Genomic DNA, 253429 nt, shown 5'->3' with positions numbered 1-253429 from the left:
ACGGTCCGCAAGGGTCCCTAGTTCCGGTGTCGAGCTCTTCACACGGAACGACGCCAGCCACGAGATGGCCAGCGCCTACTTTATGCGGTAAAACCCGCTCACCCTGATACAACTTTTCGCCAGTGAATGCTGGTGTTGGATGTGAGGAGTTTCAGGCAGTGGGTTTCACGGCAAATCATGTTTTACAGTGTGCAAGTATATAGATGCAAAACAAAATCTCTTTAGGCACAGATGCAGTTCTTCACAAAACGGATAGTATAAACAAATGGAAAATACCCTTAAACCTGTATGCTTTCCAACGGTATGTGAACAACAAATTATTTTATAAATAAATTACGTTCACAAAGGAAAATACTGGATTTAACAAAAAAACTTAATGCTCAACAAAATAGCATAAAGGTGGCTCTGATAGCACATGTTAGAACATATAAACATATTATGCTCAACTAACATGCGCAGCGGAAATAAATAAAATAGAATTTAGGCTTACCTCTAACCATCTTTGCTCAAGCGTTTCTACAAATATCTGAAGAACAAAAATATATTATTTGAGTGATCTTCTAACCTATGCATATGACTGTATTGTCGTACTGATGGTGTACACAAGCTATTAATTTATAGGTTAGGTCAGGGACCCTTAAATATGGTAAATACCGTATTGTTCCTCCTATCAAGGAAACAATATTATTAATTGATTTTAAATCAATTAAACGATTCTATTAAAGTAATCTAAATTAATAAAAATTACCATAACCATAATACCGTATATTATATTAAAATAAATATAATAAACACCGTATATGTGGCATATAGGCCATAAATAGAGATAATATCTCACATTTTTCTCATCGAAGGGTTGCTGCGTAAAAGAAGCAAGTAAAGACATAATCGACGCAGTCTTCCAACGCTATCTATTTTTTATTTTATTTTATTTTTTTATTATTATTATTATTTTTTATTTTTATTTTAGAACATGTAGCATGTGCTACTATATATTGCTTAAAGATGCCCGTAGGCTTACATCTTGCAGAAAGAGGTACAAGACCTTTACACTCTAAGTCAGAAGGATTCTGACTTAAAAAATAGCAGCCAGAGCAGAGACACCAAATTTTACTAGAATTACATTTGAGCCTTTCTTACATTAACGCTCACACTCAAATAAAAGAGGGCCGATCTAGCATCTAGTCAACATAAATTCTAATAATATTTGAGCAATACACAAACAGACTGTACGGGAGGAAACAAAAGCAATACACAACACAGGAACAGAGAAACCCCAAAAAAAGGCTGTCGACAGTGAGATAGTGGCGGATTCCGCCGGAGACGGCGGCGCGTGGAGAACACGAGCCGTCACCGGTACCACCTAGCCGTAGATCGACCACCATAGACTCCATCCAAAACCATGCATGGCCAGAGAAGGCAGAGCGTGGCCATCACGCGCGTTGAGCAATGATGACCGACGTGGCCTGAGCTTCCAGCGGCTGGAGCAAACGACGACGGTGAACGTGGCTGAGGGGCGTGTGTCTTGGAATATGCAACGGAGTTGTGTAGATCTGGCTCCAAAGTTGAAGATGAAATTTGAAAAAACCGGCCAAAACACCTCTGTTAAAAGACACGATCACCGCCACACCCTCAAGCTGATTCACCTAGAGTTGAGCCTTCCTACCATGAACAAAAAAAGAGAAAGAGAAAAAATAAATACAAGCCTCCATAGCCTAACAAGGCTAGGAAAACAAAAACTCCACAGCCTTAATGGCTGGGAGAAATCTAGCTTTCATTGAGAAAAACTCAAGGAGAAAACAAAAACCTTAGTCTAAGAGGACTAAGGGACAAGACCAGAGCTGGGGGGAGGAGGCTGGCCTCCCTCCCCAGTAACGACGACTTCTATCTTTTTGTTCCATCTGCTTCTCTCTTTCTCTCTCTCTCTCAATCTCTTTCCAACGCTATATATATATATATATATATATTTTGTGTTTATTTCATGAGGTAGTTGAGTTTATTTTCAGTTTCTTGGGTGATTATAATATTTTATTCAGCCTCTTGCTTACGTATTAGAGAATATATTGATACTGTATATTAAGGTACTTTCCATATATTATAGGATTTGATTTAATCCTCATTAATTGTGATTGATTATAATCAAATCAGATTTGAATACATTCAATTCTGATTTGATTATATTCCTCTTTACATATTATTTTGTATTCTCTCTATATCCCTATAAATAGGGATAATTTATATTGTAAATCATTCATTCAATAAAAGCATAATGTAGTCCTTTGGGCTTTATCCTGTGGATGTAGGTCATAGACCGAACCACGTAAAATTCTTGTCTCTATTTCTTATTATTCCGCTTTATTTTCTTTTAGCTTTATGTTTTCTTTCATGGTATCAGAGCTATAGGCTAACGTCAGTGTTTGATCCAATGGTTCTGTGATTTATTTCTCTTGTTTATTTTTTTTCCAATTTCTTGTATTTCAGTTTTCTCATCATTCCTCTATTCGATCAATGTCCACTGTTTCTTTTCTTTTCATTCTTTGTTTCTCTTTATTTTCTTTCTTTTGTTTTGTCAAACAGTGGTGTGCGTGAGTTGGAGATAAACTTTCCTCCAACCCATGTCACTTGTGTCTTCTATGTTGCTGTTCAATTAAAAAAAAAAAAAAAAAAAAATCCAGTGCTTGCCTGTGTCTCCTTTGGAAACAAAACAAACCATTTTTCAAATGGTTTTCTCTTGCGTTTTCACGCACGGATCTGGATTCGATCAATGATCCAAATGAGTTCTTACTACCAATCGTTTCTGCCGCCGCCGCCGCCGTCCTCTTCTACAGATCCGGTTCTGGTCTTCGTCATTGTTGATCTACAGCAGCAACACCAACCTTGGCCCAGTCATGCCGGCGCCCCCACCAACTGTGCACGATCCGATCATCATCTCATCTGTACTTTACATCTCACGGCGGATCTACGCCACCAAGCCCCCCTCCAGCGATTTGCGCCGCTAGCAGCCCATAAAGATCCACCAGTTTCATTAGCTTCTCAGCCACTCATCGCAGATCTGTCCAGATTCGCTCCTGCAAGTCCTTTTTTTTTTGTGTGCGTTTTGTTATCTTGTTTTGGGTTTATCTTCTATCCAGAAGGTTCAACTTTGTTTCTATGTAATTGTGTACTCTCTCTCTAAAAGAGAAAAGAAGGTGTATTGCATACTCTCTCTCTCTAAAAGCAAAAAAAAAAAAAAAAAAAAAAAAAAAAAAAAAATCATTAAAAGAGGCCAAAGTTGCCCAAATTGTTTTTGGCCCTTTGTTGGCCCATTATTTGCATTTGGCCTTTGCGGTATTGTTTCAAACCAAGGCCTATTTCAGCCCATAGTTGGCTCTGGCCCATAGTTGGCCCATATTATTTGACATGTGGTATTATTTCAACCCATGTTCATTTCAGCTCATAGTTGGCCCTACATATTTTTGGCTTCTGTGGTATTGTTTCAAACCCAGGCCCATTTCAGCCCATCGTTGGCTTTCATATTTGGCCCATAGTTGGCTCATTATTTGTATTTTGGCATTTGTGGTCTTATTTTAAGCCTATGCTCATTTAGCCCCAGTTGGCTCGAAGAAGATCGAAGAAGAAGGAGGAAGACGAAGAAGAAGTAGAAGAAGGAAGATGAAGAAGAAGAAGAAGAAAGATGTTCTCCAAACTGGGTTATATCTGACCCAACATAAAAAAAAAAAAAGAAAAAAAAAAAAATTCAAATTCAAGATTTCAGAATCTTCCACCTTGAGTTTGCAGGGGGATGTTAGATAATATATTGATACCGTATATTAAGGTACTTTCCATATATTATAGGATTTGATTTAATCCTCATTAATTGTAATTGATTATAATCAAATCAGATTTGAATACATTCAATTCTGATTTGATTATATTCCTCTTTACATATTATTTTGTATTCTCTCTATATCCTTATAAATAGGGATAATTTATATTGTAAATCATTCATTCAATAAAAGCATAACGTAGCCCTTTGAGCTTTATCCTGTGGATGTAGGTCATAGACCGAACTACGTAAAATTCTTGTCTCTATTTTTTATTATTCCGCTTTATTTTCTTTTAGCTTTATGTTTTCTTTCACTTATGACGTAGCTGATTAGTGTCAACAACTTGGCGTGGACGTTGTGACTCGTACGTGAGTACGAAGCCTCTTGCTTCGTCACCAACGACGTGTTTATATTCTGCGTTAACTATTGAGGCAGACCACATCACAGTGTTTCACACCTACCCAACAATTAAATAGTGATATGTATTTCCACCGGCCTTTTACCCAACAATTTGGCAACATTGATGGCCCGTTCAGTATTTTTTTTATTAAAAAATAAAAAAAGCTAAACAAATTAATTATTACGTAATTATTATGCAGTTAACATATATATCCTTCAAAACAAAATTACTAGTGAAAAGCATTTTGTGTGATGTGTACGTTCAGTTGTTGGTCAATGTTTTTTATTTTGAGAATAGTAAACAAAAATTTTAGAATAAAATTTAATTAATCTCTTGAATTATCTTTATTTTTGTTATTACTTCTTTAAACTTAAAAAATATTTAATTTATTGAATCTATCTTTCAATTTTATTTTTAATTTCATTTATTCATTAAAATTTTTCGTTAAATCATATCACAATTCTCAAAAAATAACTCTATTTTCTTTTATAAAAAAACAAATTAAAGATTCAAATATTTACAAATTTCATTAAATCTTTATGATCACCTAAATCCTTATAATTTTGTTCCATTTTTTTTTTTTTAAAAAAAAAGGAAAATATTTTGAAAATTTTGAAATTGCTCTATTAAGATTTAATATTAAATCCTAATACAATGGTGAAATTGAAAAAATAAATAAATAAAAAATTATACACTAAATTAAAAACTTTTAAAATTTTTTCACTAATAAAGTTGTTCAACTTATTCCGAACATTTGGAATTAATACCTTCTGTGCACAAAGACAAAGTATTCGAGCACGGTAATTACCGCGACGCTTCCCCCACGACAATAGGGCATTGGGTGGAGCCTGGAATGAAATTTTGGTCAAAAGTGATTTTAGCGCGTTAATATCTCCGAAATTACGGTGATGCTTCCAGACTCAGCCCTTCGGCCCCTTCCCATAAAGTCGACCATGACAGATAGCAAGTGGGTCTGATTCACCTTCGCTATTATTATCTTCAAATTTTTCAGCCTATATAAATGGTCGGCTGCTGGTAGCCAAACTTCAATATATTATCAAACCTGAAAACTTGCGAGAGAGAGAGAGAAAGAGAGAGATGGCAGAATTGTTTATTAAGCAGGCGGAGAAATACGTGGAGGGTCGGCCGAATTACCCTCCAGAATTGTTTGAATTCATTGCTTCCAAGACACCCTCTCATGACCTTGCGTGGGACGTCGGCACCGGAAACGGTCAGGCTGCTCAATCCGTGAGTTTCATTTTCTCTCTTTTTGTCTTCTTCAATATTCTAGATGGGTATGGTATTAGAATATTAATTAAATATTTAAATTAATCATTTCTTTTTATTAATTTAATTCAATTCAGGCAAAATTACCTTCGGTCGCCAAAAATGGTATTGCTCTATAGATATGAACAAATTAAGACAGATTTGTTAAAAAAAATTAAGACAGATTTGATCAACCTCTGTATTACTATATTATAGTATTATGCGAATTTACATGAACTTTAAAAGTCCCAAATCATGGGAATATATTAAGTGATTAGACTCAATCATTGAGCAAAAAGTTGACAGATTTTTGTGGAATATATGAGAATGAGCTTAGTTCAGCAAAAGCTAGCTGGGATCTAATTGATAATTCCATTCTAACCATTTAGATTTAGAGGCATCTAATTCCATTCTAACCATTTGCAGCTAGCTGGGATCTACAAGAATGTGATAGCCACAGATACAAGCCCAAAACAGCTCTCATTGGCGACAATGCTACCCAATATAAGATACCAACAAACCCCTCCCACCATGTCTATAGCCGAGGTTGAAAGCAATGTTGCTCCTGAATCAAGCGTCGATGTTGTGACTATTGCCGCGGCCATCCACTGGCTCGACCGACCTAATTTCTACCAACAAGTGAAATGGGTACTCAAAAAACCCCATGGGGTCATAGCTGCATGGGCCTACTTCCTACCAGAAGTTAATGACTCCGTCGACGCAGTCGTCCAACGCTTTTATGACATTGCTTTGGAACCCTATTTGGAGCCGCCGGTTAGGTTAGCGAAGGACAAGTATAGGAGCATCGATTTCCCATTTGAGCCAGTGGATGGAGTTGATCACAGTGAGCCGCCCTTGTTTGTAATTGAAAAATTGATGACTTTAGATCATTACTTTACTTTCTTCAGATCGTGGTCAGCGTATCAAATAGCGAGGGAGAAGGGTGTGGAGCTTTTGAGCGATGATTTTGTTGAGGATTTTAAGCGTGCTTGGGCTGAAGATGGACAAGAACAGAAGGTTGCAAAGTTTCCAATTTTTTTAAGGATTGGAAGAGTGGGGAATATGTAAAAGGAATCAAAATGTAAGAAATTCTCTAGTATATTAAAGTGATCGATCGGTGATGACATATATATACCTATATGTCTGTCACACATATATTTATAGTGGGTTTTAGCAAGAGGGTGTGGAGAGTCCTCATGGGGAAGTGTTTTATGTTTGAGAGATCAGATCAGAAGCCGCATCAGAGGTAAGGGTAGATTTAGAAAATCTGACCTAAATGGTCATGATATCTTGGTTTGATGATCTCGTATTGGCTCTGTTTTGTTTTGATTGTTGTTTGGTTCTGTTGCTTTGTGGAGAGTTTTAGAGGTTGGTTTTTGGCTTCTGTCTTTGTATTTTGGCAGATGCTGTACGTTTTGCAGTGGTTGTTTGTTGTGTGCGTGTAGGGTTTTATTTTGGTTGTTTAGCTGTTTGCTGGTGTGTAATGGTTTAATTTCCTTGTGGTTAAAATTTTCTCATTCATAAAAATAAATAAATTAAACACGATTACAAGTTTTTGGTAATTTATTATAGGGTTAAATACATTTTTAGTACTTATGGTTTAAAAACTCTATTTTTTGCCTTTTATGCTTTAATTCGTATCATAGATGATACCTGAGTTTTGGAAAAAGACGGAAATAGCACATTCGTCTATTTCTCGGTTAAAAAACTAACAGCTTGCCATATTAGCGCCATTTATCATCTTTATAAACACAACACCTGTCCCACAGCAATTTTCTATTCTTTGTTCGTCGTCTTCTTCATCATCATCGGCGCTGGTCGATGGAATGTTGGTGATTGATATACCAAGGCAGTTGACTAAGAACTTGCCATCATTATCCCCTTCGGCTAGCATGTTTTTCGAGGAGGAATCAAAGTCGTCGGTAACTACGAGACTCGGGTCATTGAAGACTTTTGAGCAGGGATAGAAGAGCAAGTCCTTGCAGTTCCAGTTCTGTGGATGTTGAACAAGCAACAGGGAGAGGACAGAGCTAGAAAGCAAGCTCCTAATTAGATTGAACATATTTTTTTGTAAATACCACTTTCATTCATCAAGAGCAGGTTACAAGCAATGAAAAAAGAGGGGTGGGATACCCCAACAAAAACCCAAATCTAATACAGCCGTGCCTATCACAAGAATGAGGGAATGAGTGTTTTTTCAATTCCAGAAGAACTAAAAATGTCCCGGCCCTATCAACCTTGGACGAAGCCAATGATTTGTCCAAATAAGTTGGACTAAAGACCAAACCAGTGAAGAACAGAAACATGACCCGTGCAAAGGCCTTCCACCCTATCCAAAACAACCCCTGATGAAAGGATTGGGCGGGCACTGATTTGGTAAAGGGAGTAACAGCCCCTATGCAAGGGATAGAGAAAAACAGGCACAACTAATAACAGATCAAAAGCTCTAGAAAAAGGGTCTGCAAGAGAGACCAAAACCCAACCACAGAAATCATAAATACAAAAAACAATAAAAGTATTACAAAAAACCACTGTTACAGACTAGAGGACAAGGTCGTTGAAGGTAAAAATCTGCTTGAAAGTCATGGCTTGAGGACGAGTTGGAACCATGCAACTAACAGGCGGATGATGGCTTGAAGAGGAGAGATCCCGAAAACTGATGGAGTGGAGTGTATGGTGGTGAGGCCTCCAGAAGTTAGTAGATCTAAGTTGAAAAACATCAGATCTAAGAGCTTCTAGATACCAGTTGTTTCTCGCCCAAGAGCGGATGGAGATGCTGACGTCCGATCTGGTGGTGGAAAGAGCAAAACAGTAAGAAACATAGATGGGTAGATGGAGTTTATGGCTTATCTCCAATGCCCAAAACAGTAAAGAACAAGGATAAGTGAACGGAGAGGAAGATATTTGGAGAGGATGGTTGTAGAGGGCTATGTGAAACAGTGGAAGGGAGATGGGTGATAGGGAGGGAAGCTTTGTGCTTCCCTCCCATGGTGTTTCGCACAGAAGGCTGCAGAGGAGAGAGAACGGAGAGAAAGATATTTTGGGCGGCTCAATGGAGATTACCTTTCAAATCTAGATTGAACATATTGGATAGTATATAATATAGATGAGAACTCAGTGCAAGATTATCGGCATAGTTGATTCCGGTAATGAGAAATTGTTACTTGGAAGTTCTTCATGTTCATGTCCAGTTCTACCATCCATGAGAATTGCTACTTCTTTTGAGGGAGAATCAAAAGTCCTCAAGTTTTTTATTTTTTTTTTGCTCAATTTTCCTTTATTCTTGATTTTGACATAGATAACTAAGAGCTCGAGGTTGAAATCTCCACAATCTGACTCTCTGGTAATGTAGGAAGGTTGCGGGTACCTTCTGATGCAAGTGGGTACTGGCTACAGTACTTACTGTTGACACAGCCCATGGCTAAAGCGACAAGTTTTAAGGACCAAAACTAAGAAATTCAAATGCAGCCAAGGTGTTTGAGGAAAGTCCTAAAAGAAATGGAGAATGATTTGTATCAAAGGGTTACAGATGTGTAATTCTTAGTGGAAATTGTGAAATGGGTACCCAGACATTTGAACCTACGGCTCTTGATGCAATGATATTGGGCAAAACCTATGCTTCAGAAAAGGAATTTGAGGAATGCTACGTGCCCAGATATTATACAAGTAAAATTAGCACTTCGAGGATCTAATCCTCCACACACAAGCACATGGCTATATGTTTCAACTCTCAAATTGATACCTATTACATTACTCAGTAGCTGATAAATACAGGAAGCTCAGTGCAGTCATTTCCGGGAATGGTTACCCTCAACTACCCACTAAGGCCCACTACACATAACTAACTCAACCCTTAACTGATACAACCCACTACTCTGATACAAACCCAGTACGCTACTGGGCTGTCGCCCACTACCACGTTCTAGTACAGTTAGGAACTGTTTTAGAGAAATACAACATAACTAACTTAAAGGTAAATTACAACTGACCCGTACGATTAACCTTTAATGACCCTAATATCCTTCTGCGGCTGGACTGCACATTCTTGTTTGCCACATTCTTCTGGCAGCTTCCATCTTCTCCTCAATGTAGTAAGGTGCATAACACAACCTTACCCATCAAAGGACCTTGCCCACAAGGTCCGGGAATCTCCCCTGAAAAACTTTGAGGTCCTCCCATGTCGCATCCTCCTCGGTTACTCCAGCCCATTGGATGAGCACTTCCGCACCTTGCTCGGTTCCCTTTTTTCAGCAATCTCCTTGTAAGTATTTTCTCTGGTTTAGGGGTTAGGGTTGGTAGGGTAGCAAGTGGGATGGTTTGGGTTCCAAGTTGTTTCTTGAGAAGGGACACATGGAACATAGGGTAAATCTGAGCATTTGGGGGTAGATCTAGTTTGTAGGCAACCTTCCCGATTTTCTAGGTGATCTAAAATGTCCCATAGTGCAAAAAACAGAGGAATACAAAGAAAAACAAACTTCGAAGCTTAAAGCTTCAAGCTGTTACATGTCTTTAATTTATACTGGTTTACATAATCTGATAAGAAAGGAAGGTTACAATGTGGTCGATTCTATACAGCAAGTAAAGGAGATACATGGAAAGAGTATTGTATTTACAAAAGGAAAGGGAAGACTAATATTTAGACATATATGACCGTTGACCATGTAAGGGAATATATGGACGTTGAGGGGATGCTGTTGCTAATTGCGTGATTGTATGTTCGTGATACACGGGATTGTGAATGGACTGATTTGGTGTAATTGCATAATCACTGGATTGCTGGTTGTTGGCTGCGCAAGGTAAGGAATTGCATGCAGGATTTGCGGGTGCCTTGGACAGCATGGTCATGATATGGTGTATATTGGATAGCTGGAGTTCCATGACCTGCGACACCTTGGACAACAAGGACAGCTGTCTTAACAGTCCCCCGCAAGCGAATAGGAGGGGCAACAACCATGAGCTTGTCACGTAGAAACAAAAACTGGGCAGAGGTAAGCCCTTTGGTGAAGATATCAGGGCGTTGGTCATGAGTGGAGATGTAGTTAATGGCAATGTCTTTGTGGAGTACCTTTTTACGAATAAAGTGGTAGTCGACTTCGACGTGCTTGGTTCGAGCATGATATATGGGGTTCGAGGCCAGGGCAATGGTGCCTATATTATCACATCAGATCTTGGGAGGAGTAGGGAGTCGGACCTGAAGTTCTCTAAAAAGCATCCTTAGCCAATAAAGTTTGGCAGTGGTGACGACTAAGGAGCGATATTCCGCTTCGGTGCTGGAGCGGGATACTACAGGCTACTTATTGGCATGCCAGGAAATCAAGCTAGAGCCAAGAAACACCCCATAGCCACCGGTGGACTTGCGATCCGAAGGGTCCCCTGCCCAGTCCGAGTCACAGTAGGCATGGAGGTGCAGGGAGCCCTTGGTGAAGAGAAGACCAAAATCAGGAGTACTTTCAAATAACGAAGCACATGCTTAGCGGCACTGAGATAAGCGGTTGTGGGACAATGAAGGAATTGACATAGCTGGTTGACTGTGAAGGAGATGTTGGGCCTTGTAAGCGTGCAATACTAAAGGGCACCAATGATGTGGCGGTACAAGGAAGGCTCGGGGAGAAGATCACCATCGGATGCAATAAGTCGCTTGCTAGAGGTACACGGGGCCGAGTGGGGCTTAGCACCATCCATGTTGACACGCCACAGCAGGTCCACGATATACTTTGATTGACTGAGGTGTAGATGCTGAGTGTCACGGTGCACATGGATGCCAAGAAAGTAGGACAGATTGCCAAGGTCCTTAAGCTTGAATTCTGCTTGCAAACTTGAGATCAAGGTGTTAATAGCAGGCAAATTATTGCTTGTGACAATAATGTCGTCAACATATACAAGAAGAAAAATATGAACAGTAGAACCATGAAATAAGAACAGGAAAGTGTCTACCTTAGAACCAATAAATTCCCTGTTAAGAAGGGCCTCGGATAGTCTATGAAACCAGGCTCTAGGGGCTTGCTTGAGGCCATAGAGTGACTTATCGAGTTTGCAGACATGATTAGGGAAGTCGGGATGGACAAAGCCTTGAGGTTGTTCCATGAACACCTCTTCGGTGAGCACTCCATGCAGGAAGGCATTGGAGACATCGAGTTGTTTGAGTGGCCAGTTGAAGTTGAGAGCAAGAGCCAAGATGAGCCGAATGGTGGCAGGTTTGATGACGGGACTGAAGGTCTCATTGTAGTCAATACCATCACGCTGTTGGAAGCCCTAAGCAACAAGGCAGGCTTTGTACCGATCAATTGTCCCATCAGCGTTTTGTTTCAATTTGTACACCCACTTGTTCTTGATAATATTGTGGTGAAGGGGTCTCGGGCAAAGGGTCCAAGTGTGATTGTCTAGCAAAGCTTGAAATTCAGATTCCATAGTAGTGCACCATTTGGGATCGGAGGAGGCCTGAAGGTAAGTGGTGGGCTCACGGGGTAAAGTGTGGGCTAAAAATGATCTTAGAGGGTGTTTGGTGGCAGTGTATAGTTTAAAGTCAGGGAAGGCTTTGGGTTTGAGGTTCCCAGTTTGGGAACGGGTGACATGATGAGTGATAGGTGCTGTGGTGGTGCTACTCGGAGGAGGAGGGGCCTGGAAAGTGGAAGGGACCAAGGCTGTTGAGAGAGGATCTTGAAGGGAAGGAGGTGTTGGAGACTCTTGCAGAGGAAAAGCAGGCTGGTCTGCAAGGGGAAAATTGATAGGCAAGGCAAGTGCAGAAGGTTCTGCGGTAAAACTGGTTGCTAAAGGAGATGAGGCTGGCGCTGGTGGTGGGAGGGGATGGTCTTCCAAGGTCTCGGATGAGGGTGTGGTAGGTTTAGCAGAATGCAGTGAGATTCCTATAACATCAGTAGGACAAACAGTAGTGTCTCGTGTGTGACTAGTAGGCAGTGAGTTAGTAGAGAAAAAATGGGATGGTATTAGCACAATACCTGGTGGAGGAGAGTGATCCTTTGCAGAGGGCAGTGCAGCAGTGGCCTTTGTATGAGCAAGAAAAAGATTTTCATCAAAAACAACATTTCGAGAGAGATAAATTCGAGAGGTATTTGGATCCATGCATCTATAGCCTTAATGGTTGGAGCTATAGCCAAGGAAAATACATTGTTTACTCCTGAATTCTAACTTATGTTTATTGTAGGGACGAAGGAGTGGGTAGCATGCACACCCAAACACTCTCAATTCTGAGGATGAGGGTTTAGCCTTAAATAACTTGGTATAAGGGGTGAGATTCTGCAATGTGTGTGAGGGCATGCGATTTATGAGGTACACAGTTGTGAGACAAGCTTCCACCCAAAATTTAGGTGGTAGATGGGATTGTGCAAGGAGAGCTAGGCCAGTCTCAATGACATGTCTATGCTTCCTTTCAGCAATCCCATTTTGCTGAGAGGTGTGTGGGCAAGTGATTCTGTGGTGTATGTCGTGAGTAGCAAGGAATTGTTAAAAAGGATGGGAGGTGTATTCACCACCTCCATCGGTTTGAATTTGTTTGATTTTACAAGCTAGAAGATTTTTCATTAAGCATTTAAATTTAATAAAACATGGAAGCACATCAGATTTTTGTTTGAAAGAAAACAACCAAGAATACCAAGAGAAGTCGTTAACAAAAATAACATAGTATTTGCATCCACTTATTGAAAAAATAGGAGATGTCCAAACATCACTGTGAACAAGCCTTAAGGGGAATTGACTAATAGTTTGTGGCTTAGGGAAGGGGAGTTGTCGACTCTTAGCGAGTTGATTGTCAATACAAACTGAATTAGTCTTAGAGGTTGTTACAGGGAGCTGGTTTGAATTTATTATTTGTTGAAGGATCCGAAAACGTGGATGGCCAAGTCTTTTATGCCAGGTAGAAGATGAGGTTTTTGCTCCTAGAAAGGCAGTGAACCGACAGAGCTTATTCTTAGAAAATTGTTTCAGGTTCATTGGGTAAAGGCCTCCTTCACTGGGCCCCTGCAGAAGGATCTCTCCGGTTAGATTGTCCTTCACAAGAAAATAGGAATCAATTAGTTTAAAGAAACAACTATAATCCTTACAAAATTTTTGTATGGATAGTAGGTTTGCAGAAGCTTGAGGGCAACAAAAAACATTTTTAAGGTGTAAAACAGTGTTTGGTGTTTTAAAAGAAATGGAACTAGTATGTGTAATTGAAAGACCACTACCATTACAAACGGTGACTGTAATACCCCATATTTTAATATATTGAATAAAATATATTAAAATATGATTTAAGACCTAGTAATATGATAAAAGAATATATATATGAATATTTATGAAAATAAATGTTCATTTAGAAGCATTTATAGTTTTAATTTGATAAAAACTCAAACGGACTTTAAACTTTGAAATAACGGAAACAGGGTCAAACAAACTCTGTTTTGGTCGATTCAAAAGCCAGAATGCTCGTCTCGAAGTCCTCTAACTACCCTCCAAATTTCATAATTTTTGGACTTCGTTTAATACCCGAAAACATCCGCGAAAAATTACACCTCTGAATTGGACGAAAATTTAATAATGATTTGTGGGCCCATTGTTATTTATTAAGACCCGTAGCCCACATGTTTTACAAACCCAGCCAACCTCAACGTGATGCCCAATCCATTTGCTATAAGAGAAAGGCAAAGGAAAATTTAGTTAGCAAAAGATTACAATTTCGTTAGAACCTAAGTACTAATTTGTTGATAAAAAGAGATATTTGTTGGTTTTTATTCCTTCAACCTGCACCGGACATCTGCCCTTATTTCAGCCTTGGATGGGTTTAATCCAAGTGGATCCTGACCGTCCAAGCTTCTCCAAGGTCAGGTGCATCTCCTTTTCCACGTTTTCTCCTTCGTTCTTCTATTAAGATATTTATTCCTTGCAACAGACCAACTTGCTGAGCACGTTTACACCCCAGCCATCGATCACAAGGCACTTGGGTTAAATCCAGCCATCAAAAATCCTATAAATAGGAAGCTTGCATTGTGATCATCCTACACACCTCAAAGAACACCGAAACTCTCATTCTCTGCAACTCTCTCCTTCCTTCTTCTTTCTTCTCTGTTCTCCTTCTTTCCCGTTCTTCCCTTTACCCTCTCTTCCCGAGGGACACAGGGAGTCTGAACGAGAGAGTGAGAGACCGTGAGATGGAGAGAAGAAATTGAGTTGGAGACCCATAAACCGATTCTCCTCTTCCCTCTGTCGTTTTACCCTTAAACCAGCAGCACTTCTCCTCTTTGCTGCAGAAAAAAAAAAAGAACAGCAGCTCTTTCTCTTTAACGAAGCTGCAGAAATCTCCCTATTCTTTGTCTCTGTTTTGGCCAAAAGCTCTCCTCTCTTCCTCTGTCTTTGTCTCAGCCTAACAGTGGGTTTAATCCACTTATACCGCAGAAGAAAAGTCCCTCTCACTCTCGGTCAACATCCAGCAAACAAGAAAGACAAATTCTAGCTTATTCTAGAAACACTTGGTAAGTAAAACAAACGTGTGTTGTATGCAGATGTGAGTGTGTGTAAGTGAAAGACGTGTGTATTTGATAAAAAAGTGGGTGTGTGGTTGTTAATCATGGGTGAAGCGTGATGTGTGTGTATGTATTTAATGATGGCTATATATATATATAAAGTATATTTTAAAAATGATATATTTTGTGATATATCTTAGTTATTATGATTTTCAAGATAAAATATTATAATGTCGTAAGTTGTATTTTAATAGAGTATTTCAAGTGGCGTATTTAATTAATAAATTACGCTGTTGTGATGTCCAAATAAAAATGAGATATTTTATAAAAGCGTCGTTACGCAACCCAAATACTTTTGAAGTATTTTTAGGCATTAGTAACACTAATGCTGTTATTTCACCTAAATTTTATAAGATTAAAATAAGGATTATTTATATTGTACCGCTTGTGTACTTTCAAAATATAAAACCCATTAATTATATTAATCGAGTCACTATGTTGATTTGGTACAAAAACAGATAAGCTTTTATAATACCGTTTTACTTAAAAGGATATTGTGGATATTAATTAATAAATGCCGTAATAATGTCCGCATAAAATATGTGGTAATATAATTAACCTATTTTATGCCGTTATAATATCTAAGCGATATTAGAAATTGGGATTAGTGATTTGTAAGTCGAAAGGGATAAAATGTTCAAATAGGTTCTTAGTATTTTATACTAATATATTATCAAATGTATATAACTGTGCAGTCTTTATTCCGTGGATCTCTCTTTGTAGCAGAGAACTGTAAGTATCTCTATACTTACTGAAGACGAAGCTGGTGGATTTTTCCATGATATTGTGTTTACTGCTTTATTTATTTGTTTGCGCATGTGATCTTACATGTTTTCTATTTTTAACTAAAATGGTTAATAACAAAGCTGGTATGCAGCGGGGGGGTGATGGCTGCCAGTGGAACCTTTGGCTTCCGTGACACTTAATTAATTAAACGGGTTATGACCTTTGGCTCATAGTCTGCTGGGACCTTTGGATTCCAGTAACAAACTAATAAATGTGAGAGTGGGCTAATACAGCTGGGGTGTTGATGGTATTGCCAACTGGGACCGTTGGCTCCCGTGACACGCTAATCCGGACCGTTGGTTCCTTCACGAGAGGAGTGCATAAAACTGATAATTAAGCCTTGCATTTAAAACTGTCATATTACTGTTTTATGGTTAGGTATGCATTTAATATATGACTGTGATTGGCTACCACAGTTTATATATTGCGTATATACGTGACTATAAAACCATATTTGCATTATGTGGTATTTTATTAAATAAATCAGCATTCATATTATTATGGGAAACAGTGGACTCACTTAGGTTGTTTTGTGTTTTTATTTCTATATATGTATATATATACATTGGTGCAGGTTTATAGACAAAGATTAGAGCTCGAGTGGTCTTCAAGTTAAAGATATATAGTTTGTATTTTGTTTGTAGTCTTCTGTGTTTATAACATTTTATGTTGACAAGATTGCTAATAATTTCCATGTATTCTCTGGTGTTACTATTGACACTTGTTTCCATGTAATTGTTCTAAGTATTTTCTAATGGATGTCTAGAAGTATTTAATTTAGAAGCTCTGATGTGTTATTTAATCAAAGTCTGTTAGATAAATTATATTCCGCTACCAATTTATAACTCTGATGTTTTAGTAATGTCACGTGAAAATCGAAAAATTTTTACTTACGTCTTTTTGTAAAAAGGCGGGGCGTTACAGTGACAGCTTCTGTTCCATTGTAGGTTGGTTGATGGAAAGGTTTTCTAGGTTTGTGGTAATATGATTGTTGGCTCCACTATCTGCAAGCCAGTCATCTTCTTCAGAAACAGCATTGGAGTGAATGACCATAGCAGCCAACTCACTTGGGGGATGTCGACCTTGGAAGGCATAGTCCATTCGATGGAAGTAGTCTAGTGCCTGGTGGTTATTCTTTCCACAGATTTGACAAAGAGGTCCTTTAGACTCTTGAGAATTGAAGTGACCAGAATTGGACTTACCTTGGGGTGAGGAAGTTCTTGGAAAAAATTTCTTCTGAGGAGTGTGCTGCTAAGGCGAAAATTGGGGTGAGAACCAGGTCTGGTTTTGTTTTGAATTGGGGAACCGAGACTGGTTCTGCCTGTGGGCATTGTTAAACTTCGGCTTGCGTGGGTTGTGATTTGATTTATGTGCAAGTAATGCCATGGAGGAGGAGACTTTAGCTTCAGCATTCTGATTATTGAGGAGTTGTTCATGACTGAGAAGCAGGGTCTGGAAGTCTTCTAAAGGTATGGATTCATCCTTTGTCATCAAAGCAAAGGATGTGATGAAAGCATTGTATCGAGGTGTTAGTCCACCAATGATATAAGATATGAGATCCTCGTCGGTCACTGGCTTTCCAACCATAGCTAGGTGATTTGCCAAGCTTTTTGCAGTATGAATGTAATCAAAACAGGTTTTATCACCTGGGCGCAATCCTTGCAGTTGGCGTCTCAGCTCCTGGATTCGAGTCTTGGATGGAGCAGCATAGCGATTTGCTAGAGCACACCAAACTTGTCATGAGGTCTCCAAACCATAGACGGTGGAGAGCACTTTTCTGAGAGAGTGGCAATAAACCAACTAAGAAGGTATTGATCCTTCTTTTCCCACACAATGAATGCAAGATTCAGTTGTGCAGGAGAGTCCACTGTTAGACCAAGAATGAACTTAGGTGGGCATGGCTCTGAGCCATCAACAATACCCATCAAGTCATTTGTGCGAAGGATGGGTCGAAATTGAAAGACCCAGGCCATATAATTCTGTTCATCCAGTTGCACTTTGGGTGCAATGTGGGAATGAATGATGGGCATAGTAAGAGATGCAGTGGTGTTTTTTGTCATAAGAGTGGCAGTATGTGGTTGAACTGGTGTTGGTGAGGGGATGGGTATATTTGTTGAAACGTGAGAGTCGGAAGAGTCAGCCATTGGATCGAGAATGGTGTGAACCGAATGGGCTCTGATACCATGCAAAAAGCAGAGGAATACAAAGAAAAATAGACTTCGAAGCTTAAAGCTTAAAGCTGCTACATGTCTTCTATTTATACTGGTTTACATAATCTGATAAGAAAGGAAGGTTACAATGTGGTCGATTCTGTACAGCAAGTAAAGGAGATACATGGAAAGGGTACTGTATTTACAAAAGGAAAGGGAAGACTAATATTTAGACAATATATGACCATTGGCCATGTAAGGGAATATATGGACATTGAGGGGATGCTGTTGCTAATTGTGTGATTGTAGGTTTGTGATACACGGGATTGTGAATGGACTGATTTGGTGTAATTGCATAATCACTGGATTGCTGGTTGCTGGCTGCGCAAGGTAAGGAATTGCATGCAAGATTTGCGGTGCCTTGGACAGCATGGTCATGATCTGGTGTATATTGGACAGCTGGAGTTACATGACCTGCGACACCTTGGACAGCAAGGACAGCTGTCTTAACACATAGTACCTAGGAGATAGCTTAAGATTTCGCCTGAGAGACACCGAGATCTGTCTGTAGGTGCAAAGTCGGAGATAGACCCAATCTCCGATTCCAAACTCTTGTCGAGTGCAGTGCTTGTTAGCTTAGAGCTTCATCCTAACTTGAGCATCCTGTAGGTTTTCCCTCATCAAGGAGAGAATAAACTCTCGAGTTTTTGGGGTTTCCTCGGCTACTTGAACACTGGTAGTGCTAGGTTCGTAAGGTAAGAGCCGTGGAGGGGGATACCCATAAACCACTTTAAAAGGGGTGAGCTTTGTAGAGGAATGCTCCGAGGTACTGTAGGCCCATTCTGATAGAGAAAGCCACCTAACCATTCCTTTGGCTTGTCCCCTGCAAAACTTCTGAGATACCCTTCTAGCCCCTTGTTCATTATCTCCGTCTGTCCATCCGTTTGTGGATGGTACGCTGAACTCAATAAGAGATCAGTACCACTCAAACAGTAGAGATCCTTCTAGAAATTGCTTGTGAAGACCCTATCTCTATCGCTGACTATGGATTTGGGTAATCCATGGAGCTTGAAAATTTGATCTAGGAAAAGCTGAGCTACAATACCGACGGTGTAAGGGTGAGACAGAGGGATGAAGTGAGCATACTTGCTTAGTCTGTCAACAACCACCATGACTATATCCTTCCCATGTGAATTTGGCAATCCCTCTATAAAGTCCATACTCACTTCTGTCCACACCTGAGTGGGAATTGGGAGTGACTACAACAACCTTGCTGGATGGCAATTTTCCACCTTGTTTCTCTGACAAATATCGCACTCCCGAATGTAACTGCGGATATCCTTTTTCATTCCAGGCCTGTAGAATTCTCTTTTTACCTCAGAATAAGTCTTTTGATTTCCCATATGATTGACTAATGGACTGGTATGAAATTGGTGCAGGATCTGTTCTTGGATCGACACCAAGGAACCCAAGTGAAGGTGCCCCTTGTAAAAGAGGAGTCCATTCTGCAATTGGAACTTTGCTGGATTGAGAGGTCCCTCCTGGTACTGCTGGAGTAACTTATGGAGCAAGGGATTCCGGATAAGTCTTTTTAAGCTCTTCTAACTAATCTGCCCTGATTGTCCTTATTGCATGCACTTGTGACTTATGCATATTTGGTTGCTTTGTTGGAGCTGCTTTTTGTGTTTATGCATCCTTAGAATTTGCAATTGTTCTTCTTTGGTTTCTGCATCTGCTTTTGTCTCTGTATCTTCTTCATCTACTCTTGTCTCAATTATTGTTTCTATATCTTCTTCATCTGCACCTGTCTCAATTATTGTACCTGCATCATTTGCATCTATTTCACTAAATGGCACCATGGATAAAACATCCACTGCCTTGTTATCTCTTCCCCTTTTGTATTCTACTGTAAAGTTGTGCCCTAGGAGCTTAGAGACCCATTTTTGCTGCGCAAGTGTGCCTACTCTTTGCTCCAATAGGTACTTAAGGGCTTGTTGATCAGTTCTTACTACAAAGGTTTGCCCCAGTAAATAGTGTCGCCACTTCCGAACTTCCATGACCAACGCTAGTAATTCTTTTTCATAAGTAAATACGAGTAAGCTTTTCCCTTTCAATCTTTAACTTAGATAAGCTATAGGTCTCCTCTCCTGCTTTAAAACTGCCCCTATCCTTGCCCCAGATGCATTACATTCAATTATAAACTTCTTAGTGAAATTTGGTAAGCCTAGGACCGGTGGGGTGGACATCAACTCTTTAAGATTTTTAAAAGCCTCTTCAACCCTATCATTCCAACCAAATGAATTTTTCCTCAAGAAAGCTGTCAAGGGTGCTGCCACTCCCCCAAAGCCCTTTACAAACTTTCTGTAATACCCAGTTAAACCTAAAAATTTCCTTTAAGGTCTTCGTATTTCTAAGGTTTGGCTAGCTCTTCATAGCCTCGATTTTCGCAGGGTCAGCCTTAACTCCTTCTTCTGACAGTACATGTCCTAGATAGTCTACCTCCAAAGTCCTAAATGTACATTTTGAGGCCCTGGCATACAATTGGTGTTCTTTTAGTACTTCAAGGACAAGCTTTAAATGTTTGAGGTGTTCCTTAAAATTCTGCCTAAAGACTAAGATATCATCAAAGAAAACTAACACGAATTTCCTTAGATAAGGTCTAAACACCTCATTCATCAATTATTGGAAAGTAGATGGTGCATTGGTTAGACGGAAGGGCATTACTAGAAATTCGTAGTGCCTTTCATGTGTCCGAAAGGCAGTCTTAGGCACATCCTCGGGTCTCATACGGATTTGGTGATAACCGGACCTTAGATCTAATTTAGAAAATATCACTGCCCCATGTAACTCATCAAGCAAGTCATCTATATTAGGGATATGATACTTATCTTTAATGGTGTCCCGTTTGAGCTCCCTATAGCCCACACACATTCTCCAACTTTTATCCGCCTTCCTTACAAGTAAAACCGGTGGTGAGTAAGGACTTTGACTAGGCCGAATGACTCCCGAACTCAACATCTCTCGAACCAGCTTCTCAATTTATTCCTTTTGGTAATAAGAGTAACGATAGGGCCTCACACATGTGGGTTTAGTTTCATCCATAAGAAACATTTTGTGGCCGTGGTTCCTGGATGGAGGTAATCCTTCCAGTTCTTTGAAAATCTCTGAATACCCTTCTATAAGCTCCTGGACAACTGGGTGCAACAAGGTTTTGGGCTGTTCCTCGGTGATCTCCATAAACTGTACCCAAATACCTTTGCAGCTAGCTCCCATAGACTTGGGCATAGTTTCTCTTGCATCCAGCAAATCAGGGGTTGGGGAGAGCCCTTGCAAGGTCACTTTTCGATTGTTGTAAGGGTCTTGGAATCCCATAGAATAGGTCTGAGACACCTCAGGTAGTCAACTCCTAAAACCACATTGCAACCACCTAGAGTTAGGAGGTGTAGAGTAGCAGAAAATGAACACCCTTGTAGTAAAAAGGACATTGCCGTACAATGACCTTGGCAAGAGAGGGTAGCCCTGCTTGCTACCATAACTGTCAGCTACCCTTTGTTATCAGCTGGTAGTTGAGATTTTCTTGCTACATTTGGATTCACAAAACTATGGGTAATCCTGATATCAATTAGAATTACCACTTCCACCTATCCAATTCTGCCCATCAATTGCATTGTGCGGTGAGTTGGAGTCCCAGCTAGAGCATATAGGGAGATGTCGAGCAGCTCACCCTCCTCCCCTTCACCTGGAGTCTGTACTCCCTGAAATTCCAGTAATCCTTCCTCCACGGGTTCTTCCTTCTCCTCCCACTCCATTTCTTCCAGCACATACAATCTGGGCTTATTAAACTTATGCCGGGTTGGTATTTTTTCGTCACAGTAATAGTATAACCCTTTTTTCCTTCTCTCCTATATTTGACTAGGGGAGATTCTCCTGATAGGTAGGGTAGGCTTTCGGATGGGGTTACTAGAGTAGGAGTAAGTGGTGTTTCAGTTTGGGTAGGGGTTTGAGAGTGGATTGCTGGTTGGTTGGTTGTGGGTAGGTTTATTGGTGTAGGGTGGGGTTGGCAATCTAGGGTAAAATGAGTTGGAAGGCCAATTTTGGGACTTGGGGTTTCGGTTCCTCCTGCAGATTTCCTGTTCTTGCAATCGAGCCAACCCAAAAGCATTTGGGAGGGTCGTGGGTTTGAGCATAGTTATCATAATCTGCACCTCTTTGAGCCCGCTGACGAAGGAGCTCACTCGAAAATACTCTGTCAATCCTGGAATTCGGTTGGATAGCACCTCAAACTGAGATTGGTACTCATCCACAATAGAGGTTTGTTGCAACTTTGTAAATGCTCCCACTGGATCATCGTAGTTTGAAGGTGCGAACCTAATTTTCAGAGCCACTACAAACTACTAGCTCCGTATTGACCCGGATTCCATCAGCCAGTTGTACCACTGTAGTGCTTTCCTTTCCATAGGAAATATGCTATAGGGAACCTCTGATTGTCAGGAATTTGCCCATAAGCAAAGAACTGTTGCACCTTAAGAACCTCCTGTCAAACTTGGGGAAATCCAAGTTGACAGATTTGGGATTAATTCCTGCTCCATCAGTGGTTGATGAGATGAAGGAACCATTTGATCTCGGAATAACTCCCTCTCCTTCCATGGTTGGAGGTAAAAGGGGGATATTTTCCCCACTTGTTTCTCCTTGAACAAGTGCCTTTCCATGAGCCTGGCTGGGAGTTTTGATTGCTAGCGCCTCCATAATTACATGCAAGTTCTCCTTTGTTCGGCTTTGGAATGCCTTGTTGTTTGCCTAGAGTTATTGATTGTCTCCTGTTGCGTGCTAAAGGAATCAAATAGCTGAGATAACTTCTGACTCTCAGCTTTACACTCCTCTCTCAACTTGGTAAGAGCCTCAGCTAACTGAGATGTACGAGTACCCTCAATCATGGTCACAGGAACGCAGCTATGATACCACTTGTTATGTGCCTAGATATTATATTAGTAAAATTAGTACTTTGAAGGGCTAATCCTTCACACACTAGCATGCGGCTATCCGTTTCAACTCTCAAATTGATACCATTATATTACTCGGTAGCTAATAAATACAAGAAGCTCATTGCAATCATTTCCTGGAATGGTTACCCTCAACTACCCACTAAGGCCCAGTACACATAACTAACTCAACCCTTAACTGATACAACTCACTACTCTAATACAAACCCACTACGCTACTGGGCTGTCGCCCACTACCATGTTCCAGTACAGTTCGGAACGATTTTAGGGAAATACAATATAACTGACTTAAAGGTAAGTTACAACTAACCCATACGATTAACCTTAAATGACCCTGATATCCTTCTTTAGCTGGACTGCACATTCTTATCTGGTTCCTGTAAGATAAACACGTGACAGCCATCAAGGGTTACTTGAGCCCTGGTATCAAGTAACCTTTGTTCGAACATTACACCCCCTTCCACATTCTTCTGGTAGCTTTCATCTTCTCATCAGTACGGTAAGGTGCATAACAAGGAACAAGGAACAAAACCTAGTAGCAAATCAAACAAAACGCTGTGTGTAATTAGTGACAATTATTTGTCTTCTGAAAGAGGAATTGCATCAAGAAGAAACGAATTCCGAGAAACCCATCTCAAGAAAGCTCTACCCAGTACCCAGAAGCAAGAAAAGGTAGAGACATTTTGGTCGTGAGATAACTAATGTGATGTGAGGGTTTTTCCAGAACAAAACACTGATCCTTTTTCTTGGGCATAAGATCAGGGCTCAGCCGCTCAAGGCAGCATCAAAAAGCGGATAGATTTAAGAAAAAAGACAACGAAACCCAGAATCATATAACAGTCCAAAATTCCAAAAGGCCATGGGGTGGTCGAACCACCCCTCAACCACCCCTAGACCAGTGGTGGGGTGGGCTGAGCCACCCCTTCTTTTATTTTTTCATTTTTTATTTTTATTTTTAAAGCTTTTTTTTTTTAAAAAAAATAAAAATAAAAAAATGTGGCAGTGACATGACACTTATGTGTTGTCTGACGTGATGAGCGGGACATGTGTTGCGATGCTAGGGGTGTTAAGTGGCGTTGATGTGACAGTCTGTTAAATTTTAGACAGAAAAATAGACGGAGGAATTAAGTCCGTCTTTTCCTAAAACTCAGGTATCATCTATAATGTGAATTGAAATTGAGGTACCAAAAAATAAAGTTTTCAAACCACAAATAACAAAAAGGTCTTTAACCCTTTATACTATATATGAAATTATTTAGTAATTATAATCAGAATTGATTTTAGGGTTATAAAAAAAGGCCGCAAATAGATCGTGATCCATATTGATGATTTGCCAGTTGCCACTTCGAGGATCATGTATATAGTTTTTTCAATTGTTAATTTAATAAATTGAATTAAAAAAAAAAAAAAAAAACCTTCTAAGCTAAGTTCTTCAAGATCGCTATCCTCATGGATTCTTCTTTGCTAATGAAGTCAATTTAAGGAGGACATAGTTAATCTTTGGTAAAGCTTTTTGAGGAGTTTTTATTTTTTTATTCTTTATTTTTTAAGAAGTGATTGAAGTGATATAAAAAAATATGTAACACTTCAGTCCTATATTAATCAGAAGAAATGAATAACTCACATAAAGTGATTAGTTTATAAGAGATAGTCACGAGTATCTCTTATAAACTTGAAAATGATAAAGGAAGCTATTGTATAATGTATTTAAATAGTAAAACAAAAAGTAGATTAATTCTCTCAATTTAAAAAAATAAAAAAAAAAAATCTAAAAATAAAAAATGCTGTTCACACAAAGTTTGGAGCCACTTCTAATATCCCAGACTGTATTAAGGTTGAGCAATGATTCTTACACAACGAATGTGAGTTTCACTCCATATGTCTGCATTTCTATATAACATATGTACAACTGTTGTACATGAATTATTTCTAATTAAGGTTTGCACAAAAGTTTTACGTTCGTACATTTTTTTATAGAATTAACTGATCAAAAGTGCATGAATTTCGAGATGAACATGACATGAAAGAACATTTGGAGTCTCCAGACATGTATGGTGCTCACGTACTTTCGGAAATTCAGAAGAGAAGATTCTTCAAAAGATTAGTTTGGAAATTAGAGTTAGGTTGCTTCAAAGTGTAAATTTGCAAAAAGTATAGATCGAAAACTTAAAATTATGTAAGAGTACTTGGGAACTGCCAGAAAGTATATATATACTTGTATTCATTGAGATTTAAATGTTGGTTTGTCTTGTATAGGTGTTTTGGGGTTTTCCACTTAAAACACATTAAGTCGTTATTTTGATCGGTGTGAAATGAATGTATAAAATAACATTATTTATATCATTTTTAACTTGTTTTTTTACGAGTTCTTTTGAGTCCTAAATTTAACTTATGGCTTGATGGCTAGAATGAGATGTGGGAGCAGAAGGTTACTGTTATGAAACTTGGCCGTACTCTCTCTCTCTCTCTCTCTCAAATAGACATATTATCTTCGATCGGGACTTGAGTTTCGGTTAGGATTGACAATTTTTAACATGAGCCGTGAACCAATTCGAATTCAACACAAAATTAGTTGGTTAAAATTGAGGAGTTTGACCTGTTTAATTAAATAGGTTGAATTATAGTTGACTTGTATAGTCTTATACAAATGTTTCAATACGACCCAAATCCAACACATAAACATGAATTAACCCCCTTAATTTTGACCTAAGCCTATTTTTATACTCATCAAGTGCAAGCATTTAAGTGGTTTTTCCACAAGTCATGATTAAATGTGGATTGGACCGTATTAACAGACCCAAAGAAAAAACCAAGGAGATGGACGGGAACATTTCTCCTTGATCAAATATCCAACTCCATTTTTTGCTCACTTTTTTCAACTCTCCTTGCTTTTCTTCGCCTCCCCAGCCCCGCGCCAGCTCTCCCTACCCACCGCCCACAACTCGTCCTTCAATCCCAAATTCTCATCTCTCTCTCTCTCTCAGATACACACATATACGAAATTCCCGTGGGTGATCCTTTCCCAGTTAGACAAGTGGCTCTGATTCACAGCACATGGGCTATTATCTTCAATTTTTTCAATCTATAAATGGTAGCAACAGTCGAATAGATCCAACTTATTTTACATGCAAACAGTTCTAAAGCAAAAGTAAATAATTAAAATTGAATTGAATGGAAATAAAAGGGGGTAGATTTATTTGGAGACAACTAAAAACAAACAAGTTTTGAGTACCTTTTTGTGATCTCAGGGGTCAGGGGGCCGGAGAGAAGACTGTGTACCAAGTCTGGGTGGCAGTAAGAAAAAATATTAATAATCCTGCAGTGAAACCCACGAATGTCCAGGGGCTGCTGAAATGGTCGTGAATGGCCTGAGCTATCCATGTCTTCCACTTACTGTTGTAGCACTTCTGAATCTGCTTTTTGACATCGTCATATGTTTTGGGGTTAGGCACCAAGTCAGTGGCTATGTCATTGAAGAGCTGAGACACTTCCTTGTCGCTACCGAGGAGGTTGTTGAGTACTTGCGCTTTCCTCAGCTCCTTCACGTCGTCGGGATGATCAATGAGCGAATCAAGGAAGGATATGTAAGAGTAGACGCCGAAGTCATAGTCGAAATCTGGACACATCTCATAGGCTATCAAGTTCAAGAACTTTGGCCCCGTTGAGTCGTCTACAGTTATTGGAGGGAGATAAATATATCCAGGGTAGAAAGTGAATTGGTCAGTAAAAGCTACGTCTGCCAGGGAACTACTTTCGCTAGGCTTCAATTGGATTCCTGCTGCTCTAAGTTCCTGCACGTTGCGATACGATTGGCCCCCACTCATATTTTTGTTGTTGCTTTTGTTTTCCGGATTGCAAAAGAGTCTTGTTCGTAGACGATCAAGAAGATGGGCCGGCTTTTCTATACATATTCTGGTCTTTTTATAGGGCCATCTCGGACTCGGAGGACCTAAGAGTCTTGTTCTCAGAAGGTCGAGAAGATGGGTTGGGTCTCTTTCTTCTTCTGGTGTTTGCTGCTCCCTTTGCAAATAATTGATGTTTTGAATGAAACTTTCAATTAATTTACTCAACTGGACTTCCTTCCCGCTCAACCTCATCAATAACTTGAGAAGACGATAAGGAACCTGGTTCTCCAGCAAGAACAAATCTTGTTGAATAAAGGCTACGCTGTCGTTTTTTATATTCAACTCTTTGAACTTGTCATTTGCAGCAGGAGCAGGAGCAGGAGGTTTGAACTTGTCGTTTGCAGCAGGAGCCGGAGCAGGAGGTTTGAACTTGTCATTTGCAACAGCAGTTGGAGCAGGAGCAAGAGGTTTGAAGTTGTCATTTGCAGCAAGAGCAGGAGGTTTGAACTTGTCATTTGCAGCAGGAGAAGTAGCACATAATATATACTGTAGTATTGCGCAACCATCCACGAACAACATCCAGGCGAGGGACTCATCATCATACTCCTTCACCACCTTCTCCTCGAAGCATTCCTCCTCGAAGCATTCCTTCAGTCCCTTGATTTCCTTCTTAACATGCTCGTATAAACAATTTATATTCTCGTATAAATTAGTTTCATTGTTGCCACTGCAACCTTGGACGAACTCATGCGCCAACATAAGCTTGTATTTCTCTCCTCGCTGGTACTTTGGCTTGCCATGATGGATAGGACCGAATGATGCCACTCTTGGCTCAAAGTACTTCACGAAATTGTCATGATCTCGCAGCAAGAATATAACCTTTTGTATTCTTGCCTCTTCCACCGCTTTTATTTGAGCCCTCATTAACGTTTTAATCTTTTCCTCCCTGGTAGTGGCATGATAGAAATCATTTGAAATAACTAGATTTAGATGATTTGATTACCGAAAATTAAGGAATTTATTAACACTAATCTAAGGGATATATTTGTATTTAAAATTATTCAAATTACATGTAAAGCTCTATAAATAGAACCTTGTACTTAGATCAAATATGAAGAAAAGATGTAGCTTATAAGACTTTATCGTGTGGATGTATGTCATAGGCCAAATCACCTTAAGTTCTATATCTTTTCCTCTTTATTTAATTATCAGTTTCGATCCTATGGATTTCAATTATTATTATTTATTTATTTTATATTTTGCCTCATTTTATTCTCTTATCGTTTTGTCTCTAATTTTCATATGATATCAGAAAACAAAATGAGATACGAGTCTATTTTTTATTATTATTATTTTTTTTAATTCTAGTTCTTGATAGTCAATATTTTTACAGATCTTCTCCCCATAGATCTTGAATTCTTGTATTTTATCGGATGAAAAAAAAAGTGCTTTTCACTAGGCTTTGTTGTGCTATTCACAATTGGTAATGGATCGAAAGAACTTTGTGTTGGAAGGCATGAAAAAAAAAAAAAAAAAAAAAAAAAAAAAAAAAAAAAAGGAAGAAGAAAAAAACGAGAGAAGGCATTTGTGTGGTCTATTTAGCCTATTTCAGGTCCATAGTTGGTCTCGTTCTGGCCAAAGTTGTCGAAATCAAAGTTCCGGTCATAGCAACCGATGTTTCAATTTAAGCCATAAAGCCATTTTTTAGCCATTTGATATTCAAGATTAACAATCACTAACAGACCGTTCATCTTGTAAAAACATGATAAAGGATAGAAATCTTTGAGATAATTGTTAATTTGTATCCCATAAATCAATTGATTTAAATGATTTGATTACCATAAATTAAGGGATTTGTTAACCCTAGTCTAAGGAATATGTTTGTATTTGAAATTATTCAAATCACATGCAAAGCCCTATAAATAGAGCTTTGTACTCAGATCAAATATGAAGGAAAGATGTAGCCTATAAAATTTTAACGTGTAGATATAAATCATAAACCAAATCACCTTAATCTCTATATCTTTCATCTCTTTATTTAATTATCAGTTTCAATACCTGGTAGTGGCAGGCCGGTTGTGACTGCTGCTTTCTTCTATTTTGACAATCTTCCTCGAGTGAAGCTCGATCTCGTCAATGGAAACAATATGCTGAGGCTCCATTCCGGTCGTAGCAAGTTTGCACGCAACAAAGCAATTAATTAAATCTGGTGATATGGCTGTCGTCCTAGCATTATTTAATTCATATATATATACATGATAGTACTGGGAAACTTAAGCATGGGAAACATGCATGTGATACATGATGTATCGGGCTTCAAACAATAAGATGGAGGAATATATGTGAATGAGATACACGTGAAAAAGTATTGCCTAACACAACAAGTCTGGTATATACTTTTTTTTTTTTTTTTGCCGACAAAACTGTACGTAGTTATTTTATGATTTTATCATTGAGTCAAGCCAAGTATATATAAAGCATATATACTTTTGTCAAAATGCATGCATGGGTTCTATGGTTTGATGGTTCCAATATTCTACAACTACTACACTTTTTTGAGGTACTTATCTTCTCCTGAAAAAGATAAAATGATGGCCACCCCCCAATTTATTGAAAAAAAAAATCTAAAGAAAAAAAAATTATTTTAGCCTATTGGCCCCTTCTGAACAAATTAATTTGGCCCTTACCCAATTATTTTTTTTGCCTTAACCAAACAAGCCTAAAAAAAAGCCCCCTACAATCCACAGATTTATTATAAAAATCCGAAGCCGTCACCAAGCACTTAACGGGGGCCTTCCAACACAACCAATTTGCCTTACCCAATTAAACTTACAAAAAACTTTCTCGCCAAGCTACATTCCACATGACCACAAGCATAAACAAAAAAAATGGAGAACAAAATTTCAAAAAAATCACCATACCTAATTAAACCCAGAAAAAACCTTCTTAAACCTCATCTTCAATAGACTGTCACTGTCTTATGACTTTGATCCCATCGGCAGTCAGCCACTATTTCAGCCTTCAGTGCTTCCACTTTATTATAACTTTGTAAGTTCTGAAACCTTAATATTTTGTTTATTTTTTCCGGTCATATGGTAAAGAATTGAAGAAGAGAACTGAAAACGTGAATGGGGTTAGGGCCTAAGGGGGAAAACTGAAAACTTGAACTGAAGTATGAAGAAGAAGTGAAGAGGACGTCACGATTGGATTTTAGAAGAGGACTCTCCGTCTCTCACACTGTCTGGAAGAAGAGTCTAGAGAACTAAAAAAGAGAGTACAATAAAAAAATAAGATAACTTTTGGAAGAAGTGTCTAAACTCAAGAGAAGAGAGTACAATATAAAATAGGATAAAAAAGGTTACACTAATAGACTATTGACTCATTGACTTATAAGGAGAAAAAACTCAAATTTTATACAAATTTGGTGAAGCGTGAGAACTTTTTTATTTTTTTATTTTTTTGAGTTTTTTATTTTATAGATATGAACCGTGAGAACTGAAGCGTAAGGAAGAAGTGAAGACAAATTTAAAATTTTGTACAAATTTTGTGTCATTTGTGTAGAATTTGTGTTAGTGATAAATTATAATAATGTTTAAAGTGATATTTGAAATTTAAGAAAGTTTTAACCTTTAAAAAAAAAAGTGTGAAAGTGAAATCATTGTCAATTTGTTATATTGTGATTTGTGAGTAAACATTTTCAGCCATGAATATTGTCAAAACTAGGCTTCGCAACAAAATTGAAAATAAGTTTTTGACGGATTCTCTAATGGTGTACATTGAAAGAGAAGTTGCTGCAACAATTAACATAGATTCAATCATCAATGATTTTCAGGATTAAAAAAAACAACGGGTTCTATTCTGATAGGTGTTTTGGCTGAAATTTGATGTTTTATGAAACACTTATTTTTGCATAATTTCTTTTGTTTTGTTTTTTTTTTTTTGGGTCAAAAATGCCTTGACTATATGCATTGAACTAATTAAAATTTGTTTCTTTAATTGCCAACTAGTTAAGTATGTAGAAAATGTTTGGGATTGTATTAAGGAACTTAGAAAGTGCTTTTAATAAATAAATAACAACTGTGCCAAGCAAAGAATGGATCCATTTGGTAAAAAACTTAAAAAATCATTTTGTTACCTTTTTTCCTCTAAAATTTTCAAAATTGTATTTTTGGAGAAGCTTAAAAATTAAATGAGGGTTCTTTTTTTTTTTTTTAAAAAAAAAAAAAAAAAAAACAAAAGATCTATTTCCAAGTGCAATCCCCAAACAAGCTCTAAGACTTAACGCATGGATCGAACTACAATTAGCTTTTTTAAAATTTTAAAATAGGTGATTGGCTGAAACATGGGGTCTTCAGCCAATCATGATAATTATTAGTAATATTTATTAGAAATTTGAGAATTATTATTATTATCTATTTTTTTTTTAAAAAAAAAAATTAATTATCTATGATAATCGTAAACATTATACTATTTTATTAACCATATAACTATAACTATTTTATAATAATATATTTAAATGTATTATCATTGAATATTTAGTATAATTAATATAAATATATATTATAATCTATAACTAATAATTATATAGTTATTTTATAGTTAATATTATTGTTTTTCATTATTTATGATCATTATCCTAATTAAATTGTAATTAATATCCTTATTAAATGTTAATTATATTAATATCCTTCTTCTTCTTCTTTCTTTCTTTCTCTTTTTTTTTTTTTATTTTTTTTTCTTTATATTCCATTTCTAATTAATTGGCTTTCACGTGATGATCAAGAGTTTAGTTGTGGAAGATTTTTATTTCCAAATTTTTTCTTCACAGCAAGTTCGTGATGGTTCTTATCAGCAAGTTTACTTGATAATTCTTTTATGCTTATGAGTATTTTTATCTAATTTTTGTCCTTTTTTTTTTTTTTTTTTTTTCCTCACTTGCTCATCATTTGAAAGCCAATTAATTGGAAAGAAACATGTTAAAAAAAAAAAAAGGAATTATAATTGGTGGCTAACTAACGAAATTTGTTAACTTAGTGTATAAAAAACGTGTTTAGAGACTGATTTATAATTATAGTTTACCATAAGGACCTTCCATGAACTTTTTAAACCACATGATGTTATTTATAATTTTGGTCAATTCCATGGACCAATAGTACAATTATTCCCTAAATTAAACACAATTATATATAGGTTTTTTTTTTTATAATTTATTGTAAATAAGGAATTATTTGGAAATTATAATCAGAATTGATTTGATTCTGATTTTTATTCTTTGATGTGAGGAATCATTAATGAAAATTTTAATTGAGGGTCTAACCTAACCTATAAATAAATTACGTGTGTAAGGCGGACATGGGTGTGTTTGGGTGCTTGTGAATGACAGACATGGTTTGGGTTTGGTGCTTCCTTTGTTTTAACAGATGAGAGAGAAACGTTAAAATAAGAGATGGAGAAGCAAAAGTGATACTCTAAATGTTAAAAAAAAGGGTTGGATCCAATCTCGGTCGAGCGCCATCACCGGCGTTGCCTGGTTTTGTGACACTGTTCAACAAACAGTGTCACGATCACGAGAAAGATTATTATTAAATTTTAATCTATTAAAAATTGTAAAAACCACATCAGTCAATTTTAGAGGGACACTTGGAGCATTTCTCCGGGAAAGCTAGGCAGCCCAAGTTGAATAGTCCAACCTGTAAACTTGCGATTACGTGATGCTTCCCCAGTTAGACCTGCCCGTAAAGTTTTGAAAATTGGCATGTGGTTCTGATTCATATCACATGAGCTATTATCTTCAATTATTTCAGACTATAAATATTGGTAGCCAAAATTGAATAGATTCAACCTGAAAACTTGCGAGAGAGATGGCAGAATTGTTCCTTAAGCAGGCGGAGAATTACGCGGAGGGTCGGCCTAGTTACCCTCCAGAATTGTTTGAATTCATTGCTTCCAAGACACCCTCTCAAGACCTTGCGTGGGACGTAGGTACCGGAAGCGGTCAGGCTGCTCGATCGGTGAGTTTCTTTTTCCCTTTCCTCTTCCTAGAAGTCGCAGCCTTTTGTTGTATATGGGATATTCAATTCAGGCAAAATTCAGTATTGGGCACTTCTATCATCATTGAAGCAACAGCTCTTGTGCAATTTTGGAGCCAGAGTCAAGCAGCCCAAATTCACCTGATAAATTTTTGATCAATATTTAATTTGTATGATAAATTCAACTTTATTTTCAGCTAGCTGGGATCTACAAGAATGTGATAGCCACAGATACAAGCCCAAAGCAGCTCTCATTCGCGCCGAGGCTACCCAATATAAGATACCAACATACACCTCCCACCATGTCTATACCCGAGCTTGAAAGCAAAGTCGCTCCTGAATCAAGCGTGGATGTTGTGACGATTGCTCAGGCCTTCCACTGGTTAGACCTCCCTAATTTCTACCAACAGTGAAATGGGTACTCAAAAAACCTCATGGGGTCATAGCCGCATGGTGCTACACTGTGCCAGAAGTTAATGACTTGGTCGATTCAGTCTTCCAGCCCTATTATAAGATTATTGTAGACCCCTATTGGGAGCCGGGACGTAAATTAGTAGACGACAAGTATGGGAGCATCCATTTCCCATTTGAGCCAGTGGATGGAGTTGATCACACTGGGCCATTTCAGTTTGTAACCGAAAAATTGATGGATTTAGATCTTCATTTGACTTACTTAAGATCGTGGTCATCGTATCAAACAGCAAGGGAGAAGGGTGTGGAGCTTTTGAGCGATGATGTGATTGAGAAATTTAAGCGCGCTTGGACTGAAGATGGACAAGACCAGAAGGTTGTCAAGTTCCCAATTTATTTAAGGATTGGAAGAGTGGGGAATATGTAAAATCAAGAGACTGGCTTAGAGTAATATATTGTGGCGCATTTTATAGGGAATTGAACTAAACCATTTTGTTCCAAAGGAGTGATGGGTACTGAATATTATTGGAACATGTCAATTGTGTTTATCACATTCTCATTTTATATAATGGAATTCTGCTGTTGAATGCTATTGATTAGAAGTTTAACTGATGGGTACTGAATATTATTGTTAAAATTGGCGTTCAAATCAGCAGTAGATTTTCCTTTTCTTTTTTCATGTTCATTGCACGTCAGTTCCCTCTCCTTGTGTTTATATCAAACACCTGTTGTAGATTCTATGTGGGGAGAAATAGAATAGCAAACCATCTTATGTTATATGGTTTCAAAGCCATAATCGACAAACACCCCACCTTCCCCTATCAGTGGTTTCCGATCTCCACCACCACCCCATGCTTTATACCGTTTCCTGACACCGACGCCTCTGTTCTTCCTCCCAACCCAAAACATCTTCAAAGTTTTGTATTTTTTGAATTGTTTGTTAATAGTTTTGATATAAAAAAATAAATGTTTTATTATTGTTTTGAAAACATTTTAATGTTTTGAAAACCATTATCAAAAGAGGCCTAACGCCCCAAAAGTGTTGAGGATAGATATAATCTTATTGTTAAGAAAAAAGTGGAAAGGATTTTTCCTTGTAACCATTTCTCTTATTAAAAATAAATAAATAAATAAGGAAAGAATAAAATTGCATATAGGCGGATCACTTTGTTACACATCTTCTTTATCCACAAATTCCCTGCTATGCCAAAGGTTTTGACCACTGATTCTCTTCAACGATATTTGTTTTAGTCTTCACTTTATTTATTATATCTATTTTTATAATGGTTGATACGGCATGTTTTAAATGGTTGTCATATTTATTAGTATTTTTTTTACAAGTTCTTTTGAGTCCTAAATTTCACAATTTTAACTCATGAAATGGTTGAGATGTTGGCTCTATTTTGTTTTGATTGTTCTGTTGCTTTGTGGAGATTTCGTGGATTCTTCTTTGCTAATGAAGTCAATTTAAGGAAGACCTAGGTATGTGTTTGGTAAAGCTTTTCAAGTAGTTTTTTTTTTTTTTTTTTTTTTTTTAAAAATAAATGTTAATAAGAAATAATTAATTTGATATAAGTCAAATTATGATTGACTTTAATAATCTTATATTTATGATTTAATACAATTCAAATTTAACACACAACCATAAATTGACACTCAAAATTTTTATACTCATCAAAGTGCATGCATTCAAGTGGTTTTTACGCAAGTCATGATTAAATGTGGATTGGACCGAATGAACATACCAAATTACCAATGATTGATTTGAAAAAAAAGAAAAGAAAAAACCAAGGAGATGGACGGGAATATTTCTCCTTAATCAAATATCCAACCCACTTTTTCAACTCTCCGTGCTTTTCTTCCCCTCCCCAACTCCACGCCACCTCTCCCTACCCACCGCCCACAACTCGTCCTTCAATCCCAAATTCTCATCTCTCTCTCTCTCTCTCAGATACACACACATATATACGAAATTCCCGTGGGTGATCCTTCCCCAGTTAGACAAGTGGCTCTGATTCACAGCACATGGGCTATTATCTTCAATTTTTTCAATCTATAAATGGTAGCAACAGTTGAATAGATCCAACAACCTGAATACTTGCGAGAGAGATGGCGGAATTGTTCATTAAGCAGGCGGGGCATTACGCGGAGGGTCGGCCTAGCTACCCTCCAGAATTGTTTGAATTCATTGCTTCCAAGACACCCTCTCAAGACCTTGCGTGGGACGTCGGCACCGGAAGCGGTCAGGCTGCTCGATCTGTGAGTTTCTTTTTCCCTTTCCTCCTAGAAATTGCAGCCCTTTGTTGTGTGTGTGGGATATTCAATTCAGGCAATATTCACTTTCGGGCACTTCTATCATCATTGAAGCAACATGTCTTTGGTATATCATGCCTCAAATTTTGACGGATTGGTTTTAAATAATCTACTTTGCATTTTGGGAGCAGATTCAACCAGCCCAAATCCCCCTGAAAATTTTTTTATCAACAATTTTATGATAAATTCAACTTCATTTGCAGCTAGCTGGGATATACAAGAATGTGATAGCCACAGATACAAGCCCAAAGCAGCTCTCATTCGCGCCGAGGCTACCCAATATAAGGTACCAACAAACCCCTCCCACCATGTCTATAGCCGAGCTTGAAAGCAACGTTGCTCCTGAATCAAGCGTGGATGTTGTGACGATTGCTCAGGCCCTCCACTGGTTCGACCTCCCTAATTTCTACCAACAAGTGAAATGGGTACTCAAAAAACCCCATGGTGTCATAGCTCCATGGTGCTACACCATGCCAGAAGTTAATCACTCGGTCGACTCAGTCTTCCAACCCTTTTATAATACTGCTGTAGAAACCTATTGGGAGCCAGCACGTAAATTAATGTTCGACAAGTATAGGAGCATCCATTTTCCATTTGAGCCAGTGGATGGAGTTGATCATACTGGGCCATTTCAGTTTGTAAATGAAAAATTGATGGATTTAGATCATTATTTTTCTTACATAAGATCGCTGTCAGCATGTCAAACAGCGAGAGAGAAGGGTGTGGAGCTTTTGAGCGATGATGTGATTGAGGAATTTAAGCGTGCTTGGACTGAAGATGGACAAGACCAGAAGGTTGTAAAGTTTCCAATTTATTTAAGGATTGGAAGAGTGGGGAATATGTAAAACCAAAAGACTAGCTTAGAGCAATTGTGGCTCATTTATAGGGAATTGAACTAAATCATTTTGTTCCAAGGGAATGATAGAGTCCATTCCATTTCCCTTTCCAATAACATTATAACATGCCAATTGTGTTTATCACATTGCCATTTTATATAATGGAATTCTGCTGTTGAATGCTGTTGATTAGAAGGTTAACTGATGGATACCGAATATCACTGTTAAAATTGCTATTTTGTTTACAAAGCAATGAGAGGTGTGATTGTTGTTTATATAAGCAGTGGACTAGCTTTCCTTCTCTGTTTTCTTGTTCCTTGCACATCACTTTTCTCTCTTTGCATTTATATCAAACATCTCTTCCACTACCCAACCCACCACACAAACTTTCTCCCCCTCACCTACTATACCACTTACAAACCTCACTCACCTTATCACCATCAAACTCAATCGCGAGAATTACATCATCCGGCAGGCGCAACTCATTCGCTACCTCAATCGTTCCCCTTACACTAGCGCCTCTATTTTTGCTTCCATCCACTGGAGTGGGTACCTCTATTTTTGCTCTCAAGAGCCTTCAATGGTTAAGCCAGTTAAAATTTTTTTGAGAAAGACTTAGTAAAATATCTGTTTTTAGAGATGATGGGGTCTTTTTATACAATGCTCTCTTGTAAAATTTTAGCTTAAAATTATAAAAAAGAAAAAGAAAAATCTCTTTAGCTCTTGTATGAGTGAGTCATTAGCTAAGGCTCCTAGTGAGTCTTTTTATCCGAGGTTCTATTTGTTTCAACATAAAATATTGGGGTAATTACCTTTTCATTCCATTAACTACTAGTCATTGTCAACATGCCCCCATGAACTGACACTTCGACCAAAAGAGAGTATCCAACCAAAAGAAAGTATCCAACTACCAACTTTACATATTTTGCCCCCTTCCGTCAGGGAATCCCGTTAACTTGGACGGAATATTCTATTTTTGGGCATTAATTTTGTTTTAAAGACCAAAATACCCTCCAACAATAATTAATAAAAAATATTAAAATTAATATATTTAAAAAAGTTGAGGGTATTTATGTCATTTTTAAATTTGAGTGAGGGTATTTAAGTCTTTTTACGAATTAAACTGACGGAAGGGGGCAAAGTATGTAAAGTTGGTAGTTGAATACTCTCTTTTGGTCGAAGTGTCAGTTCATAGGGGCATGTTGACAATGATTGGTAGTTGATAAGGAAAAAATGTAATTACCCCTAAAATATTTTTTAGCGTTTGGCTCTGCTCGTACGTAAAATTACCTGCTGATGACTTTCGGCAACCTCTGGTGAACACCGGTGGCGGATTCTGCGAACTCTAACGATAGTAGAGAATGAATTGCAAGAGAGAGTTCATGCAAAAAGAAGAAATTCAAACTCAAAAAATTGATTAAATTTTGTTGGAAATACTGCCAGTACATACCTTTCAAGAATTCCAGCTTGCTGTATACATAGATGAGTTTTTAGCTGACTGCTCAATGCTGCAGGACACAACTCGGCCACGACTCCGTCACTTGGCGTGCCCGTTTTGATTACGAAGCCTCTTTCTCCGTCACCCATGACGTGCTTATATTCTGCACTAACTACTGAGGGCAAACCAAGTTGGACCTGCCTCTTCAAATAATCCAAAAAGAACCCCAAGTTGTCATCACATGGGCTATTATCTTCAATTTTTACAATCTATAAATGGTAGCCCAAGTTGAATAGATCCAACCGTAAAACGAGAGACAAAGAGTTAGAGAGGAGAGAGAGAGAGAGAGGGATGGCAGAATTGTTCATTAAGCAGGCGGAGAATTACGCGGAGGGTCGGCCTAGTTTCCCTCCAGAGTTGTTTGAATTCATTGCTTCCAAGACACCCTCTAAAGACCTTGCGTGGGACGTGGGCACCGGAAGCGGTCAGGCTGCTCGATCGGTGAGTTCCTTTTTCCCTTTCCTCTTCCTAGAAGTTGCAGCCTTTTGTTGTATATGGGATATTCAATTCAGGCAAAATTCAGTATTGGGCACTTGCATCATCATTGAAGCAACAGCTCTTTGGTATATCATGCCTAAAATTTTAACGCCTAGATAATCTACTTTGCATTTTGGGAGCAGATTCAACTGGCCCATATTACCCTGAGAAATTTTTTATCAGCATTTGTATGATAAAATTCAATTCAACTTCATTTCAGCTTGCTGGGATCTACAAGAATGTGATAGCCACGGATACAAGCCCAAAGCAGCTCTCATTTGCGCCAAGGCTACCCAATATAAGATACCAACAAACCCCCCCCACCATGTCTATTGCCGAGCTTGAAAGCATTGCTCCTGAATCAAGCGTGGATGTTGTGACGATTGCTCAGGCCCTCCACTGGTTCGACCTCCCTAATTTCTACCAACAAGTGAAATGGGTACTCAAAAAACCCCATGGGGTCATAGCCGCATGGTGCTACACCGTGCCAGAAGTCAATGACTCTGTCGACTCAGTCTTCCTACCCTTTTATAATGTTACTGTAGAACCCTATTGGGAGCCGGCACGTAAATTAGTGGACGACAAGTACAGGAGCATCCATTTTCCATTTGAGCCGGTGGATGGAGTTGATCACACTGGGCCATTTCAGTTTGTAACTGAAAAATTGATGGATTTGGATCATTATTTTACTTACTTAAGATCGTGGTCAGCGTATAACACGGCGAGGGAGAAGGGTGTGGAGCTTTTGAGCGATGATGTGATTGAGAAATTTAAGCGTGCTTGGAGTGAAGATGGACAAGACCAGAAGATCGTGAAGTTTCCGGTTTATCTGAAGATTGGAAGAGTGGGGAATATTGTGTGAATCATAAGACTAGCTTAGATCAACTGTGGCTCGAAAGGATTGATGAACCCATCTCCTTTTTCAATAATTTTGGAAGCAATATAACAGTTGTGTGTATCAAATCGCCATTTTATACAATGGATTTCTGCTTTTGAATGCTATTGATTAGAAAATTAAATGCCATGCATTTTTTTTATCAAGCTTTTGTGGAGATTGCTATTGGTCTGGAAGAAAACTTTTGCAACTACGAGGGTTGCTCAACTTTGGTTGTAAGTGTGACTTGCAATGGCAAGGAACTTTCTTGGTGGATATATTGTTCTAATCCGATAGAACCTCTATTTTGACTCAATTTGGTGATAAAGCGGGGATTTCTCTGCAATTTCCTGCTACCTATAATTGTGAGATGCGAGTTCTCATCAAAGCAGGGGGTGGTGCAACCATGTATAACTTAGATCTGATCAACGCTTCTCCATGAGTTACGACAGCTCAAGACAAAAATTCAACCATTTGCAAATGTCTATATATCGTGATCTGCTTAAATTGCAGAACTAAATCATAATTGAGTACGGGATATATTGTATGAAATATTCATACTTAAAACTTAATTAGCTATGGACAACACAGTTAACACTTAACAATATTCATGTTTATCTCATTCCATACATACATATTACATCAATTAAAGTATAAGATACATTCACTCGGACTTATTTTGCATGCAAACACTAAAGCAAAAGGAAATAATTGAATGGAACCCCATGGACCTGGATGTACTTTTTTTTCTTTTTTTTTTTCTGAAGGATACAGAGGAGCGGGACAGGGGAGATAGATCAAAGGGGGTAGTTTTATTTGGAGACAAAAACAAACAAGTTTTGAGGACCGGCCTTTTTGTGATCTCAGGGGTCAGGGGGAGAAGACTGTGTACCAAGTCTGGATGGCAGTTAAAAGAAAAACTAATACTGCTGCAGTGAAACCCACGATTGTCCAGGGGCTGCTGAAATGGTCGTGAATGACCTGAGCTATCCAGGTCTTCCACTTAGTGTCGTAGCACTTCTGAATTTGCCCTTTGACATAGCCATATGTTTTGGGGTTAGGCACCAAGTCAGTGGCTATGTCATTGAAGAGACGGGACACTTCTTTGTCGCTACCAAGGAGGTTGTGGAGTATGCGGGCGTTCCTTAGCTCCTTCACGTCGTCTGGATGATCAATGAGTGAATCAAGGAAGCATATGTAAGAAGTGACGCCGAAGTCATTGTCGAAATTTGGACACATCTCATAGGCTATCAAGTTCAAGAACTTTGCCCCCGTTGAGTCGTCTACTGTTATTCGAGGAAGATAAATGTATCCAGGGTAGAAATTGAATGGGTGATCAGTAAAAGATACGTCTGCCAAGGAACTACTTTCACTAGGCTTCAATTGGATTCCTGCTGCTTTAAGTTCCTGTATGTTGCGATATGATTGCCAATTATCTTGCCCTTTTTGACCCATACACATATATTCGTCGTTGCTTTTGTTTTTCGAATCACGAAGGAGTCTTGTTCGCAAACGATCGAGAAGATGGGCCGGCGGCATTTCAGCCTTTTCTATACCTATGCTGGTCTTTCTATCATCGTCTGCCGGCGGCTTTTCTATACTTATGCTGGTCTTTTTATCATCGTCTGCCGGCGGCTTTTCTATGCTGGTCTTTTTATCCTTGCAATTTGAATGCCTTTCAATGAAACTGTCGATCGAATCCTTAAAGCGCTTTTTATTCTCGCTCAACTCCATCAAATCCTCGAGGAGTTGATAAGGAAGTTGATTTTCTAACAAGAACAAATCCGCTACCCCAAACACCACTCGATCGTCTTTTATTTTCAAATCTTTGAATTTGTCTTCAACTACGTAGTATATGAATTGTAATACTGCACACCCGTCCACGAACAGCATCCAGGCGAGGTACTCATCGTCCTCATACTTCTTATTCACCTCCTCATCGAAGTACTCCCTCAGTTGCTTGATTTTCTTCTCAATTTCGACGTACAAACTTTCAGCTTTCTTACCCTTCCCACTCTCCTCGACGAACTTGTTTGCCAATAGAAGCTTATTCTCTTCTGCAAGCTGGTACCTTGGCTTACCGTGATGGATAGGACCGAAAGACACCACCTTTGGCTCAAAATACTTGGCCACATTTTTGTTATCTCGCAGCAAAAACGGAACCTGTTGTATCTTTCGTCCAGTTTTTTCCGCTTGATCTCCTGCCTTCTCTAATCGCTTCAACCTCTGCTCCGTGCTGGGACTGACTTTGATCTCTATTGCTTGGCCGACTTCAATACTCCCACTTGAACAAATTCATAAACATTGAAGAGGAAATTAATTAAAGGGAATAATGAGAGAGAAACACACAACAATTACAGCTTACATGGAATAAAGAGAAAGAGAAGCACACAATAATTTGGTTTATCAGCTACGTACATTCATATAGGTTAAAGCCCTTAGCATTATACTGTGTTCCTATTTCTTGATAAGGTTAATTAACAATACCAATGATCCATATTTATAAGAAAAACCTGATAGGTGAATACAATATAAATTAATTAATCAAATCACAAGGATTTAATTATCAATTACAATTATATTAAAATATATTCTAACATCCCGTGTAAACTCAAGGTAGAACATTTTGGATACTTGAGTTTGAAAATAATGGCTTTTTTTTTTTTTTTGCTTAATGTGGCAACAGTCAGCGGCGGAGGCCAAAGATGATGGTTGGAAACTTGTTGGAGTTGGTGGAAGCCTGCGGTGGTGACTGGACTTGGTGGCAATCAACGATGGTGACCGGAGATGGACCTTTAACAACAATAGGCTGAAAATGGGCCAAATACCCAAAATAGAGTAAACTATGAATCAAATATGAAGCCAACTTGGGCAATTGTAAGCCAAATATGAGGACCAGTTGGCTGAAAATTTGGCCAACTATGGCCTTAAATGGGTCTGGATTATCAAATAAGACCAACAAATACCAAATAATTGGGATTTGTTGTTAAATCCTGTCAAAATTTAGAAATTTGCAAAAACACCAATGCCTAAATTTTTGAAAAGTTTTATAAAATTTTTTAAAAAAAAAACATAGGGATATTTTGAAAATTTTGGCAGAATTTAAAGGCAAATCCAAATGGGGTACATATTATTGAGATGTTTTGGAAATTAGATAGCTTAATTTGAGACGTTTTTAAGTTCATTACCCTTAAGTTAAATAGACCAATAGTTCGGTACCCTTAAGTGAAGTTTTCTCATACAAGATAATGAAATCACAAAGATGAATAATCAATCACAATTATATAAAAATATATTCTAACATACCTTTGGGTCTCCTGATCAGCGGCAATGATAGGTTGGACATTGCCTCTGCTTGTTTCACCAGCTTCTGTTCTAACGACTTTAACCTTCCTCGAAAGCAACTCCTCCACAGAAATGACATGCTCCATTCCGGCCATGGCGAGTGTGGATGCGACAAACAGATCTACTATATATATATTGTTATGAAAACGTTATAGTTGGAGTACGTACTAAACGTTATATATGCAGACATGGAAACCGTAGCTCAAGGACTTTAGAATCTTTTAATTTGAACTATATTGATCGAATACCAATTCAGGCAAGGAATCAAATGTGTTGCACAGTTTTGCTAAGTATATATTAATGGGTTGCACATGCAGATGCGATTATTTACAATATCTGCATCTGCATAATGTGCTTATCACTTTTAGATATCTGCATCGGTCCGTATCCGCTTCATGCAATTACTATCCGTATTTAGTTTACTTTTATTATTTTATCATTGTGTGAACTGTGAAGGCAAGTATATATATATATATATAAACAATACTTTTATAAAAATGCCTGGCTATTGTTAACGCGTTGAGGTACTTACCTTCTATTGAAAATATTCCATCCTAAAGAATACACTTTTTGTTGAGGTACTTATCTTCTCCTGAAAAAAAGGTAAAATACCAAATTATATGCATTTCGTTCTAATTAATTCAGACAGTTGGAATTAAACGTGACACACGCAAGTACGAGAGATTAATTGATACGCATTGAAGTAAAATTTGCTTCTTTCCAACATGCAAGTAGTGAAGTATGTAAAATTTACAATAGGTCATTCATTATTATTAATATTCAGGAAAAAAAAAATTTGTAAAATCAGTCTATGATTTTATATATAAAAAAAAAAAAAAACTTCCTATGACATGAAGGTATGCAAAAATAATAAATAGGTCTATGCACTCAACAAGCGAAACTTTTGTCATTTGTGATGATAGTGGAGCTTTTGTGGCAACTCTCTCCAAGATTTTTCCCTACATTGAAGATCCTCTCACCGCAGAAACAGTAACTGTTTGGCATGCTGCCCAGCTGGTTTGCGTGATAGGTTATCAACATGTGCTCTTTCAAGGTGACTCCCTGAGTGTCATTTTAGAGTTGAAAAAGGAGGGCTCTTGTGAGAGTGGCTGTGGACAATTAAACTATGATATAAAGTTCATTTTTCCTAGCTTAGCTTCTCATAGTTTTCAACATGTTAAAAGGGATGCAAATAAGGCGGCTCATTGTATGACAAAATTTGTTCTTTCTCAATTGTTAGATAAAGTCTAGGTGGAGTATTGCCCCCTATCATCCAACATGTATATTGTACTTGCGGAATAAGTGGAAGATTATTGATCAATGAAATTCTTCTTATGTAATAATAATAAATAAATAACCCTTTCGTCCAAATCATTTTACTAAAACCGTCAAATTCCAGATCAACATCTATCAAATTATGACATGTGTCATCCATAATAAAAATGGAAAATGATTTTTCTACATCACATTATCCTACATTAATCCTACACCAAAATACATAAAATGTAGGACCCATGTATGTGGGTCCCATATACATGGGTCTAGATAACATATGTCACAACTATGACATGCATGTGTCACAACTTTTTGGACGGGAAACCAACGAAGGATCTATTTCACCGTTTCGAAAAACTCATGTAGTTAAAACCTGAAAAAAAAAAAAAAAAAAAAAAAAAAAAATTGAAGTATTACCTTTTTCTGGTTCTTTCTTTATCTCAAAAAACACTATTAATCTTCCAAAAATACGGAAAAATATAAAAATGGCACCCCTATTACATGCATTTAATTTACACGGTTATTACACCCCAAGCTACCATTTATGACACTTAATTCTCTCATATTACAATTGTGCAGCTAAAGAACTGTTTAGATTTGCATATTTTGAAATGGACGGAAATAGCACATGTAACCTACATTTAATGTTTAGATTGTTTTATGATGGAAGTTCTCATATGGACATGTAAAAAAATGACCCAAAAAAAAAAAAAGGAGTTGAGGGATGTGGCCGAAACACCCCCTCAGTTGTCAGATGGACTAGTAAAAATAAAAAATAAGAAGAAGAAAAGTTGAAAGCGGTGATGGAACAACCCCGGCCTAGGTGGAAGGGGTGGTTTGATCATCCCATTTAGATTGGCTTGACTAAGAGTGGGTTGGCTACCACAAAACATTTGAGGGGAGTGACCAAACCACCTCCCAACCTCCATCTTAAGCCTTTAATTAGGGAGTAATTCTGTCACCCCTTAAGCCTTGAGGAAATGGTTTCTTAGGGCTCAAGCCTTAAGGGGTATGGTTGGCCTCAAGCCTTAAGAGGTATGGTTACACATGGCTATCTGGACGAAAGGGTATGTAAATTAAAGGTTGGATACCTTTTTAGTGCCCGTGGTTTAACAATTTTATTGTTGTCCACCTCAATTTCAATTCATATTGTAGATAATTTATTGTTTATGACAAAAAAACAGAGATAATACTTCCGTTTAATTTCCATCCATATAAAATTGACGGAAATCCATGTGACTAATGGATGGGGTGACACGTGGTCATGTGCTCATTAAAAATAAAAGCACTAAAAATTCTATACAAAAAAATTACAAAATATAATAAAAATTTAAAAACAATAATAAAAAAAAAAGAACTTAAAAAAAGAAAAGAAAAGAAAGTTGGGATCATCGCCACCACTACAGTTCAAATGGTGGTGGTTTGACATGTGTCTCATAAGACACGTGTCAAATTGGACGCGTGTCTACAGTAACCGGTACTGTAGACACGCGTCCAATTGTGAGTATTTTTGTAGACGTTGTGTGTATCAAATCGCCATTTTGTACATTGGATTTCTACTTTTGAATGCTATTGATTAGAAAACTAAATGCCATGCATTTTGTTTATGTGCTTTTGTGGAGATTGCTATTGGTTTGGAAGAAAACTTTAATTTGCAGCTACGAGGGTTGCTCAACTTTGGTTGTAAGTGTGACTTGCAATGGCAAGGAACTTTCTTGGTGGATATATTAATGTTCTAAACCGATAGAGCCTCTCTTTTGACTCAATTTGGTGATAGAGCGGGGATTTCTCTGCAATTTCCTGCTACCTATAATTGTGAGATGTGAGAAGTTCTCATCAAAGCAGGGGGTGGTGCGACCATGCATAACTTAGAGATGATCAACACTTCTCCATGAGTCACGACAGCTCAAGACAAAAATTCAACCATTTGCAAATGTCTATATATTGTGATCTGCTTAAATTGCAGAACTAAATCATAATTAAGTACGGGATATATTGTATGAAATATTCATACTTAAACTTAATTAGCTATGGACAACACAGTTAACACTTAACAATATCCATGTTTATCTCATTCCATAATTTCCATGTATACATATTACATCAATTAAAGTATAAGACACATTCACTCCGACTTCTTTTACATGCAAACACTAAAGCAAAAGAAAATAATTGAATGGAACCCCATGGATCTGGATGTACTTTTTTTCTGAGCGATATATAGGAGCGGGACAGGGGAGATAGATCAAAGGGGGTAGTTTTATTTGGAGATAAAAACAAACAAGTTTTGAGTACCGGCCTTTTTGTGATCTCAGGGGTCAGGGGGAGAAGACTGTGTACCAAGTCTGGGTGGCAGTTAGAAGAAATAATAATACTGCTGCAGTGAAACCCACGATTGTCCAGGGGCTGCTGAAATGGTTGTGAATGAAATGAGCTATCCAGGTCTTCCACTTAGTGGCGTAGCAATTCTGAATTTGCGTTTTGACATGGGCATATGTGTTGGGGTTAGGCACCAAGTCAGTGGCTATGTCATTGAAGAGCTGAGACACTTCCTTGTCGCTACCGAGGAAGTTGTTGAGTACGTGCGCTTTCCTAAGCTCCTTCACGTCGTCGGGATGATCAATGAGCGAATCAAGGAAGGATATGTAAGAGGTGACGCCGAAGTCATTGTCGAAATCTGGACACATCTCATAGGCTATCAAGTTCAAGAACTTTGGCCCAGTTGAGTCGTCTACTGTTATTGGAGGAAGATAAATGTATCCGGGGTAGAAAGTGAATTGGTCTTTAAAAGATACGTCTGCCAAGGAACTACTTTTACTAGGCTTCAATTGGATTCCTGCTGCTCTAAGTTCCTGTATGTTGCGATACGATTGCCAACTATCTGGCCCTTTTGGGCCCCCACTCATATTTTGGTCGTTGCTTTTGATTTTCGGATCACGAAGGAGTCTTGTTCGCAGACGATCGAGAAGATGGGCCGACTTTTCTATACGTATGCTGGTCTCTTTATCCTCGCAATCTGCATGCGTATCAATGAAACGGTCGATCGAACACTTCAATCCCTCTTTATTCTCGCTCCACTCCATCAAATCCTCGAGGAGTTGATAAGGAAGTTGATTCTCTAACAAGAACAAATCCTCTTTCCCAAACGCCACTAGATCGTTTTTTATTTTCATATCTTTGAATTTTTCTTCATGAACTGCGCAGTGTATGAATTGTAATACTGCACACCCGTCCACGAACAGAATCCAAGCGAGGTCCTGATCGTCCTCATACTTCTTATTCACCTCCTCATCGAAGTACTCCCTCAGTTGCTTGATTTTCTCCTTAATTTCGGCGTACAAACTTTCAGCTTTCTTACCCTTCCCACACTCCTTGACGAACTTGTTTGCCAATACAAGCTTGTACTCCTCTCCTATATCGTACTTTGGGTTCCCGTGATGGATAGGACCGAGAGACACCACCCTTGGCTCAAAATACTTGGCTACATCTTTGTTATCTCGCAGCAAAAACGTAACCTTCCGTATCTTTGGTCCAGTTTTTTCTGCTTGATCTCCTGCCATCTCTAATCGCTTCAACCTCTGCTCCATGGGACTGGCTTTCTCTATCACATGGCCGACTTCAATACTCGAACTTGAACAAATTCATAAACGTCGTAAAGGAAATTAATTAAAGGGATTAAAGAAAGAGAAACACACAATAATTACAGCCTACACGGAATAAAGAGAAAGAGAAGCACACAGTGGTTAATTCGGTTTATAATCTACATTAATAAGTTAAAGCCTTAAGCACTATATTGTGATCTCTTTTCTTCTCTTCTTCTTCTTCTATTTTTTTTTTTTTTTTTTTTTTTGTTCTAATTACACTATATTGTGTTCTTATTTCTTGATAAGGTTAACAATACCAATGATCCATATTTATAGGTAATCAATTCACAAGGATTTGATCTATTAAAAAAAAAATCACAAGGATTTGATTATCAATTACAATTATATTAAAATATATTCTAACATCCTTCAAACTCAAGGTAGAATTTGAGTTTGAAAAGATTGGTTTTTTTTTTTTTGGCTTAATGTGGCAACAGTCAGCGGCAGAAGCCAAAGATGATAGGTTAAAATTCACTTGAGCTGATGCCAGTCCGAAATCATGATCAAGATGGGCATTTAACAACAATAGGTTATAAAAATGGGCCAAATATCTTAAACAGAATTAACTATGGACCAAATATGAGGACCAACTATGAGCCAAATATGAGGACCAATTTGGACTGAAAATTGGGCTTGGGTCGTCAAACAATACCAATAAATGCCAAATAATTGGGCCAACAAAAGGCCGAAAAATTGGTCACTTGGGTTTTTTTTTTTTCTCACCGAAAGTTTTTTCAAGGTTTTTTTTTTTTTTGAAATAATAATAATAATAATTAAAAAAAAAAAAAATTGGCAACAACTATGCGACTATAAGGGCACACATCAGCTTTCTCCCCTATGTGTGTGAATTAGGAATTGCACTTTGGATCGATACAACAAAAGATCCAAGCTCTCACTAATTGGATCGATACGACAGGCTTCAATCAAATACAAGACTGAATGAAGCAAAATCGTGCAACATGACGCACACAAAACTCTTCTTTTACTGATGAAAATGAATAGAAAATGAGCATCACCACACAATAATCACGATAGCTAGGCCACAAAAATGGACTCTGATATACCGTTTTGTTTTCTGATACCAAGTAAAACCACAGATAAAATAATGAGAGGAAAAAATGAAGAAAAATAAAAATTGAAATTCATTGGGTTGAAAACTAGTGTTAATGTATAGCTTTGATACTACGAAGAAATTCATAGAAGTAAAGAAAATTAAAGGGAATAAAGAAATTGAAAAACACAATAATTACGTTATTCGGTCTATAACATGCATTCATAGGTTAAAATTCTAAAGGTTACATTATGCTTTTATTTCTTGATTATGTTTACAATACCAATGATTTTTATTAATTTATAAAAAAAATGTGGTAGGTGAATACAATATAAGGGTCCGTTTGGATTTGAAATTTAAAAAAATGCGATTTTAAAATGTGCTATTTGAAAAATTAATTTTTAAAAACATAGTTAAGCGTTTGGCAAAATCGTAGTTTGGCCTTTAAAATTGCAGGTTAGCCTTTTAAAATTTTGCGTTTTTAAAAAAGCACATCATTGCCTGCGATTTGAAAGTTTTCTGCGTTTTCAAATCGCAATTTTTTAAAACCGTAGTTTTCAAACGATTCATTTTCTGCGATTTAGTTTAAAATCGTACTTTTTTTTATATAAAATTGCAATCTCAGACGCACCCTAAATAAGATAATGAAATCACAAAGAATTGAATAATCGATCACAATTATATAAAAATATATTCTAACATACCTTTGGGTCTCTTGATTATCAGCGGCAATGATAGGTTGGACATTGCCTCTGCTTGTTTCACCAGCTTGAGGTTGGACATTGCCTCTGCTTGTTTCACCAGCTTGATCTGTTCTAACAACTTTAACCTTCCTCGAAAGCAACTCCTCCACAGATATAACATGCTCCAATCCGGCCATGGCGAGTGTGGATGCCACAAAAGGTCTACTGATATTGTTATGAGTGAACGTTAATTATATATGCAGTCATGGAAACTATAGCTCAAGGAATTTAGGATCTTTTAATTTGAACTATATTGATCATATACCAATTCAGGCTAGGAATCAAATGTAGGTGTTACACAATTTTGCTAAGTTTATATTATAGAGTTGTGCATGCAAATGCAATTATTTTCAATATCTGCATCCGCATAATATAATTATCACTTTTAAATATTTGCATTATCCGTATCTGCTTCATGTACTTACTATCCACATCCACGCGGTTATTGTCCGATATTTGAATGTGCCTATTTTAGTCTTTGAGACCTTCTAATGATCTCTATTTAGGCATATTTTAAAAGATTTTGAAAATAATTTGGGCCTATTTTTAGTGTTTTGTGCATGTTTTAATTTTTTTTTTGAAGCCCTAATGTTTTAAAAATATATTGATTTTACATTACTTTTGTCTTTTTTGCCCTTATAGGTTATGTTTACATTGATTTGGTAGGTTGTATTGCTTTCTCGTGTAATACTTGAGTAAAAAGACAAAAGTAATATGAAATCAATATATTTTCAAAAAATTATGACTTAAAAAAATTAAAACAAGTACAAAACACTAAAAATCTGCCTAAATTATTTTCAAAACCGTTTAAACCAGACCATAATAGAGACTCAAAGAATGCCTAAAAGACCCATTATCTAATATGCAAATGACAGATAATAACCGCGTGGATACGATGAGTAAAAACATAATACGGATACAGATATATATTTAAAAGTGATATTCACATTTTACAGATACGGCCATAAATAGTGTAAATAATCACATATACTGCGGCAACATGAAAGAATATTCCCTAAAACGTTACAAGTTTGGTATAAAGCTTTTTATCCCAATAAAACCGTACTTAGTTTACTTTTATTATTTTATCGTTGTGTGAAGCCAAGTATAAACAATACTTTTGTAAAAATGCCTGGCTATTAACCATTTGGAATAAACTTTTGTTGAGCTACTTATCTTCTCCTGAAAAAAGGCAAAAGATAAAACTATTTGCATTTCGTTCTAAGTCAGACAGTTGGAGTTAAACGTGATACACGAAAGTACGAGAGATTAATTGATACGCATTGAACTAAAATTTGCTTCTTAATTCCCAACATTATAGTTGGGAATTTCTGTTCTAACAACTTTAGCCTTCCTGGAAAGCAACTCCACCCCATCTATACATGGTCCATTCCGGCCATGGCGAGTGTGGATGCCACAAACAGGCCTACTATTGTTATGAAAACATTATAGTTGCGGTAGTAAACGTTATATATGCAAACATGGAACTGTAGCTCAAGGAATTTAGAATCTTTTAATTTGAACTATATTCATATTCCAATTCAGGAATCAAATGTGTTACACAGTTTTGCTAAGTATATATTATAGCTAAGGTTGTATATGCAGATATGATTATTTGCAATATTGCATCCGCATGATAAAGTCATTACTTTTAGATATCTGCATCCGTATCCGTTTCATGCGATAACTATCCAAATCTGCGCAGTTATTATCTGATATCCACATATCAGGTGATGTGCCTATTTTAGTCTTTGAGACCTTCTTATGATCTCTATTAAGGCATATTTTAAAAGATTTTGAAAAATAATTTGGGCATATTTTTAGTGTTTTGTGCATGTTTTATTTTTATTTTTTTAAAAGCCCTAATATTTTAAAAATATATTAATTTCACATTACTTTTGTCTTTTTTTTTTTTGTCCTTGTGTGACATGAGAAAACAATACAACAAACTAAACCATTTAGAACACCTGTTGCACAACAAGACTAGTAGGGGTGTACAAACGGAGCGGTTATAACCGTTTTGAAATCGTTAACCGCTTATAACTGCTAACCGCTTTCCTATATATATTATAAAAATTTAAAATATATTATATATATTAAAAATTAAAATATATAAAAAATAATAAAACTCCAGTGCGACTTGCGAGAGGATGGACTGGCTGGCGTCGTTTTGGTATTTAAAAATACCAAAACGACGCCGTTTAACTTTGGTATTCGAATCACTAATCAGTATTTCACATTTTCATTTTTCACTCAACAAGTTCAGCACTTCAGCCTTGCGCCGTTAGGGACCTAGGGTTTGAAAGTTGAAACTTTCAATTTCATCCACTATCCAATCTCCAGCCGTTCTCTCTCAGTCTCACTACCTTTCGCCGCCTTTCGTCTCCGTCGTTCTCCAGCCGTTCTCTCTCACTGCGTCACCGCCTTTGGATTCTCGGTTTCAGGTGAGCATTCTTTTAAAATTTTAATGCTTCTTTCTATTTTATCAGATGATTTTCTGTTATCCATCGACAGATCGGTTGCAGCAGTTTTTTTTTGTTTTTTTTTTCTTTTTTTGGTCTGCCATTGTTGCAGCTGTAGTTACTGCATCTGGGGTCCAGATATTAGCCTTTAGCCCATTAGCCATTTTTACTTTAATTATTTTTGTGCATATTTCTATGCTTGTGCATAGGGAGCTTGAGTCTTTGATTCTAGAACTGTATATTTTCAATAAGCTTCTTGAAATGTGCCTTACGAAATATTTGGCTGTAGATATGAGGATCCAGTGGAGCTTGAGATTGAAGTAAGGAGTCATTTTTGCTTCCTGGAAGAATCTGATGAACTGAATATTTTAGGTTTTTGGATTTGGTCATTTGGTTATGTGGCTATTTGTTTGTATTTTGGATTTGTATTTTTTTTAATAAATATTTTGGATTGTTATTTAGGTTTGTTAATTTTATACCAAAAGGCAAAAAGTCTAAAAAGTATTAAATTCTTTTTTGAAAAATAAAAATCTGCCCAAAATAGGCCCAAAACCAGCCCAAAATTGGTCCAAAATCGGCCCAAAATTCAAGTTGAAAAGCGGTTTTAAAACCGCCGGTTATTGAGACAATAACCGCTAACCAGCGATTATAAAAATAACTGCATCCGCCTAGGTGGTTAGCAGTTACTGTTGGTAAAATTCAATAACCACTAGGCGGTTAGCGGTTTTAGCCAATAACCGCCGGTTATAACCGTTTGTACACCCCTAAAGACTAGTAGTGAATAACACAAACATAGCTATTTATCTAAAAGAACATGGAGATATTCCAAAAGCTGACTTAAAATGAAGTTAATTATGAGCCTTATAATATTAAAATCATAATGCCCATACACGCTTTGGTATGATTAAGCTGATGGGTAATCAGAGACCGCAAGGCAATAGGAAGAAGATAGTGGCTTTGGGCTCTAACGGCGTTATGACATGAAGTGAGTGAGTAAATGTGAGATATGAGAGATTATTAAAAAAACAAAAAACCTAAGATAATGTAAATATAACCTATATCAAATTCAAAATGACGTCATTTTGATTTTAAACAACAAAATGCATTCGTATCTGCAGATCGCAAATTACAAATAATTGCGGTACAACCTTAGTATATAACATGTTCTATGACTCAAGTTTGATGAAGCCGGATGAGCAGGAGAAACTATTAATTTTTCACCTTTTTTCTAAAGCAAGCTTCGTTATTGATGTACCCATTTGAAGTTTCAGGCAGGCTGCAAAGTATTGCACATACATACTTTTGTGAATGTTATGCTACGATTCCAACCTATCAATCATCATGCTTTTTCTAAAGGATAAATTAAAGGAGAACATGTTACACGATCGATGTCTCGTGGTTCAAACATGCAATAGGAAGTATTAGGAGTGTACATCGAAGCGAATATTAACCGTATGCATCTTTTATCGCAAAATCACTTTCTGTATATGCGAATATGGATAACAATTTTAGTGTAGCTGTGGTTATTAATCACATCTTCATACTTTTTATATAGACCCTAATTTTAATTTTTTTTAAAAGTCCTAATGTTTTAAAAATAATTTAAGCAGATTTTTAGTGTTTTGTGTTTGTTTTAATTTTTTTTTTTTTTAAAGCCTCAATGTTTTAAAAATATATTTATTTCACATTGCTTTTGACTTCTTTGCCCTTATAGGTTATGTTTACATTGATTTTGTTGGTTGTGTTGCTTTCCCGTATAACACTTGAGCAAAAAGACAAAAAAATAATGTGAAAATTAATATATTTTCAAAAGAATATGGCTTAAATTTTTTTAAAAAAACACACACACAAAATACTAAAAATCGGCCTAAATTATTTTCAAAACCGTTTAAAATAAGCCATAATAGAGACTCAAAGAATACCCAAAATGCTCATTACCTAATATGCAAATAACGAATAATAACCACGCGGATGCGGTTAGTAAAACACGATGCAGCTGCGGCTGCAAATATTACAAATAATAGCATCCACTACAGCCGCATCCGCATGTACACCTTAGAAAGTATATATATGTGATACACGTGAAAGAGTATTCCCTAATAAAAGCATTCCAAGCAGCTACCCAACTATTTTTCCTAAATGTAAAGAACAAAACCACTTTTTGTTTCTCTAAATAAATACACTTTACAATAATTCCCCTTTATCTTTCCCTATAACATTAAAATATTATTTTTAATTTTTTCTTTTGTTTTTTTATTCATTTCTTTTCTTCTCTCTTTCTCGTTGTCTCTGTCTCCCGCATAGAACTCCACCAAGTATACGAAATCAAATTCAAACCCTTTCACCAAATTCCCACACAATTCTCAGTTCTCTTCACTTCCAAGCAAACTCTAATTCCACACAATTTCAACCGTTCACACTTAACCTGCCTTCATTTCTTTCTTATCTATACACAATAACCAAATACGGTCTACAATTTCTATACACAAAATTTCTCAATTTTGTCTACAATTTCTATGCCTCTATCTCGCAACTCATCAAAATGAGTCTCATTTCAGCACTAAATCTCTTATTCACACCTTCTTCTTTTTTTGGTTTTATTTTTAATTTCTTTAAATTTGTTTCCCAAACTTGCAAACTTGTAGATGATGGTGGCGGATATGGCAGCACAGCCCGAGGCGGAGAAGGGGATCAAGACAGCGGAGAGGGAGATTGAAACGGCAGTGAGCTTTTGGGGGCCGGCACATGCAAGAATGGTGGCAGGAGCGGAGGTTGTGGGGATTTTGGTTGCTACTTCAATTGTGAATGGAATATTGGGGCCCAAGGGTCAAAAGTCATACGAGTAGCCAACTGTTGGTGATTGGTTCTATCTTCTTGTAAAAATTCCTGGTTTTTTTTGTATTTGAATCTGACATTTTGGTTGCATAGACGGTTGGGAAACACTTATTAATAAGATTTGGGTGTATATCCTTTATGTTTTTGGATTAAGAAATCTCTCTTTTCCGCCGTGTAAATGAATATTGATGTGTTGAGAGGATAAATATTAAGACAGTTAAGGAAGTCTTTGAAATAATTTGATGTAAGTTAATGGTGTTGTTTGCAATGGTGTAAGTTAAGGAAGTCCTAAAACGAATCCAAAAAGAAAATAATGATTTTTTATTATTATTTTGAGCAGTTTTAGTTAAAAGGACTCCAATTATTTGGTGACGTTTTGGGTTGAAAACGACTCAAATCGGTTTGAGCCGTTTTAACAAAAAACATCTCGAACCGGTTTGACCCGTTTTAGTAAAAAATGGCTCAAACAGAGAATTAAAAACCCTATGTTTTGAGCCATATTGAAAACGGCTAAAAAAAAGGGCTCAAACCGTTTTGAATTGATTTTAAACCTTAAAACAGCTCAAAAAAATTAATATTTAGCGCTGCTTCCTTCTCTGGCTTCTATTTTGACACTCTTTGTCGAGTGAAGCTCGATCTCATCAATGGAAACAATATGTTGAGCCTCCATTCCGGTCGTAATAAGTTTGCACGCAATAAGGCAATTAAACCTGGTTACATGGCTCTCGTCCTAGCATTTAATTCATATATACTTGATAGTGCTAGGAAACTTAAGCATGGGAACATAGGATTGCGCTTTTATTCCAATATACTTTTATTGATAATCACTTTATGTATCTCAATTTATCTAGAGACCAAGATTGGTATAAACAGGACGGGCCCGACAAATTTTGAGTCCTAAGGCGACAAGTTTAAGTTATGTCATTTTCTTATATTTAAATATTAATTAAATTAAATTTTTTTAAATATTTAATTTTTTTTTTATTTAATATGTCAATTAGAGTGCTTTCTTCTATTTGTAAAATGTATTTTAAAACTTTATTATTATTATTTTATAACTTATTAGATACAGAATGACTTATCACTTAATTTAAAGACATGAAATAAGAAGATTTAAAGAAAAATAAAGAGAAAAATAGAAATAAGTTATATAACGATTGATTTGTAATAGAACATAATGCGGGAAAAAATTGTTGGACATTGAAAACTCACCAATGGTGTAATTCGACCTATTGTTCACAACGCAAAAATAATGAGAATTTATGCACTTTAAAGACTTTTCATATTTTTCTAAACATTCAATTCAAATAAACGTTGGAGAAAAAATTATGCACATTGGACTAATTTCAAAAATGTAAAAATTGAGCTTTTAAAAAAAGTAAATAAGTGGAACTTTTCAAAAATTTATGGATTTTTTTTAGACTTTCAATTTGTAATTACTTTTACCATGATTGATCATGGTCTTAATTAAAAACTATTTATTAAATTTCTACCATAATAGAGTCTTAAAATTTCTTTTGAAAATAACATTATTGTACAATTATTAAGTGGGGGCCTTAACTAAATAGTATTTTATTAATTTTTTTATCATATTAGAGCTTTAGATTTTTGTAAAAAATATATATATATATTTATTATATAATTATTAATTGAGAACTTATTCAATTGGAGGTAACCGCATAAGGCTCGAGGCACCTATGAATATCAAATAAAAGGTAATTTAATGGGGAACTGATGATCTTTGCTTTTTTATCCTAATCTACTAATGTACTTCACGCTTTGAGGCTTTGAGCCCTTGAACAAAAAGAATTACATGTGATGACGTGGATTGCAAACTCGGTCGATCAATATTAACAAAAAGATTGCGGCCGGAAACATTACAATTTTAATAGAACATGCACAAGACGTAACCTATGCCGGTCGGGGCACAAAGGAGTTGGGACGTTGGTCCAACCCAATTGGTTGGGGTGCGTTGTGGCGTCTTTACTGGCCATGGCCCACTCGTTCGTAGCTAAAAAGTAAAAAGTAAGGTATGTGAGCTGGACGAAGGCTTTGAGTCAGAAAGGTCCTAATTAAAAAGAGGATAACGGGTCAGTGTTATATATCCGGACTCATCACTACCTAGGGGTGTAAACGAGCTGAGCTACTCGTGAGCTTATTTGAGATCGGCTCGAATAAACTCGACTCGTGCTCGAATCGATTATTAAATAAGCTACTCGTGAACACGAAAATCAAACTCGATTATTAAACGATGCAAACTCGTATAAACTCGACTCGACTCGACTAAAGCTCGTGAACCCGCTCGTATAAGGATCGACTCGTTTATTAAGGCTCGACTCGTATATATATATATAAAACTAGTTTTATAATATAGTATATTAATAAATAATATACTATATGTAAACATAAATTAAGTAATAAATAACAATAGTTATTAGTTAGTATATATTAATTGATTATAGGTATATAAAATAATAAAAGTGAATAATATCAATAATTAATTATTAGTCATATGATATAATGACAATTTGTATACTTAATCATATTATTCATGTTATATAATAAGATTATATGGCTATATAATCATATAATAATATAACATTGTGCCATATGACATGTAAATATAAAATATGCAATCACTTTATTATTTGTTATGAGTTTATCATTAAATACTTAATAATCATTACATCACGTGATCTAAGATCTAAGATTTAAGATCATACGAGTTGTTAAATCATGTTAATACATTAAATATGCTATCATATGATAATACTTAGATCGTATGATCATATAATAGTAGTATTATTAGTAGGTAGTTATAAATTATGATTTATGACTAATAAATTCATAATGATCAATTTGACCATATTTAATTACTTATTATAGATTCATAGATAATTGTAATTCAGATTCTAGACTCATTGGCAATTGCCTTATTGTTTGCTTTTATTGCAAAATTCTAATACGTGCAAGTGCACATTATTTTGAAAATTTGTGGTTTAATTTTTAATTTTTTTTTTTTTTTGCTAAAGTCAATAATTTAAATTATGATACGAACCGAGCTCGAGCTCGAGCTCGGATAATAGTTTTTGTTACGCGAGCCGAGCTCGCACAAGATTTTTCAGCTCGTGTCGAGCTCGAGCTCAAGCTCGAGCTTTACTGTTTGTTAAACGAGCCGAGCCCGAACAGGCAATACCCGCTCAGGATCGGCTCGTTTACACCCCTATCACTACCCGTTGGGTTGATCCTAATTAATGAACCATTTTAATTATCTTTTATGTATCCTAATTCCTAAATAAAATATATCTGAACGCCTCTTAAACTCCCCTCAGTTTTTTTTTTTTTGTCTTATTAAAATTAAAATGTCTTTTAAAATTATCGTCGAATTTAAGATAAATTACTGTTATACTTTGATCCAGAAATGATGTTGAATTTACCCCCAACCCAGCCTTCCTAGATTGGCATATATGCAGGATCAGGTCATCATTCAGATAACAATATTAATATTGTTATTTGAATGCATAACATGCTAACTTGAAGTCTATACTTTAATGATCAAGACAAGTCATTCTTTTTTTTCTTTTTCTTTTTTTTTTTCTGAGAAAAAAAAAATCAAGATAAGTCATTCAATCATATAATAGTTAATATATAAAATTCTCAATTTTATCACTGAATATGAACTCAATTTTACAAGTTATAAAAAACTTGTGATTTCAATCATTTGTGCATGAATCACACTCAATGCACCTAAATTACAGACATTATAACTTGAGGACTTTAATTCATCGATCTAATGAATTATAACTACCAAAATATCATGATTATTTAAATAAAACTATTTTATTAAATAGTACTAGCAAGTTAAAATTTGGTTTTTAGGGCACCAATATTCCTAACTAGGCTTCCTCGTTAATAAAAAAATATATGTCTATGCGAATGATCAATGTGTTTTAGATTGCCTATATGTATGATATATATAATCATCATATTAATTGTTGTTTGCTAGTTACACGTGTAGTCAATTATATATAGATTTCATCACATTCAACTAATTAATATCAATACACAACACTTGGGGATTTTGACTGAACATACGTAAGGTCTTTGATTGAGATAATCTGTTTATTAGGTAGACCTAATCATGACCGCAAGATTCGGTACATCTAATTAGTTGGTATTTTCAAGATTAATGTTAGAAGTAAGACTTTTATCTCTTCGAAGGTAATGCGATTTTTAAAATCACAATTATATCAAAATTTAATAGTGATATATTCTGAATCCAACGGTAATTTTAAAAGCCACATGCAAGACCCACATCACTTTGGGAGGACAAGATAAGAAGTTGATAAAGTCTTACTTCTAGCATTACTCGTATTTTCAATAAGTAAAAATGTGATTAATTCACAAGTAATTTCATAGAACTCCAACTATAACTTTGATTAATTATTTTACTCTTGTTTATCTCATACACATTACATCAATTAAGGTATAAGATACATTCACTCCGGCCAACTTATTTTACACACAAAATAATTAAGGGGGTAGTTTAATTATTTGGAGACAACAAAATGAGATTCATACAATATGGTGGATGCATGCACTTGGCCGGAAAGATAAAAGGCAAACAGGTTTTCAGTACCTTTTGTGATCTCATATGAAATTCGTGTTAGGGTCTATGCAGGCAAAAATCATCGCAAGGGCCAGGGGGAGAGTAGACTGTGTACCAAGTCTGGATGGCGGTTAGAACAAGTGCTGATGATGCGGCAAGCAAACCCACGATTGCCCAAGGGCTGCTGAAATGGACGCGAATGACCTCAGCTATCCAGGTCTTCAACTTAAAAAGAATATAAGATATGTTGTTTTTGCAGTAGGCCTGAATCTGGATCTTGACATCCTTATAAGTTTCGGGGTTAGGCACCAAGTCGGTGCCTATCTCATTGAAGAGCTCAGCCACTTCTTGATCCTTGCCGAGGACGTTGCGGAGGACGTGTGCCTTCTTCAGATCTTTGACGTCGCCGGGTTCATTGATGAGTGAATCTAGGAAGGATACATAAGAGGTGATGCCGCAGTCATTCTCGAAATCCGGACACCATTCGTAAGCTATCAAGTTCATGAACTTGGGGCCTGTTGAGTCATCCACTGTAATTGGAGGAAGCCAAAGGTATCTGGTGTACGAACTACCAGATCGTCTTCCGAAACTTATGTTTTTCAAGCAATGACTATCACCACATTTCAATTGGATTCCTGCTGCTTTAAGCTCCTGCACGTTGCGATACAATTGCCAATCTTGGTCCTGATCTTTTTTCTTTCTACACATCTTTCTAGAGGATGGTTTGGGACCTATGGGTATGGAGGATTGCGTAAGAGGACCCAAGAGTTTTGTTCTCAGAAGGTCAAGAAGATGGGTGGGCTCTCTTTCTTCGTTAACCTTTTCTTGCGACTCCGTTTGCTGATAAGTAACGTTTCGAATGAAATTATCAATCGATCTTCTCAACTCGTTTTCCTTCCCGCTCGAGCTCATCAATGACTTGAGGAGACGATAGGGAACTTGGTTCTCCAGCAAGAACAAATCCTGTTGAGCAAAGGCTGCACTGTCGATTTTTATATGAAAGTCTTTGAACTTGTCATTTGCAGCCCAGAATATGTACTGTAGTATTGCGCAGCCGTCCACGAACAAAATCCAGGCAAGGGACTCATCATCATACTCCGTCGTCACCTTCTCCTCGAAGCATTCCCTCAGATCCTTGATTTCCTTCTTAATCTTCTCGTATAAACAATTTATGTGCTCATAAAAATTATTTTCATCGTAGGCGCCGCAGCAACCTTGGATGAACTTATACGCCAATATACGCTTGTACTTCTCTCCTAGCTCGTACTTTGGCTTGCCGTGATGGATAGGACCGAGTGATGCCACTCTTGGCTCAAAGTACTTAACGAAATGCTTGTGATCTCGCAGCAAGAATATAACCTTTTGTATTTTTGCCTCTTGCACCGCTTTCATTTCGGCTTCTGCGTCCATCAACGTTTTAATTCTTTTCTCCCTGGTAGTGGCAGGCTGGTCGTGGCTGCTGCTTCCTTCTCCGGCTTCTATATTGACAATCTTCCTTGAGTGAAACTCGATCTCATCAATGGAAACTATATGCTGAGGCTCCATTCCAGTCGTAGCAAGTTTGCACGCAACAAGGCAATTAAATCTGGTGATAAGGCTGTCGTCCTAGTACTTGGAAACTTTAGCACGGGAAACACAGGACTGTTGCTTTTATTCGAATGTTAAGTTGGGAATTAAGTATAGACACTTTTATTATTAATAATGACTTTATGCATCTTACTTTATCCATCGAGCAAGATTAGTATCATATACAAAGTAATTTCATGGAACTGATCTTTGCTTTTTTATCCTATTTAATCTACTATACTTTAAGCCTTCATCCCCTCGATCGCCACTCCCCCGAACAACACCCCCCCCCACTACAAAAAAAAATTGATTTTCGCCACTTGCAGTTCGCCGCGTGTACGGGCACTATACACGTGGCGAACTGTTGGCCGCGTGTAAGTAGCCGCGTACATACACGCGGTGGATCTGGGCAACACTAATTGCACAATTGACCGCGTGTATTAATGTACACGCGTGTATAATAATACACGCAACCATCTGGCCGCGTGTCTATAGTAACCGGTACTGTAGACACGTGGCGAAAAGCAATGTTTTTTTTGTAGTGCCCCCACCCCACCCAAAAAAAACTTTATATATATATATATATATATAAGTAAATGAAATCCTTTATTCTAGATGTTTGAACATTTCATAATAGGCACTTGCAATATTGATTAGGTAATTTACTACGTACATTTTTTTTTTTTTTTTTCCTATTCCAAGCAGTCTGTGTAATCCAGTTGTGCGTTCTAGCAGACATTTTTTTTTTTTTTTTTTTTTTTTTGGGAGTAATTGGTACGTAATTTAACATTATGCACCAAGGTTGATATTTTTTGTGAATGTTTTGCAAAATTCCAACCTATCAATCATCATCTTTTTTCTAAAGAAAGGAGGAAAACATGTTACATGATGTATATATATATATCGTGCTTCAAACAATAAGATCGAGGAATATATTATTCCCTAACACAAAAGTCTGGTATAAAGTACTGTAGTTATTTTATGATTTTATCACTGAGTCAAGCCAAGTATATATAAAGCATACTTTTGTAAAAATGCATGCATATATGGGTTCTATGGTTTAATGATTCCATTCTAGAACTACTATATACACTTTTCTGAGGTAATTATCTTCTCCTGAAAAAGGTGAAAAAGATAATTATGCCTTTTGTTCTTCACACAATTAATGGAGTAAAACGTGATCCACATACGAGATATTAATTTATAGGCGTTGAACTAAAATTTGTTTCTTTAATTGCCTACTAGTTAAGTATGGAGAAAATGTTTGGAATTGTATTAAGGAATTTAAAAAGTGCTTTTAATAAATGATAATAATTAAAAAAAAAAAAAAAAAAAAAAAAAAAATTATGCCAAGCAAAAATGGATCCGTTTGGTAAAAAATTTAAAACATCACTTTGTTGCCTTTTTTTCCTCTAATACTTTTAAAATTACATTTTTGGAAAAGCTTAAAAATAAGGTTTTTTATTATTATTGTTATCATTATTATTTCTTTCTAAAAAGTTCTTTCAGGCTTTTTAAATAGGAAAAAAAATCTATTTCCAAGTGCAATTTTTGCGTTTGGGAATTGAATTTTTTGAACTTAGAATAGAATTTTGATTCATTGCGCGAATTTCGAAGTTTTACTTTGTGAGATAAAATTTGAAAAAATTTGAAAAAGTTAAATAAAATATAATTTATTTTTTAAAAAAGTAGATATGAATAGAGAAAAATCCTGATTCAACTTTGTTGGCAAACAGACCAGGTTGATGGAATTGGTGATTGGCTGAAACATGCGGTCTTCAGCCGATCATGATAATTATTAGTAATATTTATTAGAAATTTGACAATTATGATTATCATTATTTTATATATATTTTTTAAAATTTTAATTATTTATAATTATCTTAAATTTTATCAACTGTGCAACTATAAATATTTTATAATAATAATATATATTTAAATGTATTATCATTGAATGTTTAATATAATTAATATAAATATATATTATAATCTATAATTAATAATTATATATTTATTTTATAATTAATATTATTATTTTTTCATTATTTATGATCATTATACTTATTACATTGTAATTAATACTTATTAAATGTTAATTATATTAAGGTCGGGCCTGCCATAGGTCTGGCCAAGGCAAGCCCTAATTGTGAATTATAGGGCTCTGCAAAGGCCCAGTACAGAAAGGCCCTAATTCCCACAATTAGTGCCTACCATAAGCATAGGCAAGGTAGGTCTTAATTGTGAATTAGGGTCTGCCATAGGCCTGGCCGAAGCAGACCCTAATTTGCAATTAGAAGAAAGATAATTGAGAAGAAGAAGAAGAAAAAAAAAAGTATTTTTTAGATTAATTCTTGAGTCAACGCACCAAAATAGATCATAACACCTCAAAATTTTATTTTATTTTTTTAAATACATAAGTTTTTCGAAAAGGTGAAATAGATCAATCTGTTGGTTTTCCGTCCAGAATTGTTGTAATGCCTAAAAAATTATTTAATAGGTTTATTGTAATTAAATAATTTGTTATGGGTTAGTATGGTCAGATAAAATGTGGCACAATAATAAAATTGGTCAAGTGTTTTGACGGAATTTAACTACATGGATTAAATTGTTATTTTAGCCTACTCGAGAACCTCTGATTATTTTTTATACCACGGGAAGTAATTTGTAATTTAAGCCAACAACAAGTACTGATTTTGTATGTTTTTTCCTTATTTTTTATTGTGTATTGCATGTAGCACTTATATTTACTGTTTAAGCAATGTTTTATTTTGTAATGATATAATGTAATCTTTTAACATGATAGATGTCTTTTATCGGCTCGGATGGTGTTATGTGTATTGTGAGATGTCGTAAGAAAAAAAAAAAAAAATGTATTACACTGTGAGATTATTATCTCTAACGTGATGTTGAGTTAAATTGATATGTCCAGGATCTATAGACTTTGGCTACCCAAATTGTTCCTCGCCTTAAGGGTGGGAACATGTTCGATTGCGTTGATGGGTCTATCCGTCCCCCACGTCAAACCATTGTTACCCCCAATCCTGCCTTCCTACATTGGCACATGTAGGAACAATTGATTTTAGGTATTAATTATATAAAAAATAAAAAATAAATAAAAAATGTACTCAAATAACAATATTAATTTGTAGAACACATTCTTATGGTGGTGTATTTCAATGCATTCTCATGAATGCATAACATATTAACTAGAAGTCTTTACTTTAATGACCAAGACAAGTTTTTCTATCATAAAATAGTTAAATATGTAAAATTCTCAATTTTATCACTGAACATGAACTCAATTTTACTAGTTACAAGAAACTTGTGATTTTTCAATCATTTGTGCATGAGAACCTAAATCACAGACATTATAACTTGAGGACTTCAATTGATCTAATGAATTATAATTGCCAAAATATCATGATTATTTAAATTAAACAATTTTATTTAGATAGTACTAGCAAGTTCAAATTTGGTTTTTAATTAGGGCACCAATCCTTACTAGTTATTTTCGTTAATAAAAATATATTTCTATGTGAATAATGAATGAGTTTTAGATTAATTGCCAATATGTTTGATTTAATCATCATATTGTTTGCTAGTTACTTGTGGTGAATTGAATTATACAATTAAAATCAATACACAACACTTAGAGATTTTGACCGAACATACTTAAGGTCTTTGATTGAGATAATCTTTAGGTGTTGGTCAGGATTTAACGAAATTTACAAAAATACGCGCGCCTAAATTTTTGAATTTTTTAATATTTTGACAGAATTTAAAGGACTCCTAAAAGATTGGTAAAATTGAAAGATATATAAACTAAATTGAAATTTTTTTAAGTTTAGGAGAATAATTATATAAGCAGCGACAATTGAAAAGGTTAAGTAAAATTTATTTCTGTTCATCTTGCCCATGGTAATTATAATATTTTATCAATAATATAACTATAAATATTTTATAATAACATATTTTAATGTGATTATCATCAAATATTTTTTATAATTAATATAAATATGTATCATAATTTCTAATTTCTAATTATATAATTATTTTATAGTTAATATTCTTATTTTTCATTATTCATGAGCAGTATACTTATTACATTGTAATTAATATCATTATTAAATATTACTTATATTAAGGTAGGGCCATCTAGGGCCTACCATAGGCCTGGCAGGCCCTCACTTTCACACAATTAATGCCTTCTATAGGCCTAGCCAGTGCGGGTCCTAATTGTGAATTATCTTTTTCTTTTTCTTTATCTTTATCTTTTATATAGATAATATATATATTTATTTTTTTTCATTATCGTCTGTGCAAGTAGACTAGTAGAGTCAGAGGTTTTGATATCTTTGGTTGGACTTTAGGAAAACCACGCCGCGTGGCGCGTTGCATCAAACTATGCTCCAGGTCCTTCACCATCTTGACACGTGCCCAAATCAGTACCATTTGTCACAGCAATTTAGCAAAAAGAAAAACCCCCAAAAATCCCCTCAATCCCAAATTCCCAATTGTCAATTCACCGTTTAAAATCGGCCAAACCTATAAATAAAACACCCGAAAGTAAACCCCCTTTTCTCACCACCGCCTTTCAAGTTTCCAGTTTTAACTCCGAAAAGCTCCGAGTCTTGAATTTCTGTAACCAAAAAGCTATGGAGGCCACGATCGGCAAGTTCTTCGAGTCCATCGGCTCTTTCTTCAGCGGCGGTGACCAGATCCCTTGGTGCGATCGCGACATCATCGTCGTAAGCAATCATAAATTCCCCCATATCTCGATTTTCCTTTTGGCTTCCGAGAAAATGATTGAAAATAGAAAGACAATTTAACTTAACTGCTCAAAATGATTAGATTTCTTCTTTTAATTTTGGATTTCTTGGGTTACAATTATATTAGAATTCAACATTTTTTATTTTCATATTTAACCACCTTGTTCTATTTTTCTTATTTTTATTCTCCTGTGAAAACCGATTGGATTGATACTTACATGCATTGAAAATTTGAAATACAGCATAGTATCCGAGGCTATTCTTCTGCGGGTTAACCGTTTGGATTTGATTTTTTTTTTAAAAAAAAAAAATATTTTGTATGGACCGGTTTACAAATGGCACATGCAACTATACAAGGAAAGGCTGTGACAAGAAGTTATTTTGTTCCATTAGGGCTTCGTGGAGTTGAAGGTTTTCAAATCAAACCTGATTCTGAATTGTAATGTAGCACAAACCACTAGGGTTGAAATCGACATTTTTAAAGTTGTTTTTCTGTTTTTCAAGCACTCATGATTTTTATAGGTGTCTAGTAGGATACACTGTATAAAGAGTGTCTCCCTCATTTGTTGAGTAATTTAGGGACAATTAACCCTGGGGGTATTAATGCCCTTCATGAGAGACAAGGTGTCAAGATAGTTTCTCTTTCTGATGATTACATAGAACGACTAAGCTGCTGATAGTACTTCACCTTGTTATTGCAAATTGAAACATATGTGCCGGGGAAGGGGAGTGGGATGGGTGAAGAGGTGCTCGAGTCATTGACTTTAGTTTATCTACTTTTAGGGTGATCACCATATATTCACTTCCCTATGAGCAACTTGCTGATGTGTGGGAATTATTATTATTATTTTTTGTTTCAGACTCTGAGTTGGTTAGTGATATAGGTGCATAACTACATGTTAGGAAATCACATAGATGGTGCAGCCCTTGTTGGAATAAATACTGATCTGGACCTAAGGTTGTATATAGTATGTGAGTACAGTTTCCAAATAAGGTTGTTAAGCCCTTAGGAACCCTAGGAAGCTTTTTTGATAAGTAAAGCAAATTTGTTAAAAGCACAAGGGCGCAATCCAAGTATACAGGAAGTATGTAAAAGAGAACACCTAGCAAGATCAGGAACAAGGAACAAGAGCACAAAATTTGCAAAGTTAGAGGCGTTAAAAAGGGTGATAATAGAGATCCATTCAAAGAGAGATTTAAGGAAACAAAGTTGTAGATCCGAGCTCGTCTTCTCACAATCCTCGAAACTTCGAGCATTCATTTCTCTCCAAATGCACTACATTAAACAAGAAATAATTACATTCCAAACGACATTAAGATCATTCTGACTTAACCTTCTTTTCCAACATGCCAGAAGCTCAACCGCCTGCCTTGGCATAACCCACTCTATCCAAAGATCCTAAAGAACAAATGCCACAAGTCTCTTGCAATATCACAGTGAAGAATGAGATGATCGAGACTTTTTTCACTCTTTTTGCGCATGTAACACCAGTTTATCACTATGATGTTTCGCTTGCGAAGATTATCCCTAGTGAGAATTTTTCCTAAAGAATTTGCTCATGTGAAGAAAACCACCCTTAAGGGAGCCTTGGATCTCCATATATTCTTCCAATGGAAAGAGTAGTTAATGTCGGGGAGGAGAACTTTGTAAAAAGTTTTGACCTCAAAAGATCGTCTTTTGGAAGGAACCCAACAACATTTGTCTTTATCTCTCCGACTCCTCCTAGCAGAATATAGAGCATTGAGAAAGGAAGATACAGTATCCACCTTCCAACCGTGCACTAATCTGATGAAGTTCATGTCCCAATGCACCTTGTTATTGTGAGCTAGCATATGATCAGCTAACAAAGCATCCTTATCCCTTGCACAAAAAAAAAAAAAAAAAGCTCCGGAAAAGACTCCTTCAGAGGATGATCTCCACACCTAGTGTCATTCCAAAACCGGGCCCGAGAGCCATCACACACCTTGACAAAAACAAACCTAGAGAAAGTATTCCAACCCCTGCTAATATGTTTTCAAAGACTCGCACCTAGGAAGCTATGCTGCATCAAACCTTTCTTCTGGCATTGGATACAATTCAAGAACAGTTAAAGAATATATGGGTAGATGTGAGCAAGAACATATAAAGAATATATTGATGCCATCTTTGTTAAAAACAGCAAAGCAGTAGCAATTGAATTTATAGAGAATAATGTTTATCCTCACCTTTTTTTTTTTATAATTATTTATCCTCACCAAAATTGATGCGGTCTACTTTTTCTTTTAAGTAATCTGTGGATCTCTCTCTCTCTCTCTCTCTCTCTCTCTCTCTCTCTCTCTCTCTCTCACACACACACACACACACACACACACACACACACTATGTTTGACTTGATTATCCTTATTTTGTTATCACATAGTTTTATATTTGTCTTTAGTGCATTATGTCAAATTTTCATATGTGAGACATAAAATGCATTGGGGGAAAAAATTTACATAATGGAACTTTTTGTGATTATAATGGTATTAGTTTTTGACATTTATGTAAGCTATGCCACTTGAAGTCAATTTGTTTACATTTTTGTTGTATACGAAGCAATCAATCAGTCTTTTCTGGTTTTCATTCCGCTGTTCACATTAGTTATTTCCTTTTTCATTTTTTTTCAGACAGTTTAAATCTTATTACGCATTGGCAGGGCTGTGAGAGAGAAGTTGCTGAGGCTGGTGATGCAGGTGAACGTAAGAGTGAAAGCATTATGAGGTTGTCTTGGGCTCTTGTTCATTCAAGGCAACCAGAAGATGTGCAGCGTGGGATAGCCATGCTTGAAGGTACATAAATCAATAAAGTAGTTAATGTTCCTTTTATTTCTAGGTTCAAGCCTTTTCCTCCAAATTACCACACGCGAGTAAGCTTTAGATTACTGCAACTTGTCCTCTAATTTAAAGTTTCAGTTTCAATTTTTCCTTCCCCCTCCTCCCCTAAAACAATAAAAACAACCTAAATCAGCGGTTAAATTAGATGGATAACCTAATCCCCTTATGAAAAATAAAAATAAAAATCATTTGCCTCCAAAATTAAATCTTAGTAAGGAGAAGTTTTGTGGAGCCTTTGATCTTTCGAGCGCCATAGCTATGAGTTCTCTTTCTCTCTCTCAGCAATTTGGATTTTCATAAGAGATTGGGGAGTGTATTTTTCACATCGGGGGTAATTTGGTCATTTTACACTTTTCTATGAACAGTTGATGTGGACGGAGACAGCAAATTGAGACTCAAACGTTGAATTAGTGGGTGAGTTGCGACAACTTAAAGTTTGGTGGTGAATTTGAAATAATGTGGTAGCATGGGGTTAGAGTGTTAAAATTTCTTTCTTTGTTTGTAAATTACAACCCCCCCCCCCCCCCCCCCTCCTCTCCCAAAAGAAAAAAAAATGGATCAGGATCTCCTCAAATTTCTTTGAAATTTTAGATTCTGAAATTGTTAAATCATGACTGTGCTTTGCATCTAACAGTCCAGCTTTAAAATTTTCAAAATTAAAACACACACTCCAAATTTGATCCCATCTTCATCTCTCTCTCTCTCTCCATTCTTGTTTAACTCGTCATTTGCTTTTGCTGGTGCTTCTTCTTCATCTTCTGTTCCACCACTACCCCACTTTCTTCTTCTTCTTCTTCCTCTTTCCCTTCATCTTCTGCAATAAAAACTTCACTTCCTCTTTCTTATTTTTCTGTATTTGAAGACCCATCTTGTTCTTGTTCTCCTTCTAGTTTTTCAGCTTCTGCTAGTTCTTCATCTTCGTCTTCTTCCTTTTCTTGTTCTTGTTCTCTTTCAGCTGCAAAAGTGGCATTCTCTGCCGACCCAATACTTCTCACATGGATTTCCTCATCAAAAACTGATGCCTTCATAGCAGATACATCAGAATCTGAGTGTTCATCACCAAGATTAGTCTCAAAAGGGTACCATTGACGGAGATGATCTCACCACCAAGATCATTCTCAAAATTTGATCCGACAAAGATCAGTCTTCTCACCCAGTTCTCTAGATCTTTCTTCTCTCTGTAACTACGTCATGCGAGAAAATTTCTCTATTTATTTTATATTTAATCTTTTTTGTGACATACTCTACATATGTAAAAAGAAAGTGGCATTCCGGTTTGGAACAGAATGTGGCATTCCGGTTTTTGTTGATAACACAAGCGAGCGTGTGTGGAAATGCAGACTTCCCAGTTTCTAGATGGGAGGAAAAACGTTTTTAGCTGCCTCAACATCTAGCATGTTTCACTCTGTTAGATGCAAAGCATGGCCAGGATTTAACAATTTCAGAATCTGAAATTTCCAAGAAGACAGCTGGCATGTTTCAATCTGTTAGATGCAAAGCATGGCCAGCATTTAACAAATTTCAGAATCTGAAATTTCAAAGAACTTTGAGGAGATCCTAATCCCACAAAACTACTACCTTCTTCTCAATCCCCTCCACAAACTTCAAATTGCTGCAATTGTTTTAATTTTAATTTCCTTTCCATCGAAGCTATTTGGGCAAAAAATGAATCACGTACATTGCACGTGCTTCTAGGGGTTAGTAAAGCTGAATGTATTACCACTATCGGGTTGCACCTCTCACTTTGACACCCAAAACACTTTCTCCTAGACAGAAAACAAACAATTTTGCTACATTTCTCTCTCTGTACCAACCCACTTAAACAATGGCTCGAAACCCAAGACCCCATTTGGGTCTGGCCCATTTTCTTTTCTTCTTCCTCTCCATCCTCGCAATCCCTTCGCTTTGTCGTTGTATGCAAGCACCCAAACCGAGTACAAGCTGAATGCTGTTATTCCTGTTGGTTTTGATATCTGTCGTAAGCACCCTTTCAACTTCAGGGACGATCCGATCACTGGGACTAATGACATAAATCTTATTTTTGGTTTGAATAGACTTACAAGAACAAGGAATGTTCTTTGGTGGAATGTCTTCTTATATACCATCTAGAGGTGCATCTTGTCAAAGGATGGCGTGTGCGACTCTCTTGGTCCTCAGGGAACAAAAAGTTATTTAAGGACAAATAAAATAATGGGAGGAAGGAGGAGAAGAACATGAAGAAGACTTAACACCCTAAAGAGTTGGTTTTCAATGTCCAAGTCGAAATCGAAGAAGAGAATTCCGGTGGTCATGTTTTGTTGGTTGTTGCCGGATTAGGGTGAGTTTAATCTACACTTGTTTAGAATGTTTTGCTACCACTTTATGGAGCCAGTGAAATCAATTCTATGAGTTTTCTTTTAATTACTTAACCAAAAAATAGTGTAACCACTGGTGTCTCACTAAAGTTTCTATTGCAAGTGCTATCTTGGGCTGATTCCTTACAATCCCTTAAAAGCCAAGGCACTCCCACATTCTGCTAGTGCCCAGGGGATATTGTTAGGAAGTGACTGCTCCATACGTAGACTTGAGATAAACAATTAGAATCTGATCCTCCAAAAAGTGGTAAAAAGACAAAAAAAAAAAAAAAAAAAAAAAAAAAAAAAAAAAAAAAAAAAAAATTTCTCCTCTCTCATGTAATTGAATTATCTTCTAAAAGGAGGTGGATATGATTCCCTTCCTCTATAGTTTAATTGAATTATCTTCTCTATTCAAAAATGGAGAAGAAAAAAGATTAATCCTGTGACCAACTTTTTTCTTGTGATGCAATTGTTTCTCTAATGTGTTTCTCTGGAGTTTCCCATATCAGGAAATGCAGGGCTTCACTTCAGTGGAAATTATATTTTTGAACTGTGCAACATTGTCATTTGCAGCTTCCTTGACCAACAATGCTAGCAGCCCTTTGGAGCAGAGGGAGAAGCTCTACCTTCTGGCTATTGGGTATTACAGAAGTGGTGAATTTTCAAGAAGTCGGCAGCTTGTGGACCGATGTTTAGAGGTTGTTTAATGTTTTTCTACTTTTTGTGCTGCAACTACTTAACTTAAAGTCCTATTCAGTGGAATATACCTTCCCCTTCTGCAATGTGTTCGAACATTCGTGGTTTACATTTTGTGATAGGTGATCAGAAAAATTTATAAAAAAATGTAAAGGCGCCTCTAAGTATACATGAAGTATACAAAAAGAACACCAAAACAGGAAAGAGAAAAGGAAAAAAGGAAAAACACATGCAGAACCCAAAAACATGAGGAAACCCAAACACCCCAGCAGAAACCAGCTCACAAAACCCAAAGAACATTACATGACAGCAGGGGTCCCTTTTGAGGAGGTTCAATTTGTTTTTACTTTGTGAATAGATTTATTTATAAAGGGTTAATAATTCTAGGATTTGTTTTCTGAGTCGTGACATCATCTACAATTCCTGCTAATCAGTTCTTTACATATGATATGACGTTAGTTTTCGAAGGTGAACTTAGTATTGTTTTGTACCAACTCTTTCTAAAGGACGGCTTTCTGCTGAAATGATACTTTTTATGTGAAAAATTCTCAAGTGCAAATGTGTATGTACGTAAGGGTCATTGTTTTACGCTAATCATTTATCGGCTCATATAACATGATTGTTTAGACGTTTATCCTTTCTGCATGCATTTTTATATCAATATCGATAGATTTGCGACGTGCTTGTGAGGATTTTGATTATTAACTGCTTGTGAATGTATTTTTAAGTAATTTATGCACGTTTCCGAAACATTTGGTTTTGTAGATTGCACCTGATTGGAGGCAGGCTCTGACTCTTAAGAAGACTATTGAAGATAAAATTGCTAAAGGTAATGGCGGCCGGAATTTTTATCCACTTTTAATCACATGGTAGCATTAGACTGAAGTAATTTTTTGAATACATTTGTTGGAATGCAGATGGTGTTATTGGAATAGGCATCACGGCTACTGCCGTGGGACTTCTAGCTGGTGGGATTGCTGCAGCATTGGCTCGCAAGAACTGAGAACTTCCAATCTTAACAATGTAAACATGACTCTCTTCTAGATTTGGTTTATTTTAATAGTTTTGAGTTTTCCACCTGAAAGAATGTATCGAAATGGCTATATATTGGGAACGATATTTGAACAATTACCGAGGTTAAGACAGTAGCTTTTATGTTATGGAAGAAGGCCTTTTGAATATATTTGAACAATTACTGTGTATATTATTAATTACACACAAAACCAAACTACCTTTTCATGTCACTGGCTTACGGTTTTGTTACAAATTGGAAGTGGATGATTGTGCTTATAAGAAGTCGTGTTCTCCACCTCCTTCGAGACAAAGCGTAGATGTTTTTGTGTTTTGAATAGTGATTAGTGTTTTTGTCTTTTCAGAGTATTTTGTGTTTTAAGTTGTTTATTTATGTATTTGTTTTGAGAACAGAAAATAAAAGACAAAAAACATAAATATAAACAAACATTGTAGGCACTCAGTATTGGGACCGCTATTGCTTTCTGGTTCCCTACATATATGCTTGGAGTTTCATCAATATCAGGGAAGTTCAAAATGAAATTGGACGATTCATCGTCAGTGTAATAATCACCAGACAGAAGAAGTGTTGTGACCATCGCGTTTTAAATTTAACTACATTTATTAGATCATCTTTGTTAATCGGTGTGAAATAAGTGTGATAAATGGGTTTGCAGAGTACCATTACTCTTTTTCAAAATGAGTAACGTTAAACACTACCCCCCATCACACTATACTGACGTGGCATTGTCAATTTATTAATTTTTTATTTTATTTTAACGAGAATGAATCTAAAGATGAATTGACAATGTCATATTAACATTGTGTTAGTATGGTAGAATAGTAATACGTGTATAACATTATTCTTTCAAAATTTGTTTCGGCTTAGATCTCAAATATCAGATATTCAAATGTTAACACAATTTTCAAAATAAACCACAACTATTTTCTCAAAGAAACAAAACACTTTTCAAACGATAAAACACAAAATACTTCTAAAAAAATATATAATTAAGCATAGACTTGTTTTTCAAGTGTGACGTTGCTTGTTATTATTAAAAATAAAATAAAATAAAAAAAGTGGAGGCAGTTGTCGCTGGCCAATTTCTCTACCAGCTTCATGATGCTGGTCATCAAAACCATTTGGCAACACCCGCAGTGGCTGCTAGAACCGTCTCGTGGCGCTTGTGATGATGGCAACAAAATCACAACTGTGATGGCTACCGCCAAGCAACCACCACCCGTGGACCAACTCTAGCAACCTTTTTTCACTTTTTTATTTTCTTTTAGCTTTTCAGAAACACCTAATAATTTTCGTTTTTCAAAATTTTACCACACAAATATGTATCACACATAAAACGTACTTTTTCTTCAAATGTGGCTCCATCAAAACATTTTTCATTTTTTTTTAAAAAAAAAAATACGCATTGAAAAACTAAAACCTAAAACACTTATCAAAAATTTACCAAACCAACCAGACATTTTGTCATAACTCTTAAAAGAAATTTTATTCAACCAATGACAAGAAAAACAAGTCCATATCATATCATGCCTATATATATATATAGGCTTCAGATCTAAATATTAATACAAATTAAATAAAGACTTACAATCATTAAGGAATAAGAGTTCTTAATTATTATAAATAAAGCCATTCGATTACTAATGAACAATAACTCCTTAAAATACCTTAAACCAACTGAAACTCGTAAAATAAATCATAAACCAGCTTAAAATTAACAAAGAAATTAATAGAGCCTAATTTTGGTTGTACGTTGCCTCCGAGCACGTTCAAACTTCCCTACTCCCATCCGTCGACGTGAATTACTTAAGGAGTACCCTCGATGTCTTATGCATCAAAAGATGCCCGCCCGGCCTAAATGAAAAACAAACTTTAACATATATATAAGACAACCACACAAGGTATGCAAGACAAGAAAACCCAATTAATAGCAAGAGGGAAGTAATTAGCACAACAATTAACAGTAAACATGAAAAAAAAAAAAAAAAAAAAAAAAAGGAAAAAAGAAACCTAGAGCAGTTAGAAGTAAATACACTAGAATTTAACCTCTATTTAAACCATGAGAGAGATTGTACTTGAATTAAAAAAATTGGGCTATATAACTTACCAAACATCCATCATCATGATCACTACTTGGCAGATGGCATGGATTCTTAATCAAATCCTGATAGAAGATCTCTTTAAAAGAATCCATGCATTGTGTTTGCAAACACAATGTGATGCAGGAGAAAATCAGACACAAAATTTGAAAATTATTTCTTGAATAAGACCAGCCCGAGAATGGAAGGAATCGTACAAAATATTTTAAGAATACAAATATCTACCGAATTCTCAACATCCATCAAGGGAATAAAGGAAAGAAGAGACTATCGACAAATCCCTTGATTCATCTTTTACATAATTTCCATATTTATATTTACGATGTCGTCAAGTAATATTATAGTTATTATATTTTCCCTAATATGGTAATTCTTTGGCACCAAGTATTTTCCATTAATTGGGAGATATTCTTTGGTACCAAGTATTTCCATAATATGCTTATTTATATTTATTTCAAGTCTTAGGAGATTTTATTAGGGTTTTTCTATTTTTGGTAAAATCCTAAAGGTCGAATTTTCAGCTATATTAGCCCGGCTTGTGGGTGTTTTTCCGACAGCTTATTGTTATTGATTAATTATCAAAATTCAGAGTTTTCTCTATGTTTTGGGGTGAATTTTCTAGTTTCTTCCTTGCAAATTACCTGTTGATTAGCCTACAGAATAATCGCTATTCTGTTCCGGCGTCAATTGGTATCAGAGCTTCAGCACTTTCCTGAGACGAGTTCTTCATCAATTTCGATGGTTGGTGGTCGTAGTCATGGTTGTCGTCGTGAGCAGGTTCCGAATAAGGAAGCTCCACACCATGATCGTTCTTCATCAGTTTCGATGGTTGGTGGTCGTAGTCGTGGTGGTCGTCGTGAGCAGGTTTTGAATGAGGAAGCTCCGCACCATGATCGTAACGTTCAGGATATGATGATTGAGGATTTGCAGAGGCAAGTTGCAGAGTTAACCCAGCGCCTAGCGGCGCAGGAATTCGGCAATCGTGAGATGAACTCCGATTCCGATTCCACCTTCGACAACCCGTATCACAATCCTGCTCCATACCGGAAACAACGTGGTCGGGATGAAGAAATTGTTGATGAAGAGTTCCAAGGAGACGAGTTCGTTGATGAGGAGTTCATACATGGAGATGTTCATGATGATGTTGAACATGAAGATGTTGAAAATCCTTCACAAAGATTTGTGAATTGGGATTCTCCACCAATTTATGATATTGATATCAATGATGAAGATCTTGTGGAAGATTCTTTGTCGTTCGATCAAGAGAAAAAATCTATAGTAGATTTAGATTGGGTCTCTCCAATAATTTGTGACGACATATATCCTGACGAAGAGGATTTATTGAATGAGGTAAGTTTTCTAGTTGATGAAATAAAATTTATTGAAGAACATAATGACTACCATGTGTTTGATGAAAGTCCACATAACGAGAGATTTCAGTTGAGTAATGAGGAAATTAGTTATGTTGATTTTATTGGGATTGAAAGATTTCTATCAAATTCATCTAGTAATAAGTTGGATGTTGGTTTCGGTGTGTTAGCTGACAATTTTAATTTTTGTGGTCAAGAAAGAATTGATAATTCTTTGAAGACTTTTATAGAGCGTGAATTGGAGAAAATAAATGAAAGACGTGAGAAGATTGATTTATTTCAATTTAGTGTTAGGCTAGTCATTGTGATGGGTTGCAACTTGTTTATCTTTTGGTTTCAAGTTACTTTGGTATTGAGAAATACGGAATGGAATGAATTGATCGGCCATCCAAAAGATCGAGGTAAAGAAGGTTCGAATTCGAGGACGAATTCTTTCCAACCCGGTGAGACTGATGCAGGAGAAAATCAGACACAAAATTTGAAAATTATTTCTTGAATAAGACCAGCCCGAGAATGGAAGGAATCGTACAAAATATTTTAAGAATACAAATATCTACCGAATTCTCAACATCCATCAAGGGAATAAAGGAAAGAAGAGACTATCGACAAATCCCTTGATTCATCTTTTACATAATTTCCATATTTATATTTACGATGTCGTCAAGTAATATTATAGTTATTATATTTTCCCTAATATGGTAATTCTTTGGCACCAAGTATTTTCCATTAATTGGGAGATATTCTTTGGTACCAAGTATTTCCATAATATGCTTATTTATATTTATTTCAAGTCTTAGGAGATTTTATTAGGGTTTTTCTATTTTTGGTAAAATCCTAAAGGTCGAATTTTCAGCTATATTAGCCCGGCTTGTGGGTGTTTTTCCGACAGCTTATTGTTATTGATTAATTATCAAAATTCAGAGTTTTCTCTCTGTTTTGGGGTGAATTTTCTAGTTTCTTCCTTGCAAATTACCTGTTGATTAGCCTACAGAATAATCGCTATTCTGTTCCGGCGTCACAATGCTATGACGAGAGATCCTTCATCTGCAGGACTTGGCATGATAAACATCTTGCCATCAGAATGCAAGATCCCTGGACCCACGTATACAGGCTTTCCCCATCCAAAATCTACACTATACAATGGCAAATTGATCCAGCTGGTGATATTAACATTGGGGTTCCCTAAGAATGGTGCTTCTGTGTATCCCCTGATGTACGTGGAAGTTTTTCCTCAGATGACCCACATCTTGTTGACTAGTTATAAAATCAAGAATGGATTTTATGTACTCATCTGTAACTCTCTCGATTGCTTCCCTCAGTTTCCCAGCAGCAAAACCCAATGGCTTGGACAAGAGGTCAGCATAAAGACATGTCGATGTCACCGCATCGAAGACTGCATTCCCAAAGTATCCTTGAGGGAGAGGTGGTTTGAACCGATTGCGGCCGTCGGCTTCGAGGCGAACTCTTGTTGGTTGACAATTATCGCCTGCACGTGCCTTACATGCACACCTCCAGACGTGGCCAGCGACTGCCTCGAATCTAGAATAGGGTCGTGCCGACAGTACCATGTTTTGATTGGCTTTCTTCTGTAGTTCCTCAACTTGCTCTTTGGTGACTTTCAGTAAGGCAGCACTAGTTTCCTTCTTTTGCTCTGCTTTAGTGTCAGAGCAACCTATTAAGAGTGGTGGTTTTGAAAACGCTATATGATCAAAACGCGGTGCTTCACATGATTGCAACATGGTTCGATCGTGAAATGGCATCTCATCGCACCCCAGATCCTCTCCACGAGCCAACTTAGCCCATGCGTTGGTGAAGTTCATTGCAGCCAGTCCATCAGCCACAATGTGTGATATGGCTGTCCCAACGCAAAGGCCACCACAAGGAAATCTTGTTGCTTGCACCAGCAACAAGGGCTGCTCCTCAATTGAAGTAGTAGTATAATCAATTATAGGGAAAAGATGTTTGATTATCCCGTTGGGTGTAAAATCACCAAATTCATCCAGTTTTGCTTCAGAGTAAGCTTCGGACAGTTGCGCTCCCATGGCGTTGCAATGAAGCTGTGCCTCTCTCAAATAGAGTAGTGATTCACTACCACCTAAATATACAACTTTTCACCACCTTGTCTATGTGGCAAGGTGGTCCCCCACCTTAATTTATTTTTAAAAAATAAAAAAAACTCAAAAAATAGTGGGGGACCACCTTGCCACATAGGCAAGGTGGTGAAAAGTTGTATATTTAGGTGGCATTGAATCATTATTCCTCTCAAATAATGCATAGAGTAATGATTCACTACCACCTTTTAATACAACTTTTCACCACCTTGCTTATGTGGCAAGGTGGTCTCCTACTACTTTTTAGGTTTTAAAAATAAAATAAGGTGGGGGACCACCTTGCCACATAAGCAAGGTGGTGAAAAGTTGTATTAAAAGATGGTAGTGAATCATTACTCTAATGCATAACCCCAGCTGGCCGGTCCTAGTGCACGCCTCTCTCAAATAATTAATGCATATAACCCCTGGCCCGTGGTCCTACTGCCTGTCTCAAATAATGCACAACCCCTGGACCTAGTTGATAGTATGTACGTACTACATCGCACTGATTGCTATTGCCGCATTGATAAGGTAATGGAAATATTCAAATATAATTAAGTAGCTTGAATTTACTTTAGGGAAAAATAGGGAATCAACCATTGTTACGTACATGGCTGCTTATGTTTTTCTTGTATGTTCAGAAGATAAATATATTAATAAAAGATGTGTTATGTGTTATACACTTACACTTATTATATATATTTTTTTTTAAGTTAATTTTCAAATGATATGTTAATGAGATATACTATTTTAGAAAATATGTCACTATTTCATAGGCTGGTGACACATCATTTGATAAATACTTTTAAGAAGAAAAAAAAAAAAAGGTGAGCATTTTTCTATTAATAAATAATTCAAAATAAAAATATATATATCTAATTTCTATCACATCAAACATTTTTCAAATAAATATTTTGAAAACAAAAAAAATCAATCATTGTTAAATAGCAATTAATGTCAGTTCGTGTATTAACTCATGTATATTCATAAGAGAGTTTTCTCTTCTCTTTTGCTACTTATGCAACCCATACACACACAAAAACCAGAGACTATAGAGAGAGAACTTACTGTTGAATACTAAACTTAATTTTTAATAACATTTATTTGAGTTTTTTCTTATTTTTGTAAGTTTCTAATTAAGTGACTTGAAGAGGTTATGTCTTTTGAGTTTTCAAGAGTTAGTTTACATAGGAGTTACATGAGAGTTATTTGAAATGTAAATGAATGGAGTTAATGTGAAGAAGTTAGAAGGGTCATTTAATTTGTATCTTATAAATATCCATGTAAGCAAGTTATTTTGAATTAAGTTGAATAAAAGTATCACTACAAAAAAAAAAAGCCCATTCCTGGCATTTTTAAAATGCCAGGAATGAATCAATAAATGCCAGGAAACTAGTTCCTGGCAGTTACATCTACCACAAATGCAGTGTCTGGAAATTTATAATTACTGGCATATGTCATATATGCCAGAATATCCTGGCACAAGAATTATTGCTAGGAATGAACCAACAAGCGCCAGGAAATAATTCCTGGCGCATTGTTGCACCCTCTGGCGCATGGGCATGCGCCAGAGTTTATTTTTTCCTTGGCGCATGGTGTGTTTTCCCTGGCGCATGGGCATAAGCCAGGGAGTGCTTGCACCCCTGGCGCAACATTTCAGTCTAGAAAAGGATATTGCAACAATCAGATCGATATCTGGGATGACCCAACATTTCAGTCCATCGATGGTAGTGAACTAGACTATCAAGAAGTTACAAAATCTGATATGACCCAAATTTTGACAAATTTGGAGACATCTAAATATAGGTTTATCATCCTCTAATACTAGGTTTTATCAGTATCTTTAAAAAAAGTTACTACTATTGATCAGCAATCAGCAATAGGAGTAAGAAATAGAGCCTACCCCCAAGCATTGAATCAGATAAAACGGCGCGTAATTTGTTTTGGCTTAGATCTCTCAAATATCAGATATTCAAATGTTAACACAATTTTCAAAATAAACCACAACTATTTTCTCAAAGAAACAAAACACTTTTCAAACAATAAAACACAAAATACTTCTAAAAAATATATATAATTAAGCATAGACTTATTTTTCAAGCGTGACGTTGCTTGTTACTATTAAAAATAAAATAAAATAAAATAAATAAAAGTGGAGGCAATTGTCGCCAATTTCTCTACCAGCTTCATGATGTTGGTCATCAAAACCATTTGGCAACTCCCGCGGTGGCTGCTAGAACCGTCCCGTGGCACTTGTCATGGCAACAAAATCACAACTGTGATGGCTACCCTGAGCCATTAAGGGGCTTGGGCCCCAAGGTTCTCCCCAAAAAAAAAAAAAAATTAAAATTTTACCCCAAATTTTATTATTTTTTTTTAATTTTGGCCTCTCAAAACTTTTTTTTTCAATTTGCTCCCCAAGTTGGGGGGCTGGATCCGCCCCTGGCTACCGCCAAGCAACCACCACCAACTCTAGCAACCTTTTTCCACTTTTTTATTTTCTTTTAGCTTTTCAGAAACACTTAATAGTTTTCGTTTTTCAAAATTTTACCACACAAATATGTATCACACATAAAACGTACTTTTCTTCAAATGTGGCTCCATCAAAACATTTTTCATTTTTTTTTTAAAAAAAATGCGCATTGAAAACTAAAACCTAAAACACTTATCAAAAATTTACCAAACCAACCAGACATTTTGTCATAACTCTTAAAAGAAATTTTATTCAACCAATGACAAGAAAAACAAGTCCATATCATATATATCATGCCTATATATATATATATATATATATATATATATATATATATATATATATATAGGCTTCAGATCTAAATGTTAATACAAATTAAATAAAGACTTACAATCATTAAGGAATAAGAGTTCTTAATTATTATAAATAAAGCCATTCGATTACTAATGAACAATAACTCCTTAAAATACCATAAACCAACTAAAACTCGTAAAATAAATCATAAACCAGCTTAAAATTAACAAAGAAATTAATAGAGCCTAATTTTGGTTGTACGTTGCCTCCGTGCACGTTCAAACTTCTCCACTCCCATCCGTCGACGTGAATTACTTAAGGAGTACCCTCGATGTCTTCTGCATCAAAAGATGCCCGCCCGGCCTAAATGAAAAACAAAATTTAACATATATATAAGACAACCACACAAGGTATGCAAGACAAGAAAACCCAATTAATAGCAAGAGGGAAGTAATTAGCACAACAATTAACAGTAAACATGAAAAAAAAAAAAAAAAAAAAAAAAGAAAGGAAAAAAGAAACCTAGAGTAGTTAGAAGTAAATACACTAGAATTTAACCTCTAATTAGACCATGAGAGAGATTGTACTTGAATTAAAAAAATTGGGCTATATAACTTACCAAACATCCATCATCATGATCACTACTTGGCAGATGGATTCTTAATCAAATCCTGATAGAAGATCTCTTTAAAAGAATCCATGCATTGTGTTTGCAAACACAATGCTATGACGAGAGATCCTTCATCTCCAGGACCTGGCATGATAAACACCTTGCCATCAGAATTCAAGATCCCTGGACCCACGTATACAGGCTTTCCCCATCCAAAATCTACACCATAAAATGGCAAACTGATCCAGCTGCCGATACTAACATTGGGGTTCCCTAAGAAGGGTGCTTCTGTGTATCCCCTGATGTGGAAGTTTTTCCTCAGATGACCCACATCTTTTTGACTAGTTATAAAATCAAGAATGGATTTTATGTACTCATCTGTAACTCTCTCGATTGCTTCCCTCAGTTTCCCAGCAGCAAAACCCAATGGCTCGGACAAGATGTCAGCATAAAGACATGTCGATGTCACCGCCTCAAAGACTGCATTCCCAAAGTATCCTTGAGGGAGAGGTGGTTTGAACCGATTGCGGCCGTCGGCTCCGAGGCGAACTCTTGTTGGTTGACAATTATCGCCTGCACGTGCCTTACATGCACACCTCCAGATGTGGCCTGCGATAGCCTCGTACCTAGTATAGTGTCGTGCCGACAGTACCATGTTTTGATTGGCTTTCTTCTGTAGTTCCTCAACTTGCTCTTTGGTGACTTTCAGTAAGGCAGCACTAGTTTCCTTCTTTTGCTCTGCTTTAGTGTCGGAGCAACCTATTAAGAGTGGTGGTTTTGTAAACGCTATATGATCAGAACGCGGTGCTTCACATGATCGCAACATGGTTCGATCGTGAAATGGGATCTCATCGCACCCCAGATCCTCTCCCCGAGCCAACTTAGCCCATGCGTTGGTGAAGTTCATTGCAGCCCGTCCATCAGCCACAATGTGTGATATGGCTGTTCCAACACAAAGGCCACCACAAGGAAATCTTGTTACTTGCGCCAGAAACAAAGGCTGCTCTTCAATTGAAGTAGTAGTATAATCAATTCTAGGGAAAAGATGTTGGATTATCCCGTTAGGTGTAAAATCACCAAATTCATCCAGTTTTGTTTCAGAGTAAGCTTCCGACAGTTGCGCCCCCATGGCGTTGCAATGAAGCTGCAGTCGGCCTCCTTCGATCCAGTGTAGCCGGCCAGCTAGTGGGTAGTAGTGAACCAATGCACGGCTTAAGGAATTTTTCATTGTCTCAATTGAAAATGGTATGGTTTTGTTATTGTTGGGTTTGTAAATGATGATGAGAGGCGCATGAGTCCACTGCATCGCTTGGTCGCTCTCCGATAACGGTAATAGGCCATTTGGGGTAGCCTCGCTTGGAACGATTAGGGAAGTAGACTTGAAGGTTATCATTTTTGGTTCAGGCTTGAGTATATGGATTTCTATATATGCTTTAATTTAAACCTGCGCGCATGTGGTTGTTGTTTCTTATATTCAGCTCTAAAGATAAGGATAGAGAGTACATGTACTAGCTAGTGTTCGTGTGAGTAAACTTTTTAGATGGCATTTAACAAAAACACCAAAAAAAATATTCTTACGCATAAAAGTAAAAATAGTTTTAAGAATTTTATATTTAAATTTATTTATTATTTTTTTTTTCTCAAAAAGTGTTGTTAAGCTAGGAGTGCTTGTAAGGTTCAGACTTTCACAATTTGATATCTTATAAGGTTCAAATGTCATTTTTAAATTTTAAAAGTTAAAATATCAAAATAGTTATTTTTCCCAACTATCATAACGTACCAAAATTAATGTGGAGTAGTATCTGTGTGTGTCAAAATAAATGCATGACTTATCAAAATTAATGCATGACGTTTGACGTACTAAAATTAATTTATTTGAACGTGTGAACAGTAAAAAAATTTTAGGTATTTTTTTTTTCGAATTTGCCCTTCTGCTTTTTCATTGGATCCAAAACAAACAGGAATATTTTTGTCTTTTAACATTTTGTTGGATTTTCAAAATTAATATTTTATCCTGATATCCTTGGCTGGTAAAAAAAAATAAAAAATCTGTTGGGTATTTTTGTCTTTTATATTGAAATTATTTTTTTACCCTTTTAAGTTTTTCCAGAGTTGAGTTAAGAGATTTGTTTGTAAGCTTGACAATTTTGACACGACCCGCGAATTCGACACGAATATATAAGGTTTGTGTTTAGGCTATAACCCGTTTATGACCCGTTTATGACCTGTTTACGACCCACCAACATATTTATGACACGTTTATGACTCATCAACTCGTTTATAACATATTTATAACGCGATAATTACACATTTTTTTATCAAATTAGTTAAATGAGTTGACACGTAAACTCGATGGGTTGACACGCCAACCCGAATCACTAATTGTTGGTCTTTTCTTTCCTGCCTTAGTTTTACGTTTTTATCCTTTTAAATCTTTTGACTTCAAAAATAAATATTGGCTTTTTTCATTTTTTTGCATTTTTTTCAGCGTATGCTTTGACCGTTTTGCCCTTATTCGTTTTCATATGAGTCAGATTTTCCCCTGATTTTTTAGACGTTTCGCCTCTCTTTCTTTCTTCTTCTAGCATGTTCTTTTTTCTTCTCCTTCTTCTTTGTGAGTAAACTTTTTAGATGGTATTTTCTCTCTTCTTCTTTTTTCTTTTTTATTTTATATATATATATACATTTTGAACCAAAATTAATGTAGAGTACTATCTGTGCCTATATATATATATATATATATACATTTTGTACCAAAATTAATGTAGAGTACTATCTGTGCCTCTCTCAAATAATGCATACACCCTTGGTACTGGTACTGGTACTGGTACCAGTGCATGTCTCTCTCAAATAATGCATAACCCCAGCTGTTAGAGCACTAGTAGTAGTTACCCTATATTGATTCCCTTTCCTATATTTAGAAAAAATTTCATAAAAAACATCAAAAAAACCTCTCACAGCAGATGCCCTATATTTAGATTAGGGGGTTGAGAATGAATAGTGATTCCCAATGTATACATATCTACTATTCATTCCCTATATATTATTTTAATATAAAAGAAGTATAATTAATTGATATAGGGAAGAGAAAAAAAAATAAGAAAGAGAGAAAAAGAATAAAATAAGAGTAAAAAAATAATATTTAATTGATATAGGGAAAAATAAGGGAATCTATTGTGGGGTATTTTTTTATAGGGAAGTAAAAAGTAGTTTTGTTCCATAAATATAAGGAAAATGGTTGGGAATCTGCTGCTAGTGCTCTTATAGTGCCTCTCTTTTTTTGGCAAAGATATATACACAGGATTGTTAGTTTTAAAATTAATAAAAAGTGATTATGTGATATAAAGTAAAAAAATTTTGTATAAAAAAGTGAAAAAATTTTATATTTTAGTGAATTTTATATTTTAATAATAATAATAATAATTATTGATGTGATATAAAAAGTTAAAAAAAAAAAAAAAAAAAAAAAAAAAAAAAAAAGAGAAGTAAAAATATTTTGACTTAAATTATTGTTGAAAAAAAAAAAAAAAAAAAAGTGAAAAAGAAAAAAGAAAAAAGAAAAGTAAATAGTACAAAGTACTATGTCCTCTTTAGTGTCGTTTGCCAAACACTACCAATAATGCATAACCCCTGGTCCAACCTAGTTGATGGTATGTACTACATCGATCGCACTGATTGCTATTGCCGAATTGATAAGGTAATGGAAATATTCAAATATAAGCCGCTTGAATTTACTTTAGGGAAAAATAGGGAATCGACCATTGTTTACGTGCATGGCTGCTTATTAATGTTCTCAAGATAAATATATTAATAAGAGAAGGGATACGCTTATCAATTTTATTTTATTTTTTTTTTAATTTTTTTGTCCAGAAGTTGATTTTTAAATGAAGTATCAATAATAGATGAAATTTATTATTTTAAAAAATATATCACCATCATTTGAGAATTACTTTTAAGATGACAAAAAAAAAAAGAACATTTTTTTATAAAAAAAATAATTTAAAATAAGAAAATATATTTATTTATTTTGTACTCGCATCAAAACATTTTTCAAAAAATATGGAAAATGATCCCTACACAAATATTATACAACAACCACACAACAGTTGACGTGGCTTGCAATAAAATATGGGATTTGATTCATACACAACACCATCACAACAACCACACAACAACCCCTCACATGAGGGTGGGCCCCAGTGTGTGGGGTCCACCCTCATGTGAGGGGTTGTTGTGTGATTGTTGTGTTGGTGTTGTAAATTTAACATTTTCCATAAAATATTGTTTTCTTTTTCTTTTTTGGTTTATGCGGCTAGAAAACCGGAGAGAGGGAAAATCAAATTTTCATTTCCAATTCATTTCGCACGCTGCCCAGCCCCTCTCTCTCTCTCTCTGAAATTTCTCTCCGTACAGATCTTTTCTCCGGTCAGTGACGTCGCTGGCTTCTCCGTCGTCCGTCTTCCGGCGCTTCCCGCTCCGGCAGTTTCTCACTCACTCTCTCTCTCTCTCTCTCTCTCTCTCTCTCTCTCTCTCTCTCTCTCTCTCCGGCGGGAACCCAGCAGATTCAGTCGTGTCTTCGCCGTTCTCTCTCGGCGGTCGCCTCCTCTGTCGTCCGGCGCTTCCTCTCCGGCAGATTTCGTCTCAGTCCAGCTCTGTCTCCGGCCGGCCACGCTAAAAACAGGTTTTTTGTTCATGGTTTTTTGTTTGTATCACTGGGTGTTCATGGGTGTTCATGGTTTTTTGTTTGTATCACTGTTATTATGCTCAGAATTAGGTAAATACTCAAATATTTGATTACTCACAAATATAGAAATTTGATTGATTTCCTAAAAAATGACAGAAACTGTGCCTCTGCTTCAATGTATGTTTTCGTTGCAATCAACGAGGGTGAACGATGTCGTTTAGAGATGCCTAACAATTTCTTGCAGTCGTTTTGATCTCGGTGTTTGATCTAAGTTTGAAATCATTTTTATGATCAATAGCAAATCACACAGAAGAGTCAATTTCCCTCGCTGTATCGAGGTGCTTATAGTCAATCTCTCAGGCTCAGCATTGTCTTTCAAACCTGCAAGTCTCTACTCTTCATCGAGTTTGTTCTTTTACAGTTTTACCTCTGTCTCCCATCCATTTGTCTCTCTCTCTCTCTCTGGCCGAGTCTGTGTGTTGGGTGTTCATGAGTTTTTCATTTTCCTTGGTTGTTTTGCATTTTGCTTTATTCAAAATTTTGGGTTGTTTTCCATTGCACACAAGGTGCTTGATAAAATGCTCCACTGACCATTTTTAGCTTCTCTTGGCAAGTTTTGTCCAAGCTAACATTTTCTACCATTAGTTTCTGAACTTCAGCCTCTGTCTGCATCTTCTCACCCTCTAACAGTGTCGTCTTTGCAACTAGCCTGCTTTGCGGCAACATTAGCAAACAAAACCACCCAAAAACAAAAACAAAAAAAAGAGAGTGCGTGTCTTGCAGAAAAAAGAGAGAGTATTAGGATTTTCTAACTCATGGTTTATTGTTTGTATCACTGTTATTATGCTCAGAATTAGGTAAATACTCCTATTAAAAATGCAAAGGCACATCACTAACCGACACTCCCCTCAAGCTGGAGCATAATATCACACATGCCCAGCTTGCCTAAAATGCTATAAATAAAACAGTGGTTGACACTCTTTAGACAATATGTCTGCTTGCTGGTCACCGGTTTTTCATATAAGAAATGCAGATCGATTGACAATTTATTTTCTCCTTGATAAGGTGACGGTCAATCTTATAACTTCTATAGTCCTGTCATAGTTTTGTGAAATGTTAATTTCTGCCTTATTATAACAGTATAATTTCAAAGGCTCTGTACCAATGAACTTTTAGTGTTGGTAGCATTTATATGTTACTGCAATATATGTAAATTTCCCAGGCCAAGCAAAGGGTAAATTTCCGTCCGTTGGTTGTTTCTAATTCGGTTTGAGGGAAAAAAAATTCGGTCTTTTGTTTGCTGGTTTCGATTGTTGGATGATGTTGGTATAGTTGCTTGGTTCTGATTTGGTTTTAGGGAAAAAAAAAAAAACAAAACAAAAAAAAAATGATATGTTGGCTGATTAATTTGATAATAATATATGGGCAAAGGAATGTGGACATTTTTTTTTAATAATATTTATATGTATGTAATTTTTTTTTTTTTTTTGGGTAGGCCCGAAAAAATGTCGGTAAATAGTGATGCGTCAAGACCCATTCCGTTATGTTACTGTGGAGTGTGTGCACGTCTAAGGTACTCATGGATTAGTGACAACCCCGAAAGAAAGTGGTATGACTGTATAAAGTATAAGGTAATTTTAAAATTAATTAATTGTGACTTTTTTTTTTGTTAGTGGTTTATGACATTTATTATTCGTTTTCACACAGGAAGCTGGGGATTGTGATTTTTTTAAGTGGGCTGATAACCACATGACTTCTTATGAGAAGAGATTGGAGGAACATATGAGAGACATAGAGAAAGGGAGACAGACCGATATTAAGAAAGTTGAGAAGATGACAATGGCCAATATTGACAGACTTGAGAAGCTGATTGAAACAAAACACAAGGAACAACATGCTAGACTTCAGTTAGAGTTGGGTCTGCGTCAAAGTAATAGAAAGATGTTTTGGGTAGCAGTACTTGTAATCATTTTGGGCCTTGTAATTTATCTCAGTAGTTATAGTGGTTTTGAAGTTAACTACTTGATGTTAGAATGAAAGGATGAAAACAAGAAAGTTGAAAATGATCGTTGTCAAATATTTTAGTTATGATGGAAGTTGATATGTAAATTCAGTATTTGATTAGTCAAACCCATATATTTTATGTAATCCCTGTAATTTCTCCTTTCTATTCTTCCTCAAAAGAAAAAGTCTTGTTTTATGTAACTTGAGTCCTTGTCTTGAATTTATTGATCTCTGCAGGTTCAGTTAACTGATGCACATTTCTTTTCCTTCTACCTTTTTTCTTTCTTTTTTTTTTTTACCATTTTTCAGGTCAATGTTGTGCCAAATCCGGCACTGTCACTGTACTAACCTTACTTGTAACCTCAACCTCAACCACTTTTTTTTATCTCACTTTTTTTACCATTTTTCGAGAGCTTCCTTGATCCTGTGCCTCCTGAATGTGCTGTTCTTTATCTCTTAAGCATCTGATGGTACACAGCTTTCTATTGCTGTCATATTAATGAATCCGAATGCAGATATGTGGGCAGCAAATTAAATGCAGCACATTAGCAACTACCATACCAATTCTTCCAAAGCAACACATCAGCCATCACTCAAAGTAACATACACCATCCAAAATTCACCATCCAAAGCTGATTTTCTAGAATAACATACACCATCCAAAATTCACCTCAACTTCTTTAGCTAGTACACAACATATATGAACATCATATAAGAACAAAAAAATTAAAATGAAATAAAATAAAATAATGGAGTCAATCTTTTCCAGTACATCCAGGAGTCCATTTGAAAGCTACCCCATTACAACTCCCACACAAAATATTCATTTTAGCTCTGCAAGAAAACACATACATATTATAAAACAAGATCATTATATTGTTCTGAAGAAAACATAACAATGACCAAAATAATAAATCAAATACCATTAACTATCATTTTGGTCTCATGGTGGAAGTAAACCATTCTATAGAACTATACCAAACCCAGTTTGCTTAGCATACCTCCTATAATAAGAGCAAACTTCTTCTATAGAACTAAAAGTCATTGATGACTTCGGTTCTTCAATTTTCTCATCATCCTTTAACACCACAAGTAGTACCACATTTTCTTCCTTATCACTCAACTCTTCATCTGAACTAAAAGTCGTTAAATCCTTCAGTTCTTCAACTTTTTCACTCACATCTATCCAAAAAAGAATACCAAGTATTTATAAAAAAAACCTTGAATAATAATAAAGAAATAAAATAAATAATAAAAAAAAAATGAAAAATCTAACCATTTTGATGATCATCTTGATGGGTTAAAGCACCGTCAAATTCACCCTAGTTATCCACTCGTGAACTTGAAGAGTCCATTTTGGAAAATGCTATATTAAAAAGCACTACAAGTTAATTGAATGGAAAAATGTAAGAATTTGTTAATAATAATAAAATTCTATTACACATTAGAGAATTGTAGAAAGAGTAAGATTAGACATGAATATATAACACAAGAATAGTGAAAGCGAGGCTTTCTTACTCTTGATTAGAGATAAGGATTCTAATTTAGAAATCTACTTACTACTATTTGAACCATTCATTTAACATAAAACCATCTTTGGCTGAGAGATAACACATTAAGAGTAGCCTTAAATTTTTATGTTTTGTTTTTTTTTAAGAAAAAAAAAAATTATTGATCTAATGACTAATTTTTAATACCATATTATCAATTTGTGAGAGGAAGAGAGAAAAATAATATTAATGCTATATGATTCTAATATACAAGGTCCATGATTGATCCTATAAAAAGATAGTGTAATCAAGCATCAACACTAATTTGTCTGATCTGTAATTAGATGAATTTGTTAATTTTTTTTATCACCAAAATGCACTACAAGTTCATTTTCTAAGGAAGATTGTGTGCTCTAATATATATGTTTTTATGTGAAAAACTGGTGACCAGCAAGCAGACATATTGTCTAAAGAGTGTCAACCACTGTTTTATTTATAGCATTTTAGGCAAGCTGGGCATGTGTGATACTATGCTCCAGCTTGAGGGGAGTGTCAGTTAGTGATGTGCCTTTGCATTTTTAATAGGAGTATTTACCTAATTCTGAGCATAATAACAGTGATACAAACAATAAACCATGAGTTAGAAAATCCTAATACTCTCTCTTTTTTCTGCAAGACACGCACTCTCTTTTTTTTGTTTTTGTTTTTGGGTGGTTTTGTTTGCTAATGTTGCCGCAAAGCAGGCTAGTTGCAAAGACGACACTGTTAGAGGGTGAGAAGATGCAGACAGAGGCTGAAGTTCAGAAACTAATGGTAGAAAATGTTAGCTTGGACAAAACTTGCCAAGAGAAGCTAAAAATGGTCAGTGGAGCATTTTATCAAGCACCTTGTGTGCAATGGAAAACAACCCAAAATTTTGAATAAAGCAAAATGAAAAACAACCAAGGAAAATGAAAAACTCATGAACACCCAACACACAGACCCGGCCAGAGAGAGAGAGAGAGACAAATGGATGGGAGACAGAGGTAAAACTGTAAAAGAACAAACTCGATGAAGAGTAGAGACTTGCAAGTTTGAAAGACAATGCTGAGCCTGAGAGATTGACTATAAGCACCTCGATACAGCGAGGGAAATTGACTCTTCTGTGTGATTTGCTATTGATCATAAAAATGATTTCAAACTTAGATCAAACACCGAGATCAAAACGACTGCAAGAAATTGTTAGGCATCTCTAAACGACATCGTTCACTCTCGTTGATTGCAACGAAAACATACATTGAAGCAGAGCCACAGTTTCTGTCATTTTTTAGGAAATCAATCAAATTTCTATATTTGTGAGTAATCAAATATTTGAGTATTTACCTAATTCTGAGCATAATAACAGTGATACAAACAAAAAACCATGAACACCCATGAACACCCAGTGATACAAACAAAAAACCATGAACAAAAAACCTGTTTTTAGCGTGGCCGGCCGGAGACAGAGCTGGACTGAGACGAAATCTGCCGGAGAGGAAGCGCCGGACGACAGAGGAGGCGACCGCCGAGAGAGAACGGCGAAGACACGACTGAATCTGCTGGGTTCCCGCCGGAGAGAGAGAGAGAGAGAGAGAGTGAGTGAGAAACTGCCGGAGCGGGAAGCGCCGGAAGACGGACGACGGAGAAGCCGGCGACGTCACTGACCGGAGAAAAGATCTGTACAGAGAGAAATTTCAGAGAGAGAGAGAGAGGGGCTAGGCAGCGTGCGAAATGAATTGGAAATGAAAATTTGATTTTCCCTCTCTCCGGTTTTCTAGCCGCATGAACAAAAAAAGAAAAAGAAAACAATATTTTATTGCAAGCCACGTCAACTGTTGTGTGGTTGTTGTATAATATTTGTGTAGGGATATTTTCCAAAAAATATATATTTATGTGTCACATCAAAGCATGTTTTTAGCATTTTTCATTGCCTTTCAACTAAAGACGAAGTGTGACCGACCCTAGGAGGTGGTGGGATCTACTGCTGCTGTTGTAAAGCTTACCATGAGATGACTTGACCAGAAATGGCATTGAAATAAGCACAACGATGGTGACCCACTGTGGCCCACCATCTCTGTTTACCTTCATGCGCTTTCCTGTTTCATTATGGATGTTTTATTTTATTATAAACATAAAAGTAGCTTCCTAAATTTTATTTCATTTCCTACAAAAGTAAGAAAAATTCATAAAAAAAATAATCAAATTATCTTGTTGTTTCATAAATTAAGAAAACACCAAGAATAACAAAAATATTCCCTTAATATTATTTTAATATAAAAAAAAATTATATTTCCTCTCATTGCTTTAGTATTATTTATTCTAAATTTTATCATCCTAAATGTTATATAATTATAAAATTATCATTAGATCAAAATATAATAATAATCATTTCAAATTTAATAATAATTTTAAAATTCACGTCATATTTGAGAGGGCACACAAATCACTATAGTCCTTCTCGTAGAATTACTCTAAAAACTGTTAACCAATTAACCTACCACTTCTCACGGAATCGCATTTGGAAGCAATTCGAAAGTAGTGTTTACATGATATGCAGCAATTTCAAACTCAAAAAAGTATAACTACGAACCTATTAACACAACGATCGATGAGTTCTTGTTGACATGACTCATTCTGGTAATGAACGGTTGAGATTGAGAGAATTGCAGGAGATTTCAATTGAACATATTCTCGCTTTGGCAATCAGAGTTTTCTTAATTATTCAATTTCCAAGATCATAATGTACATGATAAATTAAAAAATTGTCAACCAAAATGGTAGAAGGCAGCAAATGCGCTTAAGCATAATTTTAATTTTCAACTATGACCACTTGCCACCAAAAATCCATAATGATCAGATGCCAAGTAATGCTACACTTCTCACCTCCCGCCACGTGTTCTTTGAGCTGCTGCTAGAAGTTCTTCCGCCGGTCTTTTGTTCAAACTACTGTTCAGTGAGCTTTTTTACTGCTTTTCTTTTTCTTTTTCTTTTTCTTTTTCTTTTTTCTTTCTTTCTTTCTTTCTTTCTTTCTTTCTTCTTTTTTTTTTTTTTTTTTTTTTTTTTTTGTGTGTGTTCAGCCGTCTTTTTTTATTTTTCTGCTAGCTTGTTTTGTGGGTAGTTGTCTCCCTATTCTTTGGCAATTTGATCTTACTTTGAAGATTTTTGTAACCGAATTTGTGTTGGTTCCTCTCTGTCTTGCAGTCCTTAATTACATCGGACTACGATGATGAGAATGTAAAATATCATATTTTTCCCCTTTATATTTAATCTCTTATACTTATTTAATGCCTAAATGTACTCATTATTCTAATATTTTGATTTAGGATGCAAATTGAGGCATTAAATGCAAAACAAAGCTAATTGGGCGATTTTGGACAGATTTGACATCAGTTCGTAATCTGGGCATAACTCTCTCATAAAAGCTCCGATTGAGATGATTCAAGATGCTGTGAAACGCCAAGAAAAGATCTACAACTTTTATGTTTTGCGTTTTGAGAGATACCGGATGAATCAAGGTAGAAATCGGGCTTGAAGTTGACATTCTGATGTAGATCTGATGCGATTTATTTTAGGAAGTTTTCAAATATGTAAATTTCTTTACTTTGAGCCTTTTCATAATCATCCAATCAATTCCAGCCAAGCCAAGTAATAAATAAAAAGTTAAAGCAAAAGGAAGAAAAGGAGAGAAAAGATGCGTGGAGGACCATGGAAATAAAGAAGAGATTTGTGGGGACCACGCGGAAGAAGACAACATGAAATGAGCATCTCTTTCCATGACAAGACAAATTGATTTTCTCTTCATACTTTGCTGATTTGTGGGGACTTAAACAAGGAAAGAATCGATAAAGCATATGGCAACAAAAGTCCCCATTGAAATCATCACCTTCATAGTTATCCTAGCCTTTATTTTATGTTTAATATTTTCCTTAATTAGTAGATTTGTGTATTGTTATTTTAGGATAGTATTTACAATATCTTTCTTTAGGAGATTTCCTAGGTTTCTAGCATATGGGATGAAACATGTATAAAAGGGGGGAACCATGACACACAACACACACCTTCTACCACACATTTTCTATCTTCCATCTTCTCCCCTCTTCCCTAACTTCCTTGAGTTTTAGTCATGGCCCTACGTGGCTAAACTTTCATAATTGGTCGAAGGAAACGGAAGCCTCGGAATCAATAAAACTGTAAGATCTAATTTGTTTTCATTGTTCGATTTATGCTTTGAGTATCAGATGTTCTTCTATACTTATTTTTATGATTGTCTCGTTTAACGACTAAGATTTAATGATTTGACTGAGTTTCTACGCTGGCGATCATTAAATCCTAGGAAGTCTACTAGTTTGTTATTCGTTGCAATCTGTTGCTAGGCTGGATATCAAATCCGTAATTGTTTGATCCCTCCAATCTGTGAAGCAACTAAGATTTAATGATTTGTTGCTTCTCAGTGATTATTAAATCTTAGGAAGAACATCCGACGAAATTAAATGCAACCGCTTGTGCTTGTGTTGTTTCGCTTCATCGATCTCTCTAATTCTTAAGGCTGCTACTAGATTAAACCTATAGCGCTTGTCTTAGGTTGTTTAGTAGTTAGAGTTAATTAGAGCGCTTGTCTTCTAATTAACTACGACTAAGGAGAGATAGGAAAATAGTTTCAACAGTGAATATTCAAAGTATGAATTGATATATATTTGCATCGATGATCAGTTGTAAAATTCCGATGGTGGAAGTTGACTTAAACCAATGTTTCCTTACTTGATTAATATTTTAAATTGTTTCTTTGTTATTTTTCTTAAAATTATTTTCATACTCAAAACCTCCCCCATCCTTGTTCACGTAGCATAAAACTCGGCTAATTACTCTCTGTGGGATCGACCCTTACTTGCACTACTACATATATTTTAGAAGTAAGGTTTTTATTTTTGGGTGCTCGCGACAGCACGCCAACAGTGCTTATCTAGGTTCGGCCCTTTTCTGGTGATTGTTGTTAGTTCCAAGTAGGGGTTCAGATAGGTTCATCTTAATCTGTACCCCTTTTGCTTTTGTAACCGCCTTCTGCAGCCCCTTGTGAGGATCGAGTTACTTGTTTGATTCATTTCTTACCTTTTGTAATTATTTCTGCAATGTTTTAGTTTGTATTGAGTTTGTTGTTTGGAAGCCCACCCTACTTTTATTTTTAGGATCATTCACTTCTTCCTTTCAGATCAGGAGTAAAAGAGCTTGTTTGGTAAATCATCCACAAAATTTTCATTTTCATTTTACTTCTCCCAAAAATATCAAATAAAAAACATTCTTACTTTTTTATACTTTTTACATCACATCAATAATTTTTTATTATTATTCAACCAAAAAAACCCACTACAAAACAAAACTTTTTTAATTTTTTATAAAACATTCTCAAATTTTCTATCACATTAATCATTTCTTACTACTATTCAAATAAATATTCCAATTCACAATCACTTACCAAATAAAAATGATCCTTCCCTGTAATCATTTTCTTTTTCAATTAGAAAATATATATATAAAGTTTTTTTATTCTTAAGTGCCATTCAACTTATGCCAAGTAAACCTTTGTATGTATGGTATGATACGATAAAATGGGTGTGAAGAATTTGGGTGTGGAGAATAGAATTATTCTTAGATACTTGCTTAGTCCAACATCCGAAAAGGAGGAATTAATGGACAAGAACACTGTTACACTGACATGCTTTCCTTAAACCGAGTACAAGCTGAATGCTGAGATTCCTGTTGGTTTTGATATCTGTCGGAAGCACCCTTTCAACTTCAGCAACGATCCGATCACTGGAACTCGTGACATAAATCTTATTTTTGGTTTGAATGGACTTACAAGAACAAGGAATGTTCTTTGGTGGAATGTCTCTTCTTATATACCATCTAGAGGTGCATCTTGTCAAAGGATGGCGTGTGCGATTCTCTTGGTCCTCCGGGAACAAAAAGGCATGTAAGGACAAATAAAATAATGGGAGGAAGGAGGAGAAGAACATGAAGAAGACTTAACACCCTAAAGAGTTGGTTTTCAATGTCCAAGTCGAAATCGGAGAAGAGAATTCCGGTGGTCATGTTTTATTGGTTGTTGCCAGATTAGGGGGAGTTTAATTTACACTTGTTTAGAATGTTTTGCTACCACTTTATGGAGCCAGTGAAATCAATTCTATGAGTTTTCTGTTAATTACTTAACCAAAAAATAGTGTAACCACTGGTGTCGTACTAAAGTTTCTATTGCAAGTCCTATCTTGGGCTTATTCCTTACAATCCCTTAAAAGCCAAGGCAGTCCCACATTCTGCTAGTGCCCAGGGGATATTGTTAGGAAGTGACTGCACCATACATAGCCTTGAGATAAACAATTAGAATCTGATCCTCCACAAAGTGGTAAAAAAAAAAAAAAAAAAAAATTCTCCTCTTTCATTTAATTGAATTATCTTCTAAAAGGAGGTGGATCTGATTCCCTTCCTCTATAGTTTAATTGAATTATCTTCTCTGTTCAAAAATGGAGAAGAAAAAAGATTAATCCTCTGACCAACTTTTCTCCTGCTTGTGATGCAATTGTTTCTCTGATGTGTTTCTCTTGAGTTTCCCATATAAGGAAATGCAGGACTTCACATCAGTGGAAATTATATTTTTGAACTGTGCAACATTGTCATTAATTTGAGGCTTCCGTGACCAATAATGCTAGCAGCCCTTTGGAGCAGAGGGAGAAGCTCTATCTTCTGGCTATTGGGTGTTACAGAAGTGGTGAATTTTCAAGAAGTCGGCAGCTTGTGGGCCGATGTTTTGAGGTTGTTTAACTGTTTTTCTACTTTTTGTGCTGCAACTACTTAACTTAAAGTCCTATTCAGTGGAATATACCTTCCCCTTCTGCAATGTATTCGAACATTCGTGGTTTACATTTTTTTGATAGGTAATCAGACAAATTTATAAAAAACGTAAAAGAGCCCCTAAGAACATATGAATTATAAAAAAAAAAAAACACTAAAACAGGAAAGAGAAAAGGAAAAAATCCGTAGAACCCAAAAATCTGAGGCAACCCAAACACTGCAGTTGAGAGCACCCGCAGAACCCAAAAACATGAGGAAACCCAAAACCAAACTACCTTTTCATGTCACTGGCTTACGGTTTTATTACAAATTGGAAGTGGATGATTGTGCTTATAAGAAGTCGTGTTCTCCACCTCCTTCAATTCAAAGCGGAAATGTTTTTGTGTTTTGAATAGTATTTAGTGTTTTTGTCTTTTCAGAGTATTTTGTGTTTTAAGTTGTTTATTAACGTATTTGACTTGAGAACAGAAAATAATTAAAAGACAAAAACATAAATGTAAACAAACATTGTACGTAGGCACTCAGTATTGGGACCGCTATTGCTTTCTGGTTCCCTACATATATGCTTGAAGTTTCATCAATATCAGGGAAGTTCAAAATGAAATTGGACAAATTCATCGTCAGTGTAATAAACACCAAACAGAAGAAGTGTTGTGACCTTCGCGTTTTAAATTTAACTACACTTATTAGATGTGCCCAAAGTTCCAAAGTTATATGTTTGGCAAAATTTTCAAAAGAGCTTAGACATAATGTGTTTTAAGTGGTTTTTCATCTTAATCACTTAAAATGAAAATTAAAAAAAAAAAAAATGAAGAAAGAGAAGAAGAAAGCCATTTAAAACACGTTATGTTAGTGGGTGTGAAATAAGTGTGATAAATGGGTGTGCAGAGTATCATTACTCTTTTTCAAAATGAGTAATGTTAGATACTACACTCCATCACACTATGCTAACGTGACATTGTCAATTCATTGATTGTTTATTTTATTTTAACAAAAATAAATCTAAAATTAGATTGAGAATGTCATGTTAACGTTGTGTCATAGTGGTGAGATAGTAGTATGTGTATAACATTATATACTCTTTCAAAATCTGTTTTGGCTTCTCAAATATCAGTTTATTCAAATGTTGACACAATTTTCAAAAAAAACCACAAAACTATTTTCTTAAAGAAACAAAACACTTTTCTAACGATAAAACACAAAATACTTCTAAAAAAATATAACTAAGCATATATAGACTTATTTTTAATTGTGACGTTGCTTGTTACATTTAAAAAAAAAAAAAAAAAAAAAATGGGTTGAAGCAATTGTCGCCGATTTGTCTTCCGGCCGGCTTTATGATGTTGGTCATCAAAACCATTTGGCAACTCCCGCGGTGGCTACTAGAACCGTCTCTTGGCCCTTGTGATGGGCATGGCAACAAAATCACAACTGTGGTGGCTACCGCCAAGCAATTAACCACCACTTGTGGACCAACTCTAGCGACATTTTTTCACTTTTTTATTTTCTTTTAGCTTTTCAAAAACACCTAATAGTTTTTGTTTTTCAAAATTTTACCACACAAATATATGAATAACGCATAAAACGTTCTTTTCTTCAAATGTGGCTCCATCAAAACAATTTTCATTTTTTTCAAAAATACTCATTTGAAAAACTAAAACCTAAAACACTTATAAAAAAATTACCAAACCAACCAGACACATTTAGTCATATATAACTCTTAAAAGAAATTTAATTTATTCAACCAATGACAAGAAAAACAAGTCCATATCATATATATCATGCCTATATATATATATATATATATATAGGCTTCAGATCTAAATTTTAATATTACTATAAATATTAATACAAATTAAATAAAGACTTACAATCATTAAGGAATAAGAGTTCTTAATTATTATAAATAAAGCCATTCGATTACTAATGAGCAATAGTTCCTTAAAATACCATAAACCAACCAAAACTCGTAAAAGAAATCATAAACCAGCTTAAACTAACAAAGAAATAAAGCATATACAATTTGGTTGCTGCCTCCATGCACGTTCAAACTTTTCTACTCCCATCCATCCACGTGAATTACTTAGAGGGAGCCTTGATCTCTTCTGCATCAAAAGATGACCTAAATGAAATAAAAAAAAAACAAAAAAAAATTAACATATATATAAGCCAATTAACCACCAAAGATCCATCCTCATGATCACTGCTACTTGGCAGATGGCTTCTTATAGATCATATATATCCTCGTAGAAGAACTCTTTAAAAGAATCCACGCATTGTGTTTGCAAACACAATGCTATGACGAGAGATCCTTCATCTGCAGGATCTCGCATGATAATCATCTTGCCATCAGAATGCAAGATCCCTGGACCCACGTATACAGGCTTTCCCCATCCAAAATCTACACCATAAAATGGCAAACTGATCCAGCTGTCGGTATTAACATTGGGGTTCCCTAAGAAGGGTGCTTCTGTGTATCCCCTGATGTGGAAGTTTTTCCTCAGATGACCCACATCTTTTTGACTAGTTACAAAATCAAGAATGGATTTTATGTACTCATCTGTAACTCCCTCGATTGCTTCCCTCAGTTTCCCAGCAGCAAAACCCAATGGCTTGGACAAGAGGTCAGCATAAAGACATGTCGATGTCACCGCATCGAAGACTGCATTCCCAAAGTATCCTTGAGGGAGAGGTGGTTTGAACCGATTGCGGCCGTCGGCTCCGAGGCGAACTCTTGTTGGTTGACAATTATCGCCAGCACGTGCCTTACATGCACACCTCCAGACGTGGCCAGCGACAGCCTCGAATCTAGAATAGGGTCGTGCCGACAGTACCATGTTTTGATTGGCTTTCTTCTGTAGTTCCTCAACTTGCTCTTTGGTGACTTTCAGTAAGGCAGCACTAGTCTCCTTCTTTTGCTCTGCTTTAGTGTCAGAGCAACCTATTAAGAGTGGTGGTTTTGAAAACGCTATATGATCAAAACGCGGTGCTTCACATGATTGCAACATGGTTCGATCGTGAAATGGCATCTCATCGCACCCCAGATCCTCTCCACGAGCCAACTTAGCCCATGCGTTGGTGAAGTTCATTGCAGCCAGTCCATCAGCCACAATGTGCGATATGGCTGTCCCAACACAAAGGCCACCACAAGGAAATCTTGTTACTTGCACCAGCAACAAGGGCTGCTCCTCAATTGAAGTAGTAGTATAATCAATTCTAGGGAAAAGATGTTTGATTATCCCGTTGGGTGTAAAATCACCAAATTCATCCAGTTTTGCTTCAGAGTAAGCTTCCGACAGTTGCGCTCCCATGGCGTTGCAATGAAGCTCTAGTCGGCCTCCTTCGATCCAGTGTAGCCGGCCAGCTAGTGGGTAGTAGTGAACCAATGCACGGCTTAAGGAATTTTTCATTGTCTCAATTGAAAATGGTATGGTTTTGTTATCGTTGGGTTTGTAAATGATGATGAGAGGTGTATGAGTCCACTGCTTCGCTTGGTCGTACTCCGATAACGATAATAGGCCATTTGGGGTAGCCTCGCTTGGAACGATTAGGGAAGTAGACTTGAAGGTTATCATTTTTGTTCAGACTTCAGTATATGGATTTCTATGCTTTAAACCTGCATGTGTGGTTGTTGTTTCTTATATTCAGCTCTAAAGATAAGGATAGAGTTGCAAGAGGATAAAGAGTACGTACTAGCTAGCAGGGTTCGTGTCAGTAAACTTTTTAGATGGTATTTTCTTTTCTTTTTCCTTTCTATATATATATATATATATATATATATATATATTTGTGGCATAAAGATGAACATAGTTTTAAGTATATATTTTGTATTTGCAATTTGTTTGTTAATGTTTTTCTCAGTAAGCGTTGTTAAGCGAGGAGTACTTGCAAGGTTCAAACTGTTACAGTTTGGTAATTTGTAGGGTTCGACCATTAGTTTTCCCAACTATCATAACGTACCAAATTTAATGTAGAGTACTATCTGTGCCTCTCTAAAATAATGCATAACCCCAGCTGGTCCTTGTGCATGCCTCTCTCAAATAATGCATATAACCCCTGGCCCGTGGTCCTACTGCCTCTCTCAAATAATGCATAACCTCTGGTCCTAGTTGATGGTATGTACGTACCACATCGCACTGATTGCTATTGCCGCATTGATAAGGTAATGGAAATATTCAAATATAAGCAGCTTGAATTTACTTTAGGGAAAAATAGGGAATCAACCATTGTTACGTACATGGCTGCTTATGTTTTTCTTGTATGTTCGGAAGATAAATATATTAATAAGAGTAGTGATACACTTTACAATTTATTTTATTTTATTTTTTTAAAAGTTGATTCTCAAATAATGTGTAACGGCTCAAAGAAAAAACACTAATTACATCTACACTCTCATTCTAAAAAAATTAGTCAATTTAAAACTTTCTTAAAATTTCTTATAAATTTTATGAAGAAAAATGACCTCTGCACAATAATTATGTAATTGTTGTGTAGAGTCTTAAGACATAGAATGGGTTCTATCTAATAGATCCTACCACGTGAGTTTGAAACGAGACTTATCTAATATTTTTAGAATGGTACATAACTATTAGGCAACTCTTATGTGTCAATCACATGTCAATAATAAGAATGACCGAAAGAAGGTGTCCGTACATAATTTATGGGTTGCCTCGCCTAGAGAGAGAGAGAGAGATGAAGAGGGTGGTCAGAGCCTCAGAGGGGGAGGGGAGGTGGTGGGCATTAGTGGGGAGAGGATGAAGGGAGCTGTCAAAGTCCCGTATCTAACTCAGAATCTTTGGACCCTGACATTTAGCCTCGTGATCCGGCTATTACTTGCTGCGCTCCTTCCACGTTGCATTTTCTAGGCCGTCCCTCTCAGTTTGTTACAGTCCCGCCGTAACTGCCGTGGCTGTTTCTTCAGAACCGTAGAGAGGCGCGTAGAAAGAGAGAGAGAGAGAGAGATCACGGAATCTCGGGTACCCCTGCGACACAGAGAGGCATCTGGCATCTCTCTCTCTCTCTCTCTCTCTCTCTCTCTCTCTCGCTACTGCTTGACAGCACCCACGGATGGTTTCTTATCGATTCTTTTCTTCTAGTAATTGATAACACGTCGTATTTCCAACTACTTTTCAGTGTTTTTATATCATATCATAATGACCCCATTTACATTTGTTTGCCATGCAATTTAAGAGCATCCTCATTCAGCTCTTTAAACTTTTTCTAAATTTTGGTAAAATATTTTACTTTTTTTAATTTTAACTATTACTTTTTAAAAAGTTCCTATATAAAACTCTCTAATTATTTTTTTATTTTAAACAGATATTATTTTTTATTGATTTTAAAAACAACCACTTTAACTACCATGAAAAGTTGCTCCAAAGACCAATTTGTCTGAATACCCATTTTTCTGCAGACCCATTTTTTCAGCCGTAAATAAGTCCAAAATCCCAGCGCAAAGATATACCATGTACATGCGAAAATGCTTGAGCCCATCCTTATCCTGAACAGAAATAACTATCTTAACTCTTTCACGAGGAGGCTTTGATGGTTGGTCAGTGACAGCCTTCAGAGAAGACTGCATTGAACTACCAATTAAGTTCTCTTTTTGCAGACTCCTCCACAGCTCGCAACACATCTTCAGCTGATTGTGCAAATGTGACAAGCTCTTGCTTCCTCAACCTATAGGATAAAAATTTGATTGGCAAACATGGTAAGGAAAAAGTGTTAATAAAACCAGAAACAAAGATATGAAGTTCCCATGATTCAACATAAGCATCTAAATGTCAAAATTACTTCATGAGATACAGATGAAAGTAAGGAACAAATCTGCTGCCAAATAAAATCAATTAAAAAAAAAATCAAGTTTGCTGACAACCCTGCCTCTAATGGCTTTTTTTGGCTTTTCCAATGGAGCTAAAAGATTATGTGGATTGATATTGAAGGCTGCACTGCAGATAACGACTGTGCTGAACCAGAGATTTTATTTTTTATTTTTATTTTTTTTGGGTTATCAGTATAAGATAATTGGCAGGCCGCAATGCAATCAAATTGTTACCAAACCATTCTTAAGTCAATACCTTCACCTAGCCTGCACATCCTAATGGCTTAAAATAAGGCCTAGGCAGTCAAGGAACCTAGCAGACTTGCACCCAAAAGGCCAAGCTCTATATCTACCTCAACACTCAACAACAGCACAACATGTTAAATTGTTAATGTTCAATGATACAACATAAAACACACAAAAAGAAAAGGAGAAAAAAAATTATGTTAAGACGAAAAATTTATTTCTCGATTACATCTAAAAAATACTTGCATCTATGAAAAACAATATAAATTAACTTACTGATAAATCAATTAGAGCATGTGACTTTAGCTAATTCTAACTTCATCTGCATCATTTCCAAATTCAAGCACCCCAACCCAATCCTCTGTCAACAAGAAAACAAAGTAGACTTGCACGAATTAATTACAATTAGCTCTTCATAATGTAACACCCACTGAAACCACATGCTGATATTCCTAAATGTTCTCTTCTAAACAAGCCTAAGAAAACTTTTCACCCATTTTACTACAACTGTTACACTTGACTTCCAAAGGAAAAAGTCATCTTTCAGTTAATTAATATCTACATTCCATAATGCTCAGCTAGTTCTGTTGTAATCTTACATCATGCAAAATGCTAAAAGCAACCCACAATGGAGCCACCCAGCCCCTTCTATATCAGAATATATTCATGCATTGTCATAATTGAGTGACCATTATGAGACAAAGGTTTCAAACTTTTCTAAAAGGTGACAAACATCCTATAGAACCTATTACTACCAAAGCTCATAAAAATCCTGGAGTATCAAAATATCTTTATGCATGTAAGCCATTGAATAAAAAGAAAGTTACTTTACAGCATTTACATTTAAGCATTAATTATTCCTTTGAGACATTGTGGCCACACAAAAGTACTAGAATTTCATTGACATTCCAATAAAAAATTCTTACCCAATTTCTTCAAATCAGATGCAAAGTGTTTTGTCATCATTTGTTCTTAAAAGGTATACTTCCATTGTGATGACTAGAATTACATTTCAACCAGCATAGATACTTAATTGACAAATATTCCACAGATGCAATGTTTAAATGTAGCCATTAGAAGATGAGAGAATCATTTCTCCTTAAAAACCTTTGGATAAGGAAAAGAACAATGGAAACGGCGGAATTCAAAAATAATAAAATAAAATGTTTAGCATTCCTTCCTTGTGCAATTATTAACACATATTCATACATTCTGATGAATGCCGAACTCCCTGTTATATGGTACCCCCATACTCCCATAGTATCACATATTCATACAAGTTGGCATGTTGCATAATAATTTGGAGATTCCCTTTCTATTGTGGGTTACACCTTAAAATGGTTCTCAATCAAAACTTACAGATATCTTTTTTTTGATAAGTAAGAGTCTTAATTATTCAACCTTAAATTGATAAAGTGAGCAAATTTAAGCTAAAACTAGAACAACAACATAAACCCAAATCATGGATGAAAAAACTCAATGCAGTAGTTCATCATTTATTCACATCTATGGCAATACAACAAGTATTAAGTTCCAAGTTGCAGACAATCATCATACCTAGATGAAAAAAATTAGATCTTTGGAGCTAAAATCAATACCAATATGAAAAAAACCAAATCTTTGTAAAAAAATTGAGATGGGCAACAAGAAATCGTCACCTAGACGTCTTCAAGTGCAAGAGAGGGAGAGAGAGAGAGAGTCACCCACGTCTTCAAGTGCAAGAGAGGGAGAGGGAGAGGGAGAGATAGTCACCCAGACGTCTATGGACTCTCTCTCTCTAGGTGCTGTATAGCAGAGAGAGCGAGAGAGAAGGAGAGACAGTGGGAGAGAGAGAGAGAGAGAGTAGAACCATGAAGAACTCAGCTTTGAGGAGAGACAGAGTGAGAGAGGGAAATTACCGTGAAGAACTCGTCGTGACAGTGAATCAGTGATGAAGAAATTGGGCCACAGAGAGATGACGCGGAAGACGGAAGGCGCGGAGGAAAAGTGAGGAAGGCGGGAAGTGAGAAGGATATAATATTATACTGAATAGCGCGAGGAAAGTGAGGGTTAAATTTGGTAAGAGATTCTGACAAAAATTAGTTTAAAGAAATTATAAAGAGTTCAATGTATTGTGCTTTTTGAGACTTTTCTTCAAAATTTGGTGAAATGTTTAAAGTGGAGAGGCCAATGAGGATGCTCTAACATGGGGTAATTGTAAAGTAATTAGTTACACGTACCTGTGAAAAGGGGCTTTAGTGAAACGTCAATTAAGAGAGAGAAAGTCTCGAGAGCCTTCTTAGAGAGAGCCCCTCGGTAATATCTAGTCACCGGGGGAGAGGCATTTGCCTCCCCTCCTGGTGTTTTAGTTTACCCCTAGCCTTGATAGGGCTAGGGTGGTTATCTTTTGTTCTCTCCTTCGTTTGTTTTTCCAGGGAGTGTAGTTGTTACTCCCAACCCTTAAGGTTGGGGAGATTTTTGTTCCTCCCGGTCTGATCCGATGGAGGCTGCTTTTCTCCTAGCTTCTAGCTATGGAGCTTGTTTGTTTATTTCTTTGTTGTCTCTTGGTTTTCTTTTCCAGCAGAAAGAGTTTCAAGCTACTGGTTTTGTGGTTTTGGAGCTCATGGTGTGTTTCCGGCGAGGCGTTTCTGGCGGTGCTTAATCTGTTTGTTTTTCCTTGGTGCTAGATCTATGCGTTTTGGCTCGGATTCATGCAACACGCACCTCCTTGTGGTAGTCGCCAGCCTCCTTCGGTCCGATTGTTACACGTCGTGGCCTTGCGGTTCTCCCTTGCTTGGTGCATGGTCAGCACGCTTCAGGAAGCTTTCTCCTTGTTCCTGCGCGTGAGGGTCACGAACCACTTCTCCGGTTTCAGTTGGTGATGATCTGGGCTGCTGGAGTGTATTTGAGTCAAGGAAGGTCCCCGGAGTAGGCGCGTGCTTTGCACGTGCCGGCTCCGGTGTCGACTTGCCGGAACTGGTGGTTGTTGATTCTTCTGCTTTGTATATTCCTTTGTGTCTACTGTTTTTCACAGTGTGCCTACTTTTTTTTTTTTTGAAATGAGTGTGCCTACTTGTAATGCTTAAATGTTTCATGGGATTATTTGTTTGAGACTAGATTAGCCCTCTTTTCTTGTTTAGTTTTGGGCTTATTTGTAAAGAGTGGCTCCAATTAGTGTCCTTGTAATATTTCTATTGTATTTAGGCACCTGCTTCAAGTCAGGCTTGGTTTCTGACTTAAGGTTTAGGGGGGTCTTGTACCTCTATCCTTGTACTTGCCCTTGGGGCTTTCAGTAATATATGGTAGCTCATGCTATCACGTTCAAAAAAAAAAAAAAAAAAAAGTTACACGTACCTTTTTATACTTCAAAAATTATTGAACTCGTTTACCTACCGGTAGGTGATTGATTTTTAGAGAGAAAAAAAAAAAACTAAAAGTATTAATTAATACCTCAAAGCACTTCAAATTATTTTCACTTTTATTTCATATTATAAGCAAAAAGTACATGTTAGAACGGTGATTACACGCCACTCACTTGGAGGAGGATCTACTAGAGAAGAAGAAGGTCCCAGGCTTAACGGCCCAATTTTACATAGTAATTAACTAGGTATTATAGGATATAGCACCTATGAGTATTTTTATAAACTATTCACTCTATATAAGCTATTCATCTTTTTCCAATATAAAATCGGAGTGTCACATGATGTGTCAATCATGAATGAGATCTCTTATTTTGCAAAATGTATCACTATTTCATAAGATAGTGACATATCATTTGAGTACCACTTTTGAAAAAGGAAAAAATTAGGAAGTAAAGCATTTTCTTATTAATAAATAATTCAAAATAAATAAATGTGTATATATATATATATATCACATCAAAAGTTTTTGAAAATAATTCAAATCAATCATTATTACATGGCAATGTCAGTTCGTACGTTCTTGTATTCACTCATGTTGGACAAATTTTGAATCCGTTCAAAGAGTTCCTTCCACTCAGATCGAGTAAGACTTGGATTTCGCTGACGGGTGTGGCATCAAAAAAAATTGTTTACTCCCAAAGAAATTCAAACATTAGATTTGATAGATAAAGAAAGAAGTTCATTTATGCTCGAAATAAAATCTTTAGACTCATAGAGAATAGATTCTTCAGTGTCCAAGTAACTCTCAGAGAATTTAGCCATTGCAGTCACAATGCTTGCTATCTCAGTGATGGTCGCCAGTGGTCGATCCGTCGTGATATTTGGCTTCACTTTCAACGGCCAGTATTCCTACTCGGGGTCGAGCTCGAGAAAACCTGGTTCAAGTAGTACTAAGATTTGGCTCATTTGCAATTTCCTTCGAAAAATGTTACACCTCTTAAAAAATTTATTTCAAATTTGCTCTCCAAATGATGTGTCACAATCCTATAAAATAGTGACATATTCTCAAAATAATAAATTACATAAGAATTTTTAAAAAGTTTAGCATTTCTCATTGCCTTTTAACTAAAGACCAAGTGTGACCGACACTTGGAGGTGGTCGGATCTACCGCTTTTGTAAAGTTTACCATGAGATGACTTGATCAAAAATGGCATTGAAATAAGCACAATGATGGTGACCCAGCGTGACCCACCATCTCTGTTTGCCTTCTTATTGTGCTTTCTTATTTCATCGTCGATGTTTTATCTTATAGTACAATAGCACAAGCAGCAACTTTCTTAAATTTCATTTTCTTCTCTACATTTGAGGAAAACTCATAAAAAAAACACTTGAATCAGATTCCCTTATTGTTCTCTAAACTAAAGAAACACCAAGGGAACCAAAAGTTGTACCCTAGAGAAACAAAAATGGTTCCCTTATCATTATTGTAATATAAAAAACTTTATATTTCCTCTCTCATTCATCTAGTATTTATTTGAAACAATTTTTAAATGATTTCTCTTCTTTCTTTTTTTTTTCTATTTCTTTTAACATTTAATTATAGAATATTTAAATGGTAAAGGGAAATGATAAGGATTAAGAGAAGTTATTGTGGAGTACATTTAAATAGGAAAACAAAAAATGTTTTAGTTCTCTAAAATAAGGAAAAGTTTAAGAGAAGCTATTGCTAGTGCTCTAATAGCATTCACAATAAGCTCTTTAATTTTATTTTTTTAAAAAAAAATTAACTCTAAAAATCGACTTTTGTTGATTTAGCTAGTCACTTAAAATAAAGATATTAAATAATAAACTCTTTAAATGTTTCTTTACTTTAAATAAGTACTATTTTTTATTGATAAAGTAAACTACTTAGAGTATTCACAATGGCCTCTTCATAATTTCTCTAAATTTAACTCTCAAAATCTATTTTAAGGGTTTTAGCTAGTCACTTTTTTAAACCATCAAACAACAAACTCTCTAAATGTTTATCTACTTGAAATAAATACTATTTTTTAATCATTCCCCATAACTCCCATATAATGGAGCATTTTTTATTTATTAGAAAAAGTGAGAACATTGGCATAGTTTGCAAAAAGTATTATTAAAAAAAATTATAACATTGTTTTTATGGCTCTTTAAATCTAAAGAGAAAATTTGACAAATGTTAAGTTTAATATTTGCTAAAAAGTCTATTATTTGGACATTTTGTGGTACGGTTATTGTTAAAAATGTATAGAGAAATTAAATATGAAGACTGAAGAGTCCATTATGAGTACTTTAAAAACATTCAATGCATTAAATTCAAGTCAAGCCAAACCTTTTAAAACATTCGATGCAAAAAATAATATTAAAAAAATTAAACATTCACTTTTTGGCTCTTTAGATTTAAATAAAGATTTTGATAGATGTTAAATTTTATTTTTGATAAAGAATTTGTTAAATGGTAGTTTTTGTGTTTTGGTTAAAAATTTAGAGAAAAATCAAATTTAAAAAGCTCATTATTATTGCTCTAATATTTTATACCTCTTTTTCTTTTGTGCAGCCAGTGTGTCATGAAGATGACCGCTTTGCATTGTTGAAATTTGGAAAGTTTTACCATCAATCAATCTACATGTGATTTACTAAAAATAGGCATAAATTTTTTTTTACGTAATTCGATCTATAACTTAAGTACAGATTAAAGCTCTAAAGACTACATTTTGTTCTTATTCAATTGACAATATTACAATACAAGAAACTCTTATTCATAGAAGAATTGAGATAAATAAATATGATAATCGAATTGTTACTATCAAATTTGATTATAATCAAATCTCATAATACAGGATAATCAAATATACTCTAACAAAGGAAACTTGTGCAGGATTCAGCTTATGTGTAGCAGTAAAAACCACCGCACATCTGCTGTTAAAGAAATCAAGGTTCAGATTTGACCCAACATTTTTTTAGCCAATTGAAATGCAATAATGATCATTTTAAACTCAAAGTATATATAACAACGAACCTATATTATTAACACAACGATGATAGTACGTTCTTGTTGACATGACTCAATATTCTGGTAATGAACGGTTGAGATTGAGAGAATTAATGTAGGGGATTTCAATTGAACAAATTCTCGCTTTGGCAATCAGAGTTTTCGTATACAATTTCCAAGACCATAATGTACATGCATGATAAAATAAAATAAAAAATTGTCAACCAAAATGGTAGAAGGCAGCAAATGCGCTTGATCGAGCATAATTTTAATTTTCAACTATGAGCACTTTCGTCGCATGTCCTTTGGGCTACTGTTAGTAGGTCCTCCGCCGGTCTTCATCCACCCTATTCTCTGATGTTAGTAGGTCCTCCGCCGGTCTTCATCCACCCTATTCTCTGATCAAGCTGCTGTTCAGTGGGCTTTTTTTACTGCTTTTTTTATTTATTTTCCATATAATTTTATTTTTCTTGTGTTTAGAGGCTCTTTTTGTATTTTGCTGCTTGTTTGTTTTGTGGGTTGCTATCTTTCTATTCTTTGGCAATTTGATCTTACCTTGGATATTTTTGTAACCGAATTTTTGTTGTTTCTTCTCTTTTTTACAGTCCCTACATCGAACTACAACAGTCTTATCCGACTTCAACCTCTTTTCAATGGTTATTGTTAGTCTCAAGGGTTCTCAGATATGTTTGTCTTAATCTGTGTCCATTTTTGCTTCTGTAATCACCTTTTGCGACTCCTTGTGAAGACCGGGTCACTTGTTTGACCTATTTCTTACATTTTGTAATTATTTTCACACTGTTTTAGTTTGTATTAGGTCTGTTGTTAAGGAGTTCACCCAATTTTCACTTTTAAGATTATTACCTTCTTCTCCCTTTTAGATCAAGAATGAGAATGATCCACTTATATAACCATTTCTTTACACTTCATACCCATTTTATCACACTACACACCTGCAACGTGGCATGAGCCGAATGAAATTAGAAAGTTATATTTTTTTCAAGTGGCCATTCAACTTATGCCAAGTAAGTCTGTGTGTGTATGGTATGAAAATGTATGATACGATAAAATGGGTGTGAAGAATAGATTCTATTATACATGCTCAGTCCAACATCCGAAAAGGAGGAATTAAAGGACAAGAACACTGTTACACTTACATGCATTCTTTCCTTCTACAGGAAGCATTCAGAAATTTCAAAGATTACTTGGAGGTATATGTACAGGCCAAAAAGATTAATAATAAAACACAAGCTATATACCATAGCTGAAAGGCTAGTATATAATTGACGGACTTGGACAATATGGTAGGAAGCTACTAAGCCAAGAATGGTTCCAAAATTTCACGAGCATATCAACAATTTGTTTCAATCGATACAACAGTCTCCATCAGTTTTTACTCTTTCACTACTTCTATAATAAGGAATATTTCATTGTTAGAGAGCAAAGACAAGCAGGTAAAACCAATAGGCAATAAGGTAACATCCTCAGCAGAAATCCTCATATCAACAATATGTAGTCAACCATTGTCCAGAAACAAAGCAACAACTACATGAAAATTTAAGCTATCCCAAGGTGAATCACTCCGAAGTGGCAAGAGCTGAATGCAGTACATCTTCAAGATACTTCTCTGCAGCAGCATAATGCCTTTTTTTGTCCTCAATTGCCAGAGCAGCCAAAGCTTTATCCTGAATGAAGAATAATATATTATTCTTCATTGATTTTAGCCATTTGGATAATATACCACGGTTAAATGATTTGTGTAGGTAATTAGCCACTTGAATTTTTACCGAGTCGCTAATTAGCCATGTGGCTAATAACCCACATGGCTAAAATTTTTCAGGAATTGAATTTTTTTTCAAATTACTTTTAGGTTTGAAATTTTAGCAACGTGCACTACAAAAATACAAGCATTTTGACGCGTGTCTACAGTACCCGTTACTGTAGACACGCGTCCAATTTGACACGTGTCTTTGGAGACACGTGTCTAATTGTACAACCGTCACAAATTGACACGTGTATTTAATACACGTGTCAAACTGTTATTTTTTTTCCAAATATATATTTTTTTAATTAAATAGAATTTCAACAATTGGACACGTGTATTAAATACACGTGTCAAATTGTTATTTTTTTTCCAAATATAATTTTTTTTAATTAAATAGAATTTCAACAATTGGACACGCGTATTTAATACGCGTGTCCAATTGGACGCGCGTATTTAATACGCGTGTCCAATTGGACACGTGTATTAAATACACGTGTCAAACTGTTATTTTTTTCCAAATATAATTTTTTTTAATTAAATAGAATTTCAACAATTAGACATGCGTATTAAATACGCGTGTCAAACTGTTATTTTTTTCAAATATAATTTTTTTAATTAAATAGAATTTTAACAATTGGGGACGTGTATTTAAATACACGTCCTGGATTGGGACAGTTGCGCGGGAGAAATGCTGGCTTATATATGTGTGTATATATATATATATAATTTTTAAAATTCAAATAATATAATAATATAATAATAGATTATATATATATATATATATATATATATATATATATATATATATATATATATATATATATATATATATATATCGGAAATGGGTAGCTACCCATTTCCGATCTGGATTCTCTCTCTCTCTCCCTCTCTCTCTCTCTCTCTCTCTCTCTCTCTCTCTCACTCTCCGTCACAGCCGCACCGGCTAGCTTCCGGCCACCGCACATCAGCCCTTCCCGCCGGTGAGACGCCCTCTCTCCACCTCTCTCTGCTCGGTTCTCGGTCTCTCTCTCTCTCTCTCTCTCCCTCTCTCTCTCTCTCTCTCTCTCTCTCTCTCTCTCTCTCTCTCTCGCTCTCCGTCATAGCCGCACCGGACAGCTTCCGGCCACCGCGCATCCGCCCTTCCCGACGGTGAGACGCCCTCTCTCCACCTCTCTCTGCTCGGTTCTCGGTCTCTCTTTCTTTCTACCTTTCTCTCTCTATCTCTCTCTTCCTCTCTATCTTTTTCTCTCTCTCTCTCTCTCTTTCCCTCTCTGTATCTCTATGTCTCTCTCTCTCTCTCTCTCGCTCTCTCCCTATCTCTCTCTGCCGCTCTCTGTATCCCTTGCTCATTTTCCCCAGGCAATGCTCGACTAAGACTCGAAATAAACAATAACAATCCCTTCAAAAAAAAAAAAAAAACAATAACAATAAATTTAAATAAACAATAACAGAATTAAATTGGAAAAAAAATTCTAAATTGAAGTTTTTATTTAATTAAATTTTTTATTAATTAACCCAAATAAATTTAAATAAACAATAACAGAATTAAATTGGAAAAAAAATTCTAAATTGAAGTTTTTATTTAATTAAATTTTTTATTAATTAACCCAAATAAATTTAAATAAACAATAACAGAATTAAATTGAAAAAAAAAATTCTAAATTGAAGTTTTTATTTAATTAAATTTTTTATTTAATTATTTAATTGTATTTTTAAATTAATTTAAAAATACAATTAAATAATTAAATAAAAAATTTATTTAAATGAAAATTTCAATTTGAATTTGAATTTTTTTAAAAAAATCGATTTGGCACGTGTATTTTCATACACGTGTCAAACCGTTTGACACGTGTATTTTAATACACGTGTCAAACTGTGCAGTTAGTGACTTGCACATTTGACACGCGTGTCAAAATGCACGTATCAAACTGTTTGACACGTGTACAACACTATACACGTGTCAAAATGCACGTGGCAATTTGTAATTTTTTTTGTAGTGGTGGTTTATTGCCCACGTTGCCAATTGGTCACGTGGCACATAAACCACACGACTAATTTATTAAAATTATTTTCACATTTTTTTTAATATTTATATTTATATTTAAAATTTTAGCCATGTGGTTTATTGCCCACGTTGCCAATTGGCTATATGGCACATAAACCACATGGCTAATTTATTAAAATTATTTTAACCATCTTTTTTTATATATATTTATATTTAAAATTTTAGCCATGTGGTTTATTGACCACGTGGCACATAAGCCACATGACTAATATATTAAAATTATTTTAATTTATTTTAAGATTTAAAATTTTAGCTACTTATTTATTGGCCACGTGGCACACCAACAACGTGGCTAATTATCATTAATTGCTGAAACTTCCTTCTAACCCATTTCTAATTTCCCTCCTCTTTATCTCTCTTGTTTTTACTTTTTTTTTTTAATTATTTTATTTTATTTCCCCCCTTTTTTTTATCAGTTCCCATGCCCCCTTTTTTAACTATTCTTTTCATTTTCTTCCTTCTTTCCCTTTTTCCCATGCAGGCCGTTCCTTCTTTCCCTTTTTCCCATGCAGGCCGTTCCTTCTTCTACTTTTTTTTTTTTTTTTTTTTTTTTTTTTTTCACACAAAGAGGGAGATGGAAGAGGGAGACCGAGAGAGCTGGAGAGAAAGAACTGGAGCGATTCAAGTGCATAGAGTCGTGGTCGACGACGAGGCTGGAGTCCGGAGGGTCACGGCCCGAGAGGTAGAGATCGAGATCAACCGACTCTCAGAGATTGAGGAGATCCGACCGACTCACGCTCGTCGGCCACGGATCTCCGTCAACCACAAGTAGTACTCTCACTCTCTCTCTATCTCTCTCACTCTCTCTCTCTCTCGTGTGCTGATCTCTCTCTCTTATCCTTTGATGTTTCAGTGATGCAGGGATCGGAGGACCGGCCGGATTTTGAATTTGATTTTGGGTTTTTGTTGTTTTGATTTGATGATTTCCGGCGAGTGGTCGATTGGGCGACTGGGTTTTTGTTGTTTAGGTTTGATGGCCGACCAATTGGTTTTTCTTTTTTGGTTTGATTTCCGGCGACTGGATTTTTGTTGTTTTGGTTTATTGAATCTAATGTACGTGATTAGGTTTTTCCCATTTAGGGTTTTTGTATTTTTGGTTTGATAGGTTCGAATCTAGCGACTAGGTGATTGCCAGTCTCGGCCTGGATGTATGCCGGAAATATCGTATATATACGGTATTGGGAGGAAAAAAAAAACAGAACAGAACATATTCTGTTCTGTTTTTTTTTTTTTCTTTCTCTTTTTCTTTTTAAAGAATAAAATATTTTAGCTACGTGGCTTTAATTACACGTGGTTAGAAGTGCCCATTTTTTTTAAAAAATAAAATTGCATTTAGCCACTTGGGGTGGCATGTGGCTAAACGTCATGTGGCTAAATAGCCACATTTATAAAATGCCACGTCTCTAAATGTACATTTAACAACAACCGGATTCACTAAGCGTAACCCACGTAGCTAACTGCATGTGGCTAACAGTTAGCCATGTGTATGACCCCCATATATGTGGCTAACTGTAAGTGACTAAAACCCAATTTTTTTGTAGTGAGAAAAAAAATAAAATTAACAATTTGCAAAAGAAACCCAACACATGACTATGGTTCTTTGTTACTGAATAACAGAATAAGAGACTTACCGGTGGCAAATCTTGGTAGCTCCTCAAGGTGTCAAGTATGGGCTTTGTTTTCTTCTCTAAATCCTTCCTGTGCTTAGCCATTTCAACCAACATCCCATGGCTAATTTCTGGGCTGTAGCCCACTCGATTGAGTACTGCCTGTCCCAAAAAGTTTTGTACGAGTCACACACAGAATAACTTTGAATAAGAAAAATGTGGATTAGACCAGATAATAGCATCCTCTAAATATGCAAACAAATCTTCTTTAAAAAGAAACAAATTACTGGATGAAAAAGTTCATCTTAAGCCTTTGATCCAAATTCGCTTATTTGCATCACATCCCCAAGAGCTCACATAGAGGCACCAAACCCTAGCATTCACATTCCACTGTAGTTTCAAAACCAAACTTCAAATCAAAGCTATTAAGAATATACCGAACACCTCCACATGGATATATTTCAGTAGAGTACTTCACGGGCATAACCTTCTTCCTTGACAGTTCTGCACTGACCCAACATACTTCATTTGAACCAAGTACTAACTAAGAGAACCGACACCATTTCCGAAAGAACATACAAAGGATGTCAACATCTTATGTACGTATAGTGATAAATGTTAGAATCAGAATACAAGCACTCAAACACACACAGTTCTAACACAGACTCCATTCTGGGGACTGATGAATTTGTAACCAGCATATCACAGAAGCTACTTCCTTTCTTTTTTTGTTTTTTTAATAAGCACGTCATAAACAAAACATTGCTCTTAAAGGAAGGCCTGAGAAACGCAATGGCAGCCCATTTTTGCATCCCCAGTGTCTGCAAAACAAGCTAGACCAATAGGCTCTCCATATGAACAAATCATACCTAAGTATTAAATACAGTCCTAGGCAATTTCAGAATCATCAACATAGAAGAGGATAAGGGGCCCATGGCAGTAGAGGGCTGGATAAGCTTAAAAAGGAACTCAGTGTTTTAGTGACTCACTTTTTACTCTAATTTCTTATGTAGCTATGCTCACTACACCCAACCGCAAGTCTATTCAAGTAGAAAGATGAATAGATAGAAGTGATAATCGACAAAGTTCCCAGCTTTTCATCATATTATGAAAATTTAGAAGTGAGTCACTAAAATATAGGACTGGCAAGACCTTTCCCAAATAAACGAAACAGAGACAGATGGAGAGAAAAAAGAGAAGGAAGGAGAGAACAAGTCTCATATTATGCAAATTTATCCCAATTAGAGGCTGAATCCAGAAGAACCAACCACCTTCTTTTCTGCAACAGATTTAGTTTTACGATATCAACCAAACAATCATATGGAGACCAAAGCAGAGTTTCAATCCAACAACAAATGGACCTGTCACAATGGTGTTAGCTAGTTTAACTACTCCCTTGCCACGAAATTATATTCAGTTTCACCAGAAGAAAAGAAAATTGAAATTAAATTCACAGTCATAATTTGTTTTTGATAAGTAAGAGAAATTTCATTAAAAGCGCAAAATATGATCAAGTACACAGGTAGCATACAAGAACGGCAACTAAGAAGAAGAAGAAAACAGTACAAAGAAATCATTAAAACTAATCACTAAAGGGGATAATGGTGTCCTTTATGTTATTTAATTAGTTTTTGACTTGTTGCGTTTCTGTTTATATTATACAATCCATGTAGGCTTCACTTGAAACTCTACATATTGTGTAAATGCACGATAACCATTACGATATTCACATTTTTTAAAATATTTATGAAACCCAATGTCACCTAGATAGTGACTATACAGAGAACAAAGGATAAAATACCTTGTAATTGGCACATTGTTGCAAGTATTGCCGCTCCTTCGCAGCCATAATTTGCAAGTTTGTCTTCCAATTTTCCATTTGAGCCTCACATGGAGGTACATCATCTTCTAGCTGTGCGAGGGTTCTTGCAACAAAGAATTGTTTTACGAATCCATTGATTGTAAATCCTCAAACCAATACACAAACTTAGTGCAAAACAAGCATCTCTCAGTTCCTCACAGATGAAAGTATTCAAACTATTTTTTGATAAGTGAAAGCTAGTATTCAAACTTTTATAGCCCAAAGAATGAACTTGAATCAACTTGTCGATTTCCTGCTTCCAAGAGGCAAAACTTTCTATGAATTGGGGATTGGAGTGAATTTTTGTTCTTCAAGTTTGCTTCCCTTATGGTAGCTGATATAAGGTGTAAGTTAAGATAGCAATACCCCCCTCTTAGGCACTAATGTCCTGTAGTGCACTCGGCCTAGCCCACACCACTATGTACCGGCCAGTTGTGGCAGCCACTACAGGCTACTCTTCAAAACTATGGTTTCAACAAAAAGGTAGCTTACGATAGCAACAGCCCCAATAAGGCTTTTAGGCCGTTTTGGTAGAGGGAAATATGAAATTTGAATCAAGTTTCCAACAAAGTATAGCAAGAAATGACACAAAGGAGAGAACTCTTTACATGGTCACACGGAGAATCAACAAAAAGGTATATCTTAATCTGAAAGGGAAGAAGCATTTAGAAAATGTCTCATACTGCAAAATAGAAGAGAATGGATATCGTAAACAACGTTCTTCCTTAATGAACAAGTGTGGAACCTTAATGCAAAATATGCAACTATTTAGCTACATACTACCTTTAGACTGATCATATAACACCAGTAACTTACATGTTCAATTGTTACCAGTTACTACATCTATTTACCACTACTATGTACTTTTTGTGCCATGAACCCGGCCTGAGAAATGTGAATTGCAGCTCAGATTCATCATACGCTAAACTGTTGTTCGTGCTTATCATATTCCACAATATATCATCTCATCGTTCCCAAACATCTCTTGACAAATCCACCGTTAAAACGAATATACAACTACGATGGCCACAGTACTTTCTCTTATTTTTCCCCACTTCTCCACCCAAGAACCAGAAACTTTCTAAGCACACTGAGTCATACAATCAATTTATGGGGGAAATAAGAGTTGGTAACTGATGTAATCAATCAAGAAAGTTCATGCACTTGTTTCAAGAAGTGCTGACCCCATATAATTGCGACTTGGGATTCAAGGTTTAGTTGAGTTGAGTTGTCTTGAAGAGCATTGGGATGACTATTCTAAAGATCAGTGTCAAGATAAGCATGTCGGATACCCGTATATACAACTATTAGCACATTCTTTGTAGAAAATAATTTTTCATTAGAGACACAGTGAAAAAAAAAAAAAATCATAAACTAACACTAGATTTGAACATTTACCAAAGAAATGAGGCAAGATATGTTTCCTGAGATATTTCTTTCATAGCTCAAAAAATTAATAAAATAAAACAACTGACCTGCTTTTCTTCTATATTATACTTTTTTAAGAGCCTCTTTTTCTCTTGGTCAGTCGGTACGCGATGCTTTGGCTTTAATACATGCTTTGTAATGTTAACAAGCAAGTCAGTGATCTGATAAAAAACAGAAAGATAAATAATTAAATTCACCATTTTCCATCAACTTACACCTCTAGGAGAAATGCATGGTAATATGCCCGCTTTAAATTTAAAGCTAGACTACTAAACAAGTTTAAGATAAGTGAACTTCACGCGCACACATATGCACACACACCAATTCTGCTAACTTTAAAGGAACTTCATGATGGCAGAAGGATGACATAAATGTAGACAAGTAACTTTATTATCTAACATGCATGAAAAGCCACAAAATGCAGATTCTTACGTTTAAAAAATTTAAAGAAAAATGATTGGTTTGTTTATGCCTCTAAAGGATGGCAGAAGGATGTAGACAAGTAACTTTATTATCTAACATGCATGAAAAGCCACAAAATGCAGATTCTTAAGTTTAAAATATTTTAAAGAAAAAATGATAGATCTGTTTATGCCTCTAAATGAGGCATATCCATGATAGTACAATATCAGATGATCGAACAACCAATTTTTCCAAAAAAGGTGCCCCAAAGTAATTTAGGAAGTCTACTGTTACTTCAAAGAATAGAAGAATTTATCATGGACAAAGTATCTGTCCACAAAGTTAAAAGCACAATGGTCATGTGATTTATTCAAGGATCCGACTTTCGACATGGATATGTGTTCTTCCACATTAAATGTTTATTTCATGTCGCCTCATGTAGTGATAAAGAATGCACCAGATTTTAAGTGTTTGCAGACAACAATATTGATGCATGTAACCCATTAAAAACCTAAATTTTCTGCAACCAAACCATGGTCAAAGCATAAGTAGAATGAGACACTAGATAGTATCTATAGAGGAAACTAGGCACATAAAAAGGAAAAGGGCTAACTAACCTGAAATATTTCAACTTTAAATGGGAAAACATCCACTGCTTTTAAAGCTTGGTTTGTCATATGGTTTTGCACTACTACGTAGTATACTATCAACCCACTTAAAGTATCTCTGTTGACAATCTGGCCTAAAATGTTGCGGACACCATTAACATTTAGCATACTAGGCCCACAGAAAATGACCAGAATCTACAATTAAAAATAGCAATGAAAAACTCATTATACTCGATGACTAAAGCTTATTATGTAACATCAAAAATCAAAAGCAAGTAAAGTGCCAACAAATACACAATACAACTGCTCCTATCTCCGTCTTCTTCTTTTTTTACACTAAAGTATGTCAATAATACATTTCAGTTCAATAAAAATCTTCATGTAAGTAAAACTAACATTATATATTTTCATCAAACAACAGTACTCATTCCCAAAATATATATATATATATATATATAATGACCCCAAGGAATAGCTCAATCGGCTGAGAATCACACCTCATGAAGTGGAGGTCACTAGTTCGAATCTCCCCTTGAATACAATTACTTATTAAAAAAAAAAAAAAAAACACAACACAGTTTTAAAAAAAATAAAAATTGATGCTATACTGTTTCGAAGAGCAATACAACCTACATTGTTTAGCCATCCTAAGGTTTTTGGTAATATTATTTACTTATATTTTTTTTTTTTTGAGGAGGAATCCCTCCAAGGCAGTGCCACTTTGAGTACCCACCCCTGTCAAATAAACCTTGGACTCGTGTAAAGCATCATCTCCACACAGATTGGGTAACACTCCAGCTTCACTGGCGGGCTAGCCCCAAAAAATTATTTGCACCCAAAAAAAATTCAAACATTAAAACTTCGTGGGATTACCACAAGGCCTTACCACTTGAGCCAACCCCTTAGGGTTGGTAATATTAGAATTAAGCCAAAGAAATAATAGAGATGCAAAATGAACCATATCAATTAACATCAACCCCCAAGATGATCAGTAGATATTTAATAGCCATTGTACCATCAATCAGAAACAAAATGTATGCGGGTGATGATTTCCCCCTCCCCCCCCCCCCCCCTTTGGTCCACTAGAGGCACTACAAAAAATGCTGCAATTCGCCGCGTGTCTACAGTAGCAGTTATTGTAGCTACGCGGCAAACTAGCCACGTGTCTTAGTGACAACGTGGCAGGTTGTATATGGAAAACAAGCGTCCGCGTGTATTTCACACATGTCCAAGTGGCCGCGTGTATTTCACACATGTCCAAGTGGCCGCGTGTATTTCACACATGTCCAAGTGGCCACGTGTATTTTTTACACTTGGCCAACTGTTTCTAATTTCCCTCCTCCCCTTTAACTTTTAATTTCCCCCCTTTTCTTTTTTCCATTTCCCCCCTTTATCTTTTCATTTCCTCCTCTCTATTTTTTACACGCCTGGCCTTTTCCTTCTTCTCTTTTTTTCTTCTTTTTTCTTCCTTCTTCCTCTTTTTCCCTTGCACAAACGCTTGGCCTTTTCCTTCTTCAATTTTTTTCTTCTTTTTTCTTCCTTCTTCCCCTTTTTCCCTTGCACAGACGACTTTCCTTCTTCTCTGTTTTTTTTTTTTTTTTTTTTTCCTTTTTCTTCACACAGACAGGGAGATGGAAAGGGAGACTGAGAGAACTGGAGCGATTCTAAGAGAGAGTCGTGGTCGACAACAGTGCCGGAGTCCGGAGGGTCATGGCCCCACGCCGGTGAAGCCAAGGGGGTGTTTTTCCGGTGTTTTTTGAGGTTTTTTTTTTTTTTTTTTTTTTTTTTTCCTTCTGTTTCTTTGAGTTCTCTGATCTGAAAGTTTTTGATTTTTGGTTTTTGTTGTTGATTTTTTGTGATTGTTGGTATTTTTGGTGACTGTTGGTATTTTGTTGGAGATTTTTTGGTGTTTTGTTGGTATTTTTTGGTAATGTGGTTGACGGAGGATTAATTTTTGGGGATTTTCTGGATCGGATTTCATGGGAAGTTTTGTAGTGATTTCGGGCCTTGCAGAAATTTCCGGCGAGGGAAATTAAAAAAAAAAATTGCAAAAAAAGTTTCTGGAGAGGGCACTGGCGAAAAAAAAATAAAAAAATAAAAAAAAATTATGCTGTTAGCAACGTGTATTAGTTCCACGTAGCTAAAAGTGTCTAATTCTTCTGTTCTTCTTCTTTCTTTCTTTCTTTTTTTTTTTAAAAAAAATGAAGCAATTAGCCACGTGTATTTAGTACACGCGGCTGACTGTTTGCCGCGTGTACTTCAATACACGTGGCCAAGTGGCCACGAGTACTTCAATATGTGTACAAATTACACGTGGCTAAAATATTCATATTTTTTATAATTTTTTCAGGAATTGAAATTTTTTCAATTTTTTTTTTTTAAGATTTTAAATTTTAGTCACATGCTTTATTGGCCACGTTGCCAATTTGCAACGTGGCTTATTGCCACATTGCCAATTAGCCACGTGTATAATAAGACATGTGGCTAAAATATTCATATTTTTTTCAAAAATTGAAATTTTTTCTGAATTTTTTTTAGGTTTGAAATTTTAGCTACGTGGCTAAATAATTCCCTCAAATCTATTTCTAATTTCCCCCCTCCCCCTTTAACTTTTCATTTCCCCCATTTTTTTTCCATTTCCCCGCCCCTTTATCTTTTCATTTTCTCCTCTCTCTTTTTCATCTCCCCACTCCCCCGTTGACTTTTCTTTTCATTTTCCTCTTCTTTTTTCTTCTTTCTTCCCCTTTTCCCTTGCACAAACGCCTTTCCTTCTTCTCTTTTTTTCTTCTTTTTTCTTCCTTCTTCTCTTTTTTTTTCCTTCTGTTTCTTTGAGTTCTCTAATCTGAAAGTTTGTGATTTTTAGTTTTTGTTGTTGAGTTTTGGTGATTGTTGGTATTTTTTGGTGTTTTGTTGGTGATTTTTTGGTAATTCGGGTCGACGGAGGATTTTTGGGGGATTTCCTATATTAGATTTCATGGGAGAATGAAGGTGATTTTTGGTGATTTTTTGGTATTTTGTTGGTGATTTTTTGGTGTTTTGTTGGTATTTTTTGGTAATGTGGTCAACGGAGGATTTTTGGGGGATTTTTTGGATCGAATTTCATGGGGAAGTTTTGTAGTGATTTCGCCGGCCTTGCAGAAATTTCCAGCGAGTGAGAAAAAAAAATTGCAAAAAAAGTTTCTAGTGAGGGCACTGGTAAAAAAAAAAAAAAAAAAAAGAAAGGAAGAAGAACAGAATTTTTTTTAAAAAAAAATGTGGTGCTAGCAACGTGTGTTAGTTTCACGTGGCTAAAGGAGTCTAATTTTTTTTTTTTTCAAAAATAAAATACATTTAGCCACGTGTGAGTGGCACATGGCTAAATAGTCACTTATATAAAAGGACACGCCTTTAAATGTACATTTAGCAACAACCGAATTCACTACGCGTAACCCACGTGGCTAACTGCACGTAGCTAACAGTTAGCTACTTGTATGACCCCCATACGGTTGGCTAACTGTAAGTGACTAAATTAAAACAAAGTTTTTTGTAGTGCGAGCAAACCCAGTTCAAGTAGTACTAAGATCGATTTAGCCCCTTTAAAAAATGTTACACTTCCTAAAATTTATGTCTCAAATTTGCTCATCAAATAATGTGTCACAATTCTATGAGATGGTGATACATTTCTCAAAATAATAAATTACATAAGATTGTGACACATCATTTAGGGAGTAAATTTGCATGAGAGAATTTTTGAGAAGTGTAACATTTCTCATTGCCTTTTAACTAAAGACCAAGTGTGACCGGCACTAGGAGGTTGTGGGATCTACCACTGTTGTAAAGCTTACCATGAGATGACTTGACCAGAAATGGCATTAAAATAAGCACAACGATGGTGGCCTACCATCTCTGTTTGCCTTCACGTGCTTTCCTATTTCACTACCGATATTTTATCTTATAATATAAAAGCATTAGCAGCAGCTTTCCTAAATCTCATTCCCTTCCTTACATATAGGAAAAACTCATAAAAAAAAAATAAATAAATAAATAAACCACTTGAATCAGATTTCCTTGTTGTTCCCTAAACTAATAAAATATTAAGGGAACTAAAAGTTGTACTCTACATCTAGAGAAACAAAAATGGTTCCTTAGCATTATTTTAATATAAAAAAAAATTATTTAATTTCCTCTCTCATTCCTCTAATATTTAATTACTTTGAAACAATTTTTAAATGATTTCTCTTTCTTCTCTCTTTCTCTTAACATTTTATTATAGAATTTTTAAATGATATAGGGAAAGGATAAGGGAATCTATTGTGGACTACATTTAAATAGGGAAACAAAAAGTGGTTTAGTTGTCTAAATTTAGGAAAAGTTTAAGGGAAGCTGCTTCTAGTGCTCTAAGAGCATTCACAATGAGCTCTTTATTTTTTTTAAAAAATTTAATTCTAAAAATCTACTTTTATTGATTTAGCTAGTCACTTAAAATAAAGCTATTAAATTACAAACTCTCTAAATGTTTCTCTACTTTAAATAAATACTATTTTTTATTAATAAAGTTAACTACTTCAAGCATTCACAATTGCCTCATCATAACTTTCCTAAATTTAACTCTCAAAATCTACTTTAAGGCTTTTAGCTATTCACTTTTTTAAACCATTACACAACAAACTCTCTAAATGTTTCTCCACTTTAAATAAATACAATTTTTTAATCATTCACCATACTCCCATATAATGGAGCAGTTTTTATTTATTAGAAAAATGAAGAACATTGGCACGGTTTGCAAAAAGTATTATTAAAAAAAATTATAACACTGTCTTTTTGCCTGTAACGCCCCAAATTTGAACCAGCAAATTTGTAAGCAAAAACTTTCGATTTGCACGTGACATTACTACATCAGAGATGAACTCTCGTAACGAATTTTTTTTTTTTTTTCTAAAGACTTAGGAATTGATAACACAACACATAAGAGCCGGCTGAATTACCTCAATATATTAATTAGACACATAGTTTTCTTTTACACGAAATAAATACTCTAAATACATCAAAACAAGTGCCACAAACGGCACATGCACATACATAAAAACCTACCGAAATACAAACGTCTTTCTAAACATGTTACATACAACAATGGTTGTAACACAATTAATTACAAATAAATATAACTGGCTACACAAATGTTAGCTTCAAATATTAAAGCTATCAAAAGTAATCCATAGATATCAAGATCAACGTATGAGTCCTAGCCAATCTGATCTCCTTCCTTCAGACCTGCATAATCATCTATGTGATAGTGGATATCACCACAATCCCTACTGTAATTGAGTGAGTCAACTGTTTCAATAATATAATAGTTACTGATTTATTTAGAAGCACATAATGCAATGATGTGATGACAATTTTATATGCAAATTTACTGGAGTCATAACCCCCTCACCATGTTTTATCAGTACTAGTAGCCACGACTTACTTTGTACGTTAGCAGCAACGACTTACCAACTTTTATTGTTTTTGGCACAGGCAACGACTTACTTGATCCATTAGTAGCATCGACTTTCCAACTTTTACTTATTATTGTTTTTGGCACAGGCAACAATGACTTACCCAGGCCATTGGCAGCAACGACTTTCCAACTTTATTATTAATATGTTTATTAGTCACAATAGCAAAATATGAAAGTTCCATTCACATGTATACAATTAAACAAATCTGCAATCATTATGTTATGGAAATCAGTATCATGCTCAATAAGTAATTTATACTTATTCCATTTTCTGCTTTCAGAGAATATCCACATAAGTGATCATTATAGTATATTTTTGTACATGTGATAATTAATTAGTACAAGTCGCTAAAAACCTATATTAACACTTTCATTACTTCTGACTTCTAAACAATTTAACATAGCTTCCTAATATTGCTTGGATATTATGACAGTATATAAAAATAGATAAGTTGCACATCCACATATTTTCACATGGGCATTATTAAGGCATTTATCTAGTTAATGCCTAAAATACTTATAAAGTAAAACATGCATTATAACAGCATTAGTATGCTAAAAGTGTAATACTTTTTGTATAAAAATGGACATAGTAACCCTATTAATATAAATAATGGGTATGATATTTTAAAAATAGACGGACAGCATAACGGCATAAATATAAATAATTATTTTTATCATTTTGTGAAATTTGGGCAGAATAACTGCATTAGTGTAACTAATGGTTAAAAACATTTTATAATTTTGGGCAGCGTAACGGCACTTTTATAAAATACCCCAAAATAATTTAGGCATCATAACGACGTATTTTGGTAAATAAATACACCACTTTAAAAATACACTTTAAGCATATATATTCAAACCTTTAAATAACCCAATAGCTTTAAAATTACAAAACTAAAACTAAAGTTTTTGGAGACTTACCAAATATCTCCAAAATGATATTGGGATATTTTTGAAAAGATTAAAGCTCAAAACAAGCTTCTGGCCAAGAGACACAGTGAGTGTGAGAGAGAGTTTGCTTTTTTTTTTTTTTTGTTTAAAAGAATAGTGTAGCTATGGCTGTCAATTTTGACACAACCCGACATGAACACGACACGAAATTAGCGAGTTTGGGTCTACCTTAAACGGGTTTAGGTCATAAACAGGTCAACCCGTTTATGACCCGTTTAACTCGGTTTAGCGGGTCACCCGCGGGTAACCCGCAAGACACGATTAACTTTTTTTAAAAAAAGAAAAAAAAGAAAAAAAGAAATGGGAATGGGATATAAAATTGTAGTGATATAAAATAAAATGGGGGTACAATTGCAATTTAAAAAAGAGTGAGGCTAATAATAACATAAGAGTCTAAGACCATGGCTTGGTCTTATCCACAGCCACGTGTGTGGCTGTGGATTGTTTTGGGAGATATTTTCTCCCCTTATTCCCTTAACCATTTAACCTAACGCCTCTTCCCTTTTCCTTTTATTTCTCTTTTCTTTTTTCCTTTTCTTGTCTCTTTCTACGTTCTTCCGTCGCGCACACACCAGATTGAGTGAGAGAGAACGGATCTGAGAGAGAGAGAGAGAGAGAGAGAGCTAATCCGTGAGAGAGACGCAGAAATTAATTAGAAGAAGAGAAGAGTATGGGTTTTCGGTGATGGATTTTCAGCAGAGATCAAGAAAGAAGAGGCCGGAGCTAGCTGAAGCCCTCCTGTCTCCAATGGCCGATCTATATAACCCTATTCAATTTTTTTTCTTTTTTCTTTTATAAGGGAAATATTTTCTTATTGATTTTCGTTGTTGCAGATTTGATATTTTTGTTTTTAATTTTATAGTTTTTTGTGAAGAACACTTCATTTTTAGTCATTTCATCGAAGATTTTGTGTTTCCTAATTTTTTTTTTCCCTCTCTATTGCAATATTGCTCTCTGTTTGGGGTTTCAGAAACAAAGGAAAAAAAAAGTGCTCGAGCTCAAGCTAGCTCGTTCATTTAAGAAATAGGTAACGAGTTCGAGTTGAGCCCGAACCTCATAAAAAAAATCGAGCAAGTCCAAAAAAGCTCGAACTCAGCTCGACTCAATTCATTTACAACCCTGTTCCCCTGCAAAAATGGTAGTCCAGTGGACTAGAAATTTTCTTTCTTTTTTTGCCATGAATGATGAAGTTGCAGTTCATTTGAGTCTTAGAATTCTAAACGAGTCGTGTCGACCCGATACAACCCATTATGCTAAACGGGTTTCACGGGTTGTGTCGGATGACCCGTGAAATTGCTGTGTCGTGTCGTGTCTGGAGCCTCGACCCCTTAAAATAAACAAGTCGTGTTTGGATCTAGCTTAAACAGGTCGCGTGTCTCCATGGGTCGTGTCGGGTACCCGTTTTGCCAGCCATAGGTGCAGCCGAGTGGGAAACAAAGTGAGTTTTCTATTTCTCCTTGAGCTGGCCGAGATAGAGAAGAAGAGAGGAAGAGAGGAAGAGAGTTGCTGCTATTTTAAGAAGAAACCACTGCTGCTGGCCGAGAGAAAGAGAAGGAAAGGAGAAGAGAGCTTTCTGTTTTACAAAGAAGAGTGAAATGAATGTGAGAGGCAACTTACATTTATAGAAGCTTGAAGGGCTAGGATTGCTCGGGCTAAAACTGATCAACAGTTGGGGAAGCTGCACCTGGGTACTGAGTCATCAGAGAATGATAAAAATCATATGGGTAATGATTATTATGCTAATATCTTTCATCTCCAAGAAACTAGTAGTTGAACTCTAACTTAAAGGAAACTAATCCTTTAACTTAGTTTGTTCTTGATTCTATTTAATTAGTTGGTTTTTGCCTCCACAATAGTTAAGAGCTGGAATTAAACAAACTGGGAATGTAATTGGAGAAGAAATATCAAGTGGATAATGATTATATGTGAAAATATCAGCAAATCGTGAGTTTTAACGGCTGTCCTGTTCTCTGCAATTCTATGTCGCTTGAGCGCCACATTCTGTGGATCGAACGCAATTGCGATCGAGCGCCATATTCTGTGGATTGAGAGCAACTACGATCAAGCGCCACATTCTGTGGATCGAGCGCAATCCTTAGACTAGCTATTTTTATTTCTAATATATTGCTTAATACATACTATTTAATATATATATATATATATATATATATATATATATATATATATATATATGGTTGCAATATAATTTTAAATGATCATTTTCTTGGGCGTTACATTGGCTCTTTAAATCTAAAGAGAAAATTTGACAAATGTTAAGTTTAACATTTGCTAAAGAGTACGTTATTTAAACATTTTTGTGGTTTTTGTTAAAAATGTAGAGAAACATTAAATATGAAGAGTTTATTGTGAGTGCTCTAAAATCATTCAATGCATTAAATTCAAGTCAAGCCAGACCTTTTGAAACATTCAATGCAAAAAATAATATTAAAAAGTTGAACATTCACTTTTTGGCTCTTTAGATTTAAATAGAGATTCTAATAGATGTTAAATTTTATTTTTGATAGAGAATTTGTTAAATGGTAGTTTTTGTGTTTTTTGTTAAAAATTTAAAGAAAAATCAAATTTAAAAAGCTCATTATTAGTGCTCTAATATTTGCTGCCTCTTTTTCTTTTGTGCAGCCACTGTGTCATGATGATGAGAGCTTTGCCTTGTTGAAATTCAAGGAAAGTTTTACTATCAATCAGTCTACATGTGATTTACTAAAATAGACATAAAAAAATTTTACGTGGTTCGATCTATAACTTACGTCCACAGATTAAAGCCCTAAAGATTACATTTTGCTCTTATTCAATTGACGATATTACAATACAAGAGCCTTTTATTTATAGAAGAATTGAGAAAAATAAATATGATAATCAAATCGTTACCATTAAATCTGATTACTATCAAATCTTATAATATAGGATAATCAAATATACTCTAACAAAGGAAACTTGTGCAGGATTTAGTTTATGTCCTGTAGTAAAAACTACCGCACATTTGTTGTTAAAGAAATCAAGGGTTCAGATTTAACCCAACATTTTTTAGCCAAATGTTGTCGTTAGCCATTCATCTCCTCAGTTTAAAACCCTTCTCTCCAATCCCACCTACATCAAATCTCCTATAAAAAATGGAGTAATGCTATAAGGAGGACTAGAGTCTTCATTATCATCCCAAATGTCTTGTGGCTTTAAAATCACCATTAAATTAAAATGTAATAATGATCATCTACCGGCTTGTTACATTTAAAAAAAAGAAAAAAGAAAAGTGGTGGCAATTGTCGTTGATCTGTCTACCGGTTTCATGATGTTGGTCATCAAAACCACTTGGCAACTCCTACGGTGGCACCTAGAACCGTCTCTTAGCCCTTGTGATGTCAACAAAATCAGTGGTGGCTACCACCAAGTAGGACTGTGCAAAAACTCGCGGACCCGCCCCGCCCCGTCCAAGCTGGTTTTCAGTGTTTTTTTTTTTACGGGTACGGGTTGAAATATGTATACTTATGATGGGCGGGTTGGGGTTTTAAAAAAACCCCGGGGACTTGCCTCACCCCGCCCTGCAGGAAGGAAAAAAAAAAAAAAACCCAAACCCTAGCGCCACATCGCACACCTCTTCATTCTTTTCATTTTTTCTCCTAGCGCCGCACACCTATTCTCTTCTTGACTCTTCTCTTCATTTTTATTTTCTCTCTCCTTGCACCAATCTTCATTGCAGCCCCCATGTAAGAGCAAATAACTTAGGTCCCTAGCGCAGCACACCTCTTCATTTTTTCCATTTTTTTCTCCTAGCGCCGCACACCTCTTCTCTTCTAGACTTTTTTCTTCATTTTTCTCCTCTCCCCTTGCACCAATCTTCATCTCTCCTTTCTTAAGTAGATTCTCTATTTGTTGGAAATTTGGTTTTCAAAAAAACCCGCCCCGCCCCGTTCGCCCTGCACCCCCCACCCTGCATCCCCACACGTACCCGCCCACACGGATTCACCCTATTTTATGCGGTTCACGGGTGAGAATTTCTCAATCCACAGGGTTGCAGGTAGGAAATCCGCCCCGTCCTATGCCCACCCCTACCGCCAAGCAACCACAACCCGTGGACCAACTCTAGCAACCTTTTTTTCGCTTTTTTTTTTTTTTTTTGTTCTTTTAGCTTTTCAAAAACACCTAATAGTTTTTGTTTTTCAAAATTTTACCGCACAAATATGTATCACACATATAAAACTTTTCTTCAAATGTGGCTCCATCTAAACAATTTTCATTTTTCAATTTTTTTTTTTTTTAAATACTCATTTGAAAAACTAAAACCAAAAACAATTATAAAAAAATTTACCAAACCAACCTGACACATTTTGTCATAACTCTTAAAAGAAATTTTATTCAACCAATGACAAGAAAAACAAGTCCATATCATATCATGCCTATATATATATATATATATATATATATATATAGGCTTCAGATCTAAATCTTAATATTACTATATATATTAATACAAATTAAATAAAGACTTACAATCATTAAGGAATAAGAGTTCTTAATTATTATAAATAAAGACATTCGATTACTAGAACAATAATTCCTTAAAATACCATAAACCAACTAAAACTCGTAAAAGAAATCATAAACCAGCTTAAACTAACAAAGAAACAAAGCATATATAATTTGGTTGCTGCCTCCATGCAAGTTCAAACTTTTCTACTCCCATAGTCCCATGCATCCATCCACGTGAATTACTTATTACGGAGCCTTGATGTCTTCTGCATCGAAAGATGAACTAAATTAAATTAAATTAAAAAATAAAAATAAAAATCAACATATATATATATATATATATATATATATATATATATAAACCAATTAACCACCAAAGATCCATCCTTATGATCACTGCTTACCTGGCAGATGGCTTCTTATAGATCATATATATCCTTGTAGAAGAACTCTTTAAAAGAATCCATGCATTGTGTTTGCAAACACAATGCTATGACGAGAGATCCTTCATCTGCAGGATCTCGCATGATAAACATCTTGCCATCAGAATGCAAGATACCTGGACCCACGTATACAGGCTTTCCCCATCCAAAATCTACATTATACAATGGCAAACTGATCCAGCTGCCCATATAAACATTGGGGTTCCCTAAGAAGGGTGCTTCTGTGTATCCCCTGATGTGGAAGTTTTTCCTCAGAGGACCAACATCTTTTTGACTTGCTATAAAATCAAGAGCGGATGTTATGTACTCATCTGTAACTGCCTCGATTGCTTCCCTCAGTTTCCCAGAAGCATAACTCAATGGCTTGGACAAGAGGTCAGCATAAAGACATGTCGATGTCAGCGCATCGAAGATTGCATTCCCGAAGTATCCTTGAGGTAGAGGTGGTTTGATCCGATTGCGGATGTCAGCTACGAGGAGAGCTCTTGTTGGTTGACAGTTATCGCCTGCACGTACCTTGCATGCACACCTCCAGATGTGGCCGGCGACAGCTTCGTATCTAGTATAGGGTCTTGCCGGCATTACCATGTTTTGATTGGCTTTCTTCTGTAGTTCCTCAACTTGCTCTTTGGTGACTTTCAATAAGGCAGCACTAGTTTCCTTCTTTTGTTCTGCTTTAGTGTCGGAGCAACCTATTAAGAGTGGTGGTTTTGTAAACGCTATATGATCAGAAAGTGGACGCACAGGCGGTGCTTGACGTGATCGCAACATGGTTCGATCGTGAAATGGCATCTCATCGCACCCCAGTTCCTCTCCACGAGCCAACTTAGCCCATGCGTTGGTGAAGTTCATTGCAGCCCGTCCATCAGCCATAATGTGTGATATGGCTGTTCCAACACAAAGGCCACCACAAGGAAATCTTGTTACTTGCACCAGAAACAAGGGCTGCTCCTCAATTGAAGTAGTAGTATAATCAATTCTGGGGAAAAGATGTTGGATTAACCCGTTGGGTGTAAAATCACCAAATTCATCCAGTTCTGCTTCAGAGTAAGCTTCCGACAGTTGCACTCCCATGGCGTTGCAATGAAGCTCTAGTCGGCCTCCTTCGATCCAGTGTAGCCGGCCAGCTAGTGGGTAGTAGTGAACCAATGCACGGCTTAAAGAATATTTCATTTTCTCAATTGAAAATGGTATGGTTTTGTTGTTGTTGGGTTTGTAAATGATGATGAGAGGCGCATGAGTCCACTGCATCGCTTGGTCGATCTCCGATAACGGTAATAGGCCATTTGGGGTTGCTTCGCTTGGAACGATTAGGGAAGTAGACTTGAAGGTTATCATTTTTGGTTCAGACTTCAGTATATGGATTTCTATGCTTTTAACCTGCGTGCATGTGGTTGTTGTTTCTTATATTCAGCTCTAAAGATAAGGATATATATATAGAGTTGCAAGAGGATAGAGAGTACTACCTAGGGTTCGTGTGAGTAAATTTTTTAGACGGTGTTTTTTTTTTTTTTTTTTTTTTATCATAAAAAAGTGTTTTTACGTGACATAAAGGCGAAAAAAGTTTTTAAGTAATTTGTATTTGAATTTGTTTGTTAATGTTTTTTCCAAAAAGCGATGCTAAGTGAGGAGTACGTACTTGCAGGGTTCAAACTGTCACAATTTGATAACTTGTAGGGTTCTAGTGTCATTTTTAAAATTTGAAGGTTAAAGTATCAAAGTAGTTATTTTTCCCAACTATCATAACGTGCCAAAATTATTGTAGATCACAATCTGTGGGTGAAAATAAATGCATGACTGTACCATCTGTGCCTCTCAAATAATGCACAACCCTTGGGTCCCAGTTGATGGTATGTGCTACGTCACACTGATTGCTATTGACAGAAATTTCTTACAAATGTATCGGTTTGTAAGAAATTTCATACAAGCTATATTTAAAATTGACATTGAAAAAAATAAGACTCCTACTAGTGTGTATGTGATCAACTAATCATCCAAAATATAAAATGCGGAATGTAAAGAGCACATATATTTTGGTGATGAAGTGAAAACTTTTTGTACCAAAAAGAAAAATCACTCTGGGGCAATCAAACCCAGAAAATTCACTATTCAGAAGAAAAAGCTAGTTATGAAGCAATCGTACTCACATACCCCTGATGCAGTAGTTGTACCTTGAGCTCTAATATGTACCTATACGTGAGTGCCTCCCAACTAGACCGCATGTATGAAGGATTCTTTAATGGACTCATTTAGCTTAAGGCTCCTCCCTAAGCTTGACTTCAATAGTTGATCAAATCACACATAATACTCTAAGAGAGCTAGCACATCTAACAATATCTGCATAAACACCCTCTCTTAGTACACTGGAATTCAATACAGAATTCTTACAATATAACAGCCTAGGAGCCCCTTTAAGTAAGTTCTAAAAAACCTAATTTGACACAAACTCGGATTTTCCTAAGCGGCGTCCGGACGGTAAGTAGCAATTTTTCATAAGTTGCTAATGCGCGTCCAGACGATTTGCCCTAGCGTCCGGACAATTGTGTAGAACATCTCCACCGTTCACAGCTACAGCATTTGCGTCCTGACACTTGTGCAGACATGTGCTCTCTGTGGGTCAAGTGCTCTAAGTCGTCCAGACGGCTGTGCGAATATCAAGTCTTTGTGGTTTGCGTTTGCTACACTATCAAACAAGATGTTACACTGACTGGCGTTCGGGTGCTTACAACATGCATGCATGCATTTTATGTACTATATGCATGCACAAGAATATATACATTATTCAAAAACATGAATATAGTTAAAAGTCAAATATTGCTAACATAGCAATTTAAATTTCTTACCTAGCTAGATGGAAATACTGTGGTGGCAGGAATGCGGAGGAGTGCTGGTGGTAGTGGTGGCGGGAGCGACACCAACAAGGGAGCAAGCTGGCCGGAGAGAGAGAGAGAGAGAGTAGAGTACGTGAGAGAGAGTGATCGAAAAGAGTAATGGAAAGGTGACGAGCGGGACAGGTGAAATGTCCCTTGCGGCACGCCAAACTAGACAAGTGTTTTGACGTATCAATTTGGAACGTCAAAACTTATTGACGTGTCAAATTGGCACGTCAAAAATTTGTCGACGTGTCAAATTGGCACGTCAAAATTTTGTTGACGTGTCATTTTGGCACCTTTATTGACGTGTGATAAATTGACACGTCACTAAACAATTTAATTTCAATATATATATATATTAGTGTATATTAATTATACTATTAACTAGTTAGTCAAAATACTAACATATTGAAATTTGAATAGTTAGTATATAACTATATTAACTAACATTTTTAATAGTTAGTATATAACTACATAAACATTTACATAAACATAATATATGACACATCATACATTGTTATATTATTACTATTGTATAATAATATATATACTAGTACTCACATATTAACTAGTTACCTTATATAACTATATACATATTATATAACATGTGGTTGCTTGTAGTATATACTATACTATATAATGTGCATGCTTACTTATTATATATTTAGGAATAAATATATTTTAGCTCCCCAAACTACCACCCTTTCTCTGGATGGCCCCTCAAACTACCAATGCTTAGATTCTGGCCCCCCAAACTACCACTTTCTGATTTTTTGGCCCCATCCGTCCATCTATGCCATTAATTCTAAACAGAATTTCGAAAATACCCCTCCTACACTTTGAAATTTCCACGGTTAAGAGAATGAGTATTTTCGAATTTTTGACTAATTTTTATTAGAATTGACGGAATAAATAGACAGATGTGGCCAAAAAATCAGAAAGTAATAGTTTGAGGGGCCAGAATCTAAACATTGGTAGTTTGGGAGGTCATCCAGAGAAAGGGTGGTACTTTGGGGGCTAAAATATATTTAACCCATATATTTATTCTGTTATACTTATGCTACATTTATATAATAACACATGGTTACTTATAGTTAATGTATACTATATTATATAATATGCTTACACTATAAATAATTGCAAGTATATTAATTATATATTAGTACTTAAACCAAAATATATGACTACATTTAAAGCCCTAAAAATTCAATTTATAAAATAACTAATTAAAATAATCATTATATATATATATATAGAGAGAGAGAGAGAGAGAGAGAGAGAGAACAAAAAAAAAAAAAAATCCCCCAAACTACAATTAATGATATAATTATACACTATATAGGATATACCAATTAAATTTTGTTACCTAATATTTTTTTTTTAAACACATAATTAATATTATTAATTAATTAATTTTTGACGTATGAAATAAACAACACGTAAATAATTTTTGGCTTGCCAAATTAAATTTTTAAATTTGATAACTTGTAGGGTTCGATATCATTTTTAAATTTTGAAGTTTAATTAAAATATCAAAGTAGTTATTTTTCCCAACTACCATAACGTTCCAAAATTAATGTAGATCGCTATCTCTGTGTGTGTGTCAAAATAAATGCACGACGTATCGCACTGATTCCTATTAATTGCCGCACTGATAAGGTAATGGAAATATTCGAATACATGGTATATAATTAATGGAAATATTCGTATTACAAAGACCGTACCCCACTTTCTAAAATTAAATATTCTTTTTTATTAGCTTCCGGCCAACGATTGGTCTATATCCCGGTGGGTACGTACTTGCCCTGGCAAACATTTTCCCTCTCATGGGCACCCACCTAGCTGTACTTAACTTAATTCTACACCCACCCACGGTACCCACCAGCTCGATCTTCTTCAAAATTCAATTTTTTATTAATTATTATTTTCTCTCCGATCCTATCAAAATTGCAACTTCTTAATAAAATCCCCAGGCCACAAGCCATGCAGCTAGCGACGTGGTAGATTTTCGTCGTTTCAATGCCTTGGACGAAGTTTTTGAAAATGACTCCCTTTTCTGCCTTTCCCACACAAAAATGCCGCATATATTTCTTCTTTCTTCCACACAAGATAGTATTTCCATGATACAAATGCAGCCACGTAGATATATTAACATGAGGGCAGAGCCGGCATTTGAGATTTTGGAAGTAAAATTGAAAATAATAATAATAATAATAGGGGGCAAAATTTAAAAAATTAAAAATTAAAAATTTGGAGGTAAATTTTTTTTTTTTTTTTTGAAAACTTTCGGGCTTGGGGGGCTAGCTAGCTCCACCCCTTATTAACATCATTTTTCTAATTTTTTTTTTTTTTTTAATTACAACCCTTATGATATAACATGACAATTCACATCGCACTTATCACCTTAATTACAAATTAACATATATTTACGTGACGCCGTTACATCAGTTACAAAAATACAAAATCAGCAAATACAGTCAGTCTCACATGAACGGAAAGGGAAAATACTCCCCTTTATCCCCCTTTAGAAGCATTCCCAACGACTCCCATCATCTCCTCGCTATGGTTAAGAAGGGGAAAATATTCCCCTTTATAATCCTCTTAGGCTCTTACCCCTTTGAATAATAATTTTTCTTTAAAAAAAAAAGAGAAAAAAAAAAAGAGAAAAAAAAAAAAGAAAAAGAAAAAAGGCGTGGCGTATCGATGGAATAGGAAGAAGATTGCTTAATGAGCTCTTTGTTGATGATTATTTTAAGCTTAGTTTCAAGAAGAGAAGTAGCTAGGGTTTGACAATAATTTTCTTCTCTTTTCTCTCATGAACATCAAATTAACGTGAGGAAACTTAATTAATGTGTTGTAGTTTTTTTATTGGTTTAAATATAATTCTAAGTTTTTTAAGGAAAAAGAAAAAAGAAAAAGATTAAATTAAATTTTTATCATTATGCTGTAGTTTTTTTCTTCTTTTTTTTTTTTTCTATTTAAAAAGCATTTCATCTAGCCATGCGATGTTCACTCTTTTTTGGTCAGAAAATATTCTTGTTGTGAAGGATTATTTGCAAGTATGAGTAAAAAAAAGTTCTTTTTTTAATTTAATAAAGTCTAGATCGAGTGTAATTATCATTTTGTTGTAGGACATGAGGCAGAGAAAATGAAGAAAAGAGTTTAATTATTTTCTCGATCCTGAGACTGGGCACTACAAAGGAAATAGTAGGGTTGATTGAATAGTGAATTAATTAAGAAAAGTTATCCATAAACTGTTTGTAATCCTAAGCAGCACCAAGAAAGGTATGTGAATTAATTGATCCTCTAATCCCAAATAAAGCCAAGTGCATCACCAATATTTTACAAGTAGTTTTTCACTTTAAGTACATCCTAATTCCTGCAGTTATGTCACTTCGCCTTCAAAAACATAATTAACGATCACCCATCATCCATCCAGTTAAGCTGATTTCTGTACTAAAATAATACTTAGCAAAAAGATTGTCACTTTCCAATGTGCCTTTACACGTCGATCCCACGTTGTGATGCCAATTAGTCACTACTTTTAATCATTACCTTGTCAATGCGGAAAAGCAATATAGACAAATATTTTAATTATGAAGTGAAAAAATTTTGTACCAAAGAAAAAAATTACTTCGGACAGTTGATCAAACCTAGAAAATTCATTATCCAAAAGAAAAAGTTAGTTATAAGATAGTAGTGCTCACAAACCCTTTTGTAGTAGTCGTACATTAAACTCTGACACATACCTATACGTGAACGTCTATCAACTAGACCTCATGTCTAAATAGTTCTTCAATAAATCTCTTTAACTTAGAGCTGCTCTCTAAGTTAGACTTCAAACGGTTGAACAATAGAACACCAAATAAAACTCTAAAAGAGTTAAGAGTATAACTAATAATTTCTACATACACACCATCTCTTAGCACAATGAGAATTCTTTTATGGAATCCTTAAAATTACACAGCATATGAACCTCTTTAAATAGACTTTAGAAATTCTAATTCTACTCAAACTCGAATTTGCATAGGTGGCGTCTGGACTTGGCTTCTGGCGTTCGGACCTACAACTAAAACTTTGAGTAAATACTGATCGAAGCGCGTCCAGACTTGCAACCCTAGCATTTGGATGGTTGCATAAAGTACCTCCACTATCCGCAGTCATCGCATCAACGTCCAAACCTTCTTGCAAATGGGTGCTCTCTGTGGCTCACGTCTACTGAGCCATCCGAACTTTTTGAAGACGGATGCTCTCCGCGGCTCGCGTTCGCTGAACCGTTCAGACCTTAATAGGACTCTGAGTTTCTGAGCTAGGCATCCGAACGGACTATAGGGAAAACCGACTTTCTAAGCTGTATAAGTTTCCGAAAATATTTCCTTCAACAGGAAATTGCCTTCTTAGGGATATTCTGTGCAGATACTTCCTTGTTCAGCTCTTTCCCTATTAGAATTAATATTCTGTAATAATTCTTCTGGAATTACAGTGTCCCTGTTATGGAAGTCCCTAATATGGAAGCGTTTTTGTCAACCATAATATAGCCAATTAAAATAAACCAACAAAAATGTTACACTTCCTAAAATTTATCTCTCAAATTTGCTCTTCAAATGATGTGTCACAATCCTATGAGATGGTGACACATTTCTCAAAATAATAAATTACATAATATTGTGACACATCATTTAGAGAGCAAATTTGACAAAGAATTTTTTAAAAAGTGTAGCATTTCTCATTGCCTTTTAACTAAAGACCAAGTGTGACCGACACTGGGAGGTGGTGGGATCCATCGGTGTTGTAAACCTTACCATGAGATGACTTGACCAGAAATGGCCCACCATCTTTGTTTGCCTTCATGCGCTTTCATGTTTTATTGTCGATGTTTTGCCTTATAATATAAGAGCAATAGCAGCATTTTTCTAAATCTCATTTACTTCTCTACATGTAAGGAAAACTCCTAAAAAAATTATTTGAATTAGATTTTTTTGTCGTTCCCTAAACTAAAAAATATCAAGAGAACCAAAAGTTGTATCCTACATCTAGGAAAACAGAAATGATTCCCTTAGCATTATTTTAATATAAAAAAACTTTATCTTTCCTCTCACATTCCTTTAGTATTTATTTAAAACAATTTTTAAATAGTTTATCTTTTTTCTCTTTTTCTCTTAACATTTAATTACATAATATTTAAATGGTATAGGGAAATGGTAAGAGAATCTATTGTTGAGTACATTTAAATAGGGAAACAAATTAAAAGTGGTTTAGTTCTCTAAATTGATGAAAAGTTTAAGAGAAGTTGCTCCTAGTGCTGCTCTAAGAGCATTCACAATGAGCTCTTTAATTTATCTTCTTTTTTAAAAAAAAAAAAAAAATTAACTCTAAAAATATACTTTTATTGATTTAGCTAGTCACTAAAAATGAAGCAATTAAATAACAAACTCTCTAAATGTTTCTATACTTTAAATAAATACTATTTTTTATTAATAAAGTTAACTACTAAAAGTATTTAATGCATTAAATTCAAGTAAAGTCAAACTTTTTAAAACATTCAATGCAAAAAATAATATTAATAAACTTTAACATTTACTTTTTGATTTTTTAGATTTAAATAGAGATTCTGATAAATGTGTTAAATTTAACTTTTGATATAGAATTTTTTAAACGGTAATTTTTGTATGTTTTGCTAAAATTTTAGAGAAAAATCAAATTTAAAGGGCTCGGTATCAGTGCTCTAATATTTGCTGCCTCTTTTTCTTTTGTGCAGCCACTGTGACATGTTGATTATAGCTTTGCCTCGTTGAAATTCAATGAAAGTTTTACTATCAATCAGTCTGCATGTGATTTACTAAAATAGACATTAAAAAAAAAAAAAAAAAAAAAAAAACGTAGTTCACTCTATAACTTATGTCCGCATATTAAAGCCCTAAATACTATATTTTGCTCTTATTCAATTGACGATATTACAATACAAGAGACTTTTATTTATAGAAGAATTGAGATAAATTAAATAAGTATAATAATCAAATCATTACTATCAAATTTGATTACAATCAAATCTCATAATATAGGATAATCAAATATACTCTAACAAATGAAACTTGTGCAGGATTCAGCTTATGTGGGGTAGTTTTTACTACTGTACATTCACTGTTAAAGAAATCAAGGGCTCAGATTTAACCCAACATTTTTTAGCCAAACGTTGTCGTTAGCCATTCGTCTCCTCAGTTTAAGACCCTTCTCAGCAATCCCGCCTACATCAATTCTCCTATAAAAACTGGATCATTAATGCTATAAAAAGGATTAGAGTCTTCATTGTCTTTCCAAATGTCATGTATCTTTAAAATTATCATTGGATCAAAATACAATAATGATTATCTCGAATTCAATGATGATTTTAAAAACCACGTAACATTTGAGAGGACACGTGAAGACTCTAATCCTCCTTATAAAATTACTCTAAAAACTGTTAACCAACTTACCACTTCTCACTGAATCGCATTTGGAAGCAATTCAAAAGTAGTGTTCGCATATGTATGCAGCAATTTCGAACTCAAGTATAACTACGAACCTATTAATTAACACAACGATCGATGATGGTATTTGTAAAGCATGGACAAGTTCTTGTTGACATGAGTACTCATTCTGGTAATGAACGGTTGAGATTGAGAGAATTGCAGGAGATTTCAATTGAAAAAATTCTCGCTTTGGCTGTTTGGCAATTGGAGTTTTCGTATACAATTTCCAAGACCATAGTGGCATTGTGTACATGATAAAATAAAAAATTGTCAACCAAAATGGCAGAAGGCAGCAAATGAGCATAATTTTAATTTTCATCTATGAGCACTTGCCACCAAATATCCATTATGATTAGATACCGAGTAAAGCTACACTTCTCATGCGCCGTCGCTTGTCCTTCGTGCTACTGCTAGAAGCTCTTTTAGTGGTTTCCATCCATCCTATTTTCTGTTCAAGCTGCTGCTCGGTGAGCTTTTTTACCGCTTTTTATTTATTTTTCATGTAATTTTATTTTTCTTGTGTTTAGCAGCTCTTTTTGTATTCTCTGCTTGTTTATTTTGTGGGTTGTTGTCTCCCTATTCTTTGACAGCTTGATCTTACCTCGAAGACTTTTATGACTGAATTTGAGTTGGTTACCCTCTTTCCTGCAGTCTTTACATCGGACTACAACAGTGCTTATCTAACTTCAGCCTCTTTTCGGTAGTTATTGCTGGTTTCAAGTAGGGGTTTAGATAAGTTCCCCTTAATCTGTGTCATTTTCGCTTCTGTAACCACTTTCTACGGCCTCTTGTGAAGATCGAGTCACTTGTTTGATCCATTTCCTACATTTTGTAATTATTTTTGCACTATTTTAGTTTGTGTTGGGTTTGTTGATGGAGGCCCACCCCATTTTCATTTTTAGGATCATCCACTTCTTTCTTTTGGATCAGGAGTGAGAAGAATCCTCCCGTGTAATTATTTCATTACCATTTCCTACATTTTGTAATTATTTCCGCACTATTTTAGTTTGTGTTGGGTTTGTTGATGGAGAGCCCACCCCATTTTCATTTTTAGGATCATTCACTTCTTTCTTTTGGATCAGGCCTGTAATCATTTCCTTATTCAATTAGAATATATATATATATATATATATATATATATATATAGCACTTCACACCCATTTTATCACTACACACACTTGCTATGTGGAATGAGCTAAATGGAAGTAGAAAGTTATATTTTTTTTTAAGTGGCCATTCAACTTATGCCAAGTAAACCTTTGTGTGCATGGTATGATAATGTATGATACGATAAAATTAGTGTGAACAATAGAATTATTTTTACATACTTGCTTAATTAGTCTAACATCCGAAGAGGAAGAATTAAAGGACAAGAACACTGTTACGCTGACATGCTTTCCTTCTACAGGAAGCATTCAGAATTTCAAAGATTACTTGGAGGTATGTGTACAGGCCAAAAAGATTAATAATAAAACACAAGCTATATACCCTAGCTGAAAGGCTAGTATATAATTCATGGACTCGGACAATATGGTAGGAAGCTACTAAGCCAAGAATGGTTCCAAAATTTCACTAAAATATCGACAATTTGTCTCCATGAGTTTTTACTCTTTCACTACTTCTATAATAAGGAATATTTCATTGTTAGGGACCAAAGACAAGCAGGTAAATCCAATAAGGCAACATCCTCGGCAGAAATCTTCATATCAACAATATGTAGTCAACCATTGTCCAGAAACAAAGCAACAACTACATGAAAATTTAAGCTATCCCAAGGTGAATCACTCCGAAGTGGCAAGAGCTGAATGCAGTACATCTTCAAGATACTTCTCTGCAGCAGCATACTGCCTTTTTTTGTCCTCGATTGCCAGAGCAGCCAAAGCTTTATCCTGAATGAAGAATAATAAAAAAAAAAAAAAATTAACAATTTGCAAAAGAAACCCAACACATGACTATGGTTCTTTGTTACTGAATAAGAGACTTACCGGTGGCAAATCTTGGTAGCTCCTCAAGGTATCAAGTATGGGCTTTGTTTTCTTCTCTAAATCCTTCCTGTGCTCAGCCATTTCAACCAACATCCCATGGCTAATTTCTGGGCTGTAGCCCACTCGATTGAGTACTGCCTGTCCCAAAAAGTTTTGTACGAGTCACACACAGAATAACTTTGAATAAGAAAAATGTGGATTAGACCAGATAATAGCATCCTCTAAATATGCAAACAAATCTTCTTTCAAAAGAAACAAATTACTGGATGAAAAAGTTCGTCTTAAGCCTTTAATCCAAATTCGCTTATTTGCTTCACATCCCCAAGAGCTCACATAGAGGCACCAAACCCTAGCATTCACATTCCACTGAAGTTTCAAAACCAAACTTCAAATCAAAGCTATTAAGAATATACCGAACACCCATCTCCGCATGGATATATTTCAATAGAGTTCACACGCATAACCTTCTTCCTTGACGGTTCTGCACTGAGCCAACATACTTCATTTGACCCAAGTACTAACTAAGAGAACCGACACCATTTCCAAAAGAACATACAAAGGATGTCAACATCATATGTATAGTGAAAAATGTTGGAATCAGAATACAAGCACTCAAACACACAGACACACACACACAATCTCTAAATATTAGCCACTTCTAACACAGCCTCCATTCTAGGGACTGATGAATTTGTAACCAGCATATCACAGAAGCTACTTCCTTTCTTTTTTTGTTTTTTTAATAAGCACGTCATAAACAAAACATTGCTCTTAACGGAAGGCCTGAGAAACGCAATGGCAGCCCATTTTTGCATCCCCAATGTCTGCAAAACAAGCAAGGCCGATAGGCTCTCCATATGAACAAATCATACCTAATTATTGAATACAGTCCTAGGCTATTTCAGAATCATCAACATAGAAGAGGATAAGGGGCCCAGGGCAGTAGAGGGCTGGATAAGCTTAAAAAGGAACTCTGTTTTAGTAACTCACTTTTTACCCTAATTTCTTATGTAGCTATGCTCTCTACACCCAACCGCAAGTCTATTCAAGTAGAAAGATGAATAAATTTTTTTGATAAGTAAAGTAGACTTATCAAATTTAGAAGTGATAATCGACAAAGTTCCCAGCTTTTCATCATATTATGCAAATTTAGAAGTGAGTCACTAAAATCTAGGACTGACAAGACCTTTCCCAGATAAACGAAACAGAGACAGACGGAGAGAGAAAAAGAGAAGAAAGGAGAGAACAAGTCTGATATTATGCAAATTTATCCCAATTAGTGGCTGAATCCAGAAGAACCAACCACCTGCTTTAATGCAACAGATTTAGTTTTACGATATCAACCAAACAATCATATGGAGACCAAAGCATAGTTTCAATCCAACAACAAATGGGCCTGTCTGTCACAATGGTGTAAGCTAGTTTAACCACTCCCTTGCCACGAAATTATATTCAGTTTCACCAAAAGAAAAGAAAATTGAAATTAAATTCAGTCATAATGGTGTCCTTTATGTTATTTTATTTTTTGACTTGTTGCGTTTCTGTTTATATTATACAATCCATATAGGCTTCACTTGAAACTCTACATATTGTTAATGCACAATAACCATTAAGACATTCACATTTTTTAAAATATTTATGAAACCCAATGTCACCTAGATAGTGACTATACAGAGATCAAAGGATCAAATACCTTGTAATTGGCACATTGTTGCAAGTATTGCCGCTCCTTCGCAGCCATAACTTGCAAGTTTGTCTTCCAATTTTCCATTTGAGCCTCACATGGAGGTACATCATCTTCTAGCTGTGCAAGGGTTCTAGCAAGATGGTTTTTAATAATGAAACAAACAATCAAAATCACTTTCACAAATTGAAAACAGTTCTCTAAATACCACATATGAATTTAACAATGAAAGAACAGCACTAGCAATGTGTTCAAAAGTAAACCAAATTTTCCATCTCCATTAAAATTTGTACCTTTTCAGATAGGTTAGTCTGGCTATTGCCTTTCGGGTATAATCAAGAAGAATCTTGGACTCCTTTTGCACTTTAGCCCTCTTCTCCTCCACACCAGTCTTCCTTAAGGAAATATCCCCCATGGCTACAAGAAAGCTAAGAAATGCATTCATCCGTTAGTCCCCAAAATCTAAATGCAATGACCAAAGCAAACCAGCAGATAAGGGGACAAAACCCACCTACTTAGTTCCGTGTCTCTTATGTTCAATAAATTTGCCACATTCGCAAGAACCTGCGCCGACCCAACCACATTTGACGGCAAACTGTCCTGTGCCAGCCCCACACTCTCCAATATTTCCCTAATCCTTGCAGCTACAACAACCCCATCACAAAGACATAGACTTCATCAGACTAGACATCCCCTCCGTATTACAACTTTTCTACAATGCCTATCCAATTGTCATCACGCCAAACATTAACTTGACTCAACGATCGTAAACCAATGTAGCAAACATTTCACACCATGACATATACTCACATCAATTTGTAACAACATTGCATAGCAGATTTTAGAGTACATTAACAACAAAACTTGGTTCATCCACTATTTCAACAAAACAACAGAAACCCAATATAGCAAATCATCAATCATTCCTAAGAATCGCATAACAGACACACACACAAGTGAAAGAGTGGGACCTTGGGAGCGGTACTCGGCGGCTTTTCGGCGGAAATCCTTGGCGAGAATGTCGGCCGATTTTTCCTTGGCTTCGGAGATGGTGAGGACATTGTGCAAATACGCGACGCTTCTCGGGGTGTACTCGAAATCGGGGACCTCTTTGCCGGCATCGCCGAATCGGGCGGCCAGCCATTTCTGAACTTCCGAAATCCGTGACGCATCGGAACCACTCTTCGATTCACTCACCGAAGGATCGCTCATCTTTTCTCGCTTTTCTTTTTCTTTGTTTTCTTTTTTTTTCCCTAATATTTTTCAAATCAATTTAAAAATCCTAAGAGAGAAGAGAAGAGTACCTTTCTCTGTTGGAGGTAGTGGAGGTGCCGGTTGAGTCGACTCGGTTGGTCGTAGTCAGTCCACTTTCGAGTTTGGTGTATATGATCTGAACGCAACTCAGTTTGAAACTTTTCTTCTACTCTACTCTTACCGGGTTTATAACTTTCCGGAGTTCAAAAATTTCATATCGGCTCCGTTTTAACCGAGGATAAGAAGATGGTCATTTATCATTGAGATATGATTTTTTTTTTTTTTTTTTTATAATAAAGAATAATGATAAAGAGATACGACATTTTGTCACCCAAAAACATAAATTAACAGTCGATTTTAGAATATCCTATTGAATTTTCAAGTGTAGTAAAGTAATTCATCAAACTACCATAATGTGCCAAAAAAGTTACGTTTTTTATGATATTCTTATAATATTCTTGTCATATGTCATATTTTTTATTAAACAAATAATAAAATTGATTTTTTTAAAAAAAATAAATAAATTTAAAAATCAAGAAATATATATATAAAAAAAAAATTAAAAAAAAAATAATCAGAAGGAGTGGCTCCCATTTTGGCCAATGGGAGCGGCTGAGCTACCCATGACCAATCTATAAGTGGCCGAACCAACTTGGGGGTGGCACTTTTGGCCTGGGGTTGGCTAGTCACCCCTGTTGGTCGAAATGGGGATGGCCTCTTCCAAAGGAGCCACTCCTTCTGATTTTTATTTTTGTTTTTTTAAATTTTTTTTTCTCTATTTTTAAATTTAATTTAATTTTTTATTTTTTAATAAAAATATGACATGTGGTAAGGGTATTATAGGAATATAACTACGAAAGTGATCTCTTTGGCACACTTTCGTAGTTTGATAAATCAATTTAACACACTTGAAAATTCATGGAATTATGCATTTCAAAAAAAAAAAAATTCAAGGAATTATTCTAAAATCGATTGATAATTTATAGGGCTTTTTTATATTTTTTTTCATATATATATATATATATATATATATATATATATATATATATATATATTATGTCAGTATAGCATACACTAACATATTTGGACTTACTTTTCTTCTCAATTTTTTTGGTAAGAGTTTTTTTTTTTTAAAATTGAATTAGAAGAATTTTATCCAACCAAGTTTATAAAATTGATATGTTTCCCTTAACATATATAGAAAACACTTCTTTCTTTTTTTTCTTTTTAATAGCATATGACTTTCTTAATAAAATTTCTTTGGACTTTGTTAATGTTATTAAAAAAAAGCATTTATTTTTCACATTCTTAAAAAACATATGGCAATTTTATAAACTGGATTCTCCAATCCAACTTGGAGGAAAATTCTATCCAACATATTTTAGTGACGTATTATCTTAGTATTTTGTTATTAAATAATATTTTAGTGTATGTATATAATACTATATAGGTATAAATATATTAACATATCTTATCTAAATATATATATACGAACCGAGTCGGGTTTGTATTACACCAAACCAAGCCAAATTTATCCAAGTTAGGCTTGTTTAATATTTGAGCAATAATTTTTTTATTTTTTGTTTTTTTGTATATACATGAAAAATAACTACAGATAACAGAAATAAAAATTACAACAAACTAGGATTAGGCACCTCAACAAGAAATACCTAAGAAGTAAGAACGAAAGTATGCGGATGCAATGTGTGATGACGCGAGCTTATTGAATTTTGGCACTGATGCCAGAAATCTGAGCCACCAAAAAAGGTGGTTAAAATTGTGTGAAGAGTCCAGAGGACCCAAACACAGTTACAGAAGAAACAAAGAAGATGCAAAAAAAAAACAAAGCCTAGAAATACAAAAGTGGAAAAACAACCGCAACACGTGTTTGGCTCAAAGGATTTATCAGAGGTTGGAGAGAGAACAAAGGTTTTTTGCCAATACCTGAATCTTACCTTTTTCTATTCAAGCTTAAGTCATTTATTAAACAAACCAAACTCAAACTCAAGTAAAGCTTATACAAACTAAACTCAACCTGTTCATAAACAACTCTGTCAATTTACAGTCCTACTATCCAATAATGATAAATAACTCGTGAATGCACTAGTAATTTGACGCTGCTTTAAACTAGAACAACTTGTTGGAGCAAGACCATGACCCAGATCAGGTCATTTTCCATGTTAAACTTGGATACATGAAGCACAACAAACTAAAAGGGCATCACAGAATGGGATTCCCAATCCATGTGTTGAATGGGATGATGTTGTGGACTGGTTTTGCAAGTTGAAAGGGCGAAGTTTGCAAGTTTTGTTTTGTAAACTCTGTTTGGCTGCTGCTGTGTACCATATTTGGAGATTGAGGAATGACTTTTGCCATGGTAACACCCCCCGGACAGAAAGAAGCTTTTGCAGCTAATATTAAGTTGGAAGTAAGGAGTAGAATCATGTACAAGAGGAAATTCAAGCAGACTCCTACTTCTATTAGACTTGTTCAGATTTGGAAGCTGTAGTTGTGGGTGTTGTTTTCCTGTTTTGAGTGTTGTTTTGTCTTAGTTGAGTTGTTTTCAGGTGTTGTGTTGTATCCCTGTTGATGGGAGTGCATCCAGTTTACTGGAGTGATTTGTACTTGGACGTGTTTGGTTTATAAAAGGTTTGATTCATCCAAAATAATAATAATAATAAATGAGGGCATCGCAGAATGGCCCTCTATTACTTTCCTTAAAGCTACGAAAATGAAGCGTAGGAGAGAGAATTTGGCAAAAGAAGAAATCACATAATCATCAAATATTTAGAAGAGAGGCCCACTTTTGAAGGAGAATGATCTTTAGAACACGTTTGGCATACGGAATAGACCAAAATAGACCCATGAAAAAACTGAATGGGATTCCAAATAAAAAACTCATATTTTTATTTTTCTTCAAACCCAAAATTAAAAATAAATAAATAAAAAATGTCCCCTATCCTAACAGAACATCCACCCATTTTGAAGTTTTTTAAGAAATATACATATTTGATATTTTAAGAATTTTGATTCAATTCAAGTCAGAGCATCAACTAAATAGAAAACGGGATGCAACAAGTTCTCTCTCTCTACAAAATCCAGAGTTTCTCTCTCTAAGAAGAAAAGCCTCTTCTTCACCGTTGGTCTCTCCAGCCGGTGCCTCCCTCCCAGTTTTTGTTTCTTCTTCTTAGCCTTGTTGGGCTAAAGGAGTTTTGTTTTCCTCCCTGGCTTTTTCAATGGAGGCTAGAATTCCCCAACTATTAGGGTTGTGTGGTGTTTTTGTTTTCTCAGATTATAGTGTCCCTTTTGGACTATGAGGGTTTTGGTTTGTTGTTTTTCTTTGGTTTATGGCAGGAAAACACCCAGTGAGGCGCCGGAGGAGAAGTGGTGCTCCGCTTGTGTCATCGGTGGCAGCCTTCGCCAATTCTAGCGCATTAAGCATGTAGTGAGGCCAAACTTGTGAAACTCTGCTGCTTTCTGCTTGACACGCACCTCTCCGCTTGAATCGCCGAAGTCTTCTTAGTTAATTGTTGGTTGCTACGGCCGTAGCGATGGTTCGTGTTCAACGCGTAACCTTCATGCGCCAAGTTTTCTTGTCTTTTTGGGAAGCGCATGAGGGCCACGCTTTGCTCTCTTTTGCCGTGATTCGGTGGCGTCCAATGGTTTTGGTGGCTGACTTGTTGATGGGGTGCCTTCTCTGTTTGTAGCTCCGTTTGGGTGTTTTCTTGTTTTGTTAATGTAATGTTTGAGTTTTTTGGCTCAACTTGGAGATTACACCTTAATGGTTTTGTTCTGTGTACACCTTTTAGAAGTGATTTGTATCTGGTTTTTAGAAGATTAATGAAAGTTTCACTTTCGTTCAAAAAAAAGTGAGAGCATCATGTATTATCCTCAACAAGATAATAGAAATAGTCATTCCATTCCAACTTCTCATATTTATAGTAATACACATTTTTATGATCCTAATGGAATAATCATTTCGTATACCAAACGTGCCCTTAGTCTTTGTTTATAAACACTAGAATGATTTTTAGTCTAGACTATAAAAGGCATACCTTCAATATATATATATATATATTTTTCTTTCAATATTTAGGACTGCAAATGCAAATTCTTTAGAAATGTAGGAGCAAGGGTCATAGTACCCAAAGTGTTCATAAATCACACATCAGTACCAAGGATCAGATAGAGTATATAACTCAAGTGTCCATAAAGCAGACATCAAACGATACAAAGAATTCTACAACTTCCAGAGGAAAGATACAGAAGAGAACCGCATAAAAGAAAGCATCACCAGATGCATCGGTAAGTAACATGAGACTCGGTGATTTCACCACTATAGGTGACTTTCACAACCTGCCCCTTCTCAAGTCCATAGTACTTAGAAATTGCATCTTTTTGTAACATTCGAGGAAGCTGGGAAAAGAAAATCAAAACTGAAATTAAAAACATTACTTTGAGCAATTTAGATAACCAAAGCATAATCATATGCATTGAATGGAAGAACTATTATGGTATCATTACTTGCTACAAAGAACACTGATATCTAGGAAAGTACTTATGCCTTTACGCAACAAATTCAGAAGACAGACAGGCCAAATCAACATCTATATTGACCTTGAGTTATTGAACCCCTTATCTTACGTTTAATTACCATTTGGAAGAAACAAAACCAGCTTGGAGGAGAAACGTGTAGCATCTGTATCTTGTCAGAAGACTAAGAACAGAAACTAGAGGTGATTAATATAAAATTAGCATTCATTTTACACCTTTTCCCTTTGGGATGCCAGGCCTTTGAGTAAAATCAAGGAGTTTTTTTTTGGTTTGTGTGTGTATGTGTTTTGGGGGCGGGGATTTGATATCCCTCATATTTCGTTTGGAAGGAAGTATTTGAAGCATTATTCATATGTGGGTATTATGATTAGGTGTGAGATGTCAGTTCAAATTCATTAAAAAGGCGATTTTAGTGGGGGAAAACCCCAAGAGCTCCAAGCCATCAGGCATTCTTAAAATTCTTATGAAGCAATTCATACAAAGAATTGTTTTACGAATATTGATTGTAAATCCTCAAACCAATACACAAACTTAGTGCAAAACAAGCATCTCTCAGTTCCTCACAGATGAAAGTATTCAAACTATTTTTTGATAAGTGAAAGTATTCAAACTTTTATAGCCCAAAGAATGAACTTGAATCAACTTGTCAATTTCCTGCTTCCAAGAGGCAAAACTTTCTATGAATTGGGGATTGGAGTGAATTTTTGCTCTTCAAGTTTGCTTCCCTTAAGGTAGCTGGTATAAGGTGTAAGTTAAGACAGCAATACCCCCCCTCTTAGGCACTAATGTCCTGTAGTGCACTGTGCACTTGGCCTAGCCCACACCACTACGTAGCAGTTGTGGCAGCTACAACAGGCTACTCTTCAAAACTATGGTTTCTACAAAAAGGTAGCTTGCGATAGCAACTGCCCCAATAAGGCTTTTAGGCCGTTTTGGTAGAGGGAAATATGAAATTTGAACCAAATTTCCAACAAAGTATAGCAAGAAATGACACAAAGGAGAGAACACTTTACATGGTCACATGGAGAATCAACATAAAGGTATATCTTAATCTGAAAGGGAAGAAGCATTTAGAAAATGTCTCATACTCCAAAATAGAAGAGAACGGATATCGTAAACAACGTTCTTCCTTAATGAACAAGTGTGGAACCTTAATGCAAAATATGCAACTATTTTGCTACATACTACCTTTAGACTGATCATATAACACCAGTAACTTACATGTTCAATTATTACTAATCAAGTTACTACATCTATTTACCACTACTATGTACTTTTTGTGCCATGAACCCTGAGAAATGTGAATTGCAGCTCAGATTCATCATACGCTAAACTGTTGTTCTTGCTTATCATATTCCACAATATATCATCTCATCATTCCCAAACATTTCTTGACAAATCCACCATTAAAACGAATATACAACTACGATGGCCACACTTCCTCTTATTTTTCCCCACTTCTCCACCCAAGAGCCAGAAACTTTCTAAGCACATTGAGTCATACAATCAATTTATGGGGGAAATAAGAGTTGGTAACTGATGTGATCAATGAAGAAAGTTCATGCACTTGTTTCAAGAAGTGCTGACCCCATATAATTGTGACTTGGGATCAAGGTTTAGTTGAGTTGAGTTGTCTTGAAGAGCATTGGGATGACTATTCTAAAGATCAGTGTCAAGATAAGCATGTCGGATACCCATATATACAACTATTAGCACATTCTTTGTAGAAAAGAATTTTTCATTAGAGACAAAAAAAAAAATCATAAACTAACACTAGATTTGTACAATTACCAAAGAAATGAGGCAAGATATGCTTCCTGAGATATTTCGTTCATAGCTCAAAAAATTAATAAAATAAAACAACTGACCTGCTTTTCTTCAATATTATACTTTTTTAAGAGCCTCTTTTTCTCTTGGTCAGTCAGTACGCGATGCTTTGGCTTTAATACATGCTTTGTAATGTTAACAAGCAAGTCAGTGATCTGACAAAAAACAGATAGATAAATAATTAAATTCACCATTTTCCATCAACTTACACCTCTAGGACAAATGGTAACTTGTCTGCTTCAAATTTAAAGACTGCTAAACAAGTTTGAGATAAGTGAACTTCACACGCACACATATGCCCACACACCAGTTCTGCCAACTTTAAAGGAACTTCATAATGGCAGAAGGATGACATGAATGTAGATAACTAACTTTATTATCTAACATGCATGAAAAGCCACAAAATGCAGATTCTTATGTTTAAAAAATTTTAAAGAAAAATGATAGGTTTGTTTATGGCTCTAAATGATGGCAGAAGGATGACATGAACGTAGACAAGTAACTTTATTATCTAACATGCATGAAAAGCCACAAAATGCAGATTCTTAAGTTTAAAAAATTTTAAAGAAAAAATGATAGGTCTGTTTTTGCCTCTAAATGAGGCATATCCATGATAGTACAATATCAGATGAACGATCAATTTTTCGAAAAAAGGTGCCCCAAAGTAATTTAGGAAGTCTACTGTTACTTCAAAGAATAGAAGAATTATCATGGACAAAGTTTCTGTCCACATGGTTAAAAGCACAATGGTCATGTGATTTATTCAAGGAATTTCAACATGGATATGTGTTCTTCCACATTAAATGTTTATTTCATGTCGCCTCATGTAGTGATAAAGAATGCACCAGATTTTAAGTGTTTGCAGACAACAATGATGCATATAACCCATTAAAAACCTAAATTTTCTGAAACCAAACCATGGTCAAAGCATAAGTAGAATGAGACACTAGATAGAATCTATAGAGGAAACTATGCAAATGAAAAGGAAAAGGGCTAACTAACCTGAAATATTTCAACTTTAAATGGGAAAACATCCACTGCTTTTAAAGCTTGGTTTGTCATATGGTTTTGCACTACTAATATCAACCCACTTAAAGTATCTCTGTTGACAATCTGGCCTAAAATGTTGCGGACATTGTTAACTTTTAGCATACTAGGCCCACAGAAAATGACCAGAATCTGCAATTAAAAATAGCAATGAAAAACTCATTATACTCAATGACTAAAGCTTATTATGTAACATCAAAAATCAAAAGCAAGTAAAGTGCCAACAAATACACAATACAACTGCTCCTATCTCCGCCTTTTTTTTTTCCACTAAAGTATGTCAATAATACATTTCAGTTCAATAAAAATCTTCATGTCAAGTAAAACTAACATTATATATTTTCATCAAACAACAGTACTCATTCCCAAAAAAAAAAAAACATACAATAACCCCAATGAGTAGCTCAATCGGCTGAGAATCACACCTCATGAAGTGGAGGTCATTAGTTCGAATCTCCCCTTGAAAACAATTACTTATTAAAAAAAAAAAACACAACACAATTTTAAAAAAATAAAAAATTGATGCGATACTGTTTCGAAGAGCAATACAACCTACATTGTTTAGCCATCCTAAGGTTTTTGGTAATATTATTCATTTATATTTTTTTTATGACGAGAAACACCTCCAAGACAGTGCAACTTTGTGTACCCACCCCTATCAAGTAAACCTCGGACCCGTGTAAAGCGTCATCTCCACACGGATTGGGTAACACTCCAGCTTCACCGGCGGGCTAGCCCCAAAGAATTGTTTGCACACAAGGAAATTCAAACCTTAAGACTTCATGTGACTACCACAAGGCCTTACCACTTGAGCCAACCCCTTGGGGCTGGTAATATTAGAATTAAGCAAAAGAAATAATAGAGATGCAAAATGAACCATATCAATTAACATCAACCCCCAAGATGATCAGTAGATATTTAATAGCCATTGTACCATCAATCAGAAACAAAATGAATGCGGGTGATGATTTTTTTCCCCCCTTTGGTCCACTGGAGGCCCATAGCTCAACTGGTCTCTCATGCCATCACCCAAGGGACTTGGATTGATCCTGCCTACTTCAGGTAAAGGGGTTTAAGGGAACAGAGACGACTACCTCCAGGTTGTAAAAGATGACAGTGATTAAATCAGTTTCAAGCAAAATTAAAGGTAGAACAAAATGGGCTCAAATGAGAGAACAAGATAGTTAAAGAAAATGCAGGCCTATAAGATCGAGGGTCAGAATGACTTATGAGGGGGAAAAAAAATGATTGAACATGTGAGAGGATCCGAACGAATTCTGCTTTCATTTCCTTTTCTTTGACTTTAGATGTGCCTGACCTCAACAAGAAAATGAATAAATAGATGAGATAAGCTGAGTGTGTGTCTTCACTGAAAAATGCTCACAATTAAACCCTAATGAAAATGCAGTTTTTTAAGGTCACCTAATGAAGGAGTAGGACCATGCTTATACAGCAACAAAACAATCAGAAAGCAAATGCATAACGCCAATTTTTTCAATATTTAGCACCCAAGTAGACAAAATACCCTGACTGAATTAAGCCATCCATAACTAGCACATGCACAGTATCAAGAGTCCAAGTTAAGCATTTCTAAACAAAGACACGAGAAAAAATGAAGAGAAACCCAAAAATGCTTACCCTTTTCAAAGTGTCGGAGCGAAGGTTGGTGGAGATTCGGAGGCGCTCAAGGTCGGGGTTCTGGCCGTGAATGGCTCGGAAGTCCTGGAGAGAGAGCTCGATTTCGGAGGCGGGCACGGCATAGCCTCTGTCCTTGAGCATCTCCAGCACAGTTCTGCGCGCCAGGTAGTATCTGTGGCTCTCCGTGCTTCCTTCGTCCACGTAGCTGCTCAGGCACGGTCCCAATATCTCCCCGTTCAAGTCTCCTTCAAACCCATTCCCCTCCATCTCTCTCTCTCTCTCTCTCTGTGTGAGAGAATAGTTCTAACAAAATTTATGTAATTTTAAACTTCTAATCCTTCAAATTTCAATTTTAAATTGGAAAATTGCTTCGAGAATCAAAACCCTTAACCTTAATTTTACCTTCACGACGTATAAAAAGCTGAGTCTCTAATTTTGATAATTAAAATTTTGCGTTTTCCTCTTATAATAAATAAGTCTATTTGTCTGTCCTCAAATAATAGCTTAATTGGTTGGAATTACGCCTCATGAAGTCAAGTCACTAGTTAAAAAAAAGAAAAAAAAAAAAAAAAAAAAAAAAAAAAAAAAAAAAGTCTATTTGTCAATTTTTTGTCCAATAGGCTTTGTTTCTTAAATTATTCTCCTTTCTTTTTTTTCTTTTTTTTTTCAAAATAAAAACTTTAACCATTTTTTTTTTTCTCAAGCGGAAAAGGAGATTCTACAAAAAGTTGTTATTGAGGCTATTCCCATGTATACTATGAGTGTTTTTCAATTGTAAAAATCTTTATGTAAGGAAATAAATTCAATAATGATAAAATTTTGGTGGGGGCATTAAAAAAACAGGATTCAAAAATTACTTGAACTAGCTAGGACATAATGGGTTTGTCAAAATCTAAAGATGGATGTTTCAATATAGTTATGTTGGCAAAGCAAGGGGTGATTGCTTCACAATCCTGATACAATGGCAACAAAAATTATTAAGGAAAAATACTACCATAATGGCACTTCTTTGGAGTCAAGTATGGAATACAAACCATCTTATGCTTAAAGGAGTATATGAAATGCTAAAAGTCTATTAAAAGTTGGCCTAAAGTGGAGAGTGGGGAACTGGAAATCAATAAAAATATGAGGTGATAAATGGCCAGAGTCTCTCATCTCTTATGCTGTTCAATCTCCGGCACGGACTCTTGATAGAGATGCTATTATAAAGAAATTTATTGATAAAGATACAAATCGGTGGAAGGTTTCTTTGATAGAAGAAATTTTTATCGAGGAGGCAGCTAACATATGTGGTATGGGTATTGGTCCGAATAGGCAACAAGACCAACTAGAACACAAAATGGAGAGTTCTCAGTCAAAAATGTCTATCATATCAAAAAAAGATAAGAGCTTCATTGGAATAAGGAGATAGTTCAAATACCCATTCTAAAGACTTTATGTGGAAGGATATCTGAAAGATTCAGGGTCCGGGGGTGGTTAAGATGTTTTTATGGAAAGCATGTAACAATATCATTCCAACTAAAGAAAACCTCTTTAAAAGGAGAATAGCTCAAGATCCTCTTTGTCCCATTTGTGGTTTGACAGCAAATACCATTGGTCATATTATGTAGAGTTGTTCATCGTAAAATGATGTGTGGGCTGAATGCAATATGAAGATTTATAAATTTTCTAGTGATGAAGACGATTTTCTAAGTATTATTGGGAAGCTGATGGAGAGAATATGGCTATGATAGCAAGGAGAATATGGCTTCCAAGAAATACTCTGGTCCACAAGGGTATTTTTTTTTTTGCATCATTCTCACCTAGTTAGAAGTGCAACAGCTCTAAGGTTCTCCCCCCCAAGGCCCAAGGTGGTCCCAAAAAAAAAAAAAAAAATTGTACCATTAAATTTTATTATTTTTTTAGTTTTAGCCCCCCAATTTTACTTTTTTTCAATTTTGCCCTCCAAATTTCAAATCCTAGCTCCGCCCCTGAAGTGGTCCGTAGATGAATTCCGAAAAGCTACACAAGGCCAAGCAACTATGATGTTGAGATGGAAAAAACTGCTAGTATGGATGATTAAAATAAATTTGGATGCCGTTGTGGACAAAAATAAAGATAAGATGGGAATGAGGATAATAGCTAGAAACCATGAAGGGAAAGCGCTGGCTTCAATGTGTGGAACAAAGCCAAATTTTATGACCTGTTTGTTGCTGAGGCTTTGGCGGCTTGAAAGGTTGTGGAATTCAGTGGAGACCCGGGGTTCCAAAATACCATGATGGAGGGAGATGCACTGGAAGTAGTAGTTAAGGCCTTGTGGAAAGAAAGCAAGCTAATGAAGTGGCACATAGATTAGCAACCCATACATCCAAGCATGTTCCAAAGACTAATGAAGCGGCCAATCACAGTACCATGTTGGTTTGTTCTTTTTTTTTTTCTTCTTTTTTTTTCTTTTTTTTTTTTTAATTTGAGAGAAAATACAAAAATAATATAAGTAGTTTTTTTTATAAAATATAACATATTCCTCTTCGTAAAGGAATAGTTATTTATTTCGATATTATTCATGAACCTAAAATTTTAAAGTTGAATTACAATTCCATAAGAGATAAGTAGGTTAATAAACAACAAATAAACAATCATAGAATAGAAACTAATATATAGTCTAAATAGAAATAACCATGGAATAAATTATATATGGCTAAAGTGTTTACTTTTTTGCTTTGATTATGAACACTTCCCAACTTGTTTTTGTTATACATATATCTCCCAAAATTTTATACAAACTAATTTTATATGAATCTTATAATATTCTCTAAGAAGCAAATAGTGCTTGATGCAACCAAAACTATATATCATTTTTGCCTTATCTACTCATTAGAGAAAAGAAAATGGTTCACCAATAGCTCAATAAAAAGCTTTAGAGTGATTTAAAAAAAAAAAAAAATTGATTCTCAAAAAACTAATTAAGTGAACCTCTCTTATTTTATTTTATTTTTTATTTTTAAAATGACAAGCATGTAGGTGTCATTTTCAAAATTTTCCTTATAAATAAAGTTTTTTAAAAGGCTTGTACTTACCCTAACGTGGCTCTACCACTAACTAGTATGAAATGAATGTGATAAATGAGTGTGAATAATAAAATTACTATAATTCATTTATCAAGTATATATATAAGCACATGCATGAGGAAGCAAAGTGTACGTGTGACATTTCTTGATTGTCTTGTGTCTATTCTTTTTTCTTTTTTTAAAGCTCACCAATCTTATTCCTCATTCATTTTAAATAATGCATGTTCTTAATAGAAAAGTTTGGCCATGGCCTTAAAGAGAAAGAGAAAGGAGGTTGAGTAAAGTTTTCATAATTCATTTATATATTTTTCCAAGTAGATTTTTTTTTTAATTAATTTTTTTCGGGAGGTCTTGAGCATCCATCCTAACCCAAACAATTATTATTGGCTGATGAGTGATGAACAAAAAATATTGGGGAGCTGAGGGACTCTCCCCTCACAAACTGGTCTAGTTTGCAGAACAGACTGCATTTACATGTATATTGGAAATGCTTTCAGCAATGCAAGCAGGGAGACCCCTCTTGGGTACAAATACACTGCTGCTTCTCATAAATTCTGGCCTTCTTTTATCCTTTTCTTAGGTTTGATAGATTTTTGGCACATGTTTTCATATTAAAAAACCTAAAATTAAAATGCATTTGGATTTTATCATTATGTCGAACACTACAGCAATGAAAAAGGAAACAAAGACGCGTTTGTGGCACAGATTTTCATGTTCAAACAAAATTACCAAACCATAAAAACGCCTTTCGCGTCAGAAAATACAGCAACAAGACAGAGAGAGAGGCTATAAATACCCTCATAAAGTATGAGCTTTAATTCAGCTGACAAAAATGACTAGTCAATAGCATTTCTGTAATTTGATAGCCAGAGATCAATAAACTGGGATGCAGGGCGCTTGTCATGTTCAATTCATGTAGAGTGCAGTTACAATTAGTTGTTTGCAGTACACCTCCTATCTAAAATATTTTTGGCTCAACCCATAAAAACCTTGTTTCTAATTGAATAGGTAGCAACCAATTATCAGAACTGTTAAAAGTGAAAGTGCTTTTTGTTAGAGATACTGAAGAATGCACAAACTTCCAACAACACAGGCCCTTATTTGTAATTTGCATGCACAAGAAACTCCTTTCAGAAGTGACATGATTGAGTTTCTTTACTGCAAAAGACAAAAAAATTTCTCAGATTGGTTTCCCTAACTACTTTCTGTCAACAAATGATAGATGATTAGATCAGTAAGATCAGAATTTTCCAAAGCCACATGCTATACACATGAACACCAGCAAGAAATTAAAGAGCATTCATAACCCCAAACAACCCTCCCAGCCCACATCACCTTCAGACAAATGGATGAATAGATATACACATGGAAGCTTCACAAACTCAAGGAAATGGAGTAGGAAACTTTTTAGTTTTATTTCATGTTGTTCAGAGAGAGAATGAACAATAAAAACCAAAATGCTAACAATAATGACAGATGAGAAGAAACAGAATCCTAAGTATACATAAATTCAAGACATTCTTAGTGGTAGCAGCAGATTGTAACATTTTCTAGAATTTCTCAGAACAAATACCAAAAGATATGCATCTGTTACTGGCATGCATCCACATTCATGAGCAGCAGCAACCTGGGCACCGTATCAACCCGTTCTCATTGCAATCGGGGCACCTCCTCAACTCTCCTTCCTCCTCTTCAAACACCTTCCGGCTGCCATTGCAATTCCGGCACGGCACGAACCTGGCATCTCCACACCCGCCGCATACGAATCCGGGATCCACCATGGGAAACCCCTCCAAAAGCTTATCCAATTCTCCAACCTCATTGAGTTGCTTAACCTCCTCTGCGCCGCCAACATACTTCCCCCTAACAAACACTTGCGGCAGGCTCAATGCCTTTCCTCCAAGCGCCGTTTGCAACTCCTTTCGGTACTCTGAATCCATCGAAATGTCCCTCTCGTCTACCGGCACTCTGAAGCCCCTAAATATCATCCTAACCGAACAACAATCTTCATACGTCTTCCGAATTCCTCTCAAACTTGTAAAATAGATCACTATTCTATCTTCACTGCCTGGCAAGAAACACCAACTATTGGAAAATGAAGAACTCATAGGACTGGACCCCAGTGATCGTACTCCTTTGGGCTGATGAGTACTATTCAATTGCCTGGATGACAAGGCACGCCTATAGCTATAAATCACATTGGGGTCCATTTTAGACAGCAAAGCTTCCTCAGATAAATGCTGCCACAGCGGTTTCGTCGAAGACGATGATTTTTCAGAAACAATTTCTGCGTTTTTCATTGATTGAAATAAATCAGACAGTTTTTTCACTGAGACATCACTGCCCGTGTACCCGGTAAAACTGGGTTTGCTCGGAATGGCGATTGGGCGGTCGAAAATGGACGAAACGGGCTTTTCGGAATCGGAGTCAAAGTCGTCGAGGCCGTCCATGAGTTCCCAGGCGTTGATTACAGAGTCTGGAGACAAAGAGTGTTCCGGGTCTGGTGGGACTGGGCTTATTATCTTGGTGGTCTTGTGGTGATCAGCGACATCCTGACAGTTCAAGTTAGGATTTTTGGGGGGGTTAGGATGGTCAATGAGCAGAAGGGAACCATAGGTGGTGGAGGTGAGAGACACAAGGTGGTGGGTGTCGCCCTTTCGGAGAGGTGGGTGGTGGACAAGTGGGGTTGGGAGGGAGAGAGCTCTGGTGACCGGCGGTGAAGAATGTGAAGAGTCTGAAGCAGAAAATGAAGAGGAAGAAGAAGGGTGAGAGGGGAGTTCCGGTAAAAGGATATTGGGTTTTGAAGAAGAGCAGCCCATGAATGAACGATTGAGAGGAAAAGGAGCAAAAGGTTGAAACTTTTTGGTTTGGTTTGTCTTCTTTGAGAGGCTTTTGCCTTTTGGTTTGGGATTTTTCTCTTTTGGCTTTGGATTATGTTCCGCTTGGAAGAGTTTGATTGCTATCAGGGAGACATTTCTAGGGAGGGATTGGGTGCTTTTTTAGGCTTAGAGTGAAAGTAAGAGAGAGACAGACAATAGAAAGTATATTGTGTTGGTGAAGAGGAGCTCTCAGGGGGTTGGGGGAAGATGAGGAAATCAATGCAGTTAAGAAGGGGCACCGGAGAAGAAGGGTCTACTTGAATTGATGATGGTTTCTGATAAAAGACATGAAAGTTTGTTCCTTGAGGCCCTGTAAGCTGTAATTGGCGGTCAATGCATTAAAGAATATCTTTTTATGATTTTCACATTTTCGGTAAAATACCAAGAATCAAAGAACTTTTTTTTTTTTTTTTTTTTTTTAGCATGGCAGTCGGAAATAATCCATTTTCAATTTTTCATTCCGATTAGATTTAGAATTGTTTGGGTTTGCAATTTAAAAAAGTGTGATTCAAAATATGCAATTAAAAAAATGATTTTTAATAATGTAGTTAAAAAAAATTTGACATTTAAAATCGTAAATTAACCTTTAAAATTCTGCGTTTTTAAAAGAATACTTACTTGCTTGCAATTTAAAAAAATAATTTTTTACGTTTTCAAATCACAATTTTTTAAAAACACATTTTTCAAATAATTCATTTTCTACAATTTGATTTAAAATCGCATTTTTCATCTACAAAATCGCAATCTCAAACGCACCCTTAAATGTATATATCTTGCTATTTCGTTCGTGTCATCGTGTGAACAGTTAGATATAATAAAATAAAATATAAATTATTTTCATTTTTACTTAAAATCGAGTGGAGCATGTTCCTTCCGAGTATGTTAATTGGTCGAAAACAAAATATGCACTTGAAATTTAAAAAGGGGAAGAAGATAAATCTTTACATATATGGAAATCGACCACACCAAAATCCTTTCTTTTTCTCAAAATCCCTAGGAATATCTGGAAAACAAGCAAAATTAGGTCAAATAATAAATGTATTTGGCACTTTTTTTAAATTTATCAAATTTGACAAATTTTTGCATATATGGAATTGGATTTAAATTTTTTTTTCCCATAATGAACTATATTTTTATTTGATCATATTTGACTAATTTTTGCATGCATAGAAGTGGGTCTTAATTTATTTTTTATTTTTTATAATGAATTACTCAAGAAAAACTTGCATAAAAAAATTAAGCAGGACGAATTTATGGATTGGTGACCCAAAAAGAAAGACAATTCTATAATCATAAATATAATTATAATCATAAAAGTAAGACAATTTATGGAAGCAATTCAAACACAAGAAAGAGTTTTAGGTTAGGATCTTGAATAAATATAATAATTGGATTTAAACCTTTGGGCTCTTGTAAAAAATTAAAAATATTGCAACCAATTAGGTATGCTATTAGAGGATAACTAAAAAAAAAAAAAAAAAAAAATCATGTGAATTTTAAAAGGGAGATCTCATCTCCACAATGGAAGCAATGCAAGTACAAGAAAAAAAAGTGCCAATCGGCCCAATCTGTTATAGCAATAGCATGATGTAGTTAGACTTGCTTTTTATAATTAATTTGTTCGTTATTCACCCAACTTAACCGACTGTTAGCTGTTAGCTGTTAGGTCCAACGTAGCCTTACCATAAACAAATTATCAAGCAAATTGAGTGATCCAATTTCCCAAGCAATCTTATAATAATAATAAAAGAATGCAAACCTTGAACATGTCATTTTTATAAGAACGATCATTTTAATATCTGGTTGATAAAGTTCATTGAGCATTACTCTTCCACAAAAGGCACTTTAAGGGAAGATGTTTGCACGTGTACAACAGGATAAAGTCCATTGAACATTACTCTTCTACAAAAGACACTTTAAGGGAAGAGGTTTGCTCAAGGCTTATAAAGCTTACAACCCAGATATACTTTGACAATATGGGACTCTTAACATTGGTCGTATTGACTTGATTAAATACTTCAGAAAAATGTCATCGCTACTGCAACTCCTTACAAGGTGACGTGGCCGTTTTCATGACATTGTCACATTGACCACAATTAAAATTAATTATTTAGTGATTAACATGATAAAACGTGACAGTTAACATAATATTGTCAGTCACAATTAAAATCAATTGTTTAGTGACTAATGTGATAAATGTTACGTGAATTATCACGTCAGTTTGTAAAAGTTGCAGTACCTATAATAGCACTAAATACTCAAAACACGTTTGCATCTATTTACCAATAGATCTAGTGCAACCTATTTGGGACTCCGATGAGGCTAGGGTCAAGCAACGGTTGAACCCACTTGAGAGAGTGTATGCGACCCCTCGCCGTTTAGGCCTTTTAGGACATTAGTTTTCCAACAATTAAGACTGACATTATGATAGTAGTGTCTCCATCACTAGTTCCCCCTTACCCATTCCAAAGTAAAATAAAAACGACAAGCCATGATTTGAGTTGAGATATCCCTCTATTTATCATAAAACCAATTATTGTGATTCTTCTGTCAATGTCTCTGTACTTGTAGAGACGATTAATATGATATACCAACTCTCGTCGTTAGAAGTAATTAAGTGGGCATTCAATAATATTTCAATGGAAGAAAAAGCAAGGGACAGTCTTTTCGAGTACTTCAGCTGGCCTCACCTTCAAATTCAATCAAGCCATTAGACAAAGTTTCTCTTAACAAAAAGAAAAGTCAAACTCATTGTTTTCTTCTCTCTCTCTTTCTTTTTTTTTTTTCTTTTTTTCTTTTTTTAAATAAAAAATAAAAAAATAAAATAAATTGGTGTATTATTAGAAGGCTTTATGGGCGTTGGGGGTTCAATTTAATCAAATAAATTCTTGCTATTTAAATCGTTATTAAATAGATGATTCTGTACAAATTCTATCAATTTTTTTTTTTAATAAAAATACTTATAAAATGTCGACTATACCTTGAAGACAAAATACCCAAAAAAAATAAGAAAAACAAACAAAAGAGGAATCCAATTGTTATCTTCTACTATTGGTAAAATAGACCGATCTGGATCAATCGAAGAATTTTGAATTGAATATAAGACATTTGTGTTCACATATCAAGTTATGTTAAGGCATAGATATAAAGCTATATAGGCTAATTATAATTCGATCTATTTAATTAAGCGGGCTAAACTTTTTAACTTTAACCAAATAATTTCATGTTTGATTCGAATCGTTAAAAATTTAACAACCCTAATTTAGAGCACCGGCCACCTTGCAGATAAGCTAAAGAATGCCCTTTTCTTTTGCTTTAACACACGCAAAAGTGGAGTTTTTGCCTCTTAACAAAGTCCTTCCCTGGGGGGGTTCCTTCCCTAATCCCTGTCCATGCAAAAATAAACTAAACCTAGCCACCAAACAAAATAGAAAAAAGAGTGAAACCTCAAATTAAACAAGCAGTAGCAAAAGTAGTTCAAATACAATTCTAATTCCCACTTTGTAATTTATGAACAGATATCAATTTTTTTAAAAATAAAAAAATTATTTGGACTCCTTTTTAGTTTATTTGAAGAACAGAGAACTTTTCCGTAAAGCTGAGGTTGATCCACTACTTAGCTAGTTAATAAAGTTGATACCTTTTCTGTTTAATTTTCTTGGCGTTTCTCGGCATCCAAACAAAGCATTCTAAAGTTTCCAAAGCTAGGGATGGTGGAATGGTAGTTCTCTTTCAGGATAGCTGGCAGGATAAGGAAAAGCAGCAAGACAAGATGAAATCCAAGTGAAATTATATAAATGGTCGCCATCATATGCATCCTAGTTAATTGATTGAAACGGACAAATGTGGAAGGGCAGGACCAGTACCATGCACCATTTCAATTTCAGGCCTAGACCACTAAGACCAGGCCTTTACTCTCTTGTTTCATTGTGGTGCTTAGGCACCAAGAGGTCATTATCTCACCCACTTCATTTTTATGCTCTTTCAAATTTCAAAAAATGCAAAGATATTTCTATCTACCTTTGTTAACGGCTAGCAAAGATATTTTATAGGTTTGTTTGTTAACGTGTTTTTGGAGGGCGTATATATTTTGTTTTTAGTTTGAAGAAGTATTATACCGCGACGGTTTTTGTATTTTTAGAGTGTTTTATGTTTGAGTTGTTTGTTAATGTTTTTGTTACAATCATTTTTTCCATGTAATCGTTATTCTTTTCATTTCCTTATTAGTCGTTGTTTCCACGTTAAGTAGTATAAGTCAATTCTAGTCATATTAGGTACATAATATTATATATGTATTTTCTATAAGAGTCGCTTGATTGATGACTTGGCTCTAATTATCTTTAAGGACGTTGTAATAGTTTCTTTATTTAAAGGTTAGTATGTTATGAATAAATAAATAGAATAATTAATCAAAATTAGCACTTACGTTGTGAGGTCCAAGTTCTCTCTAAAAACTTAAATTATCCCGTTACGAACTTAGGTTCGTAACAGAAAATGGACAGCAAAAGTTTTAATAAACTAAGCTCATGCACAAGTAGCTAGCACATTGTATTCACACACCCCATTCATGAGCCAAATGCATCTCTTAATTATCAAATGCTAACAGACAAGCTCATGCTTAGCAAGATTAATAGAGATTTTCAGTTGAATTATGATATTTCCTATACAAAAGATATGGGAGGAGGGGGAAATATGTAATCCATTTGAGGGTAAAATTGTAAAACTCAATAATAAATCATGCTAATTTGCTAAAGAACTAGAACACAATAATAATTTAATAGTTTGTGAAATTTAAAATACCTGCAAAAGCAATCGCCTTTCATTTGATTGAATAATGTACGTTGCAAAATATAATTATTAGCAGACAAAATTTCCTCTCCTTGCTCCTCTTTCAAGGTGGCCCATCAATGGTGCAGACCCTAAATTGTTCTCCCACTAACGTCTAATGAGAATAAGTTCTGCAATTATGAAGGAGAGGGGACCTAACCTTTATATAAAAAATATTATAGAGTCATCTCAACCTTGATTAAGGGTTCGTTTGGGTTTGTGATTTCAAAAAGTGCGATTTAAAATAACGATTTTAAAATGTGCGATTTGAAAAAATTGATTTTTAAAAACGCAGTTAAGCGTTTAGCAAAATCACAGTTTAGCCTTTAAAATCGTGAATTTACCTTTTAAAATTCTGCGTTTTTAAAAAAGCATCATCTTATCTGCGATTTAAAAAAGCAGATTTTCTGCGTTTTCAAATCGCAATTTTTAAAAACGCAGTTCCCAAACAATCTATGTTCTGCGATTTAGTTTAAAATCGCACTTATTGTCTACGAAATCGCAATCCCAAACGCATCATAAGATTACAAGCCTACACGCGTTAAGTAGGATTCTAATTCCTACAAAGACCAATAAAATGTTTCCATGCAAAGAAAACGTCATCTCAACTTGCCACACCTCATAAAAAATAATGGAAAAAATCCTTTAAAATTATACTTATCCCCTAAAATGTTAGTGTTTTAGTTTTGCCCCTTTTGCTGAATATTTTGGTTATTCCCGCTTTTCCCACAATGCCACTAGAGGTGGGTAGACCACCCCCCTCACCGGGATGGGGTCTAGCCACCCCTAAAGGAGATTTCAAATTACTTAAGAGTGGTCCAATCACCCCATTAAAGAGTTTTCGAGGTGGTTCAGGCTATCTTAAAAACCATGTTAAGAGTTTATTAGACTACTCATGTCACCCCCAAAAAGAGGGTAATTGACCGAGACTACCTATCTTTTTCTTTTTTTGGTTAGGTGAGAAGCTGAAATAACATTTTATATTCGTGACAATATTTTTTTGGTCTTACATGGCTTTTGATATCCATAACAAAAATTTCGTTAAATTTTTTAATAGTAGATGGATGAAAGTATCAAATTGATAAACTTGTAAGTACAAATATCACTTGTCACTTTTTTAAAAAACCCAATACCTTTTTTTGAATAAAAGGTAAATCACATGTGCTAATTATGCATTTAACCCATCATTTTAACTCATAAATCATCATTGATGAACAGGCTCTTCTCCAATTAAATATGGGCAATTATTTTTAGCGGTTCATCAATTCTGCATGTCACCTCTAGGTAGTATCATCAAACTCCTGCCAATTCAAGCTTACGTCATTGAAAATTCGTCATCTACTATCATATCATCAATTGGGACATTTCCAACCTGCTTTATCTTTGAATGAAGCTCACGAAGTAAAGAACAAATAAGTTCAGACTGACGATGAGACTTATCACCAACTACAAACACATGCGAACTATTCCCAATTTCTATCCAACTGCAACCAGGCTGCTTCTTCAACCCCTTATCCTTCATTTTCAACCTCACTTTAGCAGCTTCTCTCCATTGCCCTGCTGAAGCATATATGTTAGACAACAATAAATATGTGCCTGGGTTCTCTGGCTCCACTTCTAAAAGCTCCTCTGCGGCCAGCTTCCCTATGTCCTCATCCCCATGAACATTACATCCAGCAAGTAAAGCCCCCAAAACAGAAGCTGATGGCTTGGTGCCAATTCGCTTTATAAAATCAAAAGCCTCTTTAAGCCTGCCTGCACGGACAAAGAGATCAACCAAGCATGTGTAGTGATCTTCTCTCACGATTATGGACCCATCTCTCACAAGCTCATCAAAATACTTTAGCCCCTCCTCTACCAACCCAGCATGGCTGCAAGCAGAGAGCAACCCCACATAGGTGACATCATCAGGATGGAACCCTGATTCCCTCATTTCATTGAACAAATTAATTGCCTCTCTGCCACATCCATGGTGTGCATAGGCTGCAATCATACCATTCCAAGAAATCAAATCCCTATGGCTTGTCATCCCATCATCAAACATCTTCCTAGCACTACCCAACTCCCCACACTTCGAATACATGTTTATGAGTGCTGATACCACAAATGGAAAATCCTGATAGGCTGATTTACTTATCATCTGATGAACTTGCTGTCCCTCACTAAGACCAGCTAGATCACTACAAGCACCCAAAACAGACACGAAAGTCCCCTGATTAGGTTTCACCCCATCGGCCACCAGCATTTTCAAGAAAATCTTCAATGCTTCTTCACTTTGCCCATCTTGGATATATCCTGTGATAATTGCAGTCCAAGATATCACATTCTTTTGGGGCATTTCATTAAACAACTTCCATGCCCTAGTTAACTCCCCATTCTGAATAAATCCAGTAATCATGGTATTCCATGAAGGCAAGTCCCTCTCCGGCATTCTCTCAAACAAGTCAAGGGCCTCATCCAACCTCTTATTCTGCGCATAGCCAGTAATCATAGCATTCCACGAAACGACATTCCTTTCAGGCATCCTATCAAAAAGTAACCGTGCTTCCTCAATCCTTCCATTTCTTGATAAACCGGCAACCATTGCCGTCCACGAGATCACATCCCTTTCACACATCTGTTCAAAAAGCCTCTGTGCCTGGTCAATCCTCCCGCATTGTGCCAAAGCAGTTATAATAGTGTTCCAAGAAACTAGATTCCTCTCCGGCATCATCTCAAACAAATCCAAAGCCAAATCACTTTTACCATTTCTCGCATACCCATCAATCATTGTGTTCCAAGAAACCACATTCTTAACTGGCATCTCATAGAATACCCTCTCAGCTTCCTTAATCCTATTCAACCTTATATACCCACTAACCAAAGCAGTCCAAGTAATCACATTCTTCTTAGCATCCACTCTATCAAACAACCTCCTCGCCTCATCAACCATCCTACACTTAATATACCCCGTGATCACCGTAGTCCAAGTGACCACATCTCTCTCGCACATGTTATCAAAGACCAGGCGTGCTTCGCAAATTTTTCCTTCTTTGCAGAGCTTAGTAATCAACCAATTAGACCGCGCCACACCCGAGTTGGCGCTATAATCTCTTCCGGGTATCGCAAATTTGTCCATTCCCGGATCATTCACCGAGTGGTAAAGATCAATTCGGGATCCATATAGAACCTTGAGATCGCACAGTAGTGGGATAATAATTTGGACACAGTTCAAAATAGGTGATCTAACAATACTGCTGAATTGTCTGGCACTGGTTGATGCTCGAAAAAGAGCTAACATTTCAAGCAAGAATCAAATAATGTCTGTATATGAAGCACTAAAGCTAGTGAAATGGAAGTTCTGGGTTATGAATATGATCGCTTGGAGGTTGAAGAAGATTTAGAATTGTATAACGGCCATTAACTGTAAGCGATGAGCTCCGGTCTATGCCTATGGTACTTAAAAACGGTGTCGTGGGGTTAACAGTGAGGACCACAATTGGATGCGGGAAAATTCATCTGAGCTTGTTTTGGAATTGCTTGATAATTAGAAGTCATTGAGAGAGAAAAAAATAAAAATATATATTAAATTGGGTTTAGGCGTATAATTTATTTATAGCATTTTTTTTTAATGAGTGAATTTTGACATAATTAAGAGAGGAAGAGAGATTTTGGATCAATTGAGACAAATTTTTCTTCCGTTGGAAGAAATTTCTTAGTCTATTAAATTAATATTTGTTCTTAAAGTATATGATTCTTATATATTCTATTAAAAATACACTAAAAGTTAAAAATGCATGTGAAAATCAAATATTTTAATGACACATGTCAATATATAATAGATTGAGTTTGAAAAATCCCTTCTAAGGCCATCTCCAGCAGTTGGAATTAAAATAGCTACTCAAAAAGTACCAATCTCTACTTTAACTACTGTTTTTCCTATATTCTCTCCAACAGATTTACTATTTAACTCTCTACTTACATTTAAATATTATTTTCTATTCTTTTTTTATTCTTTTATTCTTCTCATTTTCCCTTTCCGATCTCTCTTTCTTGTTCTTCCTTTCTCTCTTCGTCTGAATTCTGAAACACATTGAGAGAGAGATCGAGGGATTTAGGGAGAGACCCATGAGAGGAGAGCCGGAGATAGAGAGACTTGAAAGGCCAAGACTGATCCGAGAGAGAACCGCTGAACTCGACGAACCCAGACGAAACCCATCAACCCGATCCTCCATGAGTCGAGCTCCGGTGGCCTAAGATGAGTTTCGGTTGAGCTAGGCGCAGATCCGGTAGAGTCAGAGGTGATTTCCGGTGATTATGAACGATTTCCGAGAAAGAACCCCTGAACTTGACGAACCCAGACGAAACCCATCAACCCGATCCTTCATGAATCGAGCTCCGGTGGTCTGAGACGAGTTCTGGTTGAGCTAGGCGCGGATCTGGCCGAGTCAAAAGTGATTTCCGGCGACTGGTAAATAGGTTGATGATTTTTAGTTGAACCCATCTGATTTTGAAGCTTGAATGTGTCTCCCCTGTTTCGGTTATATGTATCACGGCTAAAACTATATTTATGATTGATTTTGATGATTTTGGTTGGTTGTTCATGGTCGATTTTGGTTGGTTGCTCCTGATTTTGTTGGTCGTTCATGGCTGGCAGAGAGGGACGGAGAGGGGAAGAGAAAAAAATATTAATAAAAAAAGTGTAAACAGATGAATAGTGAATAGTCAGTGTTGGCTATTCACTGTTCACTGTTAAGGAAAAAAAGCTTAAAGAAGCTATTCTGTTGGATTGAAAAAAATAGCAAAAAAAGTCAAATTTAACCATTATGGTTAAAATAGCATATCTGTCGGAGATGCCCTAACCTAATTTGAATAAAAACTTTGTCCATCTCGATTTTGTTAGGCATAATCATGTGCCAATTGAGCCATCTCACCCTTAATCACTAGAGCGAAAAGCAATGTGGGCATGAATCAGTTGTACTTATGGTCGACAAAATCAAAGCAACAAAGTACGAAAATGACTCCCCTTTTTTGACACCACAGACAGGCTTGATTTCTGTTAAAAATGGCAAAGCCACTTTCATCCACCTTCAGTATTTGCATATCATTGCAATGTTTATGTTTCATCCGCTCGCATCTAAGGCTTTGTTTGTACGGGCATAAAATATTTTATGTATTTCTCGGTGTTTGTGCAACTGAAAATGACAATAAACCTAAATCATTTTTAGTTTAACCGAAAAAAAACCTCCTTAATTTTTGAAAAATAATTTACGACTTTTAAAACCGTAAATTATTTTCTGAATTTAAACATCTCAGTCTTTCACACGCGTTTGTAGAAATCCGTCACTGCCGACCATTGGAGTTTGTTGGTAACCATAATCTATCGCCAAAAGTTCCTTGATTTCAAAATTTGGTCACTAGAATCCGACGGCACTGGCTTGATTTCGGTCGGTGGCTGGATTCCTATAACTGTGCCATATTCCGGCGAAACTGGCTGAAATCTAGCCAGTGCTTCCGGATTCCAACCACCATCGATGGAATCTTGTCGCTGGTACTTTTTACCGTCGGTGATTTTTTCGTACAAGCTAAACACCAAAATATATTTTAAAATAAATTATTTTTTCTGAAGAATGATTTCGTTGAAAATATTTTTCGACGAAAAACATTTTACATCGAAACAAATTGACCTTAATTTTTGTCCATAGCTATCTATTTTTAACAGAACGTCTTTTTCATGCCTCCCAATGTTTATGTTTGAACGTGTTTTTTACTTTTCTGTTATAGTTTACAAAACACCCACAAAGGATGTTGAGCTTCTTCAGGGAAACACTGCCAAATAAAATGTCACACAACCACCAAACATCAAAGACACTGACACAGTTATTTACTATACAATGTTGATGTAACCTTTACAGGACCAATTACAGACTGAAGAAGTCCAACTGATGAGTCACAAATCCACCCCTAACCAAACCAACAATAATCCGCGCCCAGTACAAAGGACTTCCCCACTTTACAATCTTGTTAACAGTGATACAGCAAATTAGAAAATCCATTAAAGAAGATCTGGTCTCGGAATTCATTGAAATCAGAGATAGCTTTACATCCCTATGCCACATATTCAATCTCCTTCCTTTCTTGTTACCTTTTGACATCGACCGATCTGCAGACAGATAAAAATTTAGCTATGAACCATAAAAGACGGACGAAGCCATCTCAAACTTCAAGTAGGTGAACTAAACCAGACAAAACAAACTCAGAATTTTAGCAGCAGAACCTTTTACTCCCAAAGAAGTCAAATAATGATACTAGTTATTACCCTGTAGCAGCTTTACCTTCTTTTCCTTCCATTATGTCTATATTAGCTCAATGGACTGATAATCATCAATTGTATGCTTCAATAGTTGGAATTGATGAACCATATTTCAAATAAACATGTTTATGAGGATTCAAGAAACAAGTAGGATGACTTTTTAGATTACACATTATGGATGCTTATGTTAAAAGTACACTTACTGGTTTGAAAATGTTTCTAAACAATGGTTTTATATAATCCAAAGTAATAAATATCTTAACATTAGTGTATTTCACAAAATAGAGAGGCTCAGGATCTATATTTCTGACCGTCACAATCTATTGAGAAATAGGAACAAATACAATATTCTGGAATATGAACACCTCACCACCTTCTAGAATAGGAACACTTGTCCATTTCTTTCAAACACTCCCCTTCAAGCTAGAGTATATATATCTCATATAAGCTCCAGCTTGGAGCAAATAAATTCTTATTGACACAAAGACCTTGTAAACGCTCGTTTGCAGGCTTTTTTTTTTTTTTTTTTTTTTATGAATAATAATTTTCAATAAGAGGAGAAGCAAAGCTCACGTGCACGAAAAGTATACAAAAGAAGCCACTACCGTAATGAGATCGAAATCTAAAAAGTTTACAAGATCTACAATATTAGAGGAAGAAGCCCAATCTAAAAGAGATATCAAGAAAAAGAGGATTTTAATTAAAGCACACTAGACTCGCGATCCTAAAAAGGATGCCGATTTCTCTCTCTCCAAATGCTCCCCGTTAGTAAAGTAGGGATAACTTTCCATATGGCCTCTTTGGATTGACCCTGACCTTGTGTCTTCCAATAGTGAAGTAGCTCTAGGATATTGCTAGGCATGACCCACGAAACTCCAAATAAGATGAGAACCAAGTGCCAGATCTGCTAATAAACTCACAATGGATGAGGAGATGGTTGATCTCGCTATTAAAGTAGTTGAAACACAAGAAAAATTGGCCGAAAACACAATGAAACCAGTCATAAAACCACCGAATCAGTAAAAGACGAACTGAACCAGCTAAAAAACAGTCAGAACCAGCCACAACAACAATTAACCAGCCTAAATATCACCAAACTGGACAAAAAACAAGCTGAACCGACTGAAATAATACCAAACTGGCCAAAAAGAACAACAAAACTGGCTGAAAAACGTCTAAATTGGCCAAAATCGACCTGTATAGGTCGAAACACAGCTAGTACCGGCCAAAATCAGTCCAAACTTGCCAGTAAACTTCAAAACCAGCTGGAATCTCGCTAACAAACAACGAATCCAGCTGAATCACACTGGAAAATACCAACAACGGTCCAAAACTCACTATAAAATTAAAAAAAAAAAAAAAAAAACTGGCCGAAAAATCATCGGAAAACACCATCACTGGTCAAAAGAAAACACCAGCATCAGTCAAGAACCCGCCGAAAAACCCAATAGTGGTAGAAAACTCGCTTTAAAGCGGTAAAAAACGGGAAAACACAAACGCCAATCGAAAACTCGCTGGAAAATATCAACACCGGTCCAAACTCACAAGAAAACACCATCACCGGTCGAAGACTCGCCGGAAAACACTAATACCAACAGGATCAGGCTTTGAATTTGGGCCGACCTAAAGATAAAACTGGAATAAGGTATTCCGGATAATGAATTAACCCAAACTGAGGTTATCCATATCTTGAATAAGGAAAACATACGCCTGCAACCAAATACCCATTTTCTTCTTCAAGACACCTGAAAATTTCGCCATTGGCAACAAAACTTTGTTGATGACCACCAAAGATGAGAAGAGAGACAATCGAGGACCACAATAACGTCAACAAACCTCCACAACAATGACGACAACCATAACCAACTACAAGCCACCAACACGACAACTTAAGATACTACCAGCCATTTCACAAATGACACAACAAACAACAAAAACAACCAAAGAACTCCCAGTCACGCATTCGAGCAAGAGCTTTTGCCTTTCTTCACTATGCAAATATTAGGTCTATGGCCTGCCCCTGCAACAAGTACTAGTGTAAGGCTCGAGGGCTTGTTAAGGAAGGCAGCAATAGTCAAAGAAGGTGCAATCAAAGTGGATACTTATTCTTGATGGTTACACAACACCATGACCACAAGAAAACCACAAGCTACCACCACAAATGCCAAACATTTTTTTTCTTTCATTACTCACCGCCACTTACCACTATATTGATGAGATCAATGGCAGTGGCATGAGGAAGTTGACCTCCACACTGTTGCAGATGGGAAGAAAGAGAACAAAGAAGAAAATGGAAAAACAGGGGGATTGGTTGGAGAGACCATTTCAAGAGGAAGAAGTCCTTCAGGCATTGCTTAGTATGGATGACGATAAAGCACCGAGGCCAGATGGCTTCACTATTACCTTCTTTCAATCGTGTTGGGCAATAGTGAAGGATGACTTTATGCACGTTTTCCATAACTTTCATGAGCATATCTTGTTTGAAAAGAGCCTTAATGCTACTTTCATTGCCCTTATCCCTAAAAAATTGAGCAATTGGAAGGGATTTCAAACCTATTAGCTTGGGGGGGAGTGTCTATAAGATTTTGGCTGAGGCCCTTGCTATTAGAATGAGACGGGTACAGGATTCGCTCATTTCAAATAGTTAGAATGCTTTTATAGGGGGGAGACAAATTCTAGACTCAGTTCTTTTAGCCAATGAGTGTCTGGACAACATACTAAAATTGAGAATTCCTAGTGTTTTGTGCAAGCTAGACCTGGAAAAAGCCTGGGACCATGTCAATTGGGAGTTTCTCTCCTACCTTCTAGAGCGCTCTCCTTTTGGTTCAAAATGGAGAAAATGAATTTCTGCTTGTATCTCCATAGCCCGATTATCTATATTGATTAATGGTAGTTTGCATGGTTGCTTTGCTAGTTCCAAGGGCCTCTGCCAAGGGAACTCGCTTTCGCCCCTCCTATTTGTGATTGTCATAGAGGCTCTTAGCAGGATGCTATTGGTTAGGGGTTAGTTATATGGTTTTAGGGTCGACCTCCAAAACGCAACCTCTTTGGAAATCACTTATCTTCTTTTTGCAGATGATACCATTATTATGTGTGATGCATATCAAGATCAAATCCTTAATCTAGGACATATTCTCTTGTCTATTGAGGTTATTTCAGGTTTGAAAGTCAATCTTTGAAAATCATAATAAGTTGCAGTGGGGGAGGTGCAACTTCAGGAAGAGTTGGTCGACATTCTAAATTGTAGTATATCATATGCCATTAAAATATCTGGGACTTCCTTTGGGCGCTTCTTTTAAGGAAAAGCTATTTGGGATGGGATAGTTGAGAAAATGGATTGAAGATTGGCTAGTTGAAAGAAGATTTATTTGTACATAGGTAGTTATCAAGAGCATGTTATCTAGTTTACCTAAGTACTTCTTGTCCCTTTTCCCTTTACCAGTTGATATAGCTAGAAGATTGGAGTGTCATCAAATGTCCTTTCTTTGGGATGGAATAGGTGGCGAGTCTAAGCTTCATCTAGTGAATTGGAAGACTATTTGCTCCCCAGTTCCTAGAGGAGGGGTGGGTGTGAAAAACCTCATGCTATTTAATAGAGCTTTACTGGGTAAATGACTTTGGGGCTTCACACAAGAAGAGAATTTTTTATGGAGACATGTAATTGTTGAGAAATATGAGATTCAGAGAGGGGGCTGGTGTTCAAAAGAAACTCTAAAGCCATATCGGGTGGGCCATTGGAGGAATATTAGGAATGGTTGGGGGAATTTCTCCTAGTTGATCTCTTACAGAGTTGGGGATGGGTCTCGCATTTGTTTTTGGCATGATGTTTAGTGTGGAGAAGCAGCTCTCAAGTCCTCATTCCAAGAACTCTATTTTATAGCTCATGACAGAGTCCTTAGTGTCGGATTACTTGGAGCACTTCGATACATATATCCATTGGAATCCAAGTTTCTTCAGGGCAATCCAGGATTGGGAGCTAGAGTTCCTTGTCATATTTCTCGACCTTTTGTACTCCTCAAAACCTCATTCGGGAGGGACAGATAGAATGTGGTGGACCCCAACAATCAATCACGGCTGGAGGGACAGATAGAATGTGGTGGACCCCAACAATCAATCACGGCTTTGAATTGAAGAGCTACTATAGCTCTTTACAGTCTAGCGAGTCTTGTTTGTTCCCATGGAAGACCATTTGGAAGGTGAAGGCTCCATCTCGGATTGCTCGTTTCACATGGATGGCAACTTTGGGTAAAATCCTTACAATTGATAATCTTAGGAGGCATGATCTTACTCTTGTTAATTGGTTTTGCCTATGCAAAGAGAATGAGAAGACCGTAAACCAGCCTCATCCTTTTTGAGTTTACTAGCAAGATCTGGCACTTGGTTCTCAACTTATTCGGAGTTTCATGGGTCGTGCCTAGCAATATCCTAGAGTTGGAAGACTCAAGGGCAGGGAAACTCCAAAGAGGCCATCTAGAAAGTTATCCCTACATTATTGATGTGGAGCACCTGGAGAGAATGTTAATTCGCTTAACTTCAGAATGATTGTTCTGGAGGAAGGGAGGAAAGCCCGAGGGGGGGGGGGGGGGGGGGGGGGGGGGGGGGGGAAGCCAACTTAAGGCAGGTTTCAAAATACAAAAACATGCTCACATTTATAAATTCCGGTTTTATTTACTTGATAAATGTGAAAAGCTTGTCTATTTTTTTCTTTTTTTCAGTTTTCAGCCACTTCACATAGTTTTCACAACAAAACCAAGCTGAATCTCAACGAAGCCACCAGTACATTTTCAAACAGATTCATTTTCTTCAATTGGACACCTGTTTATAACCAAAAACACATGGAGGTTGATATAATGTGCACGCTACACAAGGTCAAATATGAAGCATCATAGAATTAACAGACATAAAAGACGTGATTCACGTCTTTTATGTCTTTTTTGAGAGCTTGGTTTATGGGGGAGGCAATGTAGGAAATTACCCCAAGCAAATTGTTTAACTTTTTTTAGTTGCTTCATAATTAAGAGTCACCAGGTCCCAAAGTTATTTGATGTTTAATTTTTGTTAAATGTAATTGCGAGCATAGTAATTAAGTACTGAATTGTACTTTGATTTTAGATCTAGGCTATCTATATCTTATGCTATTTAGGTTTTAGTTTGTGGGGTTTTGTTGGTAAATAAAAATTTTAGTTTTGCGCATGACCTCCTCCATGTTGATTGTGTTGATTTCATAAGAATTTGCTTCTATTGTGCATGTTAAGAATCACCAAGAGTCAACAACTCTACATGGGCGCACAGCCTCTGCATTTGATGATATTTTGCTTTTAATTTTACTCTTAAAATCTCAAATTATGTCTTCTATGCTTGAAAAATAGTCCTTGAGTGCATACTGTTTTGTTGCTTATAACAATCTTGACCTCAAAGATCAGGTCAGCTTAGATATTACTCCCTAAATTTCCTCTTTGGCGATGTGATCTTTTTTCTTCTTCTTTTTTTTTTTTCCCCTCATATTAATGCTTTACTTAGTTTATTTCTTTTTATTCCATATTTTCATTTAATTTTTTCCTTTCTTTTCCTGGCTCATATCATCTTCTCTTTGGTAAGGAAGATACTCTTATTGTCATATTGTTTGCAATGTTTACATAATTCAAGACCCTAAACTTGATTGTATAACTCCACTTGGTTACCAAGATATTGTTGGAAAAGTGAAGAAAGTTTCGAATCTTTTACAAGTTTAATTTTTTCTTCTAAAAAAGTCTTCTTGGCAACTGAAAGTCAGCTTTGAATGATTAAATGTTCATTCTATCACAATTCACACCTACCACATAATCGGATAATAGGAATTAACACGAGAACCAGCAACCAAGAAAAGAATCACACATACAGAGAGATATTAATATAACAAAAAGTTAGCAGGGTTCCTAGAGACAAACCCCGAGAGATTTGGATTGTTGAATTCGACAACCCAATCAGCCAACATGGAAAGGGCCGATATCACCGGTTCTGAGAGAGTTAGCAACTTCATCAGCAACAGTCAAGCAAGAAGAAACCCACCCAGTCAGAGCCACCCAAACCATCTTTGCCATCCACAGGGTCATGGCCCATGGCATTGCCATTGTCTCTGTCTCTCTCTGTTTTTGCTTTCCAATCTAAACCCAGAAAATCGTTTTGGGATTCCAAGAGAAATCAGGCCACCTTGTTTGGAAAGATTCAAGGGAATCAGAGTCATCAAAAAGAAATTGAAAGGTGAAGTGAAAGGAAAATAAAATAGTTCATGACGGGGTGATGTGGGCCATGAGTTATTGATTTGCTTGTCTCAATGTCTCAGTGGTAATTGGCATAATTGCTTGGTTTTCTGTTTTTCACCTTCTTTTGGAGTCGCCTACTCAAAACCAATGCCCCACCCACCAAACAGAAAAAGACTCTTTGAGCAAAATAGTCTCTTTAATAAATTATTAATCATGATAGGATAATGATAAATGATAAATGATAAATTATATTTTGCCATTTATAGACAAAACTATTAACTTTTTCCTTTTTCCTTTTTTTTTTTTAAAAAAAAAAATTGTATTTTAAATAAAATAAAATAAAATAAATGGATAATTGCACCATTGATTCCTGTGGTATGCAATAATTATTTTTCACTCCCTATAGTTTAAAAAGTTCATGGGAGGCCTCTGTGGTAAGCAATAATTATAAATCGATCTCTGGCGTCAAATTCCGTTAAAATTTTTAACAAATTCCATCAAATGACATGTTAGCACCACGTGTCGCCAATAAAATAGCGACACGTGTTCATCTTAATAAAAAATATAAATTTATTAAAAAAATAAATAAAAATATTTATTTTTAAAAAAAATTCAAATTCAAATTAAAATTCAAAAAAAAAAAGAAAGCTACAAGGGGTGGCCTTCGGGCCACCCCTTTAAGATCCAGGGGTGGCCCGATGGCCACCCCCGGCCACTGGGGGTGGCCGCGGGCCACCCATGCCACCCTTGGATCTTTCGGGCCACCCCCAAGCAACTAAGGGTGGCTGTGCGCCACCTCCGGCGGCCACTGGGGGTGGCGCACGGCCACCCCCAAAGGAGTGGCCTATCTACCCCTTGCTTCACATTTTTCTTTTTTCTTTTAAAAAAAATAAGTATTTTTATTTATTTTTTAATAAATTTATATTTTTTTATTAAGATGGACACGTGTCGTCGTCTTATTGGCGACACGTGGCGCTGACGTGGCATTTGACGGAATCTGTTAAAAATTTTAACAGAATTTGACGTCAGTGATCGATTTGTAATTATTTCTTACCACAGGGACCTCCCATGGACTTTTTAAACCATAGGGAGTAAAAAATAATTATGGCATACCACAGGGACCAACGGTGCAATTATCCCTAAAATAAACACACACACAAAACCAAACCCCACCCATTTACATGGTTTTGTAATTTATTTTTAATAATAATAATAATAATAAAAAGTCTATAGTTGTGTCATTAGTTATATCATGTAATAACAGATTCCGCTTTAGTGACGTGTTGATCTTCGAGAGCCCTTAACCTACAAAAAGAAAGTTGCGTCGAGGGGAGTTCGACAGTCCCACTTCGATGCCTAAGTCAGTATTTTTCCGAATATGAATTTTTAGAATCGCAGAGAGCAATCAATCATACATGTGCATTAATGAGGTATTTATAAGCCGATGAACAAGAGTAATACTCATTTCATTGAGCCACATGTCGGGCTTAAACGACTTGTCAGGCTAATATTTGAATTTAAACACTCTAGGTGCGATAGACTTTGTTTCAGACTAGGAGTGTTTTCAAGGGAAGCTTCTTCCCTCATAATCCGGTCTTCGTGGCATGCGCACTAGAATAATTGGTGGTTTGGTATTTTACCGATTCTGAATCGTTGAGTGCATGCCGTGATAATCGGGGACTCGGTATTTTACCGATTCCGAATGAGTCAACTCGGTAGTTTATCATTATGAGCTTATTGGGCCTAGATGTTGACAGGCCCAATCGATCCGATCGATATGATAATTGTTGCTGGGCTCGGGTAATATTGGACTCGGCCAATTTTGGTAGGTCGGAATATTTTTCCAACATTTCATAAGATGGCAACATATGATATCTCAATGAAAATAGCGTATTAATATGTGATTACAAATTTTTAACCCCAGATAATTAGAAAGAAGCTTTATGATTTTTTGGGAGATTGGATTGCCGATGAGGACAAGATATATATGTCAAAAATTCTAATAACAAATTGCTGAAAATCTAAATTCGCGGAGACACAACACATAAGCAGTTTAATCCACAATCTTCTTGTTTTATGCAAATGTAGCATAAATTTGAATGGCTTAAGCTCTAATAGGATCAATAGAACCTAGAGTTTCTCTCCTTTCCGCGTAGAAAGTTCATTTTCCTAGTGAAAACCACTGCTGCCTTTCTTGTGAGTGTGAGGGGAGGAGGCCCTCCTTCCTTCCATCACCTTCCCCCTTCCTTCCTCTACACCTTGCTTTTGTCTCCTTTCTTTTTGCTTTTCTTTGGCTTACAAGCTAGATTTTAGGCTTTCCCACCTTGACTGCCGCTATCACGTTCCACCGCCGTCCGCTGCCCTCATAGGCCCTCTCTTCACTATTTACCCTATTCTCTTTAAAAGTGAGCCCTATACGCCACTTTTTGATAACATATTTGGGGTTTCTAAAATTGAAATATGGGATCTTAAACTCATATTCGGGGTTCTTTGGCGTGTAGGCCTCATGCGCCTCCCCATTGTTGCCCCTCACCACTGGAACTGTAGATCTTTGAATTTTTGTTATCTTTCGCCGCTAACCGTCTCTCATGTGTATTAGGATCCTTTTTAGTTTAACTAAATTGGAGAGTATCCGATTAGTTGTAGTGTATGAGCATTTTTGTCTTAAAAAATGTAAAAAAATAAAAATACCCCTACACTTATAACTAACTAGATACTCTCAAATTCAATTGAATTGGAGATGACCCGTTTCCCTCCCATGTTACAAGTACCATTTTTTTGTTGTTGTGAAGATAGAATAAAGAAATATCCTTCAAGCTTCATTAGTCGGGCACCCCCACTTAAGGGATATCAATTATAATATTGTCCATAATATGATTTTCCTTCAAGAGGACCAAACTATAGGGGGTTGGTAAGGGACATGACCCCCTCCCCCTTTATAGTTACAAATTTATATATAATAAAAATATTAATGTATAAAAATACAATTAAAATATTTATGTATTTATGGTTAAATATTTTTTATATAGCTTAATATTTGTTCATAAAATATTTATACATAATTAAATATATATTACTTTTTGAATTAAAAAATAAGTTTGGCCAATATCAAAATTAGACTTGGCCCTTTATTAATGTTTCGGCCTATCATAATAACAAATCCTAGTTTCATCCATGCTAAAGGGGACTCACTTCTCAGTTTATGTTGGTCTCCGCTTATCTGGCAAAGCTAAGAAGATTTAGGATGTTGGGGTGCATTGTTTTTCAAAAATAAATTTTATAGGTATTCACAATTTTTTAAAAACAAATAAGATTTTATCAATTTTTTTATTTTATTTTTTATTTATGTTTTAATTTTGTCTTAAGAAGTCTAACTATCTAATAAACATCTTTTTCAATTTTATTTTGCCTCAAAATTTGCATAATAAATTATAGTTGAATTTAAATTTTAAAAAATCAAACACCTAAACGTGCCGTTATAGAATAATAAGAGTGCCTTTTCATGGCACTTATAACCGTTGCTCAATAGGCCGCTACAAGCCATGCTCCCACTTACTTGCCTCTCATTGCGCTCTTGGATCTTCTTCTTGAGTGTTGAAATGCTTTAGATCTTAGTGTTATTTGTTTTTGTTTTGTATGTATATGCTGTTGTTTTCTATATTTCATTGTGATTTGATTTCTCTGATTGACATGTTATTATTTATTGTAAATGCTACATATAATTTTAGTTAGACATTTTATGACGCATCAGTAAAAATTATTATTAAATTTTAGATTAATTATAATTTTTATTGCCACATTAGAAAGTTTATATAACGTTTCCACTTCTTTTATATATATATAAAATATGATAGTTATCTCCATTTACCTTGATATGATAACGGCGACGACGCTAATCCGGGTAAACTGGGTTTAGTTGGCCGGGAAAGGCTGAGAATGTGAACGCGTAGCCTACAAATCAAGTGACTTTTCCTTCAAAACTCATCAAACTCGTTTCTGAGTTATTGGCTATAGGCCGTAGGCGTAGTTTGGTCCAAGTCCAACGCACAAACACCTGCTCCATAAAACCGAACTGACCCGGCCCATCTGCCCTAAACAGTAACATATTCCCGCTTGCTGAAATTTTGAGTTCCAGTTCAAATTTGGCGAAAACCTCAACGAAGACCGACAGAGAATCTCTCTCTCTCTCTCTCTCTCTCTCTCTCTCTCTGTTTGACTATGGCTCCTCACTTCTTCTTTCCCCAGACCCTCAGAGCACTAGAAGAAGAGCACGAAGACAACCGCCTCTACGCGCAAAACCCCATCGACATCGCTTCGCTTCATCCCTCCGAACTTGAAGAGTTCGTCAAAGGTCACACTCTCTCCATCTCTCTCACCGTCCCAGAGTCCATTAAATTTGTCCCTAACATTGCGTTTGGTTGCTGAGAAAATGCAACAAAAAGAGAAAGAAAGGAAGTCTGGCAAAAAATGTACTCGAATTGATTAACTTTATACATTTTATTGTTAATTAAGTGGAGCATTGTAGGTCCCAATATTGTTTCCCTCAATTATCTCAGCAATCAAGCGGAGATTGACTTTTTTATTTTTTTTCTTCTTCAATTTCTTTTGTTTTCATGTCATGAAACCCTAAAAAAGTGTAAAGTTTTATTCGGTTGCTAGGGAGATGTAGAAAAGAAAATAAATTCTATAATTGAAGTGGGAAAATTGGAAAATTTGACTTAAGTCAGTCGTTTAATCTGCATTTGGTCGCTCTTAGCTGAATTTTGCGTTTCTTATGAACTAAGCAGCGTAAGTGCAAGACCTCAAGTTTGTTGTGCTTGGTTTTTAACTCAATCTTTCCTGGAAGCCAGTCATATTTTATTTTGTTGTTTCTTATACTTTATCATTGCCCATCTGAGAAAATGTTAGGAAAAAAAGAAGAAGGAAAGCAAGCAAATTTTATTGTTCTATGTCATGAGATTATTATTAAAGATAAACTAATATGAGCTGAGCTTGTGCTATAATTTACTTGAACTAAAGTTGACTTTTTCTTTGTTTTAGCAAATATTTAAAGTAAGCAACCAAATGATAAACAGAATTTTCCCCAAATCCGGCAAACAACATAATGCCTTGTTTTGTAACGTACAAAATACAAGCGTATGAAAGGAAATAAAAGTGTTAATTACCCCGATGGCTGGATTCTATAGAAATTATAGAAAGAGTAATTGTTCCTCTACATTTAGCTGGTCATCGTTATTTTTAATTGTACTTGCAAGAACTAGTTCATTTTTGTTCCACCCATGATACACAATCTCACGTATGACCTTTTTTTGCCTTATCTATTTAAATAGGTGTATCCTTTGATCTTTCCGACAAGGAGCTCTTTTGCATTGAAGACCAAGATGTCTTCAACCGTGTCTATTCGTTGATTCGTAGTTATGCTAGTCTCCCTACATCTTGTAAACTCAATCTCGTAGAGAGTCTCCGATCCAATTTTAGTGTTCTTCTTCCAAATGTTGATTCACTCTCGCGAGTTTCTCAAAGTCATGATGATGACACTCCAGTGCTTGATCGGGTTGCTTCACATCGTAATGCTTTTAAAATTTACACATTCTTCCTCATAAATGTTGTTCTTGCTGAGCAGGCCAACACTGGTTCCAGCAATAATCCAAAGGTATTCTCTCTCTCTCTCTCTCTCTCTCTCTACTTTTGAATGTTCTCATGTATGTACCCTGTTGGGTGTGAGATTGCCATTGTTGTGGCCAATTTAGTGAAGTCTTTTGCCTTAGGTAGCAGCAGCTACAAGGAAGAAACAGCTAGTAAACTCATGGAATTGGGAGCCTCAAAGGAGTCGAATACTCAATTTGATTGCTAATTCACTAGAGATCAACCTTCCCTTGCTCTTTGGTTCATCAGATCTGGATGAAAATTATTTGTCTTTCATTGTGAAGTAAGTGGATAACTGACATGAATCTTTTAGGTATAATTTTACCATTGTTGGTGGACTTTAAGTTAAAATTTTATGAATTGTGTTTTGTAGAAATGTATTCTCGATGTTTGAGAATGCAATTCTTTTAAAAGATTCCGACACCAAAGATGCTCTATGTCGCATAATTGGAGCATGCACTACAAAATACCACTACATGGCACAGTCATGTGCTTCTATCATGCACCTAATTCACAAATATGATTTTGTTGTTACCCACACGGCTGATGCGGTTGCTGGTGCTGAGAAGAAGTATGCTGATGGAAGCCTGGCCAGCTCCCTTATCAGGGAGATTGGGAGGACTAACCCAAAAGATTATGTGAAGGACACTGTTGGGGCTGAAAATATTGGGCGTTTTCTGGTAGAGCTTGCTGAGCGGCTGCCAAAGTTGGTTTCAACCAACATTGGAGTTCTGGTCCCGCACTTCGGTGGGGAATCTTATAAGATAAGGAATGCTCTTGTGGGGGTTCTTGGGAAGTTGGTTGCAAATGCATTTAAGGATATTGAGGGTGAAGTAAGTTCTAAATCTGTTCGTCTCCGAACCAAGCAAGCCATGTTGGAAATTTTGCTTGAACGATGCCGAGATGTTTCAGCCTATACTAGGAGTCGAGTTCTTCAGGTTTGGGCTGAACTATGTGAAGATCATTCTGTTTCAATTGGTTTGTGGAATGAGGTTGCCGAAGTTGCAGCTGGTAGGTTGGAGGATAAGAGTGCAATTGTTAGAAAATCTGCATTAAATTTACTTATCATGATGTTGCAGCATAATCCGTTTGGCCCACAACTTCGAATAGCTTCATTTGAAGCAACCTTAGAGCAGTATAAGAAGAAGATGAATGAACTTGAACCAGATGTGCCTTTAGAAAGTGTTGTGGATGGTCTACCTTCTGATAATGATACTTCCAAAGAAAATGGTGAAGTTCATAATATTGATCCTCAAGTTCCAGCCATAGAGCAGCAAGAGAGTTTGACAGACAGTTGTTTGGCTCATGTGGAAGAAGGGATTTCTCAGAAGGATAGTTCTGTGCCAGATATTGGGAACTTGGAACAGACCAGGGCATTGGTTGCATCTCTTGAGGCAGGCTTGAGGTTTTCTAAGTGCATCTCTGCTACAATGCCAACACTTGTTCAATTGATGGCTTCATCTTCTGCCTCTGATGTAGAGAACACAATTCTCTTGCTCATGAGGTGCAAACAGTTCCAAATTGATGGTTCAGAAGCCTGCCTCCGCAAGATGTTGCCACTGGTAAGCTTTTATTTTTGGTCATGCCTTGGAAACGGTCAAAAAAGTTTCTATGGAAGTCATTGTGATTTTCCTTGTCCAAATATCTTGTGGATGTTTACTCTATATATTTGATTATTGATCCACAATAGTAATTAATAGCATCAGATATATGCTCTCTTTTGTAGGCATTTTCTCAGGACAAATCCATCTACGACGCTGTGGAGAACGCCTTTGTTACAATTTATATAAGGAAAAACCCAGTAGAAACAGCTAAAAATCTCTTGAATCTCGCCATAGATTCAAATATAGGAGATCTAGCAGCTCTGGAGTTTATTGTTGGGGCCTTGGTATCCAAAGGTGATATATCTACCAGCACGGTATGTTCCCTTATGTCTCTGAATAATATCTTGTATGAATTAGTTCTGAGCTTTCTACCTAATATGTTTGATGCATTCCATGGATTTGACACTACAAATCCAGAAAATGATGACTATTTCAGCCTCTTAAAATCCTACACCTTCAATAGGTATATTAACGAATTATCTTTAAAGAAGAGATATAATTTCTAGCTCTGATTATTATGGCCAACACTCAAAAGAGAGATTTTTTTTTTTTTAATAAATAAATAGTAATTGAAGCAGTTTAAACAACCATGGGTAAGCTAAATATGACCAAACTGTAGCTTGTGCTCTTGTTTCCTGGTAAATTTAAAACTTTTATATCCCAGCTGAAACCTTCACTAGAAGATTTGAAGCCACTTGACTATGTCGAATACTTAATTATCCATTTGTTCTAATAGTTACACTCTCCTTTTGTTTAACAAACATGCTTATAGAAAAAAATATATTTGGAAATTTTATTGTTTGAGCAGACACTTTTTCTCTTCGAGTTATTTGAGGAGAATAGTTCTAGGCTGGATAACATGTTTGCAATGAGAAGAAATAGAATTATAGAAACCATTGATCATAATTGAGTCCGATGATGATCGATGAGGAGGTTACATAACCAATTTTGGAATTTGACTTCATAGAGCTATCTTGTTGGTTGTGGATCATGGCCTGTCCTTCTTTATGAATGTTTTAGTCTTATAATCAATGCATTGTTGACAATTTTCTCTGGCAAGCTAAAATATAGTCATTAAGTTCTTTTTCTGAGATTACTTGAAGAAGCAGTTCTCCTATAAAGTACTTGTTTTTGCAGATATCAGCATTATGGGATTTCTTTTGCTTTAGTGTTAGTGGAACCACTGCAGAGAATAGTCGTGGTGCTTTATCTGTCCTTTGCATGGCGGCAAAATCATCCACTGGGGTTCTCAGCTCTCACTTACAAGACATTATTGATATTGGGTTTGGTCGTTGGGCTAAAGTGGAGCCTTTGCTTGCTAGAACTACATGCATTGCTATTCAAAGATTGTCTGTAGATGACAAGAAAAAATTGCTGTCAGTTAATGGCAGACGAGTATTTGGTATTCTAGAAAGCTTAATTACTGGCTTTTGGCTTCCAGAAAACATATGGTATGCTGCTGCTGATGAAGCAATAGCTGCCTTATACGCAACGCATCCTGTTCCAGAAACATTAGCTGCTGATCTGGTTAAAAAATCTCTTAGTTCTGTGTTTAGTTGTAGTGGAGGAGATGAATTGCAGAATGACATTGACAGTGGTAATGCCAACATACTTACCACAGTTCAACTAGCCAAACTGAGTAGATATTTATTTGTCATAAGTCATGTTGCCATGAACCAATTGGTTTATATCGAATCGTGTGCTCGAAAGATCCGGAAACAAAGAGTGGCAAAGGCAAAAACAGATACTGATGGTCAAAATGTACATTGCAATGGCACAATATCAGCTGATACAGTTAAGGTGAGATTAAATTCTGTACTCAGTCATCAGTGTAAAGATATAGAGTACCAATATTGGTTATTTGATATCTACTTTTTTTCCTTTTTTGGGGTCATTCATTTTTTGGTTTGATTTAGAAGATTTCATCCCTTGATGATGTCTTGCAGGAAAATAGTATGAATGCCGAACTAGGTTTTGCTGCCTCTGAAGATGCATATCTTGATACTCTATCTGACAAAGCAGAAAAAGAAATTATTTCTGGTGGTTCCAGTGAGAAGAACTTGATTGGACACTCTGCACTTTTCTTGTCAAAGCTTTGTAGAAATTTTCATCTGATGCAAAAGGTGATTGCCTTAGTTTTTCTCATCTTGCAGTTCCATGACTTCTATGACTCTTGAACTCTATAAAAGGAAAATTTCCTATTATGTTTATATTTGAAATCGTGTTTTATAATTCAGTCATTTAAAGTTAGATGTTATTGAAGTGATAATAAAATAATGATGTCATGGTATTTCAGAAAATTTAAGGATTGATGTCATGTTTATGGTTATAATATGGTACATGATATGCTTGTCTCATACATCATTCGATACAAGTTCTTCCTAGCAGTCCTGTGTAGCTCACTAGTGTATCAGTATCCAATATTTCATTTTAAACTATTCCACAAAATTGTTACCATATCTACTTTCTTTCAGTATCCAGAACTACAAGCTTCCGGAATGCTTGCTTTATGTCGGTTTATGATCATTGATGCAAATTTTTGGTGAGATCTTTTGCTCTCTCTCTCTCTCTCTCACACACACACACACACACACACATAAACAAATAAGACATAATGCTTGAACTTTTTAGTGAATGAAATTTCAGTGATGCGAATCTCCAGCTTCTCTTCACTGTTGTGGAGAGTTCACCCTCAGAAATTGTTCGTTCCAATTGCACTATTGCTCTTGGTGATTTGGCAGTCCGGTTTCCCAATCTGTTAGAACCATGGACTGAGCACATGTATGCGCGGTTAGGGGATCCTTTGGCTTCTGTTAGGAAGAATGCTGTTCTGGTGCTTTCACATCTCATATTGAATGACATGATGAAGGTCTGAGAGCCTGGCTAACTGCTGCTTGTTATTTAGCTTTTGTTTTATTGATCTAGAGGCTGAAGTGGTCATTGACTTGATCAGGTAAAAGGGTATATAAATGAGATGGCTATCCGGTTGGAAGATGAAGATGAGCGGATTTCAAATCTGGCTAAACTTTTTTTTCATGAGTTGTCTAAGAAAGGTAAATTTTGATATACATCTAGTAAAATGTACCAATTGTTGTCTTGCGCAATTTCTTTTACTGCCAACTAAATATCTTTCTTTTTCTTTCTTTTCCCATTATGCGAACAGGAAGCAATCCAATATATAATTTACTTCCCGATATACTTGGCAAATTATCCAACCAGAATCTAACGAGAGAGTCTTTCTGCAACATCATGCAGTACTTAATTGGTTCCATCAAGAAGGTATAAATTTTTAACCGATTTGAATTGCCAAGATTTATTCTCAATGACGACTAACATTTTTGAAATTGCTCCAGGACAAACAAATGGAAGCTCTTGTTGAAAAGCTCTGCAATAGGTTTAGTGGAGTTACAGGTATGTAATCTTTTTAGTTCTTTAAATTTTCTTCTAATTTTACCATTTGCCAAGCGGGCACCCCTCTTATCTTATCAGCTGATAAAATATGATGCTGTTATGTTTGAAGAAGATATGATTTATCTAATGCTCCCTCAGTCCCAAAATTGATGTCTTCGTCTAAATGGCATGAGTTTTAATAAAAGTAGAAAGTCTAAGTAACTTCTAGATGTCCATAGAATTCTATTCATTCTATATTGGAGGTGGACATGGTTTTTTTGAAAAGGATGATGATAGCTTAACAAATTATAAATCAAGTAAATGTTTCTACTTTTGAAAGGTACATGTCATTTTCAGTCATCCTAAAAGGAAATGTAAGGCATTTATATTTGGACGGAGGGAGTAGCAGATTTTCAGATAGAAACATAACTTATTGGAACTTTTGTTGGGAAATCATTTCAGCATGGTTACAAGTTCTGGTTCATTTTTGCTGTTGCACTTATTTAGTGGTTTTTGAAACCTAGTGTGGGAAGCTTGACGTTAGATCTTTCTTGGACCAATAACATTTTACATATTTTCCACAGGCCACGTTTTCTTTTATGTATTTTTTTTTTTGGTAACTATGGATGGCTTTGTCCTAACTCATTAAAACAAAAGTCAACTTGGTTTTTAGCTATTTTCTGCTTTTACAATTGATCAAGTGTAACTTTCAGTAACTAAGGGAACTACTTTTTTGCTGAAGATATCACACAATGGGAATATATTTCTTACTGCCTCTCTCAGCTGGCATTCACTGAAAAAGGAATTAAAAGGCTCATGGAGTCATTCAAGACTTATGAACATACCCTATCGGAGGATTCTGTGATTGACCATTTCAAGAATATAATAAACAAGGTAGTGAATTATCTGTTTTGCTTGCATCATTTCATTCAAAGCATTCAAGATACATTTTCTAAGAACTAACTTTCTTTTCCTTTTTTTTTTTTGGGGGGGGGGGGGGGGGGGGGGAACAGACCAAGAAGTTTGCAAAGCCTGAACTTAAATCGTGCATTGAGGAGTTTGAGGATAAACTTAATAAATTTCACATGGAAAAGAAGGAGCAGGAAGTGACTGCAAGAAATGCCCGAATTCATCAACAGAAAGTTGGTACCATGAAAGGTTTTGCAGTTGCTGGGAATACTGGAGAAGATAGTGCAGAATCTGATACTGCTGAAGGTTACTGCAATTAACTTCTGCTATGTTTTAATATGAATTTCTTATTACTTTTCTCTTCTTCATGGTTCCTGTAGATCTCTAATTTAGAAGCTTTAAATAACTTTGCTGGAAAAATTTGTTACCGTCTTTTTATTAGTGTCATATAGATGATACAGCAACGGCTGTATTCCAGGAAGCATTCTTCATAATAGTTTGCTGCAATGAAATGTCCAATGATGCATCATATAGTTGAGTAAAGATTAGTTATCTTAACAGCATTGTTAGGGACTCTATGATATTCAGTGGACATGTCATCATATTCTTTTCCCATGACATGCTTTATCACTATGTATAATTTTAACCCTTTTTCATCAGTTTTAATGACATACTTTTTAATGGTCGAAATATATATTTTCAAGCATCACAGCCACTTGTCTTGCTCCTTTTAATATAGCAAGATATAATATGTTCTTTTCTTCCTTTCCTTCTGGTTGAGCATAACAGGTTTCATTTTTAGATCTCCATGGTTTTCTTCAACTGATCCTTATATTTATTAAGAATATCATTGTCATTCAAATGCATGATAAGATAACAGCACAACCCTACTAAACTGGTCTATACAGGACCTGAATACTTGCCCCTATTTAGATTTAAATTTCAATCAATGTATTATAACTTGCCTTTTTGACTTGGGTGAGTATGACAGCTGAAGTTAAAGTGGCAGCAAGCATCTCTACTTTCGACTGAAAATGTTCTTCCCAAAAATGTGAGATAACATATGATATAACATTATGGTCTATATGAGCATGAAAAGAACGGTATCTCTATATCTCCAAATCAAGTAGAACCTAGAGCCAACAATCAAAAAAGGGGCAAATGTCATCAATTTATTACTTACGTAAGTTGGAGGAGAATATAAGCCTATAGGTAATTAAAAGTCACTCTCAAGGGTTGAATTCTGTAGAAGTTACTGAATCTTAAGGCTAAACATGGAGTGTGGTTTTACTTGTACAAGCGTCTGTATTTTTAAGTTGGAATAGGCTTCTGCCACTTCAGAAGAATATATAATTCATATATTTTGCAATGGTTATATGACCATATGATTATACTTCTTAAAATGAATGTTTTGTTTGATATATTTTGTTCCATGCTTGTGATTATTTGCTGCTGAAATGGTGTAATTGGCATCTAACCTTGAGTTTCTAATAGATGAAACAGAGGGTGAAGTCATTGATCCATCCACTGAAGGAATGATCCAGCCTATAAATGATTCATCAAAACCTAAATCTGTTGAGTCAGATGAATATTCTCGTGCTTCCAGTGAGTTAACGGAGTCAGAACCAGCTGAAAATGAAGTTCAATCACCTATCAGAGGTAGTTTAAGCCCTATCATACTCTTGCATAACCTATCCAAAATGAAGAATCTCTTATATTACTTATTTATTTTCCCTGTACAATTGCATTGAATTATTCTCATTTACAGGGGCCTCCAAATCCAGAGCTAAGAAAAGCAGCATGAAAGATCAAAAGTGCAATGTTTCTGCATCCACCAAAAGAAGTAGCAGATCAAAGCAAAGGTATTCTGTAGTTTTTGCTCTCTCTCTCTCTCTCTTCATTCATAGTGGGGAAAACCCTCTTCATGCAAAGAAGATATAATAAGTCATAACACGTTTGATGCATTTACAAAATCATCTTGATAGAAAAGCAGTAAGTTGTAACCATTAAAAAAAAAAATCAGTATAGCTGCTTGATTACCAATGCAAATGCAATACTTGCAATAGAATATTAACGAACATGCAAGTATTTGTATAGCTGTTCGGTTATCATTTTGGGCCAATGAGCTTATGCTCAAATGCCACTTTCTCTTCCCAGAACTAGGGAGTGGAGAGTGAGAAGAGGGTTCTATCCACTAGTGCCTGTGAAACCCAATAAAAAAAAAAACGGTTATCATTTTGGACTCGTGTATTTTTGCAGCAAATTAAGATTTGATTGCTTTTAGCCAACTAAATTGTGGCTTAGTTTATGATTTTAGCTCGGATTAAATTTCCGAAAATACACCGGAACAAATCCTTTCAGAAAGGCCACAGATATGAAATAGGTTAGGCTATTAAGCCAATACTATTTCGTTAAGAACTGTAGCCCAAATTTTACTTTTGTGGTATGCATAGTTTCTATCATTTGGTTGGGTAAATTATTGAACTAATTTCTATGAATATATGCAGGTAGAAGAAAGGGTACGAAATTATTCAGCTCAACCTTGTTTTCTTTTTCTTTTTTGTGAATGGAAGCAAGAAGTTTCCTCTTAGTTGATTATAGGATGTGTTTGTAATGCTTGATGTAAAGTAAATACTATTTCTTGCGTCAGGTACAACAATACTCTGACAAAGGAACAAGAGTTGTTCGAGTGCATCATGTAAATATGTTACCATGCATAATGATGATACCGACATCATTTACTGCCCTTGTTTATTATCTCAACTCCTGTACCTTTGCTTTTGGCAATCATGTCATACCCTGGTTGCTGATCTAGTTTAAGACATAAATCCAGCAACATCCTGACCCTTAGATTAGTCTTAACATGTTTATCAGGACTTTGCTGTAAGGAATTTTTTTGCTTTTAAGGAACTGGAATAGTCACAATTTTTATGATCAAAGATTTTGTTTTATTGAATCTCACGGTGAATATGATTTTATTTAACGTGAGAATATATTCATCATGCGATAGGATATACACCATTAGATTATGTGAAATTTGATCTTAATCATAAAATAATCTCAATAATCTCATTCCCTGTTTTCTCCTAGCTCCTGTTATCAGGTCAACATTTAACTATTGAACACAAAATACAACATACTACTGATAGCACGCTTTACCCAGAGTTACATTTCTTCCTTATACCTTTAACACTACAAAAAGTTCACATCAATTCCCTCACCCAAAAGTATCAGAACTGTAACAAATGAAAATAAAGAAAATTCTGTCTCAATTCATCCGGAAGGTTATAAACATTTTGCAGAAGCTGGAAGCCCAGGAGTTGCTTCATGGCCTGCTTATATTTCGTCCACCTCAAAGGGATCTTGTTCGGGATAGTCACCAACCTGGAACATGATAAGGTTTGCATCAACATCTAAATCCACAAAGAAATCAAGCAGAGAATAGAAACGGGCTAATGAATTAGGAGCCTCTTATATTTTATTTACAGGGCACTACTCTCAGTTTTACAAGTACTGAAAAGCAATCCCATTATGCACCAACAATTTTCCTTAAAAAAAAAAAAATGAAAGAAAAGAAAAATAACTGAATTTACTAGAAGAGGCTTTTGAGGAGAACAATATTTAACTACATTAAAAATGCCTACTTAAGTAAATAAAGTCAGCTGTTTGCCAATGGTCTTTGCTCCAAAAGCATAGATTGAAATGATAAGAGCATAGGAATAAACCAGGTCAATAGATCATGTCTCAGGTACCTTTGGATCTGTGGTTTTTATGGGCAATTGAAAGTAATGATAGAACTAGGACAAAAGCTGAAATACAAGTAAATAGGAAGAGACAGAGAATGTAAGAAAAGTATGTTTCTTATAAAAGTATTAATATCCTAGAAGTGTTCCTTATAGCCCAGTCAAAGCAACACTGGTTAGTGGCTTCCAATGAGACAAGGAAAAAAGCATGGCTTGAACAGAGTCTAGTCCAACAGATTTGAGCCTGAAGAGGCCAACTGACAGACTGACTTGTACAAATAGAAGAGATAAGCTTACCACACACTAAAGCCCCAACCAAGTTAACGAGTAAAAATCACATGAAGCAATTTGATTAGATCTCTTATTTGCACTTACATTATAAGTCTAATTATAAAAGGGACAAAAATTTCCTACAAACCGGTTTGTAGAAAATTTTATACAACCTACCTATAAGATTCTCACATGCTTTTTTAATAACATTAATTAAAAAAACATGTACTTCTCACATGTTTAAATAACACATGTCACTCTTGTATACGGGTTATATGAAATTTCTGTCTTTATAAAAGCACCCAAACGAAAATGAAAAGTCAGAAGATCCTTCTTACCAAATGCTTAATCAAATTTTAAAACAACTCAATGAATAGTCTTAGATATTTGCAACTATAAGAGATGGAATCAAATCATTTTCTCATCTCACCCCACTAAATGCTTTGCCGTGAAAAATGACTGCTACATATTCTTTATATTTTCTAGGATAAAATGGAACTTTGATAAGAGAATGCAAGGATACTAAGCCCCACCAAAAGTACAAGCACAAATACAAAAAAACAAGGCCCTTTTTGACAACACTAGTAAAAAAGTTATTTCAGTGACCATACCTGCACTCAAGTCCTGCCCCCACACATTCCAAAGGTTTTATTTCATCTCTCTTTTTTTTTTTTTTTTTTTTTTTTTGATAAGTAGAGAATTTTATAAAAAGCGTAAAGGTGCCCCTAAGCATATAGGAAGTATACAAAAGGACACCAAAACATGAAAGAGAGGAGAAGGGGAAAAACACCCCGAAAAACCCAAAACAGAAGGAAACCCAAAAAATCCCTACAAAACCAGCCCACAAAACCCAGAGACTAATACATCACATTAGGCCGCTTTGCCTTGCCCCGGCTAGAACCAAAACCTCTAGCATCAAAATTAATCGAGCATCATCTCTTACATGCACAAAAAACGTTACAAGCCTAAAAGGGCCTCCATCGGGTGGTGGTCGCCACCCCTTCACTTGGGTGGAGGATCGGTCTCCTCCTCTCCCCTTTCATGTACACCCCTCAGAGTAGGGGAGGGAGTGAAGACCTATCCTTCCGTGCCCCTCGCGGAGGTGCAAAGACCCGCTTCTTTGCAGCCCGGCAACCTCCTCCTTCCTTGAAGGGGTGGAGGCCAGTCTTCAGCGTGTCTTTTTCTTGTTTTTTTTCATAATTTTTTATTTAGGGTTATAATTGTAGTTCTGTATTTTCCTTTTTATAAGGAAAACAATGGAGGTGGGAGGGGGGGTGGAGACCCACGTCTCTGCATCCCCGCAACCCCCCTCTCTCCTTGCAGGGGTGGAGGCCAGTCTTCAGTGTGTCCTTCTCTTTTTTCTTTTTAGAATCTTTTACTTAGGGTTATAATTGTAAGTCTAAGGGTTTAGTAATTTTTCCTTTTTATAAGGAAAACAATGGATTTTCAGCAATACATCCAAACACATTTTTTCATTTTATCAGTTTACAAAAGCACTTTTCAGCTGTGTATCAAACAAAGTTTTTAAGCAAACAACAGAAAATTATTTCCCTTCCAATCAATAGAACTCCTTATGGTTCTTGGGACAAAGCATATGATAACCATATTTCATTGTTTTACAACGTGGAAATGTGTTGGAAGATATTTTTATTGTAGTTATTGATAGCAAAGTGTGTGACAATAGCTTATATTTCTTAAATTGATGATCCACGAACATTAAACTAAAAATTGCACTTGGTGGACAGCAAACCTAGTAGGGCTAAAAAACAAGCCGTGAAACCATTATTTTGCTCAACAAAAGTGGCTGAAGTCAATTAAGTGCCTTAAGTTCACTTTCCTTAGGTAAATAAAGCATGCATCTACTCCATGTGAATCAGTGGATGGCCCCAAACAGTAAAATACCTCCACATTTTAATAGATAATATCTGCGTCGCATGTAAGAGTTCCAAAATTAAAGCATCACAAGAACAAGTTGCATTCAAACCTTTACTTTGTCTGGCCTAACGATTGCACCATGAAGAGGAGGGCAATTAAAGTAACGTACTCCTTTCACCCTGCAACATCACCAAGAGAAATTCTAACTAATGGGATATGGGCAACATAGCATGACAATCTGTTAAGAGAGTGAGGCACTTAATTAACAATCCAAAAGGCAAGCAAGCAGTAGCAGGTATTCACTGAGCTTAAAAAGTAGAGTCCCAACACAAGAAAGGATTACACTTCAAACTTGGAAATGACACCAAAATGAGTGATGACTTCGTTATACAAGAAAATGAAGCCCAAGTAGCGGACAGAACGGACACAAATCTCAGAATCGTACAAGGTTGTACCTCCAAAGTTTCAGACAAAATAAGAGCACTTCAGAATAATCAAATCTAATTGCTTAATAACAAATCATGCTACTGAGGTTATCCTACTTGCTCCAGGCTTCAAACCAGCGAAATCACAGTAATTGAAGTAATTAAGCATTTGAGGTTCTCCCCGAGCTTGCCTCCAAGTTCTTAGGTTATTAAGGATGGCTTATATATCAGTGGTTGCGGTTCTCAAAGTTTATTAGATTGTTAAACAGTTCATCCATAATGGCCTAAAGTTCTGCATTTTAATCCCAAAGATCTTCCATTTCCCCCTTTTTTTATCATATATACTTTTATGGTTATCGATCTTGGCTATTAAATTGTTGAACCCAAATCATAAGCTATGTCGACACACACACACACACACACACACATATATATATATATATATGAATGTTATCCAGACTGTTGATGTTATATCAACTCACTGCAAATTTGAGCTACATATAGTTATAATTTTTTCTTTTTTTATTAAATTAACTCTATGAATTTACTTTTAATATTTATATGGATAACTCCGCATGCATTTCTATAATCTATATGAATTTGTATCTAGTTATTCCAAAACAACCGTCAGCAAGAGTATGTCTAAATTTTTTCTTTCAAACACCTTTTTCTTTTATGCGTGGGCAAGCACTATGAACAACATACAATATAATTTCGATAGGATGTTGTAGGAAATCATAAATAATATTACAGATATCAAGCTGAAGATGAACAATGGAAAAAAAATTATCCAAGAACAACCACAGAAATGAGCATTAAAAGCCAACTTACATGCCATCATGTTTTCCCAACGGTTCATCATATTGAACTCCAACCCAGAAACCAGGTGCCAGAGGTTCTGCCTGACCAAGGAATTTTACAACACCTCTTTTTGCCCCCGGTTCAACTTCACATCTATCTCCTACCTTAATTGTAAAAATAGAAAATGAAGACAGAGTAAATAAGTTCAAATTTGAATGGACCATTCATGTACTGTGTATATCAATTTGTTATTGGGACAATTTATAAATTAAGTTTTACTAGTCACTGATTCCATTTGGTGATGTCCCACAATAACTACAAACAAGAATATGTTTTCCCTACATTATCCTAATATCTTTAGTTAGAATATAAAAAAGCACCAAAACAGGAGTAGTAGTTTTGGAAAGGGCCTTTTATGGACATATCAAAAGTAATAAATGATGTCCCTTAAAAGTTGCAAGTATGAAGCGGGACAAATAAAATGGGATGTTGGGTGTATTAATTATGGATGCACATACACACAGAAAAAGACAAAATCATTCATGTAAGTTGATCCTTCAAATGCAATGTGTTTTGTCATTTGCCTATCCGCCAAAACTTAGTAGGTCCACCATAATGACAGGATCATCATGTCAAAAAGATTCGCTAATTTCTTTTGCTCTGTATTTAGAGATGGCAAAAATATGACTGATTATCTTTTTCAGAAGTGCTGAATAATGCTTGAAAAAAATGGAGCATTCTCCTGATTTCCTATAATAACCTTTCAAATAACCATCATAGGAAGAAAACATATTCTAGTGGAATTCTCCATGCATTTTTTTCCAGGAAAAAAAATAAAATAAAAAAAATAACCAAAACAAGATGCTAATGACCATACAAATGAAACACATAAGATAAAATTAATAAGTAGTGATTTATTCCCATTCCTTTTTCTTATCATTTTTAAGTTTCTTCTCCTATTTTCTCATCCATAAAGCTTACTTCATTGACGTGCAACATCACTTAAGCTAATGCAAGTTTACGCTAATGGACAAACAAAGGTTTCATCATTATAATTTAGTGGTTATGGAATGGCTAGACGCATAAAGAGAATTAACTAACCTTGATATTGGCACAAAGATCTTCCATGTAGTTGTCGGGTATCTGTAAATAAATGCCAAGTTAATGGAAATAACAACTAAACAATGCTTATAGAAAACCAAAGTTCGCTGAATAGAGAGCCTTTAACACAACTTACAAAACCAGGGAATGGTCCCTTACCACCAAAATAAAGAATAAAAGCGCAGGAGCTTACCTTGTTCCCAAGAGCTGATGAATTTTGAGAGGCCAATTTTTCCTTAAATTTTCTAAAAGTGCCTGAAAGACACAATAAAATAAATAAATAACAATATATGAAATTTAAATTACTTGAATCAATTACGTGTTTTCAATTTGGAATAGTCATGGTAAAATTTCCCTTGACATATACTATTTGAACTTCACATTTCCGTGATATGTTATGATGCACTTTGATTATAAAATAATAATAATAATAATAAATAAATAAATAAAGATAAGATCCAAAAAAAAAAAGAAGGAAAGGTCTTATCAAGAAAACAACCAAAAGTAGGCCCTTCATAACATCCTAGACCATGAATAAAAAGATAAACGTCAGAGAACTCTTCTCACCATGGCATACACACTTAATACTCCTGTAGCTCCAAGTTAAGCAAGTAGCAATTTAACATAGGGGGCGCAAATTAGCTAAAAAATAATTGTCTCATGGGAAATGGTCCATACATATCAAAATGCCTCCTTATGTTGAATTAGGTTGTGATTAATGTCAACTGCTATTATCACTGTTCAACTTCTCCTAAGAATTTTGGCCAATGAAGTTGTGCACCATGTACCATGGCCTAACCTCTCTCTAGGCACTAGATACTACAACAATAGAGTTTGTTTTACCTTCCAACGTCACAAGATCCCCATCTCACAAGATTTTTTGAGGCTGACTCAAGTCTCCAATAACCTCAGAATACTGATCTACATCTTGCATGCTTGTGTTGCAATGTCTACTGACTACTAACATAAGATCCCATGCCAATTAAGAAAATCGTTTCCTCACCGATCAAGAAGTTTTCGTTGCTAACATTTTACAACAAGAACTTTCACATTTCACTTCTCAACAACCGTGTGAATGCTAAATGAACATGAAATAAGTATTTTCACCCATAAGTATTCGCTCCATGAATAACAAAAAATAGTTTGCATTGAAACTTTACCACCACGTTTCTCGTACGCTTCTTCGGAAATTGAGTATTTCTCCACCAAGGAAATGTCTTCCAGCCAACCACCAGAGGTTACCGATGAAGGGTCAAGATCTATAACATGTAACCGGTACCTTTTAAAAAAAAAAAAAAAATCAATCAATAAATCAAACAACTACATTGACAATAAATCAAGACTGCTCTCTGAAAGCAAAAATGGTTATGCACTTCGCACTGCAGATCACGAAATGCATTTGTTATTAACTTATTATGGGATAGCAAAGAACAAGTGCCGACCCATTCTATGTTGGAACCTCTTGACATGACAAATTATGCCAAATAGACAAAACCTCGAAGCAATGTTCATGAAAATGAGTGAGCTTATTCATCCAACAAAAAAAAAAAATATGAGTTAGGTTGCGCTCTGCAACAGCCAGAAGGCACAAAATCCAACAGAGACATGCATTCATGTACTGGGCTAATTTGCGGTTTGATGTCGTTCAACAGCTTTAATCAAACTAGCAACACTAAACAAGAACAAAAGAAAGAAAAACGAGGAAGGAAGGCGAATTGGGCTTACCCATCAAGCGGAGAATAGAAACCGAGCGGCCTCGAATCGTCGGTCAAAACCGAAACCTTGGTGTTGGTATCGTCGTAGAGCTCGAGGCACATTGAATTCACAGAAGTCCCACATTTTCTCCAGAGCTTTTCTTTCGCGGATTCCACTGTCGTCTAAGAGCGACAAGGCAGAGAGAATATTAGAGACCCAGAAAAATGCGAGCTTTGTTTGATTGGTTGGTGGGTTTACCTGGAGCGAGAAGCGTAGCTCGGCGGAGAAGCTCTTGAGGTTGGAATGGGTTACGCGCAAGAGCACCGACTCGTCCCCTTGGATCTGTAACACAGAAGCCATCAAAACCTGTTCAACAAACCTTTCTTTTAGTCCCTTCCTCTTCTACGCTACGGGGTGTCGTTTTAAGGCACAGCTCAACCTTTGCAGCGGCAATTGCAGATCCTCTTCTTCTTCTTTTTTTTTAATCAATTCGGTAATTGCAGATCCTTTGATCTGCTGTTGCTGTGAGTCTGTGACTGTGAGTGTGCGAGTGGAAGGGGTTTTTTTTTTTTCCCAGTTATATTAATTGGAAATCATTTTATCCTTTTGTATTCTTTCGTAGTTTTAGAGAGAAAGATGTATGATTATGCGGTAATAGATTATGGGTTTTTGTTAATTTAGATGAAAAGAATGTAATAGTTGCAATTTTAATTAATATTTAGGTTTAAACTTTAAACAAATTGCTCCAAACCCCTTTGAGATTTGGCCATTCAAACTCAAGAGCTCAATTTCTAACTCTGACGATTTTTATTTTTTTTATTTTTTATTTTTGACATGTCCACACATGAGGAGAGGGGGAGATCAAACTAATGACCTCCGCTTCATGAGTCGTAGTCCCCAACCGATTAAGCTACCCCTTGAGAACTTCTAACTTTGACAATTAAACATATAGGTTCTTTGACATAATAATAATAACTTACTATGTTATTTTCTTCTATTTTTGAAAACTAGATTGAATAACGGGCAAACAAAAAACTATTGAATTATTTTTCCATAACCAAACCAATCATTTTTCAAGAAAGTTTCCAATATTGATAGCTCAATTTTCAATTAATGTCCTCCTGATTAAGATAGCATCATTCTAGGGTCTTTCTTTCCTTTTTTTTTTTTCACTAAGATACCGTGTAAGATTTTTTAATGGGTACATTAGTAGCGTATGGGTTGGATTTTAATATGGGTTGAATGGCCATTCCAATGATTAGAGTTTAAACTTTGAGCCATGTCTATATAAGGCCATAAGTCCATTGGTAGGGTATGTTGAATCTCATTAGTGATTGTTTATTTGGAGAATTGTACACTCGAATGTGCTAGGAGATTGGCCTTCGAATGTGGCTCTTTAATGTATTTTCATTTCTAAAATCAATCCATTTGAATTTCTTTTTCCATTTCTCTCTATTTCTTCTCTAAATTCATATTAAACCAAAAAACCTATTACAATTGGTATCAGAGCCCTAGATCTACAAAAAAACTGTTCAAATTTTGTTTTGATCTCGTTTGAAGCCCTAGATCATGGAATTTTCTTCTACGTTGTCATCGACTAGATCGGCACAGAGATTTTCGCAGCAACAACTCGCTACAATGGCAGAAATGATCGTAGTAATTGATGAATGACATGAGCAAAATGTTGTATACACTAAAAAGATCCAAGAATTTTTTGATTATGAAAAAATTGGAATTTCCTCGATTCATTGGTGAGGATCCGGAGGAGTGGTGCTGTCGTGCCGAAGAATTCTTTGTGTGCTACCGCACTCCGGATGAGCATTGCATTCCCCTTTCCACCTTGCATCTGGAAGGTAAGATTAGAGAGATGGAGTGGTTCTAGGACATAAGATTTAGCAAACGTGTGATTCCTTGGGAATAATTCATTCGGACTGTTAGAGAACGTTTTTCAGTTCATGGCAAGGAAGAACGCATAGAAAATGGAACAGATTAACTACCGTTCACTGTTTTTTATGGTGATTTAGGGTAAAATGGAATGGAAATTGCGAAATTAGATTGATAAATTTGGGGAAAAACAGATAAAGGCATATTCGAGGATGCCAACCTCCAAGAACAAAGTTCAGCTATTCCAAAAGATACCTAATCAAACCACCCCGGGACTTATAGTCCCTTATAAAACGCATCACAAAAGATATAAAACAACAACACTTAAGAAGACATAAAACGATTCCTACTAAAGCATAAAACGCAAACTACTCAGCTGGTTCAAAACGCATCGCATAGTAGCCTAGCTGGACCGCACCTCTCAACAACCCACTCACATGCTGCCACGTAACTGCTTTCTTCCGAACTCAGACTTCTTTACTTCTCTCTCTTCCTTCTATCAAGATTGCACTTTTATCTTCTTCCTTCTTCAGAATTGCTGTGCGACAATACCTCCTCTGATCAAAACACCTTGCCCACAAGGTGTGGGTAGGTGTTTTTGATGCTGTGTGACAATCCCAAAACTGGCTTTTCATTCTGAAGTATAAAACTGCATCCAATCAGGAGAGTCAAGGTAGGATAGGAAGCTCCACCTCATCGAAGGAAAAGAAACTGACTTGACCACACTCTACATAACAAAACATCAAAGGAATGCCTCCACATTGCCTCTCAAGAACTTTAACATCTGCTATGGTTGGTACATCGCCCCTACGAGAGAAGGCAAGTCATTATAGATTTAAAAGCTTTTTGACCTGATATGCAGATGAACTAATAAATCATACATCTTTTCCGAAACAACTGGAAAGTTGAAAAAGTTATGATGGATTAATGAAAGATGATAACAGATTTACTGATCTTCTTCAAGGGATAGATTCCTATTATTCTAAGGATTAAGATGCTACACTTTTTAAAGATGATAAAGATACCATTCCTTCTCAGTTCTCAGGATGCCAATTTCTAAAAGGCACATTATGGAAAAACCTTATGCTTATGTTATAATAAAAAAATCTGTGTACCGTACATAATGGATGCATTTCTCTTAATAGATTGTTTTGCAAGAGCACAAAGTATCTAAATGATTTCTAAGGCCCAGCCGCCCAAGTCAAGAGAGTACGTTATTAATTACCGGCGGCCATCCACAAACTGGCTCTTTACCCTAATCAACATTTCATTTGGACTGTCAACTGTCTAGGAAGCAGTGAGCATCTCCAGCAAATGCTCTAAATCCCTCGTATTCTATGTATTTAACGAATATGAGACAAAAATCAAGTCTAACATCTTATCTTCAACTATGTAAAACATTTTATTTTATTTTATTTTTTACTACAGTGATTAGTAACCTTTATATAATTACTGTAGCAAAATTCTCCTTTATTTTTTATTCATTCTCTCTTTGGTTATTTTATTATTTATATCTCTTCTCGACAACACTATGACACTTTTTTTTTCTTCTTTTTCTATATTGTTTAACAATAACGGTTCTCTATCTCTCTCTTCAAACAGATCAACTGAAAAGAGGTGAAAATAAATATTGACGATAAAAAGCCTTCCCAATTAGAAGATTTTGAAGACCAAGAGATCACTTCATTGGCATATCCCAGCCAAACTGGTCGAAGATTTGGGCAGAATGGTCGGATCTGTCCAGAATCCCGACCAGATGGCCGGAATCTGGCACAGTACCTCCAGTAACGGTAGCCGAACATCGACAGATTCCGACATAATTTTTCAGATTTCGGCACCGATTGGTATCGGAATCTCGCTTGTCGAACGTAAAGGTCGACTGCGTAAAAAATATTAGATACAATTACACCGAAACAAACGAAACATAACTCATACTACCTTGGATACATTTACTTATAAATTTGCAAGTGGTGTTTAAACTATAAGTAAGTCCCCCGACAATATTGAAGTTTTAGCGACTATATTCAAAAATATTGGGTAAAAATATTTAGCGTCTCCTCATGTTCAACGTGCCCTCATAACTGCATGATAATGGGTGTTAAAAAAAAAAAAAAAAAAAAAAAAAAAAGTACTTCATGATAACATATTGGCTAGACATTCTCAATATCCCACCTCCATCGTGAATTCGTGATGCACTATGTAACAATACCAAATATGTTATGGTAATTTCTAGGGTTTGATTATGGATTTGTAAATGAAATTGGATGAAGAGAATGAGAATTCTGTAAAGAAATGGATGAACAGTAATTTGATTGACTAAACTGTAACGAAAATTACAAAGAAAATCAACAGTTCGAGATGTCCAATCTCCTAGAGCATTTGAGCTGCTCAAACCTCCAAATCACAAAATGACTAATCTTATTTGATAACCTTACCATTTAGGGGTGTAAACGAGCTGAGCTACTCATGAGCTTACTCGATATCAGCTCGAATAAACTCGACTTGTACTCGAATCGATTATTAAATGAGCTACTCGTGAACACAAAAATCAAACTCGATTATTAAATGATGCAAACTCGTATAAACTCGGCTCGACTCGACTAAAACTCGTGAACCCGCTCGTATAAGGATCGACTCATTTATTAAGGCTCGATTCGTGTGTGTATATATATATATATATATATATATATATATATATATATATATATATATATATTAATTTGTTAATATATAACTTATTTTTATAATATAGTATATTGATAAACAATATACTATATGTAAGTATCAATTAAGTAACAAATAACATTGGTCATTAGTTAGTATCTTAAATTTTTAATTAGTACCAAGTAAGCTCACGTGTAATTGGTTATATATTAATTGGTTATAATTCAAGGTGAATAATATCAATACTTAATTCTTATTCATATGATATAATAACAATCTAAATACTTAATCTTGTTATTCATGTAATATAATAGGACTATATGATCATATAATAATATACTATTGTAGCATGTAACATGTTATCACTTTATTATATGTTATAAGTATTATCATTAGATATTTAATAATCATTACATCACGTGATCCAAGATATGAGATCATACGAATTATTAGATCGTGTTAATTTGTTAATATGTTATCATATGATAATACTTAGATCGTATGTTCATATGATATTTGTATTATTAGTAGATAGTTATGAATTATGATAATTATGATTTATTGCTTTATGACTTACAATGATTGTACTTATCATAGATTCATTGATAATGCTATAAATCAAGTGAGATGATATGAATCGTATAATTCATAATTCATAATCATAAAATATATATACATATATAACTATGAATTAAGTTATGAGCATAAATTATAGCTACATAATGTCATATAAGAATAAAAATTCATACTAATATAATGGTTAAGAATTTAGATACTTAGATACACTCATACAATGATTAAGTATGATTTAATATTTTAAGTATTTAATAATTATTAATAATATTTAGGTACAATGACTAAGTATATAGATTACATGGGTAAGTATGAATCCACATTAGTTATATGATATAATGACACTCCTAAAACTTAATCATTATTCATATATAATAACAATGTGATTCATATAATCCAAAATTAAGCTACTAGGATTGGAATTACCAAATATGTTAATTATAATCACAAGTTAGATATTATCATTAAATTTTAGATCATATGAGTTACATTGTTGTATATAACTTTTAGACATGATCTAATTAATATTATCAATAGGCTTAAAAAAAAATTAAAGTATTATTATTATATGTATAGGACCATATGAATCATACGATAATATAGTAATTATCATTAAACTTAATATAAGTTAGTTAGTAGTTATATTGACTATTTTTTTTTTTTTTAGTGACAAAAATTAAATGATAATACATTTTTTGTTCGAGAATATACTAACATTTAAATTAATAATATTAATGTTAGTTTTTTTTTCTAAGCATATATTAATGTTAGTTAACTAACCTTTTAAGTATCTAAATTTTCTTAACATTAGTTTTTTTTTCCTAAGCATATATTAATGTTAGTTAACCAACCTTTTAAAAATTTAGTTATTTATTTTATATAAAAATTTACATAAGCCATTAAGAGTGCTCTTAATCACTTAGACAAGTCCCACTCCCACCTACTCATAATATATATATATTTTTTATTTTATTTAAAAAAAAATCCCAAAGAGAAGAAAGAGGTGTCTTGTACTACCTTTCTCCTTGTCTTAGTTGTAAAAGAAATATTAAAGGTACTAAATTTTTTAACTAAGAGATGGTTACTAAGATGATGTAGATCGAGCTTATTCATTGTACTCGTAACATTTCTTTTTATTAGTTATTTTAATCATCTCGAATGAATAAGTTCCATATTATCTTAATAAAAAATCTAGTATCCCTAGTATTTCTCTAGTTGTAAAAGGTTTTTATATGACCGTGTATACCCATGTTGTACCACTATACCATGTACACCTATGATACCATTATATCTCCTTGTGTTAGAGCATTCACAATAGCTTTTTTATAGGGGTCCTGTTTCATAAATTTTAAGAAAAATTTCAAGAAAGTCACAAAAAGCCACCTACAACAGCTTCTCTATATTTTTATTTTCCCTGAGAATGCTACAGTACTTCCCAATGCATAGGAAATACTGTAGCATTTCCCATTCATTTGTTTATTCACAAAATATATTATCTCTCCTACTTCATCTTCTCTTTCCTACTTTTAATTAAAGTAATATATATATAAAGAAGTTCTTAAAAAAAAAAAATAAATTTGTTCTTTACGTATATATAAAAAATAGTTAAAAAACTGCAGGAAATGCTTAACTTATCTGACTTTTTTTTTGAAGAGAAGATGTAATCATTTCATTAATACACCCAAAGGGTAACATAGTTACAGTCAGAAACAAACTCAGACCAATAAGGGACTCATAACGATACAAATGTCCCATTACAGTTACCCCAAATCTCAGATTATACCGATAGCTGCTACAAATAAACCTAGTCAACAGAAATGTGCCTCTGCGTTGACATATGAACCTCTACTTGCACTATGGAGTCAGTCACAAACTATCTGTGCTAAAAAGTAAAGACCAGGTTAAATCTAACACAGAGCAAACTATCAAATACAATCTGTAATTAAGAACAAGAAGACACCCAAAAAAGAGCTGTCGTCGGAATAATGCACCGCCGGAGACGGCGCTTGTACTACACGCGCCGCCGCCGGCATATCCCTTGCAGCAACCGAACCCAAATCCACCGAACGCCATCAAGCACGGCAACAGGGGCGGAAACGTGGTCATCACGCGCGGCCCAAGGAGTGACGAACCCCCTGGCGCGTGATGACCACACACCGGTCAACGGAGAGCTTTTCGGCCGTAGTAAGCAGCGACAGAACCGGAGGACGACGGCGAGCAAGGCTGGGAGGCGCGTGTCGACTAGAGATTGGTGGAACATAGCAGATCTAGAACTAAAAAATGATAAAACTGAGACTCCCCAAATCGTTCCGCCGGCGACACGTACGACAGATCCTACCCCCTCTGGCTCCTCTCTGGAGTGCTTTCATGCCAAGAAACAAAGAAACCTAAAAAAAACTAAGAAACAAACCACACTCCATAGTCCAAAGAGATTAGGAGGATTAAAACCATCACTGGAACAAGTCTAGGGGACACAAAACCCCACAAACCCTAGTGGTTGGGAGACTCTATCCTCCACTAGAATAACCCAGGAAGGAACAAAATCTGGGAGGACGGAGGCTTGGAACCTCCCTCCCCCGGCAGCCCAAACTCAAGTGTTCTCTCCCTCTTTTCGTCGAAGTCCTGCGAGAGAGAGAGAGAGAGAGAGAGAGAGCCCGTACAAGTAGTGTTTTTTACTTATCTGACTTAAGTCCCATCCTTTAACCAATATATATAAACACAAGAAAAAAAAAGTCCCATCCGAAGTCTTGCTTTAAAGGAAAATGTGTATACAATCAAATTAATTTGTCCTTCTCATTTTTTTTTTCTCCTGAGTGATAAAATACTGTGTGCCTATCACTTGATTCACTTGCAATAATGGCGCCTCTTCTCTCTTCCCATTTACCCCTAACTGTGTCAGGAAAAAAGGTGAAGAAATGTCTTTGAGCAGTGCGCCCATCACTTGATTCACTTGCAATAATGACGCTTAAACGTAAACATGCCCCTAAAAAAATATCAACCACTTTTATTCCAAATCTACATCAACAAATCTCTCCTCTTCTCTCTTCCCATTTACCCTAAAGCAAAATGGGTATTGTGGTCTGACACTGTCTCATCTTTAAGCCTTCAAGGTGCATCTTCTTCAACCTCCTTTGCTTGATTTTTGGCTTTTAAGTTTCAACGGTTTGACAAAACCACTTGAAAAACTATTAAAAGCTCGATATGACTAATGAATCTCAGCCACAACGATTCACAACTCTGAAAAAGAACTTGCTCCAAAATCGTTTCTTTCCCAGCTTTCAAGATTGAGAATGGCGCTTCTAGCTTCGATTCCAGTAGGTTTGCATTCTATTTTCCTGTCCTTTGCTTTTCTTGATTTTTTGTGTTGGATTTGTTAGTTGATTTTAGGGTTCTCGATCTATTTGTTTGTACTAGGATTTTTTTTTTTTCACTTCGGTCGAGCTCAAGCCGAGTACTCGAGCTCGGGATCGACCAAAATGATCGAGCTCGAGCTCGAGCTCAATCAATAATTCTTCCTTAGCGAGCTGATCTCGCACACTAAATTTAGGCTCGTGTCGAGCTCGAGCTCAAGCTCGAGCTTGAGCTTCACTGTTACATAAACGAGCCGATCCCGAACAGCCAATACTCGCTTAGGATCGGCTCATTTACACCCCTTATTACCATTAGACTATTGGGTCTTATACATACATAGCTTTAATCTAAAGACTCTATCAATTAAAATGGGCAAGCCCATTCAGCCCACTAGTAATAACCCAGCTCATCCACTATTAATGGGACCATTACACAATATGACCCCAAAAATCATAATAAATTCATAAAATTAGATCATTGATCAGATTCAATCACAATATTAGATCTTTGTTCAAAAATTTCATCTTCCATCCACAAATCAAAACGAACCAGACCAAAGACCAAAGAAAACGTAAAGAAAACAAATCGTGCCTTATGTAAAAAAACAGAAAAAATAAATAAATAAATAAATTTCCAATTTGTTTACAATCTTAAGAAACCAGTAACCTAAGAAGTTACTTCCCTTGGACATAACTTTGACAAACATTTGTCTAAGTTATAAGGGAGTAGCTTGAAAATTTTGAAAACTGGTTTGGTACCTGCCTCGGATAGGGGGTAGCCGGAAAAGTGGTGTTAAGATTGTAAATAAATCGTGCTTTAGACAACTGCGTTTTTAGCTTCTTTGGTGATTAGTTTTAACGATTTCTTGATATTTTTTCTCTTTCTAAATAGGCTTTTCTCTTGTATACTTCCTAAATCTTATGTACCCGGGTTGCGTTTTGCGCTTTTAATGATATTATAATTACTTATTAAAAAAAATTAAAAAAAAAAAAATTTCTACCCAAGTCATATGAATCGATGGGCTCAGAGTTGTGTTTGCCTGCATCCAGGGAAGTAGCTTGGGGAGTGACAACTAGGGAAGAAACGGTCTCTCGTTCCAAAGTTTTATAAAAAAAAAGTTTTATCAGTTAAATTAATCAAATTAATTACCAATTTCACTGGCTTGGACACCTCGTTGTAACGGGGATTTTCAAATTAATTAAGCTTTTAAAAAGCGTAAATTATTTTTCAAAATTTACAAAGTATTTTTGGTCAAACGGAAACCATTTTTCAGTTGACCATTATTTTCGTTTCTACCAAACATTACAAAATACTGAAATCATTTTTCAAAAACCATTTTATGCCAACTCATACTACCTTGGATGCATTTACTTATGAGAAATGCTATATGTACTTAAACTTTTACAAAGAAAACCTTATTAAGATGATGTTGAGCTTATTCATTGGTACTCGTAACATTTCTTTTTATTAATTGTTTTGATTATCTCCAATGAATAAGCTATACATCAGTTAGTAAGGCTCTATTTGTAAAAGTTTAAGTACATGTAGCATTCCTCTTTACTTATAATTTTGCAAGTAGAGCTTAAACCATAAGTAAGTCCCTGGACAAGATTGAAGTTTTGGCGACTATATTCAAAAATATTGGGTAAAAATATTTTAGCGTCTCCTCATGTTCAACGGCCCTCGTGACTCCATGATAATGGGTGTTAAAAAAAAAAAAGAGTAAAAGAAAAAAGAAAAAGTACTCAATGATAAAATATTGGCTAGACATCGGCCCTTACGATAAAGTATTAGTCGGGCCATGAGCCCCCATGATAAAATATTGACTAATAAGTGAAGGTGTTGACATTTCGGCCCAAAATTGTAGCCTAATTTGAAAATGGTTAAGTTCATAATATTGATGGGATAATTGCGCCGTTGGTTCCTGTGGTATGCCATAATTATTTTTTACTTTTTATGGTTTAAAAAGTTCATGGGAGGTCCTTGTGGTTAGCAATAATTACAAATCGATCCCTATAGTCAAATTCCGTTAAAAATTTTATCAGATTCCGTCAAATTTCACGTCAGTACCACGTGTCACCAATAAGATAGCGATACGTGTCCATCTTAATAAAAAAATATAAATTTATTAAAAAATAAATAAATAAACTTATTTTTTAAAAAAACAAAAAACAAAAAAAAGAAAAAGGAAAGAGGGGGCAAGGGGTGGCTGCGCGCCACCAGCCACCCCTTGCCCCCTTTTTTTCTTTTTTGTTTCTTTGTTTTTTTTTTTTAGTTCATTTAAGTATATTTATTTGTTTTTTTTTTTTTAGGAAAGGAAATGTGTGGTGGACTGCTTTTGACAGCTATTTACTTGCCATTTTTTTTTTTTTTTTTGAGAAAACTATTTACTTGCCATTTACAGCTGATATTGACGACTGCCTTGCCTTCAGGTACAAAATACAATTATTCAAAAAAATAAAATAAAAAAATATTAACCATTTAATTTCCTTTTAAAAACTCATGAAATTAGCATTTAAATCACATCCTTTGCCGCTTTCCTTTAAATAAAATGTTTTCATATGTGTTTAATTTCTTGAATAAAAGTTTCATAGAGCTTTTATTGATAGGTTGGTTACATATTAGATAGGTCTTAAATGCACGAGCTTATGTTTCCTCTTATACTTATTAGAGATAAGGTATCCGTTCAGTTAGAATTACAAACTAGCGGTTTCAAATAAATTCCTTGCAAATTTGGGTTGCTATAGTTTTTATTATAAATTTTTTGCAAATTAATGTGTACCTAGCACTTATTATATCAATTATTAAAATATAAATTATCATTACATGACACTTATTATATTTACAAACTTATGTGGTAATTTAAGTGACACTTACCACACCACACTGACCACTAAAATGTGGAATAGCACATGACAACGACAAACTAGGGATACTAAAATCACTATAAATTAACTTGTTAGTTCTGTAATACTTTTCAAATTTTGTCTTCTTTTTTTTTTTTTTTTTTTTTTTTTTTTTTTTTTTCTTTCAAAATAAAAATATTAATAAATAATTTAAAATACAAAATATTCCTAAAAACACACAAAAAAAATAAAAAAAATAAATATAACCTCTATGTTGCATCAAAATACTTTTTCAAATCAAAAATAAAAATGCCCTCCAAAACACATTAACAAACACACTTGTATCATATTTGATCTTTTGAACATGTTCAATTCCAACCCCTTTCATCGTATAGACAGATAAGAATCATTTTTATTTTAAGTGAAATTAAAAAAGAGCCGTTTCATGATAACTTTTCTTCGTTATAAACAATTTTACATTATTTAAAAGTGATAATTGCACCACTAATCTTTATGGTTGGCCTAAATTATGAATCACTCACTGTAATACAAAAAGTTCGTAGAGGATCCTTGTGGTAAATTATAATTACGAATCACTTCTTAAACCTATTTTTTAGCCACGTCTAGGGGTGGCGCGCGACCTCCCCTAAGCATGGGATGGCCTTCGAGCCACCCCTAGATGCATCTGGATTTTATTTAAGTATATGTAAGTATACTTATCACGTCAACCATTAAAATGACACCACCCAACGCTACCACCAACTATAGTATAACGCTCCAGATTTTAAGATATATATAAAATAAATATCTTAAAATAGAATTTAAGATCTAATAATAAGACAAAATAATATATATGAATATTTATGAAAATAAATATTATTCATTTATTAAGAAGTGTTTATAATTTAATAAAAGTTTAAATAGACCTTAAACTTTGGAACGGCGGAAACAAGGTCAAACGAACTCTATTTTGGTCGATTCAAAAGCCATAACGCTCTTCTCAAAGTCTTCTATCTACTCTCCAAATTTCATAATTTTTGGACTTTGCTAAGGATATGAAAACACCCGTAAAATATACTACCTTTAATTAGGACGAAAATTCACATATAGCATTATCAATTAATGAGTCTTTGAGTTTTATCAAAAATCATCATTACCCATTAATGATTTTTAGTTCAATTAGGGACCCAATTTATTTACACCTAGCTCTTAAATATTACTTTGCTGAAATAGAAATCCTAAATAGTAAGATTAATTTTAGAATGGCTATTGGGTTATTAAAATGATAACCCATGATTATCTTGAATCCACATAAGCCAAGGTAGCCCAGATCTAGGTGTAGCATTCCCATTTACACGTTGAAACCCAACCCAGCATTCTTGAGACAGTAGAAGAAAAAAAAAATAACTAAGCAAAAACTTAGTTAGCATGTTAACCTCAGTTTAGTTGGAACCCAATCTCTAGTTTGTTAAAGATTGAAGATATTTTAATGCCTACGTTAATTCCCCCTCCAGCGCACCTACTTGCTGAGCAAGTTTACATTTCAGCCATTAGATCTGCCCCAAGTGATCCGGACCCTTCCTGTTACTATATATTGAGTTGCAGCCCTTCGGTTTCACGCACACTATCATCTCTTCTTTCTTTGTGGTTTGCATGTATCTCTCTGGTTCTCTCTTTTCCTCTATAGCTTTCTTCTTCTCTTCTTCTGAACGGCGGCGGAAACTCTGGGCAAATTCATCCCTGCAGTTTCTCCTTCCTTAAACAGAAAAGAAAAGAAAAGAGGAACAGAAAACCCAATCGAAGCTCTCTATCTCTCTTGCTTGATATTTCTGCAACTTTCTTCAAACCTCCTCTTCTCTTTGATAGTGCAGAAAATCAGAGAAGTGCACTCTCTTCCCTTAACTCTTCATCACACTGAACCTAAAGAGAACGCAGGAAAATCACTCTCTTCCCTTCCCTTTGTGTATTACGGACAGGCAGAAAAACAGAGCATAAAACTCTGATTTTTCCTCCCTGTTATCTCTCGGTGGATGCCCATAAACAAGAGACCAAACTCAGAAAAATTACCCAAGCTCTCCCCTCTTCTCTCGGTCCTGCAGGGATCCTCTCCTTTTTGTAGTAAGCCTCTCTAACTCTCTCTTTCTCTACTGTGTGTGTGTGAGTGTGTCGGTGTAGAAGAAAAGAAAAGGAAGAGAGAAATCTCTTCCTATCTCTCTGTCTCTCGGGTCTGTAGGCTAGAAAAGACATGATAAGAAAAGAAGAGGTTCTGGACCTCTCTCTGTGGGTGTATGTGTGTTTCGTGTGCTAAATAGAAGAAAGAAACAAGAGCAAAGAAAAGGGACAGATTAGATAAAAGGGAAAGGACAAAGAAGAAACAAAGAAAAGGGAATGGCTTGTTTGTTAAGGAATTGGGTTAGATAATATTTTGTTTTTATATTCTATAGTAAAAAGTGATTGGTATGATATAAAATTTAAGGATGTTGTATAGAAAAGTGAAAAAGTTTTGATTTGTAATGAATTTTTTTATTTGAATAATAATAAAAAATTATTTATGTGATTAAAAGGTATAAAAAAATTAGAATGTTTTTGATTTGATATTTTTGAAAGAAATGAAAAAAAAAAAAAAATAGAGGAAGAATCAGAATAGTTTGCCATAAAAAAAAAAAAAAAAAAAGGGAATAGAAGAAGAAGTCTGTGATCTCTCGGTTGGAACAAAAAGTAAAGAACAAAAGAATAAAAAAAAAAGAGAACATAGGAGGGCCCACTTCCCTCTCTCTTAGGTTCATCATCTTACTTTTTGGTTTAGTTCTTTTTTATATATATATATTAAAAAGAAAGAGGGGGTATTTTGGTAAGTTTAAGTTCTATAAATTTTATATATTTTATTATTATAAATTATAAAAGTGTTTTAATGTGTTTTATGTTATGTTTTAAACATGGCTTTTTTATGTGACGCGAATAACATATAAAACACGTTCTTTTTTCTTTATTCTGTGTGATGTTGTATTTTGTTTTTCTTATGTGTGGAGCTTAACTTTTGAACTAGAAGAGTTGCTATATATATTTCTTATCATTGGAGAAAATGAAAGTGCACCACATTTTTTACATCGATAATAATCCATAGTATGTGCAATCTCTATTTCAAATTTACTACGTTTACTTAATTGCTTTCATCTTGTTACTTCCTTCTGAATGCAGGGAATTCTCATATCTAACTAGGAATTTATGAATTATTGATTCTTGCTGTTGGTATGAATACCTTTGGTGGTTGTTGTCATTTTTGCTGGTCACTATGAGTCCTTCAAGTTTCCAGTTACCATCAGATTGAATTGAGAGCGTTGGTCTCTCTTTCTCTCCATCTCATTTCATTCTTTCGCCCTCATCGGTCATCACAAATACTCCATGGACGAGGAAGGCTTCGTAGTGGTGGGGAAGCGAGGAAAATTGAGGAGATCGATGTCATTTGATGGGCTATCTCTTTTTTCTCGAAAAATAGAAGACTTGTTATATTCTCATCGTTCTGCAAGAATTTTGAATCGTCCTTGCGATATAGTCGTTAATATGCCTATTATGCCTCCGAGGGAAGACGGCGCATATCGAGATGTTAGGCCGATTTCGAGATGGTACCGATTTCAAGTACCTGCCTTACTTCCTCTCAAGTCTCAGGAAGTAGAAATCTCTCCATTTTGGAAGGGTTTTATTCCAAAAGCCTCCACCTCGGCAGTTCTAGGATCCGATTTATACTATGTAGGTGGCCTTTACCTCTCCGATTATTACTGTTTTCCACCTTCGGTTCCCGATGTTCTTAAGTTGAACCTTACCTCTCGCACCCCGAATTTGGTACCAGCGGATTATTCTATGATTTCCCCGAGAATAGACCCTCTCACTTTGGTGGTGGATCAAAAACTCTTTGTTATGTCCGGATACCTCCCCTCTCCTTGTTGTCCTTATATTCCTACTGCTGGCGCTCGAGATGGTGAGATGTATGACCCGAAGACTAACAAGTGGGAACCTTTGCCTGAGCTTCCATTTAAATTGGGTAAAAGGTTTATCTATGCAACTCTTGAAAATCCAAACAGGATTCTTATTGCTCAAATTCTCAAGAATCAATGCCCTATGATTTATGAATATGCTGCTATGTTTTACACATACGATGTGGAGCATCGTGTTTGGAGTGGACTCGGGAAGCGCCGAATACACAATAATTGTCCTATTGGATGGGAAGGTTGGGGAGAAATGGCGTTAACTGTTGCCAATACTATTTATTGGGTAACACGTGACGCACATTTGCTAGCATACAATGTAGACAAAGATATGTGGATCGAAGGGAGTCTTAGAGGCTTGGGAATACCGTTTTTGGAAAGTGATGAGCTCCTCTTTCTTCCTGGGTTCGTCCATTTAGATGGCCAGCTCTTCGGCCTTCTGCAATCAAATGATGATGAAGCATTTCAGTTGGTCATAATTGATACACTGATTCTCGGGAGCTCTTTACAAATTTTTGTTGTTGCCGTCCATAGATATAAGACGGAGGACCCCACTATAGTAACAGAGTGCTTTTCATTGTAAGTTTCTTGCTTTTTCTCGATTTTCCTTTCTTTTTATCAAACACAAACATTTTGGCTACTACACATTACTTTTGATATTCATATTGTACTGCTTGGACTTTGTGAAACACGTCATAACTAAAACATGGATACTAGAAGGACATGTTTTGTTGTATAGATTTGTTGTTTCTTTGTTTTCGTGTTTTGTTGTTCTGGATTGTATAGTGCATGTGGTTTGTTGTCTTCTCATAAATTTGATTTGTTGTTTCTTTGTATTCTTTGTTTGTGTCGATAAAAATTAATTCATCCGAAAAAATAAATTGAGTGTCAAGATAACTCTCATTTAGATTAGGTCAAATTTGATAATGATGCTATTTTCTTATAAAGTGGACCATATATGTGAAGTGTGCATGCTGGTGGGGTTGATTTGATATATGTGACGTATGAAGCAGAAGTACATATTTAGTACTCTATAACAACAGTAGCGAAAGGATGAAAATGCGCATGGTCTCATTTGATATCTACAATTGATCAAGTGCACACAATAAGATTGGATTATTACTTATAAAAAAAAAAACAATAAATCTCTTAAATTAATTTCTGGGATTTGATCATCAAAATAAGCATGATTGAAAAGAATTTTCTTAAGAACTATATGCTTTTAAAAACAATAAAAAATCAATTGTTTCCACAAAATATTGCTCTCGATCAGTATAAGTCAATTGCAATGGGGATAGTTGTTTGATGTGATGTCTTTTATATGGTCCTTTTGTTCTTAGTTCACTGGATAGTGCGCTATGATATTGCATGATAGTTATGATGTATCTTGATTCAAGTTCTTTTCCCACGTCGTTTTTCATTCTCAGTCACTTTCATGCTTCATCCTTGATCAATTGCATTTTTTGGGAACATTTTTTGTAAGTTGTTACTACTGATTGTATTTCACTTCTATACAAGTTATGGGTGAGGAAGAGATTTTTGTCATGACATACATTGTATCCAAGAAAATGTTGGTAACAGTAGTTATTGAAATCGACATTCATAATCCTTCAAGAGTTGGTTGTTGAATTTGGATAATACTCGGATTGTGGTCATGCTTTCTTCTCTCATTGAAAATGCTATGCTATGCTTATGATTCCATGAAATTCTAACCCCCCCGCATGCTTTCTATCACTTAACAGTGACGCATCAAGTGGTCCAATATCAGCGACTGACGACTCTACATGAATGGTACCTAGAATATTACATTCTTCCACTCGCCTTAAAGATGTTATTAACAAAGATATTGTGTGGCAGATGCGTCGGGTTTGACTCGCTAATTAAGGATTTACACGGTTCAATAGTTAAGTTTGAATTTTAATTAATTAAGATTAAAGTAATTTTGTCATTATTTTAACATTTGAAATGTTAACAATTAGGTTTTATCTATATTAGTCTTTTTAAAGATATTTGGTTGTCAATTAAATGAGCAAAGAAGGCATTTGGCAATGAGTAATGTTTCTTGTGCACAACAAATGAACACACTTTGTACAATAATGTCGACATTGTTGTACAAAGTGCGTGTACATTTGTTGTGTAAAAAATAAACAAGTGAAATTTTGTGATATTTTCCTATCCGGAATGGAGAACATTTTAAATAAATTAAACCTCTTTAATTGTGTGGGTACGTTTGTAATTTTCATCACCGTCTCTGAGTTGATGTTATACAATTTACCCATTAAAAGTGCTCTTATATACATGGGAGTCGAGTGCTTTTGCTTTGTGCGTTACTATCTGTATAGACTATAGTTAGCGAGTAATGCTACATATCATTCCCTTGCCCTCCTTTTATCCTCCTAAAATTGATGTGACTCTTAAAATCACCATTAAATTTATGGTAGATTATTATTAGATTTTGATCCAATGGTGATTTTAAGAGCCACATCAATTTTGGGGGGACAAAAGGAAGACAAATGGATGATATATAGCATTTCTCGTAGTTAGCTAGATTTGAAAATTTTCATTTGATGACAATAGGAAAAAAAAAGAATTTACAACTTGTCACGACTTATAATACCGTGGTGTGGGTAGACTTCCCAATGTTGGGGGTTCTTATATATGCTTGGTGTTCTCGGTGAAGAGATGGACTAGTGGTGGCTGAAAGAAAACAAAATAGGATGAAAACTTTAAGAGAAAATAGCGTAAATAATAGAAAAGAGACGAGAATTTTATGTAAGAGAGAGAGAAAGGGGAAGAGAGAAAGCGAAAGTATATAATGGATTATATTGTGCTTATATTGCTTTTATTGTCTACAATACAAAAGTCCCTATTTATAGGGTTTAACGTGAATACAAATATGGTAATCAAATCCTCATAATATGGTAATTAAATCCCCATAATTTGATTACGACACACTATAAATAGAGAATATTACAATATCAACCAAATATGGAATATATGGAAAGTATATTATATTTTCCATATATTCTAACCCTTCATATCTTCTAACATCTCCCCTTCAAACTCAAGGTGAAAGATTCTGGAAGCTTGAGTTTGCAATAAATGCATCTTCTTCTTTTGGAGACGACAACGATCGATGACGACAGTTAATGACGATGAGTGGAGGAAGTCGGCAACGGTGAAGATGCGCCTTAAATATCAATGGGCTAACTGTAGGCCAAAATCAAATCAATAGGTCAACTGTGAATGGAGAAAGTTGGCGACGGTGAAGATGCGCCTTAAATATCAATGGGCCAACTATGGACCTAAAACACGGCATGAGTTTTAAACAATACCTCAAATGCCAAAAAGTGAGCCAAATATGGGCCAAAATGATAGCCAACTATGAGCTGAATAAGGCATGAAAGTGGGCCAACAAAGAATTCATTGTGCTCATTAGTCCACCACTGCAAATTAGTCCTTAGGACTACATTGTGCTCATTGACTTGTTTGTCTACAATATACAATGGTCCATATTTATAAGGTTTCGAGTAAATATAAAGTATGGTAATCAAATCCTATGATTTGATTAACAATCTCATTATTTGATTACAATTAAACCGAATATGATAAATGTTTTGTTATCATCTTTTATCAATCTCTTGCTTGTCTCCGTACAACAAATATATGTGCACATATTTTATTTGAATAATATGATAATTTATGTAATTGTTGACTTTCTGTTTGCTTGACTGCCTGCAATTGCAATGTATTCCATCAAACCAAACGTCGTGTTGGTAACAGCAATACAATAAAAATCTCAAATTGGTGCTATCAAATGATCTCCCTCAATTTGTTAAAGACATGGATTTAGGCTTTCGTCATACGAGGAGAATGTGCATGCATGCGTGAACCGGTGAAGGCAACAGTGGGTCAGTCAATGGTTGAAATATTTGCTTTGAGAGTCTATGAACGTCGTTAATGGCCCTTGTCTGCCCCTCTTAGAGCGTTCAAAGCAGGATAGAAATTGCAGGAAAAGCAACCGGGGAGGCGCGTGCGCGGAAAAGAGGTCCCAATTAACTTCTGCTATGTTTGAATATGAATTTCTTATCACTTTCCTGTAGATCTCTAATTTAGAAGGCTTTAAATAACATTGCTGGAAAAAATTATTACTTTAATTTTTGTTAGTGTCATATAGATGGTACAGCAACGGCCCCGGCTGTATTCCAGGCAATGAGGTGTCCGATGATGCATAATATAGTCCAGTAAAGATTAGTATCTTAACAGCATTGTTAGGGGCTCCTATGGTAATCAGTGGACGTGTCATTATTTTAACCCCTTTTCGTCAGTTTTAATGAAATATACAGTTTAATGGTCCAAATATATATTTTCAAGCATCATAGCCACTTACTTGTCGATCTGACTGCTTTTAATATAGCAAGATATAATATGTTCTTTTCTTCCTTTCCTTCTGGTGGAGCATAACAGGTTTCATTTTTAGATGTCCATGGTTTTCCTCAACAGATCCTCATATTTATTAATAATCTCATTGTCATTCAAATGCATGATAAGATAACAGCACGACCCTACTAAACTGGTCTATACAGGACCTGAATACTTGCCCCTATTTAGATTTAAATTTCAATCAATATATTATATAACTTGCCTTTTAGATTTGGGTGAGAGTATGACAGCTGAAGTTAAAGTGGCAGCAAGCATCTCTACTTTCGACTGAAAATGTTCTTCCCAAAAATGTGATATAACATTATGGTCTATATGAGCATGAAGAGAACGGTCTCTCTATATCATTTTGTTACTTACATAAGTTGGAGGTGAATATAAGCCTATAGGCAATTAAAAGTCACTCTCAAGGATTGAATTCTGTAGAAGTTATTGAATCTTAAGGCTAAACATGGAGTCTGATTTTACTTGTACAAGCGTCTGTATTTTTCAGTTGGAATAGGCTTCTGCCACTTTAGAAGAATATCTAATTCATATATTTTGCTATGGTTATAATGATTATATGACCATGATTATACTTCTTAAAATGAATGTTTTGTTTTAAATATTTTCTTCCATGCTTGTGATTATATGCTGCTGAAATGGTGTAATTGGCGTCTAACCTTGAGTTTCTAATAGATGAAACAGAGGGTGAAGTCATTGATCCATCCACTGAAGGAATGACCCAGCTTATAAATGATTCATCAAAACCTAAATCTGTTGAGTCAAATGAATATTCTCGTGCTTCCAATGAGTTGACGGAATCAGAACCAGCTGAAAATGAAGTTCAATCACCTATCAGAGGTAGTTTAAGCTCTATCATACTTTTACATAACCTATCCAAAATGAAGAATCTCTTATATTACTTATTTATTTTTCCTGTACAATTGCATTGAATTATTCTCATTTACAGGGGCCTCCAAATCCAGAGCTAAGAAAAGCAGCATGAAAGATCAAAAGTGCATTGTTTTTGCATCCACTAAAAGAAGTAGCAGATCAAAGCAAAGGTATTATGTAGCTTTTGCTCTCTCTCTCTCTCTCTCTCTCTCTCTCTCTCAAAAAGATATAATAAGTCATAACAAGATTGATGCATTTACAAAATCATCTTGATAGAAAAGCAGTAAGTTCTAACCATTTAAAAAAAATTCAGTATAGCTGCTTGATTACCAATGCAAATGCAATACTTGCAATAGAATATTAACAAACATGCAAGTATTTGTTTAAGTAAGCTACTACAAGCAATTCAAAGCAAACTTTTTTACAGATGGCATGATACAATTGATTGATGTAAGAGGGTTAGTTATAGTTGGGATAAAATTACTGACAACCATTTTTGCATATACTGTTCGGTTATCATTTTGGGCCAATGAGCTTAATTATGCTCAAATGTCACTTTCTCTTCCCAGAACTAGGGAGTGGACAGTGAGAAGAGGGATCTATCCACTAGGTGCCTGTGTAACCCAATAAAAAAAAAGGGTTATCATTTTGGACTCTTGTATTTATGCAGCAAATTGAGATTTGATTGCGTTTAGCCAAATAAACTGTGGCTTAGTTTATGATTTTAGAGTGGATTAAATTTTCAAAAATGCACTGGAACAAATCCTTTCAGAAAAACCACAGATATGAAATAGGTTAGGCTATAAAGCCAATACTATTTTGTTAAGAACTTTAGTCCAAATTTTAGTTATGTGGTATGCATAGTTTCTGTCATTTTTGTGACGACACATTTTTTTATACAAATAACATAAATGAGTCATCACAGTGGCACGGCTAACTACTCTGATACCATTTGCTTTGATGATCTATTTTGTATGTTTGTATTAAAAAAAAAAAAGAAAAGGTCTTCATAATGTTGGCTGGATAAATTATTGAACTGATATCTGTGAATATATGCAGGTAGAAGAAAGGGTACAAAATTGGAACCCAATCTTAGCATAGCCTGACACTTCTAAGAGCCTTTACATCCGGCTAATCAAATGTTATTTTAGTTAGTTTAGATATTTGAAAATACAAATGTGGATGCTAAAATAGTAGCATCCGGTTAATTATTTTAGCCCAAAATTTGGTAAATTGCTACGGTGAACGTTGTAGCTCACAAAATGTAATAATAATAATAATAATAATAATAATAATTTTTTTTTTTGATAAGGCATGCTGATGACTTTGAAATGTAGGTGTTTTGAAAAATTAAAATATATATATGTAGGTACTTTGAAAGGCATGCCGATGACTTTTATGTTTTGAATAATAAAAGTTCATAGCTAAAATAGGGAATAGAATGTAGGTACTTTGAAAAAATGGGTAGCTAAAACAATAATTATTTTATTTTATTTTTTTAAAAAAAAGGTTATATTTGAACTAAAATAGAAAGAAAATTTGTTGTTGGGAATATGAATTCTTTTAAGAACCAATGAATTTCTTCATCTCTAAGAATTCTGAGCAACCATTTGGAAGTTTGTGGTGATAAAGAAAGACCATGGAAGTTTCTCATTTGGGTGGGAAGTGGCTGAGTGGACTGGATCAAGGTTCACATAGATAAAATGTTTAACATTTATGTTTTTCTCATTCTTTTTTTTTTTTTTTCTTTTTGCTAAGATTATTTATTTATTTATTTTTTCCTTCAGTTCTTTCTATTTCAAACTATCACAAATTTAAATAGATTGTGTGTGTGAAAGGGAAATCCAATTCTTGAGACAGTAGAAGAAAAAAAAAATAACTAAGCAAAAACTTAGTTAGCATGTTAACCTCAGTTTAGTTGGAACCCAATCTCTAGTTTGTTAAAGATTGAAGATATTTTAATGCCTACGTTAATTCCCCCTCCAGCGCACCTACTTGCTGAGCAAGTTTACATTTCAGCCATTAGATCTGCCCCAAGTGATCCGGACCCTTCCTGTTACTATATATTGAGTTGCAGCCCTTCGGTTTCACGCACACTATCTTCTCTTCTTTCTTTGTGGTTTGCATGTATCTCTCTGGTTCTCTCTTTTCCTCTATAGCTTTCTTCTTCTCTTCTTCTGAACGGTGGCAGAAACTCTGGGCAAATTCATCCCTGCAGTTTCTCCTTCCTTAAACAGAAAAGAATAGAAAAGAGGAACAGAAAACCCAATCGAAGCTCTCTATCTCTCTTGCTTGATATTTCTGCAACTTTCTTCAAACCTCCTCTTCTCTTTGATAGTGCAGAAAATCAGAGAAGTGCACTCTCTTCCCTTAACTCTTCATCACACTGAACCTAAAGAGAACGCAGGAAAATCACTCTCTTCCCTTCCCTTTGTGTATTACGGACAGGCAGAAAAACAGAGCATAAAACTCTGATTTTTCCTCCCTGTTATCTCTCGGTGGATGCCCATAAACAAGAGACCAAACTCAGAAAAATTACCCAAGCTCTCCCCTCTTCTCTCGGTCCTGCAGGGATCCTCTCCTTTTTGTAGTAAGCCTCTCTAACTCTCTCTTTTCTCTACTGTGTGTGTGTGAGTGTGTCGGTGTAGAAGAAAAGAAAAGGAAGAGAGAAATCTCTTCCTATCTCTCTGTCTCTCGGGTCTGTAGGCTAGAAAAGACATGATAAGAAAAGAAGAGGTTCTGGACCTCTCTCTGTGGGTGTATGTGTGTTTCGTGTGCTAAATAGAAGAAAGAAACAAGAGCAAAGAAAAGGGACAGATTAGATAAAAGGGAAAGGACAAAGAAGAAACAAAGAAAAGGGAATGGCTTGTTTGTTAAGGAATTGGATTAGATAATATTTTGTTTTTGTATTTTATTGTAAAAAGTGATTGGTGTGATATAAAATTTAAGGATGTTTTATAGAAAAGTGAAAAAGTTTTGATTTGTAATGGATTTTTTTATTTGAATAATAATAAAAAATTATTTATGTGATTAAAAGGTATAAAAAAATTAGAATGTTTTTGATTTGATATTTTTGAAAGAAATGAAAAAAAAAATAAAAATAGAGGAAGAATCAGAATAGTTTGCCATAAAAAAAAAAAAAGAAAAAAAAAAGAAAGGGAATAGAAGAAGAAGTCTGTGATCTCTCGGTTGGAACAAAAAGTAAAGAACAAAAGAATAACAAAAAAAAGAGAGCATAGGAGGGCCCACTTCCCTCTCTCTTAGGTTCATCATCTTACTTTTTGGTTTAGTTCTTTTTTATATATATATATTAAAAAGAAAGAGGGGGTATTTTGGTAAGTTTAAGTTTTATAAATTTTATATATTTTATTATTATAAATTATAAAAGTGTTTTAATGTGTTTTATGTTATGTTTTAAACATGGCTTTTTATGTGACGCGAATAACATATAAAACACGTTCTTTTTTTCTTTATTCTGTGTGATGTTGTATTTTGTTTTTCTTATGTGTGGAGCTTAACTTTTGAACTAGAAGAGTTGCTATATATATTTCTTATCATTGGAGAAAATGAAAGTGCACCACATTTTTTACATCGATAATAATCCATAGTATGTGCAATCTCTGTTTCAAATTTACTACGTTTACTTAATTGCTTTCATCTTGTTACTTCCTTTTGAATGCAGGGAATTCTCATATCTAACTAGGAATCTATGAATTATTGATTCTTGCTGTTGGTATGAATACCTTTGGTGGTTGTTGTCATTTTTGCTGGTCACTATGAGTCCTTCAAGTTTCCAGTTACCATCAGATTGAATTGAGAGCATAGGTCTCTCTTTCTCTCCATCTCATTTCATTCTTTCGCCCTCATCGGTCATCACAAATACTCCATGGACGAGGAAGGCTTCGTAGTGGTGGGGAAGAGAGGAAAATTGAGGAGATCGATGTCATTTGATGGGCTATCTCTTTTTTCTCGAAAAATAGAAGACTTGTTATATTCTCATCGTTCTGCAAGAATTTTGAAGCGTCCTTGCGATATAGTCGTTAATATGCCTATTATGCCTCCGAGGGAAGACGACGCATATCGAGATGTTAGGCCGATTTCGAGATGGTACCGACTTCAGGTACCTGCCTTACTTCCTCTCAAGTCTGAGGAAGTAGAAATCTCTCCATTTTGGAAGGGTTTTATTCCAAAAGCCTCCACCTCGGCAGTTCTAGGATCCGATTTATACTATGTAGGTGGCCTTTACCTCTCCGATTATTACTGTTTTCCACCTTCGGTTCCCGATGTTCTTAAGTTGAACCTTACCTCTCGCACCCCGAATTTGGTACCAGCGGATTATTCTATGATTTCCCCGAGAATAGACCCTCTCACTTTGGTGGTGGATCAAAAACTCTTTGTTATGTCCGGATACCTCCCCTCTCCTTCTTGTCCTTATATTCCTACTGCTGGCGCTCGAGATGGTGAGATGTATGACCCGAAGACTAACAAGTGGGAACCTTTGCCTGAGCTTCCATTTAAATTGGGTAAAAGGTTTATCTATGCAACTCTTGAAAATCCAAACAGGATTCTTATTGCTCAAATTATCAAGAATCAATGCCCTATGATTTATGAATATGCTGCTATGTTTTACACATATGATGTGGAGCATCGTGTTTGGAGTGGACTCGGGAAGCGCCGAATGCACAATAATTGTCCTATTGGATGGGAAGGTTGGGGAGAAACGGCGTTAACTGTTGCCAATACTATTTATTGGGTAACACGTGACGCGCATTTGCTAGCATACAATGTAGACAAAGATATGTGGATCGAAGGGAGTCTTAGAGGCTTGGGAATACCGTTTTTGGAAAGTGATGAGCTCCTCTTTCTTCCTGGGTTCGTCCATTTAGATGGCCAGCTCTTCGGCCTTCTGCAATCAAATGATGATGAAGCATTTCAGTTGGTCATAATTGATACACTGATTCTCGGGAGCTCTTTCCAAATTTTTGTTGTTGCCGTCCATAGATATAAGACGGAGGACCCCACTATAGTAACAGAGTGCTTTTCATTGTAAGTTTCTTGCTTTTTCTCGATTTTCCTTTCTTTTTATCAAACACAAACATTTTGGCTACTACACATTACTTTTGATATTCATATTGTACTGCTTGGACTTTGTGAAACACATCATAACTAAAACATGGATACTAGAAGGACATGTTTTGTTGTATAGATTTGTTGTTTCTTTGTTTTCGTGTTTTGTTGTTCTGGATTGTATAGTGCATGTGGTTTGTTGTCTTCTCATAAATTTGATTTATTGTTTCTTTGTATTCTTTGTTTGTGTCGATAAAAATTAATTCATCCGAAAAAATAAATTGAGTGTCAAGATAACTCTCATTTAGATTAGGTCAAATTTGATAATGATGCTATTTTCTTATAAAGTGGACCATATATGTGAAGTGTGCATGCTGGTGGGGTTGATTTGATATATGTGACGTATGAAGCAGAAGTACATATTTAGTACTCTATAACAACAGTAGCGAAAGGATGAAAATGCGCATGGTCTCATTTGATATCTACAATTGATCAAGTGCACACAATAAGATTGGATTATTACTAATAAAAAAAAAAAAAAAAAAAAAACAATGAATCTCTTAAATTAATTTCTGGGATTTGATCATCAAAATAAGCATGTTTGAAAAGAATTTTCTTAAGAACTATATGCTTTTAAAAACAATAAAAAATCAATTGTTTCCACAAAATATTGCTCTCGATCAGTATAAGTCAATTGCAATGGGGATAGTTGTTTGATGTGATGTCTTTTATATGGTCCTTTTGTTCTTAGTTCACTGGATAGTGCGCTATGATATTGCATGATAGTTATGATGTATCTTGATTCAAGTTCTTTTCCCACGTCGTTTTTCATCCTCAGTCACTTTCATGCTTCATCCTTGATCAATTGCATTTTTTGGGAACATTTTTTGTAAGTTGTTACTACTGATTGTATTTCACTTCTATACAAGTTATGGGCGAGGAAGAGATTTTTGTCATGACATACATTGTATCCAAGAAAATGTTGGTAACAGTAGTTATTGAAATTGACATTCATAATCCTTCAAGAGTTGGTTGTTGAATTTGGATAATACTCGGATTGTGGTCATGCTTTCTTCTCTCATTGAAAATGCTATGCTATGCTTATGATTCCATGAAATTCTAACCCCCCGCATGCTTTCTATCACTTAACAGTGACGTATCAAGTGGTCCAATATCAGCGACTGACGACTCTACATGAATGGTACCTAGAATATTACATTCTTCCACTCGCCTTAAAGATGTTATTAACAAAGATATTGTGTGGCAGATGCGTCGGGTTTGACTCGCTAATTAAGGATTTGCACGGTTCAATAGTTAAGTTTGAATTTTAATTAATTAAGATTAAAGTAATTTTGTCATTATTTTAACATTTGAAATGTTAACAATTAGGTTTTATCTATATTAGTCTTTTTAAAGATATTTGGTTGTCAATTAAATGAGCAAAGGAGGCATTTGGCAATGAGTAATGTTTCTTGTGCACAACAAATAAACACACTTTGTACAATAATGTCGACATTGTTGTACAAAGTGCGTGTACATTTGTTGTGTAAAAAATAAACAAGTGAAATTTTGTGATATTTTCCTATCTGGAATGGAGAACATTTTAAATAAATTAAACCTCTTTAATTGTGTGGGTACGTTTGTAATTTTCATCACCGTCTCTGAGTTGATGTTATACAATTTACCCATTAAAAGTGCTCTTATATACATGGGAGTCAAGTGCTTTTGCTTTGTGCGTTACTATCTGTATAGACTATAGTTAGCGAGTAATGCTACATATCATTTTCTTGCCCTCCTTTTATCCTCCCAAAATTGATGTGACTCTTAAAATCACCATTAAATTTATGGTAGATTATTATTAGATTTTGATCCAATGGTGATTTTAAGAGCCACATCAATTTTGGGGGGACAAAAGGAAGACAAATGGATGATATATAGCATTCCTCATAGTTAGCTAGATTTGAAAATTTTCATTTGATGACAATAGGAAAAAAAAAAAAAAAAGAATTTACAACTTGTCACGACTTATAATACCGTGGTGGGGGTAGACTTCCCAATGTTGGGGGTTCTTATATATATATGCTTGGTGTTCTCGGTGAAGAGATGGACTAGAGGTGGCTGAAAGAAAACAAAATAGGATGAAAACTTTAAGAGAAAATAGCGTAAATAATAGAAAAGAGACGAGAATTTTATGTAAGAGAGAGAGAAAGGAGAAGAGAGAAAGCGAAAGTATATAATGGACTACATTGTGCTCATATTGCGCGCTTTTATTGTCTACAATACAAAGGTCCATATTTATAAGGTTTAACGTGAATACAAATATGGTAATCAAATCCTCATAATATGGTAATTAAATCCCCATGATTTGATTACGACACACTATAAATAGAGAATATTACAATATCAACCAAATATGGAATATATGGAAAGTATATTACATTTTCCATATATTCTAACCCTTCATATCTTTTAACATCTCCCCTTCAAACTCAAGGTGGAAGATTCTGGAAGTTTGAGTTTGCAATAAATGCATCTTCTTCTTTTGGAGACGACAACGATCGATGACGACAGTTAATGACGATGAGTGGAGGAAGTCGGCAACGGTGAAGATGCGCCTTAAATATCAATGGACTAACTGTGGGCCAAAATCAAATCAATAGGTCAACTGTGAATGGAGAAAGTTGGCGACGGTGAAAATGCGCCTTAAATATCAATGGGCCAACTATGGACCTAAAACACGGCATGGGTTTTAAACAATACCTCAAATGCCAAAAATTGAGCCAAATATGGGCCAAATATGGGTTTTAAACAAGAATTTTTTTTTAATTTTTTTTTTTAAAAAAAAAAGTTAAAGGAAAGAAAAATAACTGCATTTATTAGAAGAGGCTTTTGAGGAGAACAATATTTAACTACATTAAAAATGCCTACTTAAGTAAATAAAGTAAGCAGTTTGTCAATGGTCTTTGCTCCAAAAACATAGATTGAAATAATAAGAGCATAGGAATAAACCAGGTCAATAGATCAAGTCTCAGGTACCTTTGGATCTGAGATTTTTATGGGCAATTGAGGACAAAAGCTGAAATACAAGCAAATAGGAAGAGACAGAGAATGTAAGAGAAGTATGTTTCTTATAAAAGTATTAATATCCTAGAAGTGTTCCTTATAGCCCAATCAAAGCCACACTGGTTAGTGGCTTGCAATGAGACAAGGAAAAAAGCACTGCTTGAACAGAGTCTAGTCCAACAGATTTGACCTGAAGAGGCCAACTGACAGACTGACTCGTACAAATAGAAGAGCTAAGCTTACCACACACTAAAGCCCCAACCAAGTTAACAAGTAAAAACCACATGAAGCAATTTGATTAGATCTCTTATTTACACTTATCTTAGAAGTCTAATTATAAAAGCACCCAAACGAAAATGAGAAGCCAGAAGATCCTTCATACCAAATACTTAATCAAATTTTAAAAAAACTCAATCAATAGTCTTAGATATTTGCAACTATAAGTGAAGGAATCAAATCATTTTCTCATCTCACCCCACGAAATGCTTTGCCGTGAAAAATGACTGCTACATATTCTTTATATTTTCTAGGATAAAATGGAACTTTGATAAGAGAATGTAAGGAAGGATACTAAGCCCCACCAAAAGAACAAGCACAAATACAAAAAATCAAGGCCCTTTTTGACAACACTAGTAAAAAAGTTATTTCGGTGACCAGACCTGCACTCAAGTCCTGCCCCCACATTCCAAAGGTTTTATTTTGTCTCTTACATGCACAAAAAACATTACAAGCCTAGAAGGGCCTCCATCGGGTGGTGGTCACCACCCCTTCACTAGGGTGGAGGATCGGTCTCCTCCTCCCCCCTCTCATGTCCGCCCCTCAAAGTGGGGGAGGGAGTGAACACCTATCCTTCCGTGCCCCTCCCGGAGGTGCAAAGACCTGCTTCTCTGCAGCCTGGCAACCTTCCTCCTTCCTTGTAGGGGTGGAGGCCAATCTTCAGTGTGTCTTTTTCTTGTTTCTTTTTCATTTTTTTTTTTTTAGAATTTTTTTATTTAGGGTTATAATTGTAGTTCTGTAACGGGTTTAGTAATTTTTCCTTTTTATAAGGAAAACAATGGAGGGGGGAGGGGGGTGCATCCCCGCAACCCCCCTCTCTTCCTGTAGGGGTGGAGGCCAGTCTTCAGTGTGTCCTTTTCTTTTTAAAATCTTTTACTCAGGGTTTAGAAATTTTTCCTTTTTATATGGAAAACAATGGATTTTCAGCAATACATCCAAACACATTTTTCATTTTATCAGTTTACAAAAGCACTTTTCAGTTGTGTATCAAACAAAGTTTTAAGCAAAACAACAGAAAATTATTTCCTTTTTTTACAACGTGGAAATGTGTTGGAAGATATTTTTATTGTAATCATTGAAAGCAAAGTGTGTGACATTAGCTTATATTTCTTAAATTTGATGGTCCACGAATATTAAACTAAAAATTGCACTCGGTGGACAGCAAACCTAGTAGGGCTCAAAAACAAGCCCTGAAACCATTATTTTGCTCAACAAAAGTGGCTGAAGTCAATTAAGTGCCTTAAATTCACTTTCCTTCAGGAAAATCAAGCATGCATCTACTCCATGTGAATCAGTCGATGGCCCTAAACAGTAAAATGCCTCCACATTTTAATAGATAATATCTGCATCGCATGTAAGAGTTCCAAAATTAAAGCATCACAAGAACAAGTTGCATACAAACCTTTACTTTGTCTGGCCTAACGATTGCACCGTGAAGAGGAGGGCAATTAAAGTAAAGTACTCCTTTCACCCTGCAACTTGACCAAGAGAAATTCTAACTAATGGGATGTGGGCAACATAGCATGACAATCTGTTAAGAGAGTGAGGCACTTAATTAACAATCCAAAAGGCAAGCAAGAAGTAGCAGGTATTCACTGAGCTTAAAAAGTAGAGTCCCAACACAAGAAAGGATTACCCTTCAAACTTGGAAATGACTCCAAAATGAGTGATGACTTAGTTATACAAGAAAATGAAGCCCAAGTAGCGGACAGAACAGAAACAAATCTCAGAATGGTACAAGGTTGTACCTCCAAAGTTTCAGACAAAATAAGAGCACTTCAGAATAATCAAATCTAATTGCTTAATAACAAATCATGTTACTGAGGTTATCCTACTTGCTCCAGGCTTCAAACCAGCGAAATCACAGTAATTGAAGTAATTAAGCATTTGAGGTTCTCCCCGAGCTTGCCTCCAAGTTCTTAGGTTATTAAGGATGGCTTATATATTAGTGGTTGCGGTTCTCAAAGTTTATTAGATTGTTACACAGTTCATCCATAATGGCCTAAAGTTCTGCATTTTAATCCCAAAGATCTTCCATTTCCCTTTCTTTCTTTTTTTCATATATATTTTTTATGGTTATCGATCTTGGCTATTAAATTGTTGAACCCAAATCATATATATATATATATATATATATATATATATATATATATATATATATATATATATATTATCCAGATTGTTGATGATATATCAACTCACTGCAAATTTGAGCTACATATAGTTATAATTTTCTTTTTATTAAATTAACTCCATGAATTTACTTTTAATCTTTATATCGATAACTCCGCATGCATTTCTATAATCTATATGAATTTGTATCTAGTTATTCCAAAACAACCGTCAGCAAGAGTACGTCTAAATTTTTTCTTTCAAACACCTTTTTCTTTTATGCATGGCCAAGCACTATGAACAACATACAATATAATTTCGGTAGGATGTTATAGGAAATCACAAATAATATTACAGATATCAAACTGAAGATGAACAATGGAAAAAAAATTATCCAAGAACAACCACAGAAATGAGATTAAAAGCCAACTTACATGCCATCATGTTTTCCCAACGGTTCATCATATTGAACTCCAACCCAGAAACCAGGTGCCAGAGGTTCTGCCTGACCAAGGAATTTTACAACACCTCTTTTTGCCCCTGGTTCAACTTCACATCTATCTCCTACCTTAATTGTAAAAATAGAAAATGAAGACACAGAGTAAATAAGTTCAAATTTGAATGGACCATTCATGTACTGTGTATATCAATTTTTTATTGAGACAATTTATAAATTAAGTTTTACTTGTCGCTTATTCCATTTGGTGATGTCCCACAATAACTACAAACAAGAATATGTTTTCCCTTTATTTTTTTGATATGTTTTCCCTATATTATCCTAATATCTTTAGTTAGAATATAAAAAAGCACCAAAACAGGAGTAGTAGTTTTGGAAAGGGCCTTTTACGGACATATCAAAAGTAACAAATGAAGCGGGACAAATAAAAAGGGATGTTGGGTGTATTAATTATGGATGCACATACACACGAAAAGACAAAATCATTCAAGTAAGTTGATCCTTCAAATGCAATATGTTTTGTCATTTGCCTATCCCCCAAAGCTTAGTAGGTCCACCATAATGATAGGATCAATGTGTCAAAAAGATTCGCTAATTTCTTTTGCTCTGTATTAGAGATGCCAAAAATATGACTGATTATCTTTTTCAGAAGTGCTGAATAACGCTTGAAAAATATGGAGCATTCTCCTGATTTTCTATTATAACCTTTCAAATAACCATCATAGGAAGAAAACATATTCTAGTGGAATTCTCGATGCATTTTTTTCCAGAAAAATAAAATAAAATAAAACCAAAACAAGATGATAATGACCATACAAAGGAAACACATAAGATAAAATTAATAAGCAGTGATTTATTCCCATTCCTTATTCTTATCATTTTTAAGTTTCTTCTCCTATTTTCTCATCCATAAAGCTAACTTCATGGACGTGCAACATCACTTAAGCTAATGCAAGTTTACACTAATGGCCAAAGGTTTCATCATTATAATTTAGTGGTTATGGGATGGCTAGACGCATAAAGAGAATTAACTAACCTTGATATTGGCACAAAGATCTTCCATGTAGTTGTCAGGTATCTGTAAATAAGTGCCAATTTAATGGAAATAACAACTAAGCAATGCTTATAGAAAACCAAAGTTCGCTGAATAGAGAGCCTTTAACACAACTTACAAAACCAGGGAATGGTCCCTTACCACCAAAATAAAGAATAAAAGCGCAGGAGCTTACCTAGTTCCCAAGAGCTGATGGATTTTGAGAGGCCAATTTTTCCTTAAATTTTCTAAAAGTGCCTGAAAGACACAATAAAAATAAATAAATAACAATATATGAAATTTAAATTACTTGAATCAATTACGTGTTTTCAATTTGGAACAGTCATGGTAACATTTCCCTTGACATATACTATTTAAACTTCACATTTCCCTGATATGTTATGATGCGCTTTGATTATAAACAAAAATATATATATATACATATATATATTAATTAAAGATAAGATCCAAAAAAAGAAAAGAAAAGAAGGAAAGGTCTTATCAAGAAAACAACCAAAAGTAGGCCCTTCATAACATCCTAGACCATGAATAAAAAGATAAACGTCAGAGAACTCTTCTCGCCATGGCATACACACTTAATACTCCTGTAGCTCCAAGTTAAGCAAGTAGCAATTTAACATACTGGGTGCAAATTAGCTAAAAAACAATTGTCTCATGGGAAATGGTCCATACATATCAAAATGCCTCCTTGTGTTGAATTAGGTTGTGATTAATGTCAACTGCTATTATCACTGTTCAACTTCTCCTAAGAATTTTGGCCAATGAAGTTGTGCACCATGTACCATAGCCTAACCTCTCTCTAGGCACTAGATACTACAACAATAGAGTTTGTTTTACCTTCCAACGTCACAAGATCCCCATCTCACAAGATTTTTTGAGGCTAACTCAAGTCTCCAATAACCTCAGAATACTGATCTACACATCTTGCATGCTTGTGTTGCAATGTCTACTGACTACTAACATAAGATCCCATGCCAATTAAGAAAATCGTTTCCTCACCAATCATGAAGTTTTCGTTGCTAACATTTTACAACAAGAACTTTCACTGTGAACTTTCACATTTCACTTCTCAACAACCGCGTGAATGCTAAATGAACATGAAATAAGTATTTTCACCCATAAGTATTCGCTCCATGAATAACAAAAATAGTTTTCATGGAAACTTTACCACCACGTTTCTCGTACAGTTCTTCTGAAATTGAGTATTTCTCCACCAAGGAAATGTCTTCCAGCCAACCACCAGAGGTTACCGATGAAGGGTCAAGATCTATAACATGTAACCGGTACCTTTTTTAAAAAAAAATAAATAAATAAATAAACATCAATCAATAAATCAAAAAACTACATTGACAATACAGCAAGACTGCTCTCTCAAAGCAAAAATGGTTATGCACTTAGCACTGCAGATCACGAAACGCATTTGTTATTATGGGATAGCAAAGAACAAGTGCCGACCCATTCTATGTTGGGACCTCTTGGCATGCCAAATTATGCCAAACAGAAAAAACCTCGAAGCAATGTTCATGAAAATGAGTGAGCTTATTCATCCAACAAAAAAAATATATATATAAGTTAGCTTGCTAATTTGCGGTTTGATGTCGTTCAACAGCTTTAATCAAACTAGCAACACTAAACAAGAACAAAAGAAAGAAAAACGAGGAAGGAAGGCGAATTGGATTTACCCATCAAGCGGAGGATAGAAACCGAGCAGCCTCCAATCGTCGGTCAAAACCGAAACCTTGGTGTTGGTATCGTCGTAGAGCTCGAGGCACATTGAATTCACAGAAGTCCCACATTTTCTCCAGAGCTTTTCTTTCGCGGATTCCACTGTCGTCTAAGAGCGACAAGGCAGAGGGAATATTAGAGACACAGAAAAATGCAAGCTTTGTTTGATTGGTTGGTGGGTTTACCTGGAGCGAGAAGCGTAGCTCGGCGGAGAAGCTCTTGAGGTTGGAATGGGTTACGCGCAAGAGCACCGACTCGTCCCCTTGGATCTGTAACACAGAAGCCATCAAAACCTGTTCAACAAACCTTTCTTTGAGTCCCTTCCTCTTCTACGCAATGGGGTGTCGTTTTAAGGCACAGCTTAACCTTTGCAGCGGCAATTGCAGATCCTTTGATCTGCTGTTGCTGTGAGTCTGTGACTGTGACTGTGAGTGCGCGAGTGGAAGATTTTTCTTTTCTTTTTTTTTTTTCCTTTTTTTTCAGTTATATTAATCGGAAATCATTAAGGTTGGGCAAAATCCGTCCAATCCCGCACTATCCGCCCCGCCCCGGGTACAAAATTGGATTATCCTTACTGGGCGGGGAGGGTGGGTCACATGTATAACATTTTTAAAAGTTCGGGTACCCACCCCGACCTTCATGTCTAACACTAAGACCTAAAAAAATTCCAAACTACCCACTCCTAAATAATACATGAACTTCATTTACCTCACCAGTCGTCCCTGTGCTGCTCACTCCCTCAATACCCGAACAATATATCATTTTCATTAAGTGTAGATTTCTCTGTTTGGTTTCTTTAAGTGTAGATTTCTCTGGTATAGAAACAAAGGATCTAGATTGGTCCTTCTTCTCGCCACATGACCTGAAGCACTGGACTGAGAATTAATTGAACAGGGCAACCAGAGGTGGGTACTGGAAAGTGACCAGTAAGGATCAAGAAATCTTGTTTGAAGCGAGCTTGATTGGAAAGAAAAAGATTTCGATATATTCTATGAGGGGCTTACTCCAAACGACAAAAAACTGATTGAGTCACGCATAAGTATCACCTTTTCCAGAAAGAGCTTGATGGCAACAACTCCGATCAGGTTGGGTTTCTATCTTGTCTTTTGTTATTATTGGCTTCACATTTCTTTTTGATTGCCTTGTTTTTATTGGCTAATTTCAGTGCTTTTACCGTCGTGTCTTCAGAGCTTTAAAACATTCACTCTTGTACCTGACTTGCCCCGCCCGAGACCTGACGAATACTGCTCATTGTAGCTGGGCCACGGGCTGGGTTTTTACAACCCGTAATGTGCGGATCCGGGTGCTAAAATGGCCAATACCTGGCCCACCCCTAAATCATTTCATCCTTTTGTATTAATAGATCTGAAAAATAAACTTTCGTACTTTTAGAGCGAAAGATGCACGATTATGTGGTAATAGACGATGGGTTTTTCAATGTGATTGGCTTAAGGGACTGTCATTTTTGTTCATATAGATTAAAAAATGTAATAGTTGCAATTTTAATTAATATTTAGGTTTAAATTTTAAACGAATTGCTCCAAACCGCTTTGAGATTTGGCCATTCAAACTCAAGAGCTCAATTTCTAACTTTAACAATTAAACATATAGGTTCTTTGACATAATAATAACTTATTATGTTCTTTTCTTCTATTTTTGTAAACTAGATTGAATCACGGGCAAACAAAAAACTATTGAATTATTTTTGAAACCCATTAAATCATTTTTTAAGAAAGTTTCCAATATTTATAGCTCAATTCTCAATTAATGTCCTCTTAATTAAGATAACATCTTTTTTAGGGTCTTTTTCTTTTCATTAAGATACAATGTAAGATTTACTCGAACCGATTTTTAGCCTATATGAGATTTCTGTTATTTTTATTAAAATTGGGTAACGTTCACTAAGGAGTAAGAACAATCGCCCTTCATGAAAGCCAATTCATGCTTTAGAAGGTTGGTAACACCTCACTAGAAATTATTAGATTGGCAATACCACAAAAATTATTTATCCAAAAAAAAAAAAAAAACCCACGAAAATTGGAGGGACATCCTATCTCGATAAATAAAGCCACCGGGGAGCAATTTGAAACTTTTCTATGGCAGTCGAGGAAGTGCATTAAAAAGGTAATTATTATATATATATAAAAGTTTTTTTTTTACCCTAAGGGGAGATTCAAGTTTTTTTACCCTGAAGTGTGGTTCCCAACCAATTGAGCTACTTTCGGGGTCATGTCATTGATACAGGTACACATTACAGTAAATGTTCTGTGAATGGAGAAAAGAAAAAAGAAAAAATGGATAATGAGGATGATGAAGAAGAAGAAGAAGGCAGCCGAGGAGGGAGAAAGGAGAGAAAAGGACCAGCATATACAACTCAAAAATTACAAATGAAAGAGATAAAAAGCCCTAGGGAAACTTGAAGAGAACTCATGATATAGAACTGACATCAGGGACATCATCAAGGATAAAAGTACCAAGTTTACCAGCCCTAAATAAAGTAAGAAACTTTTTTGATATCATTAGACGAGCTTGGGAGGCCACATGAGGAATCTTAAATGCCTTCTGTAGTGCTTCAAATTGATGCTCTATAAGAACCTCCAAGTCACCCTCATCTTCCACATTACCAGTGAATTCTGACAGAGTTAAATACAGAGCACATTGGACTTCTGTTACAAGATCCTGAAAGGGAACAAGAACAAACTAGAAACTTAAAAAATGACAATAAAATTAGCATGTCACTCAAAGACCCTATTTAAACACCAACAACAACAACTTCAACTGACATACCGAGTAATAGGCAGAAAAACTAAAAGATAAATCTTAAAGGTTACATAAACACCTAAAAGCATTCAGGTTAACTTCAGGTATACAAGCATTACAAGCATCAGGCATTAAGTAATCAATAAATATATTCCTGGTAACTATTAAAGAGTTGGTTACTTATCCAAAAAAAAAGAAAAAGATACACAGAATTTTTCATTCTTCATATTTCATGCATCATCATAGTCATCATTGATCAATCCTTATTCCAAATATTTTGTTTACCAATCATCATCATAATACAAAGCAGGGGTATGAAGGGATCATTAGATGGATCGTGTGAATCCAGAAAACTCTCACAAGAGCTTACTGCCAGAAGTTTGCGGGTTCTACAATCTTTTGCCACTTCTCTGGTCTATTTGTTACTTCAATCTATGTTACTTTCAATCATATAATTGAAACCAAAATCATCCAGATCTTGCAACACATTCTTTCTCGGTGACACTGCCAAATACAAAACCAACACCTGAATTTACTCTTCATCAGTATACATCATCTATTGGATTACCTGTGAGTTCTCTCTATGTGCTTCTTCAAAATCACCATCTTTTCACTTACCTAAACATCAGCTCAACTACATGCTGAACGAGCTTTTCTTGCTTGCTCATTTGTCTCTCCCATAAACTACATGATTCACAATTTCAGTAATTCTTCTTTCCTATGCAAGGATTAACAAAAGAACATTGTGGCAGAAAACAAAATGACTCCTCATCCTTCTTACAAGCCATACACCCAAGGTAACAAATTTAATTATTTCCTCTGAACTTCCTGATCATCAATTCTAAATTAAGCATTTCGTATCTGATGTCACAGTGGATTTTCTCTGTCGAGCATTTTTCCACATTTCTAGATCTGCCCTCTCATTTCTCTCGTCTGGTCATTTAAAAAAAAAAAAAAAAAATCCTTCATCCATTAAGCACAAATAACATAGAACCAAGTAACTCCATCCTGTGGCCAGGAAAAGAAAAGAAAAGAAAAAAGTGTAACTCCATCCTGCACTGCTCATGAATTGAAATGTCCATAAACAGCAGAAGTCAAATATGTTATCCAAGCTTAATCTCAATGTAAATCATTCATGACCAGAAATCTGATTGTCCCCAAAACAATTTCTCTTATGCTAATAATTTGCCTCCTTTTGCACAAGTAAGATGATATCACAACTATCTTACTTACTCTCCATGTAAGAGCATTCACAGCAGCTTCTCTATAAGAGTTCTATTCCCTAAATTTTAGGAAAAATTTCAAGAAAGTCACAAAAGGCCGCCCACAGGAGCTTCCCTATATTTTTCTGTTCCTTGGGAATGCTACAGTGCATTGGGAAGCACTGTAGCATTCCCATCCTTCATTAAATTCATAAAAAAACTAAATCTCTCTCCTCTCACGCATTTCCACGCAGCCTCATCCCCACGTCTCTCTGTTCTTCCCCACCCACACTGCATTTCTTTCTTCTCCATTTGCGAGAGAGTATAATAATAAGAAGAGAGACAAAGAACGAGATTGAGAGAGACTGAGTGAAGCCATGGCCGTCGTCAGAGACTTGAATGAGTTTGAGGCCGCCGTCCTTGACGACGACGCTTATGGAGGTGGAGTGGGCATCGATGCTGTTCTCCACCAGCTCCTTGACGGTGGATACTGACAGAGGTGGGCTCCTTCTTCTTCTTGTTGCCGGTGTTGTTGCCGTTGCTCCCAAAGCCAAGAAGCTCTTCTTTCTTATGATTGTTACTGTTCCAAGCACAAATCGGACCAAAGCCTGCAATTTCAAAGACCCCCTTTCCCTGTAGCTGAAAGGGCATCCCTCTCGTACCCAGAAAAAAGCTGTTGAAAGATCAGAGAAAGCCCAAGATTTGCACAAAGGAGGAAGAAGAACAATGACAGTGCAATATATGGGTTAGCTCAAGTAAGCTCTCAGATTTCTTTTTTCCCAACTTCCCAAGGCCTCAGAGACCCAATCTTTCCTTGCATGCCATGAATCCCTCAACTGAAAGAAAATAAGCCCATTTCAGAAAACTGTTCATAGTGCTATTATTGACCACCTTGTTTTTTCCCTTCCTTTTCAGCTCTATAGTTTTTTTTTTAATAAGTAATAAGTTGGTCTTATTAAAAGCGTAAGGCGCCCCTCAATACACCGGCAGTATACAAGAGAACGCACCTAGCTAGAAAGTGAAAAACGAACAAGAAATTCATCAAAGGTAAACGACAACGGTGACACAAAAGCCACCGTCCAAAGATACAACGTATGAAAAAAAGAAGCTAAAATTTCCTCCGAGGATCTCTCCAAATCCTCAAAACACCTATCATTTCTTTCCTTCCAAACACACCAGAGAATGCATGTCGGCACCATCTTCCAAATAACAGCACTCCTCGGCCTACCAGCCGTCCACCAACACGCAAACAAGTCAAGGACTCTCAGAGGCATAACCCAAGACAGACCAAAACGAGAAAAAATAGCACTCCACATAGCGTATGCAACATCGCAATGAAGGAGAAGATGATCCACTGATTCCCCGCTTCTCTTGCACATGCAACATCTATCCACCACAATGACATGCCTCTTCCTGAGGTTATCCCCCATTAGGATCTTGCTTAGAGCCGCAGACCACGCAAAAAAAGCCGCCTGCGGAGGAGCCTGAGTCCGCCATACACTCTACTGCTCTTTGTAAATCCATTTGCTCTCTCTCTCTCTCTCTCTCTCTCCAAGCTTTCTTGCTGATGTTTGAGGAGGTGGAGGATTTGCGGTGCTGCTTTTGTGCTTCTAAGCTCTTCTTCAACCCTTTTGTCGCAGCGGTACTCTGTACCCTTCTCTGTTCTGCCTTGAATCGAGTGGTGGATGCGGTGGATATGGTGGACGCAACGTTGAATCAAGTGAGACTTGAAAAGTATTGATAAAATAATAAAGAATTAAAAAGCATAAATAAAAAGTAAAAAAATAATATTTAATTGATACAAGGAACGGTGAAGAGAAGCTATTGTGGGGTGTTTTTTGACAATGAAATAAAAAATAGTTTTGTTCCTTATATTTATGGAAAATGGTTGGGTAGCTGTTGTGAATGCTCTAATGCACCACATGTTTTACCTCCAACATTCTTTCTTTCCTTGTTTTTTGTTTTTCCTAGCAAGTAAAAGAAACCCATTACATAACACCAAGGAGGTGCACCAAGTACCAACAAGCATACAAGAGAGAACCTCTTAAACAAGAACACCCCTCCCCCCCCCCCCCCCCCCCAAAAAAAAAAAAAAAAAAAAAACTGATAAAGAAAGATGAGGAAGAGTCAATCCCTCGTACACACAAGAGAAGTTTGCGAGAAGCTAGTGTGTAGCTTAATTCAAATCCACTCTCTCTCCCATATCTCCACAATCTCCAATCTGTCTGTCTAAGTGCTTGCAATTATCCAGTGAGACCAAAACTAGGCAAACTAGAAAAATGAGACCACTCAGCAAATCTCTACAAATCACTGTATGAAAAAAGAAGAGAGTGGCTTGGTTGCCTAGCTTCAAACTGAATGTTAAGGGGAAAAGGTTAAGCCAATTCTGCAATGTGACGATTGCATATGGATTAGGAACAGGTAAACATGGTGTAAAGATAGTTTAGGTTGATGATTTTCAGATATGCTGTTGGTGCTATCTTCTTGCTTATTATTATTGTTTAAAAAAAAAAAAAAAACTTAAAAAGTGAATGAACTTCATTAACATATAGTTCTGCTCTCTGAAATTGAATTCCAGAGAGGAAAAAAAAAAGATTATAATGGAGCGTCCAACACACTAACATAAATGCCTGCTGACAAAAGAGCTCATGCCTCTGAGAGAGAAGGAAACTTGTAGCAGCCAAAGAATTCCCCTCCTCATAGCAACTCAAGATGGGGGGTTACTTAGCTGCTATCATCTATATGGAAAGTTGTGCAAGATCATGGTGTACGTGGGTCAAAGTCATACTCTACATGTTGAATATATTTAAGTTCTATGAACCATGTAAAAAAGACATAACCACGGTAGTCCTTTTTGGCTTTCTGAACAGCACATTGATGTTATACATCACTCAGCAATGTCAGAGACTAATTAACTATATGTTCCTTTAGGCCTTTGACTTACCCAAAAAAAGAGATGGGCACCCTGTGTTCTGATCAAGCACCAAACTCATGTTAGATTTCTTGACACACATTCTGCCTAAAGGGTTCTGCATTTATTAGTAAGTCGAAATTAGCCCATAGGGTCAGCCTCCATGACCACAAACATCTTTGGTCTAACTGACCTCTAATGATTCTCTGCCATTATCAAGCATATTCAACCATAATAAGCAGCTTATAACATAACAAATTACCCAAAGAGCAACTGAAGTCTATAAAGAAAGAAACAAACGCCAACAAACAGAATATTCATATAAAATAATACCAACTTCAAATGATTTGACACAGAATATATACATGGAAGAAGAACCAACACTAGGTTGAACAACCCATAGATTTCAGACTAATAAGAGAGTCAAAGGTAAAAAATACAACTATCATAAGATCACAAGCTAATATGAAATGACAAGCAAAAACAGGTTTAAAATCTAGGGGCAAAGCAACATAGTTTGAAGTGGGTACCAAGCATTACAAGTTGCATGTTATGAGCATAAAATGTATTCAAATACTTTTGCCATCCTCCATAAAAAAAATGAATAAATGAGAGGGATCCCATATTACCTCAACATATATCATATTGGAGTTATTTGGTAGTTTCCTCCTTTGCGGCCGAAGATCCTTAATTTTATACTCATGTTTTTCCTCAGAATCAAATCGAATCCCTTCCAATCTTCTCTTGTTCAAGTGATTCCAATGAAGGGGAGTCCCCCGAGTATTCAAAACTGCCAGCAAGTATATAACAATACGCTCCTCACCTACCACTGAATCTTTCACGGACCCTATACACGCATTTAAGAACTTTAAGGGTATGTTTGTTAATGTATTTTGAGGGGTGTTTTTTTGTTTGGAAAAAGTGTTATGATGTGACATAAAGGTGAAAAGAGTTTTAAGCGTTTTGCATTTTGCATTTTGGGTTTTTTGTTAATATTGTTGTTTTAAGAACAGAAAACAAAACACAGGGGACGATAATTTTAACAAACGAAGCCTAAATTTTTTATTAGATAGAATAATAATAGTATGGTAGTGATTTTATGTCACTTGAACCACCACCTTCCCCCCTCTCCCTTTCTCTCCCAAAAAATTAAAAGAAAAAAAGAATATCAATGATCTCATGACAAGGCCAAGCTGAAACTTTTAGGGCTGCTGCAACGTGGGCAAGCTGGGAGGTTTAAACTCTCAACATAACCCACCTAGCTCAAGGCATTAGCAAAATATTGTACATGTTTTTCATGGTTCTAACAATATGGAGTGGGTCCCAAGAATATGTACTTTTGATTTTGCATTGTTTACACGGAGTGTACATGATACTTTTGGCACTTGGTCCTAAAACTTTTAGCCCTTACCCAACCCAGCTTAGGCTGAATTCTGGTTGCCTTGTTTCTATCGAATTACCTTGTGTTGGATTGGATTTGGGGTTCACTTAATAGTGACTGGAGCTATGAGTCACTTATTTTTGTCTATTTACAAGAGTCAACTTTGAAGCAAGACTTAGCATACCTTAGCCTAAAAAAGCATATGCAGGTATCCTTGTGTGTGTGGGAACATTCACATGTACTAAAATTAGTGTTTTTTCACTAACCTCCCTCGTGGTTTTATAATTGAACACCAACACCCAGCTGGTTTTAAAAATTCCACTTATGTCCCTTGTAAAAAATTTAATGATGGGCAAAGGAGTGATTACATATCTAATCTCTTTAAAAAATAAAAATAAATAAGTAAAATGATGAAAAACGTGAAAAAGAAAAGGAAAAACTGAGGGAGATGAGGGGTGAGAAAACTCTAGAGAACATGGCCTTCCTTTTCTTCTTAACAAGTATCACACTATTACTAAACCATTTATTTATTTTCTTGTAAAATAAATCTGAGTTTGTTAAAAATCTTTGAATAGTTTTATTACTGTAATAATCTTTTAGAAGTTTAAGGTATCCACTAATGCGTTTTTTGGGAATGAAAGAGTTGGTCGAAAGAAACAATTGTAAGAAATTTAATTATGAGAATCTCAGTGAATGATAAAAAGATGACCAAAAAAAAACTTCTTTATTTTGTTAATTTAAGACTCCATGGATTCCATGGTAGAGAAGTGATGGATTTATGTTGTAGAGTGATTTAGTTCTAACTTAAATTTTCTTTTTTTGTTTGATGCAATTATGCGGTTTAATTAGGGAACACAGAAGAAAACTCATCTTCAACTAGAATGAGGGTATTTTGGGCATTTCCACAACAAGGGAGGTATGTTGCTATTATTTTCAAAAGCTAGGAGATTTCCGTGTGTTTTTAGGATTAACAGGGGTTAGTGTATAATTATAAAAATAAAAAGGAGGTTCGTGAAAAACAAATGCAAGAGGATGATACCTGCAAGAGCTAGCTTTAGTCCTGTCTCTATGTCAGAGATACTTGGTACCAATACACCTGGAGTGTCTAGGACATATATGCTGGGATGATGTGCAATCTGCATATTAACAAAATAATGTCAGCAATTAAACATACGTAGACAACAGAAGAAGGAGAAAGGAAACAACAGACAAGGGAAAAAATCAAGATTTAAAAAAGAAACGGACAAGCTAAACACTCAATAATTTGGCTCCAATTCCAGAACGTTTTAAATAAAGACTTGACACAATTTGTTTAGTTATTACAAACTTTTGATAACTATAGCAGAGACCAAATCCTGAAAGTTTATCCACTATTCATATAAACTTACAAACACTTCCGGGCTCTAAAGAGAATGTGAAGTTGAAATAGACAAATAAATTGATAAGAAAGCTACAGAAATATTTTTTTTTTTTTTTTAAAAAAAAAAATCAATCAAGTAAGCAACTATATTCATAGTAAACCCTCTGTATATTACATGTCAGCGATAATTCCTTTACATGAAGTCTGCTCATGAAAGCAAGGGTATCAAGTAAATGCCAAGGGATAAATGCCACTATAACTATACTCCACTAAGCCGACAACATCTTCCAGCCAACAATATCAGTTGATAGGGGTCCAATCTCAAACACTGAGTGTAATTAGTTCAATAGTTGCATCCTTATGGCAGTTAGACATATATTGAATACCAGCTAGTATGAGAGAGAGGTGAATCTAGAGTTTCAGCCTCACTTAATGCTTAGAAATTCCCATGACACTCTAAGAAAAGAACTCAGTGAAAGTGTATTATGTTATATGAAATCTCTTGACCTTGTATCCAGAAATATCTTGGGTAACACCAGGCAATGGACCCACTGTAGCTCGCTTCATCTTTTGGTTCACTATGAAAGAAAATCAAAATTGTTAGAATAATGGTAAAGTGATTAAAAAGAAAGGCAAGGCCCTCATACAAGAAAAGTATACAAGAGAGATCGAATCCTAACTCTACTCTACCTCTCATTTAAGTTAAAAATTTCAATTGCATAGCTTCAAAACCACAAAGACCAATGATTTAACAAACTTCCATAGTTCCACCAATGATGCGTCAATACAATGACATCTCACCATAATGAAGCAAAATATAGTAACATCTTACCAGGAAATTGTGACGCAATTTGATGGATTGAATTAATTAAAGCAGACTTCCCAACATTAGGAACACCAACCACCATAACAAGGAGAGTAGGTTCCCTTGAAATCACTTCCTTTAGTTTGAACTCCACAAGCTCAAGAAGCTTTGGTACATGAACCATGAAAATACATCATGAGCATGCATGAAAGTAGTACAAGCGTATGAAATCAACCATTAAAACACACTTCAATAAGTGTAGTTTAAACCAACCACGAATATAGAGGAGCAGAATTATGCAGTTACAAATGAAATGATATTTAAATATTGTTGAATTATTGATAGTGCAAGCCCATATCTAACTTGTACACATAGCAAAACAAGGGCATTAAATTTTGTCTTAAAGAACTGATTTTGCCGTCACAAAGATTTGGAAAAGCTTGTAACATAATCTAAAACCTGGGCAGAAATCAACCAACTAATTATCAATCGAGATTTTGATAGGCCTATAGATGCCACCCTCCGTCTAGAGACACTAGTGTGAAAATGGACTAGAAACCACCATAGATGATGTAGACGATATCTTGTTCACATCTCCCACACCCCCCCCCCCCCCCCCCCCCCCAACACACACACACACACAAAAAAAAAAAGAAGGGCATTAAATTTTGTCTTAAAGAACTGATTTTGCCGTCACAAAGATTTGGAAAAGCTTGTAACATAATCTAAAACCTGGGCAGAAATCAACCAACTAATTATCAATCGAGATTTTGATAGGCCTATAGATGCCACCCTCCGTCTAGAGACACTAGTGTGAAAATGGACTAGAAACCACCATAGATGATGTAGACGATATCTTGTTCACACACCCCCCCCCAAAAGAAGAAGAAGAAGAAGAAGAAGAAGAAGAAAGAAAGAAAGAAAAGAAAGAAAGGAAATTGATAAAATTACCCCAAGACACCAAGATTACATAGAATTTAAGTCCAATAGTAAAATAATGAAAGATATCAGGTTCTATGAAAAACAATAAAATATATCTGGTCCTAAGACACTAGAACTAATTTGCAAATGAAAATGAATACAATAAGGAACTCTGTTTCAAATTTGCACCCTATTAGCATGTATCGAACAGAAAATTAAAATAAAATTTAGATTCAGGTAGGGTCCTGAGATATTTTGATACTGCTAATGTTAAAAGAAATGTCAGAAGTGGGATTTGAACCCACGCCCTTATATTAAAAGAAAGGAAGAAATGTAGGGCAAACCTTCGCTCTGGCTGCAGAAAGCTAGAGCAGCAGAGCGACCATGGCAGCCCCCAGTTTGCTAATGTACGCCCATCGCACTATCGTGCGCCACGATTAAACCTCTCCCGTGGAATACCACGCCACCCCTTCCTCAAGAAGGAAGCGCCCGGCCTCAGGCGCTTTTTTTTTTGCAAGAAAGAATAAAAAAACCAAGATTCAAATCATCAACTTAAATCATGTAGGACAGAAAAACGACAAATTCCACTCATGAGAATCCAATCCAACGATTTTGCATAACTGAGCTAATTTTGACTCAATTTTCTTTTCCTAAGTTCTGTTAGCAACAAAACAGAGTATCCTTCACCCCATATTTCATAAAGAACGAAAATTTCAAAAAAAAAAAGTACAACAGGCCGATATGCGGTGTACGAACTAACCTTCTTAACAGAGCTCTTGCTATGAGCATTTATAGAAATGCAGTCTTGCTTGCACGAATCGAAATAATGAATCCATTTCTAGAAAAAAAAATAAATAAATAAACCAATAAACATATATTTGCGAATAAACTGTAATAACAATGCATTCAAATGCGCAAAATTGAAACACAATATGTAAGTACAATTCAAACAGAGAGCTTCAAATAAAAGCGAAAAGGAAACACAAGAATTTGAGAGATACATGCATGATGTTGGTGTTGGCCAAGTCTTTCTTGTTGAGGGCAAGGATGTGGCGTTTAGAGGAGAGGAGGGGGAGGAGGTCCTGGTTAGCGGAGGACAAGGGAATGCGGGCGTCGCGGACTTCGACGACGAGGTCCGCCACCTTTAGCCGCTCCCTGATGGCCCGAGTGGCCGCCGCCATGTGGCCCGGGAACCAGTTTATGGCTCCGCCTCCGGCGTTGAACCCCATCTCCCCTAATCCCTTCTTTATTACCCTCTTCACCCCTCCCATCTTCACACTCGCTCTCTCTCTCTCTCTCTCTCTCTCTCTCTCTCTCTGAACTGTTCAGGTCAGAATTGTCAGTGACAGTGAGCCTCTGTCGTTAGGGTTTAAGCGGGCTTAATGTGACATTTTCATGAATGTTTTTTCACGGACTAACGTTATATATCACATTTCTACTTCATTATTATCTCATTATACTAATATTGCATTTTCACTTAAAAATAAAAAATAAAACACACACACATACACACACACACATATATATATATATATATATATATATATATATATATATATATATGATATTAATCAACCTTGGAATATATATTTGGAATAATTGCATCACTAGTCTCTGGGGTTTACCTAAATTACGAATCACTCCACAGGGACGGAGCCAGACATTTTAATGGGAGGAGGCCAAATAATTTTTTTTCTTAAGTAAATTAAACATAACCCAATTTTGATATTTTTATTATTCCAATCAAATTAAAAAACAATAAGCAAAAGTAAAAAGAGTTTTTAGAAAAAAAAAAAAAAAAAAAAAAAAAAAAAAAAAAAAGAAGAAAAAAAGGAAAAGGTCTCAGTTATTTTTTCTACACATTCTTAAGAAATTGAACTTGGTCAAGCTTGTAACTCCTCAAATCCACACATGTCTTCTTCCAATGCACTACTTTACTAAACCCTTTTCGTTTACTTTGAACAAAGCCTCTACAACTTTGTAAAGATCATTCCATAATTACCTTCTCAGGCATGTACAATGCTACCTGTGAACTATTAAAGGAAAAAGTTTTGACAATAGTTGAAAAGATGATAAAAGGGAAGGAGGAAAAAAAAATTAAAAAGAAAGATCTTGCTAGGTGCCAATAAGCAAAAAAAAAACCCTTAATTTGATTCATCTAAAAATAAAATACCTTAATTTAATTTTTTTTGTTTTATCTTTAAATTTTTATTTTTTTTTCTTAAGAGTTGAGGGGGGCCATGGCCCCCACCGGCCCCCCCCCCTCTCTCCGTCATTGACTCCATATGGTACAAAAAGTTCATGGAATATCTTTATGGTAAACTATAATTACAAATCACTTCCTGAATCCGTTTTTCATCCACCAAGTTAAGAGAATATGTCAGTTTGCCACGTCATTAAATAGTGAGACAACATCTAAATATCATTTGTATTGTATTCGACTAACGGATTCTATTAATTTAGTAGACGGAAAACGGGTTTAGAGAGTGATGTGTAATTATAGTTTACCACAACGACCTTCTATAAACTTAAAAGGGAGTGATTCATAATCTAGGTCAACCCCAATGATCAGTGGTACAATTATCTCTATATTTTTTTTTTTAAGCAATGGTGGTTTTGCACCATAATGAGATGGTGGTATGATATATAGCATTACTTTTTAATTTCACATAAAATGAAAAAGAAAAAAAGTAATGATATTTAGTAGACTGTTATATAATTTAATATTGTGAAAACGAAAATCAGACCCTAATCAGCACTTGTAAAATAATAATAATAATAATAATAATAATAATAATAACTAATTTGCATTATCACGTCATCATAAATATATGCGGTCGTATACCAAGAAAAAGAAGTAAACATGAGTATATCATGCGCTTGAACTAAAAAGTCAATTCTAAAATAACAACTATATATCAAATAAATAAAAACAAACTTATTTAAAACACACATCACCGGCTAGTGTAAAATAAGTTTGATAAATAAGCGTAAAAAGTAACATTACTATGTATATATACACATACACATACTTAAATAATCTTTCTTTTATATATATTTTAAAAAGGGAGGGCTTGGGACTTGGGAGGGTTGCCTGCCACCGTTGGGGAGGTGGGTGGCTTGTCGCCACCCCAATGAGTCGAGGGTGGCCATGTGGCAAGGTGGCTCGAAGCCCACCCCCTACTCTGGGGTGGCTCGCAAGCCACCCCCCTCCCCAAAGGGAGTGGTTGCCAGTGTCCCAAACCCTTCTTTATTTTTTTAATTTTTTTTTGGTTAAATAAAAAATAAATTAAGTTTTGAATTTTTAATATATTAATATATATTTTTCATTAAGAGTAACACATGTTGTGTTTTTATTGAGACTGACGGGACAACTTAACAAATTCTGTTAAGTTTGTAGACAGAAAACAACTTGAGTGAGTAATTTGTAATTTTCACCAACCACAAAATGCCCTACAATTATTTTGCGAGCCACCCCCTTTCAGAGTAACACATGTTGTGTTTTTACTTAGACTGACGAGGCAACCTAACAAATTCTGTTAAGTTTGTAGACGAAAAACAACTTTAGTGAGTAATTTGTAATTTTCACCAATCACAAAAATGCCCTACAATTATTTTGCGAGCCACCCCCCTCCCCAAAGGGAGTGGTTGCCAGTGTCCCAAACCCTTCTTTATTTTTTTAATTTTTTTTTTGGTTAAATAAAAAATAAATTAAGTTTTGAATTTTTAATATATTAATATATATTTTTCATTAAGAGTAACACATGTTGTGTTTTTATTGAGACTGACGGGACAACTTAACAAATTCTGTTAAGTTTGTAGACAGAAAACAACTTGAGTGAGTAATTTGTAATTTTCACCAACCACAAAATGCCCTACAATTATTTTGCGAGCCACCCCCTTTCAGAGTAACACATGTTGTGTTTTTACTTAGACTGACGAGGCAACCTAACAAATTCTGTTAAGTTTGTAGACGAAAAACAACTTTAGTGAGTAATTTGTAATTTTCACCAATCACAAAAATGCCCTACAATTATTTTGCGAGCCACCCCCCTCCTGAAAGGGAGTGGTTGTCGGTGTCCCAAACCCTTAACCCTTCTTTATTTTTTATTTTTATTTTTTTTTATAAAAAATAAATTAAGTTTTGAATTTTTAATATGTTAATATATATTTTTCATTAAGAGTAGTGCATGTCTTGTTTTTATTGAGAATGACCGGGCAACCTAACAGATTCTGTTAAGTTTGTAGACGGAAAACAACTTCAGTGAGTAATTTGTAATTTTCACCAACCACAAAGACCTTACAGTTATTTTTTATGGTTAAATAGCCTATACACCCATGTGCTTTACGACATTTATTTTTTGCCCATTCAGTTTTATTTTTTACTAAATTTGGTGCCTGTGGTATGGGAGAAGATATAAATGATACCTTTGTCCAATTTTTCGTCCAAAACTAACGTTCAGCCATGTCATCGTACAAGTGTCGGCGTACATGCGCGACACCTGTCCCCGTGGTACACTTCAGCGTTAACGTAGCTATCATTTTTTTTTTTTTAAAAAAATTATTATTATTTTAATGATTTCTTATATATATATATATATATAAATCTAGGGGCCACCCCCAAGGGCCAAAATGGGGGTGGCCAAAACCACCCCCATTAGGCCTGGGTTGGCTCAGCCACCTGCAACCCAGCTGGTCTGGGAGTGGCCGAACCACACACAGAACCCTTTTTTTTCTTTTTTTTTTTTTTTTTTTTTTTTTTTTTTTTTTTTTTTTTTCATTTTGGCCCTTGGGGTGGCCGAACCACCCCATGGGCCACGTGGGTGGTTCGGCCATCCCTAGACCGGCTGGTCTGGAGGTGGCTGAGCCACCCCCTTGGCCAAAATGGGGGTGGCCGGCCACTCCCATGTGGCCCTAAGGCACCCCTATAATTTTATTTTATTTTTTAAAAAAAAACCTTAAAATTAAAAACCATAATTTTTTTTTTCCAATATATCCTCATGTGGTTTTATACATTTCGTGATGTGCCCCATGTGGTTTTAATAAGTACTGAAAATTGTACTTTAGTTTTGTAATTATATCACAAATGGTATTTTATACACAAATAATATTTGGTATATTTGGTATACCTGTTTTGAACCAAAAGTAACATGTATGTCTATCGTGTATCAAAATAACATGTTGACAAGGATTGAACCCTTCATATAAAAAAAAAAAAAAAAAAAAAAAAAAAAAAAAAAAAAAAAAAAACACAATCAGTCACATGTAACAATTGGAAACACAAAATTATATGCGTGACCAATTGATATAACCCAAAAAATGACCAAATGTTTCAATTTTTTTTTCAATATATGCCCCTGTGGTTTTATAAATTTTCTGATGTGCCCCATCTAGTTTGAATAAGTATCAAAAATGGTACATTGAGGGTGACTCAGTCACCCCCTTGGCCAAAAATGGGGGTGGCAGCCACCCCATATATATATGAGAAATGATTCTTTACCACCTAAATATACAATTTTTCACCACCTTGTCTATGTGGCAAGGTGGTCCCCCACTTTAATTTATTTTTTAAAAATAAAAAAACTCTAAAGTTAGTAGGGGACCACCTTGCCACATAGACAAGATGGTGAAAAGTTGTATATTTAGGTGGTAGTGAATCATTACTCTATATATATATAAGAAATCATTTAAAAAAATGGTAGCTATGTCAGTGCTGAGGTGTGTCACAGAGATATATGTCGTGCATGTACGCCGACACCTGTAGGATGACGTGGCTGGATTTTAGTTTTGGACGGAGGTACCATTTCTGTCTTTTCATATACCACATGTACCAAATTTGATAAAAAGTAAAACTGAAGAGGCAAAAAATAAATGCCGTAAAGCACAGGGGGCAAATAGGTATTTAACCCTATTTTTTATACCACACTGAGTGATTTGTAACTTAGGTTAATCACAAAAAAACAATGATGCAATTTTCCGTTTATTATATACTAATTTAGTAGGCATGTAATAGATTTACATTATCTTAGCATAATTTGATAAGATATTATAAGAACCCAGCTAAATTATATATGGCATTCAATGTATTGAGTATATATTTCTTCAACTTAGTTGTAATTTTAAACATTATTTATTTTTTCATATTAGCATAGTCTCAAAAATTTAGACATTAAAATACAACCATCTAAATTGTTAAAAACAAAATCAGTGTATCAAACAAATATAGAATAAGAAGAAAAACATAAAAATATTGGTGTTTAATAAAAGTGTTAAAGCCTCTTTATTAGAAAAGTACATCAATTTTAAAAAGTGACAAAATTAAACGATTATCAATTTGATACTTTTCACCATTTACATTTTAGAGTCTATTTAACGATTTTTATTTTGCTAGTAAATGCTGTTTTTGTCGCCGTATCTAATAACGACACGCCAAATGAATTTTATACGGAGGGAAATGATAAACTTACATTTTTTATAAATTTATATACAATTAAATTTTAAGGTATAATGTGAGTGGCATAAATTTGGAAACAGATTTAAAAATAAAATATTCAAAAAATATACATAAAAAAATTACTAAGTAGGGTCCTCGAAGCCCGCCACCAAAGGGCTAAGTCGAGTGATTCCTCCTATAGGTCAAGAAATATAAAAATACCATTTCTCCCCCGGTTATCATCCTCATTTGCTAAACATAGAATTAGCATGCAATTCCTCTTCACACGTTTCGTAATAACCAATTTTTTTTTTTTTTTTTTAAATTTTTTTCCTGCCATTCATTCTCTTGGGAATTCTTGGGGCAGAGAAGCCGCGCGCAGAGAGTCATCATGGCTTCTCTGTCAGAAGACCAACCCAAGAAAGAACGAGATCAGTCTTCGGACACGAGCCAGAATCACCCACCGGAAATTCCCACATGTCATCCCCCGCTACCGACGAATCACACGACGGAGACGGGTTGCGCGACCGTTATGGGGTACCCGCACCCGAACCCGAACCCACAGTGGCAACCGACCGACCCTCAACCCTATCATGGTTACCCCTACGTTTATGCTCAGCCACCGCCGGCAGCCTATTACCCATCCGAGTCCTGTCACTCGCCCATGTCAGGCTTCCTTCGCGGCTGTCTCATGGTGATGATTGCGTTTGTCTTTCTTTCATTCGTGACCACCGTCATGGTGTGGCTCATTCAACGTCCGGCGCTCCCAGTTTTCAGAGTGGACACGTTCTCCGTTTCCAATTTCAACGCCTCCTCCAATACGGATTTCACGGCCAGTTGGGACGCCAAGTTTACGGTTGAGAACCCTAACCACAAAGTGAAAGTTTACATTAACCGGATTGATAGTTTCATGTTTTACAGAGAGAATATGGTGTCCTCCTCTTTGAAAGCCGAGCCTCTGCTCCTGTATTCGAGCGGACATATCGTATTGCATGTGAAGCTATCCACGAAAAACTCGGATGATCAACCCGTGGTGCCGGTGGTGGATAAGTGGGTGGTGGAGGACATGGGCCGGGACCGAAACGGTGGGACGGTGAGCTTTAATTTCAGGATGCTGGTATCGTCGACCTTCAAATCTGATGGGTGGTGGACGAGGGGCGCCAAACTGAAAGTTTTCTGCGATAGTTTGAAGGTTGGGTTTGTCGGTGCCACAGGTAACGGACTGTTACCTCCTGAGACGCCTAGGGTACTGTGTTCAGTTTCTGTGTGATTTCTCATCGGAAGGTTTTTCTTTATTTCTTAATTTTAGTACGTTTGGAATTGGAATTTCGTAGATAATAAATGCGATTTTAAATAAAATTGTAGAATATAAATTATTTAGAAACTGTATTTTTAAAAATTATGATTTAAAAACGTAGAAAATCTGTTTTTTTAAATCACAGGTAAGATGATGCTTTTATAAAAACGAAGAATTTTAAAGGTTAATTTGTGATTTTAAATGCTAAGCTTCGATTTTGCTAAACAGTTAACTACATTTTTAAAAATTATTATTTTTTAAATCACGTATTTTAAAATCATTATTTTAAATCGTATTTTTTGAAATCGCAAATTCAAGCCGACATTATCTAATTTTTTTACTTCATCTTCTTCAACTTAATGTCTTAATTTCTTGTATGGAGGATCAGAGATTGTGATAGATGAGGTGGGCTTTTTCTTTTTTCTTTTTATTATTATTATTAGTATGAGGTCCCAAAATTTGTTTGTTGGAAATGTAAATTTACTTTTTACCCCTTTTTAGGCTACATTTGAGATTGCAATATTGTAACCTCTGCAACTGTAAATGATTTTTTTTTTTTTTTTTTTTTTCCGATTTTACCTTTAATGTTTAGAAAGTGAAAAATAAACCTCCAGAAGTTTATGATTTTTGTAATGTTATTTATCCGAACGTTAGTCATTTATCGTTTTTTCTAACGAAAAATTACTCATGTGTGCACATGAGTTTTTAGTGGATAAAAAGTCTAAAATGCTCCCAATTTTTTTTTTTTTCTTTTGATGAATTAAAGCCTTTATAAAACAAGCACAACAGTTTGCAAACTCACTCCGTGAAAATTGGATGCAAAGACCCTTTAAAAGGCCAACAACTACCCTGCTCCCAATTTTTCCCATTATATATATAACAATTCTTAAATTTCTCAACAAATTATTAAATACCTTCTTAGTAAAATCTCATTCTCGATCTGCAATGAAATTTCTTAAAATAAGATGTCTTTGAAAATTTTTAATTACAATACGAGCCTTGATTGCTGCACTACAGGAATGCACATGTTTTGCACTTATAGTAAAAGTAACATTTCCCTTACAATATTTCATACTAACTTTTTGACAACTCTTAAATAAAATATGAAAATATCTAAAAAAATCCCTTCAACTACGAGCCAAAATATACAAACAAAGAAGAAGAAGAGCCCCACAAAGTAATAGATGAAATACTTTAATATATCAGACTACCATTTTGTGTCAAATAGGCCCTATATTGGCCTTTGCCTTTCCAGAAACGACTTAAATAAAAAGTGTGACATTTTCTTGTTTAGGACTTCAGTTTTTTCAAGTTTTCGATTAAAAAGACGTGATAGTTTTTTCTATACTAAAGGACCGAGTAATGTTATATATAACCTTTGTGTCTTTTTTTTTTTTTTGTCTCCTTAAAATTGGTGTGCCTCTTAAAATCACCATTGAATTTATGATAGACCATTATTGAATTTTGATCAAATGATGATTTTAAAAGTCACATCAACTTTAAAAGACAAAAGGAAGACACAAGAGTGATATATAGCATTACTCATAAAAGACCACGATCTTTCGCATATGACGTGTAAAGAAGGACACAAAATGCTTCACGTACATACTTTTGCATTGGATGAGAACTTTTTTAAAAGGATGTAAATAACCTTATTTTTTTTGTAGTGTCTTCAAAATAATATTCTTCAATTTATTTATTTTTTTAAAAAAATGTCCCAACATCTAATTTTTTTTTTTTTTTTTTCAATCTCATCCCCAACCAAAATTAGAGTAATGCTTGTTATACACAAAGTGTGTCAATCAATTATTTATTTAAAAAATAAATAAATACAAAAAAGTTATATACAAAGTGTTTACACTTTATATATACAACAAACATTACTCCTAAAATTATAGCTCCGCCCCGTAAGGTCACCTAATTTTCATCAGGTTTTTGTTATGGT

The 253429-nt window shown here is 35.6% G+C and overlaps 24 protein-coding genes, 1 long non-coding RNA gene and 3 pseudogenes across 31 annotated transcripts; 11 read left to right on the top strand and 17 right to left on the bottom strand.

Moving 5' to 3' along the window:
* The first annotated feature begins 5202 nt into the window (after nt 1–5202).
* LOC133872894 (uncharacterized) lies at nt 5203–7034 on the top strand. Its single transcript, XM_062310537.1, has 2 exons — nt 5203–5454; nt 5899–7034. Exons 1-2 carry the CDS (start codon nt 5305–5307, stop codon nt 6538–6540), a joined length of 792 nt encoding a protein of 263 aa, XP_062166521.1. The 5' UTR covers nt 5203–5304; the 3' UTR covers nt 6541–7034.
* A 19023-nt stretch (nt 7035–26057) lies between these two features.
* Nucleotides 26058–28967, bottom strand: LOC133874370 (uncharacterized). The gene is made up of 2 exons (XM_062312270.1): nt 28830–28967; nt 26058–27717 (listed from the first exon to the last, which is right to left on the bottom strand). Exons 1-2 carry the CDS (start codon nt 28931–28933, stop codon nt 26178–26180), a joined length of 1644 nt encoding a protein of 547 aa, XP_062168254.1. The 5' UTR covers nt 28934–28967; the 3' UTR covers nt 26058–26177.
* Nucleotides 28968–32441: 3474 nt separating this feature from the next.
* LOC133873588 (uncharacterized) lies at nt 32442–33803 on the top strand (annotated as a pseudogene).
* Nucleotides 33804–35034: 1231 nt separating this feature from the next.
* Nucleotides 35035–36543, top strand: LOC133872204 (uncharacterized). Its single transcript, XM_062309650.1, has 2 exons — nt 35035–35470; nt 35728–36543. The coding sequence occupies exons 1-2, from the start codon at nt 35321–35323 to the stop codon at nt 36367–36369; spliced, it is 792 nt and encodes a 263-aa protein (XP_062165634.1). The 5' UTR covers nt 35035–35320; the 3' UTR covers nt 36370–36543.
* Nucleotides 36544–38088: 1545 nt separating this feature from the next.
* LOC133873663 (uncharacterized) lies at nt 38089–39372 on the top strand. The gene is made up of 2 exons (XM_062311402.1): nt 38089–38299; nt 38556–39372. Exons 1-2 carry the CDS (start codon nt 38150–38152, stop codon nt 39195–39197), a joined length of 792 nt encoding a protein of 263 aa, XP_062167386.1. The 5' UTR covers nt 38089–38149; the 3' UTR covers nt 39198–39372.
* A 444-nt stretch (nt 39373–39816) lies between these two features.
* Nucleotides 39817–42685, bottom strand: LOC133873662 (UPF0481 protein At3g47200-like). The gene is made up of 2 exons (XM_062311401.1): nt 42516–42685; nt 39817–41493 (listed from the first exon to the last, which is right to left on the bottom strand). Exons 1-2 carry the CDS (start codon nt 42647–42649, stop codon nt 40080–40082), a joined length of 1548 nt encoding a protein of 515 aa, XP_062167385.1. The 5' UTR covers nt 42650–42685; the 3' UTR covers nt 39817–40079.
* Nucleotides 42686–46071: 3386 nt separating this feature from the next.
* On the bottom strand, nt 46072–49404 carry LOC133872673 (UPF0481 protein At3g47200-like). Its single transcript, XM_062310251.1, has 2 exons — nt 49229–49404; nt 46072–47459 (listed from the first exon to the last, which is right to left on the bottom strand). The coding sequence occupies exons 1-2, from the start codon at nt 49402–49404 to the stop codon at nt 46148–46150; spliced, it is 1488 nt and encodes a 495-aa protein (XP_062166235.1). The 3' UTR covers nt 46072–46147.
* Nucleotides 49405–59108: 9704 nt separating this feature from the next.
* Nucleotides 59109–60816, bottom strand: LOC133872222 (UPF0481 protein At3g47200-like). The gene has a single exon (XM_062309670.1). It carries the CDS (start codon nt 60716–60718, stop codon nt 59231–59233), a length of 1488 nt encoding a protein of 495 aa, XP_062165654.1. The 5' UTR covers nt 60719–60816; the 3' UTR covers nt 59109–59230.
* A 4414-nt stretch (nt 60817–65230) lies between these two features.
* On the top strand, nt 65231–72637 carry LOC133874093 (mitochondrial fission 1 protein A-like). Its single transcript, XM_062311924.1, has 5 exons — nt 65231–65487; nt 68184–68316; nt 71271–71395; nt 72159–72222; nt 72311–72637. The coding sequence occupies exons 1-5, from the start codon at nt 65395–65397 to the stop codon at nt 72394–72396; spliced, it is 501 nt and encodes a 166-aa protein (XP_062167908.1). The 5' UTR covers nt 65231–65394; the 3' UTR covers nt 72397–72637.
* A 4281-nt stretch (nt 72638–76918) lies between these two features.
* LOC133872671 (hydroxycinnamoyl-CoA:piscidic acid hydroxycinnamoyltransferase-like) lies at nt 76919–79549 on the bottom strand (annotated as a pseudogene).
* A 1305-nt stretch (nt 79550–80854) lies between these two features.
* On the bottom strand, nt 80855–82802 carry LOC133873761 (hydroxycinnamoyl-CoA:piscidic acid hydroxycinnamoyltransferase-like). The gene is made up of 2 exons (XM_062311517.1): nt 81372–82802; nt 80855–81115 (listed from the first exon to the last, which is right to left on the bottom strand). The coding sequence occupies exon 1, from the start codon at nt 82753–82755 to the stop codon at nt 81394–81396; it is 1362 nt and encodes a 453-aa protein (XP_062167501.1). The 5' UTR covers nt 82756–82802; the 3' UTR covers nt 80855–81115; nt 81372–81393.
* A 2881-nt stretch (nt 82803–85683) lies between these two features.
* On the top strand, nt 85684–88251 carry LOC133874053 (uncharacterized). The gene is made up of 3 exons (XM_062311887.1): nt 85684–86043; nt 87542–87677; nt 87754–88251. Exons 2-3 carry the CDS (start codon nt 87552–87554, stop codon nt 88081–88083), a joined length of 456 nt encoding a protein of 151 aa, XP_062167871.1. The 5' UTR covers nt 85684–86043; nt 87542–87551; the 3' UTR covers nt 88084–88251.
* Nucleotides 88252–88654: 403 nt separating this feature from the next.
* On the bottom strand, nt 88655–91410 carry LOC133874189 (uncharacterized). 2 transcript variants are annotated; one of them, XR_009901221.1, is made up of 4 exons: nt 90996–91410; nt 89327–89416; nt 88974–89232; nt 88655–88884 (listed from the first exon to the last, which is right to left on the bottom strand). It is a non-coding gene; the product is annotated as an uncharacterized LOC133874189 (long non-coding RNA). The 2 variants fall into 2 exon arrangements; XR_009901220.1 differs by having other exon boundaries at nt 89052–89232; nt 90996–91405.
* Nucleotides 91411–98321: 6911 nt separating this feature from the next.
* Nucleotides 98322–100019, bottom strand: LOC133873734 (hydroxycinnamoyl-CoA:piscidic acid hydroxycinnamoyltransferase-like). Its single transcript, XM_062311483.1, has one exon. The coding sequence runs from the start codon at nt 99974–99976 to the stop codon at nt 98627–98629; it is 1350 nt and encodes a 449-aa protein (XP_062167467.1). The 5' UTR covers nt 99977–100019; the 3' UTR covers nt 98322–98626.
* A 10262-nt stretch (nt 100020–110281) lies between these two features.
* Nucleotides 110282–144444, bottom strand: LOC133874012 (AUGMIN subunit 1). Of its 3 annotated transcripts, none has more exons than XM_062311840.1 (6): nt 143949–144443; nt 143489–143621; nt 143271–143405; nt 116065–116188; nt 114288–114425; nt 110282–110511 (listed from the first exon to the last, which is right to left on the bottom strand). In XM_062311840.1, the coding sequence occupies exons 1-6, from the start codon at nt 144187–144189 to the stop codon at nt 110404–110406; spliced, it is 879 nt and encodes a 292-aa protein (XP_062167824.1). In that variant the 5' UTR covers nt 144190–144443; the 3' UTR covers nt 110282–110403. The 3 variants fall into 3 exon arrangements, with proteins under 3 accessions (XP_062167824.1, XP_062167821.1, XP_062167823.1); XM_062311837.1 differs by lacking the exon at nt 110282–110511 and adding an exon at nt 111856–111990 and having other exon boundaries at nt 143949–144444; XM_062311839.1 differs by lacking the exons at nt 110282–110511; nt 114288–114425; nt 116065–116188 and adding exons at nt 140865–141197; nt 141294–141431; nt 142987–143110 and having other exon boundaries at nt 143949–144431.
* Nucleotides 129529–131318, bottom strand: LOC133873934 (hydroxycinnamoyl-CoA:piscidic acid hydroxycinnamoyltransferase-like). Of its 2 annotated transcripts, none has more exons than XM_062311738.1 (2): nt 129888–131318; nt 129529–129749 (listed from the first exon to the last, which is right to left on the bottom strand). In XM_062311738.1, the coding sequence occupies exon 1, from the start codon at nt 131262–131264 to the stop codon at nt 129903–129905; it is 1362 nt and encodes a 453-aa protein (XP_062167722.1). In that variant the 5' UTR covers nt 131265–131318; the 3' UTR covers nt 129529–129749; nt 129888–129902. The 2 variants fall into 2 exon arrangements, with proteins under 2 accessions (XP_062167722.1, XP_062167723.1); XM_062311739.1 differs by having other exon boundaries at nt 129529–129746.
* Nucleotides 144445–148322: 3878 nt separating the features above from the next.
* On the bottom strand, nt 148323–153665 carry LOC133872211 (DNA-directed RNA polymerase V subunit 5A). The gene is made up of 4 exons (XM_062309657.1): nt 153298–153665; nt 151615–151791; nt 150654–150767; nt 148323–148647 (listed from the first exon to the last, which is right to left on the bottom strand). The coding sequence occupies exons 1-4, from the start codon at nt 153562–153564 to the stop codon at nt 148522–148524; spliced, it is 684 nt and encodes a 227-aa protein (XP_062165641.1). The 5' UTR covers nt 153565–153665; the 3' UTR covers nt 148323–148521.
* Nucleotides 153666–157746: 4081 nt separating this feature from the next.
* LOC133872359 (uncharacterized protein At3g28850) lies at nt 157747–159511 on the bottom strand. The gene has a single exon (XM_062309855.1). The coding sequence runs from the start codon at nt 159161–159163 to the stop codon at nt 157955–157957; it is 1209 nt and encodes a 402-aa protein (XP_062165839.1). The 5' UTR covers nt 159164–159511; the 3' UTR covers nt 157747–157954.
* Nucleotides 159512–165338: 5827 nt separating this feature from the next.
* LOC133874377 (pentatricopeptide repeat-containing protein At2g35030, mitochondrial) lies at nt 165339–167564 on the bottom strand. The gene has a single exon (XM_062312281.1). It carries the CDS (start codon nt 167328–167330, stop codon nt 165366–165368), a length of 1965 nt encoding a protein of 654 aa, XP_062168265.1. The 5' UTR covers nt 167331–167564; the 3' UTR covers nt 165339–165365.
* Nucleotides 167565–169891: 2327 nt separating this feature from the next.
* Nucleotides 169892–176694, bottom strand: LOC133874378 (uncharacterized). Its single transcript, XM_062312282.1, has 2 exons — nt 176270–176694; nt 169892–170192 (listed from the first exon to the last, which is right to left on the bottom strand). Exon 1 carries the CDS (start codon nt 176450–176452, stop codon nt 176306–176308), a length of 147 nt encoding a protein of 48 aa, XP_062168266.1. The 5' UTR covers nt 176453–176694; the 3' UTR covers nt 169892–170192; nt 176270–176305.
* Nucleotides 176695–180539: 3845 nt separating this feature from the next.
* On the top strand, nt 180540–191089 carry LOC133872259 (condensin-1 complex subunit CAP-D2). 3 transcript variants are annotated; one of them, XM_062309732.1, is made up of 17 exons: nt 180540–180935; nt 181915–182237; nt 182353–182513; nt 182604–183792; nt 183957–184148; nt 184972–185634; nt 185781–185957; nt 186309–186376; nt 186481–186703; nt 186788–186887; nt 186998–187113; nt 187188–187245; nt 187967–188118; nt 188238–188439; nt 189637–189792; nt 189902–189995; nt 190641–191089. In XM_062309732.1, the coding sequence occupies exons 1-17, from the start codon at nt 180803–180805 to the stop codon at nt 190642–190644; spliced, it is 4011 nt and encodes a 1336-aa protein (XP_062165716.1). In that variant the 5' UTR covers nt 180540–180802; the 3' UTR covers nt 190645–191089. The 3 variants fall into 3 exon arrangements, with proteins under 3 accessions (XP_062165716.1, XP_062165717.1, XP_062165715.1); XM_062309731.1 differs by having other exon boundaries at nt 180542–180935; nt 189628–189792; XM_062309733.1 differs by lacking the exons at nt 189637–189792; nt 189902–189995; nt 190641–191089 and adding an exon at nt 189125–189184.
* A 70-nt stretch (nt 191090–191159) lies between these two features.
* On the bottom strand, nt 191160–198596 carry LOC133872234 (tubulin-folding cofactor B). The gene is made up of 8 exons (XM_062309684.1): nt 198302–198596; nt 198074–198225; nt 197509–197627; nt 196542–196603; nt 196349–196390; nt 195278–195411; nt 194131–194200; nt 191160–191517 (listed from the first exon to the last, which is right to left on the bottom strand). Exons 1-8 carry the CDS (start codon nt 198401–198403, stop codon nt 191470–191472), a joined length of 729 nt encoding a protein of 242 aa, XP_062165668.1. The 5' UTR covers nt 198404–198596; the 3' UTR covers nt 191160–191469.
* A 12405-nt stretch (nt 198597–211001) lies between these two features.
* LOC133874024 (uncharacterized) lies at nt 211002–215259 on the top strand. The gene is made up of 3 exons (XM_062311852.1): nt 211002–211479; nt 212560–213923; nt 215087–215259. The coding sequence occupies exons 2-3, from the start codon at nt 212764–212766 to the stop codon at nt 215130–215132; spliced, it is 1206 nt and encodes a 401-aa protein (XP_062167836.1). The 5' UTR covers nt 211002–211479; nt 212560–212763; the 3' UTR covers nt 215133–215259.
* A 3207-nt stretch (nt 215260–218466) lies between these two features.
* Nucleotides 218467–233438, top strand: LOC133872669 (uncharacterized). The gene is made up of 3 exons (XM_062310248.1): nt 218467–218627; nt 218737–218830; nt 233309–233438. The coding sequence occupies exons 1-3, from the start codon at nt 218504–218506 to the stop codon at nt 233436–233438; spliced, it is 348 nt and encodes a 115-aa protein (XP_062166232.1). The 5' UTR covers nt 218467–218503.
* LOC133874014 (uncharacterized) lies at nt 220772–225030 on the top strand. The gene is made up of 3 exons (XM_062311842.1): nt 220772–221250; nt 222343–223706; nt 224880–225030. Exons 2-3 carry the CDS (start codon nt 222547–222549, stop codon nt 224923–224925), a joined length of 1206 nt encoding a protein of 401 aa, XP_062167826.1. The 5' UTR covers nt 220772–221250; nt 222343–222546; the 3' UTR covers nt 224926–225030.
* Nucleotides 226450–232826, bottom strand: LOC133872309 (tubulin-folding cofactor B-like; annotated as a pseudogene).
* A 1174-nt stretch (nt 233439–234612) lies between the features above and the next one.
* On the bottom strand, nt 234613–245091 carry LOC133873497 (short integuments 2, mitochondrial). Its single transcript, XM_062311197.1, has 7 exons — nt 244756–245091; nt 244515–244592; nt 242861–242999; nt 242536–242606; nt 241708–241804; nt 239917–240134; nt 234613–235093 (listed from the first exon to the last, which is right to left on the bottom strand). The coding sequence occupies exons 1-7, from the start codon at nt 245023–245025 to the stop codon at nt 234842–234844; spliced, it is 1125 nt and encodes a 374-aa protein (XP_062167181.1). The 5' UTR covers nt 245026–245091; the 3' UTR covers nt 234613–234841.
* A 5469-nt stretch (nt 245092–250560) lies between these two features.
* LOC133872338 (NDR1/HIN1-like protein 2) lies at nt 250561–251490 on the top strand. Its single transcript, XM_062309828.1, has one exon. It carries the CDS (start codon nt 250579–250581, stop codon nt 251455–251457), a length of 879 nt encoding a protein of 292 aa, XP_062165812.1. The 5' UTR covers nt 250561–250578; the 3' UTR covers nt 251458–251490.
* Nucleotides 251491–253429: the final 1939 nt, after the last annotated feature.

The sequence above is a fragment of the Alnus glutinosa genome, chromosome 7 (genome assembly GCF_958979055.1).
Source record: "Alnus glutinosa chromosome 7, dhAlnGlut1.1, whole genome shotgun sequence".
Taxonomy (NCBI): Eukaryota; Viridiplantae; Streptophyta; class Magnoliopsida; order Fagales; family Betulaceae; genus Alnus; species Alnus glutinosa.
Note: the sequence above shows the minus strand (reverse complement) of the source record. Positions and strands in the feature narration are given on the sequence as shown.

Coding starts and splice junctions, on each gene's coding strand:
- LOC133873663 (XM_062311402.1), top strand. CDS start 38,150: ATGGCAGAATTGTTCATTAAGCAGGCGGAGAATTACGCGGAGGGTCGG. Junction 38,300..38,555: donor GCGGTCAGGCTGCTCGATCG/GTGAGTTCCTTT, acceptor ACTTCATTTCAG/CTTGCTGGGATCTACAAGAA.
- LOC133872359 (XM_062309855.1), bottom strand. CDS start 159,163: ATGGGCTGCTCTTCTTCAAAACCCAATATCCTTTTACCGGAACTCCCC.
- LOC133872894 (XM_062310537.1), top strand. CDS start 5,305: ATGGCAGAATTGTTTATTAAGCAGGCGGAGAAATACGTGGAGGGTCGG. Junction 5,455..5,898: donor ACGGTCAGGCTGCTCAATCC/GTGAGTTTCATT, acceptor AACCATTTGCAG/CTAGCTGGGATCTACAAGAA.
- LOC133873761 (XM_062311517.1), bottom strand. CDS start 82,755: ATGATAACCTTCAAGTCTACTTCCCTAATCGTTCCAAGCGAGGCTACC.
- LOC133872204 (XM_062309650.1), top strand. CDS start 35,321: ATGGCGGAATTGTTCATTAAGCAGGCGGGGCATTACGCGGAGGGTCGG. Junction 35,471..35,727: donor GCGGTCAGGCTGCTCGATCT/GTGAGTTTCTTT, acceptor CTTCATTTGCAG/CTAGCTGGGATATACAAGAA.
- LOC133872338 (XM_062309828.1), top strand. CDS start 250,579: ATGGCTTCTCTGTCAGAAGACCAACCCAAGAAAGAACGAGATCAGTCT.
- LOC133874093 (XM_062311924.1), top strand. CDS start 65,395: ATGGAGGCCACGATCGGCAAGTTCTTCGAGTCCATCGGCTCTTTCTTC. Junction 68,317..71,270: donor TGGGATAGCCATGCTTGAAG/GTACATAAATCA, acceptor TGTCATTTGCAG/CTTCCTTGACCAACAATGCT. Junction 72,223..72,310: donor TGAAGATAAAATTGCTAAAG/GTAATGGCGGCC, acceptor GTTGGAATGCAG/ATGGTGTTATTGGAATAGGC.
- LOC133873497 (XM_062311197.1), bottom strand. CDS start 245,025: ATGGGAGGGGTGAAGAGGGTAATAAAGAAGGGATTAGGGGAGATGGGG. Junction 244,593..244,755: donor CCAACACCAACATCATGCAT/GTATCTCTCAAA, acceptor TTTTTTTTCTAG/AAATGGATTCATTATTTCGA. Junction 243,000..244,514: donor GCAAGAGCTCTGTTAAGAAG/GTTAGTTCGTAC, acceptor CATGTACCAAAG/CTTCTTGAGCTTGTGGAGTT.
- LOC133872669 (XM_062310248.1), top strand. CDS start 218,504: ATGACCCAGCTTATAAATGATTCATCAAAACCTAAATCTGTTGAGTCA. Junction 218,628..218,736: donor AGTTCAATCACCTATCAGAG/GTAGTTTAAGCT, acceptor TCTCATTTACAG/GGGCCTCCAAATCCAGAGCT. Junction 218,831..233,308: donor AGTAGCAGATCAAAGCAAAG/GTATTATGTAGC, acceptor TTAATTGAACAG/GGCAACCAGAGGTGGGTACT.
- LOC133873934 (XM_062311738.1), bottom strand. CDS start 131,264: ATGATAACCTTCAAGTCTACTTCCCTAATCGTTCCAAGCGAAGCAACC.
- LOC133874024 (XM_062311852.1), top strand. CDS start 212,764: ATGGACGAGGAAGGCTTCGTAGTGGTGGGGAAGCGAGGAAAATTGAGG. Junction 213,924..215,086: donor GTAACAGAGTGCTTTTCATT/GTAAGTTTCTTG, acceptor ATCACTTAACAG/TGACGCATCAAGTGGTCCAA.
- LOC133873662 (XM_062311401.1), bottom strand. CDS start 42,649: ATGGCCGGAATGGAGCATGTCATTTCTGTGGAGGAGTTGCTTTCGAGG. Junction 41,494..42,515: donor GCTGATCAGGAGACCCAAAG/GTATGTTAGAAT, acceptor AATTTGTTCAAG/TGGGAGTATTGAAGTCGGCC.
- LOC133872234 (XM_062309684.1), bottom strand. CDS start 198,403: ATGGCTTCTGTGTTACAGATCCAAGGGGACGAGTCGGTGCTCTTGCGC. Junction 196,391..196,541: donor CATCAGCTCTTGGGAACAAG/GTAAGCTCCTGC, acceptor ATTTATTTACAG/ATACCCGACAACTACATGGA. Junction 194,201..195,277: donor TTGGGAAAACATGATGGCAT/GTAAGTTGGCTT, acceptor GTGATGTTGCAG/GGTGAAAGGAGTACGTTACT.
- LOC133874012 (XM_062311837.1), bottom strand. CDS start 144,189: ATGAGCGATCCTTCGGTGAGTGAATCGAAGAGTGGTTCCGATGCGTCA. Junction 143,622..143,948: donor CGCCGAGTACCGCTCCCAAG/GTCCCACTCTTT, acceptor GGGTTGTTGTAG/CTGCAAGGATTAGGGAAATA. Junction 143,406..143,488: donor AGAGACACGGAACTAAGTAG/GTGGGTTTTGTC, acceptor TGCATTTCTTAG/CTTTCTTGTAGCCATGGGGG.
- LOC133874377 (XM_062312281.1), bottom strand. CDS start 167,330: ATGTTAGCTCTTTTTCGAGCATCAACCAGTGCCAGACAATTCAGCAGT.
- LOC133874370 (XM_062312270.1), bottom strand. CDS start 28,933: ATGGAGCCTCAGCATATTGTTTCCATTGACGAGATCGAGCTTCACTCG. Junction 27,718..28,829: donor AACCGGCCTGCCACTACCAG/GTATTGAAACTG, acceptor TGCCACTACCAG/GGAGGAAAAGATTAAAACGT.
- LOC133872673 (XM_062310251.1), bottom strand. CDS start 49,404: ATGGCCGGATTGGAGCATGTTATATCTGTGGAGGAGTTGCTTTCGAGG. Junction 47,460..49,228: donor GATAATCAAGAGACCCAAAG/GTATGTTAGAAT, acceptor AATTTGTTCAAG/TTCGAGTATTGAAGTCGGCC.
- LOC133874014 (XM_062311842.1), top strand. CDS start 222,547: ATGGACGAGGAAGGCTTCGTAGTGGTGGGGAAGAGAGGAAAATTGAGG. Junction 223,707..224,879: donor GTAACAGAGTGCTTTTCATT/GTAAGTTTCTTG, acceptor ATCACTTAACAG/TGACGTATCAAGTGGTCCAA.
- LOC133872259 (XM_062309731.1), top strand. CDS start 180,803: ATGGCTCCTCACTTCTTCTTTCCCCAGACCCTCAGAGCACTAGAAGAA. Junction 180,936..181,914: donor ACTTGAAGAGTTCGTCAAAG/GTCACACTCTCT, acceptor CTATTTAAATAG/GTGTATCCTTTGATCTTTCC. Junction 182,514..182,603: donor TATTTGTCTTTCATTGTGAA/GTAAGTGGATAA, acceptor TGTGTTTTGTAG/AAATGTATTCTCGATGTTTG.
- LOC133874053 (XM_062311887.1), top strand. CDS start 87,552: ATGTCGGTAAATAGTGATGCGTCAAGACCCATTCCGTTATGTTACTGT. Junction 87,678..87,753: donor ATGACTGTATAAAGTATAAG/GTAATTTTAAAA, acceptor GTTTTCACACAG/GAAGCTGGGGATTGTGATTT.
- LOC133872211 (XM_062309657.1), bottom strand. CDS start 153,564: ATGGAGGGGAATGGGTTTGAAGGAGACTTGAACGGGGAGATATTGGGA. Junction 150,768..151,614: donor TTAAAGTTGAAATATTTCAG/GTTAGTTAGCCC, acceptor GTTTTTTGTCAG/ATCACTGACTTGCTTGTTAA. Junction 148,648..150,653: donor ATAATATTGAAGAAAAGCAG/GTCAGTTGTTTT, acceptor TTCTTTTCCCAG/CTTCCTCGAATGTTACAAAA.
- LOC133872222 (XM_062309670.1), bottom strand. CDS start 60,718: ATGGAGCCTCAGCATATAGTTTCCATTGATGAGATCGAGTTTCACTCA.
- LOC133873734 (XM_062311483.1), bottom strand. CDS start 99,976: ATGATAACCTTCAAGTCTACTTCCCTAATCGTTCCAAGCGAGGCTACC.
- LOC133874378 (XM_062312282.1), bottom strand. CDS start 176,452: ATGGCAATGCCATGGGCCATGACCCTGTGGATGGCAAAGATGGTTTGG.